The following is a 288,358-nucleotide window of genomic DNA, read 5'->3' on the forward strand; positions in this document are numbered from 1 at the left end:
ATTTCTCTGATGACTAGTGATGATGAGCATTTTTTCATGTGTCGGCTGCAAAAATGTCTTCTTTTGAGACTTCTCTCAAAATAAGACATATCCTTTGCCCACTTTTTGATGTGGTTGTTTGTTTTTTTCTTGTAAATTTGTTTAAGTTCTTTGTAGATTCTGGGTATTAGCCATTTGTCAGATGGGTAGATTGCAAAAATGGTCTCCCATTCTGTAGGTTGCCTGTTCACTCTGATGGAAGTTTCTTCTGCTGTGCAGAAGCTCTTTAGTTTAATTAGATCCCATTTGTCAATTTTGGCTTTTGTTGCCGTTGCTTTTGGTGTTTTAGTCATGAAGTCCTTGTCCATGCCTATGTCCTGAATGGTATTGCCCAGGTTTTCTTCTAGGGCGTTTATGATTTTAGGTCTAACATTTAAGTCTTTAATCCATCTTGAATTAATTTTTGTATAAGATGTAAGGAAGGGATCCAGCTTCAGCTTTGTACACATGGCTAGCCAGTTTTCCCAGCACCATTTATTAATAGGGAATAAATAGGGAATCCTTTCCCCATTTCTTCTTTTTGTCAGGTTTGTCAAAGATCAGATAGTTCTAGATGTGTGGTGTTATTTCTGAGGCCTCTGTTCTGTTCCATTGGTCTGTATCTCTGTTTTGGTACCAGTACCATGCTGTTTTGGTTACTGTAGGCTTGTAGTATAGTTTGAATTCAGGTGGCATGATGCCTCCAGCTTTGTTCTTTTTGCTTAGGATTGCCTTGGCAATGTGGGCTCTTTTTTGGTTCCATGTGTAATTTAAAGTAGTTTTTTCCAATTCTGTGAAGAAAATCATTGGTAGCTTGATGGGGATGGCATGGAATCTATAAATTACCTTGGGCAGTATGGCCATTTTCATGATATTGATTCTTCCTATCCATGAGCATGAAATGTTCTTCCATTTGTTTGTATCCTCTTTTATTTCATTGAGCAGTGGTTTGTAGTTCTCCTTGAAGAGGTCCTTCACATCCCTTGTAAGTTGTATTCCTAGGTATTTTATTATCTTTGTAGCAATTGTGAATGGGAGATCATTCACGATTTAGCTCTCTGTTTGTCCGTTCTTGGTGTATAGGAATGCTTGTGATTTTTGTACATTGATTTTTGTATCCTGAGACTTTGCTGAAGTTGCTTATCAGCTTAAGGAGATTTTGGGCTGAAATGATGGGGTTTTCTAAATATGCAATCATGTTATCTGCAAACAGGGACAATTTGACTTCCTCTTTTCCTGATTGAATACCCTTTATTTCTTTATCTTGCCTGGTAGCTGTGGCCAGAACTTCCAACACTATGTTGAATAGGAGTGGTGAGAGAGGGCATCCCTGCCTTGTGCCAGTTTTCAAAGGGAATGCTTCCAGTTTTTGCCCATTCAGTATGATATTCGCTGTGGGTTTGTCATAAATAGTTCTTACTATTTTTAGGTACGTTCCATCAATACCTAGTTTATTGAGAGTTTTTAGCATGAAGGGCTGTTGAATTTTGTTGAAGGCCTTTTCTGCATCTATTGAGATGATCATGTGGTTTTTGTTGTTGGTTCTCTTTATGTGATCGATTATGTTTATTGATTGCCGTATTTTGAAACAGCCTTGCATCCCAGGGATGAAGTTGGCTTGATCATGGAGGATAAGCTTTTTGATGTGTTGCTGTATTCGGTTTGCCAGCATTTTATTGAGGATTTTCGCATCGATGTTCATCAGGGATATTGGTCTAAAATTCTCTTTTTTTGTTGTGTCTCTGCCAGGCGTTGGTATCAGAATGATGCTGGCCTCATAGAAAGAGTTAGGGAGGATTCCCTCTTTTTCTATTAATTGGCATAGTTTCAGAAGGAATGGTACCAGCTCCTCTTAGTACCTCTGGTGGAATTCGGTTGTGAATCCTTCTGGTCCGTGACTTTTTTTGGTTGGTAGGCTATTAATTGTTGCCTCAATTTCAGAGCCTGTTATTGGTCTATTCAGAGATTCAACTTCTTCCTGTTTAGTCTTGGGAGGGTGTATGTGTCCAGGAATGTATCCATTTCTTCTAGATTTTCTAGTTTATTGGTCTAGGGGTGCTTATAATATTCTCTGATGGTAGTTTGTATTTCTGTGGGATCGGTGGTGATATCTCCTTTATCATTTTTTATTGCGTCTATTTGATTCTTCTCTCTTTTCTTCTTTATTAGTCTTGCTAGGGGTCTATCAATTTTGTTGATCTTTTCAAAAAACCAGCTCCTGGATTCATTGATTTTTTGAAGGGTTTCTTGTGTCTCTATCTCCTTCAGTTCTGCTCTGATCTTATATTTTTTGCCTTCTGCTAGCTTTTGAATGTGTTTGCTCTTACTTCTCTAGTTCTTCTAATTGTGATGTTAGGGTTTCAATTTTAGATATTTCCTGCTTTCTCTTGTGGGCATTTAGTGCTATAAATTTGCCTCTATGCACTGCTTTAAATGTGTCCCAGAGATTCTGGTCCGTTGTGTCTTTGTTCTCATTGGTTTCAAAGAACATCTTTATTTCTGCTTTCATTTTGTTATTTACCCAGTAGTCTTTCAGGAGCAGGTTGTTCAGTTTCCATGTAGTTGTGCGGTTTTGAGTGAGTTTCTTGATCCTGAGTTGTAATTTGATTGCAATGTGGTCTGAGAGACAGTTTGTTGTGATTTCTGTTCTTTTACATTTGCTGAGGAGTGCTTTACTTCCAATTATGTGGTCAATTTTGGAATAAGTGGGATGTGGTGCTGAGAAGAATGTATATTCTGTTGATTTGGGGTAAAGAGTTCTGTAGATGTCTATTAGGTCCGCTTGGTGCAGAGCTGAGTTCAAGTCCTGGATATCCTTGTTAACATTCTGTCTCATTGATCTGTCTAATATTGACAGTGGGACGTTAAAGTCTTCCATTATTATTGTGTGGGAGTCTAAGTCTCTTTGTAGGTCTCTAAGGACTTGCTTTATGAATCTGGGTGCTCCTGTATTGGGTGCATATATGTTTAGGATAGTTAGCTCTTCTTTTTGAATTGATCCCTTTACCATTATGTAATGGCCTTCTTCGTCTCTTTTGATCTTTGTTGGTTTAAAGTCTTTTATCAGAGATGCGGATTGCAACCCCTGCTTTTTTTTTGCTTTCTATCTGCTTGGTAGATCTTCCTCCATCCCTTTATTTTGAGCCTATGTGTGTCTCTGCATGGGAGATGGGTCTCCTGAATACAAGACACTGATGGGTCTTGGCTCTTTATCCAATTTGCCAGTCTGTGTCATCTAATTGGGGCATTTAACCCATTTACATTTAAGGTTAATATTGTTCTGTGTGAATTTGACCCTGTCATTATGATATTAGCTGGTTATTTTGCTAGTTAGTTGACGCAGTTTCTTCCTAGCATTGATGGTCTTTACAATTTGGCATGTTTTTGCAGTGGCTGGTACTAGCTCTTCCTTTCCATGTTTAGTACTTCCTTCAGGAGCTCTTGTAAGGCAGGCCTGGTGGTGACAAAATCTCTCAGCATTTGCTTGTCTGTAAAGAATTTTATTTCTCCTTCACTCATGAAGCTTAGTTTGACTGGATATGAAATTCTGGGTTGAAAATTCTTTTCTTTAAGAATGTTGAATATTGGCCCCCACTCTCTTCTGGCTTGTAGAGTTTCTGCTGAGAGATCTGCTGTTAGTCTGATGGGCTTCCCTTTGTGGGTAGCCTGACCTTTCTCTCTGGCTGTGCTTAACATTTTTCCTTCATTCAACCTTGGTGAATCTGACAATTACATGTCTTGGAGTTGCTCTTCTCAAGGAGTATCTTTGTGGTGGTCTCTGTAGTTCCTGAATTTGAATGTTGGCCTGCCTTGCTAGGTTGGGGAAGTTCTCCTGGATAATATCCAGAAGAGTGTTTTCCAACTTGGTTCCATTCTCCCTGTCACTTTCAGGTACGCCAATCAAACATAGATTTGATCTTTTCACATAGTCCCATATTTCTTGGAGGCATTGTTCATTTCTTTTTACTCTTTTTTCTCTAAACTTCTCTGCCCACTTTATTTCATTAATTTGATCTTCAATCACTGATACCTTTTCTTCCACTTGATCAAATCAGCTGTTGAAGCTTGTGCATGTGTTACATAGTTCTCGTGCCATGATTTTCAGCTCCATCAGGTCATCTAAGGTCTTCTCTACACTGTTTATTCTAGTTAGCCATTCGTCTAATCTTTTTTCAAGGGTTTTAGCTTCCTTGCAATGGGTTCGAACATCCTCCTTTAGCTCAGAGATGTTTGTTATTACCAACCTTCTGAAGCCTACTTCTGTCAGCTTGTCAAAGTAATTCTCCGTCCAGCTTTGTTCTCTTGCTGGCGAGGAGCTGTGATCCTCTGGAAGAGAAGAGGTGCTCTGGTTTTTAGAATTTTCCATTTTTCTGCTCTGGTTTCTCCCCATCTTTGTGGTTTTATCTACCTTTGGTCTTTGATGTTGGTGACCTACAGATGGGGTTTTGGTGTGGATGTCCTTTTTTTTTTTTTTTTTTTTTTTTTTTTTTGGTTGATGTTGACGCTATTCCTTTCTGTTTGATAGTTTTCCTTCTAACAGTCAGGTCCCTCAGCTGCAGGTCTGTTGAAGTTTGCTGGAGGTCCACTCCAGACACTGTTTGCCTGGGTGTCACCAGTGGAGGCTGCAGAACAGCAAATATTGCAGAACACTAAATACTGCTGCCTGATCCTTCCTCTGGAAGCTTCTTCCCAGAGGGGCACCTGGCTGTATGAGGTGTCAGTCAGCCCCTACTGGGAGGTGTCTCCCAGTTAGGGTACACGGGGGTCAGGGACCCACTTGAGGAGGCAGTCTGTCCGTTCTCAGAGTTCAAACACCATGCTGGGAGAACAACTGCTCTCTTCAGAGCTGTCAGACAGGAAAGTTTAAGTCTGCAAAAGTTCCTGCTGACTTTTGTTCAGAGGCAGCAGGCCTTGTTGAGCTGTGGTGGGCTCCACCCAGTTTGAGCTTCCCCAGCAACTTTGTTTACCTACTCAAGCCTCAGCAATGGTGGATGCCCCTCCTCCTGCCAGGCTGCTGCCTTGCAGGTCAATCTCAGACTGCTGCACTAGCAGTGAGCAAGCCTCCATGGGCATAGGACCCACGGAATCAGCTGCGGGATATAATCTCCTGGTGTACCGTTTGCTAAGACCATTGGAAAAGGCAGTATTTGGGTGGGAGTTTCCCATTTTTTCCAGGTACAGCCAGTCACAGCTTTCCTTGGCTAGGAAAGGGAAACCCCCTGGCCCCTTGCGCTTCCCAGGTGAGGCAATACCCAGCCCTGCTTCAGCTCGCCCTCTGTGGGCTGCACCCATTGTCCAACCAGTCCCAGTGAGATGAACCATGTATCTAAGTTGGAAATGCAGAAATCACCCATCTTCTGCACTGATCACGCTGGGAGACGTAGACTGGAGCTGTTCCTATTTGGCCATCTTGGAATGGAACTTCTTCGCGTGCACTTTTTAGAAATCATTTATAAGTAAATAGACTGTGTCGTATGGTACTCATTCCATGTAGCTCTCTCGTTTTTCTTTTTTTAATTTCAGATTATGTCTTGTATTACGGAAATCATTCAATTTTTCACCAGAGAATAAGGTGAGTTTCTTGAAGTTGTTGAATAATTCTGTTTCTTTCAAGTTATGTTTTCTTTTTGTGTTAGTCTTATAGAAGGAGTGCTTTAAGCACACAGCTCAAGTTAAAAAAAAGTCTAAATGGGATAACTGCTTTTGGCAATGACCAGGAGAGGAAAATCTGGAATGGATGGTAGAAGAGAGAGATGATGAATATCAATTATGGCCTTGAGACAAGTTGCAGGAGTGAAGTCTGGGGCGTGTGCTGTTAACTCCTGTGTGTTAGGTCCTGTATAAATTGCAGCTGGTCACTAACATGAAGAATTGACAACGGATTGAGTTTAATGTAGGGCACAGTGATCAGAGTGGTGAAGGGGTGAACTGTATCAGATGCATGTGATGCACTGACTCATTCTGTCAAACTCTCTTCTCATCTCAGTTGTGGCAGTGCTGGGCAGTTCAAAGGAGGCCTGGACTCATCTCAGGCTTATAGCATGTTGTATTAGGTAATAAACCTGTATCTGCATAAGAGATTACAGGGTTTATGGGATTGGTATACCCACTCTGTAACCTGTCCCTCCTGGCCTCTCTCAAACATGCTGAGCATGTTCATATCTTAGGCCTATACACCTGCTGTTCCTTTTGCTACTTATGCTGTTTCTCCAGATATCCAGGCGACTTCCCCCCTTACTACTTTAGGTCTTCCCTGAACTGCCACCTCATTGATGCTATTTCTGTTCCCCTGTGTCAAATTGCTATATTCTAAATTGACAGCTCTTTCGCTCCCTTATCGCTGCTTCACTTTTCTTCATGACAGTTGTGGTTATTTGATATTCTGTATGTTTTACATTTTTGTTTATTACTTGCTAGAATGTTTTGTCCCTTGAAGGCAGATATTTTTTGTCTAACTGCTTAATCCTCTCTAGCACCTCAAATCAGTGCCTGACACATAATGAGCCTTTAATAAGTATTTGTTAATTGAATAAATCAAAACTGTGGAAGTGAACATGTTGGTTCGTTATGCTCATTTTCAAGATTTTTGAGATATGTTATAGAATTTTCCTCTGTAAATATATGCAGTCCCTCCCACTCCTTCAAGTGTTTATCACGTCTTTCACCTCCTCCCCCACCAGGTGGAATCAGTATTTTTAATCTTACCTCCATTAATAGGTATAAAATGACATGTTTTCTAAATAAGCAGTTTTAACATTTCAACTCAAAAAGAATATATATTTAGATAACTATCTTTTTTTTTTAGTAAATAATGATTATTTTATTTTATTAAAAAATTTTTTTTATTATTATACTTTAAGTTTTAGGGTACATGTGCACAATGTGCAGATTAGTTACATATGTATACATGTGCCATGCTGGTGTGCTGCACCCTTTAACTCGTCATTTAGCATTAGGTATATCTCCTAATGCGATCCCTCCCCCTCCCCCAACCCCACAACAGTCCCCAGAGTGTGATGTTCCCCTTCCTGTGTCCATGTGTTCTCATTGTTCAATTCCTATCTATGAGTGAGAACATGCAGTGTTTGGTTTTTTGTCCTTGTGATAGTTTACTGAGAATCATGATTTCCAATTTCATCCACGTCCCTACAAAGGATATGAACTCATCATTTTTTATGGCTGCATAGTATTCCATGGTGTATATGTGCCACATTTTCTTAATCCAGTCTATCATTGTTGGACATTTGGGTTGGTTCCAAGTCTTTGCTATTGTGAATAGTGCCGCCACATTTTTATCTTGTAGTATATAGGCTTCCTTGAGGCGATGAAGCCTGAGTTAGATAGAAGGAAAATGCATTTGGTATCTACTACATGGTAGTCATTGTGCTAAATTCTTTACAGGTGTTATTAGTTAATTCCATTCTTCAGTACAGGCTTATGATGTAGGTAGTATTATTTGCATTTTAAAGACTAGTAAATACAGTTTAAATATGTTTAATGGCTTTTTTTTATTTTTATTTTTTGAGACGGTGTCTAGCTCGGTAGCCCAGGATACAATCTCGACTCACTGCAACATTTGCCTCCTAGGTTCCAGCGATTCTCTTGCCTCAGCCTCCCGAGTAGTTGGGATTACAAGCATGTGCCACCATGCCTGGATAATTTTTGTATTTCTAGTAGAGACGAGGTTTCACCACGTTGGCCAGGCTGGTCTCAAACTCCTGACCTCAGGTGATCCGCCCATCTCAGCCTCCCAAAGTGCTGGGACTACAGGCGTGAACCATTGCGCCCGGCTGTTTAATGGCTTTTTAATACCAGTTTATCAGGCCACAAGGCCCTGACAGTTGATTGATTTGAGGTTTCTTCAAATGATGAATCGGCGTGTTTAAGAGGATCAAATTGGGTTCGTAGGTGGTTCTATATTCTGCCAAGGTGGACTGAAACATTCTGGTGCTATATGTCTCTCTCTTTACTCTTTCTAACTGTGAAGTCTGATTAGTACTTATAAATGAAAAGTCTCAGGCTCTCTTCCACTTTTTGTTGTGAGTGAAGGATTTCTGATATCAATTCAGAACAACTTGAAACTGTTTTTATTTTGAACACATGTCAGATTGAAAGTGGAAGCAGGGACTAGTTCTTCATTTTTGGGAGATAGCCTAGATGTTAAGAAAACTGCTCTTTTCTGTTTATTACGATGAGGTGGGAACAGTTTTTGTGCATTTGGTTTTTACATGAGACTGCTTGAAAAATTTTCTAGGGACTTTTTCTTTTAAATGGTGGGTAGACAGAAGCAACATTTCCACTTTCCAGTTTACTTGGTTTGTAGTCTATGGAATCCTTGTATCCTTCTAATAGATGGTCACAGAACAAATTAATTCATAATTTAGTATTATTATACAATAACTTATGTATGTATGCTTAGTGTTTCAAAGATTGTCCCAAATATGAAGAATCCCATGAACAGATTCTGAATTTCAGGTATGGTATGTTTTTATATAAAGCTGCTTTTTACATAAAGAAGACTCTGAATTTCAGGTATGGTATATTTTTATATTAAGCTGCTTTTTACATAAAGAACTCCAGGCAGTATGCTGTAGGGTACACAGCAGCAGAGATCCATTGATTCAGCTGGGGTTACTTAGTCTCATATAGAACGGAGGCATGACCTGCAAGTTACGAAAATAATGAACCATATTCAAGTGTGTGTAAGGAGAGCAACGCTCTGTGTGCACAGCCCTGGGCTGGATGCTGAGGGTATGAAGACTAATTAGACACAACCACTGCCCTCAGTAGGACTTACTCCAGTGGGTAAGAGTGACTTGCACCCAAATTATAAAATCAAAGGATTAGAGAGAATAGGAAGAGAAAAGCACTGAACACTAAAATATGTAGCCTCAGATCACAAATTGGAACATTTGAAACTTTTGCTCATGAGGAATTTACCCTGATGTCACTTATGTGAAATGGATTAAATTTTAGATTTCTAAAAAGTGACTTGACAATAAGAACAGACACATAGACCAGTAGAACAGAAGAGAGAAATCAGAAATAAATCCACATATTATAGCCAACTTATTTTTGACAAGGAGACCAAAAACATACATTGAAGAAAGGACACCCTCTTCATAAATGGTGCCAGGCAACCATAAAACTATTAATACTAGAGGAAAACATGGGGGAACACTTCAGGACATTGGTTTAGGCAAATATTCTATGGGTAAGACTTCAGCAATGCACCCAACAAAAGCAAAAATAGACAAATGGGACTTTGGTACTTAAGTGATCCTCCTGCCTTGGCCTCCCAAAGTGTTGGGATTACAGATGTTGAGCCACTGTGCTTGGCCCCATAATAGACTTGTTTCTAAGATCCACTCCTTTTCCATTCTAGCAGAACAAGAGCCTAATTTTTTTAATTTTTATTTTTAAGTTCCAGGGTACATGTGCAGGATGTGCAGGTTTGTTACACAGGTAAATCTGTGCCATGGTGGTTTGCTGCACCTATCAACCCATCACCTAGGTATTAATCCCAGCATGCATTAGCTATTTTTCCTAATGAAGAGCCTGATTAAAAATATAAAACCTTGGTACCTAAACCTCAGAGTCCTCCAAATACATAATTTAATTTAAGCTGCATGCCTCTGTTTTTTTTGTGTGTGTATGTGTCATCTATTTTGCTGTAGAGTTTCCAAACCAACTGTGTCTGTGCACTATTTGGAACTCTCACAGGTTTTATACAGTTTCCTTTTTTACTTGTAGCAGAACGGTTATTGGGCTGGCATATTATAAAAATGCCAAAAAAAGTTATATGTATTAGTGTCTTGTCCCAAAATTTCTGATAGAAAGGGAAATATGTGTATTTGTAAGCAGATTTAAAATGACTGTTGAAACAGAGATGGGACTCCAAGAATTTAAGTATCAGCAGAAACCTAAGCAAGAAAAAATGACTGTTAAATTTCTTTGTGAAAGAAATTTTGTTTGTTTTGAAAAACCAGATAGTGAGTAGAGGGAAGAGGATAGAACATGGGAGAGGACTGTTGGGAACTAGCAAGGTAGAAGTGGGCTGGGCTGGGCTATTGTGGAGTGAAGGCTTGTGGTTCTCCTCCAGGTTACGAGATCAAAGAAATCTTTTTTTTTTTGAGACGGAGTTTCGCTCTTGTTGCCCAGGCTGGAGTGCAATGGCGCGATCTCGGCTCACCACAACGTCTGCCTCCTGGGTTCAAGTGATTCTCCTGTCTCAGCCTCCCGGAGATCAAAGAAATCTTGGGGAACAAACTTTCCACGCCCACATCTTTAACAAAATCTCCTACGCTCGAATGTACTGTTTCAATTGTCTTACACTTGGGAGTGAGGGATAGATGAGGCACCATGTCCAGCTCTATCTCAGATTAAACTGCCAGCCCCAAACTGAGAGGTCTTCTTCATCATGATTGGAAAAGGCATATCGGAAGGGATCAGTCGGTGACACAGCATTTTCTCAGCTAGCCCTGGAAAACCACCCAAACGTCATAGAAATATAAGGGAAATGTCTGCTTAACCTACTCTTTCTTTTGGGAGGGCATGCAGTTTAGCTATTTGAGTGAGTATTTTGTTTTTGTTCCAATACTTGATTTTAGCAGAGCAAATGAGTCCATCATGCATTAGCAAATAAAGTCAGCTCTGAAAGTGAATTCTCAGGGAAGGGAATGGAGGCACATGCTAGAATTCTTGTACTGTTCTAAGTTTGTTATTATGTCTCATGTGGAAGTCAGAATGTCCTGGAGACTGACTCCTGGTTTGGCTTTGATATAAGCACTGGAAGATGAACAAGAGATGAGGTGGTGGCAAAAAATAGGGATGATCTTAGACAAACTGAAACACTAAAAACAGCCTAAGTATGTTTCTTTTCTTTTTCTTCCTTCCTTCTCCCCTTCCCCTTTCCCTTCCCCTTCCTTCCTCCCTCCCTCCCTTCCTCTTTCCCTTTCTTTCTTTCTCTCTTTCTCTCTTTCTTTCTCTCTTTCTTTCTTTCTTTCTTTCTTTCTTTCTTTCTTTCTTTCCTTCTTTGTCTTGCTCTGTCACCTAGGCATAGTACAGTGGCATGATCTCAGCTCACTGCAACCTCTGCTTCCTGGGCTCAATCATCCTCCTATCTCAGCCTCCCAGGTAGCTGGTACCACAGGCACATGGCTAATTTTTGTATTTTTTGTAGAGAAGGGTTTTTGGCATGTTGCCCAAGATGTCTTGAACTCCTGGGCTCTAGTAATCCATCTCCCATGGCCTCCCATATTGCTAGGATTGCAGGCTTGAGCCACCATGCCTGGCCTGCCTCCATACGTTTCAATGCAAAAGCACAAATGTTGTATCCATATTAAATAGCTATTCAAGTACACACATACACACACATACAAATGATTATGTGGGAAAGAATATTAAGAGATTGCTGCAGGCCATTATCCTTAGCAAACTAACACAGGAACAGAAAACCAATTACCCCATATTCTCACTTATAAGTGGAGGCTAAATGATGAGAACACAGAGGGGAACACACACACTGGGCCCTATCAGAGAGTGGAGGGTGGGGTGGAGGGAGAGTATCAGGAAAAATAACTAATGGGCACTAGGTTTAATACCTGGGTGAGTAAATAATCTGCACTAAAACCCCCCATGACACAAGTTTACCTATTTAACAAACCTGCACATGTACTCCTGAACTTAAAATTTTTCTTAGAAAGGAAGGAAAAGAGGAAGATGAAAAGGAGGGAGGGAGGAAAGGGAGGAAGGAAAGAGGGAGAGAGAAAGGAAAGAATGGGAAAAATAAAGAGGAAGAGAAAAATGAAGAGATACATCCATACATAGATAACATAATTTTTCTTAACAAAAGTAAAATAAGATTATAAGAATGTGGTCTGTAAATAACACTACTGAGTCAAAAAATTATTAAATATATGAGTCATGAAAAACCACAATGTGTTACCACTACACATCTGCCAAGTGGAAAAAAGGCAAACTATATTGAGGCTTGATGAGCTTGTGGAGCACCTAGAATGTTCATATAGTACTCATGTAAATATAACTTAGTACCGCTATGAAACTGACAGTATCTTCTAAAGCTGAACATATACATTTATAGAAATCCATTTCTAAATACACACACACGAAGAACTGAACATCTGTGAACTAAAAGATATGCACAAGAATGCTCATAACACTACTGTAATAGACATAAAAGTGAAAGTACTCAAATGTTCATCAAGAGTTGAGTGGGGCTGAATGTGGTGGCACATGCCTGTAATTCCAGCACTTCGGGAGGGAGGTCAAGGCAGGTGAATCTCTGGAGGCCAGGAGTTCAAGACCAGCCTGGGCAACATAGTGAAACTCTGTCTCTACTAAAAGTACAAAAATTAGCTGGGTGTGATGGCACACGCCTGTAATCCCAGCTACTTGGGAGACTGAGGCACAAGAATTGCTTGTACTGGGAGGCAGAGATTGCAGTGAGCAGAGATTGTGCCACTTCACTCCAGCCTGGGTGACAGGGTGAGACTCTTCCTCAAAAAAAATAGTTGAATAGATGATTTATGATATAGTCATATAATAAATAAATACTATACAACAATGAGAATAATTGACCTACAGCTAAACACAAAAATATTGACCAATCTTGCATTTACTCAATCTTATATTTACGCAATCTACTATTGAGTAAAGGGCACTGGATACTAAAAAATACATATTTTATGATTTCATTTATATAAAGTACCAAAACAGGATAGTAATCTTCATGAGCTTAGGAGGTGGTGGTAGTCTCTGCTTGGGAGCATGACAAGGGCTTCATGGCAACTGTTATATTCTGAATTTTCTTTCAGTGCTGGCATTCTGGATATGTTTCATTTGTGCAAATACATAGAGCTATATATTTATGATGCCCACTTTTCTACATGTGTATTTATGCTCCAAAGTAGTTTACTTAAGTCATCTAACAATATCTAGAAATAAGTCTAACAAAATATGCAAGGACTATACACCATGAACTATGCAGTATTTCTGAGAGAATTAAAAGGGCTAATAAATGGTAGGACATGTCATGATTAGGGATTGGAAGACTGATTATTTTATGAATCTCATTTCTCCACAAATTTATCTATAGATTGAATGTAATTGCAAGACTCATACATAGAACGAGTTGATTTATAGAAACTATAGTGAAAGGATAATCTTTTCAATAAACGGTGTTAGTATCATGGGATTCTTGGGTTATCACTTCACCAGCTGGAAACCTCTGTGGCCAGTGGATCCTTTGCCTGAGTTTTTCTTGGGCTCACTGGGCTTGTTTCACCCCTTCAGTCTGGCAGGCTGCGCTTGGCTTACGCTACCCTCCTGGATCCCGTGCCTGCCAAGAGTGAGCTGAGTGGGGAGGGGTGTGTGAATGAGTGAGCATGGGGCCCAGCCACTGCTCATAGCCAGGCATGCTGGCTGTGGCAGGGTGGGCAGCTCCAGGCACTGGCATGGGCGCTGGCTCCCTGCGAGGCTGAAACTGGACCAGGCGAACCATAAGCAGCTTCCATGGCTGGCACCAGGGAATGCGGTGGTGCCCAGAAGCTTGGAATCACCAGAAAGTGTGAAGCCCCAAAGAGGTTATCACAGCCCTGGTTTGGGGAACTTCTAGGTCTGGGATCCCCAAAGGGCCACAGCTCTTCTCTCCTTCTCTCTTCTCTCCTTCTCTCTTCTCTCCTTCTCTCTTCTCTCCTTCTCTCTTCTCTCCTTCTCTCCTTCTCTCTTCTCTCCTTCTTGTTGCCCACAACATGGTGAGCAAGGGGGGTGTTTCAGCCTTGTTTGTGTTACAGCTCTTTCAGCTCTGCCATTTGGCAAGTCCCTAGTTTTTGTCCTGTGTCCAGGAAGAATGAGGTACCTAGACAAGTGGAGGGTGAGCAAGATAAAGACGAGCTTTTTTGAGCAGTAGAACAGCTCAGAGGAAACCCACAGTGGGTAGCTTCTCTCCTCAACTGGGATGTCCTGATGAGTGTTCAGCTCTCAGCAGAGAGGAGACCCTGGAGTAGGTAGCTCCTATCTGCAGCTGGTAGTCCCAATGTCTGCTCAGCTCTCAGCAGAGAGGAGAACCCAGAGGGGGTAGCTCCTCTCCACAGGCAGGTCATTCTGTCATCTCCTCAAGTCTGGCTGAGCCCAGGGTTTTTATGGGCTTCAGCGGGGAGGAAGTGTGTGCTGATTGGTCCATGGGTGGCCATGGGTGGGCCTGGAAAAGGCAACATAAGTTCCCACTCTAGTCTGCAGGACTGGCAGCCCAGCTCCCAGGCTTCAGGCCTTCCCTGGCTTGAAGGTGGGGCTTCACCAAGGGCCTACCTGTTTCCACCCTGGAGCCTGTCTGCCTCCTGCTGCTGCTTATGTAACCCAGGCTTTTACTGCTGAGGGGTGCCTATAAGCCAGCATTGAGCTGCCCTCAGCCCGGCCTCAGCCTCCCTCTGGTGCTCGGTGGTGCACAAAGTCTAGACGGGGACAAGGCAGCAGGGGCTAGTGTGTCAGGGCTGCCCTAAGTGTGTGCACACCTGGCCAGGTTGCAATAGTACCTAGTCTTGGCCTCAATTTTGCTCCAGATCAGAGCAGGCACAGGAACAGAGAGAGGCCAGGAAACAGGAGCAGGCATTTCCAAGCCTGCTGGGACAAGAGGGACTTCCTGGGCCCCTGGGAGTGCAGAGATGCCTGGGTGTGCAGCTGCAGCTTGGGTGGCTGCAGCTGCGGCTTGGGTGGCTGCAGCTGCAGCTTGGGTGGCTGCAGCTATGCCTGGAGCTCATGCCTGCTCCCACTCCTCAAGAGCACAGGGATGTCCAGGCTTGGAGCCATGGCTGGGCAGCTGCAGCTGCGCCCAGGGAGCATGAGGCTCCTGCCCTGCCAACTCAGGAGCGGGCTGGCCTTCCACCTGTTTCTGGCTCCCTCCGGCTCCATGGAGCATGCAACCCTGGCCACACCTCCCCAGTGAAGCCAGTGTCATGGCAGCAGCCACTCTAGATGGGCCATGGCTGCCATCATTAGGGCTTTACTATACACATGTTAAAAAGTAATTAAACGTGGTTTCTACCCTCCTGACATTAAAAACTGATCAATTCCAGATGGATTATAGATATAGTTGTGGAAGACAAAACAATCAAACTTTTAGAAAAAAGTCAAAGACATTATTTTCAGGTTTTCCAAGTTGGGAAATGTGATACAAAACTATTCAGTTTAAATAAAAAATCAATACCTTTAACTATTAAAATTGAGGACTGCTATTTATCCAAAGATACAATGAAGAGACTGAAAGGCAAAGATTAAAAAAAGACTAAAGATTTAAAAAATTAAATATGTATACACACATGAATGGAATATGTGAAAAAGTCTCCAAGTAAAGAAAAAAGGACAATTCACTAGAAATAGAAGAAAAGTCTTAAACAGTCTCATCCCAAAGAAGATATCCTAATGAACAGTGGACATGAACAGGGGCTCAACTTCGTTAATTATCTCTCATTCTCAAGGAAAAGCAAATTAGACTGTGAATAAAATCTCCATGTACCCACTAGGATGACTACAATTCAAAAGGCTGACCTATCCAGGTGAAGATGAGAGTGTGCAGCATTGGAAATTCTTACACATTGCTGGTGAGAGTATAAATGATGACAACTGTATTAAAAAACTATTTGATATTATCTACTATAAGGTGAAAAATGCATACTATATGTTTAATAATTCCACTCCTAGTTATCTATAGTGAAATATTATTACAGAACCCAAAAGCTTGCATGAATTTTAACACATAATATTGAGTTAAAGAAGTTAAACAAAAAACAAACCATGGTATATATTTCAGTTTATATAAAGACAAAAAGCAGACAATAACAATCTGTGATGTTCCAAGTCAGGTAACATTTCTGTGTTAGTATCTGCTATTGCATAAGAAATATGCTCCCAAAGTAGTGACTTGAAACAGCACTGATTGTCTCATATTTTCTAAAGTTCACAAGAATCTTTTAGGTAAGGTTTAGCTGTGTCTTCTTGGTGGTTTCTCACAGGCTGCAATCAAAGTGCCTCCTGGGCTTTAGACATCTCAAGGCTTTTCTGGGGAAGAATCCACTCCTCAAACTCAGTCTCATGGTCATTGGCAGGATTCATTTTATCATTAACTTGTTAGACTAAAGTCCTCTGTTCCTTTATGGCTGTCGACTAAAGGTCATCCTCAATTGTTTGCCATGTGAGATTTCTGCCATGATAACTTCCTTCATCAGTATGAGCAAGCCATGAGAGAGAGAGGGAGATAAAAAAGAAAGGGGAGGAGAGAGAGAGAGTGAGAGAGTGTGTGAGCTAATGAGAAAGAGAGAGACACATAGAGAGAGAGTAAGCAAGCGATAGAGCACATGGGCTAGCAAGATGGAAATTTGGATGATGCTATGACTAAGATTCTGAGGGTATTTGCCAAAATTTAGTTCCTTGAATTCGTTCCTTACATGATAGTGTGAGAACAGATGTACTTCTCAAAAATCATCCACTGTAAGATTATAATTTAGCTATTATTCCTTTTTTATGTTGTTTTTCATTTTATTTTTAAAAAAGTAAAAGTCACCAAGACTGGAGTAGATCTAGAAGGGCAAAAGTGAACACAGTAAATTAGGAGTCTAGTGTGGAATTCCAGGTGAATGACAATATGGACTTAGACTAGAAAGGGTGAGGTTCTATTCAACTCTAGATGCATTTCCAATTTAGAGCTAACAGGACTTGCTGTTGAATTGATTTTGAGGACAGAGAGGAAAATAGGGATCAAGGATGGGGTTAAAGGAATTATATTTACCAAGATAGGGGAGACTGTGGGAGGATGAAGTTTAGGATCACAGGAGAAATCAAGAGTTTTGCTTTGGATATGTAAAACTTGAGATTTTTATTGGACATCAGTGTGGGAATGCTAAACAGGCAGTGAAGTTAGAGCCGTAAATTTGGACATGTTGAATAGAGATTTGCTGAAGCCAAGACAGTGGATTAAAGAAAAAAATGGGCTCAAAAACTGAAGAGCTATAATATTTAGAAATTAAGAAGTAGGAAGAATTCAGAAAAGGAAATTGAAAAAGAATGGCCAATGAGATAGAGAAAAACAAAGACTGTGTGCTACATAAGCAGCCCGAAATATGAAATGCCTGAAGAAGGAAGGGATGATTATCTTTGTCATATTGCTGAGACATAACATAAGATGAGAATGGAGAATCGACAATTCGGCATATCAGCATGGAACAGGCAGGTCATGAGAGGGGCTAATTGTGTGGGACACTTGATATTGAGATTATGGAGGGAGGTTTAGTTACTGGTAAAGAAAAGGTTGAAGCTGAGGTGAGATGATAGAAAAGACTTTCTCAGAGGTCAAGTAGCTGAGAGGCTGGGGTATTAGATGCTTGTCTACCACATGCAAAAAGTCCCAAAGGTTAATAACAAGAGTAGTGGTAAAGAGAAGAAGAGTCAGGTGCTAAAATATTCAGTGAATAAAGGGGTTGGGAGATCCAGAATACCTAGAGCAAGGGAGTCGTGAGTAATATAGCCTGATGACATGTGTTTCACTTTATGTGTTTTGTTGTTTTGTGGGTTTCCAGGAGATTTAGAAGCTAAAGAAAGAGGACAAATGATTTGGAAGCAAAGATAAGAAGGAAGAAGGGTATGTTATCTACGTCACTTCGAGCTCTGTCACATGAGGAATAATAGAGGAAAAGCAGGGCATTGCCCCTAGAGGGAGGTGCTAGCATCTCTGCCACTCCTCAGTTTGTGAACTTTCTATGCCTTATTTCATCATCTTCTCAATGAGCACATCAATATCCAATTCATATTGTTTTGTGAGGCTGAATTGAGATAATGTACATAGAAGTCTTATCTTATTTTGAACACTGAAAATTTGGTAAAACTTTCCATTAAGTGTTAAATATCAACACATTTCGTAAACATGATATTTAAATATATGTTCTTTCTAAAAAGGTTTCCAGAGCATAAAATTTGTAATAAGGTGTGAATGTGTGATCTTTTATGTAGCTATCATTAATATTTTTCATAATTTCTGTTTTGATTTTTTTTTATGAGACAGAGTCTGGGTCTGTCACCCAGGCTGGAGTGCAGGGGTGCAATCTCAGCTCCCTGCAACCTCTGCCTCTGCAGCTCAAGTGATCCTCCTGCCTAAGCCTCTTGAGTAGATGGGAACACAGGTGTGCACAACAACCTCTGACTAATTTTTTTTATTTATTTTTATTTTTTTCTGTAGAGATGGGGTCTCGCCATGTTTCCCAGGCTGGTCTCAAACTCCTAGATTCAAGCGATCCACCTGCCTTGGCCTCCCAAAGTGCTGGCATTATAGGCATGAGGCACCATGCCAGGCCTGTTTTGAAATTTCATACATATTTATAAAACATATTTTCAGGATGAGAGAATATACGAAGAAGTTACATAGCATTGTGTATCTGTATAGAATAAAAATGATCTAAATCAATGTCATCAGACCATGGCTTTATAGACACCATCTTCTAGTCAAATCACTCATCTGTTTTTACCCAGTACTCATACTGTGGGAAAAGTGTAGGGGCACAGAACAGTGAACACTTTCGGGAATGTTGGAATCATTCTGTATTAGAATTTTATTCTTATAAAAAATGTTGGTGAATCAGTCTGGATTAGGTCATGGAAACAACACACCATCAATCATCACGGAAAGAAGGTGTTTCATGTGGGAATTTTAAGAATATAGGACAAACAGGATGTGGGAGAGATGGGGTTTCAAGGTCTGATAAGGGAATATTTGGTGGGATAAAGAAATAGTGACGAAGCACTTCAGCCTGAAGAGACTTCTTAGAAACCTATCAGGCCCATATTTCCTTCTCCCAAAAGGCAAAAATAGTACTTAAGTTATCCTCACCAGGAGATTTGGCTACAGAAATGAATAACCCAATTTTTAATCTATTCAGCTAGTCTCACCACTGCTACCCAAAGAGCTACCTGAGAGTCTTGGAGACACAACTGAACACCAATGATAATCTCTTAGATTATAGCTGGGGATATTACCAAAGATGTGATTTACCCAGAAGGATTAACTCTAGTGAAGCAGCTAGATCAGGAAGGTTACTGGGGTCCGAGTTTGGACTATGCCCTGCTTGGAATGAGAATATGGTCAGAAATCTTGTACTGTTAATAGAATGACTGCTCCACTGGCCAAACCATCAGAGCACAGCAGAAGTCCCAAACTCCCTTGCTCATGTGGTCCTAGACAACTACATTGTTTTTGACTGTCTTCTTGCTGTACAGGGTGATGTTTGTGCTGTTGCTAACATTTGCTGCTGCACCTGGGTAAATACATCTAGTTAGATTGAATTGGACACATCTAAGATCCTAAAGTTAGCTAAATCTCTGAATGGGACACCTTCAAAAAGCCTCCTGGCTGGACTTCCTGGCTTGAATTTACAATTTCCAGATATTTTCAGCTGGCTTTTGTCTCTAGTCTAGGATACCTTCTGTGTTCCATCCTACAGATCTTAATGATCCTTCTATTTGGGCTAATCATTTGGGTACTCTTTTGAATTGTTCTAGCCTGTTTTTTTTGTTTGTTTGTTTTGTTTTGTTTGGAGATGGAGTTTCACACTTGTTGCCCAGGCTGGAGTGCAATGGTGGGATCTCGGCTCACTGCAACCTCCACCTCCTTGGTTCAAGCGATTCTCCTGCCTCAGCCTCCCGAGTAGCTGGGATTACAGGCACGCACCACCACACCCGGCTAGTTTTGTATTTTTAGTAGAGATGCATTTTCTTCATGTTGCTCAGGCTGGTCTCAAACTCCTGACCTCAGGTGATCCGCCCACTTCGGCCTCCCAGTGTGCTGAGATTACAGGTGTGAGCCACTGCGCCCAGCTCTTCTAGCCTGTTTTAACAGATATCTGCAAGAGGCTTGGATCATGCTGACCTAACCCAGGAAATTTTAAATTTACTCCAGACAGGAACCAGAATCAACATAACCTACGAGACTTTGATTAGAATCTAACAGGTACCTGAGTGCCTTTTGTAAGTAAATGGCTCTAGTTGCTCAATTGGCCACTGCTCTGCCACCAGGATCCCTAGAAGAGACCAGATAAACCTGAAGCACGTAGCTAATCACTTCCATGCCGTGATGGAATGCAGTGCTGTCTGCCAACAAGTTTGAGCCAGTCTTTCAAGATGCATCCTGAGTGGCTAACTGGGCCTGCATTTCAAGTTGAGCCAAGGGACCATTTGCTAACGAGGGGACACACACATGTTCTGAGTTCACCCAAAACACATACCTTATTATTTTGGGGCTTTTCAGCCCACCTGCCTCTGCTAATCAGGGCTCAGCTGTATTGACCCATTAGAACTCAGCTGGGTTGACCAATCAGAACTAAGTGAGTTTGGAGTTTTAATTCTCAATTGAATGAACAGACCTGATTGGGAACCTGCGTGGGAACTTTGGCTATTAAACCTGAGCATTCTTTCTGTTCTCTGGAAGAAATAATGTTTAAGTTGCTAACACTTTATGCATTTTCCTAAAATTGAATCAAACAACTCCTTTTGAAACATAACCCTGATATCAGGGAAGTCGTACAACACCGTGCTAAATAATTTTATACCTCTAACCAAGGTCTGTGCCCTAATCAGCAGGAAGTGCCAGAGTGTCTGTCACCCATTCTCCCTCAAGATTGAGAAATGAACAATGAAAAAAGGGGGATTTGAAAATGCAGAACCAGCCCAATGTGGTTCAAGTTTGTGTAATAAAATAATGCGTTGTTTTACTGTTGCCACGGTCTCCTGGTTTCAAGTTATGTTACCTGAGCATGCCCAGACACACTCTGCATGCAACCACGGTGGAACCTAAGTACTTGGACCAAGGAGCAGGGCTGATTTAAGAAGGAGACACCTCAGGGCTTAATCTGTGATCTGATCAGATCCAGCCCTGACATCACCTCATGGCACGATGCAGTCAGATCTTACCTCATTACCCTCTGTCTATAAAACCTGCCCCAACCCCCAGATCTGAGAGACAAATTTTTAGATATGCTTTCCCCCATCTCCTTCCTAGTTGAATAAAAATAAACCTTTCCCTCTACAAAACCCTTGTGCTTCCTTGTTTGGCTTTCCATTGCAATCAGGCAAACGGCCTGCATTGCTTTAGGTAACTGACACTCCCAAGACTCAAGGAGCTGCCGCGCAGCACTATTTTGAAAGCCCAGCCCCCATCAGACTGTATCTTGCTCTGGGGCCCAACAGCCCCAGCATCTCCACTTCCCTGGAGCCCTGCGGACATCTCTTCATTTCCACCCAGAGGGCTGCAACTTTGTCCCGTGGGCTGAATCCAGTGGTGCAGTAAGGAACAGGCAGTGCACCACACCAGGGAGACTGCCCCCAGGACAAAGGGAGCCCAAATGCACACTCCTCAGTTTCTGAAAGCCACTTGCCCGGGGCCACTGCCACCGACAGCAACCCTCTCAACTTTCCACCCGAAGCAGGGCCACCAAGCATCTGCATGTGCCTCCCATGGTCCTGGAGCTGGTCTGCCCAGACGCAGTTCTGTGTCCTGAGGACAGGCTCTCACACCACCCGTCACGCAAACATGGTGCCCAGGGCCTGGGGATCATGCTGCCTCAACTGTAGCTGCGGGCGTGTGCCCACAACATCAGGAAGTGTGACAGCAGGCCCAGGTCACCTGCCACTGGCACCCAAGCATGCCATCCAGGAGCTTGGTGATTGTTCGGCCACACTCGCCATAGCCTGCACCCTTGCACGCCATTGGAGGGCCTAAGGACGGGAAAGCAACATGCCTCCCTGGAGAGAGCTTGATTCTGTTCTGGCATATGTTAGAGAAAAGTACTAAACCAAGTCAGATGGTTTGGAATGTGGTCTAATTTTTTATTTTTTTTTAGACGGAGTCTCGCTCTGTCGCCCAGGCTGGAGTACAGTGGCGCGATCTCGGCTCACTGCAAGCTCCGCCTCCTAGGTTCACGCCATTCTCCTGCCTCAGCCTCCAGAGTAGCTGGGACTACAGGCGCCCGCCACAACGCCCGGCTAATTTTTTGTATTTTTAGTAGAGACAGGGTTTCACCGTGTTAACCAGGATGCTCTCCATCTCCTGACCTCATGATCCGTCCTCCTCGGTCTCCCAAAGTGCTGGGATTACAGGCGTGAGCCACAGCGCCTGGCCAGAATATGGTCTAAATATTAATACTACCAAACTGGGGAGGAAGTAACTTAATTTTGCTGATTTTTCATTTTCTTATACTTTATTGGTTTACAAAGAAACCATTATTTGCTTTTAATGGCAGAGTTATTCTTTTCTACTGTGAAGTTACTTCAACTCATAAAAATGTATTTTATTTACACCTTTGTAGCAATGGAGCTTGGAAGAAAATATAAAGCATATCTACATGAACATTTCATCTAGTATTCTGTGTTCTCACCTGGTCTTCTATAAAGTTTCAGTTCAAGTGAAGAAACAGTGCTTGGCAGCACCATGCTCTATTGTGAAAGGAGGCATTTGCCGTGTGATTGGATCACAGGTAGTTCAAGGTAACAAAAGGCCTCAAAGCAATTAGGAAAGACAGGATTATTAATGTGGATTTAATGGCATTAGCTGCTTCCTTGCTTTTTTCTCACTGTGTTATTTTGAATAACCGCATAGTTTTTTCAAGATTGTAATATATATAGTCTAATCCATATGATTTTTATACATGTGAGTAACACAATGCAGGTATATAAAACTCTGACCAATGTTTCTGTAAAACAGAGTTCTGCAAACTATGGCTTATGGGTGCCATCCTGTTATTGAAAGTAAAAATTGATTGGAACATAGCCACACCTATTGGTTTATGTATTTTCTATGGCTGTGTTTGCACTACATGCAGAGCTGAGTAATTCAGACAGAGACTGTATGACCTGCAAAGCCATAAATCGTTACTATCTGGTATTTTACAGAAAAGATTACCAGCCATTGCCATAAAGAGTAAAACCTTATTTTCTGATAAAAATAACTGCAAAAAAGAAAATCAGAAATAAGAAGCCTAGTGAAATACATTGTATTTTCAGTTCAAAAATAATTTTTAATTGCTATAAGAAACATCAACCACTTTCCTAGGACTTTTCACACATAAGACAAAGTCTACATATACTAGGTAAACACAAGAGCATTATTAAATGAGTCAAAAATGTCAAAAAAAATCCCATATTCTCTTCTGGGGAAACTCAGAAAGTTTTCAAGTATGAGTGTTAAGAGTTAGAAAAGACTATCATAAGCTTTAACATTCTAAATAATAAGTAATTGAATTATTTCAGTTTAGTTACACAGCATCTTTTAAAGTCCATCTTTGCAAATTATACGTTGCTATAAATACATTGTGTATTTGGCATTATGTGAATTTGTTTAATCCAGTGTCAATTGTCTAATGGTCTAAAGTGTCCCATTGAAGTTATAATCTGGATGAACTGAACAATAAGAGAAGTTTTCTTCATTAGCCCAATTGTTTATCACTCAATTCCTACTCCTGCCCATGGTTTCTTCCACCTTCCTCTGGAGAACATAAAGAGATTCTAGATCTCTGTATAAGGTGGTTTGCTTTAGCTTGAAATCATCAGTGAGGATTATACATGGGCAATGTCCAGAAATCACATTATTGCTCATAGACCGTGTAGTCTTGATCTAACGGATAACTGTACATTGTCTTCACTAAGAAGCTAGGGTGGTTGTCCTTGATATTGGGACATTGTAGACTTGGCCAGACCAATGCCCAAATATTTCCCAAGACTTTTACCTAAGACTCTGCTCAGTATCCATTTGTCTACTGCTGGTCATCTGGAAGAATAAACTTCTCCTGAGTGGTACCAGCTTATGAGATTTCCTGAGTTGATACAGAGGTAAATGCATCTTTGTTGCACAATTTACAGTCTTTTTTTTTTTTTAAGAAAAAACATGATTTTGATCATTGTACCACATGCCTTTATAAACTTTTGGTGTTATGATGCAAGATCTAATTATTATCAAATGTAGTGACGCTTGTTCCAAATTCTAAAATTGTTTCAATTATGCCTTGGTTAGGGGTGACAGGAAGGCTCTGGTCTTTAGCTTATGGTACATGCCTTTCGTCGTCTCATTTTCGTCTGGAGATCCTGTATCTCATTTTTCATTATTCTGCTTTCTTTTTGAAATCCCTCTTTTAGTAGTTGCTCCTGTTCCTAAAAAGGGACAAACGAAGGCTGAGTAAAGTGTAGCATCAGGCAAATTGAAACATTCTATCTGGTTTCCACATTAAATGATTTGTTATTTAATTTTCTCTGAGTCACGCAAGACGTAAATGTCATACTTTGGCCTATCATTGACCAAAGCACAGCCATGTTCCTTACCCTATTATGTATATGACATAACACCGAAATAAGCAAAGTATCCTCAAAATCTCATAAGGTGTATGAATCATGGATTAGGAAATTTGGTCTAAGCTGCCACACCTTGGTGTCAGGGGTAGCAGAAGACAGGTAAGAAATCTGAGTGCCAGACTGACCATACTGAGTTTCTGCACATAGCTCACAACTCAAAACAAACTGGGAGCAGGACATTAAAAATAATCAGAATTAGCAGAGTATCACACAGGTGTGAGGGTTAGGAGCCTTTCTGCTCATAAAGGTTTCTTAAATCTAATTTCATAGTAGGTGTCACAGAAACAAATAATCATTGTGGATTCCGCTAAGTGATGAAGACAGCTCTGATATATTTACTAGCTGTGTGAACTTAATTATTTATTCTTTTTGGAACCTTTGTTTCTTCTTCTAAGTAATAAGGATATAGTTCTTGCTACATATGTTATTAAGCAAGAGATACAGATTTTTTTTTTTGGAGTCTCGCTCTGTTGCCCAGGCTGGAGTGCAGTGGTGCGATCTCAGCTCACTGCAAGCTCTGCCTCCTGGGTTCACTCCATTCTCCTGCCTCAGCTTCCTGAGTAGCTGGGACTACAGGTGCCCGCCACCACATCTAGCTAAATTTTTTGTATTTTTAGTAGTGACGGGATTTCACCGTGTTAGCCAGGATGGCCTCAATCTCCTGACCTCGTGATCCGCCCGCCTTGGCCTCCCAGAGTGCTGGGATTACAGGCGTGAGCCACAATGCCCCACCGAGATACAGATATTTTAATGATGCCTAGCAGATAATAGCTTCCTTGAAATGAAGGATATATTGATAAAGGACTGAATGTTACACAACTGCAAATAAAAAACTTTCAGTGACCAGACTTGGCAGTAGCCAGTCAGGCTGGACAGACAGGAATTGAAAAGTACAAGTAAGCAAGCAGGGTCCTTACCCTGGGCTTCATGTTCTCTCTGCCACACTAAGTTTGCGATCAGGGAGAATGGAGAGAAAACAGAAAAACAGAAACCTCAAGGTGATGCAATTAGATACCTGAAGTTTAAGAGCGAGGGTCCTCTCTTGCTCTTTCAGCAACTGGACCCTGTCGTTCTCCATCTTCTCAGTCAGTTGTTTCAAGTGTTCCTGATAACTCCTCTCCTTCTGTTCCATCATCTGCTCATTCTTTCTTTGCATTTCCTGCAACATTTTTGCTGAAGCCTGTGCAGACTCAGCTTTCACACGTTCCACTGAGGAGGAAAAGGCAGAAGAAAAATTTGTGTGGGGTTATCTTGTTGCCTCATTCTTCCTTATACACTTACCTGTCGTTGTTGCTGACTGCATATGCCCTACTCAGAGATGACCTCGGCAAGTAAGACACACCTTTGTGGATCTTGCTCTAGTTAAAGGGTCCCATGTTTATCCAGTCAAGTTATTTCAATTTTTGGAGCTTTTGAGGCCATCTAATCTCTTAACTCACTCCTCACCTTCAATCTCCTTTTCTTTTTCTGTGAGAGTCTGGTCTGTCTGGAGAATTGCATCAGTCATAGACTCCTTGGATTTCAAGTATGTCTGCAGAATCTCTTCAGCCTTAGGACCCAGAGAACACAGAGTGAGAAGTAGGAAATGGCTGTAAGCAGGTGTTCCTGTTTGTCTTCCTGCCATCCTTTCTCCTCTGGGAATTCTTTCTCTTGGCCCTATTGTCCTTGGTGGTCAAATTCCCTGTCGGAGCGACAGACACATGCTCCTGGCAAGCCGATCAGAACATCCTACTTAGCAGTCATTTTTAGTAGGCTAATATAGATACTGGGAAAAGGAGAGTCTCTGTCCTGTTTAGATTAAGGGCTCTAAGTTTGGAACTGTTAATGCTGTGGTCCCATATGGGCTGAGCCTGCTGGGGAATGAAGCCATCATTGAGAAAGCAAATATCAGAGTGACTCAGATAGAGGGATGGTGGGAGGGAGAAAACTGTGGGGATGGGGGAACACTGGACAGAGAGCCAGTTCATGATGTTACTTGAAACCTTAGACCCACCTGACCTGTAAAGCCAGTTTGCAGCCTAAATCAATGAATTACATTTTTGTTTAAGCAGCCATCATTGGGTTCCTGTCTCTTGCAACAGGAAAAGCCCAGCTGTAATGATGACAATAATAACTTTGTGCTTCATCTGCTAATTGAATTTATAACTTAATAGTTAATTGACTGCACTCTCTTTGATGAGCACCTAGGACATATCTGGTATAACAGCCTGTTTGCATATGTTATTGAATAAAAGCATGAATGTTATGCAAACAAAAAAGCACATCTGTATGCAGTGAAGCTTGGTCACCTTGGTGTTTGTAGGAGGCAGGTCAGCAGCTTTCCATAATTGACAGATAAATCTTGGTTACCTGTATCCCCTTCCTCGGTTCCTCATAGTACTTTTTCTTCAGGTCTTGTAGCTTCTGAACAAAGAGACGATAGCCCCCTGGTTTCGAATAAATTCCCGCCTTCACTTCTTCTTCTAGAGGACTGAAAATGACCTGAAGTAAAGCTGAGCAACGATCTGATGATGCTTCCTGATTCTGTTTACAAAAGTCATCCCGCTTTTTTTCTAGCTGGGCCTTTAATGTAAAAATAGGAAGTAAAAAGAGTAACAGGGAAAGGATGTTAGCTTGACCTCAGAATTTTGGGAACGATTTCTGAAAATAGAAGTCAATGATGCTGGAGAAACTGACAGCCTCCTCACCAGGACCACACTCTTCCTTCTGACCCCACTTTCTGCTGAAGTCGCTTTCTTTTTGGAGGTGAGGTTCAGGGCTGAGATTGATAGCTTTATGTCAACTGTTAGAGGAAAACTCTGTTTTTGCATATTGGACTAATGATTTCATATGGAATAAATGTGGCTGAACGGAAGCCTGCTCAAGATAAGTAGGATGAAAATTTTCTTTGTGTTTGGCTAGAATATCAAATCAGTCTGAGAAGAGTGGGCAGGTAATTTTATTAGAAGCTCTGGTTGTCAGTTGTATGCATAAGTAAAGGGAAAATTATTCAGGAAAAAATGTTTTAGAACTTTGGGTCTGTAATAATACAGTTGGTCCTTCTGACTGATGTGATCACAAATCTGTTGTTTTCACCATTATGGAAGCTAGGAGGAATTACTTCCGTCAAAATAAATAATAGTTTTCTTTCCTTGTGGTACTTTAGCTTCTATGACCCTAAACCGTATACATTTGAGACAAAAATTACCGCTAACTCCTTTTGAAATAGATGGTCCACATCTTTGAAGGAACTCCTGATGAAGACTTCAATGGCCTCTCTCTCACTGTCCCTGTGCAGGTCCAGCAGCTCCTGGAGGGTTTCTGTGGGCAGCTGCACCTTCTGGCCCATCTGCTGTTCATAGTGGGCAATAGCCTTTTGCACTGCAGCTGAGTTCTCTATCTGGGCCAAGGCCAGGACTGCGTTCTCCATGCACGGCAGATCCCCACTGCTGATGGCATTGACGTAGGTCAGCACCAGGCTCTCTAGACCTGCATATGAAGAACAAATGATAATGTTTCTGGTGGTAAAGAAAGTCTCTATTCCATGTAATTCTGAGCATGTCAAATACCACCTATTTTCCTCACAGCATCAATGTCCTCAGCATCACTTGGAAGCTTGCTGGAAATAGACTCTCAGACCCTGTCCGAGATCTATTGAATTAGACTTTTGTGTTTGGTAAGATCCTCAGAAGATATGTATGCATACCAACATTTGAGAGTTCTTGTACTAGATTACATAGACTTGTGTTAATTGAATGTTTGCATCCATTTTAACCCCAACCAACATTAGGACAGGAACCATATCTATTTCATTTATATCTGTATCTTCAGTCTATTCATAGTAAGCATTTGATCAATATGTATGAAACAAATGACACTATTCCAATAAAAAAGAGTCATCCATTTAGTTTATTTTATTGCAGTATTGTTCAAAAGCGCTTTCTGTAATGCTGGGAATGTTGTATATGTGCTTTTCAGTGTGCTAGTCACTAAGTACGTGTAAATATTAGTCCTTGAAATACAGGCATGTGAATTGACTTTTAAATTTTCCCTATTTAAATTATTTACATTTATGTTTACATAGACACACTTGTCTAGGGGCTACTCTATTGCATAGTGCAGGTCCAGTTCACTAGGGCAATTTCAAGCAATAGAACTTTTTTCCTTTGGCCTTTTCCTAGACTGGAAATGTGACTAACAATATATGTTAGAAACATTGGTGCCATCTAGAATTTAACACAAATATAGCAGTAGATTGGGATTTTTCAATGCTGAAACTAGGTGGAAGTTATTCTATGCTCCTCTAGTCTTAAACAATGAGCAGAAGTACTAGGAAGGGGACTTACGAGGCCCGTTGACCTGGATGCCTCCTGAAAGAGTTTTAGTTTTGGAATTACTAAAGATGTAGGAACAGAAGTCTGCTACTTGTTGCACAAATTCGGGGTCCAGCTCTTCATCTTGTAGTTTCTCGAGCTGGGCAAGCTTCCTGCGGTGAACGGGCCGATCAAAGACAAAGCATTTTTTCTTTGGGAAGAATTTCCGGATACAGAGTCTGGGCAGGTTAAAAGTTTCATCTTTTTGACTGGTACCTAGAAAAACATTTAAAAAATTATAAAATTGCCTAATATAAGTGTTTCTGTAAAGGGCCAAATAGTAAATATTTTAGGCTCTTCAGGCTGGATGGTCTCTTTTCCAAGTATTCAACTCTGTTATTGAAGCATGACAACAGCTTTAGACAATATGTAAATGAATGGGCATAGCATTATTCCAAAAAAACCTTATTTACAAAGACAGCTGGCAGGCAGGATTTGCCATGATTTGTCTTGGGCTGTAGTTTGCCAATGCTTGGACTAGCACACGGTTCATGTTTTAGTCTATGTTCTTTAAATAAATATCCATTGTACTCCATACTCTATGGCTAAGTAGAAGATCACAAACCCTAGGCAGGGAGATAAAATTAACCTAATCACAGCATACACAAAGGTGAAAGAACAAGAAACTTGTTCTAGAACAATGACAAATGTAATTTAAAATAACATCTATTAATTTGGATATTCAGCAAGTATTAATTTCTAGGAATAGCCAGCTGAAGACATAGAAAACTGCAAATGCTGGAAAACTAGCAATAGTAAACTGAAAAATGATAATTTCTTGTGTTTTCTCATCCTCATTTATCAGTTGAAGCTCTCTGTTACCTTTCTTCAGCTTCAGGGAGTATGTCAGGTACTCATCTGGTGTGAGGGGTTGTCCATCTGCTTCCAAGTCCAGGGAGAAATCTCTCAGTGTCCACACAAAGTCTGGGAAGAAGCTCACAAAGTCAGCTGAATCCTCAACCTCATTCTCATTCTCATCAGGTGAGGATTTTGATCGGATTCTATGTGTCAGCTCTGTCACATAGCTGAGTAGCTAACTAAGGAAATGTGACAAAATGAACAGGGACCTCATCCCATGTTAGTTCAACACATACCCAAACCTTCCATTTTCCTTTGCTCCTAACCTAAGTGTCAGTGTCAGTTCTAAAGTGGATACATGGGATCTCTCCTCTGTACTTGCATTATTTTTTGTTTTCTCCTTTTGAGCTTGATTCATCAGGATTCACAGTCAGGCAGCTGGTGTATGAATACAGGTGTCCCCTCTGACCTTGGTGCTGTTCTGGGTCACAAAAGGATACTACAGTTGGTCCATAGCCTGCTGGTTGATGGTTCCTATGCTATTGTACACGAAGGTGCTGCTCAGGAGGACGGCCAGGGCGAAGATCCAGGAGTCATTCTGGTTGTCACCCTGGAAGTCAAGACACACTGGAGTCAGGAGCAAGTTTCATCATCGCAGCACTTTTCAGAGTAACAGTAGTAAAACTATGTTCATATGTTAGAGGGTTTTTTTTTCTTTTCTTTTTTTTTTTTTTTTTTAACACTAATGACCTATTAAAGGAAGACAAATACAAAAATTATTCTCAGTAGGATGTGGCTTTTGGGTAGTTTTTCGACGAGTGTTTTTGGGTTACCATGATTCTTACTAGGTCTTCTAATGATCATCAACAGATAATTGTAAAATTAAAATTCAAGGTTGGTGGGCATTTTAAGGCCTGAGTACAATGTAAATTTAAAATTTTCTCTTCTTTTTTTCAATAACAGAATTCACATATAAGATTGGTACTATTAGTTGCTATTTTATTGAATAATTAATATACACCTGTAATGTATTATCTTATTAAATATTCAAAATAATACTATATGGCCAACATAGGTCTTTTCCATACATTTTAAAGATTAGAATGCTGAGGCGAAAATAAGTCAATTTTCTCAGGCTACTGAATTAGTGACAGAATTTAAATTTAAATACAAAGTCACATGGCTTTAGCACCCAAATTCTTAACTAAAGTTCTGTGCAGGATAAGACTTATGACACTGGGATTATTTGTGCTCCCTTTATGCATCTGTGTTAACCCACACATATTACAGCCTGTAGTTAATAGTTAATAAACAATTAACCGCTGCATAAAATATTCAGAGAGGAGGGGCTTACTCCACAACTGGATCCTTGAGTCTCACCTTCTCTACATCTCCCAGACCCTCGGTGTCCAGCAGAACTAGGATGTGGCCTGGCTTCTTGGGGTGGGGCACACACCACATCCAGATTCCTTTAGTGTGAGACTGCACCGTGGAGCCCAGAGAGAAGCCTGCAAGGGAGAGAGGAGACCAGCGATGGGGATTTAGTAACAGGCAGTTCTGGCAATTGAAGGAAAAAGTAGTATATTTAAGGTTAAGAGAGAGAACTGAAACAACAATCAGTATTCACCTTACGTACTTACAATCAAAGAAATAGGAAATTTGAATATCCAATGCATGGAAACATTCAGGAGGCTTTCATGATAAAAATAATCAACAAAGTAGAAATAGAAAGACAGCACCTCAACATAATAAATGCCATGTATTAAAAACCCACAGCTAACTTCACATTTAATGATGAAACGTCATAGCTTTTCCTATAACATCATGAACAAGAAAAGGATGCCTACTTTTGTCAATTGCATTCCACAGAACACTGCAAGTCCTATCCAGAGTAATTAGACAAGAGAAGCATAAAGGAGGCATCCTAATTGGTAATGAAAAAGTAAAATTATCTCTGTCTGCTGATGATAGTATCTAATTTGTAGAAAACATTAACTATCCCACAAAAAACTATTAGAACTATTAAAACAATTCATCAAAGTTGCAGCATGCAAAGTCAATATGGAGAAATCAGTTGCTAGTGTAAAAAATAGAAAAGGAAATTTTGGAAACAATCCAATTTAACAGCATCAAAAGAATAAACTACTTAGGAATCAGCTTAACCAAGCAGGTGGAAGACTTGTAGAGTGAAAACTTCAAACACCCTTTAAAGAAATTATAGATGACATAAGTTATTAGAAAGACATCCTGTGTTTATGGATTGGAAGACTTAATATTCTTAAGATGTCACTACTACCCAAAGTGATGTACAGGTTTGATATAATCCCTACCAACATTCCAATTACTTTGTATAAATAGAAAAATCCACCATAAATTTCATATGAAATTTCCAGAGATCCCCTAATTATAAAAATAAAAAGGAAGAGCAAAGTTGGAGTCTCACAGTTTCTGAGTTGTGAAACGTATTACAAAACCATGTGTGGTACTGGTATAAAGACTGACATATAAACCAATAGAATAGAAAAGACAGCCCATGAATAAACTCTGATATATATGGTCAAATGATTTCCAGTATGGGTGTCAAGATCATTTAATGAAGAAAGGAGAGTCTCTTTAACAAATGATGTTGAGGAAATGATATATCTCCTTAAAAAGTTGGGCTATTACCTTATAACTTACAAATATGAACTCAAAATGGATCAAAGAACCAAACATTAGAGTTGAAACTATAAAAGTTGTAGAAGAAAATAAAGGGTAAAAGTTTTATAATATTGGATTTGGAAATTATTTTTTGAATAAGAAACCAAAACTATAGACAATAAAAGAAAAAATAGATTAGTGGGACTTCAGCAAAATTTAAAACTTTTGTGTATTAACGGACACTATCAACAGAGTTAAAAAAGGCAACACACGGAATGTAAGAAAATGGTTTCTAAACATGTATATGATAAGGGATTGATATCTAGAAAATATAAAAAAATTTACAAAGCAACAGAAATAAACAACCAGATTAATAAATGAACAATGGACTTGAATAGACATTCTCCCAAAGAAGATATACAAGTGGCCAATAAGCACGTGAAAAGATGCTCAACATCACTAGTCATTACGGAAATCAAAATCAAAACCACAACGAGATACTACTTAACTTCCATTCGTATGGCCACTATAAAAAAAAAAAACCACTGAAAATAAAAAATGTTGGTGAGGATGTAGAGAAATTAGAACCCTTGTGCATTTCTGTTGAGAATGTAAAACGGTACAGTCACTGTGGAAAATGGTATAGTGATTTCTTAAAAAAAGTTAACATGCAATGACTGCATGAGCCAGCAATTCCCCTTCTGGGTATATTCCCAAAAGAAGTGAAAGCAGGGACTTGAACAGATATTCAGACACCCATGTTCCTATTAGCATTATTTATAATAGACAAAAGGTGGAAGAAATCCAAGTGTCCATTGACAGATGAAGAGATAAACAAATTAGTATACACGTACAATTACTAAGCCTTAAAAAGGAAGAGTTTTGACACATGCTAACACACTGATGAACCTTGAAGACATATGAATTGAAATAAGCCAGTCATAAAAGGACAAATATTGAATGATTCCACTTATATAAGGTTTCTGTAGTAGTCAAATTCATAGAGATAGAATGTAGAATGATGGCAGGCAATGGGTTTATGTGGAGCTTTTGTTTAGTTAATACAGTTTCTGTTAGGCAAGATGAAAGATTTCTGGATATGGATGGAGGTGACAGCTGTATAACAATGTGAATTTCATTAATGCTACAGAGCTGTACACTTAAAAATGGTTACGAGGTTAAATTTTATTTTTTTTACAACAACAAAAAATAATATCCACTACAGATTGAAACATTTTTTCAACCTTAAAGATCACTGTGAACTCTGTTATTGCATAAAAATTGTAATAAACATTGTATAGTTTATTATAGTTATTATTATGTACATTAATTATTTTTATTACTGTCTTACTCCTTTTAGGAGAGGCATAATTTGTGCTTTTGAAATGGAAACTAAGGTATCATGGGAATAATTAATGAATTGATTCTTATCCCCTAGAACAGCGTGAAGATAAGGAGCCCGACTGTGAATGGAAAGTTAGCTTTCAGTATTCATCCTCATCTCTTTCTCTCCTCACATCTTCATAATGGAGGCTGACTGTGTAGATGGACAGAAGGGACTTGGCAGAGCTTTGCTCATGCCACTCACCCTTTTTCTTTCCAGCCAGCTTGTTCATCAGGTAGGATTTGCCTGTGCGGTAGAGGCCCACAATTGCCACCACCACCATAGGCTGTGTAATGGCAGAAAGGATCTTCAGAGCTTCTGGATTCGCCATCAGTCGCCCATTAGTGTTCTCAATGAGGCACATTGGGCCTGTCATGTGGATCTCTGATGCCATGTCCAGGCTGTTCCCTTGTCTGCAAGAGAAGAGGTGAAATACATGAGAATTTCTAGTGTTTTGCAATTATAAGGGAGAATCATAAGATTCCCCAGTATGGCCAAAAGTTTTGTGTGTGACAGCAAAAGAGATGAGGCAAAATCTGTATCATTTGAGAAAGTTATGGAAGTATTGTCAAAGTAGCTCATTATGAAAAATGTTAGCATGACAGTGACTTATCAACACTCAACTACTCTCACGACCCAAATATTTCATTTAGTTTATTGTGGAAAACTTTCTTTTTGGATTCTTATTAGATATTTTCACTAGTCAATTAATGGAAGATAGAATAGGATTTAGAGGATTTATTTGCATCCTGGCTGTATGTAAGGAATTCAATATTGATTCACTTATTAATTCTCACAGTGAATAAACATCCAACACAGTGAATCAGTATTCATAGTTTGATGTTTACCCTTAGAAAAATTTCCAAAGATTTTTAAATGTGTTCCTTCCTCCATCTTCAAATGATTATGCTTATTTCACTGCAATGAGGATTGACAAAGCTTCTCACATTGCCATTCTGGAAGTGGTAACAATGTAACATACTTTTGCAAATTTTATAAAACTATACAACCATGTGAAACACATGGCTAGGGAACCTTCCAAGGGCTCCTAAGGGTCATGTCCAAGAGAAGGGCCCTGAAACTTAAGCTTCATTAGAGTCACGATAAGATAGCTTCTAAGTCACTGAGGGTATGAATGCAAAATTGCAAATACTGAATGTTTCCTCCAGATAATAAGGATTAAAAGATCAAGAGGCAGATAAAGAGAGCTACCTAGGAAGTTGTTCAAATAAAATATATTTCCAGCGATACAGCTTTAGGATTTCTGTTTTGTTCTGTTTTCCATTTGGTAGGGTAGGAGAAAGAGAAATAGAAAGAGGAGGAATAGTAGGAGTGGAGAGGAGGATAAGGGGCTGGGAATGTGTGTGTGTGTGTGTGTGTGTGTGTGTGTGTGTGTGTGTGAGAGAGAGAGAGAGAGAGAGAGAGAGAGAGAGAGGAGCTGTCAGACCAGAGGTGATGAATGAGGCTAGTGTCTTGACAAGGCATTCAGGGGAAGACTTTGCAGAAGGCAGGATCAAAGTAGTCTGAGTGCATGGAGAGGTTAAAGTAAGCAAAGATATTTTCTGTAGAGATGCATTACAGGAGAATTAAAGAGGAAACACTTTTGGCCCTGCTCTCTACTAAAAGAAGACAAAATTGGAAGCACTTCAGTGAAGCAGTGGGGTTGAATTTCACTTCTAAGGGACAGGGATCAGTGGGCACTAGGAAATTAGTGAGTCTGGACTATTTCTAAAGAAAGTAATCCATTCTGAAACAAAGTTCACAAGTGTAATAAAAAGTATACTGTTTTCATGAATCTTCATCTTTCAGGCTGAGTTTCAGTTTTTTCTTTGTCTTTAACCGTGTCAGTGGGCTGCTTACTCTGCTTCTCATTTGCTGTTCTTTCCTTCCATGAAAAGAACCCGTTTGTAACTCTTCCATTTCTTAGCTGCATAGAAGCAGGATTCAGTCCATCACTGACGATGGAAATGTAATCATATCCCTAGTCAACATAGATAATGTCAACAAAGAGAAAGACTATCCTAGTACATTTCAAATGCTCAGTTTAGCCCCTGTCTACTGGTGCCTAATTCAACACAAGCACTGTAGTGGCACTTAAGGCCATGCTGTCCCTGATAACACCAGGATTTCATCTGACCTGCGTCCCACTTCAGGCTCATCTGCAGCCTAATTTGGTTCTGATGATGTTTAAGAAAATGAACTGACCTTTATAAATTCCTTCCCATCCCTGCCACAACCTTATAGGTTCCATATCACTGAGCTGAGATCCTTTGGAGCTAGAGAGAAAGCTGCTTGATGAGAAGTAGTAAAAGTTCTTACCTGTTCTTTTTCTCCTTAGTTCACGAGCACTGGCTTCTAGCACTTCTGTGTCTCTCACTGGATCCCTGGACTAATATTTCACTGTTCCGAAGTTGTAGGGCTGGGATTTCCTCATTGATGAAATATTTAGAAGCTAAGCAGATTTGTAATGGATTTAGAGTAATATGAAACTGAAAGTACTTCGTTCAAATCACTGACTCCACTACCATAAATGGAATTAGTGGAGTGTGCCAGTGGGAGGGTTTAAAGATTTCTCAACCAGAAGCTTCAAATTTTTTTTGTTGTTGTTGGAAATCTTAGAGACCATTTGTTGTCTAACAAAATGCCCATTAGGTTTTGAATACAATGATACATGTCTCATGGATTGAGTCAATTTGAGAAACCTAGAATGAGGAGGCATCATGTTAATTTTCAGCTACAATTTCCTAAAATAATAGACACACTCTCAATGGAGCTGCCTATTCTTTGAGAGGTGCAGTACATAAGGAAAGGACATGTTTAACACACTCATGAACACCTAACCCCTGGCACTTAATGCCCAGCACACAGCCAGGAGGGGGCTCCATGTGTTGTACTCATGTTCTAGGCTCAGTACTGATGGCTTTACATGAATCGCACAACTGAAAACTCATAATATTTCCTCATGGTTTTATAGAAACTGAGCACAGAAAGACTTTATTAGTTGTCTAAAATCATAACACTGTAACTAATCTGAACCCAAGCACTCATGATCCCATACCCTCTTCTTGAACCACTTCACTATGCTGCTTATTTACTAAGTGAAAAATTGTAGAAATATTTTATTTATAGGTTTTTTATTTTTAAATTTATTATAGTGTGATTTTATTTTTATAGATTGTTTTCTAAGAGCTGTTTGTGTTTTATGTCTAATTCAGTAATGACTTCTAGCATACAGAATAAGTGGCATTATCTCTATTTTACAGCAAAAGCAAATAAAATAGTAAAAAGCCTGAGTGAACATTTCATTTAAAAATATATTTATAGTGATGTGGTTTCACTTTGTTGCTTAGGTTGGTCTTGAACTCCTTCCTTCAAATGATCCCCCTGCCTCGGCCTCCCAAATTGCTGGGATTATAGGCATGAGCCACCAGACCCAACCTTGTGTGAGCATTTCTTTTTTTTTCTTTTTCTTTTTCTTTTTTTTTTTTTTTTTTTTTGAGATGGAGTTTCACTCTTGTTGCCCAGGCTGGAGTGCAGTGGCACGATCTCGGCTCACTGCAACCTCCGCCTCCTGGGTTCAATCAATTCTCCTGCCTCAGCCTCCCAAGTAGCTGGGACTACAGGCATGTACCACTATCCTGGCTAATTTTGTATTTTTAGTAGAGATGGGGTTTCTCCATGGTGGTCAGGCTGGTCTCGAACTCCCGACCTCAGATGATCCACCCACCTTGGCCTCCCAAAGTGCTGGGATTACAAGTGTGAGCCACCAGGCCTGGCCAAGCATTTCTCACTTACACATTAAAATTATATATTAGATGTATATAAATTGCAGATACAGTGTCTTTTCTCATTCATACTTTGTAAAATAATTTTATCTAAACTCTTTCTATCATCCTTCCTTAACACTGTAGCTCCTTTATTATTAAAACTACTTTAAAGTCTTTTACTTTTTAGAGCATAACATTCTTACATCTGTCAAAATTATTTGAACCATTTAAAATCTCTGCAGATTGTCCTGGAAGTGTAGGGGTGGGTTGCCCCTCCACACCTGTGGGTGTTTCTCGTAAGGTGGAACGAGAGACTTAGGAAAGAAAAAGACACAGAGACAAAGTAGAGAGAAAGAAATAAGGGGAGCCGGGGAACCAGCGTTCAGCATATGGAGGATCCCGCCAGCCTCTGAGTTCCCTTAGTATTTATTGATCATTCGTGGGTGTTTCTCCGAGAGGGGGATGTGTCAGGGTCACAAGACAATTGTGGGGAGAGGGTCAGCAGACAAACACGTGAACAAAGGTCTTTGCATCATAGACAAGGTAAAGGATTAAGTGCTGTGCTTTTAGATACGCATACACATAAACATCTCAATGCTTTACAAAGCAGTATTGCTGCCCGCATGTCCCACCTCCAGCCTTAAGGTGGTTTTTCCCTATCTCAGTAGATGGAACATACAATCGGGTTTTATACCGAGACATTCCATTGCCCAGGGACGGGCAGGAGACAGATGCCTTCCTCTTGTCTCAACTGCAAGAGGCATGCCTTCCTCTTATACTAATCCTCCTCAGCACAGACCCTTTACGGGTGTCGGGCTGGGGGACGGTCAGGTCTTTCCCTTCCCACAAGGCCATATTTCAGACTATCACATGGGGGGAAACCTTGGACAATACCTGGCTTTCCTAGGCAGAGGTCCCTGAGGCCTTCCACAGTTTTTGTGTCCCTGGGTACTTGAGATTAGGGAGTGGTGATGACTCTTAAGGAGCGTGCTGCCTTCAAGCATCTGTTTAACAAAGCACATCTTGCACCGCCCTTAATCCATTTAACCCTGAGTTTGACACAGCACATGTTTCAGAGAGCACGGGGTTGGGGGTAAGGTCACAGAATCTCAAGGCAGAAGAATTTTTCTTAGTACATAACAAAATGGAGTCTCCCATGTCTACTTCTTTCTACACAGACACAGTGACAATCTGATCTCTCTTGCTTTTCCCCACAGGAAGCATACATCACAATGAAACATCTATTCAAGGAGAGCTCCTATAACTCCGGTAAGAATAACAAGAATCTGTGGCACTTGACCCTTGGGCCTCTTCATCCTCATTTTCAGTTCGGGTTGACAAAAGGTCCACTACTGGGGGCTATGGAAAGAAGGTGGGGCTGCCTCTTCTCTCACATTCTGAGCAGGGATGACATATCCTATCAGGAGTGCCAGTCCACCAGAATTTTTCATCCCCTCCAATAGTGAGTTGTAAAGACTAAATTTCTGGTGAGTGTGACCAGAAGTCAAGGGCTCCCAAACTTTCCCAGTCCCACTCATAGAGCAGAGGCTCCATAACTGCCCAACAGGTTCTCCTTGCCTGTTGCCTAGGTAGAGCTGATTTATCAAGACAGGGGAATTGCAGTAGAGAAAGCGTTTAATTCACGCAGAGCTGGCTGTATGGGATTCTCAAGTTTTATTATTACTCAAAAGATTCTCCCTGATAATGTGGGTATGGGGGTTTCTGAGGATAATTTGGTGGGTAGGAGGTTGGGGAGTGGGGAGTGCTGATTGGCTGGGTTAGGGATGAAATCACAGGGCATCAAAGTTGTCCTCTTGCATGAGTTGGTTCCTGGCTGGGGGCCACAAGACCAGATGAGCCAGTTTATTGACCTGGATGGCAATTGGAGAGGTCTGGAATCTTGTGGCCTCTAGCTGCATGACTCTCAGACCACAGTTTCTAATCTCATGGCTGATTTGTTAGTCTTGCAAAGTTAGTCTAGTTCTCAGGGAAGAAGGGGTTTTATTTTGGGAAAAGGCTGACTAAATTCCTTCCAATGTCAGTTTGGCCTATGCTCAGGGATGAACAAGGACAGCTTGGAGGTTAGAAGTAAGATAGAGTCAGGTCAGATCTCTTTCACATAATAATATTCTCAGTTATAATTTTTGCAAGAAGATTTCAGCTTTAGCTCAGGAATGGCAGAATGAGAAACCCTGGCCTGTCACCCTCACTCTGGTTCACTTGTAGGGTGGTTTTTCCGTGTTGGGAGGGGCAACTGGCAAAGAGCAGAAGCTACCACCTCTGCCCATTCGAAGGGGTCATGGCTCAGAGATATTTTCCAGAGAGAGAGAGGCAGTCCATAAAATCAGAGCTCCAAAGCTTTTCCCACAGAAACTGACTTTATTTGAAAAAGAGTGTGGGCCGGGGGGAGATTCAAGCCTGGAAACATAAATAAAATTTACTACTAGATGACTGACTTTACAAGAAATACTATTAATAAAAGAAGGTTTTCAGGCAGAAAGCAGATGACTCCAGATGGCAATACACATCCACATGGACAAACAAAGAGCACCAGTAAGATAATTATATAGTTATAAAAGACTGTATAAATGCATATTTCTTCTTATTTCTCTTTTTAACTAATTTTTAAAAGACAGTTGTATAAAGCAATATGTATATAATTGTGTTTCAGGCTCATAACATATAGAAACGTGATATACTTAAGAACAGGACAAGAGAGGACAGTAGGAGCGAAGCTGCATTGGAATAAAGAAATGACAGCAGATGTTAACTTGAACCCCCAGGAATACATTAAGAGAACCTGAAACTGTAAGTTAACATAACAAGCTCTATACATTTATACCTTCCCCTTCAGCTTCTTTAAAAGACATAAAATTATGTGAATTAATTATAACAATGTATTATATTGTTTGAACATATATTTAACGTATTTAATAGTATCAAAAAAGTGAGAAAACTAGTATTTTTAGATTTATAAGAGTAAAAATTTTCTCATTGGAATTGATTTAGCATAAATGTGATATACATTCTCATAAATTACATATATGATACACTCTAGAGAAATTAGTAAGAAAATATTAGAACTCAAATCAATAACCTAATCTTTTACCTTAAGACGCTGGTGAATGAAGAGCAAACTAAACCCAAAGCTAGCAGAAAGAAGAAAATAATAAAGAATTTTGGAAATAAAGAGTAGAAATTAATGAGATAGAGAATATAAGACAAAAGTAGAGAAAATCAATAAAATCAAAAGCTGTTCTTAGAAGAGATCAACAAAATTGGCAAAAAAAACCTGTTTTGTTAGACTGGCCAAAACAAAACAAAAAACCCAGCAGAAGAACAGGAGACTCAAATTACCAAAATCAAGAATGAAAAAGGGGACATTACTTCTGACCTTACAAAAATAAAAAAGATTTTAAGGTAATGCTATCAACAACTGTATGCCAACAAATTAAATTAGACATAATGGACAAATTCGTAGAAAGACTCAAACTACCAAAACTGCCCCAAATTGAAAGTGAAAGCAGGGACAAGCTCTTCATTTCTGGGAAATAGACTAGATATTAAGAAAACCACTCTTTTCTGTTTAGTGCAATGTGTTGGGGACAGTTTTTGTGCTTTTTGTTTTTATGTCAGACAGCTGGGAAAAAATATTTAGGGAATTTTTCATTTAGATGGTGGGGATGAGGAAGCATCATTTCCTCACTTTCGGTTCATTTGGTTTGCAGGCTATGGAATTCTTCTAGTAGATGGTCACAGATCAAATTAATTCACAGTTTAGTATTATTACATGATGCAATAATTATTGTATATATGCCTAGCAGTCTCAATATCAGCATCCAATGAACAGACTGAATTTCAGGTGTGGAATGTTTTGATAGTAAGCTTATTTTCACACAAAGAGCTCTATGCAGCTGCCCGTAGAGTGCATAGCAAGAGGGATTCAGTGATTCAGCTGGGGTCACTGAGTCTCATATCAAATGGATGCAAGACCTGCAAGCTAGAAAAACAACCATATGCATGTGTGTGTATAGAGAGCAAATACACTGCATGCACAGCACTGTACTAGGTGCTGAGAAGTGTATGAAGATGAATTAGACACAGGCACTGCCCTAAACTGGACTTACTCTAGTGGGTAAGATTGACTTGCACTCAAAGCATAAAAGCAAAGGCCTGGAGAGGAGTGGAAGAATGGAGCACTGAACACTGAAATATGTAGCCCAAGATTGCACATTGGAAGATTTCAAACTTTTATCCATGAAGAATTTCCTTTCATGTCACCCAAGATTGCACATTTTATGTAGCCCAAGATTGCACATTGGAAGATTTCAAACTTTTATCCGTGAAGAATTTCCTTTCATGTCACTTATGTGAAATGAGTTGAGTTTTAATTTTATAAAAAATGACCTGTCAGTAAAAAACAGACACGTAGACCAATGGAACAGAATAGAGAATTCAGAAATAAATTTACATATTTAAAGTCACCTTATTTTTGACACAAAGGCCAGCAATATACATTGGGGAATGTATGTTCATAATTGATGCTGGGAAATGTGGATATTAATGTGCTGTATGAAAAATCAATTCAAAATGGATTAAATATTTAAATGTAAGACCCCCAGCTTTAAAACTATCACAGAAAAACATAGGGAAAACACTTGTGGACATCAGTCCAGGCAACAATTTGATGGGTAAAACTTCAATAGCACACTCAACAAAAGCAAAAATAGACAAATGAGACTGTTAAACTAAAAGGTTTTTGTGCAGCAAAGGAAAAAACCAACAGAATGGAGAGTCATCTTATGTAATGGGATAATGTATTTGCAAGCTATTCAACTGACAAAGGACTAATATTCAGAATATACAAGAGTCTCAACTCAAAAACAAACAAACAATCTTATTTAAAAAATGGGCAAAATATATGAATAGACGTTTCTCAAAAGAAGACATACAAATGGCTAACAAGTATATAAAAAATGCTCAACATGTCTTAGATCTGGCAGAATGACCGAATAGGAACAGCTCTGGTCTGTAGCTCCCAGTGAGACCAACACAGAAGATGATTTCTGCATTTCCAACTGAGGTACCCTGTTCATCTCATTGGGACTGATTAGGCAGTGGGTACAGCCCATGGAGAAGCAGGGTGGGGGCGTTGACTTACCTGGGAAGTGCAAGGAGCCAGGGTCCTCCCTCTCTCAGCCAAGGGGAGCCCTGAAGGACTGTGCTATTCAGCCCAGATACTATGCTTTTCCCACGGTTTTTGCAATCCACAGACCAGGATATTCCCTCCTGTGCCTACACCACCAGGACCCTGGGTTTCAAGCACAAAACTGGGCAGCTGTTTGGGGAGACACCGAGCTAGCTGTAGGATTTTTTTTTTTGTACCCTAGTGGCACCTGGAACCCCAGCGAGACAGAACTGTTCACTCCCCTGGAAAGGAGGCTGAAGCCAGGGAGCCAAGTGGTCTTGCTCAATGGGTCCCACTCCCACACAGCCCAGCAAGCTAAGAACCACTGGCTTGAAATTCTCACTGCCAGCACAGCAGTCTGAAGTTGACCTGGGACAATGGAGTCTAGTTGGGAGACGGGCGTCCACCATTAGTGAGGCTTTGAGTAGGCGATTTTTCTCCTGCTAAGGAGGCTGGGAAGTTTGGACTGGATGGAACTCAACACAGCACTGCAAAGCAGCTATGGCCAGACTGCCTCTCTAGATTCCTCCTCACTGGGCAGAGCATCTCTGAAAGAAAGGCAGTAGCCCCAGTCAGGGGCTTATAGATAAAAAAAACTCCCATCCCACTGGGACAGAGCACCTGGGGCAAGGGGCGGCTTTGGGCACAGCTTCAGCAGATTTAAACTTTCCTGCCCGCTGGCTCTGAAGAGAGCAGTGGATCCTGACAAGGAGGATTCTCCCAGCACAACGCTCGAGCTCTGCTAAGGAACAGACTGCCTTCTCAAGTGGGTCCCTGACTAGGAGAGACCTCCCAACAGCGACACCTCATACCAGAGAGTTCCAGCTGTCATCAGGCCGGTGCCCCCCTGGGACATAACTTTTGGAGGAAGGAGCAGGCAGCAATCCTTGCTGTTGTGCAGCCTCTGCCGGTGATACCAGGCAAACAGGGTCTGGAGTGGACCTCCAGCAAACTGCAACAGACTTGCAAAAGAGAGACCTAACCATGAGAAAAAAACTAACAGAAAGCAATAACATCAACATCAGCAAAACGGACCCCCCCTCCACAAAAACCCAGTCCAAAGGTCATCAGCCTCAAAGATCAAAGGTAGACAAATCCACAAAGATGAGGAAAAACCAGCACAAAAATGCTGAAAATTCCAAAAACCAGAATGCCTCTTCTCTAAATGATCCCAATTCCTCTCCAGCGAGAGCACAAAACTGGACAGAGAATAAGTTTGACAAACTGACAGAAGTAGGCTTCAGAAGGTAGGTAGTAACAAACTCCTCTGAGCTAAAGGAGCATGTTCTAACCCAATGCAAGGAAGCTAAGAACCTTGATAAAAGGTTATGGGAACTGCTAGCTAGAATATTCAGTTTAGAGAAGAATATAAATGACCTGATGGAGCTGAAAAACACAGCACGAGAACTTCCTGAAGCATACAAAAGTATCAATAGCCAAATCAATAGTGGAAGAAAGGATATCAGAGATTTAAGATTAACTTACTAAAATAAGGTGTGAAGTCAAGATTAGAGAAAAAAGAATAAAAAGGAAGGAACAAAGCCTCCAAGAAATATGGAACTGTGAAAAGACCAAATCTACGATTCATTGATCTACCCAAAAGTGATGGGGAGAATGAAACCAAGTTGGAAAACACACTTCAGGATATTATCCAGGAGAACAGCAAGACAGGCCAACATTCAAGTTCAGGAAATATAGAGAACACCACTATGATACTCCTTGAGAAGAATAACTCCAAGACACATAATCTTTAGATTCTCCAAGGTTGAAACGCAGAAACACACGTTAAGGGCAGCTAGAGAGAAAGGTCAGGTTGCCTACAAAGGGAAGCCCATCAGGCTAACAGTGGATCTCTCTACAGAAACCCTACAAGCCAGAAGACAGTGGGTGTCAATATTCAATATTCTTAAAGAAAAGAATCTTCAACCCAGAATTTCATATCCAGCCAAACTAAGCTTCATAAGTGAAGGAGAAATAAAATCCTTTCCAGACATGCAAATGGTGAGGGATTTTGTCAACACCAGGCCTGCCTTACAAGAGCTCCTGAAGGAAGCACTAAATATGGAAAGGAAAAACAGGTACCAGTCACCACAAAAACATACCAAAATATAGGGACCATCAACACTATGAAGAAACTGCATCAACTAAGGTGCAAAATAACCAGGTAGCATCATAATGACAGAATCAAATTCACACAGAACAATATTAGCCTTAAATGTAAATGAGGTAAATGCCCCAATTAAAAGAAACAGACTGGCAAATTGGATAAAGAGTCAAGACCCATTGGTGTGCTGTATTCAGGAGACCCATTGCACATGCAAAGACACATATAGGCTCAAAATAAAGGTATGGAGAAAAATTTACCAAGCAAATGAAAAGAAAAAAAAAGCAGAGATTGCAATCCTAGTCTCTGACCAAACAGACTTAAAACCAACAAAGATCAGAAAAGACAAATAAGGTCATTACATAATGGTAAAGGGATCAATGCAATGAGAAGAGCTAACTATCCAAAATATATATGCACCCAATACAGGAGCACCTGACCTAAAAAGAGACTTAGACTCCCACACAATAATAGTTGGAGACTTTAACAGCCCACTGTCCATATTAGACAGATCAATGAGACAGAAAATTAACAAGAATATTCAGGACTTGAACTCAGCTCTTGACCAAGCAGAGCTAATAGACATCTACAGAACTCTCCACCCCAAATCAACAGAATATGCATTCTTCTCAGCATCACATAGTACTTATTCTGAAATCAACCACATAATTGGAAGTAAAACACTCTTCAGCAAATGCAAAAGATTGGAAATCATAAAAAACAGTCTCTCAGACCACAGTGCAATCAAATTAGAAGTCAGGATTAAGAACCTCACTCAAAACTGCACAACTACAGGGAAATTCAACAACCTGCTCCTGAATGACTACTGGGTAAATAATGAAATTAAGGCCGAAATAAAGAAGTTCTTTGAAACCAATGAGAACAAAGAGGCAACATACCAGAATCTTTTTAGCTGGGACACAGCCAAAGCAGTGTTAAGAAGGAAATTTATAGCACTAAATGGCCAGATCAGAAAGCAAGAGAGATCTAAAATTGACACCTTAACATCACAATTAAAAGAACTGGAGAAGCAAGGGCAAACAAATTCAAAAGCTAGCAGAAGGCAAGAAATAACTAAGATCAGAGCAGAACTGAAGGAGATAGAGACTCAAAAAACCCTTCAAAAAATCAATGAATCCAGGAGTTGTTTTTTTGAAAAAGTTAACAGAATAGATAGAACACTAGTCAGATTAATAAAAAAGAAAAGAGAGAAGAATCAAATAGACACAATAAAAAATGATAAAGGGGATATCACCCTTTATCTGATCCCACAGAAATACAAACTACCATCAGAGAATACTATAAACACCTCTAGACAAATAAACTAGAAAATCTAGAATAAATGGATACATTCCTGGACACATACACCCTCCCAAGACTAAACCAGGAAGAAGTCAAATCCTTGAATAGACCAATAACAACTTTTGAAATTTAGGCAATAGTTAATAGCCTACCAACCAAAAAAAGTCCAGGACCAGACAGATTCACAGCCAAATTCTACCAGAGCTACAAAGAGGAGCTGGTACCATTCCTTCTGAAACTATTCCAAACAATAGAAAAAGAGGGACTCCTCCCTAACTTGTTTTATGAAGCCAGAATCATCCTGATTCCAAAACTTGGCAGAGTCACAACAAAAAAAGAAAATTTCAGGCCAATATCCCTGATGAACATTGATGTGAAAATCCTCAGTAAAATACTGGCAAACCAAAACCAGCAGCACATCAAAAAGCTTATCCACCAAGATTAAGTTGGCTTCATCCCTGGGATGCAAGGCTGGTTCAACATATGCAAATCAATAAACGTAATCCATCATATTAACAGAACCACATAATTATCTCAATAGATGCCAAAAAGGCCTTCAATAAAATTCAACACCCTTCATGCTAAAATTCTCAATAAACTAGATATTAATGGAACATATCACAAAACAATAAGCGCTATTTCTGACAAACCCATAGCCAATATCATACTGAATAGACAAAAGCTAGAAGCATTCCCTTTGCAAACTGGCACAAGACAAGGATGCCCTCTCTCACCACTCCTATTCAACATAATATTAGAAGTTCTGGCCAGGGCAATCAGGCAAGAGAAATAAATAAAGCACATTCAAATAGGAAGAGAGGAAGTCAAATTGTCTCTATTTGCAGATGACATGATTATTTATTTAGAAAACAGCATCATCTTAGCCCAAAAATCTCTTTAAGCTGATAAGCAACTTCAGCAAAGTCTCAGGATACAAAATCATTGTGCAAAAATCACCAGCATTCCTATTCACCAATAATAGACAAGCAGAGTGCCAAATCATGAGTGAACTCCCATTCACAATTACTACAAAGAGAATAAAATACCTAGGAATACAACTTACAAGGGATGTGAAGGACCTCTTCATGGAGAACTGCAAACCACTGCTCAAGGAAATAAAAGAGTACACAAACAAATGGAAAAACATTCCATACATACTTATGGATAGGAAGAATCAATATCGTGAAAATGACCATACTGCCCAAAGTAATTTTCAGATTCAATGCTATTCCCATGAAGCTACCATTGACTTTCTTCACAGAACTAGAAAAAACTACTTTAAATTTCACATGGAACCAAAAAAGAGCCTGTATATCCAAGACAATACCAAGCAAAAAGAACAAAGCTGGAGGCATCGTGCTATCTGACTTCAAAGTATACTACAAGGCTATAGTAACTAAAACAGCATGCTATGGTACCAAAACATGTATATAGACCAATGGAAGAGAACAGAGGCCTCAGAAACAACACCCACAACTACAACCATCTGATCTTCGACAAACCTGACAAAAGCAAGCAATAGGAAAAGGATTCCCTATTTAATAAATGGTGCTGGGAATACTGGCTAGCCATATGAGGAAAACTGAAACTGGACCCCTTCCTTACACCTTACACAAAAATTAATTCAAGATGGATTAATGACTTAAATGTAAAACCCAAAACCATAAAAACCCTAGAAGAAGACCTAGGCAATACCATTCAGGACATAGGCATGGGCAAAGACTTCATGACTAAAACACCAAAAGCAATTGCAACAAAAGCCAAAATTGACAAATGGGATCTAATTAAACTAAAGAGCTTCTGCACAGCAAAACAAACTATCATCAGAGTGAACAGGCAACCTACAGAATGGGAGAAAATTTTTGCAACCTATCCATCTGACAAAGATCTGGTTTCCAGGATCTACAACAAACTTGAACAAATTTACAAGAAAAAAAACAAAAAACCCCATCAAAAAATGGGCAGAGGATATGAACAGACACATCTCAAAAGAAGACATTTATGTGGCTAACAAACATATGAGAAAAGGCTCATCATCACTGGTCATTAGAGAAATGCAAATCAAAATCACAATGAGATACCATCTCATGCCAGTTAGAATGGTGATCATTAAGAATTCAGGAAACAACAGATGCTGGAGAGGATGTGGAGAAATAGGAATGCTTTTACACGCTGGTGGGAGTGTAAATTAGTTCAACTATTGTGGAAGATAGCGTGGCTACTCCTCAAGGATCTAGAACCAGAAATACCATTTGACCCAGCAATCCCATTACTGGGTATATACCAAAAGGATTATAAATTATTCTACTGTAAAGACACATGCACACCTATGTTTATTGCAGCACTATTTACTATAGCAAAGACTTATAACCAATCCAAATGCCCATCAATGATAGACTGGATAAAGAAAATGTGGCATATGTACATCATAGAATACTATGCAGCCATAAAAAAGAATGAGTTCTTGTTCTTTGCAGGGACATGGATGAAGCTGGAAACCATCATCCTCAGCAAACTAACACAGGGACAGAAAACCAAACATAACATGTTGTCATTCATAAGTGAGAGCTGAACAATGAGAACACATGGACACAGGGAGGGTAACATCACACATTGGCCCTTGTTTTGGGGGTAGTGGGCAAGGGAGGGAGAGCATTAGGACAAATACCTAATGCTCGCAGGGCTTAAAACCTAGATAATGGGTTGATAGGTGCAGCAAACCACCATGGCACATGTATACCTATGTAACAAACCTGCACGTTCTGCACATGTATCCCAGAAATTAAACCTCACTAATCATCAGTGAAATGCAAATCAAAACCACAATGATATATCATTTCTCCTCAGTTAGAATGGCTATTGAAAAAATTAATGCAAATACTAATAAAGATGAGGAGAAAAGAGAACTCTTATATGCTATTAGTGGGAAAGTAAATTAGTAAAGCCATATGAAAAACAGTGTGGACCTTTCTCAAAAACACTAAAAAGATGGAACTACCATATGATTCAGTTTTTTCCACTATTAAGTCTTTATCCAAAGGAAAGAAGGAAACAACAGACATTGGGGCCACATTGAGGGTGGAAGTTGAGAGGAGGGAGAGGATTGAAAAACTACCTGTTGCATAGCATGCCTATTACCTGGGTGATGAAATAATTTGTACACCAAAATCCCATGACATGCAATTTAGCTATATAAGAAAACTGCATATAACCTAAAAGAAACCTAAAATAAAAGCTAAAAAGGAAATTAGTATATAGAAGAAATATATGCACTCCATGTTTATTGTAGCACTATTCAAAATAGCTGATACTGCATCAACCTAAATATCCAACTACAGATGAATGCATAAAGACAGTATAGTGTAGCTACACATTGGATTAGTATTCAGTCATAAAAGTGAAATCCTGTCATTCAAGACAACATGGATGGGCCTACATAATTAAAATGAAATAAGCCAGGCACAGAAAGATAAATGTTCACACATATGAAAGCTAAAATAAGTTGAGCTTATGGAAGTAGAGATTAGAACTGTGATTATTAGAGGCTGGGAAAGGCAGAGGGGAGAGGACAGTAGGGAGAGGTTTGTTAACAGCTACAATATTATAGCTAGATGGGGGAATAAGTTTAAGTGTGCTATAGTATTGTAGGGTGAATATAGTTAACAATAATTTATTGTATATTTTCAAAATGCTAGGAGAGAGGATTTTGAATCTATCTAACACAAAGAAATTATAAATGTTTGAGGTGATGCATGTGAGAAACACGCTCACCTGTCCAAACCCGAAGAACTGACTTAGAGGCACGAAGAACAGTGAAAGTGAGACTTAATAATGGTGTTGCAAGATCGGGCACATGGTAGACAGGCACACATGGGGCAGTTACAACAGGTAATTTATCTCCTAGCATGCAAGTCCCTACCCCAGTTCCTTGATGGTTGAGTACTATGGGGTTAAAATCTTCCCAGACATCGCCTAAGTTTCAATATCCCCCTTATAAGGTTATACTCTCTCCCCTTCCCCGCTTAAGTTTTGATTTCCCAATAACGAAACTTTATTCCCTTTTATGTGCTGACCCCTCATCTACATTCTGTTTGCTTATTGTGACCTTCTAGGTGCATAAGCCATGCGGTTTGTTCCATTTGCCTGCCAGTACTTACATTTATTGTGTCTTGAAAGTGGACCATTTAAAATGTTTTCTCACAATGAATATGCTAATTACTCTGATTTGATCATTACACATTATGTATATGTATCAAAATATCACTCTATGTCCCATAGATATGTATAACTATTATGTGTTAACTAAAAAAAAATAGCCTGACGGTTGTTCTTATATACACTTAAATTTGTTTCTCAATCATCTATTCTGTTCTATTTTCTGTTTATTATAGTAAACTCAGTACTACACTAAAATGACTTATTTATGTTGTGTTTTAACAATGGAGCTAATTCTTTTCCAATACATTGTTTTGGCTCCTATTATTAACTGTTGTGGGAAGTCAGGGACCCCAAACAGAGGGACTGGCTGAAGCCATGGCAGAAGAATATAAATTGTGAAGATTTCATGGGCATTTATTAGTTCCCCAAATTAATACTTTTATAATTTCTTACACCTGTCTTTACTGAAACCTCTGAACATAAATTGTGAAGATTTCATGGACACTTATCACTTCCCTAATCAATACTCTTGTGATTTCCTATGCCTATCTTTAATCTCTTAATCCCGTCATCTTCGTAAGCTGAGGATGAATGTCGCCTCAGGACCCTGTGATGATTGCATTAACAGCACAAATTGTTTAAACAATATGAAATCTGGGCACCTTGAAAAAAGAACAGGATAACAGCGATGTTCAGGGAACAAGGGAGATAACCTTAAAGTCTGGCTGCCTGTGGGCTGGGTGGAACAGAGCCATATTTCTCTTCTTTCAAAAGCAAATAGGAGAAATGTCGCTGAATTCTTTTTCTCAGCAAGGAACATCCCTGAGAAAGAGAATGTGTTCCTAAGGGGAGGCCTCTGAAATGGCCGCTTTGGGAACGTCTGTCTTTTACAGTTGTAGATAAGGGATGAAATAAGCCCCGGTCTCCCGTAGCGCTCCCCAGCTTATTAGGACAAGGAAATTCCTGCCTAATAAATTTTGGTCAGACCAGTTGTCTGCTCTCAAAGCCTGTCTCCTGATAAGATGTTATCAATGACAATGTGTGCCCGAAACTTCATTAGCAATTTTAATTTCACCCTGTCCTGTGATCTCACCCTGCCTCCAACTGCCTTGTGATCTTTTGTTGCCCTTGAAGCATGTGATCTCTGTGACCCACAACCTATTCATGCACTCCCTCCCCTTTGAAAATTGCTAATAAAAACTTGCTGGTTTTATGGCTCAGGGGGCATCACAGAACCTGCCAACATGTGATGTCCCCCTGGACACCCAGCTTTAAAATTTCTCTCTTTTGTACCCTTTCCCTTTATTTCTCAGACCAGCTGACACTTAGGGAAAATAGAAAAGAACCTATGTGAAATATCGGGGGTGAATTTTCCCCAATAATTAACCAATTTTTCTGAGTGAAAATCAGGATCACTTTGTGAATTGCACCAGCACTGGATTTGTACTGGATGTGTGCCAAATATACACTGATTTATAGACACTATTTTTAGTTAACTGCCTTTGTTTTCAATCATGGCTTCTTGCTGTATGTATTCAAAGCTCTTTTTTAGTCTCATTATTATTTGGTAGTTTTCTACATTTCAATTCAAATGTAAATTTCATAATCAATTTGTTGATGTATTAACTTTTTTCCTTTTAAATTTTTCTCTAACGAGCTTTACATATTACATACAATTTACCATCATAACAAGTTTTAAGTGTACAGTTCAGTAGTGTTAAGTGTATTCACATTGCTGTACAACAGCCTAGGGCTTTTCCGTCTTGTGGAACTGAAACTGCAGGCCCAAAAAATCCCCAGCTTCCTAAAATGACCAGCCTCTTTGTAAAAAGATTTCAAGAAGTGACTGCCTTAAACACTTGCTGTTGAAAACAACAGCAAAAGGAAGGTGTTTCTCCTCTGTCCCCAGCAAGTTGCACACACTTCCAGTCATTGTGTTTAAAACGGTTTTGTATAAGGTCTTGCATAAAGAAAAGCTCTTTGGTCAATCCAAGGCAGCTGGAGATGTTGTTTCCTGTGATTGTGATTGAGATTAAAACTGAAATCAATGAATAGCTACTTACATAATAGGCTTATTTCTAAGATCCACTCCTTTACTGTTCTTGTAGAACAATAAGTTGATTTTTAAAAATATAAATCTATAGAATTCTTCATGAGAGCCATCTGCTAATGATTAAATAAACCACTGTACCTGAAGTTGCCTTCAGACCCAATATTCTTCCACTGGGGCTGTTTCAACTGCCAGGACATTTCATGGCATGTGCAGCTGATGCTCTGGTAAAAATTCACCTAAACCTCAGGGTCCTCAAAATGCCTAATTTGATTTAAGCTCATGTCTCTGTTGTGACATATTTTGCCACAAAGTTTCCAAAGCAATGGTGTCTGTGCACTATGTGGAACTCCCATAGGTTTTCTGTAGAATTTCCTTTTCACTTGTAGTGGAATGGCTATTTGGATAATGTATTACAAAAATGTAAAAAATAAGGTTCATTGTTTAATATTAATGTCAGACTCCAAAATTCCTGATAGAGAGGGAAATGTATGTTCTTGGAAACAAACTTGAAATGCATATTGGAGAAGAGGCATAGCTCCAACAATTTAAGTATCAGCAGATACCTAAGCAAGAAAAAATGACTATTAAATTGCTTTGTTAAAAAATTTTGTTTGTTTTGAAAAACAAGGTAGTGAGTAGAGGGAAGAGGATAGAATATAGGAGAGGACAGACTGAAACTAGCAAGGTAGAAGTAGGCTGGGCTCTTGTGGAGTGAAGGGCTGTGGTTACCCTCAAAGTTATGATGGTCAGAGAAATCCTAGGAAGAAAACTTCCAACACTTACATCTTTAACTAATTCTACTACACTCAAATGTGCTTTCTCAATTGTCTTACATTTGGGAGTGAGGGTAGATGAGGCACTATGTCCAATTCTATCTCATGTTAAACTGCCAACCCAAAACTGAGAGGTCTTCTTCATTATGGTTGGGAAAGTCCTATTGGAAAGGATCTGTCAGTGACACAGCATCATCTCAGCTGGCTCTGGAAAACCACCAAATGGCATAGGAATATAACGGAAAACTCTGCATAACCACAGACACCAGAGTTAGACATAAAAGTGAAAGCACTCAAATGTTCATCAAGAGTTGAGCGTTAAATAATTCATGATATATTCATATAATAAACACTATAGAGCAATGAGAACAATTGACCTACAGCTAAACCCCAAAATATCTACCAATCTTACATGTTTATTATTGAGTAAAAGACACTGGATACTAAGAAATATGTACTCTAAGATTCCATTTGCCTAAAGTACCAAAGCAGGATAGTAGTCTTGATGGGTGTAGGAGGAGGTGGTAGAGCATGAAGAGGGCTTCATGGAAACTGTTGTATTCTGAATTTTCTTTGGGTGCTGGCATTCTGAATATATTTAGTTTGCTCAAATCCACAGAGCTGTATATTTATGATGTGTCCACTTTTCTATATGTGTATTTATGCTTCAAAGTAATTTACTTATCTAACAAAATATGGAAATAAATATAACAAAATATGCCAAGGACTATACACTGAAAACTATGCAATATGCCAAGGGCTAATAAATGGTGGAACATATCATGGTTATGGACTGGAAGACTGACTATTTTGTGAGTCTAATTTTTCCACAAATATATCTATATATTCAATGTAATTGCCAGACTTATACATATAGTGAGTTGATTTATGGTAACGATAGTGAAAGGATAATCTTCTCAATAAATGGTGTCAGGCCTTCTATACACGTTAGAAAGAAATAAAACCTGGTTCTTACCCTCCTGACATTAAAAATAAGGCAATTCCAAATGGATTATAGATCTAAATGTGGAAGATAAAACAATCAAACTTATAGAAAAAAAAAGTCAATGACATTATTTTCACATTCTCCAGATTGGGAAACTGATACAAAACTATAATATTAAGTGTAAAAAAAAAAAGTCAATACATTTAACTACATTAAAATTGAGAACTGACAAAGATATAATTAAGAGACTGAAAAGGCAAATCAAAGATTAAAAACATATTATATATATAATTAGAATATGTAATGCAGTCTTCAAATCTACAAAAAAATAGAAGTAAAAGTCTTAAATAAGCTCATCCAAAAGAGGATCTCCTAATGAACAGCAAACATGAACACATGTTCAACTTCCGTAATTGTCTTTTATTCTCAAGGAAAACCAAATTAAACTGTGAATGAAATCTACATGTACCCACTAGAATGACTATAATCCAAAAGGCTGACATATCCAAATGATGGCAAGAATGTAGAGCACTGGGGAGCCTTAATATTGCTGATGAGAGTATAAATTGTGACAATCATATTAAAAATCTATTTGATATTATGTACTATGAGGTGAAAAAATGCATACTATATATTGAATACTTCTACTCCTAAGTATCTGTAGTGAAATATTATTACAGAACCCAAAAGCTTTCACATATATTTTAATACATAATATTGAGTTAAGGAAGTCAGTCATACAGCAAAACATTGTGTATGTTTCAGTTTATATAAAGAATAAAAAGGAGACAATAGCTGGATGCGGTGGCTCACGCCTGTAGTTTCAGCACTTTGGGAGGCCGAGGTGGGCAGATCACGAGGTCATGAGTTTGAGACCAGCCTGGCCAACGTGGTGAAACCCCGTCTCTACTAAAGATACAAAAAATTAGCCGGGCGTGGTGGCATGTGACTGTAATTCCAGCTACTCGGGAGGCTGAGGCAGGAGAATCGCTTGAATCTGGGAGGCGAAGGTTGCAGTGAGCTGCGATTGTACCATTGCATTCCAGCCTGGGTGACGGGGAGAGATTCTGTCTGAAAACAACAACAACAACAACAATAACAACAAAACAGACAGTAACAATCTATGCTCTTCCAAGTCAGGTAAAAGTTTCTGTATTAATTATCTGATATTGCATAAGAAATACCCTCTAAATGTAGTGAACTGAAACGTTTATTGTCTCATAGTTTCTAAAGTTCACAAGAATCTAGGAAGAAGGGGGATAATTATCTTTGTCATATTGCTGAGACATAAAATAAAATGAGGATGGAGAATTGACCATTCGACCTATCAGCATGGAGCAGGCAGGTCATGAGAGGGACTGATTGTGTGGGACTCTTGATATTGAGATTATGGAGGAGGTTTAGTTACTGGTAAGGAAAAGTTTCAGGCTGAGGTGAGATGATAGAAAAGACTTTCAGCTATTAGGAGGTCAAGGAACTGAGAGGCTGGGGAGATGCTTGTCTACCATATCTGAAAGGGCCCAAAGATCAACAAGAGTAATGGTAAGGAGAGAAAGGGTCAGTTGTTAAAATATTCAGTGAATAAAGGCATCCTGGGAGATCCAGGATGCCTAGCACAAAGGAGTTTTGAGTAGTACAGCCTGATGACATGTGCTTCACTTTATGTGTTTGTTTTGTTGTTGTTTTGTGGTTTTCTGGTGGGTTGAGGAGCTAAAGAAAGAGGGTAAGTTATCCGGAAGCAACAATGAAGAGGAAGAAGGGCATTTAATCTGTCACTTCAAGCTCTGTCAAATTAGGAATATGGAGGAAAAGCATGGTGTCAACACTTGAGAAAGGTGCTGGCATATTGCATATGGAAAGCAACTCTGCCAGTCATCAGCTTTGTGAGTTCTCTATGCCTCCTTTCATCATCTTCTCAATAAGCACATCAATACCTAATTCATATTATTTTGTGAGGCTGAATTGGGATAATGTACATAAAAGTCTTAACACATTATTAGAGGCTCATTTTGAACTTTGAAAACTTAGTAACACTTTCAATTAAGTATTAAAACACATTTCCCAAACTTAGTATTTGAATGTATGCTCCTTCTAAAAATGTTTTCAGAGCACAAAATATGTAATAATGTTATCTTTTATGTTGGTATCATTAGTACTTTGCCTAATGTCTCTTTTGATATTTCACATATGTCTATAAAATGTCTATTCAGGATGAGAGGACATAAAATAAATTACATAGCATTTTGTATCTGTATAAAATAAATATGGTCTAAATAAGTATTGTCAGAATACTATGCAGCCATAAAAAAGATTGAGATTGTGTCCTTTGCAGCAACATGGATGGAGATGGAGTTCATTATCCTAAGCAAACTAACACAGGAACATAAATCCAAATACCACAAGTTCTCGCTTATAAGTTGGAGCCAAACATTTATTACATAGGGACACAAAGAAAGGAACAGCAGACACCAGGGCCTTCTTGAGGGTTGAGGGATGAGAGTGAGGGTTGAAAACTACCTATCAAGTACTATGCTGATTACCTGGGTGATGAAATCATTTATATACCAAATCCCTGTGACATGCAATCTACCTATATAATGCTTGCACATGTACCCCTGAACTTAAAAGTTGGAAAATAAATAAAAATAAATGTTGTCAGACCATGCTTTATTGACACCATATACTAAGCAAATGACTTAACTGTTTTTGTCTAGTGTTCATACTGTAAGAAAAAGCTAAATAAAGAGGATAAATGATTTGGAAGCAAAAAATAAGAATAAAGGGCATCAAATCTGTGACTCTGAGCTTTGTCACATCAGGAATATGGAGGAAAAGCATGGTGTCACCACTAGAGGGAGGTGCTGTCATATCACATATGGAAAGCAACTTTGCCACTCCTCAGCTTTGTGAGCTCTCCATGCCTTATTCCATTGTCTTCTCATTGAGCACATCAATATCCAGTTTGTATAGTTTAGTGAGGCTGATATAAGATAATGTACATAAAAGTCTTAGCTCATTTTGAACATTGAAAATGTAACACTGTCAATTAATTATTTAATATCAAGATACCTTTCCCAAACATATGTAAATATATGCTCTTTCTAAAAATGTTTTCAGAGCATAAAATTTGTTATAATGTGTAAATGTGTGATCTTTTATTAAGGAATTTTTTTGCCAATCATTTACATATTCCGCAGTTTGAACAGAGGAGTGTAAAGCAATTCCAGCAGCCGCAGCAGTACCTGTGACTGTAATAAGGCCCATAATGACCGTTATAAGGGTAAAAATAAATCTTTTTGTTTTGGTAAACAGTCCCCTTAACATTTCTGTGACAATATGAATGGAAGGAGAGGCTCCCCAAGGTCTATTGAGGGAAACCGGTATCCAAACTCCTTCTCTAGCCCTCACCAGCAACACAGATGTTTTTACACCAAATGTGCAATCAATACAGATGAAAAGGCAACAGTTTTGACAAGTAATGGTTTGAGAATTTGGTCGAATATTAATATTTCTGACAATTAACATTAAAGGAGGCTTGACACAACTCTGAATGGGTATTGTTTGGCTGGAACAAAACTGATACGTAAATTGATGTCTCCCACCTTCTCCATTAATATAATTTTTTTTTCCAAACCCGAATATGAGATTGGGCCATCATTAACTTTCATAATTCAGGATGTTTAGGGTCTATGATTGGATTACTCATTTTTGGATGTGGGTCGGCCATACCAAAATTGGTCCAAATTATGGGAAAATGAGCACGTTTTTCAGTGTAAATGGTGTCATCTCTTTGATAATATAGTTCTTGGTTTAGTCCTATCTTGCATCTATCATTCTGATTGGTACAATTAACTGCAAAGGTCCCCTTAGGGGCCCAATCAATGATGATTCCATAGGGATTATTTTGCAGTACCACAGTGTGATCAGTGATGCAATCCTTCCAAATCAATGTTTCTAAATCCTTTGACCATTATTGAGGTTGTTGACACCTCTCTTTTCTGGGCTTAAACTGTTCCAATTGAACCAAACTTTGTAAAATAAATGACAGGATACTGGTCTTTGATTATGACCTGGAATCTTAACTAGCCAATGTTGTCGGTAGCCTTTTAGGCAACAGATAGCCAGCCCTATGCAAACAGGGGGGAATTGATAACCCACGGACACATTTATTAACATTCCTTCCTCCTCTGGGTGAGAGGGCCCACGAGAATCTGTAGGCTCAGGCATCCAAACACTACTATGAACGTAAACCTCAACCGGGGTTTCCAACCATGTGACAGGCCTAATTAAAGGCAGGAATGGGACATATGCCCAATAGGCATAATTAGCTGCAGTTGCTCCTGCAGGCCTGGGGAGACTTACCACCGTTGACACAATCATCAAGGCTGCAAGCTGCATATTCTCTGGAGTTTGGATTACCCTTGTGTTCTTTAGGCTTTTTTCAGCTAACTGTGTCAGCTTCTTTAATTGTGCCCAAGTCGGCGGCTCCGCTTTCTTGGTGGATGACAACTTTATCTGTAAGTTGTAGGTACCTAAACTGGAAGGTGTTTTTTTCCTGGGGAAATACAAGCAAAACCTCTCCCACATGTCATCACTTTCCGTGTTTCCCATGTTTTATTTTTATTATCTTTCTACCAAATCAGTTTTCCTTCATGTGGGCTGTTCCTTTTACCAGTTAGATGTTCTGCAGGGGTAATGGTCTGATTTCTATAAATGTTCAAAAAATTTAAAGTATAGAGTATTAGATTAAGTTGCATCTGGGGAGTGTTAATACTCCTTACTGTTTCTTCCTTTTTTTTTTTTGTTTAACCAATTGAGCTTTCAGTGTTCTATTAGTTCTTTAAATTATGGCCTGTCTTTGGGAATTATAGGGAATTCCTGTTTTATGTGTAATTTTTCACTGATTTAAGAATTTTTGAAAAGCTTTACTACAGTATCCTGGCCCATTGTCCATTTTAATTTTTTTTTTTAACTCTCATGACAGCAAAACAAGATAATAAATGTCTTTTAACATGGGAAGTACTTTCTCCTCTCTGGCAGGTTGCCCATATGAAATGTGAATAAGTATCAACTGTCACATGGACAAATGACAATTTTCCAAATGAAGGTACATGCGTGACATCCATTTGCCATAACACATTAGGACTTAGACCTCTGGGATTAACTCCTGCCTCCTGAGTGGGCAGGTGTAGAATCTGACACCGGGTGCAATCTTGTACAATATTTTTTGGCTGTTTCCATGTGATATCAAATTTATTTTTAATCCTGCTGCATTTACATGAGTCAAGGCATGAAGTTCTTGTGCTTCCATGAATGCAGATGATACTAGCAAGTCAGCTTGTTCATTTGCTTTAGCCAAAGGCCATGGTAAATTAGGGTGTGCTCGAATATGAGTAATACAAAATGGGAAATTTCTTTTTCTTACAGTTTGTTGTAACAAATTAAACAGCTCGTTTAACTGATAATCCATACTATATTTGAGTAGGGCTGTCACATGGTTGGAACCTCCGGTTGAGGTTTATGTTAATAATAGTGTTTGGATGCCTGAGCCTACAGATACTTGTGGGCCTCTCACCCAGAGGAGGAAGGAATGTTAATAAATGTGTCCATGGGTTATCAGTTCCCTCCTGTTTGCATAGTTCCCTTGGCTGCGGGTGGGAGGTCCCCGGCTTCTTGCACTTCCTGGGTGAAGCAACGCCCCACCCTGCTTCTGTTCGCCCTCAGTTGGTTGAACCCACTGCTTAACCGTCCCAATGAGATGAACTGGGTACCTCAGTTGGAAATGCAGAAATCACTTGCCTTCTGCGTGGGTTTCACGGTGCTGCAGACCGGTGCTGTTCCTATTCGGCCATCTTGGTCCCTCCCCTCAACTGGCACTCTTTAAATAATAAAAATCTTATGAGAATCATCAAACCGTTTGCTGAATTTGATCCATTCTCTCATGAGTACTTGGAAAAATGGCAGTGTGTGAAAATAAATATGACAATTGTATCCAAAATAAATTATGAAGACTTAATTGAAATAGAAATAGGCACATAGAAAGTGAAATGTTAAATAAATAAAGCAGGTTCTAAAAACTACTTCCTTATTAGATTTTATACCAGATTGGATAAATACTGATCCTTGATTCTTACAAGCTAACACTATTACAAAAAATCTTGAAATATTTTTTCTAACTCAAATTATTTATCTGACTATATTCAACAAATGAAACAAATTCTAGTTGATTGTAACATGCCATTGAACAGGATTTGTGGGATTAGTCTGACTCTGTGCTATGATAATATAGCTATTATGAAAAGTAAGGATTAAAGATGTGTGCACTCTTTAAAAACATCACTAAATAAACAGAATGTGCTATATGGATCTTATTCTCTTTTATAAGGGAATAAGCTGACCTCATAGTACTGAAAATGTTAAATACTAAGGTATTTTCAAGTTATATTTTCTTTTTGGATTCATCATGAAGAAGAGTGTATTATGCACACAGATCAATGTGCATTTTCTTAATTTTTATTCTTTATGGATACATAATAGTTGTATGCATTTATGGGTTACATGTGATATTTTGATACAAAAATAAAATATGCAATGATCAAATCAGGATAATTGGGATATCCTTCACCTCAAGCATTTATCATTTCTTTGTGTTCGGAATATTCCAATTCCACTCTTTTAGTTTTTTGAAATATGGGTACAAAAATATAGTTAGAAGAAATAAGATTAATGTTGTTAAAAATAGTTTAAATGAAATGTCTACTTGTGATGACAAAGGGAAGGAAATATAAAATAAGTGGTAGGGGAGGGATAGGATGAACGTCAATTCTGCCTTTGATTGAAGTTGCAGGAGCAAACTGTGGTATGTGCCACCAACTCCTGTGTATTAAGTTTTTTGTAGAACTGTAGCTGGTTATGAACTTGAGGACTTGGTAACAGACTGAATTTAATGTAGGGCAGGCACAGTGATCAGAGTGCTGAAGGGGTGAACTGTGTCAGATGCATCTGATACACTGACTCATCCTCTCAATGTCTCCTCTCATCCCAGCTGTGACTGGAATGGAGAGTTCAAAGGAATTCAAGCTGATAGCATCTTGCTTTAGGACAGATGTTTCTTGTCTTTCTGTTCAATCCTAAGGCCATTTCTATACAACGGACACTTTTTTTTTTCTGTATTAAGAGTCTGTTTATTTCAGTATTAAGGTAAAAGAACCTAGTTATAATAAGTGTTTTTCATATCTTTCTTCATCATTCTCACAACAAATATATGAGAAGAATGACGCTTAAAAGGTATGTAACTTTCTGAGGTGAGGCAACTAGTAGGTTGTAGAATTGGTTTTTGAATGCAGATTTCTCTCCTTCTTTCTCCACTGTTCTTTCTCACCCTTGTTTGCACTAGTGATCCTATCTTCTTTCTACAGCAGCAATATTTATTTTAACAAACCTACATAATTTATAGACCACGCTAATTTTTTTGTCTTTAAAGTAGTAACTTTGTGTGAATATTCCAATAATATTATTTTTTATAAAAGAAATTTAGGGCACCCTTCAGCGTTTACCTTCAAAGGCAGGTTATGAGTCCTGGGAGAAGAGTTTTACTTCATATCTTGTCACATTGTATATGTCTAAAATTGATGGTGAATTGGTTACTGACAATTATCATAAAGTTTGGTAGTGGATAATTTAAAAAGATTCTTAATGGATAAAAGATATGAGACATCTCCGTTGACTTTAGGGAAAAAAAAGTGTGTTAAGGGCTCTTAAGGCTATTTAAGAAAAAAGCTTGAAGTGTGATATCATAGCATTTCAGAACTGAAACAGATCTTTGTCTGTCTTCTTTTTTCAGCCCAAAGATACTTTTAAGTGGTTTAAAGATAACATACAGATTATCACATTAGAAACACAAAGTTATTCAAGAAAATGTTCACCAAAAATATTTTTTTCTGTGTTTACACATTCATAAGACATTTAATTCCAAGAAGGAGATTTAATGTCTACCACTAGAGCTAATGAAACAGTGAAGACAGATTTCTATTTAATCCCCTTGAACTAAAGAAAGCTATTTTTTGGTGTTTTCTTTCTTTTTACTTTAAGTTCTGGAATACATGTGCAGAACCTGCAGGTTTGTTACATAGGTATACATGTGCCATGGCGGTTTGCTGCACCTATCAAGTATTCCATGGTGTATACGTGCCACATTTTCTTTATCCAGTCTATCATTGATGGGCATTTGGGTTGGTTCCAAGTCCTTGCTATTGTAAATAGTGCTGCAATAAACGTATGTGTGCATGTGTCTTTATAGTAGATTGATTTATAATCCTTTGGGTATATACCCAGTAATCACAGAAACTTTTATTCATCAAGGACTTATTTTGAGAAATGAGATCAGCGAGATGATGAAATATATTTCAGGCTTCACTCTCTCCTTCAGAAATTTCAACTAGCGATTAACCATAGACTGGAAGATGTTTGTGAAAGTCCCAGTACAGTACTTGGAAACAAGCCTAAAACACCTGAGGGTCCACAGAACTGAGTAAAACTGAATTAGAAGGGTAAGAAAAATGGTCTCACTTTGACCACGCTGCCCCTCCTATTCCCTCACGTCAGCACAATACCACACAGAGGGGATTCCTTGGGTCCATTTTGTTTTTTGTTTTTTTTTTTTTTTTTTTTTTTTGAGACAGAGTCTCTCTCTGTCGCCGATTCTGGAGTGCAGTGGCGCGATCTCGGCTCACTGCAAGCTCCGCCTCCTGGGTTCACGCCATTCTCCTGCCTCAGCCTCCCGAGTAGCTGGGACTACAGGCGCCCGCCAGCATGCCCGGCTAATTTTTTGTATTTTTAGTAGAGACGGGGTTTCACCGTGTTAGCCAGGATGGTCTCGATCTCCTGACCTCGTGATCCGCCCGCCTCGGCCTCCCAAAGTGCTGGGATTACAGGAGTGAGCCACCGCACCCGGCCTGGGTCCATGGTTTTTACAGAGGAAAAAGAAAATTGGAGGTGGTCTGTCAGCTTCCCTAGCATTCTGAGAGTCTTCCCAAGTTCACTCTGGTCTAACCACATGGAAAACACTGAGAGTAGCAGTCTTTGGTGGTACCTCTGTGTTCCTGCCAGCTGTGTTACCCAATTGGAGATATCAGCCACCAGCATAGCCCATGCATAAAGCTGAGCTGGTTGCTTTTAGAAGCACGGTGTGTAGTTCACAGTGACCAGCTTGCAGTCTTTGGTGGTACTTCTGTTTCTGCTAGCTGTGATGCCCAGTTGGAGATATCAGGAACCAGTGTAGCCCATGTAGAAAGCTGATCTGGTTGCTTTCAGAAGCCTGGTGGGACGTTCAAACTGGCTTGAGTCCCTAGATGGCTTGTCTTCAAGCCCATTATCAGAGCCGATCCCAAAGACCTGCCTAGGCAGGGAGACACCATCTTCTGTGCATTTTGGTGAAGAATAACAGCTAGTTTTGCTTAACTCAGGAGGACAAACAGTGGTTCCACTCAGCCAGAACGCCTTCCCCATGGTCTCACCCAAGGGAAAAGATGCCCACCTTGCCTATTTAGGGGAAGCATGTGAGCTATTTTTAAATAAAACTATTAATAACAACTACAGCTAAAATACATTATCAAGGGATACGTATTACAAAATGATGAAAATTCTGACATCCAAAACAAAATGTGTGTATGGTGGGGTGAGTAAAGTTAGAGTTGTCGCATGAAATCAAAGTTGTTATCAGCTTGAAATAGACTGTTATAAGTTAAATGTTTTATATTCATAGTAATCACAAAGCAAAAGTCTGTAATAGATGCACAAAACAAAAACAAATGATTCAATACATACTACTACATAAATTCATGAAAACTCAAAGAAAGACAGCAATAGAGGAAGAAAGAAACAAAAAGTATTTCCAATAATGATGGAGATGTTTATGATTATCCACTTCTACTTAATGAACAGTAAATAAATTTTTCTTCTTTATTATTTTCTTAAAAAAATTTAAGAGACAGGGTCTTACCATTCCCACGGCTGGAGTACAGTGACATAATCAGCTCACTGCAGCCTTGAACTCCTGGGCTCAAGTAATCCTCCTACCTCAGCCTCCCAAGTAGCTAGGACTACAGGCACACACCTTTGTACCCAGCTAATTTTTTTTTTCTTTGTAGAGAAGGGGTCTTGCTTTGTTGGCCAGGCTAGCGTTGAACTTCTGGTTTCAAGAGATCCTCCCATCCTGGCTTCTCAAAGTGTTAGAATAATAGGCATAAGCCACCATGTCCCCCCTTCTTATGATTTTCTTAATAACATTTTGTTTTCTCTAGCTTACTTCATTATAAGAATACAGAATATAATACGTATATAAAAATGGGTTAATCAATTCTTTATATTATTGGTAAGGCTTCTGGTCAATAGTAGGATATTAGTAGTTAAGTTTTGGGGAAGTCAAATATTATACATAGATTTTTGTTTGTGTGGTGAGACGGTGTCCATAGCCCTTGTACTGTTGAAGGGTCAACTATATATTCACTCAACATCAAAGCATCTAAATGTATAAAGCAAATATTAAATGATCTGAAGGTAGAGAAAGATTGCAATACAATAACAGTAGAGGACTTTAGTGCTCCGGTTTCAACAATGGACAAATCATCCAATCAGAAAATTAAGACTGAAACATTGGACTTGAATAATACTTCGGACCAAGTTAACTTAATAAACATATACAGAATATTCCACCTAACAGCAACATAACACATATTCTTCGCAATGACACATGGATCATCACTAAAATAGATCACACATTAGGCTACAAAACAAGTCCTAACAAATTTAAGAAATTTTAATCATACCAAGTATCTTTTCTGACAATAATGGTATAAAACTAGAAGTCAATAACAGGAATAATTTCAGAAAATTCCCAAATACATAGAAATCAAACAACATGCTCCTGAACAACCAATGGGTCAATGATCAAATTAAAAGAGAAATTTAAAAATATCTTGAGACAAATAAAAATGGAAACACAACATATTAAAACTTATGGAATCCAGCAAAAATAGTTCTAACAGAAAAGTTTATAGAAACAGAAACCATATCAAAAAAAGATCTATAATAAACAACTCAATGTTACTCCACCAGAAAGTAGAAAAAGCAGAATAAACTAAGCCCAATGTAAGCTGAAGGAATTAATAAAGACCAGGCAGAAATAAATAAAATAGAAACTAGAAAAGCAATATAAAAGATCAATAAAACTAAGAATTGGCTTTTTAAAAAGATAAAGAAAATCAACAAATATTTATCTATACTAAAAAGAAGAATCAAAATCACAACGAAAGAAGAGACATTACAACCTATAGTACAGAAATACAAGGGATCAGAAAAGACTACCATGAACAACTACATGCCAAAAAAGTGGATAACCTAGGAGAAATGGATACATTCCTAGACACATGCAACCTACAAATATTGAATTATGAAGAAACGGAAAACCTTAATAGACCAATAACATGTAAGGATATTGAATCAGTAATAATAAGTCTCCCATCAAAGAAAAGCCCAGGATGTGCTGTCTTTAATGTTGCATTCTACCAAACGTTTAAAGAAGAAATAATACTACTTCTTCTCAAACTCTTCCAAAATATTGAAGGGAAGGGAATACTTTAAAACTCTTTTTACAAGTCCGGCATTACCCTGATACCAAAGTTGAACAAGGACATTACAAGAGAAGAAAATTATAGGCCAATATCCTTGATGAATACACATGCAAAAGTCCTCAACAAAATATAAACAAACCAAATTCAACAACACATTAAAAGTATCACTCAACATGACCAAGTGGGATTTATCCCTGAGAAGTAAGATGGTTCCATATATGCAAAACAATAAATGTGATACATCTCATCAACACAATGAAAGACAAAAGCCATATGATCATTTTATTAAATGCAGAAAAAGTATTTGATAAAATTCAGCATGCTTTCATAATGAAATTCTCAACAAAGTAGGTATAGAAATAATGTAACTCAATACCATAAAGAACATATTAATATACCATAATCCTGTAGCTTACTTTATACTCAAGCATGAAAAATTGAAAGCCTTTTATCTAAAATCTTGCACAAAACAAGGATGCTTATTCTCACCATTTGTATTCAACACAGTATTGGATGACCTTGCTAGAGCAATTAGGAAAGAGAAAGAAATAAAAAGCATCCAAATAGGAAAGAATAAAGTGAGATTTTTTCTGTTTGCTAATTATTCTATGTATGTATACCTAAAACTTCAGCAAGACACTATCAGAAGTAATAAATAAATACATTAAAGTTTCAGAATACAAAATCAACATCCGAGAATTAGGTAGAATTTCTATATATTATCATCAAACTATCTAAAAAAGAAACCAAGAAAATAATCTCACTTATGATAGCTACAAAAATAAAATAAAATAAAATAAAATAAAATAAAACAAAATACTTAGAAATAAATTTAACAAAGGAGGTAAAAGACTTGTACACTAAAACCTTAAAAAATGTTGATAAAAGAAATTGAAGAAGACATAAATAAATGGAAAAATATTCCATATTCATGGATTGGAAGAATATGGTTAAAATGTTCAGATTGCTACCCAAAGTGATCTACAGGTTCATTGCAATTCTTATCAAAATTCCAATGTCTATTTCACAAAAATAGAAAAAAATCCTAAAATTTACGTTGAGTTACAGAAAACTCCCAAATAGCCAAGGAAATCATGATCATAAGAAACAAATCTGGAGGTATCACACTACCTGACTGCAAACTATACTACAAAGCTATTGTTATTAAAACAGTATGGTACTGGCCTAAAAATAGACACTTTGCTCAATGGAACAGAATAGAGGATCCAGAAGTGAACCCACCCATGTACAGTCAATTCATTTTCAACAAAGGTGCTAAGAATACACAGTTGAAAAAGAATAGTCTCTTCAATGAAGAGTGTTGGGAAAGCTGAATATCCACACGCAGAGGAACAAAATTGGACCCTTATCTCACACCATATAACAATGAACTTAAAAAGGAGTAAAGACTTAAATATAAAACTTGAAATTGAAAAGTGACTAGAAGAAAACGTGGGACAAATGATATGACATTGATTAGAACAATGATTTTTTTAATTTTACTCACAAAATTCAGGCAACAAAAACAAAAATAGACAAATAAGACTACATCAAACTAAAAGCTTCTATACATAAAGTGAAACAACGAACAGGGTGAACAAACAACCTATGGATTGGGAGAAAATATTTGGAAAGCATGTATCTGGTAACATCTTAGTACCCAAAACATATAAGACAATCAAACAGCTCACTAGCAAGAAAACAAATAATCCAATTTTAAAAATGGGCAAGGAACCTAAATAGACATTTCTCAAATGAAGACATACATATGGCCAATAGATACATGAAATAATGCTCACCATCACTAATCATCAGAAAAATGCAAATCAAAACCACAATAAGATATCACCTCACACCTGTCAGAATGGTTATTATCAAAAAGATGAAAGATAACAATTGTTGGTGATGATATGGAGTAAAGGGAACCCTGATACACTATTGATGGGAATGTAAATTAGTACAGTCATTAAGAAAAACGATATGGATGTTTCTAAAAAAATCAAAAAATAGAATTACCATATGGTGCAGCAATCCCACTTTTGAGTCTGTATCTAAAGAAATTGAAATCAGTACATTGAAGAGATGTCTGCACTTCCATGTTCATTGCAGCATTTATTCACAATAGCCAAGTTGTGGAATCTACCTAAGTGCCTCTCAACAGATGGATGGATAAAGAAAATGTGGTATATATACACAATGGAATATTATCCAGCCTTAAAAACAAGTCATTTCTGCCATTTGAGACAACATGGATGGAACTGGCAAAATGAGCCAAGCGAAGACTGACAAATACCACACATTCCCACCTGTATGTGGACTCTAAAACAACTGAATTAATAGAAGCAGAGAGTAGAATGGTAGTTACCAGAATGTGAGCGTGGGAGAAATGGAGAGATGATGGTTAAAGGATAAAGAATTTAATTTAGACAGGAGTAATTAGGTTTTGTGTGGTTTTTTTTTTGACATTTATTGCACTGCATGGTGAATATGGTCAATAATGGTATATTGCATATTTCAAACTTGCTAGGTGAGTAAATTTCAAATGTTCTTATCACAAAAATGACAAATATTTGAGGCGATGAGTATGTTTATTAATTTAATTATTCCACATCGTATTCATGAACATAACATTACTTAGCACTTTATAAATATATACAATCATACATTGTCAATTTACAATAAGTTTTCTTATTAAAAAAATTTAAAGTACTTATTTTAATGTCAGTTATGTACAATAGATTTTTTTTTAATAATGGCTAGAGAGTTGTTCTTATTTGTATTGAAATGTTTTCTGGATCATCCATTTAGTCCCATTGTCTGCTGATTTTTATTATACTCAGTGCCATACTTTAAAATGATTATAATTTACATTTTGTTGTGTTATCTGGTACTATAATTTTTTCCAATACATTGTGATATGGTTTGGCTCTGTGTCCCTGCCCAAATCTCATCTTGTAGCTCCCATAATTCCCATGTATTGTAGGAGGGACCTGGTGGGAGATGATTGAATAATGGGGGCAGGTCTTTCCCATGCTGTTCTTGTGACAGTAAATGGGTCTCATGAAATCTGATGGTTTTAAAAATGGGAGTTGCCCTGCACAAGTTCTCTCTTTGCCTGATGCCATCCATGTAAGATGTGATTTGCTCCTCCTTGCCTTCCGCCATGACTTCCCCAGCCACGTGGAATTGTAAGTCCAATTAAACCTCTTTCTTTTGTAAATTGCCCAGTCTTGGGTATGTCTTTATCAGCAGCATGGAAACAGACTAATACACATTGTTTTGGCTCATCCTTCCATTTTTGAACAGAAACTAGGATCATATTATGAAGTTCCTACAAAATTTTCATTGGCATTGTATTGGATACAGTAGGCCAATATAAATTGATCAATAGATATTTAATATTTTTACTTCTTTGCTTTCACTTTAGATCATGGTCTGTTGCTCCATTTATTCTAAACCCTTTTTTTAGTATTGGCAGTTCTTCTATGTTTGTATTCAAATTCACATTTTATGATCAATTTATAGATGTATTTAAACATTTTAAATTTATATTTGATTGAAACTTTCCAGTGAATTTTTTAAACTAGATATTGTTGTTCTATAATGGAATGACTTCAACCGGGAGCCTAAGGCAGATTCTGTCATGTAGAGTTCCATGAGCATATGTAGTATTTTTAAATGAATTAAATTTGCATAATTTTTGACATGGCATTACCGTTCAGTTCAATTCTCTGTTATCTTACAGATAGTCCACGCTTTTGGACTTACAGATAGTGTATTGGACTTTTCTGGCCTCACAGAGTGGTGAGTTTTCAGTCCTCATGGAACTGGCATCCATTAGGACAAATTTTGCTATGGGTCAGTCACCAATAAAACCAGATGAGCGTCTTCTTCCATTTAAATTTTTGTCCTCAGAGCCCAGGCTTCATCCATAGAACATTTTTTTTTTCTAATGTTCTTCCTGCTGGATAGTGAAGATTACTGGGTCTACATTTGGAGAGGGTCAGCTTTCAGGTTGGAGGCACCAGACATGAGGTGCACAGGCATTACCTTCTTACAGACTGTCACCAGTCTCATGAAGTCATCTTGTTACTGCAGCTTGGACCCTGATTTCTTGGCTCGTGTGTAAATAGAAATTAACACTGGACCAAACAGAAATTTTTATCAGGCAACATTTAATAGGCTTGCAGCCTGAGCAAGTCAAGGGAGCAACATACAGGAAAGGGATCCCCGCTGCTAGCTCTCCAAAGGGCTTAGCTCTTGTCATTTAAGGAAGTTGAGGAGAAAAATAACTGATATGTAGGCATGTAGAGGTGGGGAGTTTTTAGCACCAAAGATGACTCGGTCCTTCAGAAGTCACTCTGAGGAACATTTGTCTTGAATAAAACTTCATTTTAGAGGCACCTTCAAAAAGAAAGAGTATAAAATTTCTCTGGCCCAGTGGGTAGCACTTTTGGTTGATATGCAGAAGTCTCCAAATGCAATTCTGAATAAAAAACTGCTTCACTAACAAATTCATTGGTCAAAGCCAATGAGCAATTTGAAAAAATTAAGTAGTAACAAATGACTAATTTTATTAGTAAATCCTGCTCTTCTTTGCCTACATCTACCTCCCCATATTCAGCTTTCTCTATTCCCCCTTATATTTCTGATTTCCCTGCTTCAACACCTCATACTCCTTCCTCCTCTTACTCAGACCTCTAGCTTTTCCCAACTCTCCTGAAACCCCCAAATGCCAAGGACCTCTGATACAGGTCACATTTGACAGTTTACTTTAAAAGTAAACGGGCTTCCAAAGGTACCCATGTTGGGGAGGTCTTGTAATTCATGGCAACATCCTGTCCCTGAGTAAAAAATACTAACATGAAGAGTCCTCTTCCCTTCTTCTAAACTTTCCTATATGTTCCTATAAAAGCCTTCCAACTTGTAGCAGATTCTGGAAAACTCCCAACTGTGTTGGTATGTCTTCCAGGATTTATCCTCATATTTGTCTTCCAATATACTTTTATCAAATTTTTTGTCTCAGCCTTATTTTGGTGGATACTTCTAAAAATTCTTTCTCATGATCCAGGTACGAAGGGAACTATAAAGTTTAAACTTTGTACTGAATTAAGCTGAATTAAGAACTCTAATAAAAGATTTCCCTAAACTCAAATAAGGTTGGCAAATATTCATAGAATTTAGAATTCTTTTGGATGAACATGACCCAGGGTTACCTGATTGTTATAGATGGAATGTTTTTGCTTTGTTCCCCCAAACTCAACTGTTGAAGCCCTAACTTCCAGTGTGACAGTATTTGGAGATGGGCTCTTTGGGATGTAATTAGGGTTAAATTAGCTCATGAGGGTGAGGACATCCAGATGGAATTAATGACCTTATTAGAAGAAGAAGAGATCTTTCTCTTCTTGTCTGTGAAAAAGCAGAGAGGAAAGGCCAGATGAGGACACAGTAAGTAGGCAGCCATCTGCAGCCCAAGGAGAGAACACTTCCCACCCTCTAGAACTGTGAGAAAATAAATTTCTGTTGTTTAAGCCACCCAGTATATGGGTTTTTTTTTTCGGACAGCCCTAGTGTTGCAGGACTTTTCCTTAGTTCAGCTAAAGACGGGGTTCTTGTCCACCCCACGGACATGAAAATTTAGGCTTCCAGGAGGTTTAAAGGGTGAGTGAAGCAGGGTTTTATTGGGTGAAAAGGGAAAAAAGAGGGGAAATAGGGACTCTCGCAAAGCCAGAGTCCCTCTGCTAGAGGGCTTTCCGCCAGGCACTTGAATCTGAGGTTCCACCCAGGAAGAGGAGGGGCCAGGCTCGGGCTCCTCCCTGCTGCAAAAGTCCTGAATTTCCCCAGGCTCCACCTCAGCTTGTTGGAGCCTGGCTTGTTGGAGTTTCTCCAGGACCCCCTCCCACCTGGCTGTCTCACTAGCAGTCTAACACACTGACCTATGTGTGACCTATATCAACTTGTAGTCATGTTGGTTAAAATCTGAAATGCTAAATCCTGGATGACAAAAGCTGGTTATGCTTTCCTGGAAAGGGAGCTACAGAATCCTTCTTTCCACAGTAAATCTGAGGGTCAAAAAAAAATTTTTTTTTAAAGGCTGTAAGAGTAGGTTGAAGTCTCCTAAAAGCCAGACCTGAAACATTTCCAACAAAAATTAATTGGGCCGTAATTCAGTCATTCAAACTGATGAAACTATAGGAGATTTTCAGAATAGACTAGAAAATACCTTCCAACATTTGTAAGCTAAGGAAGATGTCCATGTAATAGCTACTCTTTCATCTCATTTCGCCAATGGAGTTAAGCCTGAAATTGGAGACCACATTTGAAAACCAATTAGAATGGAAATAGCCCCTTTATCTGCAGTACAATACCTGGCACAGCATTTTGAAAGGGCTTTAGAACAAAAATGAAGCAGGTTCCAAAATAAACTTGTAGCACTACTAATCCAACAGCTAGGTTACCCATTTTATAACAAGTGACTTGTTGACAAGGACATGTTTGGATATTGTTAATAGGACATAGGAAAGAAGATTGTCCCATCTTACAAGAGAAAAACAAAGATGGAAAAATTCCTAATTCAGATCAATCGATGTTCTCACAAAAACCAGAAAAGGAAAAACCATCCAATATTCTGCCTTATGCTAAACATTCACAGTAAATACAATACTAATATAGATGGTCAACTTCATCAATTCCTGGTAAATAAGGTTGCTACTCTTTCTACATTAAACCCTGCCATCTTTGCTCAACCTTTTCTTTGGAGTAAGCGTATTACACAGGTGGTATTTCCAATACTCCACAGATTTTCCCTGTATCTCAGCCCTTAACTGTAACTATTGGGGTTTGACTGCATAAACATTCCTTCCTACCTTGTGATACCACCCCTGCATGTTTAATAGGAAGAAATTTACTTTGCAAATGGAACTACAATATTAAATGCACTTCAAAGGGACTATTTTTTAAGGTTGCAGAGAACACTTCTATTCATAATCAAGTTGTGTCTGCTCAAGATGCAATTTTGCCTTCTCCATTATATTTGATACATATTCCAGATAAGGATCTTGACCTTATATCTGGCTGGATCTTTGTGTTTTTATTTCACCCCTATAATGTCCTGGAGCTTTCCAAGTTACCTTCTGAGAACAGACAATTAGAAGGAAAGATAACAAGAAACTTCTGCAATAGACTAGACAAACTAAATCTGAAAGTCCTGAGTGCAAAGCAGTGGATTAAAACTATAAAGAATTTTCTGGGAGCTGTGCTAGTAGTTGCATTAACATCTTCAAATTTTATTTTTGGAAGAAATCTTAGATACCATTTGTTGTTGTTTTTAAAAGTCCATCATATCATGTGAAATATAATCTCACTTACTTCAGGTTTGGGTGACATTTTGAAAAGCCAAGAATGAGGAGGAATCATATTGTTTTTAAGTCTAACTTCCTCAAATATTTGACATACTCATATTGGAACAGGTTAGTCACTTAGAGATGCAGCAAGTGAAGGAAAGGACATGTCTTATATACTGATGAGTACCTAGCACCAAATTAAGGATGTAGCCTTCCATATGTATTTTGATTAAAAGAATGAAACTGGGAGTGGAGCATGAAGGTCAGAGATGATGTTCTTATTAAAGGCTTTTGAGATGTATTAATAAATTTGCCTCCATCCCTTCACCACCCCCCGAAACAGGTGGAATAAGGCTTTTTAATATTAACTAAATTGAGAGGTGGAAAATGGCATGCTATTTTCATAAGTTTTTAAATATTACTGAGATGAATTATATTTTCATGTAGTAATTTTTAAATCATACTTTCACCTTATAATACATAAGTTTCATTGCAGCATTGAACCCTGGGTTAGTGTTATAATAAAAAGTATATTGCATTCAGGCTGGGTGCAGTGGCTCACGCCTATAATCCCAGTGCTTTGGGAGGCTGAGGCAGGCAGATCACTTGAGGTCAGGAGTTCCAGACCAGGCTGGCCAACATGGCGAAACCCGTCTGTACTAAAAATACAAAAATTATCTGGGCATGGTGATGTGTGCCTATCATCCCAGCCACTTGGGAGGTGGAGGCAGGAGAATTGCTTCAACCCGGGAGGCAGAAATTGCAGTGAGCTGAGATTGCGTCACTACACTCCAGCCTGGGTGACAGAGTGAGACTCTGCCTAAAAAAAAAAAAATATATATATATATATTATATATATATATATTACATTTAGTGCCTATTATACAGTAGATATTGTGTTAAATTCTTTATAGGTATTATTTATGAAATTTAATTTATTCCTCAGTACAAGCTTGTTGATGTAAGTTATCATCCTCATTTTACAGCAAATATACTACTAAGACTTTTTTTTTAAAGTCTTCCAACAGTTTATTAGAAAGAATGTAGGCATTTAAAAAAATCCCCACTGTCATGAACATAAATTGAGGTTTTCAGCCCTGGTATAAGCTGAATCAAAAAAAGAAAAAATCCGGCCGGGCGCGGTGGCTCATGCCTGTAATCCCAGCACTTTGGGAGGCTGAGGGGGGCAGATCACGAGGTCAGGAGATCGAGACCATCCTGGCTAACACGGTGAAACCCCATCTCTACTAAAAAATACAAAAAATTAGCCGGGCATGGTGGCAGGCGCCTGTAGTCCCAGCTACTCGGGAGGCTGAGGCAGGAGAATGGTGTGAACCCGGGATGTGGAGCTTGCAGTGAGCAGAGATCGGGCCACTGCACTCCAGCCTGGGTGACAGAGAGAGACTCTCAAAAAAAAAAAATACAATAGTGTATTAAACATTTTTCACTCATTTGCCATACTGACAATGCAAATACAAATCTGGACTAAATGTACAGACTCTCAAGCAACAATGTACAGCTTTCTTCGTCTTCCATGCTAAGAGATGTAAAAGCTTAAGGGTCAAACAATACCAAATGTACAGGCTTCAAAAACCATCTAAGTTAGGGCATTCTCTAATTTTAGCTAATATACACCTGGAACACTGACAAGTGATCACTTACATAGAATAATGTGAAGTAAATTTTTTGAAAAATAAATTTTAGTGGAACAATCCTGAAGGATAACACCAGAGGAATAGCAGGTTACCAGTAAGGTGTCAGCCAATTTGTTCAGCCACTTTTGAATCCATGTTCTATAATCTAAAATTTAGCTCTCTTTCCCTAAGCTGAGAGCTTCCTATCATCATGTCAGTATCTATATTATGAAGAAAAGGAGACTTAGGTGAGATGTTTTTATTTATCACAACTGCCGCATTAATTGCCTAGGACCTCAACAGCTTCATGAAAGTCTGGGAAATGTTCATGCATAAGGTTATTGCCTTAGCTGACTTAAAATTGCCCCCTACAATGGTACATATCAACCCTTAGTGAAGCCCTTTAAAAAACAAACAGGTTGAAAAATGGGTTAAAGTAGGCAGCTACAGCATCTGCTTTTAGATCAACTCAGGAATTCTCTCAATCATGAAATCTTGCAGAGAAGTTATTTTTCTTTCTCAAAACCCAGGTGATGACAATATTCCTTACTGCAGATCTGGCATTTTTTCATCATCACTGTCTTGTGAATCATCATCTGCTCCATCTACTTCTGGTAAATCTACATCCTCATCACCACCCATGTTATTCATCATCTCAGAGAAACGATCAAAATTAGACATGTCTTCATCTGAATCATCTTCCCAGTCTTTCCAATTATTGAAGTCAACACTAAGCCAATTAAGCTTTGCCCTTTCTTTTGTTAACCTTGGCCATGACTGTCCAGATTCTCCTTTTCGTAAACAACATAAAATTGATCTGTCCGTTCTTTTATGCTTGGAATCGTTTGTATCAATACAGTGAAAAAGATCAATTTCATTTAAATGCTTAAAATTATCACTTCCTCCGAGACAACTGAATGTAAGTTTGGATTTTTCAAAATTTACATTAACATCCTTACTGTCTTCAACACAAAATTCAATGAAGACATAGTGCCTTTGATCGTACCACTTTGCAGAAGCAGGCTGCATTGTGAACGGGGCAGGGGGAGGGGCGAACGGGTGGGCGGGCCTCTCTGGCGGGGTCTGCTGCTATGGAGTCCACTTCTCTCCAGTGGCGACTCAGCGTTTTCTTCCCGGTCGCGGCCTCTTCTCGCTTCCCTCAGGCGACGGCAGCAGTGGCTGGCTCGACCTCGGTCCCCAGAATGCACTGCGCAGACTACTAAGACTTTTAACCACATTTTATGACAGTTCATAATGCCACAAGGTTCTGGCACTTGGTTCAAATGATAACTCACTTTGTTGAAAAAAAGAAGGTTAAATTATGTTTAATAACTGCTCCTTGTTCTTCAAAGTAGGCTAGGAAAGAAAGTGGACTAGAACAATCTGGAACTAAGTATGTGTATCTCTACCTTTCCCCTCCAATTATGAATGTTTGATTATTCATTTTCTAAAATAATAGTACTGAGAGATTGTGTAAGTCTTACACCAAGTTGCATCTGGGGCATATAAGATGAGTTAAAGAGACTGATCAGAATAGATTAGCAATGGAGAACTCTTTTGAGAGACTTATTGGTGTGCATTGATATCCACCCTCTCTTTATCTCTGCTCATTTTCCCCATAGGGCAATGAGAGGTGCTTCTTTCTTACTATCTTTACAAACTAAGTAGCATTGGGCACTTAAAAGATCCTCTTGAAAAGCTGATATGTGCTCTTTGGGGTTTGGGGACACTAGTACTGGTGCCCAACTTATGCCTAAAAACATCTAAAAGTGATAGTCTGGGATGGAATGGTTTGTGGCAAAATAGGAAAGAAAAGAGAGTTGGGGGAATCCTGTTCCTACGGTGTATGGCTAAACTGGTGCGCATGAGTTTTTCTCATGGGTATAATCACTGGGGTGTTCTGGACTTGGGTCATATTGAAGGAAATCCTGCACAAGATGTCAACATGTCAAGAGGCATTGATCTCAACACCAAGAATATATTGAATGAGTGGATCTCTAGAAGAGAGAATTTGAGGAAAGGAATCAGAAGTGGACTACAATAGGGACGTGCTATTGGGAGGTCCTGGCAAGGGGGATCAGCAAAGAACCCAAATCATCCTTAAGGACTTAAGCCACCACCAGAAGGTGCCAACACCAGATCAGTTATGTATCATGTAAGGTTTCTTTTCCTTAATTCCCTGCACTCTAGTGTTAACAACTTGAAGGTATCATCAACATGAGCTAGTGTACCCAGTGGGAGGGAGAGCTGGAAATGAAAATAAAAAGTCGTACACCTTTCTCACTGTGTGCCTGTAAGGCTGAATCAGGCCTGGGCTGTGTGACTGAGTGGAATCTGAGGGGGAGCAAGATACAAGGGGAGGAACTTTAAATCAAAACTCAGACATTTAAAAATTTAGGTCAAATGTTATTTTTTTTTTTAGAAAAAGAGACTATTCATTTATCTGAGAGTGACTAATGAACAAACAGGAAAGAAATGTTCCGATTAAGTAAAAGGGGAATTGTAAGAAAGAATAAAGTTGCTTTTTGCTTTCACAGAACTAGATACAAAATACTAACTGTTTGAAAGGTAAGAGCAATAACTAAACTGAGGCATAAACAAGATAGATCTTAAATACAAATGAACTAATATGTTAAATTGTGTTCCCAGGGTTGGGGAATAGGGAGTACCTATTCTATAGTCCTATTAAGTCTTTCTTAAGTATCATTGTTAAAAACTAAGAATAACTTAAAGAATATTAACAAAGTGCATGACATGAAACAACAGTGGAAAGATTAAAACAACATTGAAAAATAATGACAAAAAAGATGAGAAGAGTGTTGTATCTGATGTACACAAAAATACTAACTCAAGTCTTAGGTTATTCCTACTATAAGATTTATCTCCATACATCTGCATGGAAAAACTGGTTGACTAAACATACAGGAAAATTTCCCACGTTATTAGTTTCTTCCTCCAAAAGTAGAAGACAAAAATACTCTAATTCTCAGACTTTCCCATGGGTAGGCATATGATTTAGATTCTTCCCTGCAGATTGACTTTTGTGAGGCTTAGCTGGAGATGTGAGCAGCTCAAAGATGCAACTTTTCATGGGGTAGGGGAGTATTTGTTTACTGAAAATGTGAAGGTGGTGGCATCCATTTACTCATAGCTGACACTGCAGAAGCTTCCAGCATTTCATCCAGAGATCATGGTGCTGGTTCATGGTAGCTGTGTTGTTTTCCCGTGAGATGCCTTTACAATGGTAGTATTATCCTCGGTGGAATAGCTGTAGAGTATGGCTCCCTCACAATTCTGGAGCATCGGTGTGCAACCTAATGGTATTAAAAAGTAAATTACTTTTTACTTAAATTGCTGAGCAGATTGTTATTTGCCATGAAGAACTCTGAATAATACACATCCTGAAACAATTGTAGTAGGATAATGTTTTGTATTAATGAATTATTCTTGATTTTTCAATCTGTCATTTTTTTTTTTTTAGTAAGTCATTTACCCTGAGTAGCTTTGAGGATATAATGTCATAGCAGAGGAGCAGAGAGAAAAATGCAGTCAAGTTTTAGGCTTTATAGGATTATAGTCCTGGTCCTCAGAAGAATGGAAAGTAATTTGAGTTTGAGTTAAAGCTTTCCTTTCTGTGATTGTAGAAGTTATTTTCTAAACTTCAGGAAAGAGAAAAGACTAAGGGAGACTAGAGAAGAGAGATCTAGGTGGCCTGGGAATGGGGCAGTAATTACCTAGAGGGTTTACATGGACAGAGAAGGTGGAGCCTCTACTCATAAATGCATTCTGCACAGAGGCAACCACTTTCTCTGCTAGTGCCCACAGATCATGCAGCCTCCACCCAAATGAGAACTGTGCACTGTCTGTACTTTAAAAGCCTAGTTAAGTGTCCCAGATCTCCTTTATTTGCAGCCAGCATGCCATACAAAGACCACTTGGCAGGAGTGATGCTCTACTGTGCCCCATGGTTTGTTTGGTCTCATCACATTTTCATCATATTCACAACACTTCAGCCCTATGCTACGACCATAGTTAAATCCCTGAATAAGAGTATAGGACTGAATATACAGTAAGGGTGGTGCATATGAGAGAAAAAAATCTACCCAGAACAGAAACTGCAAGATATCTCATTGGAAAATGCATCCTAGTTACACAATATCTCTCTTGAGTCCTTGTGTATGATTTCAAATATAGGATTTAGTTAAAGATCATATTAAAAGTTAGTACTATAAATAAGCATGAGTTGAATTGCTCTGTAGGTAAAACATTGACCTCATACTTAACCTTTACTTTGCAAACTTTATGGTTCAACAAAAATGCATGCATCATGATTTTGAGTTAAGTTTAATGGCAGTTGTTTGACACTCTGAAGTTGCTCATTCATGTTGTTTCTTGGGGAGAGGGAGCTGGACAGGCAAATTTTGCTCCTTGGACTTTTAGAGTATGTTACATATTGGCTCCAATGATTTGCTTCTCATCTGGATATCCCATATGTCTTTTTGAAGTCTCTTGCTCTCATTCTCGAATCCCTCCTTGAGAAGGCGTTCCTGTTCCTAAAAGGGAAAGTGGAGACTAAGCCTATCCAGCTTAACACATTTCCACCAGATTAGTTCCCCTTTTGGTACTTATATTGATCCTTCAAGAATTTTTGACTATCACTCTCTTCTGAGTCTCCTATACCTGCCAATAATTTTTCTATGATTTTTTTAGCTTCAAAAATGTTGTTGTTCTACAGTTTCTAAAATATTAGTGACCCAGCGTTTTATTCCTTGGTCCCTTCACCATTTGCACTCATGCAACACAGTCTTTCTGGAAAAACCATAACTTTCTCTTGTTCTTTTTGTTGTTGTTGTTCATTTCTGATCTATATAGAATGGACTCTTAAATATATATCTAGGAAGGTATGAAAGATAGATGATTTCCAATTGGTAGGTTACTATATAACTCAAGACTAGGGCAAGTGTTTGATCAGGGAATTTAGTACAGGTCTCCAAAATTCGGAGGTAACAGAAATAAATTGAGGAGATCAGGGCTTACAGTGGCCCATAGGCTATTTCTGGGCAAACGTAAATGTGGAAAAGAGCCCAGAGAACAAGAAAGTATTGGCACCATGGGCACTTAACCAGTGTGCTTAAGTGGGTAGATGGTTAGGGAATCTTTCTTTTTTTTTTTTTGAGATGGAATTTGACTCTTGTTGCCCAGGCTGGAGTGCAATGGCGCCATCTTGGCTCACTGCAACCCCCGCCTCCCAGGTTCAAGCGATTCTCCTGCCTCAGCCTCCTGCATAGCTGGGATTACAGGCATGCGTCACTATGCCCAGCTAATTTTGTATTTTTGATAGAGACGGGGTTTCTCCATGTTGGTCAGGCTGGTCTTGAACTCCCGACCTGAGGTGATCCGCCCCCGTCGGCCTCCCAAAGTGCTAGGATTACAGGTGTGAGCCACTGCACCTGGCCTGGTTAGGGAATCTTTCTACTCATAACAGTGCTTCCAGACATAAAGTCTTAGCAGGCATAACAGAAACAAAATCCCCATGGATCCCTCTCAGTAGGAAAGACTGGCTAGATATTTCTCTAGGTAGTCTGATGCAGAAAAGTTACTTACTGCTCATGAGATTATAATTACTTCATTTAGCAAATGAGAAACTAATAGTTCCTCTACCATTAAAGGAAAATTTGATCACATAATGTAAAATACTTGTGCAGTGCCTAGCAATGTTTATTAGTGATAGCATAATAAAGAATTCCATGTGATTGTATCCTGCAAGTAAACAGTCTTTACTAACCAGAGATGACTGGCATAAAAATAGTTAGGGAAGGAAAAATGTAGTAGTGTCTGGGCTAGAAAGTTTTTTTGGGAGGCATTAGGTTCTCAACCTTATACTTCATTTTCGATATGGGGCACTGGAAGAGAAAATTGAGATGATGCAATTGAATACCTGAAGTTTAAGAGCGAGGGTCTTCTCTTGCTCTGCCATTAACTGGGCCCTGTCCCTCTCCATCTTCTCAGTCAATTGTTTCACATGTTCCTGATAACTCTTCTCTTTCTGTTCCATCATCTCCTCATTCTTCTTTTGTATTTCCTCCAACATTTTCTTTGCAGCTTCTGCAGATTCAGCCTTTATACGTTCCACTGTGGAAGAAAAATAAGCAGAAAAAGATATGAATATTCAATTGTAGGTGTTCCCTTTTCCTTTCCCTCGTTTTTGTTTGTCTTATCCTTACATCATTGAGAAAACTTCTTGTAATTTTGCCTTGGGTAACCAGAAAACCAATGATCATACAGATTAGTTAAGAAAACTCTCATAGAACTATGAATGATACTTGCCATTCTTTCTCTACAATAATAATTCCAGGTGGACCAATATTGCTAACTAACATTTTGAGAGCTTTCCGACCATGTAGAGTGTTTTCAGCTGTTCTCACCTTCAATCGCTTTTTCCTTTTCTGAGAGTGACTGATCAGTCTGTAGAAGTGCATCAGCCACATCCTCCTTGGACTCCAAATATTTTTTCAGCACCTCTTTGGCCTGGTTATACAGAGAAAGGTAGAATGAAGAAAGAGTGATTGTGGGTTAGATCCAGCAATCCCACCACTGGGTATCTACCCAGAGGAAAATAAGTCATTACACAAAAAAGATACTTGCATACGCATGTTTATAGCAGCACAATTCGCAATTGTAAAAATATGGAATGAGCCCAAATGCCCATCAATTAATGAGTGGATAAAAAATTGTTTCATATATATGTAAAACATATAATACCCCCCCACACACACCATGGAATACTACTCAGCCATAAAAAGGAAAAAGACAATGGCATCCATAGCAACCTGGATGGAACTGCAGACTATTATTCTAAGTGAAGTAACTCAGGAATGGAAAACCAAACATCCTATGTTCTCACACATAAATTGGAGATAAGCTATTATATGAGGCCACAAAGGCATAAGAATGATACAGTGGACTTTGAGGACTTGTGGGAAAGGAGAGGGGGCAAGGGATAAAAGACTACACACTGGGTACAGTGTACACCAAAATCTCAGAAATCACCACTAAAGAACTTATTCATGTAACCAAACACCACCTGCTCCCCCCAAAACCTATATGAAATGAAATAATTTTAAAAACTCTACAATATCTCTAATGAAAATTGATGCAAAAGTCCTCAATAAAGTACTAGCAAACCAAATTCAACAATACATTAAAAGGATCACTCATCATGACCAAGTGGGATTCATCCCTGGGATGCAAGGACGGCTCAACATATGCAAATCAATCAATGTGATAAATTCTATCAACAGAATGGACAAAAACCATATGATCATTTCAATTCAAGCTGAAAAAACATTTGATAAAATTCAATATCCCTTCATTAATAAAACATTAAAAAAACTGGGTATAGGTGGAACATACCCCAACATAATAAAATCCATGTATGACAGACTCACAGCTATTATCATACTGAATGGGAAGAACAACAAAAATACTTTCCTCTGACATCTGGAATACAACAAATATGCCTACATTTACCACTGTTATTTGCCATACTATTGGAAATACTAGCGAGAGCAATCAGTAAAGAGAAAGAAATAAAGGGCATCCAAGTTGGAAATGAAGAAGACAAACTCTCCTTTATTGCAGATGGTATGATCTTATATTTGGAAAAATCTAAAGATTCCACACCAAAAAAACTATTAGAACTGATAAACAAAAATAAGATCTGTTATTTGCAAGAACGTGGAACTTGAGGTCATCATGCTAAATGAAATAAGCCAGGCACAGAAAGAAAACCATTGCATGTTCTCACTTATTTGTGGGATTTGAAAATCAAAACAATTGAATTCATGAAGATAGAGAGTAGAAGGATGGTTGTCAGAGGCTGAGGGGGTAATGGGGTGGTGGGGGGAGGGAGGTGGGGATGGTTAATGGGTAAAAACAACTAGAAAGAATGAATAAAATCAAGTATAGCACAACATACTTGAGAGCATAAAACTTGATGGCACAAAAGGGTGACTATAGTCAATAATAATTTAATTGTACACTTTAAGATAACTAAAAAAGTGTAATTGGATTGTTTGTAACACAAAGGATAAATACCTGAGTCGACAAATACCCCATTTTCAATGATGTGATTATTGTGCATTTCATACTTATATCAAAACATCTCATGTACCCCATAAGTATATACACCTACTATGTACCATATGTACCCACAAAAGTAAAAAAATAAAAAAATTACAAATTTCGGATATTAGTAATACATATTTTATAGAATTGCTCTGAGTATTAAATGAATAACGCTCTCAGCCCAGTTCCTGGAACACAGTAAGTGCAACATAAATGTTAACTGTTATTATTATTTGTTCATAAGCTATCATTTGCTAATTGCCTGTGTGTACTTTGACAGAGCTTGAACTTTTTTTTTTAACTGCCGTATCCCCAGCAACTTGACAAGTTCCTGGTATACAGTTAGGTCAAAATAAATAATTGTTGAATGACTAGATGAATAAATAAATGAGTCAATTCGATAAACCTCTTTTTGAGGGCTACATCTGTGCTTCTGAGGAGGAATTCCTGTTATGGTGGGCTCTCTTATTGAATGAATCAGTAAATGGAAAAATGAAAGGCAGAGGCCCTAGGCACCAGTTGCAGTGCCATTTACCTTCTTCCCAGTGGGCTTTAAAAGCATCCCCTCAGCGAGTCCCAAGAAATGGTACCCACCGTGTAGTTTACCTGTATCCCCTTCCTTGGCACCTGGTAGTACTTATTCTTCAGCTCCTGCAGCTTCTGAGTAAAGAGACGGTAACCTCCTGGTTTAGAAAATGTTCCCTGCTTGACATCTTCTTCTAAAGGGCCAAATATATCCTGAAGTAAAGCCATGCAACAATCTGATGATGCTTTGGAATTCTGCTTACAAAAGTCATCTCGCCTTGCTTCCAACTGGGCCTGTGAAGTGACAAAACAGCACAGATGTTTCAGTAAAGCCATGAGGAGGATGTTAACTATGTGGAGACTGGAAAATGCTTCTCCTTCAGAAATTGTGGCCCTCTAAATAGGGCCATGCTCCTCACATTGCTGTTAGATCCTAGAATATCCCTAAGTTGTGCTTATTGCAGAAATTTATCTACTTCTCTGTTTGTGATTTCCTAAAGCTCCTTTCTCCCAGTTTTCCTGTTTCAGAGAATGATTCTCAAAGCACATACACTATTTCATACGAAACTTTTATCTTTCCAAGTCTCTCATTTCAGGAATAGTTCTGAGCACAAACACTGGAGTCAGGCAGCCTGCCTGGAGTTCCCGGATACACTACACTGTGGCTTGTGACACTCAGTCTTTGTGAACTGAGGATTCCTTGTCTGTGCAGCAGAGGAACAATACCTATCTCACAGATTTCTCTGCAGGGTTATATGAGGTGATGTAAAGTATTAAGCCCGGGGACTTTTTAGAAGTGCTCAGTAAGGAGTACATGATTATTTAGTACATTCTTTAACATAAGAATATTTTTGTGTATTTTCTCAGCATAGGGCTAATGAAAGTAATGAAGATTGTGCCATAGGTATTTTCAGTATTTGGAAAGTCTCATAGAACAGCACATTTATCTACATTAAATCACTCAAGATAACTTAACTATGAAGCTTTCTCTTTCCTCCTTAGGTTGGAAGGGTGACAATTGCTGACATCGGCTATCTAGCTTCACCAGAACCTCTGACTGTAGCAACGTATCATTTATAAGATCCTGCCTTCCTAGCTAGGGAAAGGACTTTCATTTGTCAAGTGGTCATTCTGCATGCAAAAATACTTTGTTCACTTGGAATGAGGCAGACATTAAAAACATTCTCTAATAAAATTTATATAATTAATTTCTCTTTCTTGGCCTTCTGAATATTTTACCATTGGCTCACATTTAAAAAAATTATTAGGGTTATTTAAAAATAATTTAGTCCCCACTGATAATTACCAGGGAACATAAAAACAATGTATTTTTTAATTTAAAAGGACAAAATAAGTTAAAATAGTCTTTAACAATGCAGTTGTACCATCTACTTACTTTCTTAAAATATGGGACCCAGAGAGGAAAAACTAACAAAAGCAAATTTTAGTAAAAAATTAGGTGTCTTTTTTTAAAGGTCTAAGGCTATGCACATTCTAGTCTTTTAATGATTATTTCAAATATGTACACATAACTGAGTGTAACTATTTTGGGGTCTAGAAAGAATTATTTTCCCATGAAGGGCCCATATTTTTCTGCCTCTCATGACGTAGAACACCAAATATACCCCTAATTTCCTCTGGAACATTTGGTCCACATCCTTGAAAGAGTTCTTCATGAAGACTTCAATGGCCTCTCTCTCACTGTCCCTGTGCAGGTCCAGCAGCTCCTGGAGGGTTTCCGTGGGCAGCTGCACCTTCTGGCCCATCTGCTGTTCATAGTGGGCAATAGCCTTTTCCACTGCGGCTGAGTTCTCTATCTGGGCCAAGGCCAGGACTGCGTTCTCCATGCAGGGTAGATCCCCACTGCTGATGGCATTGACGTAGGTCAGCACCAGGCTCTCTAGACCTGCAAAAGGGAATTTTTAAAAAAATGTGACTATCAGTTGGTGGGACAGAATATTTTGTGTGCTTTTCAAGTGAGTGTCACAAATAATACTTTTAAATAAGTTTTGGATAAAGAATAGTAATGGAATAATTTGTTAACCTCTAATCACAGAGGAAATTGAAGTGGCTCTTTCCTATTTCCTTCACCCAAAAGGAAGATATTGAAATGAATAGGTTAGGATATTTTGGGGCTGAGATACTAGGTCAATGTGTTTTCTTACCTTTCTTTTCTCTCACCTCTCCCTCTATTCCCTTTCTCTCTTCACTACTAATTTATGAAAAAAGTCAATGAGAAAACTTAGCCTTTTTATTTTTATTAATTTTAGTGGTGCAGACCACTAGTCACTAGTCTGGTGTCTGGCTTAGGTAAATATGTCTTCTTAGATATTCTCTCATCAGAACTACAGATAGGATAATCAACTCATCGAGTTTGCCAGGGCTTTGCTGGGTGTAGCACTGAAAGTCTCACATGCCAGGAAAACCTCATCTTAGGCAAACTGGAGTGGTTGATCACACAACAAAAGATGATTCTTTTTGACTCAATCCTGGACCTTCTCATCTCTCTGCGGTTTTAAGTACCATCTGTATGGATGGCTGGTGTATTTTGTTTCCTGCTTTGACATTTCTTTTAAGCTTTGGATTAAAAATAAGTTTTGCACCTTATTTTTAATGCCTATCTTATATTCCTTACTGCATAAATCAGAAGAATCTCAATATTAAATAATCTAAATATCAAAACTTCATCCACTCTGAAAAACTATTTCTCCTCTTGATGCTACTATCTCATTAAATAACACAGCCATTCAAGCAATTGCTAAACTCGAAACGCTGGAGACAGGCTTGGCATTTCCTTCTTATTCCCTTCATAAATCCATATTCCCTCTATCAACAGGCCTTTTAGATTTAATATCCAAAGTATGTTCGGATCTTGTCCATTTTCACCATTTTCACTGTCATAATCTGAGACTAACCCAATGCCCATTTATGGCTCAACCACTGCAAATAGCATCCATCCTCTCATTCCCTCCCTTTCACTACTCCAACAAATTATCTACAAAATATTCAGAAAGATATGTATAAACATAAATTAGATAACCTTACCTCACTGCCAAAAATTCTTCAAGATCTTCTCTAGAGCTTAGACAAACTCTAATCTCCTCAAAGTCCTCTGCCAGTCCTTTCAAGACCTGACCCCTTTATACCCCTCCAATTATGACACCACTCTTATTCAGTCTTCTCTTGTTCCAATCGCCTGTCTTTCTTCTATTTTCGTTTAAAAAATTGAGATGGAATTCTGGTCTGTCACCCAAGCTGAAGTGCAGGGCATGATCATAGCTCACCATAGCCTTGAACTCCTGTGCTCATGCTGGGTCCTCCTGCCTCAGCCTCCTGAGTAGCTAGGACTCTGGGCAAGCACCACTGCACTTGGCTGATTTTTAATTTTTTCATAATGATGAGGTCTTGCTACTTTTCCCAGGCTGGTCTTAAACTTAAACTCCTGGGCTCAAGGAATTCTCCCACCTTGGCCTCCCAAAATGCTGGGATTACAGGCATTAGCCTCCTGTGTTCTATTTTCTTGAAGTTGCAAAGTTCTATCCTGCCCTATGCATTTCCACATTACATTATTTGCTATAAAGCTATTCCTCTATATGCTTTGGTTAGCTCTTAACCATTTATTTAATATATATATATATTGGAGACAGGGTCTCACTCTGTCTCCCAGGCTGGAGTGCGGTGGTGCAGTCTCCGCTCACTGCAACCTCTGCCTCCCAGGCTCAAGTGATCCTTCAGACTCAGCCAGCTGAGTAGCTGGGATTACAGGTGTTAGCCACCATGCCTGATTAATTTTTGTGTTTTTAGTAGAGGAAGGGTTTCCCCATGTTGCCCAGGCTGGTCTCAAACTCCTGAGCTCAAAGTGATTCACCCACCTCAGCCCCCCAAAGTTCTGGGATTATAGGCATTAGCCACCGTGCCCAGCCAACTCAATCATTTTTAAGTTCTCATCTTACAGGTGACTTTCACAGACAAGCATTCTCTCACACTCTAAATTATATCTCCCTGCCTCTCCCTTTACTCTTTCATAGCAGCCTATTATTTTTATGCATTGTGTTAACCACTATTTATCATTATACTTTTTTTTTTTTTTACTTTTTACAGAAGTATCTTTTGCTCCTATTATGCTGGAATGAGGATAAAAGTCACATTTCTTTTATCCATCATTATACTCAGTGGTTGGTACATTACATTATAGGCATTCCCTAAATATTTTAGAATTGCTGAACAAGAGAATTGTACTGCAGTTAGTTAGTGGCAAAGTCTCACTTACATATAGTATTTGCTTTTTTCTTTGTTGCTCAGTATATATATCCTGGATGTTTATTTGATAAAGAGGGAGCTGAGAAGTTGGTGGAGAAGTTTACCATAATAGAATTCAATTCTAGTTCTTTTCTTTTTTTATTCTCCTTGCAAGGAATATGAGATGATACTATAGCTTTAGTTTTCATGTAAAATTTATAATATGATTTTCATGTTGTATTTTCCTTGCCATCAATAGACTATGCATTTGTCAGAAGTGACCCTTATGCTTTCCATTTTATCCTCTACAATGGGCAGAAGGAGAAAGTCCAGGTAGGAAGTGGGTAGAGAGAGTGACTCACGAGGCCCATTGACTGGAATGCCACCTGAAAGAGTCTTGACATTGGAATGGCTGAGGATGTAGGAACAAAATTCTGCAACTTGTTCTATGAAATCAGGGTTCAGCTCTTCCTCCTTTAGCTGCTCTAGGTGAGCAAGGTACTTCTTAGGAGCGGGCCAATCGAAGACGAAGCACTTCCTCTTGGGGAAGAACTTTCGGATGCACAACCGAGGATCATTAAAGCTTTTACTTTTCTTATCAGTACCTACAGGAATGAAAATTAGAAGTAGTAAAACTTCAAATTAATTACTTCAAATATGATCTTTCAATTTTATAATTTTCACAAAGCCCATGTAAGGAGGAAATTTATTAGGAAGAAGAAATAAAAAATTAAAGGGGTAGAGAAAGGAAAGTCTCCAAGAAGAGGTAGGTAATGCAATTTAAAATTGGTTCCAACTGATATAGTCAAGCAATGTTTCCATTTCCTCTAGCAGAACAGTCAGAAAAATACAGTTAAAAATTATAATTTTTAGCACTGCACAGAAATGGTTATTTTGATATTATTTGCTCTCTATTTATTACCCAACCAAGCATCAGACCCAGTAACCTTTTCTTAGCTTTAGCGAAAGCTCCAAGTAGTCATCAGCAGTGATGGGTTCTCCATCTACTTCCAGTTCCAGGGTGAAATCTCTGAGAGTCCACACAAATGCTGGAAAAAAGCTCACAAAGTCAGCTGAGTCGTCTACAGAATTGTTACCAGGTGAGGAGTTTGCCTTGATTCGATCTGTCAGCTCTGTCACATAGCTGAGATGCTAAATTAAGAAAACTACAGAAAATGCCACTCTTTATACTACATTTTATCCTAATGCTTACCTAAAATAATTTGGTTTCTTTTTATTAGCTCATTCATTCATTCACAAACATTTATTTACAGAATTCATTCACTCACAAACATTTATTGAGCACCTACTATGAACCAAGCACTGCCCTAGGGACTAAGAACGCTGTAATGAATGAGACAATGCTACCACTATAGAGCTTACATTCTAATGATGGAGACAAACAATGAACAGGTAAACAAAAATAAATTATCAGGTATTGATAACAATTGTCTTGAAGGAAAACGAACTGGGCAACTAGCTCCTAATGTATTTTTAGAAACTAGCAACCAATAGACATTCATCTAATACTCTGGTGTCTCCCAAATCTACCAATAAGGAAAGCAGAGAATAATTGTGTGTATCTGCATGTGGTGCTGGTTCATGTAGTTTTCCAGGTAAATTATCTCTGACATTGTAGTTGAGCAGTGATCTGAATGAATTGAAGAAACCAGTCATGTACAAATCCAATGGAGGAACATTGCAGACAGAGATCACAGACCCTTCAAGGCCCTTAGATAGGAAATTACTGAGTGTGTACAACATATATCAAGAAATCCAGTGTGGTAGGGCAGAAGCCTTAAAATAAATAGAGGTTGGGATATGCAAGCTCTGTAAACCAAAGTAAGAAGTTTGAAATTTAATAGAAAGTTAATGGGAAGTCATTGGTGGGTATTAAGTGAAGAGAGGATATAGTATCGTTTTTTGTTTTTTAAATCATACTGGCTGGCATTGCATCTGTGAGTCAAGTGTGTATGCCAAAACAAACAAACAAACAAAACTAATACAAAAAGCAATTAGGTAGTTGAAAAGATAACCAAGATGAGAGGCAATGGAGCAAGTAGTGAGAATTGGCTAGTCTAGAGAAATAACTTTGATAGTGGAGCTGAAGGAGTTTGATGATTAATAATTTCCAAAACATAAGGAATGGAATCATCCAAGATGATTCCTAAGTTTTTGATCTGAGCACTTCTATGAATGATGTGGGAATTTATTGTGATTAGAAAGACTGGGAAGGAGTTGTTTTGGACAGGAAAATTAAGTTTTGTTCTGTACACTTTAGGCTCAAGATGTCTCTTACACATCTGAATGGAGATGTTGCACCAGAAGCTGGATACAAAAGTTTGAATTTGCTCATGCTTGGGAATACAGATTTGATGGTGATAAACATATTGGTGCTACTGAAAGCCTTGAAGCTGGATGTGATCATCTGGGGACTGAAAGCAGAAAAAGAAAAGAGGCACAAGAACTTAAGTGTTATAATATTTAGAGGCTAAAAGGAGAAAGAGGATAGAGTAATCTGAAAAAGTCTACCAATAAGGAAGGTGGAAAATTAGGAAATGTGGTATTCTAATAGGAACCAATTCCAAGTGAAACAGGCATTTCAGAAAGGTGGAAGGGATCAAATTTATGTAATGCTCCTAGAGAAATAAAAGGCTTATGGAAGATTGGAAGATCAAATGAGGTGAGAACTGTGCATTACATATAGGAATATGGGGGTGATCTTGATGAAATCTAATTCAGTATAATGCTTGAAACTAAGCTAATGGAAATGGTGAGGTCATTGATAATGAACTAGGTTAAGTAATGTGTGAGAGTGGAGAATGACAATAAGGGTGGAGAGTTCCAATAAGGTGATGGAACTGAGACACCAGGGTGTTAAATAATTGTCTATTGGTTGCTAGTCTCTAAAAAGACACTAGGAACTAAAATCTTTAATGAATGAAGGATGTATTTATTGGAACGTTGCTAGATAATTGCAACAAAAATAGTGGTGTAGTCTGAGGGCATATATATTAAAGAAGATTCTCTTTTTAATGGTAAAGGAATGAGAAAGTGTCCAGAACTCTAATATGGAGCAAGGAGGATACCTAACTCATCTCTTACACTTATGATATGCAAGGTATGGGATTAAAAATAGTCATCACATAAGACCACTGGAGAGGTCTGTAGGAGAAATAGTATCTATAGTGTATAGCTAGGTATCATTTAGAAGGCAACACTTAGAGCAGATGATAAGAATATAGAGAGTTGCAGAAGTGAGAACATGAGTTCTAGAGGACATTGAAGGTTTGGACAGGCATAGGAGATTAAGTCAGATAGAGGATATACAGAGTCTTGGGTGGCTGAGTATCTAACGAGACATGTAACTGGGAAGACTTGAAGTTCAGATGGAGATTGAGATAGAATGAGATGTTCAGCATAATGAGATTTATTAAAGAGAGGACTTATGAATTCTTCAGTACCTGTCTGTCTGCCTCTGTACTTGGTGAAAAAATGAAGCTGTTATTTTCTAGGTTTACTGCTGTTCTGGACCACAAAAAAGGATACTGAAGTTGGTCCATGGCCTGCTGGTTGATGGTTCCCATGCTATTGTACACGAAGGTGCTGCTCAGGAGGATGGCCAAGGCAAAGATCCAGGAGTCATTCTCATTGTCACCCTGTAAGTCATTGTAGAAGCCACAAAGAAGAATGACTAGCAGAATGTACAATCAATTCAGATAGCTGAAGACTGACTGAACTCCAACTCTGTCTCTCATTAGTTCTGAAAACTTAGGTAACTCACTTCCTTATGCAGTATTTTTTTCTACCTGTAGAACAAATTTATAATATTTATGATGTATAATTTAAGGTGTTATATATAAATATATGTCAGCAGGAAACACATGAGCACTTGGTAGGAGAAGCTATTTTGATCAGCTACTAAAATTCAAACTGGTACCCTAAACTTAGTTTATGACCCTATTCCATTTCCATGGCACATCATAGTAAGATATTTTTTACACAGTAGTTAAAATAAGCTCCTTTAATAAAAGCTTTCTATGTCTAAGATTTATAACAGTAGTAATATATTATCCTTAATGAGCAAAGATGTTATCATTAGATTTTACACTTTGCTTCTCTTTCTACTGGTGCTGGTGTGGATGTGAACATTTTTACTACCTTTGTGGGATCCCACTGTAAAAAGTCAGACATGTTTGTAAAACGTCTACTGAAGTTTATAAGCACCTTCAGCAGCCTCACCAAAACATTTTACTATAATATGAAAGAGAAATAACTGAAAACATCATTAGCCATTATTTCATAGGTTTACCCATAATTAATCAATTGAACTTATTGTGTACTCTGAATGCTTATACCACACAAATTTTAAGAAATAATATATTAATATAATTAACTAGAGCCCTAAATCAAGGAGTAGGAGTGATTGTGCAAAGATGGTTATCGATCTGACCTGGTTTATGTAGATTTTAATCTACCTAAGTGAAATTTTTAAAATACTTATTTTTTTTACCTTCTCTATATCTCCCAGGCCCTCAGTGTCGAGCAGAACTAGGGTGTGTTCTGGCTTCTTGGGATGAGGCACACACCACATCCAGATTCCCTTGGTGTGAGACTTCACTGTGGAGCCTAGAGAGAAGCCTGTAGAAGGAGAGGATAAAAGGGAAAAGAAATTACTTAGTAGGTGTTTCTGGAAATTGAGATAAAAGTTAACATAATTGAAGTTAAAAGAGATAAAAGAAAATACAACTGGCATAAATCTTAATTACAATCCTGGAAACAGGAAAATTAGATATTTAATACACACTGAAACATTCATATTTTTCTTAAAGTTCATTGAAAGCTTGCTGTCACTACATGAACATTTTAATAAATGTTTTATAAGTCATTATTATAGAAGTTAATTTTCTTTATTAACATTGTGTTCCTTCCAGAAAGGCACATTTATACCCTTAGTATAAAATAAAAGTAAAGTGGGAAGAGTCAGTTGACTGTAATCCTCCAAAGTCAATGTAAAGAGCCCATTAATGGACTGAAAGTTAGCTTTCAACATTCATTCTCATCTCTTTCTATGCTCACATCCCTAAGCTGGATGTTCGCCGTGTGTACGGACAGAAGGGGCTTAGAGCTTTGCTGGTGTCACTCACCGTTTTTCTTCCCAGCCAGCTTGTTCATCAGGTAGGATTTGCCTGTGCGATAGAGGCCCACAATCGCCACCACCACCACAGGCTGCGTAATTGCAGATAGGATCTTCAGAGCTTCTGGATTCACCACCAGCTGCCCTTTAGTGTTATCAATGAGGCTCATTGGGCCCGGCAAGTTGATCTCTGGAGCCATGTCCAGGGTGTTGTTCCCTTGTGTGCAAGGAAAAAGATGAAATGGAAAGCAGTTTTTAGGTAGTTAGCTATGCTGAACTTTACAATATGGGTTAAATTTTTGTTTTCTATGCTTGAACATTTTTTCATATACGTTTTTTAAAGCCTGGTTTCTCTTTAAGGCTGTCTTACAAATTGGGTCACTGGCTTTCTTTAAAAATAACTTTATTTTGAAATACACTTACAGAAAAGATGTACAATGGGTATGGAAAGTTCCCATATATCATTTCCCCTAAAGTTAAAATTTTCCATAACCATAGAACAAGGATTTTAACATTGGTAGAGTGATAACTAATTTACACTCCTTATTCACATTTCACCAGTTTCCCACTAATGTCCTTCTGCTCCATGACCCAATCCAGGATTCCTCATTGCATTTAGTCATTATGTTTCTGTATTTTCCTTGCATCTTTGATAGTTCCTTATTCTTTCCTTGTCTTTCATGTCTTTGACATTTTAGAAGTTGACTGGCTATGATTTTGTAGAATATCCCTCAATTTGGGTTTTTTGATGTTTCCTTATTATTAGATTGAAGTTATACATTTTTTTTTGCAAATGTCACCAAAGTGATGTTCTGCCATTTTCAGTGTCTTGTATTAAGGGATTCATGATGTTGACATGACTTTTTCTGGTGCTGTGACCTTAACTTTGATCACTTGGTTAAGGTGTTCTCTGCCAGGTTTCTCTACCACAAAGTGTTATGTACCATTTTGTCACTAAAAAGTACCATTTGAAGAGACAGTTTGAAGACTATGCAAATAAAGATTCATCATACTTCCATAATTTTTTCAGTCACTATTTTTAGCATCTGTTGATAATTCTTGCTTATAACTTACTGTGATGTTTGACTAAAAGTAATTTTCTATTTTCATTCCTTCTACATTTATTAGAGTTCTAATGTGAGCAAGAACTGCCCTTTCTCCTCTATTTATTTTATTTACTTATTTAATCATTTAGTTGTATCAGTGTAGATCTATAGTAGATCAGTGTAGATTTATCATATGGGTAACACTTTACTATCACTATTTATCTCATTGCTCAACTCGTCCCAGATTAGTTCACTGAGAGCTCCTTCAAGCTGTAGCCCAGGTACTATGGACGTGCTTCCATCATATTTTCAGTGCGTCTTTCCTTCTGACATTACAATATATGCCAGGCTTATCTAATATTTTTTCTGCTTCAGCCTTAGAATCGACCATTTCTCCCAAGGGCTCTGGTTGCTTTCATTGGATAATGGTAGATAGACAACAAGATTATCACACTAGGTGTAGTCATTACTTCTAGGCCCTCTCAGGTGGAAAGTTAAGAAATCTATGTTTATATACCAGCACATGAATACACACATCTACATTTATTTCTCGTCTATCTGTTTCTATATATAAGCTTAAGTTTCTTCTGATATTTCTAATTCCAATTCAACAAAACAAAACTTATTCATGTTTTCCCCTTGTTTTTAAAATCTTTTCTCTGAGTGTGTCATTATACATAATAAATTTAGTTATTTGCTCAATTCTAGTACATATAATTTGTTTTAAAGTTACTAACTCATAAGTGTTTGAAAGATAAATTTGCTAACTAGAGTGCACTATTAGTTAAAAGTTCTTGTCTTTGGTCTTACACATACAGTCAAAACACTGTATTCCAAAGTTGCTTAGACTACTATTTCCTTCTCCATTCTCTTTGGTGTAGTTAAATTATTTATTTGTAATATAGTTAGGTTCATTTGTTGGTTGATTTTAAGTATGCATTTATTTTTGAGTATGCGAAATATCAGAGTTCTGAAAGTCAGAGCTTTACAACAAGCTGTAGTCAGAGAAGTGTCACTTTCCCTTCATCTTGGCACTGCATTCCCATTCCATCTGTCTTTCTATTCTTTCCACTTCATGCCCACTTATCCTCCATAGATATCCAATCTTGTTAGTTTCTAGTTTACCTTTCTTGGACTTTTTTTCATTAATGAGCATATACATGTATATTTTCTTATTCACATTTTCCAACAAAAAGATCACATCACTTAGAAATATGGGAGTCTTTCCCTATCAGTTCGTAGGAAGATTTCTCAATTCTTTTGACAGGCATCTACTCCATTTATGTGGACATAGCACAGTTTATTCAACCGTTCTTTTATGTATAGACTTTTAGATTGTTTCTAATATTTAGCAATTACAAACAATGCTGCAATGAAAACCTCTGCTAACCTTGTGAGTGTTTATTTTTATATTGCTATAGGAGTAACTTTAGGATAGCATCCTATAAGTGAGATTGCCAGGTCAAAAGGTAAGAGCATTTTATTTTGTTGGATATTGCCAAGTTCCTCTCCAGAAGGATGTATCAGGTTGAATTCCCACCAGATCATCTTGTATCTCACTGTTCAGAAAATGGATTTTTTTTCTAGATATGTCACATTTTCTGACTTAATTACAAAATTTTCTTTGGAAACTTTTCACATTCACGTTTAGATATTTGGACTGAGCAAAGCTGAGCTCACTAAGCTCATGTACACAGTAATAGGAACTTTTACCTGGGGAATCTTGTGTCATACATATCTCCATACTTTGAAACATAGATACCATTCTAACCCAGCCTTGGTCCTGATTTCTTCCAAGCCCCTCTACGGACAGGGTCTGGTCAGACTGTGGGACTCAGGTTACCCAGTGGCTTCTTCCTATCACTATGCAGGAAGCCCTTTGAGCTACCACAGGACATCACTTGTTCTTAATATTTGCTGTGAATCAGCATTCACCTGTTATTCACTCAAGCTTGGTATCTCAAATCTGACATGTAGAAAATCTGCTGATTTTTTACTCAATTATGTTACCAGATTTTAACCTCTCTGTGTTTTAAGACTGATTCTTTATCACCTGCATGTATATCAGTTTGCATATTGCTTTCAGTTATTTCAGGTAATGAAGCCAGCATCAGGAAACATTCTCTGATGAACCAGGGCTTGTTTTTTTCTGACTTCTGCTTCATGGAGAGCAGTATATACACAATTGTAGGCATATCCTGTTTAACCAGGCCTTGATAATTTGATAATTTTGTAAATTTAAAATGAGCAAGAAGCCTTCCTGTAGTAACATCTTAATTTGTGTTTTTGCCTTGAATGTCTCAATCCCTGTAACTTAAAATGATCATGATATAACATTTATAACTTCTTTAACAAACAATCATAGACTGTAAGCATTACAGCTTTCCTTCTTCTATAATAAAGAGTGCTTTGTTTATAATATGGAGTCGATTACTTCTGACTTGCTCTGATGAAGGCTTATATCTAATTATCTGTTTCCCATCCCTTCAGGGGACAATGGCAAAAAAACTATTTTTCTGTGGTCAGGACCCATTTTCTCTTACAACAATGGCTCACAGACACTTCTGGCAAGACTTCTGTTTCATTTTATAGCATGATGTAAACCACCTTAAAATGGGAATCAATCAATGACTGACTCAGAAAAGTAGCTGCACAAAGACTGTATAAGCTCCCTAATTATAATAACGTGTTCCCTCTCTTTGCAGATCCCAAGTTGCCTACCTTCATTTACCTAGAGCTCTACAAGTGGCAATAATGAATGTGATGGAGCCCTAACTTTATTAAGCAGATACTAATAATGATAAAGTTAATTTAAGATAGTGTCAAGAAAGAAATAACAATTTAGAAACATTCCCATCTCTCTATGCTGGAGACTAGTTCACAGCAGGAGCAGAGAGCACTAAGGAACCTGCAGCCACTTGATAGGGCCAGGATAGTATGTGGACTTGTGTCCCACAGCAGGCTCAGCTGCGGCCTGTTGTGGGAATGGTCAATTTAGATAAAACTGATGAACCCTGGTAAATATTTTCCCACCCCTGCCCCAGTCTTACCCAGATCAGAGATCCTTTAGCACTGGAAAGAAGGTTGTTCCAATGTGAAAGTCGAGTCCTTTTCCTCCTCTCTTTTCTTCCGAGTTTGGCTGCACTGCTTTCTCCCTCTTTTTTCTCTCACGGTAACTGTGGACTTTTACTTTACCCCTCCAACGTCCTGGGGCTTCCTCCAACGTCCAGGCTCTGTCAATGTCAGAGACCTGACGAGAGACAAGAAAAAGAGGTAACCTCTGCAAAGAAATGCACTAATATGAAACAAAGTATCAACTAAAGCAGTGACTCATTCACCATAAAAGGAATTGTTGACAGCTGTGCTGGTAAGAGGGTTTGTCATGATTTCTCAACCAGGAACTTTCCACTTTATCATTGGAAAAGATCTTAGAGACTGCTTGCTATATTAAGTTTTAAAAACCCCTTCATTGGGTCATTTAAAATAGTGCTATTTATCTCATGTTTGTGGGCCAGTTTGAGAAGCATGTGGATGAGAAAGCCTCATATAATATTTTCTTAGGTCCAATTACCTTGAATATTAGCTTGAGCACTGTTAAGTGCCCTGAGGGAATATCTATGTCTTATATACTTTTGAATTATCAGCACCTAACCCAGGTCCTGACACTTAACATTTAATAAATAATAAATAATGATGAAGGTAACTCTCATTTATGGCACACTTGATACAGACACAGTGATAACTTCTTTATATAAATCATACCATTGTATTCTTATTTTGTATTTGTTTATTTTTTAGAGACAAGTTCTTGCTCTGTTGTCCAAGCTGGAGTGCAATGACAATCATAGTTCACTCTAACCTCAAACTTCTGGGCTTAAGTTATCCTTTTGCCTCAGCCTTCTGAATAGGTGGGACTACAAATGAGGCATCATACCAGCGTGTGTGTGTGTGTGTGTGTGCGCGCGTATGTGTGAGATATGAAGTCTTACTATGTTGTGAGGCTGGTCTCCAACTCCTGGTCTCAGGCGATTGTTCTGCCTTGTCCTCCCAAAGTGCTGGGATTACAGGTTTGAATCACTGCACCCTTCCCCCTTGCATTCTACAGTAATTTCACCACAATGTTACCAAGAAATTTAACAACTTGTTAATATTACAAAGCTACCAAGTAAGGTTTGAACCCAAGTCTTCCTCTAAAACCCATATTATTGTGTCCGGAATTGGTGGGTTCTCGGTCTCACTGACTTCAAGAATGAAGCCGCGGACCCTAGCGGTGAGTGTTACAGCTCTTAAGGTGGCGCGTCTGGATTCTGTCCCTTCTGATGTTTGGATGTGTTTGGAGTTTCTTCCTTTTGGTGGGTTGGTAGTATTGCTGGCTCAGGAGTGAAGCTGCAGACCTTCGCGGTGAGTGTTACAGCTCTTAAGGCCGCGCATCTGGAGTTGTTTGTTCCTCCCAGTGGGCTCGTGGTCTGGCTGGGCTCAGGAGTGAAACTGCAGATCTTCGTGGTGAGTGTTACAGCTCATAAAAGCAGCGTGGACCCAGAGTGAGCAGTAGCAAGATTTATTGCAAAGAGCAAAAGAACAAAGCACCCACACTGCGGAAAGGGACCCGAGCGGGTTGCCAATGCTGGCTCCAGCAGCCTGCTTTTATTCTCTTATCTAGCCCCACCCACATCCTGCTGATTGGTAGAGCCCAGTGGCCTGTTTTGTCAGGGCACTGATTGGTGCGTTTACAATCCCTGAGCTTGATACAAAGGTTCTCCACCTCCCCATCACATTAGTTAGATACAGAGTTTGGACACACAGGTTCTCCAAGGCCCCACCAGAGCAGCTAGATACACAGTGTCGATTGGTGCATTCACAAACCTTGAGCTAAACACAGGGTGCTGATTGGTGTGTTTACAAACCTTGAGCTACATACAGAGTGCCGATTGGTGTATTTACAATCCCTGAGCTAGATACAGAGTGCCGATTGGTGTGTTTACAATCCCTGAGCTAGACATAAAGGTTCTCCAAGGCCCCACCAGAGCAGCTAGATACACAGTGTCCATTGGTGCACTCACAAACCTTGAGCTAAACACAGGGTGCTGATTGGTGTATTTACAATCCCTGAGCTAGACATAAAGACTCTCCAGGTCCCCACTAGACTCAGAAGCCCAACTGGCTTCACCTAGTGGATCCCGCACAGGGGCTGCAGGTGGAGCTACCTGCCAGTCCCCTGCCGTGCGCTCGCATTCCTCAGCCCTTGGGTGGTCCATGGGACTGGGCGCCATGGAGCAGGGGGTGGTGCTTGTCGGGGAGGCTGGGGCCGCACAGGAGCCCATGGAGTGGGTGGGAGGCTCAGGCATGGCGGGCTGCAGGTCCGGAGCCCTGCCCTGCGGGAACGCAGCTAAGGCTCGGTGAGAAATAGAGCGCAGCGCCGGTGGGCTGGCACTGCTGGGGGACCCAGTACACTCTCCGCAGCCACTGGCCCGGGTGCTAAGTCCCTCATTGCCCAGGGCCAACAGGGCTGGCCGGCTGCTCCGAGTGCTGGGCCGCCAAGCCCACGCCCGCCCACCCGGAACTCCAGCTGGCCCGCAAGCGCCGCACGCAGCCGCGGTTCCCGCTGGCGCCTCTCCCTCCACACCTCCCTGCAAGCTGAGGGAGCCGGCTCTGGCCTTGGCCAGCCTAGAAAGGGGCTCCCACAGTGCAGTGGTGGGCTGAAGGGCTCCTCAAATGCCGCCAAAGTGGGAGCCCAGGCAGAGGAGGTGCCAAGAGCAAGCGAGGGCTCTGAGGACTGCCAGCACGCTGTCACCTGTCATTATCAACAACTTGACTAAAATACCTCTGTGTTTGGTGAGTGAACAACAATAACGTTTCTTATTTATCAGTTACTTTCTAGGCCAGATTATTTACATATATTATTTAAACAACACAATACTGCTTCAAAATATGGGGTGTTTGTTATTCCCTTTGTCCAAGGAGGAAAAAGAGAAAGAGATTAAGTAATGTTTAACTAAAACCATTGAGCAACTTCAAACTAGCAAGTCATTATGTGAGATTCTAACTTGAAAAATCAATTTAATTAATATCACGTTATATCTGTGTTCCACGCTGTCTCTAAAAGAAAGAGAAAAAAATAAACAGTGAGAGAAGAGAGTAAGATCGTGTGTGTGTGTGTGTGTGTGTGAATACTGGTGACAATGAAAGTGAAAGTAGAGCAGGGTTATTTCAAAATAGAAGCAATTCTAGGAAATCAGCTGCTTTTTTTCTTCTCAACAATAAAATCTATCGTTTATATCGGGGAACCATAAAATAGCTCCAGGGACAACTGAATCTTTGTGAATTATGTATAGTTTAAGGGTAAAGATGAATACTTGTTTATTAGCTAAAAGAGCCCTTTTTTCTAAGTTTCTGGCCCTTCCTTCACTATGCTAAACATTGTAATTGCCCTGTGAGCCAAAGGCAGTAACTTCATTCCAGGGTGATTATCATAGGTGAGAAACTTGATGAACACAGGGGCCATGTGGTGTCCAGTCCCTCAGAGAGAACAGGGTAAATTCAGACAAGTGTGCATGTTCTTTCTAATTCAGTGACTCCCTTCTGCACTAGTTTCTAAACTTGTGTCCTTTATTTTGAGAGCTCTAGAAATTGGGAATACAGTGAGGTTATGGTAAATTGGGGCCATACTGGAGGGTAGCTTATGTACTTAGCTCACACCTGAGCTTATGTGGTGGGTTTTGTGCTTGGAACTAAACCTAAGTTGATGAAGAAGACCTAGCTCCTGAGATCAAAGGTGGTAGACGGGTGTAAATAGGCATTTTCAATGTTACAATTATATAACATCTTCAATGGTAGGAGTGACAAGATGGTGCCATGGCAAAACTGGGAAGGGCATCTCATCCAGCCTTGGAAATTTAGGAAGTAGGACACTTTAAGGATGAGCGGGGGCTGAGAAATAACAGATATAGTGTGAGGAAGCAGGGTTTTAAGAAATCTTTGCCCCTTTTGCAAAGGCCCTCAGTCAAGAGAATATGCCCAGCTTATGGACTTATAAGGAGTTCATTCGAGTTCATTCAAGTACTGAGAACTAGAAAGCCAAAACAAATTCCTAAAATGTTGAGTTGAAAAAAAAAATTTCCTTCTACTTCATCGTCTTATAAATATGGGACAGCATTTAGAGACCATTCCAAGCAACATCCCAGGGGACTTTGTATCTGAAAGTATACTTTGGAATAAACTTTGAAATCTTTATTGAAAGGTCACAATAAAAACGAAATTAGGATGCATGTCTTGTGCCCTTTTTAGTTCCTTGTTCTGATGAGCAAGCTTTTCCTGTTGAGCTGACTTATGCTATTTCTAGTGGTATTAATCACTTTCTTCCTATCATGGGAACTCTCCCATCCATTCATTATTATTTCCTTTTTAATTTTAGTAATAATTTTTGTCCATGTTTAAATACATATCAATAATAAGTTCGTATAAAATATTAAAGACACAGAAGATCACGAAGTATGATTTTTTTTTTGGTGGATTAGTATATAGAAACTGCTTTCGGCTCCCTGAGAGGCTGGATGGAGGTGGAGGCTATGTGCTTGCGGTGCTGGTAGAGGTGCTACAATAGAATGTAATTTACTATGGTGCTGAGGTCACCCTGGTTAATGCTGCCTGCGCGAAGAGGACAAATGCATAGAAAGACTCAAGAGAGTGTGACAAAACCATATTGACAAAAGAGTGAAAGACTTCTGGAGTGCACACATCAGAGGAGCTTCCTTCTGGCTTCATAATGCCTTGGAAGAGGAAAGAACAAGAGATTTTCATAAGAATTTGCAATCACTGCTTGGCCTCCCAAAATCTTGAACAAATCAGATCAAAGATCAAATCCATGCTGTGGCAGCAATTCTTTATAACTAAATGGAGCTCCCTATATGGAATACAAGAAAGTAAGACTTTCTAAGTAGTTTAAAATCCTTTAATGTATCCTTTTTTTCAACTAAGTATATTATATTTGTGTTCATCTTGACAATCTTATCTTTGTTTTGCTTTTGATATGTCTGACAACCCACTTTAAGACTGATTATTCCAGTCCTTGATAATAGAGTCTATGTAGTGGATTTGGAGTTATGAAACACAAGTTGAGGTCATAACTTGGCAACCTAACGGATGATCTTGGGCAAATAGATTAATCTCACTATCTTCCTTTTATTATCCATAGATAATAACATTTGCCTTTCAAGGTTATAGTAAGAACTAAAGGAAATCTGTATTTGTTAACCTAAAGCACTCAACAAAGATAATAAATATAACATTAATGTAATCAATTTTTATTAAAAAAAGGCACAGAAGAATATATGATGTGAAATGAGTTATTTTCTAATTTCTCACCTCAACTATTCAGGTTCATTCCTGCTGTGACCATGTATACTAGATAATTTTCTATTTTTCCAGAAGGAGATAATAATATATGCATACATTTATTATTTTCTAAATTCAGTGGTAGTAATTATACATGCTTCGTGCATCATTTTTTTTTTTTACTTATGATACATCTTGGAGACTTGTCATTGTTAGTTCAAATAGAGCTTCTCCCTTCATTTTAGTGGCTGTAGAGTATTCCTTTATGAGTGTTTCCCAAGATTTCCCTTATCAGTACCTGAAAGAGGGGCTTTAATGTTTTTTTCAGTCTTTTGGCATTACAACAATGCTGCAACATAAGTACTATTTTATATATACCATTTTCAATTTGAGTAAATCAATCTATATGATAGATTTCTAAATGTGGAAATGCTAGATCAAAGGTATGTGCACTTAAATATTTCATATATGATTCCAACAGTTCACACTCTCACTAGCAAATATGAGACACTGACAATATCCTCAAACCCTTGCCAGCTCAGTGCCCTGTCAAACTGTTCTTTCAAGCCCATGATAAATTGAAGCAAGAACCTCATAGTTTTTCTTTGCACAACTTTTATTGTCAGTAAAATTAAACATTTTTATTATCATATTTTTGCCTGTTTAAAATATGTGGCGTTACTCTCTTCTCACTGATTTGCAAGAGCTAATTATAACTTAAATTATCTCTGTGACTATAACATTAATTGAAAATAATTTCTTTATATTACCATTTGTCCTTTTGCTTTACTTAAATCTTTTCTAGGAATAATTTTATCTTCTAACTTGTTCCCCATTTCTATTAATTATTACTTTAGTCAAAATTAAGTTTGTTTTTATGAACTTCAGGCCATAATATTCTTTGAAATTTGCTTTTTAATTTTAAACTTTTCTTAAATGAAACTGCAATAACACATATACTTTTAAAATGAGCAACAGCGTTATACCATTTTAACAAAAGAAACCTCAGCTTATAATTTTCTTACCAGGATTTCTCAGCCTATTACATAATGAGCTAAGAATTTTCATTCCTAAATCAACTAGCTTAGCAGCCCCAGGTAGTGCTGCAATAAATATACTGCCAGCCACATCAAGAATCTGTGAAAACACTGAGGGCTCTTCATTTTCAGCTGCTTCAATTTGTTCTTTCAGTCGATTAATCTCTTCATTTAACGACTCAAATATCTCTTTAAATCCTTCAGTAAGCAGTTCTTCTAGGACCTATAAAAGTAAAAGAGCCTACTTTTGAAAATCCCCAATTTTTAAGAGACCGAGGTTTGTATTTAACAATTTCATTAGTTAAACATGTGTCCATTTCTCTAACATCTTAGAAAATCTTTGATGAGTTGGTCTGACATTTCCAGATGACTGGACCTAAATAAGGGGAGTATCCATGATATACACCTTTGTGACATTTCCTCAGCACCATCTCACTGGAGGTGGGGAGGAATTTTGTTCCAGCACAATGAATGCCCTTTGAGAGGGAATGCAGATTTAATTCTAATTGATTCCCCTTTCCACCGATATAGCAAGGCCATGCTCATCTAGCAAATAATGGGGACTGCTGACCCTGTATAAAACACTGGTTGTCAAGCTCCAGTTTGGGACAAGGAATATGTTTTACTCTAGTTGTATAGGATGAGTCAGGCAGATACAGAAACAAATGGAGCAATTTGAGATCATTCAGTATCATTTCATATCAAGCCAAATCTGATACTTTCATCCAGATGGATGTATTTTGGGTCCTTTTGATGGTTGTGCCAAGAATCCTAAGGGCTGGTGGACTAAGGTCCTAATTAATTGGGGCACAGTGAGACCATCCTATAATCACCACAAACAGCAGCCCAGCACCCTGGGGGATGTCATGTGTACTCTCCAAAGTCTAACATGACAGAAAGTGCTGAAGTCTTGTAAACTTACAGGCTTCAGTAGAATTCATATGTATTTGAAATTTAAGTGAAATATATCTTTTGTGTTTCCTTCTGAAATCTTGACTGAGCTTAAAATTTTGGCTCTTCCCTAAATGAGGAACTGGCATTGTGCCTCAAGCACTGCCAAGCTTCATCCAGACTCACCTTCATCTTGTGACTCAACATCTTTCTCAGTTCTCTCATATAGTTTTCCCTTTCCCTCTCCATCTTCTTCTTGAGTTGAGCTATGTTTTCCTGGAAACTTCTCTCTTGAGCCTCCATCATTTGCTGCTGTTCCTTCTGTTTTTGTCTTAGCAGCTCCTGTTCCTTTTCAGCTGCCTCCTTCTTAGCCTGCTTAGCTGTTCCACCGAGGTTTTACAGAGGGAAGAAAATAACAGTCAGGTGGGAGAAGAACCATCATGGCTAAGTAGATGGAGTCAGGAAGAGCTTCTCCCACTGAGAGACCAGACCGTAAAGAAGACTGATAAACTCCAAGCAGGACTTCAGAAGGAAGGCATTGAGAGTTGATGAAGGAAGGATGCAGACCCAAGGCTGAAGGGAGAGGAAGCTGGGAACCTTGCACAGGTTGCCAAGCACCAAGACTCATTCCTAATCCTGAGCAGCTCCTGGGGAAGGGGTGAGGTAAATTGGTGCGAAGTGGCCCACTCTTGCCATGGACCTCTGAAATCCTAGCTTTAGGAGACCCCACAACTCCCATAGATGTTTGAGCTGGCAAAGAGAGCTGCTTGGAGACTTGGTAGGGACAGGACTCTGGCCAGTGTGGAGCCTAGATATTTGGCACAGGAATGGCTGCAGTGGAGCACAACCAGGAACTCCCATCCCCCAAGGCTTGCCATGCCCAGATACATGGCCTTGGCTTTTGTCGACTATTGGTCCTGGATAGAACTGGGCTATCTTGCCTGTGGGACAGATCCAGTATGGTCTGAGCACCTCCCAGTCTGCTAGCCTCTCTCATGGTCCCTGCCTGGCTGCATCCACTTAAAGTGCAATGTCAGATGCCTAACTGAAGCACTTCCCAGCAGCCATCACCATATCTTCTTTGCTGACATACCCTACCTAACCATCATAGAGCTTCAGCAGATGGGCTCACACCAGTGTGCACTCAATGCACCCTCTCCCCACTGTTTTGCTGGCACACACTCGCTTGCAGCCTCTCACCACCGCTTTGCTGGTACACATACCTGTGCAGACCCTGTCAACCTGCCACCACCAATGCACATGCACAGAACCTGCAGCACTACTGCCCTGCTGCTGCTGCTCACCAATGACCTTGGACCCCACTGCCACTGCTCTGAGAAAGTACTTTTGCCAGCACTCCTCATCGGTGTGTTGTTGCCAGTTAACCAGTAGCAAGTTGGCCCCTGCAGCACAGCAGGTGCTTAACCTAGAGGGGCCAGAGAACAAAGCCATGGGCCTGGTCCCAGCCTACTAAGGTTCAAGCCCCCAGCTCAGGAGTGCTGATCTGAGCCTTGGCCCCTTGAAATCATCCAGAAAAAAAAAAAAAAAACCCAGTCAGATGAACCCAACTTATACCAGTTGAATCTTCAAGAGAATAAAACAAAATAAAAGCCAAAAACCCCATGAAAGAAACAGACACTTCAAAGACTAAAGGAATATCAGCCCACACAGATGAGAAAGAAACAGGGACAGAACTCTGGCAACTCAAAAAACCAGAGTGTCTCTTACCTCCAAATGAGTCCACTAGCTCCTCAGCAATAGTTCCTAATCAAACTGAAATGGCTGAAATAGTAGATATGGAATTCAGAATCTGGATGGCAATGAAGATTATCGATATTTAGGAGACAGTTGAGATACAGTCCAAGGAACTGAAGGAATTCAGTAAAATGACTCAAGAACTAAAAGATGAAATAGCCATTTTAAAAAAGAGCCAAACTGATTTGATAGAGCTGAAAAACATGCTACAAGAATTTCATAATACAATCAGAGTATTAAATGTAGAATAGACCAAGATGAGGAAATAATCTCAGAGCTCAAAAACCCATTTTTCAAATCAACTTAGTCAAACAAAAATAAAGAAAAAAGAATAAAAAAGAATGAACAAAATCTCAGAGAAATATGAGATTACATAAAGAGACCAAACCTATGACTCATTGGCACCCGTGAAAGGGAGAGATAGCAAGCAATTTGGAAAACATATTTGAGGATAATGCCCATGAAAATTTCCCCAACCTCACTAGAGAGGTTGACATTCAAATTCGGGAAATCAGAGAAGCCCTGTGAGATCCTATACAAGATGACCATCCCCAACACATGAAATGGTCATCAGATTTTCCAAGGTCAGTGCAAAAGAAAAAATATTAAAGGCAGCTTGAGAAAAGGGGCAGGTCTTCTACAAAGGGAATCCCATCAAGCTAACAGTGGAACTTTCAGAAGAAACCCTACAAGCCAGAAGAGACTGGGGACCTATATTCAGCATTTGTAAAGAAAAGAAATTCCAAGGAAGAATTTCATATCCAGCCAAACTAAGGTTCATAAGAAAAAAAAAATCCTTTTTAGACAAGCAAATGCTAAGGGAATTTGTTACCACCAGACCTGCCTTACTCAAGCTGCTGAAAAGAGCATTAAACATGAAAATGAAAGACCATTATCAGCCACTACAAAAGCACACTTCAGTACATGGATCATTGACACTACAGAGCAATAACACAATCAAGTGTGGATCAAATCCACACATATCAATATTAACTTTGACTGTAAAAGGGCTAACAACCCCAATTAAAAGGCACAGAGTGGCAAGTTGCATAAAGAAATAAGACCCAACTGTCTTCGATGTTCAAGAGACCAATCTCATATGCAATTACACCAATAGGCTCAAAGTAAAGGGATGAAGAAAAATCTATCAAGCAAATGGAAAACAAAAAGAGCAGGGGTTGCTATTCTTATTTCAGACAAAACAGACTCCAAACCAATAATGATCAAAAAGGATAAAGATGGGCATTACATAATGATAAAAGTTTCAATTCAACGAGAAGACTTAATTATACTAAATATGTATGCACCCAATACTAGAGGACCCTAGATTCATAAAACAAGTTCAAAGAGACCTATGAAGAGACTTAGATAACCACACAATAATAGTTGGAGTCTTCAACACTCCACTGACAATATTAGACAGATCATTGAGGCAAAAAACTAACGAAGATATTCAGGACCTAACTTGACATTTGACCAGATGGACCTAACAGACATCTACAGAACACTCCACCCAACAATAACAGAATATACATTCATCTCATCTGCACATGGCACATACTCTAAAATTGACTCCTTGCTCTGCCATAAAGCAATTCTCAACAAATAAAAAAAAAACCCAAATCATACCAATGCTGTCAGACCACAATGCTGTAAAAATAGAAATCAATACAAAGAATATCTCTCAAAGCTATACAATTACATGAAAATTAATTAATCTGCTTCTGAATGATTTTGGGGTAAACAGTGAATTTAAGGCAGAAATAAATTATTTGAAATTAATGAAAACAAAGATACAACCTACCAGAATCTTTGAGACACAACTAGAGCAGTGTTAAGAGGAATGTTAATAGCACTAAACGACTACAGTAGAAAGTTAGAAATATCTCAAATTAACAATCTAACATTACACCTTGAGGAACTAGAAAAACAAAAGTGAACCAAGCACAAAGCTAGCTGAGACAAGAAATAACCAAAATCAGACTTGAAGTGAATAAAGTGGAGACAAGAAAAACCATACAAAAGATCAATGAAACCAATGGTTCTCTGGAAAAATACATAAGATGGATATACTTCTAGTTAGACTAAAAAAGAACAAAAAAAGAGAAGATCCAAATAAACACAATAAAAAAATGGCAAAAGGGACATTGCTATCAACTCCACAGAAATACAAAAAATCCTGAGAGACTATTATGAACACCACTATGCACACTAACTAAGAAACCTAGAAGAAATGGATAAATTCCTGGAAACATACAACCTACCAAAAGTGAACCAGGAAGAAATTGAAACCTGGAACAGACTAATAACAAGTTCCAAAATTGGGTCAGCATTAAAAAGCCTACCAAGCAGAAAAAGCCCTAGACCAGACAGAGTCATAGTCAGTTCTGCCATACATAGAAAGAAGAGCTGGTACCAATTCTACTAAACTATTCCAAAAAAAATGGGGAGCAGGGAATCTTTCCTAATACATTCTATGAGGCCAGCATCATTCTGATTTTAAAAACCTGGCAGAGACACAACAAAAAAAGAAAAATGCAGGACAATATTCCTGATGAACATGGATGAAAAAATCTTCAACAAAATACTAGCAAACCAAATCCAGCAGCACATTAAAAAGCGAACCCACCACTGTCAATTAGGCTTTATTCCTGGAATGCAAGGTTGATTCAGCATATGCTAATAATAAATTGATTCCTCACACAAACGGGACTCAGAACAAAAACCAGATGATCTTCTCAATGGGCACAGAAAAGGCTTTTGATAAAATTCAATATTTCATGTTAAAATATCTCAACAAACTGGGCCTCAAAGGAACATACCTCAAAATAATAAAAGCCATCTATGAAAAACCCACAGCCAACATCATACTGAATGTGAAAAAGCTGGAAACATTTCACTTGAGAACCAAAAACAGACAAGGATGCCCACTCTCAACAACTCTTATTCAACATAGTACTGGAAGTCCTAGCCAGAGAAATCAGGCAAAGGGGAAAAAAAAAGTTATCCAATAGGAAGAGAGGAAGTCAAACTCTCTCTCTTCATAGACAATAGAATTCTGTAGTTAGAAAACTCCATAATTTCTGCCCAAAGTCTCATCCATCTGATAAACATCAGCAAAGTTTCAGGATAAAAAAGTAAATGTACAAAAATAAGTAGCATTTCTACACACCAATAATGTCCAAGCTGAAAGTCAAACCGAGAACACAATCCTATTCACAATAGCTATTGTGAATAACCAAGAATAAAATACCTAGGTTTACAGCCAATCAGGGAGGTGAAGCATCTCTACAATGAGAATTATAAAACACTGCTGAAAGAAATCTGAGACTGCACAAACAAATGGAAAATTATTTCATGCATATGGATAGGAAGAATCAATGTTGTTAAAATAGCCATACTGCCCAAATTGATTTACATATTCAATGCTATTCCTATCAAATTATCGATGACTTTTTAAAAATAGAATTAGTAAAAACTATTCTAACATCCACATGGAACAACAACAACAAAAAAACCCCGAGTAGCCAAGGCACTCCTAAGCAAAAAGAACAAAGCCAGAGACATCACATGACTTGAGTTTAAACTATATTACAAGACTACAATAACCAAAATAGCATGGTGCTGGTCAAAAAACAAAACAAAACAAAACAGACACATGAACAAATGGAAAAGTTTAAAGAAAGCAGAAATAATACCACACACCTACAACTATCTGATCTTTGGTAAAGCTAACAAAAAAAGCAATGGAGAAAGAATGCATTATTCAATAAATGGTGCTGGGTTAACTGGCTAGCTATATGCAGAAGATTGAAACTGGACCCCTTCTTCTCACTATATACAAAAATCAACTCAAGATGAGTTAAAGATGTAAATGTAAAATTTAAAACTATAAAACCACCAAAAGAAAACCTAGGAAATACCATTCTGGACATAGGCACTGGCAAAGATTTCCTGATGAAAACTTCAAAAGCCACTGCAACCGAACAAAAAGTTAACAAGAGGGACCTAATTCAACTAAAGAGTTCATGCACAACAAAGGAAACTATAAACAGAGTAAACAGACAACCTACAGAATGGGAGAAAATATCTGCAAACTATGCATCTGAAAAAAGTCTAATATCCAGAATCTATAAGGAAGTTAAAGAAATTAAGAACAAAGCAAACAACCCCATTAAAAAATGGGCAATGGACATTAACAGACATTTATCCAAGAAGACATACACATGGCCAGCAAGCATATGAAAAAATGCTCAACACCAAAACAGAGATATAGATCAATGGAACAGAACAGAGCCCTCAGAAATAATGCCACATATCTACAACCATCTGATCTTTGACAAACCTGACAAAAACAAGCAATGGGGAAAGGATTCCCTATTTCATAAATGGTGCTGGGAAAACTGGCTGGCCATATGTAGAAAGCTGAAACTGGATCCCTTCCTTACACCTTATACAAAAATGAATTCAAGATGGATTAAAGACTTAGATGTTAGACCTAAAACCATAAAAACCCTAGAAGAAAACCTAGGCAATATCATTCAGGACATAGGCATGGGCAAGGACTTCATGTCTAAAACACCAAAAGCAATGGCAACAAAAGCCAAAATTGACAAATGGGATTTAATTAAACTAAAGAGCTTCTGCACAGCAAAAGAAACTACCATCAGAGTGAACAGGCAACCTACAAAATGGGAGAAAATTTTTGCAACCTACTCATCTGACAAAGGGCTAATATCCAGAATCTACAATGAACTCAAACAAATTCACAAGAAAAAAACAACCCCATCAAAAAGTGGGTGAAGGATATGAACAGACACTTCTCAAAAGAAGACATTTATGCAGCCAAACAACACGTGAAAAAATGCTCATCATCACTGGCCATCAGAGAAATGCAAATCAAAACCACAATGAGATACCATCTCACACCAGTTAGAATGGCGATCATTAAAAAGTCAGGAAACAACAGATGCTGGAGAGGATGTGGAGAAATAGGAACACTTTTACCCTGTTGGTGGGACTGTAAACTAGTTCAACCATTGTGGAAGTCAGTGTGGCGATTCCTCAGAGATCTAGAACTAGAAATACCATTTGACCCAGCCATCCCATTACTGGGTATATACCCAAAGGATTATAAATCATGCTGCTATAAAGACACATGGACACATATGTTTATTGCGGCACTATTCACAATAGCAAAGACTTGGAACCAACCCAAATGTCCAACAACGATAGACTGGATTGAGAAGATGTGGCACATATACACCATGGAATACTATGCAGCCATAAAAAATGAAGAGTCATGTCCTTTATAGGGACATGGATGAAACTGGAAACCATCATTCTCAGCAAACTATCGCAAGGACAAAAACCAAACACCACATGTTCTCACTCATAGGTGGGAATTGAACAATAAGAACACATGGACACAGGAACAGGAACATCACACTCCGGGGACTGTTGTGGGGTGGGGGGAGGGGGGAGGGATAGCATTAGGAGATATACCTAATGCTAAATGATGAGTTAATGGGTGCAGAACACCAACATGGCACATGTATACATATGTAACAAACCTGCACATTGTGCACATGCACCCTAAAACTTAAAGTATAATAATAATAATAAAAAAAACTGAAAAAAAAAAGAAAAATGCAGGTAGAAAGCACATGAGATATCATCTCATACCAGTCAGAATGGCTGTTACTAAAAAGTAAAAAAATAACAGATGCTGGCAAGGTTGCCAAGAAAAGGGAATTCTTAAACACTGCTGGTGGGCTTGTAAATTAGTTCAGCCACTGTGGAAAGCAGTTTGGAGAGTTCTCAAAGAACTTAAAACAGAACTATCATTTGACCCACCAATCCCATTACTGCTTATATACCCAAAGGAAAATAAATCATTCTACCATAAAGACACATGAATGTGCATGTTCATCGGTGCACTATTTCCAATACCAAAGACATGGAATCAACCTAAATGTTCATCAGTGGTGGACTGGATAATGAAAATGTTGTACATATATGCCTTAGAATACTACACAGCCATAAAATGAATGAAATAATGTTCTTTGCAGCACTGTGGATGCAGCTGGAGGTCAATATTCTAAGGGAATTAATGCAGGACTAGAAAACCAAATATCACATGTTCTTACTTATGAGTGGGAACTAAATATTGAGTACACATGGACACAAAGGGACCAATAGACACCAGGACCTACTTGAGGGTGGAGGATGGGAAGAGGGTAAAGATTGAAAAACTACCTATTGGGTACTATGCTCATTATCTGGGTGATGAAATAATCTGTACAACAAATTCCCATGACACAATTTACCCATGTAACAAACCTATTTGTGTACCCTCTGGACCTAAAATAAAAGTTGGAAAGAAAAAAAAAAAAAGAAAGTAACAGTCTTGTCTGAGTTCTACTCTCCTGAGTTCAGAGGCCAAAATGACTTTGAAAAAAGCACCAAGGTGGGGAATTGAGAATCTCTGAATTCTGTCACTAGCCATGTCAGCAAGAGCATGTTTAAGAATGTTGTGGGAAGAAACTAAGTGGCTGGATGTTCAATCCCAACTCCCCTTGTTATTTTCAGTTTTAGCAGAGCATGTGTTCCCTATGAGAAGAAAGCTCCTGGTATAAGGAAAATCCTTTTTTCTGAACATCAAGAGAGTGTTGCAAGAACCTACCCATTTGCCTGAGAGCTGAGCCCTGCCCCTGTACCTGCTATGGCCTTCTCTCCAGCAGTGAGGGCTTTGTCTGACTGCAGGATGGATTCCTCTATAACCACCTGTGACTGCAGGAAGCTCTGGAGGACCTCGTCTGCCTGAAGAACCAAGAAGGAGCAAAGACCTGTCAGGCAGCAGAAATCTTGTCTTGTGATGAGGAAATTATTGTTCAACAAAGCCACAAATCTAACCTTGTAAACTTCACATTATTCTTAAGATTCCACAGTGGTTTCTTTCCTTCCACAGCCACAATAAAAAGTCCAAGCTCTTTGTTGAGACATGAAAACCCTGTGTAGCAGCCTCCCTCCTGCCTGTCCAGCCTCTTCTCCCAGGGATGCTGCTCACCACCCACCCCCGGTGCAGACAACCAGATTTCTATGCAGTTCTACAAACACACATCCTCCATAGTTTGCATTATTTGCTTTCTTTTTTCTTTTGCCTGAAGGCCTGCCTACCCTTTTCAAATTAGGATAACATCTATTGATACTTTACCTAATAGCTCTTACCTCACTGGAAGCTTTTCTAGGCTAATTATTTATTTATTTATTTACTTTTGATCACTGTTAAGAATGTTGATAATAGTTCATTAAAAGTAAACAATGTATTCAAATTTAATTTAAAAAGTTAAAACCTTAAAAAGACCGAACAGGTAACTGTTTAGTCTATTTAGGAGTAGTGGTGAATATAATGGAAAATTGAACAGTTGAGAAACTTTTTTTTCTCTTTTGAGACAGTCTCACTCTGTCACCCAAGCACAAGTTCAATGGTATTATCACTTCAACCTTGAACTCCCGGGCTGAATGCTGCTGCCTCAGCCTCCTGCATAGCCAGGACTACAGATGTGTGCCACCGCAGCTGGCTAATTTTATTTTTTACTTTTGTAGAGATGGAAGTCCTGTCATGTTGCTCAGGATGGTTTCAATCTCCTGGTCTTAAGCAATCCTCCTACCTTGGCCTTCCAAAGCGTTGGGATTATAGGTGTGAGCCACTGTACCTGGCCTGAGAAACTTTAAGAATTTGAAACTTTAAGGGAGTAACATGGCTGTCCAAAATGGGAAATTACCAATCAAGGAAAATACAACACTGCATAGACTTAACAGTCACACATGGGAAGGAAAAAGAGGCATAAATACCTCAGCCAATAAGTGATTAGTGACTGAAATTTGGGTGTGTGGGGCACATCACAGAAGGAAGGACCTAGGCATTTTTTGACGGTTATTTTCCTTGTTCCCTTCTTTCAAAAAAAATTTAGATTCATGGGTGTATTAGGACATTCTTGCATTGCTACAAATACCTGAGACTGGGTAATTTTTTTTCTTATTGTGTGATTGTAGCTTATTCACTTTCATTGTGATATAGTACGCCATTATGTGAATACACTAGTTTACTTGTTCTATTGTTGATGGACATTAGGGTAAAATTTCAGTTTGGTGCTATTGTGAATGATACTGTTGTGACCATTTCTGTCCCAGTCTTTTAAGTGAATGTATATATCTAGGAATGGATTTGCTGGGTCATTTGGTATTTGTTTTTCAATTTTAGCAATTAAAACCAAACAGTTTTCCAAATTGATGTTCTGATTTATACCTCATTAGCAATGTGTGAGAATTCCAGTTGCTTCATATTCTTGTCAACACTTGGAATTTTGATTTCTTAAACAGTCACCTTCTTTTCATTTTGTGAGGAAATTGAAACTCAGATAAGTGAAATTACCTGACCTGTACTAGGCTTTGTTCTGAGAATGCAAAGGACCTTGCAGTTCAGAATTAAGCACTTTTTTCTGTTTAACTGGTAGTGACTTATGAAGTAAAAAATCATACTCAGATTTGATATATGTATCTTTCCAAGGAGGATTACAAGTAGCTATTTATTTTTATCTGATCTGAATTTAAAATAGTTTTTTGGACACTACTGTTTTAGGGTGAGTGAGCAATAATGATTTAGGTATAGAGTTAGGATCTACATTTAATTTTTTTTATTTAACTTTTATTTTAAGTTCGGGGTAATTTATAAAGCAAAGAGGTTTAATGGGCTCATAGTTCTGCAGGCTTTACAGGAAACATGCCTTCTGGTAAGGCTTCAGGAAGCTTTTACTCCTGGTGGAATGTGAAGCAGGAGCTTGCATGTCACATGACAAAAGCAGGAGCAAGAGAGAGTGAGAGAGAGTGGAGGTGCCACATACTTTTAAATGACCAGACCTCCAGAGAACTCACTATCACACAGACAGCAGCAAGCCATAAAGGATCTTCCCCCATGATCCAAACACCTCCCACGAGGCCCCACCTCCAGCACTGGGGATTACAATTCAATATGAGGTTTGAGTGGAGACAAATAGCCCAACTTGATCAATGGGGTTCGCATGCAGGTTTGTTACATGACTATATTGCGTGATACTGAGGTTTGGGCTTCAGTCAAAACAGTCACCCAGATAGTGAATGTAGAACCCCAAAGGTCGTTTTTCAACCCTACTTCCCTCCCTGCCTCCTCCCTCTTGTATTCCCCAGTGTATATTGTTCCCGTCTTTATGTACATGTGTATTCATTGTTTAGCTCCCACTTACAAGTGAGAACATGGAGTATTTGGTTTTCCGTTTCTGCATTAATTCACTTAGGATAATGGCCTCCAGATGCATCCATTTTTCTGCAAACGACATGATTTCATTCTTTTTATGGCTGCATAGTGTCTCAAGGTGTATATGCACCACATTGTAAAAATCCAGTCTACTATTGATGGGCGCATAGGTTGATTCTGTGTCTTTGCTATTGTGAATAGTGCTGTGATAAACATATGAGTGTGGGTGTCTTTTTGGTAGAATGTTTTATTTTCCTTTGGGTGTATACCTAGTAATGGGATTGCTGGGTTGAATAATAATAATAATTCTATTTTTAGTTCTTTAAGAAATCTCCAAACTGCTTCCCACAGAGGAATTTACAATTTGCAATCCCACTAGCAGTGTATAAGCGTTCCCTTTTCTCTACAACCTCACCAGTATGTGCTATTTTTCCCTTTTTAATAATATAGGCTAATTTCTAATTTTGTTTTACAAGTTTTTTGAAGTTGATTGATAAGTAAAAATTATGTTTAAGAGGAACAGCATGATATTTTGATACATGTATACATTGTGAAATGATTATTATAATCAAGCTAATATATCTGCACCTCATGCAGTTATCTTTTTTTTGTGTGTGTGTGGTGGGAACACAAGGGACCTACTCTCTTAGCAAATTTCTAGTATAAAGTACATTGTTTTAACTATAGTCACCATGCTATACACTAGGCATCCAGAACTTACTCATCTTATAACTGAATGTTTGTACCTACTGATCACTATTTCCCCTTTCCTCCTACCCCTCTCTGTCTGGTAACCACCCATTCTACTCTCTGTTAATGTGACTTTCACTCTTTTTTTTTTTTTTTTTTTGAGACGGAGTCTCGCTCTGTCACCAAGGTGGAGTGCAGTGGTGCGATCTCGGTTCACTGCAACCTCTGCCTCCCAGGTTCAAGTAATTCTCCTGCCTCAGCCTCCAGAGTAGCTGGGACTACAGGCATGCACCACCATGCCAGGCTAATTTTTGTATTTTTAGTAGAGACAGGGTTTCACCATGTTGGCCAGGATGGACTTGATCTCCTGACCTTGTGATCCACCTGCCTCAGCCTCCCAAAGTGCTGGGATTAGAGGTGTGAGCCACTGTGCCTAGCTGACTTTCGCTCTTTTTAAATAATTTCACATAAAGGTGCGTCATGCAGTATTTGTCTTTCTAAGAATGGCTGATTTCACTAAGCATAATGTCCTCCAGGTTCATTCATGTTGTCGCCAGTGGTAGGATTTCTTTCTTTTTAGGATTCAATAATACTTTATTTTATATATCTATATTTACATATAGATATGCATATATATCACATTTTCTTCACTTGCTCATTTGTGGATGGACACAGGTTGTTTTCATGTCTTGGCTATTGCAAATTATGCTGCAATGAACATGGGAGTGAAAATATCTCTTTGAGATAGTGACTTTAGTTCCTTTGGAAATACAACCAGAAGTCCACCAATAGCTGTTAAACTAATAAATTCAGCAAAGTTGGAGGATACAAAATTAGCATACAAATTCAGCTACATTTCTATGCACTAAGAACAAACTATATGAAAAAATAAGAAAATCACATTTATAATAGCATCAAAATTATAAAATGCTTAGAAATAAATGTAACCAAAGAGGTAAAAGATTTGTACTCTGTCAATCATAAAATGCTGATGAAATTAACTGAAGAAGACATAAAATAAATGGAGAGATATTCCATGTACATTGACTGGAAAAATTAATATTGTTAAAATGTTCATACTATCTAAAAAAAATCTACAGGTTTACACAATTTCTATCAAAATTCCAATGGTGTTTTTTCACAGCAGTAAGAAAACCAATTATAAAATTCATATGGAACCATAAAAGACCCCAAATAGCCAAAACAAGAAAAACAGAGCCAAAGGCATCATACTATCTGACTTCAAAATCTACTACAAAGGTATCAAGTAGTGTAATGCTGGCATAAAGAGACATCTAACTGCATGGAACAGAATAGAGAGCCAGGAAACAAACCCACACATTTACAGTCAAAGACTTTTCAAAAAAATGTGTCAAGAGTACACCATGAGAAAAAGATAGTATCTTTAATAAATGGTGGAATGGTGGTGGGAAAACTGGACCCTTGTACTACACACAAATGTCAACTAAAAATTGGTTAAAGATTTGAACATAAGACCAGAGACTGTAAAACTCCTAAGAGAAAACCCAGGAAATACTCCTTGACACTGGTCTTGGCAATGATATTTTTGAATTTCACACCAAGAGCACAGGAAACAAGTGCTAAAAGAAACTAGTGGGACTACATCAAACTAAGTTACCACTCAATGAAAAAACAAAGAAAGGAAAAAAGAAAAGGCAACATACAGAATAGAACATATTTGCAAACCATATATCTGATAAGTGCTTAATATCCAAAATATATAATGAGCTCATATAACTCAATAGCAACACAACAAAACAAAATACAACAAAACTGATTTTTAAAAAAATGAGCAAAAGACCTGAACAGACATCCCTCAAAAGAAGACATTTAAATGGCCATCAAGTATGTGAAAGCATGTTCCGCATCACTAATCTTCAGAGAAATGCAAATGAAAAACCATAATGAGATATCACCTCACACAGAATGATGATTATCAAAAAGTCAAAAGATAACAAGCGTTGGCAAGGATGTGGAGAAAAGGGAACCCTTAGACACCGTTGGGAGGAAATTAGTATAGGAAAGTAAATTAGTATAGTCATCATAGAACACAGGACAGTTTCTTCAAAAAGGAAAATCCTGAGTTTCCAGTGGCGTTCAAGTACATAGATCAGCCCATCAGCTCCACCACTTGGTGATTGTGTCATAGGAAATTTATTAGCCTCTCCATGCATTCACATTTCTCAATTGCCTATGTGGAAGATAGTAGTAACTAATTTACATTATTAGAATGAAATTGATAATCCAACAAAATCACCTAAAATAATATCTGATACACAAAATGAATGCTCAATGTCTATGAACCATTCATTTCATCATCACCATCATTATCACCCCTATCAATGTATACCAATATGATAACCACAATCACACCATATCCAATGAGTATTAATTTGTCCATCTTGTGTAAAATCGTAAGATTCTGAAAACAAAGTTTTTCCTTTCATAGTGTATTTCTGTACTTAGCACAAAAACTATCACATTATTTGATAAATAAAAGAAATGGTTTGTTTCATCCGGACTTCTGATTCTAAATCCTCTTTGGGAAAAAAAATAGTTCTGTTTTAGTAAGAGTAGCTAAATAATTGTGGATTTTAAGATTTAAAATATCAAGGTATTGCCATGCTTCAATTTTTGTCGATAAATGGTGCTGTGTTCTTAGATTTTCAGAAGAGGCAACGAAGACCCTCTGACTATCCTCTGTCATCCATCCCCTTCTCCCCTTATTCCTCACCTTAACTCCTTTTCTGGGCACTAGTGTATAGTCCTGTTCAATCTTCTTTTTTGCTTCTAAGTAGATATTGTGCCCCCCCGGAACAAAGAAAGTTCCTCTTGAAATACTTTCTGTCAAGAGCTCTGAAAGCCGCTTAAGCTCAGCCTGACAATATTTGGCAGATGCCTCTTCATTCTGCAGCACAAAGTCTTCCTTCTTTTTCTCCATGGTGTCCTGCCAGAAAAGTGTAGGGAAAAACAGTAGAAAGAAGCTGTTAGAAGGGAAGGTCCAACTGTGATCCTCTTGGAAGAAGTAGTCTCATGGCCTCAGAGCAGGCTGAGTTACGGTGTAGACTAAGAGTCAGAAGACTTGTTTTAGTTCCAGTTCTGGTCAATTCTCTGCATGACCTGTAGAAAGTTCATGAACTCTATCTTTCCTTCAGCAAAAGTATGATTAACAGTGATCTAACTATAAACAACAAGCAAGGGACAATTCAGTTGTGGCAGTAGTAGTGTCCTTAGAGAACACAGATTGCTATGGATAAAATGTGCACACAGAAAATCAACCCTTCTGGATAATCACATCCCAGTAATGACTTGATTGTACCCTGAACAGAGCTTGGAACTCTTTTGAAATTCTTCCAAAAAGGATCTTAAAATGTGAAGATATGGGAACATTATTATCTTTTGCTTACACTTCTAAGCTATGATTGCATCTGGGTTTTCTCAATATGTACTAAGGGATTTCTGTCACTTGTGGACTGGTAATAGACAGACTGAAAGAAGGCTATTCAATAACAGTGCCAATGGCAGATTTAAGATATCCCCCAGGATTTCCCCTCCGAGGTTTCCACACTATCCATAGTCCCTGGGCTTATTAATATGATGGAGTGTACTCCAGTGTTTAGGTAACATTATATGATATCTGTTGACTTTAGAAATGGAGAGTATTCAAGTAGTACTGAGTACACTCAAGAAAGTATTTAAGAATTACCAAATTACATGAGCTCTTTGAAAGCAGAGCTTTTTTGTTTACCTTGAGGCAGAAGAGGAAGCCAGAGAAATTAGAAACAAGAGAAACATTTGATGCATTATTGCTGACTTGAAGATGGAGAGAGGTTCCCCTGAGCATACAGGTAAGAAGTAAGCTCAATCAACACCTTGTTTTCAGCTTGTGATACACTGAGTGGAGCACACAGATGCCCTAAAAAGAACTTCTGACTTACGGAGCTGTGAGCTTAGGCATTTTTTCCACACTCAGTCAGGCAAGTGCTTCTTTATTTTACCTTTTTAAAATAAAAAAAAATTCTATATGTATAATGCTTACATCAGGTTATTTTGAAATGTAACATAATCTGTACAAGAATTCTGTTTAACTTGTATGGATTATGAAATTACTAAATCAAGCTAATTAACATATATATTAACTCAAATATTTGTCATTCTAAATACTATTCTCTAAGTAATTTTCAAGAATGCAATACATTGTTATTAAATGTAGTTAGTATGTTGTATAAATGTGTTGTTAAATGTGCTACAATCATAATTTCTTATGCATGATAGAAAATTAATAAATTTCCCATATTTTAGAAAAATAAAAAACTGTAGCCCATTAAATTCAGTCACATAAAATAATCCAATCTCCCTTTACTACAAGAAGGAGATGAACCATGGCATTAAAAAGGTGGACTATAAGTATCATTCCAGAAAGGCAGGAATCAAGAAAAAAAAAAATAACAAAGATTACCACAAGCTTCTTCTGAAATTCCTGGCTTTTATCTTTGAAGGAGTACTCCATGAAGACTGCAATGGCTTCCCTCTCACAAACTGCATGCACGTCCAGCAGCTCCTGGAGTGTGTCTGTGGGGAATCTCACTTGCTGGGCCATCTGCTGGCTGTAGTGGTTGGCTGCCCTCTGCACGGCTGCTGAGTTCTCACACTGGGCCAGAACTGCCATTGCATTCTCCAGACAAGGAGTCGCTCCACTGTTGATGGCATCCAGGTAGGTCTCCACCAGCATCCCCAGCCCTGAATGATTTAGGAAATTTAGGGAATAGATAGAAAGTTTTCACTCATTGTTTTACGAGTGGTATGTATCAGCATTCTAAAAATCAGAAAAAATTCCATTTAACATGAATTTTCCCTCCTTCTCCTTCTTTCAATTCTACTATTACTACTACTACTTTTTATGGAGTCACTTTCCTACGATAACATGACTGTTGTTCCTATTTATTCTTTCTATTTTGTTCTCCAGCTCATCACATTACAAAGTTAATTACTAATCACAAACAATATGTAGCAAGGGTTTCTTGAAAAAAAAAAACTTTTCTGCTTAAGTAAAAATTTAAAAGCGTTTATTCAGCAAAGTAAATTATATCATTTGTGGATCATAATTCTGAATGTAAATGCAGGTGCTTTTATAAAAACACTTAAGACAGTGCCAGAACATCAAACCCTGTGAGAAGCTCTTTTCTATACAGAGCACTAAAAGACTGCACAGGTAACATGTTCATGAAGCCAGCTTTGTTTATAAGATTACGCTGAATTTTGTATCTCAAAATCTCAATAGGCTTGCAGAAACTCATGACATGCTACTTACTTTCTGTTTTGTGTAAATTCACAATACAGCTTTTATACCCTCACTGAGAAAAAATCCTTCACTTATCCCACACCTCATAACACAGATGTTATCTCCTTACCAGTTGTTCGTGCTCATAAGCTTAGTTTACTAGTTTTTGAGATACAGTAGGCCTCAGTAAACACCCATATAGGGAAATAGACTCACGGTTTCCAGTGACAAGGATTCCCTCTCTCAGGGTCTTGGTCTTTGCATGGGTGAAGATATAAGAACAGAAATTTTCTGATTGCATCTGGAAATTACTATCCAGTTGGTCTTCTCGTACTTCTTCAACATGGAGTAAGAGTTTTTTGTCATTTATTGGCCGGTCAAAGACAAAGCACTTCTGTTTTGGAAAGAAATGCCTGATCCACTCCCTGGGCTTGTTAGAATTTTGGATTTGGGGATTCTTGCCTGCAGAATTAGTGAAAAAGTGACTACTGAAGAACAGGTTTTAAGTGAGCCTGAAGATTTTCATTTCCAAAGTTCCTTCCATCAATCACTACAGTCTCTTGTGTCTGTGAATCTACTCTATGTAATCAAACCTCTCATGCAACCAAACTTATGCTAATCTACTTAAGGTATGAAAAGTCAATTTCTGCACAAAGCAGAGTCAAAAAGGTACTTCTGGAAATGAAGGGAATGCATCCACCTCAAGTGAAGGAATTTGTGGTTGGTTTCCTCAGCCACTGTATGATGTCCCGTAGACTGACGATTTTTAAAATGTTTGTTGAATTATGATTAACTAAAATATGATAAGAAGTACTTTCTTTAAAAATTGTATATATTTAAGGCGTTATAACATGATGTTTCGATATACATGTACATAGTGAAATTACTACTAAGTAAGCAAATTATATATCCAATACTTTCTATACTTTTCTTCCCTTTTTTTGTGGTAAGAGTACCTAAAATCTAATCTCTGTAAATTTTAAATGTAAAATACAATATTGTTAAGGATAGTTCTCCTGCAGTATATTAGAGCCCTAGACTTTCCCACCCTATATAACTTCAAGTTTGTACCCTTCACCCACATGTCCTCATTTCCTCCCTCACCATGCCCTGGTAACCACTGTTCTACTCTCTGTTTCTATGTATTTGACGTTTTGAAATAGAATCCATATAGAAATGAGGTCCTGTCATATTTTTCTTCCTGTTTCTGGCTAATATTACATAGCATCATGGACTTTCTCAATCTTACTGTCCCCATGTCAGAAATGAAATGTTGGGCTTAAAATTTAAATGCTAGAAACAAGGACAAGATGTGGCTGGGAAAAATGTTTGAAAGAGACGGAAAATACTCAGGTCAGATTATATTAGGTCTAACATTGTCTTGCAGAGGGATTCTGTGACATATATCAGTTATTCAAAACAAATATTTGTTGAAAGGATGAACAAATGAACAAAGATGGATATTGATTGTAGGTGCCAACAGGTATCCACTCCACTAAATATAATCTGTTTAACAAATGTATAATAGATTGACAACATATTATATGAGACTGTAGAATGAAGTAGGTGATGTTATGAAAATGGTAAAATAAAGGATTTGACAGTCCTACTGGAAGCATATGTCTGTGTATTTTTTTTTTAATTTCCTGAATCATTAACTGTATGAATCTCCTTTTTCTCTAAAGGTTATAAGTATCCAGGCTAATAAAATAGACTGAGTGAAATATATTTCCAAAATTGGATCATTTGACTTCTTGCGATTCTGTGTTTACCAGCTTCCAAGCTTATTAGTTAATTTTCTCCAAATAGAATAGGAGGAGCACTTGAAGTTAATAAGTAACACAAATATATGAGTCTTAGGATGTGATAATACTAATTGTAATCCTCAATATATTTTTCATGGTACTTATTGGTCTAAAATCATTTGATAGAACTTTGAGATTTAAATTTCCTCAATGAATTTGAACCTCAGCCTCTGGGAAATTTCAAGCAAAAATAACCACAAAAATCATAATCACTTATCAATCACCAACCACCATGAGCAAGGGCCTCAATCCAGTCCAATATAAAAATTTGTGTCAGGTGTTGAACGGTAGGTCCTAGTTGATCCCACCCGCTACTGAACCTTCTCCCATCTAGGCCATGCTCTGATACCTGAAATCAGCTTCAAGGCATTCTCCAGGTACTCATCTTCTGTGATGGGGTGTCCATCTAACTTCAGCTCCAGGGTAAAATCTCGAACAGTCCAAATAAAGTCTGGAAAGAAACTCACAAACTCGCTGGAGTCCTCAACTTCATCAGGTCTGGGGCACGATTTTGCCCTGATTAGCTCTGTTAGCTCAGTCACGTAGCTGGGATCTCAGCTAAGGAAGGATAGCACCCTACACCATCATTTCCACATCTCACTTAGAAACAAGTTTTATACACATTCCCTTTTGCACTGTTTCTCTTCTTACTCAACCAGGACAACTGAGTCACAACAAAGAAGACACAGTATCAGTTTCCATTCCCCTAAACTCCATAAAACCTGGCTCTTCACTTCCTGGAAGGATACTGCAGCTGCTCCAGGGCCTGGTGGTTGATGGTGCCCATGCTGTTGTAGACAAAGCTGCTGCTTAGAAGCACAGCCAGGGCAAAGATCCACGAGTCACTCTTAGGGTCACTCTAGTGTTAAAGAAAAAAAAAAAAAAAATGGAAGCCACAGTTTAGATACATCTCAAGGTCAACTACTTGTATCCATGTAACCAAAACTGAAGTCATTCCAGTTTTCCCAAAATGCTGTGTCTAAAGGAAACACAAATGTAAGCTTTATATGCTTGCCAGCATGATTCAGTGAAATTAAATAAATCAGCTATAGAAAAAGCACCTAAACATCTCTATTTGCCCTAAAAATATTGTTAATGTATAAAGCCAATCACACGATAAGTAAATATATTTCTTCCTTTATGCTTTATCAGTGGTGCTGTAACCATTATGAGGAGAGCATCTTGGTATGAAGTCTCCTGAATGATGCTCTCTACTTTTTGTATGCAATAAACTTAAATTTTTCCAAACTTAATCTGATATTGTTTGTGACACTAGAAAGCACATTACAGATAGGACTTAAGAGTCTCCTTTTGATTCATTCACTTATTAATTCATTCATTTGGTTGTTCATTCACTATTTCAGCTGTAGTATATATAGCTGAATAGTAGGGCATGTAATATGAATTTTGAAGATCATGTTAAAGTCAAGCTGTATTTTTGCCATTTATATTGATTTTCTCAGGGCTTCTCTTTCTTTAGATATTAAAAGTAGCAATTGACACTGTCAATGTGTAAAATATTTAATGCAGTGCCTACAGCATAGTAAGTATGTAGTAATTAGTGAACAATAATCCTTTTGCAAATTTTCTCAATCATGCCTATATTAGGAATGCCAATGTTAATCAATTGAATTCACCAAAAATTGTTCAGCTATGTACAAAATGCAGATGCTGCCTTTGATTTTGTGGATGCAAAGTTCCATAATCACAAGAAGATGACTTTCAGGAGTGGCAGATAGCATTGTCAACATAAAAATGCAACCAAGATGATAACTTCTGCCAGGAGTGGAACAAAAGTCGTAATGTAAAAAACAAAACAGACAACAATCCAAAAAATGGGAAGTGAGAAGGAAGGAAAATAAAGAGAAACAAATGCTCTATGAGTTCAAGCAAGAAGTTACTATGTCTAACTCAAATAAGATGGCAGTAGGTTGAAACGAGCTGGACGTTAAGGAGTACATAAAATCAGGACTTGTGGAAATGAAAGAATTAAAAAGGTGAGAGACCCAACAGAACCCAAGTCAAAATTGTTAGGGTATGATCATATAATGACATTACAGAGTTATTTAATTCAACTGAATGAGTGAATAGGTATGTGGAGAAGACAAGGCTGGAAATAATATTCAGGGCAAGACATGAAGGTCCCTTAAATAGAATTAAATGCTGACCAAATCCACAAATTCCAAGGCCAACAAGTAATTTTGCTTCCATCAAGCATGTATATATTTGTATATTTTGGTCCCTTGAACAGTCATACTTTTGCAAATAAAAAAGTTTATGCCCATTACAATCTATTTCAAATCAATATTTTATCTTTGTTGTACACTGAAATGATGATTGATAACTTTAGTACTGTATGTTTAAATTCACTGTTTCTAAATGAGACCCCACACACATTTATAATTTTTGCAGTATGAAAGCCAAAAATTCTATTTTCTTTTTTTCTTTTTTTTGAGATGGAGACTTGCTCTGTTGCCCAGGCTGCAGTGCAATGGTGCAAACACTACAACCTCCACCTTCTGGGTTCAAGCAATTCTTCCACCTCAGCTTCTGAAATAGCTGGGATCACAGGCACCTGCCATCATGCCCAGCTAATTTTTGTATTTTTAATAGAGATGGGATTTCACCATGTTAGCCAGGCTGGTCTTGAACTCCTGACCTCAGGTGATCCACCCACCTTGGCCTCCCAGAGTGCTGGAATTACAGGTGTGAGCGACCACACCTGGCCTCTATTTTCCTTTTTTTTTTTTTAACTTTAAATTTAAGTTCAGGCTTACCCCCAAACTAAATAAAATAAAATAAAATAAAATAAAGAAGTTAAAAAATATTTTAAGTCCAGTGGTGCCCCTGAACTTAATGAAATACCATGAAAGTTAATAAAATTTAAAAAAAATAAAGAAAACATTCCTGTCTGACAGCTTTGAGGAGAGTAGTGGTTCTCCCAGCACAGAGTTTGAGATCTGAGAATGGACAGACTGCCTCCTCAAGTGGGTCCCCGACCCCCGAGTAGCCTAACTGGGAGGCACCTCCCAGTAGGGGCCGACTGACACCTCAAACAGCCGGGTGCCCCTCTGGGACAAAGCTTCCGGAGGAAGGATCAGGCAGCAACATTTGCCATTCTGCAATACTTGCTGTTCTGCAGCCTCCACTGGTGATACCCAGGCAAACAGGGTCTGGAGTGGACCTCCAGCAAACTCCAACAGACCTGCAGCTGAAGGCCCTGACTGTTAGAAGGAAAACTAACAAACAGAAAGGACATCCACACCAAAACCCCATCTGTGCATCACCATTGCAAAGACCAAAGGTAGATAAAACCACAAAGATGGGGAGAAACCAGAGCAGAAAAGCTGAAAATTCTAAAAATCAGAGCACCCCTTCTCCTCCAAAGGAATGCAGCTCCTCGCCAGCAATGGAACAAAGCTGGATAGAGAATGACTTTGACAAGTTGAGAGAAGAAGGCTTCAGACAATCAGTAGTAACAAACTTCTCCAAGCTAAAGGAGGATGTTCGAACCCATCACAAAGAAGCTAAAAACCTTGAAAAAAGATTAGACGAATGGCTAACTAGAATAAACAGCATAGAGAAGACCTTAAATAACCTGATGGAGCTGGAAAGCATGGCACGAGAACTACGTGATGCATGCACAAGCTTCAGTAGCCAATTTGATCAAGTGGAAGAAAGGGTAACAGTGATTGAAGATCAAATGAATGAAATGAAGTGAGAAGAGAAGTTTAGAGAAAAAAGAGTAAAAAGAAATGAACAAAGCCTCCAAGAAATATGGGACCATGTGAAAAGACCAAATCTCTGTCTGACTGGTGTACCTGAAAGTGATGGGGAGAATGGAACCAAGTTGGAAAACACTCTTCAGGATATTATCCAGGAGAACTTCCCCAACCTAGCAAGGCAGGCCAACATTCAAATTCAGGAAATACACAGAATGCCACAAAGATACTCCTCGAGAAAAGCAACTCCAAGACACATAATTGTCAGATTCACCAAAGTTGAAATGAAGGAAAAAATGTTAAGGGCAGCCAGAGAGAAAGGTCAGGTTACCCACAAAGGGAAGCCCATCAGACTAATAGCAGATCTCTTGGCAGAAACTCTACAAGCCAGAAGAGAGTGGGGGCCAATATTCAACATTCTTAAAAGAATTTTCAACCCAGAATTTCATATCCAGCCAAACTAAGCTTCATAAGTGAAGGATAAATAAAATACTTTACAGACAAGCGAATGCTGAGAGATTTTGTCACCACCAGGCCTGCCTTACAAGAACTCCTGAAGGAAGCACTAAACATAGAAAGGATCAGCCAGTATCAGCCACTGCAAAAGCATGCCAAATTGTAAAGACCATCTATGCTAGGAAGAAACTGCATCAACTAACTAGCAAAATAACCAGCTAACATCATAATGACAGGATCAAATTCACACATAACAATATTAACCTTAAATGTAAATGGGCTAAATGCTCCAATTAAAAGACACAGACTGGCAAATTGGATAAAGAGACAAGACCCATCAGTGTGCTGTATTCAAGAGACCCATCTCATGAGCAGAGACACACATAGTCTCAAGATAAAGGGATGGAGGAAGATCTACCAAGCAAATGGAAAACAAACAAAAAAAGCGGGGGTTGCAATCCTCATCTCTGATAAAACAGACTTTAAACAAACAAAGACTGAAAGAGACAAAGAAGGCCATTACATAATGATAAAGGGATCAATTCAACAACAAGAGCTAACTATCCTAAATATATATGCACCCAATACAGGAGCACCCAGATTCATAAAGCAAGTCCTTAGAGACCTACAAAGAGACTTAGACTCCCACACAATACTAATGGGAGACTTTAACACCCCACTGTCAACGTTAGACAGATCAATGAGACAGAAAGTTAACAAAGATATCCAGTAATTGAACTCAGCTCTGCATGAAGAGGACCTAATAGACATCAGAGCTCTCCACCCCAAATCAACAGAATATACATTCTTCTCAGCACCACATCGCACTTATTCCAAAATGGACCACATAGTTGGAAGTAAAGCACTCCTCAGCAAATGTAAAAGAACAGAAATTATGACAAACTGTCTCTCAGACCACAGTGCAATCAAACTAGAACTCAGGATTAAGAAACTCACTCAAAACCACTCAACTACATGGAAACTGAATAACTGTCTCCTGAATGACTACTGGGTACATAACATAATGAAGGCAGAAATAAAGATGTTCTTTGAAACCAATGAGAAGAAAGACACAACATACCAGAATCTCTGGGACACATTTAAAGAAGTGTGTAGAGGGAAATTTATACCACTAAATGCCCATAAGAAAAAGCAGGAAAGATCTAAAATTGACATCCTAACATCACAATTAAAAGAACTAGAGAAGCAAGAGCAAACACATTCAAAAGCTAGCAGAAGGCAAGAAATAACTAAGATCAGAGCAGAGCTGAAGGAGATAGAGACACAAAAAAACCCTTCAAAAAATCAATGAATCAAGGAGCTGGTTTTTGGAAAAGATCAACAAAATTGATAGACCACTACCAAGACGAATAAAGAAGAAAAGAGAGAAGAATCAAATAGATGCAATAAAAAACGATATAGGGCATATCACCGCCGATCCCACAGAAATACAAACTACCATCAGAGAATAGTATAAACACCTCTACCAAATAAACTAGAAAATCTAGAAGAAATGGATAAATTCCTGGACATACACACCCTCCAAGACTAAACCAGGAAGAAGTTGAATCTCTTGATAGACCAATAGCAGGCTCTGAAATTGAGGCAATAATTAATAGCCTCCCAACCAAAAAAAAAAAGTCCAGGACCAGACAGATTCACAGCTGAATTCTACCAGAGGTAAAAGCAGGAGCTGGTACCATTCTTTCTGAAACTATTCCAATCAGTAGAAAAACAGTGAATCCTCCCTAACTCATTTCATGAGGCCAGCATCATCCTGATACCAAAGCCGGGCAGAGACACAACAGCAAAAAAAGAGAATTTTAGACAAATATCCCTGATGAACATCAGTGCAAAAATCCTCAATAAGATACTGGCAAACCAAATCCAGCTGCCCATCAAAAAGTGTATCCACCACGATCAAGTTGGCTTCATCCCTGGGATGCAAGGCTGGTTCAACACATGCAAATCAATAAACGTAATCCATCATGTAAACAGAACCAAAGACAAAAACCACATGATTTTCTCAATAGATTCAGAAAAGGCCTTGGACAAATTCAACAGCCCTTCATGCTTAAAACTCTAAATAAACTAGGTGTTGATGGGATGTATTTCAAAATAATAAGAGCTATTTATGACAAACCCACAGCCAACATCATACTGAATGGGCAAAAACTGGAAGCATTCCCTTTGAAAAGTGGCACAAGACGGGATGCCCTCTCTCACCACTCCTATTCAACATAGTGTTGGAAGTTCTGGCCAGGGCAATTAGGCAAGAGAAGGAAATAAAGGGTATTCAGTTAGGAAAAGAGGAAATCAAATTGTCCCTGTTTGCAGATGACATGATTGTATATCTAGAAAACCCCATTGTCTCAGCCCAAAATCTCCTTAAGCTGATAAGCAACTTCAGCAAAGTCTCAGGATACAAAATCAATGTACAAAAATCACAAGCATTCTTATACACCAATAACAGACAAACAGAAAGCCAAATCATGAGTGAACTCCCATTCACAATTGCTTCAAAGAGAATAAAATACCTAGGAATCCAACTTACAAGGGATGTGAAGGACCTCTTCAAGGAGAACTACAAACCTCTGCTCAATGAAGTAAAAGAGGACACAAACAAATGGAAGAGCATTCCATGTTCATGGATAGGAAGAATCAATATCGTGAAAATGGCCCTACTGCCCAAGGTAATTTATAGATTCAATGCCATCCCCATCAAGCTACCAATGACTTTCTTCACAGAATTGGAAAAAAAACTACTTTAAAGTTCATATGGAACCAAAAAGAGCCCGCATTGCCAAGAGAATCCTAAGCCAAAAGAACAAAGCTGGAGGCATCACACTACCCGATTTCAAACTATACTACAAGGCTACAGTAAGCAAAACAGCATGGTACTGGTACCAAAACAGAGATATAGACCAATGGAACAAAACAGAGCCCTCGGAAATAATACCACACATCTACAACCATCTGATCTTTGACAAACCTGACAAAAACAAGAAATGGGGAAAGGATTCCCTATTTGATAAATGGTGCTGGGAAAACTGGCTAGCCCTATGTAGAAAGCTGAAACTGGATCCCTTCCTTACACCTTATAAAAAAATTAATTGAAATGGATTAAAGTCTTAAATGTTAGACCTAAAACCATAAAAACCCTAGAAGAAAACCTAGGCAATACCATTCAGGACATAGGCATGGGCAAAGACTTCATGACTAAAACACCAAAAGCAATGGCAACAAAAGCCAAAATAGACAAATGGGATTTAATTAAACTAAAGAGCTTCTGCACAGCAAAAGAAAGTACCATCAGAGTGAACAGGCAACCTACAGAAGGGGAGAAAATGTTTACAATTTACCCATCTGACAAAGGGCTAATGTCCAGTATATACAAAGAACTTAAACAAAGTTACAAGAAAAAAATCAAACAACCCCATCAAAAAGTGGGCGAAGGATATGAACAGACACTTCTCAAAGAAGACATCTATGCAGCCAACAGACACATGAAAAAATGATCATCATCACTGGCCATCAGAGAAATGCAAATCAAAACTACAGTGAGATACCATGTCACACCAGTTAGAATGGCAATCATTAAAAAGTCAGGAAACAACAGGTGCTGGAGAGGATGTGGAGAAATAGGAACACTTTTACACTGTTGGTGGGACCGTAATCTAGTTCAACCATGTGGAAGACGGCGTGGTGATTCCACAAGGATCTACAACTAGAAATACCATTTAACCCAGCCATCCTATTACTGGGTATACACCCAAAGGATTATAAATCACGCTACTATAAAGACACATGCACACGTATGTTTATTTTGGCACTATTCACAACAGCAAAGATTTGGAACCAACCCAAATGTCCATCAACGATAGACTGGAGTAAAAAAACATGGCACATATATACCATGGAATACCATGCAGCCATAGAAAAGGATGAGTTCATGTCCTTTGCAGGGACATGGATGAAGCTGAAAACCATCATTTTGAGCAAACTATCACAAGGTCAGAAAAGCAAACACCGCATGTTCTCACTCATAGGTGGGAATTGAACAATGAGATCACTTGGACACAGGGTGAGGAACATCACACACTGGGGCCTGCTGTGGGGTGGAGGGAGTGTGGAGGGATAGCATTAGGGGATATACCTAATGTAAATGACAAGTTAATGGGTGCAGCACACCAACATGGCACGTGTGTACATATGTAACAAAGCTGCACATTGTGCACATGTACCCTAGAACTTAAAGTATAATAAAAAAAATGTACCTTAACTTCCTCATATGTGAAGATTTTAAAATTTCACTTAGGGAGGAAGCAAAGTGAAGAACACAGATTTCACAGATGGGATGCCTGGCTTAGATTCCAGCTTGACTGCTGGTAGCTGTGTGACCGTGGGCAAGTTTCTTGACCTCTCTCTACTCAGTGTCCTTATCTGTCGAGTAGGGATAATAATAGTACATATTTCATAGGGTCGTTGTATGATTAAACAAGTTATTATTTACTGAGTGCTTAGAATAGTTCCTGGCACATAGTTAGTGCTATATGTGTTTAGTAAATAACTAAAATTAGAAATAGAGGTGACAAAAAAGAAATAATTTCGTCACAATAAAGGCTTATTTCTTTCCTTTCCAAATGCTTAAAAACAACACTTAAAAAAATTTCTTTTGAAAAAAATAGAATTAGTATGTTTTGGCTTTCATACTGCACAACAGGGATTTGTTACATAGGTAGACTTGTGTCATGGGGGTTCGTTGCATATATTATTTCATCTCCCAGGTATTTAGCCAAGTACGCATTAGTTTTTTTTCTTGATCTTTTCCCTCCTCCCATTATCCACCCTCAGATAGGCTCCAATGTGTGTTGTTTCCCTCTATGTGTCCATGTGTTCTCATCATTTAGCTCCCACTTATAAGTGAGAACATGTGGTATTTGGTTTCCTGTTCCTGCATCCATTTGCTAAGGATAATGACCTCCAGCTCCATCCATACCCTGCAAATGATCTTGTTCTTCTTTTATGGCTGCATAGTATTCCATAGTGTATATGTACCACATTTTCTTTATCTAGTCTATCATTTATGGGCCTTTAAATTGATGCCATGTCTTTGCTATTGTGCCATAATGAATATTCACGTACACGTATCTTTATAATAGAACAATTTATAGTCCTTTGGGTACATACCCAGTAATGGCATTGCTGGGTCAAATGGTAGTTCTGTCTTTAGGTCTTTGAGTAGTTGCCACACTGTCTCCCACAATGGTTTAACTAATTTACACTCCCACCAACAATGGATAAGTGTTCCTATTTCTCTACAACCTAACCAGCATCTGTTATTTTTTGACTTTTTAATAATAGCCATTCTGACTGGTGTGATCATGATAGTATTGTGGTTTTGATTTGCATTTCTCTAATGGTCAGTGATGTTAAGCTTTTTTTTTTCCATATGATTGTTGGCTGCATGTATGTCTTCTTTTGAAAAGTGTCTGTTCATGTCTTTTGCCCACTTTTTAATGTATTTTTTTGTGTGTGTGAATTTGTTTACGTTCCTTATAGATGCTGGATATTAGTCCTTTGTCAGCTGCAGAGTTTGCAAATATTTTCTCCCATTCTTTAGGTTGTTTGTTTACTCTGTTGATGGTTTCTTTTGCTGTGCAGAAGCTCTTTAGTTAGTTCCCATTTGTCAATTTTTGCTTTTGTTACTATAGCTTTTTTGGTGTCTTCATCGTGACATCTTTGCCCATGCCTATGTCCTGAATGATATGGCCAGGGTGGTTTTCCAGGGTTTTTATAGTTTTGGGTTGTATATTTAAGTCTTTAATCCATCTTGAGTTAACTTTTGTATATGGTCTAAGTAAAGGGTCCAATTTCAATCTTCTGCATATGGCTAGCCTGTTATCCCAGCACCATTTATTGAATAGGGAATCTTTTCCCCATTGCTTTTTTTTTTTTTCAGGTTTGTCAAAGATCAGATAGTTGTAGTTGTGCAGTCTTAAATTCTGGGTTATCTGTTCTGTTCCATTGGTCTATGTGTCTGTTTTTGTACCAGTTCCATGTATTTTGGTTACTGTAGCCCTGTAGTATAGTTTGATGTCGAGTAGCATCCAGCTTTGTTCTTTTTGCTTAGAATTGCGTTGGCTATTTTTTGCCTGAGCTCTTTTTCTGTCCCATATGAATTTTTTAAAAACAGTTTTTTTCTAATTCTGTGAAGAATCTCAATGGTAGTTTAATAGGAATAGCATTGAATCTATAAATTGCTTTGGGCAGTAAGGTAATTTTAACAATATTGATTCTGTCTCTCCATGAGGAAGGAATGTTTTTCCATTTATTTGTGTCATCTCTGATTTCTTGGAGCAGTGGTTTGTAGTTCTCCTTGGAGAGGTCTTTTACCTCCCTAGTTAGCTGTATTCCTAAGCAGCAATTATGAATGGGAGTTTGTTCCTGATTTGGCTTTCAGCTTGACTGTGGTTGGTGTATAGGAATGTTAGTGATTTTTGCATATCGATTTTGTATCCTGAGACTTTGCTGAAGTTGTTTATCAGCTTAAGAAGCTTTTGGGCTGAGACTGGGGGGTTTTCTAGACATATAATCATGTCATTGACAAACAGCAAGAGTTTGACTTCCTCTTTTCCTGTTTGGATGCCCTTTATTGCTTTCTCTTGCCTGATTGTCCTGGCCAAGGCTTCCAATACTATGTTGAACAGGAGTGGTGAGAGAGGGCATCCTTGTCTTGTGCCGGTTTTCAAGAGGAATGCTTCCAGCTTTTGCCCATTTAGTATGATGTTGACAGTGGGTTTGTCATATATGGCTCTTATCATTTTGAGCTATGTTCCTTCAATACCTAGTTTATTGAGAGTTTTTACCATGAATGGACTTTGAATTTTATTGAAAACATTTTCTGCATCTATTGAGATAATTGTGTGGTTTTTGTCTTTATTTCTGTTTATGGGATGAATCACATTTATTGATTTGCATATCTTGATCCATTCTTGCATTCCAGGGATAAAGCCTACTTGATCATGGTGGATAAGCTTTTTGATGTGTTGCTGGATTTAGTTTGCCTGTATTTTGTTGAGGATTTTTGCATTGATGTTATCAAGGATATTGGCCTGAAATTTTCTCTTTTGTTGTTGTATCTCTTCCAGGTTTTGGTATCAGGATGATGCTGGCCCCATAGAATGAGTTAGGGAGGAGTGCCTCCTCCTCAATTTTTTGGAATATTTTCAGTAGGAATGCTACCAGCTTTTCTTTGTACATCTGGTAAATTCAGCTATGAATCCATCTGTTTCTGGGCTTTTTTTTTTTTTGGTAGGTGGGCTATTTATTACTGCCTCAATTTCAGAGCTCATCATTTGTCTGTTCAGGGATTCAATTTCTTCCCAGTTAAGTCTTGAGAGGGTATATGTGTCAACAAATTTGTCCATTTTGTGTAGATTGTCTAGTTTATGTCCATGGAGGTTTTCTTAATATTGTATTTATGTGGGGTCAGTGGTAACCATCCCCCTGTCGTTTCTGACTAATCCTATTTTCAATTTATACTCAGACTAATATAAATAAAGGAAAAGACTGCACTTAATACTATAAAGCAAAATTATCTAGAATTAGCCAATTTGCAAATTTTTGTGTGGGGCTAGCTCACACTATTCTAGAAGTCAGTGATGACTACATTGCCTAGCCCAGTAAATTGGGTAAAAATTTTATAAATGTTCCCGGTATAGCTGGTGGTTTTCTTTTCTTTTTCTTTCTTTTTTTTTTGTTTTTTGTTTGTTTGTTTGTTTTGTTTTTGAGATGGAGTCTCACTCTGTCACTCAGGCTGGAGTGCAGTGGCATGATCTCGGTTCAGTGCAACCTCCACTTCCCGGGTCCAAGCGATACTCCTGCCTCAGCCTCCTGAATAGCTGGGATTACAGGTGCCCGCCTCTGCGCTGGGCTAATTTTTGCATTTTCAGTAGAGATGGGGTTTCACCATGTTGGCTAGGCTGGTCTCGGACTTCTGACCTCAGATGGTCCACCCGCCTCGGCCTTGCAAAGTGTTGGGATTACAGGTGTGAGCCACCGTGCCCGGCTAGCTAGTGCTTTTCTAGACATTTAAAAACAGGTTATTTCAGTGAAACTCTATTTTCCTGATTCTACCTTCAAGCCTACAAACCCCACACACCTTAACTAGTAGCACCCATTAATCCCACAGGTTACAGCTTCTTCCAGGAAGCTTTCTCCTAAATTGTATCATTAGGTTAGGCCCTCACTTTCAGCATCTGAGCACTCTAAATGGTCACAATGTTGTCTTCGCCACTAGGCTCTGAGCATTTACCTGGTTCATTGATTAGCGTAGAGCTTTGAAATTCAGGATTCTTTATTAATATAGCACACAGCCCTAGACTTCTGCCATGCAGTATTTATTAAATTTTATAATTCATCCAACTGTTAAAAATAAGAAGATGTATCACCAATAGTCCAAAATATTTGTGCTTACCAAGAAAGTAAGTTCCAGAAAATGAAATTTAGCTTTGTTTCCCATAATCAGATTTGTGATTCAGGAATAGGCCAGAGAAGTTGGATTGATACTATGCATAAAAACATAAATAGAGAATCAAAGGTAAAGAAGATTTCTCTATGTCTCTTTCTTACCTTTTCCATATCACCCAGGCCCTCCGTGTCCAGAAGGATCAGGGTGTGGTTTGGCTTGGAGGGGTGGGGCACACACCACATCCAGATGCCTTTGGTTTCAGACTTCACTGTGCAGCCCAGAGGGAAGCCTTCAAGGGAAGAGGAGAAACAACATATAGTGACAGCAGAATCCAGGCAGACAAGGCCTATACCAGTTAAATGTATAGGAACGTTAAGTTCCTGGCAGGGGAAACGGGTTGCTTCCATTTCAGCAAAGACAATCAATCAAATCTTTATTTGTATAAATGACTTTCTCAGGAGGTACTTGGGTCCCTTATTCACTTCATATCTATATGGGCTCAAATAAGTTATATTACAGAATTAATGTAAACTCTATTAACCTGTTGCTATGGTCTGAAGTTAGTCCCTCCAATCCTCCTTTCATACGTTGGAACTTCAGTGAAGTCTGAAACCAAACCCCAAGGTGATGATATTAAGAAGTCAGAAGTGGGCTGGGTGTGGTGGCTCACACCTGTAATCCCAACACTTTGGGAGGCCGAGGCAGGTGAATCACAAAGTCAGAAGATAGAGACCATCCTGGCCAACATGGTGAAATCCTGTCTCTACTAAAATACAAAAAATTAGCCAGGCATGGTCGTGCACGCCTGTAGTCCCAGCTACTTGGGAGGCTGAGGTAGGGGAGTCGCTTGAAACCAGGAGGCAGAGAGATTGCAGTGAGCTGAGATTGTGCCACTGCACTCCAGCCTGGTGACAGAGTGAGACTCCGTCTCAAAAAAAAAGAAAAAAAAAAAAAGCCAGAAGTGATTAAGTCATGAAGGGTCATGTCCTCAGTAATAAAGTTAATGCCCTTATAAAAGGCCTTGAGGGATGAGTTCATGTCCTTTGCAGGGACATGGATGAAGCTGGAAACCATCATTCTCAGCAAGCTAACGCAGGAACAGAAAACCAAACATCACATGTTCTCACTCCTAAGTGGGGGTCCAACAATGGGGACACATGGACACAGGGAGGGGAACATCACACAACAGGGCCTGTTGGGGGGTGGGGGCTAGGGGAGGGATAGTATTAGGAGAAATGCCTAATGCAGATGATGGGTTGATGGGTGCAGCAAACCACCGTGACACGTGTATACCTACGTAAGAAACTTGCATGTTCTGCACATATATCCCTGAACTTAAAGTACATATATAAAAAGACCAATTTCATTGTTCCTTCTGCCCGTTCTGCCATATGGGGACAGTGGGAAACCCCCTCTATGAGTAACAAGCCCTCACTAGACACTGAATCTCCTTGTGCCTTAATCTTGGACTTCCCAACCTCCAGATCTACGAGAAATAAGTTTTTATTATTTCTAAATTACCCTGTCTAATGTATTTTGTCATAGTGGCAGACACAAACTAAGATACCTGTGTATTTTTATGCAACACTCAAGAGGAAGAAAAAAGCATGCATTCATAAGTAAAATTAGAGAGAGGGCTGATACAAGAGGTCCGGGTACTGGGTTCATCTTCATGTAGTGATTCTTTTTCCTTATGCAGGTCCCACGTTAACAGAAGGTTATCCAAATAGAGGAGATTCTGACATGGGAAGGACAGTATAAAGCATCCACTCTAGTACAGTCTGTTGAAATGGCTTCCAGGAGTGGAGTAGTGAGAATAAAATCTTGAAATGTAGTTGAGGAGTCTGTGATTTGAACCCCTGAATATGTAGCCCAGTAAGACCAGATTTGTTAGTAACAGAACCCACTGAAGTGTTTCAGATGGATGATGACAAAAATCAGGAAAATATTTAAGAAAATCCATGAGGTATTAGAATACCGCAGGAATTAAAAAGTTATACCTTGGACTAGTAAAAGAGTTCTAGAATTTTAAAGGCGGAAAGTGTGAAAGTTGTCAGCATCAAAATGCCAAACTTGAATGAAATGAAGTCAGCAGACCATGAAGGAAAAGCTCTCGCACACACTTTCCTGTGATGGGAACTTCCATTGAAGATGTTGCCAATCCACAACCTTGCAACAAAGGCTAATGTTCTGAGGACATCTTTCCAGTAATAGCCAGTCCTAACTGTAAACTTGCAAGTGGTCTAACTTGCAATCAGAGTCCCTGCAATCAGGGTGCCTTCTGTGAAGACTCTCTCTTGGCAAGAGCCAGCACACATATTAAGTCCTGTGAGTAAGCTCCTGTAAACAAATAAACTTTTGTTTCAGAACACCCTGCATGTACTTCTCCTTTCTGTCTTTAAACTTTCCCACGTCTCAACCACCCTGGATGCACCTATGATTTATTATAATGTGCATACCTGAATTTGGTATGCATATGGTCCCCTGCTCATTCTTAAATAAACTCATTTCTTTGGAGAACTACTTTCTCTCTTGTTATTTTAGCTTGACATAATCTGGCATCAGAAGTAGGACCCAAAGTGAGCTCATCTTGGAATGATCATCAGCCCCTGAAACCATGCATGGTATTCACTTGTTGAGCCCTTTGATTTCTTCATTTCCACAGCTGACCTTTTCTACTGTGTTGAGTCTCCCCTTGGGTTAAAATCCCTTCTTTTTGTCTAGTTCAGGATCTTATTTGGATAAGGTCACCTCAATAAAAGGCCTTGAATCCCTTCTTAGCCTAAAAACAACTTTGTCTTTTCTGGGAAGCCCTTCACAAGATAAGAACATTGTCCTTCTGGTGAGTACTCTGTGTTTTTTTGTTTGTTTGTTTGTTTTAACTTCTGCATGCCTGGTTTAATATTTTGTTTGGTCTGCCTGCTTGATTTAAAAATTTGGTGAATTGAGTGTTTTCTTACTTCTGAACATCTGCCAAGAGCAAAAATAAACGTACCAAACATAGGCATGGGTTGACCAATTTAAAGCAATTAAAGCAGTGCCATCATTAATGAGGGACTCCAGTCTCTGAAGATAAAGTATTTTGTGTGAAGGTAAACTGGCCATGGATGGGCAAGGTTACCATTAGAGCATCTGCCACACTTAAGAAAATGTCCATGCAGCAGGGAAAATGTGGTCATGGGTTGGACAACTAAGGCAATGACTGTCCACCAACTAAAATAAATACCCTGGACCAGGTACATTGTGAAACAAAACACGAGTCCAAACTCCTGACATTCCCAACCAGATTCATAGGATTTTATTTTTTTCTCTTCAGAGATTAATGAGAAACAAAATGAGATACTCAAATTTAAAGGCATGTCAGAATAATCTTTCTCCTGGGACTCTAGCCAGCTATATTTATGGTCCATCTCATGCACACTTCTCAATTGATGGGGAAATTACACCAACAGTAGTTTAGAATTACAATGGCCATTATGTGGAACATTCCAGATGAACTTTCAAGAACTGCACTTTAAGAAGAGCATTTAAAATTGGAAGGGATCCCAAACATCTCAGAAACAATGAGATGTATTTCTGATTGGCATATAGAGGCTTCTAACTTCTCTATTTTTGCTCTATTTTTCCTCTTACTTTTTCGCTTGGTTACCTACCCATTCCTAAGGAGAAAAAAAAGGAAAAGAACTAGATAAGTATTTATAAAAGTTAGGCTCTCCAGTCAACTAGGTCTGCTTTTTAACCCCTTTGTGCTTTGGCCAAAATCTAGAGCTCAGAGTAATAATAGGTCTCTCTGTGAGTAGAAAATGTCTTCACTTCCATATGGACCAGAGAAAACAGAAAAACTGAAAATAACCTTTTAAAAAATATTCCTAAAATATTTTCCACCCATGCTGACTAGTTGAGCAAAGCAAAACGCAAACAAAAGAAAGGTAAATTTGTTACTAAATTCAAGACTGCTTGGAGCATGTATTTTTCCACCAGCTCTAGCTAAAATATAAACACCTGATGAATTAACCACTATACTCATTTGAGACTGATTTTTTTTAAAAGGAAGACAAATATTTTTATACTTAAAACCAAACTGGCCAGGTGTGGTGGCTCACACCTGTAATCCCAGCATTTTGGGAGGCCAAGGCGGGTGGATCACCTGAGGTCAGGAGTTCAAGACCAGCCTGACCAACATGGAGAAACCCTGTCTCTACTAAAAATACAAACAACAACAACAACAACAACAACAACAACAAAAAACGGTAGCCAGGCATGGTGGCGGGCTCCTGTAATCCCAGCTACTCAGAAGGCTGAGGCAGGAGAATCGCTTGAACCCGGGAGGCGGAGGTTGCGGTGAGCTGAGATCTCGCCATTGCACTCCAGCCTGGGCAACAAGAGCGAAACTCCGCCTCAAGTTAAAAAAAAAACAAAAAACAAAAAAACTCCTGTGGAAGCTGCAGTTTACCCCAAATTTAGTCCACAGCCTCCATAGAATTAACAGTTAAAGGCAAATGGAAAATCTCAAAAGGTTAGCCATTTGAGCAAGTAACCTTAACTTATTCTGTTTTTTCAGAAAAATAAGTTTGGATTTAGCTGTCCTTTTTACAAACAAGTGAGTTTGTATCTCTGTTTTACCATGTTATGACTAAAATTTTTAAAGTGAAAAACCCTGTGACCTTTGCTTGTGTATGTATTTATGTTTGCATGTTTTGTGTATGTAATAATTTTCCCAAGATATGTGAAAGAGCTCTATTTAATTGGCTTAAAGTGTCAACGAAGCAAACTTAAAAGAGCCTCATGACTGTTCTTGCTGTACTTGTATAAATAATCAGGCTTTGTTTGATGAGGTTAAATTTATTCTGCAAACAAAGAAACCTTATCTTGGTAATAACTGGAACGACTAGAGGAGAAAATTTATGATTAAGAAAGGAAAACTATAGTTCATCTGTCATTAGATTGCAGCCCTATGCATTACTTTTGAGTTTATTATTATTTATCTACAACCTGGACTAAATTTTGAATTCTTCTAGGTTTGTCCAACCCAATTTTCTGGCCTGGAATTGCTAAAATAAAAAACTGCTCTGTTCCTGAAGCTCTATACACTAAAGCTACACAACTCAATGTAAATTTCAAGAGATGAGTCTCATGTCTCATGTTTGGGCCACACAAAAAGTTCACCAAACCACTCAATGCCATACCCAAAGACATTTAGTGTGTAAACCAGTATGAGAAGTTGATGGCTTCATGCTATGGACAGCTTTTTCTAAGAATGATAGAACAATACTTATAAAAATGAGACTCTTATCCTTCTTAAATTTTCTTTGCTTGTGCCTTCTTTTTCACTTGACAGGATAATGCTATAGTTATAATTTCATAATCAGCAGCTTCTGTGCGTACTTGATGGAATGTTGGATCTGTCATGCCAATCCCAAATCTTTACCTGACCTAACAGATGCTTTCTTCCATGTAGTGAATCACTTTGGCAATATTCCTAACACAACTTTTTGTTCAAATTGTACCAGTGATCCCTTTTTACAGAGTTAGCACTCTCGGCTTTAATTTAACCAAGTTATGAGATGCTAAATAATAGAATCACTAATCAAACTACATAAAAGACTCAATGCCTATAAAAAATCTTACCCAGTTCCACATGGTCTTTTAATTTGTTTAATTGGCCTCTTGGTTCAGAACCATCATCCAAAATGAATTTGTTATGCTCCTGTTGGTTTTGCTTTGCATTATTTTCTTTAAGCTTTGTACCTGTTACCTGTCTGACTTCTGCAGAAACGACACTCCTAACAGAATAATGCTGGCTCAGCACTTAAAGAATATGCTGAAAATGTGGAATTGAAAAAATTGACTTAATAATGAATTCCAGGTAGAATTAGCCTGAAACCCACTCCTTCCCAACCTCCTTGTTGCTCAAATGTGGCTAAAATGGTTTTGAAAATGACTCCCAGTCACCAATCACTTTCCCCTGACTTGGGACCAAACCAACCAAATCAAGTGCATCCAAGCACTAGGGAACACAAAGTATAAAACTACAGGATGATCGATCAGAGATGCTTTCAGAGAAAGATCTTGATCAAAGGGGGAACTGCAAAAGTTGTCAGAAGCAAAATGGAGTCACTTATGCCAAACCCTAACAAAATGGAGTCAGGAGTTCATGAAGGAAGGGCTTTCATGTATACTTTCTTGTAGTGGAAACTGCCATTAAGACATTGCCAAACTACAACCTTGCGACAAAGGCTACTTCTGTACTTCCAGTAATAGCCAGTCCTAACCACAATCTTGCAAGTGGCCTTACTTGCTGCCATCAGGGTCCCTGCAGTCAGGGTTCTATGCATAAAACTCTCTCAAGCAACAGCTAATGCACATGTCCCCACCTGCAATATGATCCTGTAAACCAATGAACTTTCATTTTACATCAACTGGCGTATATGTCTCCTTTTTGCCTTTAAAAGTTTCTCACTGCCTTAACATTTCCAGATGAGTTTATTATTTGTTATAGCATGCATTTCCAGAATTTATAAATCCCCTGCTTATTCCTGAATATATTCATTTCTTTGGAGAGTGACTATCTGTTGTTATTGTGAGTTAACAGAGGAACTCAAGATATGGTAGTCAAATCACTCATTTCCTGAATGATGAAACTGAAGAGTAGAAATAGTAACTGATTGGCTTAGTTAGAAAGACATACAAACTACACTTTAACATCAGCCTTCTGACTGGTAGCTTGGTGCTTTGTAAGCCACACTGAGCCCCTGACACTGGACAACAGTCTCATGTAAAAGAGATAAGAGAAATTATAACCAATAGTGACCTTAATTACAAAAAATAGAGAAATTAGAATATCCAATATGGATTGAAACATTCATTTTATCTTAAAGTTCTGTGGAAACTTGCTATCACTACATAAATATTTTAGTAAATATTTAATAATGCATTATTATTTAATTTTTTTATTAATACCTTATTTATATATGAAATGTGAAAATAAAGGCAAAGTGAGAAGAGTCAGTTGACTCCAATCCTCCAGAGTGAATTTGAAGGGTTCACTGATGAATTCAAAGTTAGCTATCAATACTTATCCCCAACACTAACTTTCTCTCATCCCATCTTCATACTAGATACTGACTGTGTAACTGGACAGATGGGGCTCATCCATGCTTTGCTGGTGCCACTCACCTTTGTTCTTCCCAGCCAGCTTGTTCATTAGGTAGGATTTGCCTGTGCGGTAGAGGCCCACAATTGCCACCACTACTACAGGCTGTGTAATGGCAGACAGGATTTCCAGAGCTTCTGAATTCACCACCAGATGCCCTTTAGTGTTCTCAGTGAGGCACACTGGGCCTGGCATGTGGATCTCTGATGCCATGTTCAGGGCGTTCCTCTGTCTGCAAGGAAAAAATGAAATGGAAAGTAATGTCTGGTAAGTCAGTTGAGCTGAAATCTATAATAGGGCATAAATCTTTGTTTTCTATTCTTGAACATTGTTTCTTGTGCATTTCTAAGGAGACCTGTGGCCCTTTAAGGCTGTCCTATAGACTGGGCCACTGTCTGCCCTTTAAAATAATTTCATTTTGAAATAGACTTACAGAAGCATGATAGGTATGAAGAGTGCCCATACACCACTTCCCTGGCTTCCCCTAATGTCGATATTTTACTTAACCATAGAACAATTACTGAAACCAGGGTTTTAGCATCAATACAATGATAACTAATCTACACTCCTTATTCACATTTCACCATTTTCCCACTAATGTCCTTCTGCTTCATGATCCAATCCAGGATCCCTCATTGCATTTAGTCATTATGTTTCTGTAGTTTTCTTGCATCTTTGATAGTTCGTTATTCGTTCTTTGTCTTTCATGTCTTTGACATTTTAGAATAGCACTGGCCTGTGATTTTGAGGAATATCCTTCAATTTGGAGTTTTCTGATGTTTCCTCATTGATTGAAGTTATGCATTTTTTTTTGCAAATGTCACAGAAGTGATGTTCTGCCATTTTCAGTGTCTTGTATTAAGGGATTCATGATGTTGACATTACTTTTTCTGGTGCTATGGCCTTAACTTTGATCACTTGGTTAAAGTGCTTGCTGCCAGATTTCGCCACCTTAAAGAGTTATGTGCCACTTTGTCACTAAAAAGTTTCCATTTTGAGAAACAGTTTGGAGACTATGCAAATACAATCTCATCATACTTTTTTTTTTTTCAGCCACTACTTTTAGTTTTTATTGATGATTCTTTTTGTGGTGTTTGACTAAATAGGATTTTCTATTATAGTCATTCTTTCTATATTAACTGGAGTTCTACCGTGAGCAAGGGCTGTTCCTTCTTTATTTATTTTGTTTGCTCATTTAATCATTTACTTGTATCAATGCAGACTCAGAGATATTAGTTTTATTCTGAGGGTTTCAATACTTTACTGTCAATATTTGTTCTGTTACTCAACTTGTCCTAGATTTTGTCATTGAGAGCTTCTTCAAGCTGGATCCATTTTTTTTTTACATGCTTCCATCATATTTTCAGCGCTTCTTTCCTTTTTGGCTCCACAACGTATTCTAGAAAAAATATCTGTATTTTTCCTGCTTTATCCCTAGAATCTAACATTTCTCCCAGTATCTTTGGTTTCTTTCAATGGATAATGGTACTTTGACACCAATATATCACTCTAGGTGTGTTCATTATTTCTAGACCCACTCAGGGGCAAAGTTAAGAAATATATGTATGTATACTAGGACACATCTATATTTATTTTTATCTGTACATTTCTATAATAAAGCTTGAGATTCTGTTGATATTTCCAGTTCCAATCCAACACATCTGAGCTTATTCAAGCTTTTGACTTTCCTTTTTAAACTATTTTCTCCAAGTAAGCTAGACTTTGGTCTTCTAACACATAATACATTTGTTTCCTTGCTCAGTCCTAGTATATTCATATAGTAGTTTCAAAATTGATAATAAGTCTGTGGAAAAATAAATTTACTTCCTATAGAAAATTATTAGTGTACAGTTCTTTTGGTCTTTAGCCTTATATACACACTCAAAACATTGCATTCCAAAGTTGCTTAGGTTAGCTTTTTCCTTCTCCACCTTCTTCAGTATGGTTAAATTATTCATTTGTAAAACAGTTAGTTACATTTGTTACTGTTTGTGTTTCAGTTTGGCCTCCTTCACATCTTGGTATCTTGGTTGATTTTAAGTATGATTTATTTTTTGAGTTTGTGAAACATCATGGTTCTGAAATGCAGAGCTTTTCAAAAAGTTACAGTCAGAGAAGTGTCACTTTTCCTTCATCTTACCACTCCACTCACATTGCAGTGGTCTTCTATTCTTTCTACCACATTCCCACCCATCCTCCATAGATACCCAATCTTGTTAGTTTCTGGTTTACGCTTCTTGGATTTTCTTTTCTCAAATGAGAATGTACATATTTTCTTTTTCACATTTTCTAACACGAAGATCACATCATATAGAAATTTGGAAATCCCTCCACATCTGTTCATAGAAAGCTTTTAAAATCCTTTTAACATGTATCTACTCCTTTATGTGGATTATACCCCAGTTTATTCAATCACTCTTCAATGTATGGGCATTTAGATTGTTTCAAATATTTTGCAATTACAAACAATGCTGCAATGAATAACTCTGCTAACGTTATGCATGTGTATTTTTATATTGTTACAGGAGTAATTTCAGGATAGAGTCCTACCAACGGGATTGCTTGGTCAAAAGATGAGAGTATATAATTTTGTAGATATTGCCAAGTTCCTCTCCAGAAAGTTGTACAAGGTTGCATTCCCACCAGCTCATCTTGTATGTCATTTTCTAGAAAATGGAATTTTTCCTAGGTGCCCCGCTTGCTCTTCTGAATTAATTACAAAATTTCCTTTGGAAGCTTTTCACGTTCACATTTAGATCTTTGGACTGAGCAAAGCTGAGCTCGCTGAGCTCATGTATATAGTAGTAGTAATCTTCACCTGGGAAACATTGTGTTATACATATCTCTATACTTTGAAACATAGATACCATTCTAACCCATTCTTGGTCCTGATTTCTTGCAAGCCCCTCTGTGGGCAGGGTCTGGTCAGACTGTGGGACTCAGGTTACCCAATGGCTTCCTCCTCTCACTGTGCATCAGCATTCACACGTTATTCATGCAAGCCTGATAGCTCGCACCTGACACTTACTCTGTTGATTTTTGACTTGATTATGTTAACAGATTTTGAATTCTCTGCATTTGAAGATTGATTCTTTATTACCTCCATGTATATCAGTCTGCATATTGTTTTTAATTATTTCATGTAATGAAGTCACAGCATGAAACATTCTTTGAAAAACCATGGCTTGTTTTTTGTCTGATCTCTGCTGTATAGAGAGTAGCATATGCACAATTGTAATCATGCTATCTTTATCCAGGGCTTGATAAATTAAATATTTTGATAATTTTGTAAAGTTAAAAGGAGTGAAAAGCCTTCTTGTAGTGATGCTTTAATTTTGTGTTTTTAAGTTGAATGTCTCAATCCTTGTAACTTATGTGATCATGATACAAAATATATAATCTCTTTAAGATACAAGCAAATATAGATGATAGATACTGCAGTTTTCTTTTTTATCCTATAATAAAGAGTGGTTTGTTTCCACTATAGAGTTGGTTACTTCTGACTTGTTCCTCTGGAGGTTTATATTAAATTATCTGGCTTCCCATCACTTCAGCAGAAGATGGAAAAAAAGCCGTTTATTTTTCTGTGATCATGACCCATTTCCTCTTATAGCAATGGCCTACAGGATCTGCTGGCAAGCAAGAAGGGCAAACCAGAAACTAAAAAGATTGGGTATCTATGGAAGATGAGTGAAAACAGAGTATGCGTCTGTCCAATTCTGTAGCATATACTATGCTACCATAACATAGGAATCAATCAGTCACCGGCTCAGAAAGGTGGTGGCACAAAGATGTTATAAGGTCCTGGATTATAATAATGTGTTGCCTCTTTTTGCAGATCCCAAGTTGCCTACCTTCATTTACCTAGAGCTATAAATGTTGGGCCCAATAAAGAAAGTGACAGAGCCTATTAGGCAGATATTTAAAGATAACAGTAATTTAAGATGGTGTCAGAAAAGAAATAACAATCTTAGAACACTGGCTTCTCTGAATATCTGTTCCACCTCTGCTGAAGCCTAATCTGACACAGCAGGAATTAGAGCACACTAAGGTACACACAGCCACCTAAGAGGCCAGGATTTCATCTGGACTTGTATCCTGTAGCTGGCTCAGCTGCAGCCTATCTTGGGGATGGTCAACTTAGAGAAAACTAATGGATCCTTATAAATCATGAAATCCTTATAAGTCATAGTCTTACCCAGAGTAGAGATCCTCTGGACTTGGTAAGAAGGCAGCTTCAATGAGAAAGTTATGAGTCTTTATTCTCTTCTCTTTAGTTCTGAATTTGGCTGCACTGATTTCTCCCACTTTTTTTCTTGCTGGAACTTTGGACTTTTACCTTACCTCTCCAATGTCATGGGGCTTTCCAGACTTTCTAGAGACCTGTATTTATACATGTAAAAAACAATGCAACCTCTGCAAATAAATAGAGTAATATGACAGTCCATGATTTAGCAACAATAAAAGAAATTGCTGACAGCTGTGCTAGTGAGAGGATTTGACATAATTTCTCAAACAGAATCTTCCAATTTTATTATTGGAAGAGATCTTAGAGACAGCTTGCGATTATTAAAAAAACTTCAATGAATCGTTTAAAATAATGACATTCATCTCATGTTTGTGGGCCACATTGAGAAGTACAGGAATAAGAAAGCTTAATATAATATTATTTAGGTTCAATTGGCTTGAATATTAGACTCTTAAAATGGAACTCATTATTTGTGTTTAATAATGAGGACTCTAAATGCCCTGAAGGAATGTCCACGTCTTATACATGTTTGAATTATTAGCACCTAACTCAGGTCTTGGCACTTAACATTTAATAAATAATAATGAAGATAGTACCCGTTTTGTTTACATAGATTATCCCATTGTATTCTTATCACAAATACTTTTACCACAATGTTAAAAGAGGGATTTAATAATTTATTACAATTACAGAGCTACTAAATAAGATTTGGGCCCAAGAAGTCTTGCTGTCAGTCACTTCATTAAAATACCTCTGTGTTTGCTGAGTGTACAATAACAATGTTTTCTCCTTATCAGTTCCATTCTAGGCCATATTCTTTACACATACCATTTTAAATATCAAAATACCTCAAGATAAAGGTTGTTTATTATCCCCATTGTCCAAGGGGGAAAAATAATCAGAAAACGGGTAATTAATATGTCTAACTAAAGCCATTGAGCTACACACCAAGGTAGCAAGTAATTGAGCGAGATTCAAACTTGAAAATCCATTTGGTTAAAACCACATTGATTCTCTACTGCACATTGTCTCTAAAAGAGAGGAAGGTGGGAAGCGGGGAAGAGAGAGAGAGAAATGGAGAGCAGAGAGTAAGACTTCTCTGTGTGTGTGTGAATATTGATGAGATTTAAAGTGAAAGTAAGGCAGGGTTATTTCAAAACAGAACTATTGCTAGGAAATCACCTGCTTCTAAGTAATAAAATCTATTGTTTATATCATGCAAACAAAAAATAGCCCCAGGCAAAATTGAATCTTTGTGAATCATGTATAATTTAAGGGTACATAAATTTATAAGAAAAAAAGATCCCACTTTCCCAACTTGTGTTTTTTTTTTTTGAGACAGAGTTTCTCTCTTGTTGCCCAGGCTGGAGTGCAATGGTACAATCTTCGCTCACTGCAACCTCCACCTCCTGGGTTCAAGCGATTCTCCTGTCTCAGCCTCCTGAGTAGCTAGGATTACAGGCATGAGCCACCAAGCCCGGCTAATTTTGTATTTTTAGTAGAGATGGAGTTTCTCTATGTTGGTCAGGCTGATGTCGAACTCCCAATCTCAGGTGATCCACCCGCCTCAGCCTCCCAAGGTGTTGGAATTACAGGTGTGAGCCACCATGCCAGACCCCAGCTTGTTTTTAGAGTGTTTCTTTAGAGACAAGTGGGCCAGAGTCCTTTCTTTAACCTTTTGAATACAAATAGAGCTTTCTAGGGGCTAAATATCAGTGCCAGCTTTACAACCCAGAGATGTCTTCAAGAGTCTGGGCTCCATGCCTTTTGAAATGGAAATATCCAGAAAGACAGAGACCCAGGCTTCCTGACACTTTGGGAGCTTAAGCCCGGTGCCTATCCTGTCTATAGCCATTTCTTCCAAGGGAGATAAATTTTAATATTCTTTTAGATAAGCAAATGGCTACCACATTTCCAAGGTGAGCATAGGATGAAGAATACAAGGAAGGTATAGCAAATTTGAGGATGTACCAGCAAATTGTGTTGTCAATTCTCTAATGGGAAAACAGGATGGCATTGATCCTAGGGAAACATGTTATATATAAACCAGCTAAAAATAGTGCAGTGTAAATGCTGGGCGAGGTGGCTCACACCTGTAATCCCAGCACTTTGGGAGACTGAGGTGGGTGGATCACTTGAGGTCAGGAGCTTGAGACCAGCCTGGTCAACACAGTGAAACCCCGACTCTGCAAAAATACAAAAAAATTAGCCAGGTGTGGTGGTACATGCCTGTACTCCCAGCTACTAGGGAAGCTGAAGCAGGAGAATCGCTTGAACCTGGGAGGCAGAGGTTGCAGTGAGCCGAGATAGCACCACTGCACTTCAGCCTGGGTGACAGACTGACAGTCTCTCTCAAAAAATTATTTTATAAAACATGAATAAGAAAAGACATTAAAATTAAAATTAAAATGACTAACAGTCACCATTATTACATGTAATTGAGACTACTAAAATAGTTTTACATGCAAATTGTATAAGAAGAATAGAATGTGTTTTTTTTTTTTTTGTAAAACGTTATAAGAAGGTATGGAAAAGTAAATTATTGCCTAGGGTTAAACAATTGTTTTAAATTAAGATAAAGCTAAAAGTTCAAATAAGTGGTGGAAGGTTTCTAAAAATCTTGCAAAAGAAATTCTCTGTGTGAACATATTGACTAAATTCAGAAAGGTATTATATTGTTTTTCTGTAAACTGAGCATTAAAAGTACAATAAGGTTTTCTTAAGGCACTAATTTGCTCTTCGGCAAAATTTGTAAAGGGTTATAAAAGGCTTTTGCTTCTTTAATATTTCTGAGTCAACCTTTTGGCAAAATACATCATTCATGGTAATCTGGAATTCTATTTCATAGTATCAAGTGTTTTAAACTCCGAACATATTTAACAGCCTTCCCAAAATCAAACTTCAGTTTCAAAATTGTCTTTCCCGATGCCTGGCTTTTTGGAAGGATCAGGGGGCCCCTGAATCACCCAGAGAAGAGGTAAACAGGATTATTTAACATGTTTAGGTACATAGTATTGCCAAAATGTTGTTCAATCTTTAGGTTATATTTTTGTGAATAATGCTAATATATGTCCCAAAATTGTATGAGATTTCTAAAATTTTTAATGTCTAAGTACATGCTGTCAATTATAATTATAGTTATTATATTAAGTTATAGTAGACCACATAAATAACCAAATTTCCTTGTATAAAGCTACTAATCTAAGTAGAACAAAAAAATTAATTGAATAACCAGGTTTTGTTTTTCCTCTTGCAAATGTCTGTAACGAGCATTCTTAACAGCATAGGTATCCACCTCCTGAAGTTCCAGTTAAATCTTTTAACCAAATTCACTTTCTCTCACCTAGAGACCATCAAGCTTCAGAAGATCATGTGACAAATGTTCCAGCCAGTTCCAGTTGAAGACACCACCCCTGGCCATCAAGAAGCTACTCTGCCTCCACTAGACAGAGCAGGGTGACAGTTCCGTGATCCCCAATAGGTAGGGACTTTGCTTCAAGCCAGCATGAGGCAGTTACAGAAGAAAGACCATTAGTCACTCCACCTCCCATAAAGATTTATGGGGATGACATCTCTCAGGGAGGAAATGAGGCAGGAAAATAGGATCTGGAGGCATAGAACATAAGGCCTATTCACACTTCAGCTATGCCGGGAAATATTATCTCCATTTACATAGGGCATACACAAAGTAACCAATGGAAACCTCTAGAGGGTATTTAAATCCCCCAAAATTCTGTAACAGGACCCTTGAGCCCCTATGCTTGGGCCCACTCCCACACTGTGGAGTGTACTTCCATTTTCAATAAATATCTGCTTTTGTTGCTTCATTCTTTCCTTTCTTTGTGTGTTTTGTCCAATCCTTTGTTCAAGATACCAAGAACCTGGACACCCTCCACTGGTAACAATAAGCTTGAGGAACATAAAGTCAATGGAGTGTCCAGTCCCTCAGAGAGAACAGGGTGGCAGATTAAGACAACTGGGCATATTCTTTCTGACTCAGTGAGTCTTTTCTGCATGACTTCCTAAGATTGTATATTTTATGTTGAGAGCTCTAGAGATTGGGAATACAGTAAAGATATGGTAAATTGGGGACCTACTGGAGGGTAGAATATGTATTTAATCAACCCAAACTTGAGCCTCTGTGCTGGCTTTTGTAGTTGGAACTAAAGATAAGTTGATGAGGAAAATGAAGCGCCTGAGATCAAGAGGTGGTAGAGAGAAGTAAATAAGCATTTTTAATTTCACAGTTATATAAAAAGTTCAATGGTAGGAGTAACAAGTTGGTGCCATGGCAACCCAAAAGGGGCATCTCACCAAGCCTCAGAAAGTCAGGAACCAGGACATCTTAAGGATGAGCAGGATTTGGTAGACAAAGGATAGAAGGTGAGGAAGCAGGGTTGTTTTAAGAAGTCTTTGTCCCCTGCAAAAGGGCCCTCAGTCAAGAGAATACTAGTTGACAACCCAGGGAACGTTGTATTTGACCATATATTTGGGGATAAACTTTGAAATCTTGTTGAAAGGCCATAATAAAAACAAAATTAGGATGCATGTTTTGTGCCCTTTCTAGTTCTCTGTTCCAAAGAGAAGATGTTTCCTGTTGAGCAGACTTATGCTATTTCTAGTAATATTAATTACTTTCATCCTGTTGTGGGACCTCTGCCATCCATGTATTATGATTTCAATTTTTAATTTGAATAATTGTATTTATCCATTTTTGAATACATGATGAATTTACATAAAATGTTGAAGACATATATGATGTAGAGTTACCCTCTCATTTCTCACCTTAACTATTCAGTTCCATTCCTGGTATGACCAGGATACTAGTATATTTTTTATTTTTCCAGAGGGAGCTAATAATGTACACACATATTCATTAGTTCCTAAATTAAGTGGTAGCAGCATACTTTCTGCATCTTTTTTTTTTCTAATGCTATATCTTGGATACTTTCTCATAGTAGTACAAATAAAGCTTCCTTTTTCATTTTAGTGACTGTAGAATATTCCTTTGAAAGTATGTCCCAAAATTTACCTCATCGGTAAGTGACAGATATATATATATTTATATACCAAATATATACCAGATATATTTATATTTATATACCAAATATAAAAATAAAATATATATATTTAGTTTCACTCGTGTCTGTGTGAAGAGACCACCAAACAGGCTTTGTGTGAGCAATAAAGCTTTTTAATCACCTGGGTGCAGGCTGGCTGAGTCCGAAAAGACAGTCAGTGAAGGGAGATAGGGTTGGGACCATTTTACAGGATTTGGGTTGGTAAAGGAAAATTACAGTCAAAGGGGGTTGTTCTCTGGCGGGCAGAGGTGGGTGTCACAAGTTGCTTAGTGGGGGAGCTTTTGAGCCAGGATGAGCCAGGAGAAGGAATTTCACAAGGTAATGTCATCAGTTAAGGCAGGAACAGGCCATTTTCACTTCTTTTGTGATTCTTCACTTGCTTCAGGCCATCTGGACGTATGTACATGCAGGTCACAGGGGATATGATGGCTTAGCTTGGGCTCAGAGGCCTGACATTTAGTATATTTACTAAATAGATATAAAATATATTTACTAACTATAAGTATATATTTACTAAACATATACATTTATATTTATATGTACTATATAAATACCCAATAGTAGAATTGCTAGACAAAATGTATGTACATTAAAATTTTGATATACAATTCCAACAGATCACTCTCACTAGCCAATATGAGACACAGTCAGTTTCCCTAACTCTGTGCCAGCTCACTGTCCTGTTCTTCCTATGACAGAGTTGAAACAAGAACCTTATAGTTTTCCTTTGAACAACTTTTATTGTTAGTAAAATTCAACATTTTTAATCTCATATTTTTGTCTATTTAAAAAATGTGGCGTTAATAACATTAAGCCAAGAGCCAAATCAGGAATGCAATCCCATTCACAATTGCCACAAGAAGACTAAAATACCTAAAAATACAGCTAACCAAGGAAGCAAAAGATATATATAATGAGAATTACAAGATACCCCTGAAAGAAATAAGAGATGTCACAAACAAATGGAAAAACATTCCATGCTCATGAATAGGAGCACAGCTTTGTAAATAAAGGACATAGGGTGAGGAAGCCGGGTTGTTTTAAGAAGCCTGTGTCCCCTGTGAAAAGGCCCATGGCATATCTTGTAGAATTACAAGGAGTTCATTCTGTAGCAGGATGAGCTGCAGACAAAACTTCTCAGACACCGAGTTGGAGAAGGAAGGGCTTTTTTCAGCTGGTGGCATCAGCAAGCTGCTGCCTTAAAATCCAAGCTCCTTGAATGCACAATTTCTGTCCCTTTTAAGGGCTCACAACACTAAAGATTTCACATGAAAGGGTCATGATTGATTTGAGCAAACAGGCGGTACATGACAGGGGCTGCATGCACTGGTGGTCAGAGAGAAACAGAACAAGGCAGTGAGTTTCCAAATGTTCTTCTATACAATGTCTGGAATCTATGAATAACATCGGTTTCTAAGTTATGAGTTGATTTTTTTTTTTTTTTTTTGAGACGGAGTTTCGCTCTGTCGCCCAGGCTGGAGTGCAGTGGCGCGATCTCGACTCACTGCAAGCTCCGCCTCCTGGGTTCACGCCATTCTCCTGCCTCAGCCTCCCGTGTAGCTGGGACTACAGGCGCGTGCCACCATGCCCGGCTAATTTTTGTATTTTTAGTAGAGACGGGGTTTCACCGTGTTAGCCAGGATGGTCTCGATCTCCTGACCTCGTGATCCACCCGTCTCGGCCTCCCAAAGTGCTGGGATTACAGGCAATGAGTTGATTTTTAACTACTGGGTTTAGGCCAGGCAGGCCCAGGCCTGGTTTTGGGCCTGGCGCTGGGCTGCCTGTCTTTGGTTTTACTTCCTTGTTGTTTTTTCTTAAAACAGGTACTGAGTATCAAACAATATAAAACAATATAAGAAGGTCTCTCTCTTCCCTCAATTCTAGCTGCAAGTTTTGAGCACTAGACAGCAGAAATAAATTCCTAAAATGTTGAGTTGAGCAAATAGTTCAATGCTATCCCTATCAAACTACCAATGACATTCTTCACAGAATTAGAAACTACTTTAAAATTCATATGGAACCAAAAAAGAGCCTAGCCAAGGCAATCCTAAACATAAAGAACAAAAGGGGAGGCATCAAGTTACCAAACCTCAAACCATACTACAGAGCTACAGTAACCAAAACAGCATGGTATTAGTAGAAAAACAGACACACAGATAAATGGAACATAACAGAGAGTCCAGAAATAATGCTGTACACCTACAATCATCTGATCTTGGACAAAGCTGACAAAAACAAGCAATGGGGAAAGAAGTCCCCATTTAATAAATGGTGCTGGGATTACTGGCTAGCCATATGCAGAAGATTGAAACTGGGCCCCCAGCTTACTCTGCATACAAAAATCAACTTAAGAAGGATTAAAGACTTAAATATAAAACATTAAACTATAAAAACTCTGAAAAATAACCTAAGAAATACCATTCTGGACATAAGACTTGGCTAAAATTTCATGATGAAGATAACATAAGCAATTGCAGCAAAAACAAAAACTGACAAAGGAGATCTAATTAAATTAAAGAGCTTCTGCACATCAAAAGAAACTATTGGCCAGATGTGGTGGCTCATGCCTAAATCCCAGTACTTTGGGAGGCTGAAGCAGGCAGATTGCTTGAGCTCAGTAGTTCAAGACCAGCTTGGGCAACATGGAAAAACACATCTCTACAAACAAATACAAAAAATTAACTGGTCTTGGGTGTAAGCACCTGTAGTCCCAGCTATGTGGGGGGTTGAGGTGAAAGGACTGCTTGAGCCTGGGAGGTTGAGGCTACAATGACCCATGTTTGTGCTACTGCACTCCAGCCTGGGTGTCAAAGTGAGACCCTGTTTCAAAAAACAAAAACAAAACAAAATGAAACAATTAACAAAGTAACAGACAACCTACAGAATGGTAGAAAATATTTGCCAACTATGCATCCAACAAAGATCTAATATCCAGAATCTATAAGAAGCTTCAAAAAATTTACAAGCGAAAAACAAGCAACCCCATTAAAAAGAAAGTGGGCAAAGAACATGAACACATTTCAAAAGAAGACATATATGCATTTAAAAAGCATATAAAAATCACTCATCATCACTAATCACTACAGAAATGCATACCATCTCACACCAGTCAGAATGGCTGTTACTAGAAAGTCAATAAATAACAGATGCTGGCAAGGTTGTGGAGAAAATGGAACACATACACTGTTGGTGGGAGTGTAAATTAGTTTAGCCACTGTGGAAAGCAGGTTGGTGATTCCTCAAAGAACTCAGAATTACCATTCAACTCAGCAATCCCATTATTCCCAAAGGAATGCATATCCCAAGGAAATATAAATCATTGTACCATAAAGGCACATGCACGTGTATGTCCATTGCAGCACTGTTCACAATAGCAAAGATAAGGAATCAACCTAAATGTGCATTAATAATAGGCTGGATAATGAAAATGTGGTATATACAAACACCATGGAATACTATGCAGCCATAAAAAACAACAAGATCATGTCCTCTGTAGCAATATGGATGGAGCTGGAAGCCATTATCATAAGCAAACTAACACAGGAACAGAAACCCAAATACCACATGTTCTCACTTATAAATGGGGGCCAAACAAAGAGAACACATGGATACTCAGAGGAGAACAAGAGACACTGGGGTCTACTTGAGGGTGTAGGTTGGGAGGAGGGAGAAGATCAGAAAAAAACCTATTGGGTATTATGATTAATAATTGTGTGATAAAATTATCTGCACACCAAACCCCCATGACATGCAGTTTACCTATGTAACAAACCTGCACATATACCCCTGAATCTAAAATAAAAGTTAAAAAAATTAAAAATTGTGGAGCTGCTCTCTTCTCATTAATCGGCAAGAGCTAGTCATAACTGAAATTATTTCTGTGACTATAATATAAATTGCAAATGGTTAATGGCTTCTTAATCTTACCAGTTGTCTTTTTGCTTTCCTTAAATCTTTTCTAGGAATAATGTCACTACTTCTGACTTGTTTCCCATGTTTATAAATTATTAGTTCAATCAAAATTAAGTTTGTTTTTTGTGGATGTCAGGCCCTGATATTCTTTGATAATCACTTTTTAATTTTAAACTTTTCTTGAATGAAACTGCTATAACACATATACTTACAAAATGAGCAACAGTGTTATGTTATTAAAATAAAATAAACCTCATTTTATATTTTCTTACCTGGAATATTCAGGCTCTTAAATACGTGAGCCAAGATATTTTGTCCCTACTCCAAGTAGCTTGGAAGCCCCAGGTAGAGTGACAATCATTATGTTGCTAGCCATGTCAAGGATCTTTAAGAGCCTTAACTGTTCATTTTTAGTGCTTTCAATTTTTTCTTTCAGTTGATTAATCTCTTTATTTAACTGCTCAGATTTCTTTTGAAATTCTTCCTTAAGCATTTCTTCTTGTACCTATAAAAGGGAAATAGTCCACTTTTGAAAATCTCCAATTTTCTTCAGGAGTCAGAGTTTTGTATTTAACTAATTCAACGTTTAAGCATATGTGTCTATTTCTCTATTATCTTAGAAAACGCTTTGATGAATTTGTGTAACATTTCCAGATGATTGGACCTGAATCATGGGAGTATACATGGTTTACCTTTTGTGACATTCCCTAAGCAACATCTCACTGGAGGTAGAAAGAAATTTTGTTCCAGCACAAAGAATGCCCTTCGAGAGGGAATGCAGGTTTAATTCTAATTAATTCTAATTTCCACTGGTGTAGCAAGGCCATGCTCATCTAGCAAATAACGGGGGACTGCTGACCCTGTATAAAACATTGGTTGTCAAGCTTCAGGTTGGGACAAGGAATATGTTTTACTCTAGTTGTATAGGATGAATCAGGCAGATACAGAAACAAATGGAGCAATTTGTGATCTTTCAGTATCATTTCATATCAAGCCAAATCTGATACTTTCATCCAGATGGATCTATTTCAGGTACTTTAGATGGTTGTGCCAAAAATCGCAAGGATTGGTGGACTAAGGTCCTATTTCATTGGGGCACAGTGAGACCATCCTGTAGTCACCACAAACAGCAGCCTGGGACCCTGGGAGATGTCATGTGTACTCTCCAAAGTCTAACAAGAAGAAGATGGTGGATTCTTGTAGACTTTCGGGCTTCAGTAGAATTTAGATGTATTTGAGATTTTAGTGAAACATACAACTTTTGTGTTTCCTTCTGGAATCATGACTGTGCCTAAAATTTTGGTCCTTCCTTTCCTAAAGAAGCAGGGCATTGTCCCTCAGGCACTGCCATTCTTCACGGAGACTCACCTTCAGCTTGTGTTTTAGCAGCCTTTCATGCTCTCTGAGAAGGTTTTCCCTTTCCTCCTCCAACTTCTTCTCCATTTGGGCCATGTATTCCTGGAAGCTTCTCTCTTGAGCCTCCATCATTTGCTGCTGCTCCTTCTGTTTTTCTCTTAGCAGCTCCTGTTCCTTCTCAGCTGCTTCCTTCATGGCCCGCTCCGCTATTCCACAAAGGTTTTAGAGAGGGAAGAAAATGACAGTTATTCCTGAGTTCTACCCTCCTGAGCTCAGATCAAACTGACTCGGAGAAAAGCACAAAGGTGAGGGATTGGGAATCTCTGAATTATCTCACTAGCCATGTCTGGAAGAGAATGTTGAATAATGTGATGCGAAGGCACTGGCTGGAGGTTCAACCCCAATCTCCTTGCGATTTTGAGATTTAGCAGAGTATATGTTCTATAGTGGGAGGAAGCTCCCTCCTCTATAGTAAGAGAAAGCAAATTCCAAGTATACAATATATTTTTTAACTATAGTCGCTGTGCTGTACATTTGGTATCCAGAACTTATTAATATTTTAACTCAATGTTTGTGACTTTTGAAGCTCCTTTTAACTGGAATATCTTTCAGTGTGATCAGCAAGAAGGCATTGCAGGAAACTCCCAATCCCTCTGATAGCTGAGCCCTGCCCCTGTACCTGCTATGGCCTTCTCTCCAGCAGTGAGGGCTTTGTCTGACTGCAGGATGGATTCCTCTACAACCACCTGTGACTGCAGGAAGTTCTGGAGGACCTCGTTTGCCTGAGGAACCAAGAAAGAGCAAAGACCTGTCAGGCAGCAAAGGTCTCATCTTATGATGGCGAAATTATTGTTCAATAAAGTCACAAATCTAACCCTGTAAACTTTGCATAATTCTTAAGATCCAGTGGTTTCTTTTCTTCCACAGCCACAAGAAGTCCAAGCTCTTTGTTAAGTCATAAAAACCCTGTGCAGCAGCCTCCCTCCTGCCTGTCCAGCCTCCCTCCTGCCTGTCCAGCCTCCTCTCCCAGGGATGCTGCTCACCACCCACCCCCGGTGCAGACAACCCGACAACATAAATGGGCAGTTCTACAAATACACATTCTCAGTTTTTGATTTGACATCAAAAGCACAGGCAACAAGTGCAAAAATAAGTGGGACTACATCAAACTAAAAATTTCTGCAAAGAAAATAATCAGTAAAATGAAAAAGAATTTTCTTCCATACAGAATGGAAGAAAACACTTGCACACCATAAATCTGATACTGGGTTAATATCTAAAATACAAAAGGAAATCATATAACTAAATAGCAAAAATAAACACTCAAAAAACCAATAAATATATTAAAAAATGAGCAAAGAAACTAAATAGACTTTCGTCAAAAGAAGACCTGGCCAACAGGTATGTGAAAGCATGGTCAACATCACTAATCATCAGGGAAATGCAAATCAAAACCACAGTGACATTTTATCTCACACATTTTAGAATGATAATTATCCAATAGTCAAAAGATAGCAAGTGTTGGCAAAGATATGGAGAAAAGGGAATTCTTGGAAACTGTTTGTAGGAACAGAAATTGGTACAGTCCTCATGGAACACAGGACAAAAGTTTCCTCAAAAGGAAAAATTCTGAGTTTCCAATGGCTGTCAAGTACATAGGTCAGCCCTATCAGCTCCACCACTTGCTGGCTGTGTTGTCTTAGGCACTTTATTAACCTCTCCATGCATTACATTTCTCAACTGCCTATGTGGACGATAGTGGTACCTAATTTACATTATTCCGAGAATCAAACTGATAATCCAACAAAATCACTTCCTCTGATATAGGAAGTGAATCATCAAGATCATCATCATCATCATCATCATATTAGTACATACCAGTACGATAACCGTAATTGTACCCTATCCAGTCAAATATTAATTTGTCCATCTCAGGTAAAATAATACACTTCTGAAAACATAGTTGTTTGCTTCATAAGGTATCCTCTGCACTTAGCACAAAAACTATCCCATTAATTAATAAATATAATAAATGGGTTGTTTCATCTGGATTCATGATGTTAAATCCTCTTGGAGAAGAAATATTTCTGATTTCTTAAGAGTGTCTAACTAACTGTGGATTTAAATACTAAAAAACTCAAAATAGCATCATGTTCTGCTTCCTCTCCACAAATGGTGCTATATTCTTAGATTTTCAGAAGGGGCAACAAAAACCCTCTGACTATCCTCTGTTATCCATCCCCCATTCCCCTTTTCCTCACCTTAACTCCTTTTCTGGGCACTAGCTTATAGTCCCACTCAACCTGTTTCTTTTCTTCTAAGTAGAGATTGTGTCCTCCAGGAACAGAGAAAATTCCTCTCAAAATGCTTTCTGTCAGGTGCTCTGAAAGCCGCTTAAGCTCAGCCTGGCAATATTTGGCAGATGCCTCTTCATTCTGCAGCACAAAGTCTCCCTTCTTTTTCTCTATGGTGTCCTGCCAGAAAAATGTAGAGAAAACAGTAGAAAGAAGCTGTTAGAAGGGAAGGTCCAACTGTGATCCTCTTGGAAGAAGTAGTCTGAAGGCCTCAGAGTGGACTGGGATATGGTGTAGACCAAGAGTCACAAGAATGATTTTGTTCCCAACTATGTGATCTGTGTGACCTGTGGAAAGCCCTTTAACCCCCCAGGGGTCAGGCTCAATATCTGTAAATTTATGTGGTTAGAAGACATAAACTCTATGGTTCTTTTAGGTATAGTATGATTAATAGGGATCCAACCTCCAGTAATGAGCAGTAAAAAGTTGAATTCTGGCTGGAAGCAAAATTTCCCCAGAAAACATAGGTTGCTATGTATAAAAAATATACATATGGCAAATCAACTTCACAGTAATGAATTAAGCATATTCTGATGAGAAAAATGAACCATCTGTGTATTTCTTCAATGAGAGTTTGGATATGTGAGGATACAGGAACAGAATTTTCTTTTGTTTGTATTTGTAAGTTACAATCCAGTTGCATTTTATCACTATGAATTAAGAGATTATTGTCACTTTTAGGTCAGTCTGAGACAGACTGAAAGACAAACTTTCAGTAAACATGCCTATGGTAAGTAGATTTAAGATGTCCCATAAGGTTTCTCACTCCTTGGTATCCACACCTGCATAGTTCCTGGGCCTATGAATATGATAGATACTAATCCTGTGATTAGATTATGTTGTGTAGCACAAGTTGACTTTGAGAAATGGAGTGTGCCCTGTTGGGCATGACCTAATCACATGAGCCCCTTAAAAGTGGTTTTCTCTAGCTGGTGTGAGAAGAGGAATTCAGTGAAATTAGAAACATAAGGATTTCATGCATCATTGCTGACTTGAAGATGGATGGGTTTACCCAGAGCCTCTATATGAAATCTAAGCCTCTTTGACACCTTGTTTTCAGCCTGTGGCACACTGAGCAGAGTACCCAGACACCCTGATAAGGACTTCTGACCTACATAACTATGAGCTAATAACGTGTGTTGTTTTAAGCTGCTAAACTCATGATAATTTCTTTTGCAGCAATAGAAAAAAAAAGTGACAATCCTCTAGAAGAAGGGTGACCTATAGCCCATAGAGCCCTGTTATTCACAAGAAACCATGGTCTTTCCACAGTGGTAAGGAGATGAACCATGGGGTCAAAAAGCTACACTTTATGCATCATTTCGGAAGGGCAGAAATCAGGAAGGATAAATGCTAAAAGTACCACAAGCTTCTTCTGGAATTCATGGTTTTCATCCTTGAAGGAGTGCTCCATGAAGACTGCAATGGCTTCCCTCTCACAGGCTGCATGCACGTCCAGCAGCTCCTGGAGCGTGTCTGTGGGGAGCCTCAGTTGCTGGGCCATCTGCTGGCTATAGTGGTCGGCTGCCCTCTGCACAGCCGCTGGGTTCTCAAGCTGGGCCAGTGCTGTCACTGCATTCTCCAGACAAGGTACTGCTCCACTGTTGATGGCATCTACATAAGTCACCACCAGAGTCCCCAGCCCTGAATCACATATATTTAGGGAAAATTTACAGTTCTTACTCATTATTTATACAAGTTTTAAGAGTCAGCATTCTAAAAATTACAAAAATTCTAATTATCTTGAAGTTTCTTATCACTCCTTTATTCTCTTCCTCCTCCTTTTTCATCTTCCTCTATGAATTCAACTCTTTATAATAACATCCCTATTTTTCCTATTCACTCTTTTTTATGGCTCTTGGATTCACATTACAAAATTAAATTACCCATTGCAACCAATATGTTTTTGTGTTTTATGGAAAAATACATTTCCATTTAAATACCATATAAATGAGTTTGTTAGCAGGGAAAGTAAGTTATATAATTTGTGAGTCCTACTTCCAAATAAAAATGCAAGTCCCCTCATTTCTTATTCTTTACAAGGGAACTTGCATTTTTATTTGGAGACAAGAAATTTTTATTTGAAGACAGTAACATAAACCATTGAACCAAGCACAGGCCCATCTCACCATAGGGAGTGGACGACTACACAGGTTGCATGCCATGAAGCTAGCCCCGTACTTAATATGACATTTAAATTTGTTTCTCAAACTCTCAATGAGCTTGCATGGAACTCATGGCCTGATGTTGATTTCCTGACTAATGTAAATTTATAAAATATATTATATATCTTCACTGAGAAACACTAATCCTATAGGACTTTTCCTCATCATGCAGATTTCTCTCCTTAGGAGTTTGTGTTTATGCCATTAGTGTATTAATTTTGTGAGACATATTAGGCCTCAAGAAAGTTTCACATGAGTAAACTTTAATTAAGAAACATTCATTTCTATGTGTGCAATGAACATCTCCTTCTCTGCATTCCTATACAGAAGCAAACAATATTATTGAAAAACTTGCAGTCATTACAGCTTCAACACATCCTGGACCACAGACAGACATGCTTTGGGACAAAAAAAGACTCACGCTTTCCAGTGACAATGATTCCCTCTCTCAGGGTCTTGGTCTTTGCATGGGTGAAGATATAAGAACAGAAGTTGTCTGATTGCATAAGGAAATGCCTTTCCAGATTTTCTTCTGGCACTTCGTCCATATGATTTAAATATTGCTTGTCATTTGTAGGCCGGTCAAAGACAAAGCACTTCCGTTTTCGGAAGAAATGCCTGATACACTCTCTAGGCATGTTTGAATTTTGAATTTTGGGATTCTTGCCTGTGGAATTGTAAAAAAGAGGGCTCATTGAAGAGACAGCCTGCAGGCAAGGGGGCTGAGGACTTTTCCAGGGATCTTTGCATCCCTGCAGCTCCCCTGCCTTGTAAATCTTGTTTTATGCAATCATACAAAACAGCCTTGTGCTAATCCAATGAAGGCATGGAAAATCCATTTTTGTACAGGAGCGAGAGTCAGGAAAGAACTCTTGGAGAGGAAGGGAAGACATCTACCACAAAATGAAGAAACTTATGACTGGTTTCCTTGGCTTTTGTATGCTAGCCAGTAGACTATGTATTAAATGTTTTTGAATGATTAATTAAATGAAGCAGTTGTCAGAAATACTTTCTGATATTACAGTCCTATGTCAGAAGTGAAACATGGGCCCTAAATTAAAGCAACGCTAGAAATAAGAAAAATATGTTTCTTAGAAAAATATCATGAAGGTGAATGATACCCAAGTCAGTAATAAAAATAAAAAGTATTTCAAAACCAGAACCCCAAATTATAAACACCATAAATATGTTTAGAGATTCCTTTATCTGAAAAATCCAGAGTAAAGTTAATACAGATATAACTTGGAGACCTCACCACCTTTCAATGTCAGATTACATTAGGTCTCACATTGTCTTGCAGAGGGATTCTGTGGCATATATCAGTTATTCAAAACAAATGTTTGTTGAAAGGATGAATAAATGAACAAAGATGGATATTGATTGTAGGTGCCAACAGGTATCCACTCTGCTAAATATAGTCTGTTTAACAAACGTATAATAGATTGACAACATATTTTATGAAGCTGTAGAATGAAGTAGGTGATGTTATGAAAATAGTAAAATGAAGGATTTGACAGTCTTACTGGAAGCATATGTGTTTTTTTTTAACTTCCTGGATCGTTTGCTGTATAAATCTCCTTTTTCTCTAAAGGATGTAACTATCCAGGCTAATGAAATAGATAGGGTGAAATATACTTCCAAAGTTAGATCATTTGACTTCTTGTGATTCTGTGTTTACCAGCTTCCAAGCTTATTAGTTAATTTCTCCAAATAGAATAGGAGGAGCATTTGAAGCTAATAAGTAACACAAATATATGAGTCTTAGGATGTGATAATATTAATTGTAATCCTCAATATATTTTTCATGATACTTATTGGTCTAAAATGATTTGATAGAACTTCGAGTTTTAAATTTCCTCAATGAATTTGAACCTCAGCCTCTGGGAAATTTCAAGTAAAAATAACCACAAAAATCATAATCACTTGTCAATCACCAACCACCATGAGCATGGGCCTCAAATCAATCCAGTCTAATGTAAACATTTGTGTCAGGTGCTGAATAGCAGGTCTTAGTTGATCCTACCCCCCACTGAACCTTCCCACATCCAGGCCATGCTCTGATACCTGGAATCAGCTTCAAGGCATTCTCCAGGTACTCATCTTCTGTGATGGGGTTTCCATCTAACTTTAGCTCCAGGGTAAAATCCCGAACAGTCCAAATAAAGTCTGGAAAGAAACTCGCAAACTCGCTGGAGTCCTCAGCTTCATCAGGTCTGGGGCAGGATTTTGCCCTGATTAGCTCTGCTAGCTCAGTCACATAGCTGGGATCTCAGCTAAGGAAGGATAGCACCCTACACCATCATTTCCATATCTCACTTAGAAACAAGTTTTATACACGTTCCCTTTTGCACTCTGTCTTTTCTTACTCAACCAGGACAACTGAGTCACAGCAAAGAAGACACAGTATCAATTCCCATTCCCCTAAACCCCATAAAACCTGCTCTTCACTTCCCAGAAGGATACTGCAGCTGCTCCAGGGCCTGGTGGTTGATGGTGCTCACGCTGTTATAGACAAAGCTGCTGCTTAGAAGCACAGCCAGGGCAAAGATCCACGAGTCATTCTTAGGGTTACTCTAGAAAGCATATAAAGCAAAAGACTTAGGAGTATTCTCTTCATTCATTCATTCATTCATTTGGTTGTTCATTAGCTATTTCAGCTGTATGATAGTTGAATAATAGGGTAAATAACAAATTTTGAAGCCAATGCTGAATTCAAACTTCATATTTAGATTTTTACATTAATCCTTTTCAGGCTATCGGTTCATTTAGCAGAAATGAATGACATTGTCAATGTGAGTAACATTCAATAAAGTGCCTAGAACATAATAGGTGCCAAGTAATCAGCGTGCAATTATTCCATTGCAATTTTGTTCTCACTCATGGCATATTAAGGCCACAAATGCTATTCAGTTAAGTTCAAAAACTTTACATTGTGTATCTGACAAAATGCAGACCCTGCATTTGGTTTTGTGGATATAAAGTTCCTCACGACAGTCCCTGCCTTCAAGAAGATGGCTTTCTGGTGCAGCAGATAAACATGTCAATATACAAATTCAATCAGAATAATAATCACTGCTGGGGGAGGAAAACCCAAAGTTATAAAGTATAAAACAAATAAAAAGAAGGGAGGGGGAGGCACATAAATGTGAATAGTTACTCTGTGAATTCAGGAGCAAGAAGTGATTATGTTTGACAGGCATATGAAGGCAGCAGTTTGAAAATAGTTGCACTTCAAAAAGTTGATAGAGTGTGGACTTGTGAAGAAGGACGGATAAAGCAGGTGGAAAGATCAATAGAAGCCAAGTCAGAATTGTCACAGCATGGTCATAAAAGGGCATTACACAGTTATTTCATTTGCCTGAAGCAGTGAGTATGCATGTTGGTGAAGTGGAAGAGGAGGCTGGAAACAAGATTCATGGCAAGACATGAAAGGGTTTTTAAAAAAATTTAGATGGTCCCCAAATCACATTACAAGTTCTAAGGTCAGCTAGTAGTTCTGCTGCTGCCATCAGTTTATGTTTTGATATGTTTTGATCGCTTGACAAACGTAATTAGACACAAAGAAGTTTATGAAAACTACAACATATTAAGAATAAATGTTTCACTTTGATATTACACTAAGAGAATAATTCAGACCTTTAATACTGAAATTTAAAGTTCAGAATTGCTAAGTTGGTGCTTCCTTCCCTCAACTCCCTTTTTTCAATAATGGAAGCCAAGGATCTACTGCTGCTACTTTCAATTCAGACATAAGACTAATGCAAATAAGAAGAATGGACTGATCGCACCTAACACTTTAAGACAAAATACCTAAAGTTATCTCACTTACAATATTCTTTGTGGGTCTAATTCATGCTATTAAAGAAGTCAGTGGAGAATTAATCTCCAAAGCTCAGAGAGTTGAACCAAAATGTTAGTGATAAAATTAATGCTTTTCTGAAAACTACTGAAATAGATTCCTTCACTAAAACCCTATTTTTTCATGGTCCCCTCCTCCAACCCCACACGCCTTAAATAGTAGATCCCATTGTTCCCATGGGTTACAACTTTCTCCAACAAGCCTTCTCTAAGTCGAATGACTGAACTAGCTTCTCACTTTTTGCATCTGTGAAACCCTGTACTTATCATACCCCATATTTCTTGTCTTCACAACTAGGCTCTTGGCCTTTACCTTGTTTACTGTTTTATCTGTAGTACTCAGTACAGAGCCCTGGAATTCATCTCTTCAATACATATTTATTAAATTATATCATTCACTCCAGTGTTAAAAATAAGAAGATCTACTCTTAAATATGCCTCAATACTTGAAATTAATAAGGAAGTCTGAGGAAACAGAATTTAGCCTCATTATTCATAATTAGATTTGAGTTTACAGAGATATGTACAGAAGTTGAAGGGAGCTGAAAAAATTAAAAGATGAGAGGTCAACCATGAGCGGTGAAGTTTCTCTGCCTTACCTTTTCTACATCGCCCAGGCCCTCGGTGTCCAGAAGGACCAGGGTGTGGTTTGGCTTAGAGAGGTGGGGCACACACCACATCCAGATGCCCTTAGTTTCAGACTGCACCGTGGAGCCCAGAGGGAAGCCTGCAGGGAAGAGGAAAAATAACAAACAGTAACAGTGGATAGACCAGGATGTCCCAGGATTACACCGGTTAAACTTGTAGGAATGTTTAAGTGGCTGACAGGGGAAAAGGGTTGTTTCCATCTCAGGCAGGACAACTAATCTGACCTTTATATGTATTAAGAATTTTCTCAAACTTGTTTTCTTTCTTAAACTTGTTTAGTAGACAGCGGTTCAGTCCCTAATGGTGCCGAGCTGCTGAGCCAGAGAGGAAGTAGGACATTAGGGGGAAGAAATGGCTGCATGGTCTTTCTTTAAAAACAGAAGCACCTAACAGAGCCATAGGTAGATTGTCTTAAAAGTCAGTAAGAACCAAAAGAGAAACCTGGTAGGAAAAAATAATTTAAAAAAAAAGCTTTCACAAAATAAGAAATGAAAATGGCAATTGATATGTGAAAAGGTACTTAAACTTACTCATAGTGAAATAAATGGCATGCAACAATACATTCTACAGGGCAGCACAAGTTAAAAGGCTTTATGTTACTGAATTTTTCGCAGGATGTAAAATTCTCAGTCACTGCTAATAAGCATGTAAATTGCATTTGAATTTTGAAAAGCTATTGGACTTTATCTAGAAATTTTATGTACTCTCTGATTCAGAAATCCCACTTCTGAGAATATTACACAAAGGAAGATTTTGTACATGTGCACCAGGATATAAATAATAAGAGTATTAATGACAGCCTTATTCATTAAAGATAAAAACTGGAAAAATACCAATTTTCAACAATAAATAAATGTACTGTCCTTAGGTAGTGGCATACTGTCTGAGGGTATAAATAATGGGTACACATAGTAACTAGAGAAAACTTATAAACTTCTTATTGAGCAAAAGAAGCAAGACATCCAAAAATACACACAATATAATTTCCTTTATGTAAAGTTTAAAAGCAGACCAACCTAAACTATGTTTTAGAATGCATATATATTATGTAGAACCATTTTTAAAAACCAAGAGTCAAAGAAGTGTGCCCTGAAAACAAAAACACTGGTGAGTTCTAGTGAAGGTATGACAGGGTATGATTTTTGGATGTTTAGGTTTGGTAATGTTTTATTTCTTGATCTGGATAGTGATTTCTCATGTATTCACTTTATTAACTTCACTGTAAAGGTATGTTGTACATACTCTTCTTTATGTGTCATAGTTCACATATTAGAAAGACTAACTAGAAGGGAATATAATTTATCAGAGTTTTGCCATGAAATGAAGCAAAAAATTAGAAATGGTAGCCCAATTTAAATAGAGGATACACAAGAATTATAATGCCTGTCCTTCTTCATATTTATTTTTTAAAACAGGATCTATTAAACTATATTTGTGTGCTATTTGAAGTGACCAGGTATCCTACACAAAAGTGATGAATGAGAAAGAAAGGGAATAATTGCTGGGGCTGAGCCCCTGAAGAGGTGAGCATAGATGGGATGAAGAAGACCCATGGAACGGATCTTTCGATAGGGTTGAGATGATTCTTTACTATTGGACTAAAGAGTGATATATATTTGAGATTGTAAATTTAGTGGTGAGAATTAGAAGTTTTCTTCATTGGGAGAAGTCATGCCCTTCTTTAGGATGACCCTAGAGGGGGTGTGATCAGCTGTGTTATCACTGGTTCCAAGTAAATGGCTCCTGTCCTAGGACCACACTCACCATTGCGCTTTCCTGCAAGACGATTCATGAGATAGGATTTTCCTGTGCGGTATAGCCCTACAATGGCCACCACCACCACGGGCTGAGAAATCTTGTCAAGAATCTCTAATGCCTTTGAATTCACTGTCAGCTGCTCTTCCTGGTTTTCCACTAGACAAATGGGGGCCATCATGATGGATTCAGATTCTGGATAACCTGTAACCCAGAAAAAAATACTCAGTAGAATACAAGATCTTGAAGTCATCCCTAAGGGCTACCTAAGGCACATACATATTAGCTTTTTGCTTGTGGAATGGTATATAAAATTTCTACATTTTAATGGTATATAAATATATTTCTACGTTTAATGGTATATAAAATTTCTATGTATATAAAATTTGTACATTTCAAATGGAAAAATATTTAGTTTAGCATGTCAAAGACTAGTACAGATCTGTTATGTACATTATTTATGATTCTTACAAGAACGCTAAAAATGCCTTGTCAAGGTGATGCATAAAATAAACAGAATTAGAAAATCAAGGCACTGATGGCAGAATAATTCCACTCCTGGAATAAATAGGGGCAGGATGTTACAAAAAGGAGATGAGGAGTGGTTAGAAAAGGCTCCAGGCATTCCAGAAGAATTTGCTCTCTCATTAATTTAATAAAGAGTATTGCGTACCTACCATGTGCTAATTAACACCGTTCTAGATTCTCAGCAACAAGCAAGGAACATAATTGATACAAACTTCTGCCTCTTGGAGCTCTATTTGTTGTAACCCAGCGAGTTACAGAGAAACGCCACACTCTGAGACGAATTCAGGAGTCCTTTATTAGCCGGCGACCGAGAGACGGCTAGTGCTCAAAATTCTCTCGGCCCGAAGAAGGGGCTAGATTTTCTTCTATACTTTGGTTTAGAAAGGAGAGGTTGGGGGGAGGGGTCTAGTTAAAACAATCCTACAGAAGTAAAGTAGGCAAAAAGTTAAAAGGATAAATGGTTACAGGAAAGTAAACAGTACTAGGTGCAGGGGCTTTAATTCTATCACAAGGTGATAGAAGCGGGGCTTTGGGCTTTATCAACCAGACACAAACGCGGGGGGCTCTGGGTGCTGTTAACCGGGCGAATTCCTGGGAACTGCGGGTATGGCTTGCCACAGTACCTTATCAGTTAATTGCATTCTTGGATGTGCTGGGAGTCAGCTTGCACAAGTTAAGTCCCTGAGGAAGCGGGTGGGTAAGGGGCTGCAAGTGAAGGAGCCGAGATGCAGACTGTCTGGCTCTTTCAGCTAAGGGAGAGTCAACTCAGGTTAAAACAAGGTAGGGTATCACATATTCTAGTGGGGGACAGAAAATTAATAAAACAAACAAGCAAAAAATGTGTATATGTATACTAGATGATGGTATTTCGCAGGAGAAAATGCCACAGCTCTGGGAGGAAGCCCGAGGAGGAGCAGCGCATCCTGGAGACACCGGTGCGCCTCTGGTCGCCGCCTGTGGACCGTCTAGAGACGCTGGGCCACACGGAGCAAAGCACTCAGGGGTTCAAGCAGCATCAGACTTCCCCGCGAGGTTCCTCCACTGCCTTTGTCACCCGCCAGTGTGAAGTCTCCAACCCTCCCCGTGTGCAGTCTGCGCTTGGGAATTTGTTGTTGTTTGTTATAACCCAAATATACTTGAAAGGTAAAGCTTAAGAGCAAACTTACCTGGTGTGGGCACTGCAGCGTGAAGAGTTCTCTCACCCATTGCTCTGTCCTCCTGCGCCTGGATCCTCGAGAAACGGACTGTTCTTAGAAGCTGAAAGTCCAGCCGGATTTACAGACATCCAAGTAAGAGTCTGTGAGAACCGAAATTGAAAGGACATGCACTTTGTGGGGAGTTGACTGTTGGGGATTTTCCTGTTTATCAAGACAGGAAACTAAAGGAGCTTGAAAGTGCTGGTTCCTCCACACCAGACTCCTGAAACTCAGGTTTGTTTGTCCCTCTTCCACCCTTAGCTTAGGTATCTTTCGCCTCCAAAATGAATATAGAGCAGCAGACATGAATGTTGTTTCATCTACCTGTCTCTCAGGGGTAATTTTGTCAGGGAAGAAATTTGAGTTTTTGTTTGCTTTTATTTTTTTTTACATGCTTATATGTTTCTGTTTCTCATCTCTTTTCTTTATTTTTTCATTAACCATAAAATATGTGTGTGTTTGTGTGTGTGTCTATGGATATCTATGTATCCTCTAACGTTGTTGCCCAGAGGTGCGGTGGTGGCAAGTAAATACTTCTCTTTCAAAACACAAACATCTCATTGAAACTGGATCTTTTGGAGGACAGGAGGATGATTGGACCATAAAAAGCATAATTTATAATTAGGAGTCTTACCCAGGCTACCAGAAAAATGGACTCAGTTCCTAAAATGACTAGCCAGTTTGTTAACAGAGTTTGGGAAATCTATCTGAAATAAATGGGTAATGATTCCCCATTTGTGCCTATCCCTTAGATCTTCCTATTTGTTTAGTAATGTCTGATTAAACATTTGCAAATTAATAAGTACAAAATTTTAGGCACTTAATCAGGTAAAATTACTGGTGCCGATTTTGATTCAAAACTTAACATTTATTTCCTATAAGCAATATTGAAAGTGAAAATAAAGCTAAGTCAAGTTTTAAATAGGACCAGTAATAAGAAATCAGGTGCTTTTTTCTCTTACCATTTTTTAATGTCAGGAAGTCCCTCTCTCTTAAAAAAAAAAAAAAAGAAGAAGAAGAAAAAGTACAGGGATGACTGAATCCAGGTAAATGTGTTTGAAACACCTGAATTTCACCAGTGGCACCCCTTTCCAGATAATCCAATGTTACTGACTTCAGATAATCATGGAAATGTTAATCAAGAAGAAATTTAGGCTGGGTGTGGTGGCTCACTCCTGCAATCCAACCATTTTGGGAGGCCAAGGTGGGCAGATCACTTGAGTCCAGGAATTGGAAACCAGCCTGGGCAATATGGGGAAACCCCATCTCTACAAATAATAATAATAATAAATTAGCTGGGCATAATGGCATGTGCCTGTTATAATAGTCCTAGTTACCTGGGAGTCTGAGGTGGGAGGATGACCTGAGCCCAGGAGGTCAAGGCTGCAATGAGCCATGGTGGTCCCACTGCACTCCAACCTGGGCAACAGAGTGAGATACTGTCTCAAAAAAAATTGTTAATTCACAGTTGTATGTATAATGATTGCACATAGCAATATGTCTATGCACATAGAAAATATACATAGCAATATGTCTGTGTTACACAGATAAAAGTCTATAAGTGTTCCCCCAACCACTACCTCCTTAAAATTAGTACTTCTAGCTCAGGTGATTTTTTTAAAATGTCTTTCTGAATTATATGAATTTTTAAAGACTTTTTTTATAATCACAGATATGCACACACATACTCATAAAAAGGAAATAACTTTTATTTTGATAAAAAGACTCTGAACATTTTTTGAATATTTTTCCATATCAGATTTTGAGCTTCTTATTTATACATTTTTTGAATATTTAAAGTGCAATGTCTATATGTTTTTGTATTTTGTGGTTAACTTGTAATTCATTTACAAGATGTATCAAATAAAACAGTTTTTTGAAATGAGGGTGTTTTACTGGCTCACTGATTTTGGAAGGAAACTGGAGGAAATGAGTTGCAGATGTTTTTAATCTCACTGAGCAAGGCAAGGAGACAGAAAGTTATGACGTTAGTAGATCATACAGGGCAAGTGATAATGTTATCTGTGTGTACTTACTTTAATATAGTTCAGAATAGTCACTGTCGTGTGTGTGTCTGTGTTTTTACAAATTGACATTCTGGAGGTAGTGATAAGCATATGAATGGCCCAATCTGGAATGATCTCCTGAAGAAGAGGTACCCTGTTCTGTGTCAACACCAAATTCTTATCAACTGGCATAAAGGATGTAGAAGTAATAATAACACCATTGTTGTTTAACAGAGGTGATTGGCTCAAAAAATAAGCATGAAGAAGTGTCTTTGTCTGTTTGGGCGTCTATAAAAAATAAGTAAATTGGGTAAGTTATACACAACAGAAATTTACTTCTCACATTCTTGAAGGCTGAGAAACACACGATCGAGGCATGGGTAGATTGGGGGTCTGATAAGGGTATGCTTCCTGGTTCATGGTTGGTGGCCCCTTGATGTGTACTCACATGGTGAAGGGCAAGGCAGGTCTCTGGAGTCTCATTTATAAGGGCACTAGTCTCACCAGTTTCATTCTCATGACCTAAGTTCATTCTCACTTCCTAAATGACCCACTGTCTAATACTATCACACTGGTGATTAGGTGTCAACATTGGTGATTAGGTGTCAATATACTTTGGGGTGATGGGGAGGTGCAAACATTCAGACCACAGTAAGAATGAATAAAATCAGACAAGCCTCCAGGCCTATGCCATCTGTGCAGTGTTCCAGTTGAAGAGCCCTGCTTTTCACACTCCATAGAGGATTTTGCCACTTGGTCTAACTTCAAGGCCAGTCACAGAGCCTCACCATATTCAACTTGGAATGAACTCTGGCTTCAAAGGAGCAGCGTCCATAGGCTAAGAACACATTACATGACTATTTGCAGCTACTTGCTATTGAATTTTTGACACAATTTAATCCAGGATTTTTTTAGTGTCATGTAACTGAAACAAAAATGGTATCAAGTATTGGGGGATGGGGATTTATGACTTCTCTGAGTTCTAACCACAAGGGGCATTTCACACTTTTAAAAATGATTCTATAACGCTTCACATTACTATTTAATTACTGATCAAAGCCAATCTACTCAGTAGTACCCAGGAACAACACATTTTCTTTGAAATTAAACAAAAGAGAGTATATTAGAAAGATGAACTAAAGCATTCAAATGAAAATGTGGGGCTCGTCGTTAAAAAAATCATCAAGAAATTCAATATAATAATTTCAAATCAAGCATTGACTTTTCTGAGGCTATGGTACTACATGACTGCATAATTTGCTTATCCATGAAGACAGAGCTATACATAAGATTTTTTTTTCTGAAAAACACTCTTTTCTCTCTTTTCCCTCTTTCCTTTTCTCTTTTCCTCTTTTTCCTTCTTTCATTTGCAATAATGCCAAAGATCTGTTGTTAGTTTTGATTTAGACTCAGAGTAATGTAAAATTAGGAGAAATCACACATTGCCCTTAATACTGTGAAGATCGAATACCTAAAATTATCTTATTTACACTATTTTACATAGGTTAAGTTCATGCTTTCAGAGAAGTCAGTGAAGAGTTAATCTCCAAAGCCCTTGGAGTTGGAACAAAACCTTTATGATGATCCTGATGTAGCTGAAGCTTTTATGGAGATTATTTAAATACATAACTTCACTGAAACCCTGTTTTCCGAGGCTTATGTTTCCAAATCGATCACTCTCGTGTGCTTTAACTGATAGCTCCCGGTGATTCCACTAGTTACGGTCCAGATGTTATTTCCTCCAAGAGACTTTATTTGGTTTATACAACTGAACTAGATCCCTACTTCTCTGCATCTATGGCACCCTGTTCTGATCACACTGTATGTGTGGTCTCCCTAATGAGGCTTTAGGCTTTTATCTTGTTTACTGCCCTTTTATAGTATTTAGCACAGAGCCCTGGAATTCAGCTGCTCAATAAATATTTATTAATTCTATTGTTCACCCCAGTGTTAAAATAAGATCTTATCTTAATATTCCAAAGTATTTGAGCTTACCAAGGAGAAAAGTTCAGGGAAACAGAACTTAATCTCATTCTTCATGATTCATATTCACATTTTGCAGAAATATTACAGATAAGCTGAATCAAGGTAGCCAATTAAATGTTGAGAATCAAGAGTAAAGAAGATTTCTTCATGACTCTGCCTTAACCTTCCTGCATAACCCAGACCCTCAGTGTGGTTCTGCTTGGAGAGAGTCCTACATCCAGAACCCTGGGTTCCAGACCTCATAGCAGAACCCACACAGAAGCCTGCTAAGGAAGAAGACAAAGCAACAGTACAGTGACAGCAGATAGGACAGGCAGTCCCAGGTATAAATTTGGTTGTAGGAATTGGAAATTATTTTATAGAGAAGAGTTGGTCTCTTTCTTATAATAACCTTAGAGTTGGTGTGATCAGGTGCATTATTATGATTCCGAACTAATGGTCTCTGTCTCAAGACCAGACTCACTATGGTTCTATGCTGCAAGATGATTCATCAGGTAGGATTTCCCTACACACTGTAGCCTTACAATAGTCACCATCACCACAGGCTGAAATATCTTGTAAATAATCTTTACTGTGTCAGATTAACCATCAGCTGCTCTCTCTGGTTTTCCACTAGACAAACAGGGGCCATGGTAAGCTGCAATCAGAAGAGTCTCTCAGTGGATAAGATTCCAAAGTCATTTCTAATGGTTGTCAAGGCATGAGCATATCAGCTTCCTGCTTGTGGAGCCTTTGTATCAACTTCCAAGGGAAAAGTATGTAGAATTGCACTGACAGATCATAGAGCTCTTTCTCCAGTATGCCCATTACTGTTGGTAAAATTGATGATAATAGGATATAATTGGTGTCTAAAGTCTCATTCTTCTAAAAATAATATTCTAGCTAGTGAATTCCTCTCTATATTAATGCCTGGTGCAGATGCTTTATGTACATTATGCATTGATCCTTAAAAGAACCATAAATTAAAGTATTTGATCTCTTCTACTAGATGAAATAAAGGCAGTAAAGATATAGGCAAAATGATTGGTTACATATTTCATAGTCAGTGGTTGAAGCAAGAATTGAACGGTGATCTATTTTTCTCACTGTATTACTTGCAAAAAACTAACCCGTCAGAATCAACTTCCTAAAATAAACTCTTTTACATATATAATAAGTGATATGGTTTGGATTTGTGTCCCTGTCCAAATCTAATGTCGAATTGGAGGAGGGGCCTGGTGGGAGGTGATTGGATCATGGGGGCAGATATCCTCCTTGCTATTCTCATGATAGTGATTGAGTTATCATGAGATCTGATGGCTTAAAAGTGTGTGGCAATTCCCCCTTTCCTCTCTCTCTCTCTCCTGCCACCGTGTGAAGAAGGTGCTTGCTTCCTCTTTGCCTTCTGCCATGATTTTAAGTTTCCTGAGACCTCCCATTCATGCTTCCTGTTAAGCCTGTGGAACTATGAGTCAATTAAATCTCTTTTCTTCATAAATTACCTAGTCTCAAGTAATTCTTTATAGCAGTGTGAGAATGGAAATACAGAAAATTGGTACCAAGAGTGGGGTACTGCTATACCTGAAAATGCAGAAGTGACTTTGGAACAGGGTAACACAGAGGTTGGAACAGTTTGGAGGGCTCAGAAGAAGACAGGAAGATGTGGGAAAGTTTGGATATTCCTAGAGACTTGTTGAATGGTTTTGACCAAAATGCTGATAGTGATATAAACAATGAAGTCCAGGCTGTGTGGTCTCAGATGGAGAGGAGGAACTTATTGGGAACTAGAGTAAATGTCACTCTTGCTATGGTTTAGCAAAGGGACTGGTGCCATTTTGCCCTTGCCCTAGAACTTTGAATTTGAGAGAGATGATTTAGGGTATCTGGCAGGAGAAATTTCTAAGCAGCAAGACATTCAAGATGTAACCTGGCTGTTTCTAAAAGTGTACTTTCATATGCATGAAGAAAGATAATCTGAAACTGGAACTTATATTTAAAAGGGAAACAGAGCATAAAAGTTTGGAGAATTGCAGCCCAGCCATGTGGTAGAAAATAAAATCCCATTTTCTGAGGAGAAATTTAAGCCTGCTTCAGAAATTTGCATCAGTAAAGAGAAGCTGAATGTTAATAGCTAAGACAATGGGGAAAATGTCTCCAGGGCATTTCAGGGAATTTTATGGCAGCCCCTTTCATCCCAGGCCCAGAAACCTAGGAGGGAAGAATGGTTTTGTGGGCCAGGTCCAGGGTCCAGCTGCTCTGTACAGTCTTGGGACATGGTGCCCTGTGTCTCAGCTGCTTTAGCTCCGGTCATGGTTAAGAGGGGCCAAGGTACAGCTCAGGCCACTGCTTCAGAGGGTGCAAGCCACACGCCTTGGCAGCTTCCATGTGGTGTTGGGCCTACGCATGCCCAGAAGGCAAGAGTTGAGGTTTGGGAACCTCTGCCCAGATTTCAGAAGATTAATGGAAATGCCTAGATGTCCAGGCAGAAGTCAGCTGAAGGGGCAGAGCCCTCATGGAGAACTTCTAATAGGGCAATGCAGAGGGAAAAAGTGGGGTTGGAGCTCCCATACAGAGTCTCCACTGGGGCACTGCCTAGTGGAGCTGGGAGAAAAGGGCCACTGTTCTCCAGCCCCCAGAATGGTAGATTCACCAACAGCTTTCACTGTGCAACTTGAAAAGATGCAGGCACTCAACATCAGACTGTGAAAGCAGCCATAGAGGCTTTACCCTGCAGAGTGATGAGGGCAGAGCTGCCCAAGGCCTTGGTAGCCCACCTCATGCATCAGCACATCCTGGATGTGAGACATGGAGTCAAAGGAGATTATTTTGGGCTTTAGGATTTAATGACTTCATGCTGTATTTCAGATTTGCATGGGGCATGTAGCCCCTTTGTTTTGGTCAATTTCTCCCATTTGGAATGGGAGCATTTACCCACTGCCTGTACCTCATTTTATCTTGGAAATAACTAACTTGTTTTTGATTTTACAGGTTTGTTGGTGGAAGGGACTTACCATGTCTCAGACGAAACTTTGGACTGTGAACTTTTGAGTTAATACTGCAATGAGTTAAGACTGGTGAGTGTTCAATAGCAAAGACTTGGAACCAACCCAAATGTCCAACAACGATAGACTGGATTAAGAAAATGTGGCACATATACACCATGGAATATTATGCAGCCATAAAAAATGATGAGTTCATGTCCTTTGTAGGGACATGGATGAAACTGGAAACCATCATTCTCAGCAAACTATCGCAAGGACAAAAAACCAAACACCACATGTTCTCACTCATAGGTGGGAATTGAACAATGAGAACACATGGACACAGGAAGGGGAACATCACTCTCCGGGGACTGTTGTGGGGTCGGGGGAGAGGGGAGGGATAGCATTAGGAGATATACCTAATGCTAAATGACGAGTTAATGGGTGTAGCACACCAACATGGCACGTGTATATGTAACAAACCTGCACATTGTGCACATGTACCCTAAAACTTAAAGAATAATAATAATAATAATAATAATAATAATAATAAAAAGACTGGTGAGTGTTAAGAAGGCATAATTGTATTTTTCAATGTGAAAAGGACATGAAATTTGGGAGGGACCAGGGGCAGAATGGTATGGTTTGAATTTGTGTCCCCACCCATCTCATGTCAAATTGGAGGAGATGCCTGGTGGGAGGTGATTGGTTCATGGGGGACAATTTCCTCCTTGCTATTCTCATGACATTGAATGAGCACTTATGAGATCTGATGGCTTAAAAGGGTGTGGCACTTCCCCTTTCTCTTTCTCTCTCTCCGCTGTCACCATGTGAAGAAGGTGCTTGCTTCCCCTTCGCCTTCTGCCATGATTGTAAGTTTCTTGAGGCCTCCTAGTCATGCTTCCTGTTAAGCCCGTAGAACTGTGAATCAATTAAACCTCTTTTCTTCATAAATTACCCAGGCTCAGGTAGCTCTTTATAGCAGTGTGGAATGGACTAATACAACAAGGTTCTTGATAGACAACCTACAAATGTTCTCTATTGACTAATCACATGTAAACTTATTATAATTCATAGTATTATTTGAATGGATCTGTTATTCCTGCAGGATCGTCAAACCACTGATCTGTTTTCAGACCAACCCATCTATTTACAGATATGAGTCTAATTGGAAACTTCAGTACATCTTATATATTATGACATGCATAATCTTGACATTCAGTTGTTATCCTTATTTTTTATTCATTATATATTTTATGAGCCCAATGCTATGCCCACTGTTGGCAATGTGAATTAATAAGACAGAATGACAACCTTCAAAATGCCATAGAATCTGCATCAGCTGGATTTAGTTAATCTATGAGTAATAGAAAAACCTAAGTAAATGGTGGCTTAAAAAGCTGAAAGTTTATTGTCCTTTCTTATATAAGTACTGAGATAAAGAGTCCTTTGTTCCATTTCACAAAGTTATTAGAATAATGGTTCTCTCTATTTCCTGCTTCAGCCATCCTTTAACGTGCCACCTCACTGTCCCAGATGGCTTCCCATCACATGGACTTTCCGTCCAGCAGAAGAATGGAGGGAAGAGGCTAGGTCCTTAAAAGGGCATCTCCTGGATACTGATCATGCACACATCACTTCAGCTCACATTCAGGTTTCTAGAATTACATCTGATGGCTGCCCTAATGCAAAGAAGTCTGAAGCATTTTCTGTCTCTAATGGGTTGCCATATATCCCTGTAAAAATCAGGTTTTCTATCACAATAGAAGAAAAAGATGGATACTGGAAGGTCAATGCCAGCTTTTGCCATGGTAGCAAATAATATCTCAAGAACTTATGGTATATTGGACAAAAAAGACAATAAATCACTGGTTGCCTTATAAGCAGGAAAAGTGCCATGATAGATATATGCATAATATGGTGTCAAAGTAAAAAGAATGGTGAACTAATATAGATTGAAGGAAGAATGAGTCAACAGAAGTTTCTAAAGTGGCACAGAAGCAGAAGATAGAGATAAGAATAAGCAGAAGCAGGCTAAGTAAAAATGTTTCAAGGAGAGTGTTAAAAGTGAGAAAAACATAATATACAATTATTATTATTAAAGTGAAAAAGAAATATCAAGAAAGACTTCCAGTATTTCATCTTGCGTAGCTGAGTAGATGTCAAAAAATAAAAAATACAGGCGCAAAAGTATCTCAATGTTAAGCATGTAATGAAAAAATTAGTTCCTTAAAAGAAAAAAAGATGGACCATATTGTTTATTCTAACAAAATGTGGAGAGAAAATATAATGCCGAAAAATTATGCAGGGAGCCATTCTTTATCCAAAAGTTATGCTTGGTTACTGTTAAATATTTCATTCAGTGTTTCAAATGAGGTAAGAGGGTTGGTATGCATACTACCATTCACTTGCTCCAGGTGATACAGAGCTCTACTTAGATATTACACAGACTCACAACAATGACACCTCCCTCTATAGTGAAAACACCTCCCTCTGGTGAAGTAGAAGAAGCTCAGATGTTCCTAGAGACCTCGGCTTTGACTTGTAGGAAGACTCTGCTCAGATCCCTTCCCATTAAGCACCAGGATGGCCTGAATGACTGTACAAAGCAACCCCACCTTAGGCAGAAGGCTGGAAGCAGTTTGAGGACACATGAAAGATGCTTAGCATATTTTAGAGAAAATGAACAGACAAAGTGTTTTGAAGGTTATCCATCTCTTGGTATCAAGAAACACTCTACCCATTGAGATGAAAACAATAAGCCTATATGTGTCTTGGTGTCAAGAAACAGCCTACCCACTGAGATGAAAACAATCAAAGTAGAGCTTTTCCCAAATGTAGGGCTCTATGCCATTTAGACAGACCATCATACTCCCTCACTACCAGCTTTCTTCTTTGCCAGCCTAAAAACAGTATACTTTTCTTCCAGTTAGATACATTAATTCCTGAACAAAAATCTCTGTCTAGGCACTGTAAAGACAGGTTCAGCTCTGTATTGAGAGAGAGCTACGTTTTTTATCTCTCTTGCTTCTCTCACTGTCACTCCTGCACTGGTTCCTGCTCCCAACAATACATGAAATCTATTCTCATCAAGGTCACTGATCCCTCCATTGCATCTCTCAAAGACACCTTCCCTGACCATCCTATATATAAATGCAACCCCCAACACTCTATATCCCCATCTCCCACTTATTTTTCCCCACAACTCTTACCAACATCTAACACATATACTTTTACATACTAAGTGATATATGAGTATTTGATTTTTTAAAAATCAGCTGTCTAAGAAGACAGGGAGGATGGAATTCCAAATGAAGATTAAAGACTGACTTCGGACAGAAACAGTGACACTGTTCTCATGGATGCAAGCAAGTGCAGAGCATATCCCATAAAGAGGACAAATAGGCAAGAGCTGACCCAATGGGAAGAGGTGATAGGGAGGGAACACATGGATGATGTCAGGCAAGAGGAGCCCAGAGCTGTCCTGGGATTGTTACAGAAACACCAGGGGTTTGGTCTCAGTCTTGCTGATTGCTGCACAGAAAGGCAATCATCAGATGATTATTGCCAAGGAAGACTGTTCCTTGTTGTGTCAGTGATTGGCTTTCTGTGTGATGAGCAGCAGAACCTAGACTGAACCCATGGTGTTTCCATAACAGAATTTGGTTCCCTGACTGGGAACACCTTGCTTGTGGCTCCGCTGCTGAAGGCTATGAGTCTCAGAAGCCCTGCTAAGCAGCTGCCTGCCCATTTCTGGCTGGAAGTGAGTTTTGGTTTCTCTCTGGTCCTGCCACAGCCAGACCCAACCAAGTTCCTGATTGTCTAGGAAGAATTGCCTCTGAAATTTGACATCTGCATCCAGATAGGTGAGTGTCCTTTGAGGGCCCACACAGCAGGATCTCCTCCTCTCACCTAGGGAAAATTTTAAAGGGTATTTCCATTTGCAGGTTGAGCAAATCCAACTGCCTGGGAGAGGGAAACACTCTGACTCTTTCATTATGGACACTCTTGTGGCTTGTTTGTTGCTGCAGCAGTTGGATTGTATTTTGGTGATAGTGTGGGTTTGACATAGTCATGGGAAATTAGAAATTGATAAACTGCTATTCTTTTCTAATACTGTTTAGCCCCAGTGTTCTTTGGAATCTGAAGTTTGATGTTAAATGGGAAAGCAAGATGGCGTTCCATGTATTCAGGCTTTTATATTGCTGTTTGAAGCAGGGTTGGGCTGATTAGTAGGTTCCAGGTGCTGTTCGTCTGTGGTGTTGTTTGTCTGTGGGGCTGTTTGGCCTCAGTGCTCTTTGGAGTCTAGGGAGGTTTGGCCTTTAAAAGTCAAACTGCCATAGAAACTGCTTACCCAAAATTTTGGTTCATAGCTTTCATTGGATTACCTCTCAGGTCAGGGCTAACAAAGTTCAGCCATGTGAACATGTTTGTAGACTGGTGAGTTTCTTTGTTATCTCATGGCTAGAGTACCAAGGTAAGAGGTATTGGATCTTTGTGTGCATGTATACATGTCTAGATGCGTTTATGTGTATGTACATTTATTATGTAGTATATGGTGTCTACCAAATTAACTTATAAATAATAGAGTACTCATAAATTAAGTAAATAAGTCCAAGCAATTGTCAAGTTCATGTGACTTAAGTGAATCTTTACTGAACAAGTTGGCTTTAAAATTGTAGGTAAAATAAAAATAGAAATGTCTTAAAATGTCCATGCAGTTAACTTTAAGGTTCTTCTTTAAGTGAACACCTGATATTCACAGGTTATAAAATGGTAAACAAGGAAATAAGTGATGCATAAATAATCTAGATATGCTAAAAATAAGTAAAGTAAAATAATAAAGTAAAATATAAAGAATAAGTACCTTGGGTGAACTTCTTGTGCAATGTAAAATCTTAAAATTATTTTTGATGCTCATTAGATGCCTGAGTAATTTCCAGTTAAGAAAGGGTTATGATATGGGAAATATGTTTCCCAAGATTGTGGAATTGTTTTCATCTATAAATTGCTAATATCTGATAGTTCAGGATTTCTTGTTTCCTAGGGTTTCACTAAAATTTAAGGTTACTAAGGATAAGAATTATGGTTAATATATAATTCTGTATATAAAATATGCCAAAGAAGCTGAGCTCTTATTGAGAAAAAATTATTTTGTCAAATTCAGAAGTTATCTAAAGGCTAATTTATAGACTTAAAACAGTTATTTATGAAACAAGGTAGAAAGGAACTAGTAAGTAGCAGAGAGAGATGTGAAGAAAGCTATGGATGTGAGGATATATTTTTGATAATGAAGGTTATAAAGAAAAGATAATAATTTTATATGAAAATGGATCTTATATGGTGTATTTTTGTCCTAAAATGAAATGACTGGTTATTTAAAAAGAAAGGAAAATTTAGGACAGAACAGAAAGTCTAAGCATGCCATAGATGATCTAGGTAAGTCACATGTCATTTCTTCCCTGTTTCTCTGTGTGTCTACCTTCATGCTTATACAGGGAAAACAGAAAGTTGAAAAAATTTAGATAGTAAAATATTCTTTAAAACCTGATAGAAACTTGAAGAAATTTGGCTAATTAACATTGCTCATGGTCAAAGTTCTTAAACTTGGTGAAGATAACTTAAGAAATATTGTAATGAAATATATTAGTAGTTTGGTAATTCTTTTTAGTATAGTTAAGCATGAGCCCAGATTTAACATAGAGCCAAATTTTATGTAAATGCTTGCATTGCTTTGTTTTATACTGTGTTTGCTCTTCTGCATAGAATATACTAGCACTAAAATACTTACTGGTCATGGTGCCTAAAGTGAACCAGTTTTTTTTTTTTTTGAGATGGAGTCTCGCTCTGTCACCCAGGCTGGAGTGCAGTGGTGCGATCTTGGCTCACTGCAAGCTCTGCCTCTTGGGTTCAGGCCATTCTCCTGCCTCAGCCTCCTGAGTAGCTGGGACTACAGGCACCCGCCACCACACCTAGCTAATTTTTTGTATTTTTAGTAGAGACAGAGTTTCACCATGTTAGCCAGAGTGGTCTCAATCTCCTGACCTTGTGATCCTCCCACCTCGGCCTCCCAAAGTGCTGGGATTACAGGCATGACTCACCATGCCCAGCCACCTAAAGTGAACTTCTTAATTGCACACAATGTATAGTGGTATTGGTGGACTTAAAGATATTAATTTGTGTACCAGGAACAAAATACCTATTATGTGTTCATTTTTGGCTCTGAGTAACACTTTAGCCTTCAAGGTTAACTGAGTAGGAGAGAACTTTGGGGTTAGTTTCCAGTTTATTTGCTTTTGCTTTTAATTTTCACTTATTTTTGTTTGTTCTCTTTTGGGTTGTACTTATATACACACACATATAAAACCATTGATGCTTTTTGGTTTCTAATGGAAGGCTTTTATTTGGCTCTATGACCATGCATTTTGTTTCCTATACATTTCTAACAAATCATCATTTGTTCTATTTATCTATTTATCTAGAATTCCTAAGCTGCCTTTGTCAAGCAAATATTGATAAAGCACACCAGCCATTTAAAATTTGGTAGATTTGCTTACCTCTAATGATCTAGAGAGCTACAGGAGCTTTAAGGTTCCTGGAAAAAAATTACTTAATTTTATAAGTTCTGAGCACTAAGTGTACTTTATTAATTTTGTTATTTGAAAAAGTAGGTGAGAATAAAAATGTTTAAATGGTGTTTATTTTCAAGGTAATTCAATTCAACCAATAAATTGAGTTGGTTTCAGATCTTTTCCTTTAGTTAATGAAGAAAAACTGTGATATGGGTACAAAGTTTTAGGAAAGATTGGCTTTGTCCTTAAGGAAATTATATTGATTGGAATTTCTCTCTTAGTTGTGTTTACCATTATTAAAATTAAGTGACAGTCACTTGGATGAAGTAGTAAAACAATGTGAGACTTTCTAATGATCTTTGATCTCAAGCCATTTATCATGGGCCTTGATGTGTGTACTTGAAAACAAAATATGTGCTAGTGTTCCACTGATTTGAAGATTTTATTGGTCAAAGTCACCTAATCATTTGTCAGTACTGTATCTAGAAAGCAATCATGGAAATATGTGATGATGCCCTTTTAAAAGAGCTGAAGGAGACATTACTGTGTGCTTACCCTTACTTTGTTTATATTTTGTTGTATAATATTTAAATGCAAACAGTTTGTTTATTCATCCTCATATTGAATTTCCCAAACTGATTTTTTTCCCTTACCATTCTTTTAAATGATGGAGAGGAAAGTTACTTGTCTTACTTTGATAAGTTTGGCATAGAGCTTATCATATTTCTGATGCCTTTGGTCACAGTTATGTTACTAGAGTGCTAGCAATTAGACATATGCAGTGAGTAACCTAACTACTCTAATACAGTGGTTTGAAGTGCTACAGGCAGTAGCTGTTAGATACCAAATCACAGTGTTTTAATTTGTAATATGTTAGAGAGAATGATAGAACTTTCCATAGTATAAATATTCTATTAACTAATCCTTGTGCTGTTATCTTATAGGCCTTTGACCCCTGGGTCTGAAAAAGGCACTGACTTCTGCCGAATCTTAAGCTTTGACATCACTCAAAGCCTCATTTTCAGACCTGGGAGAAGGTGACAATCAAAATGAACTGCCTTCATGAGACACAGGACCAGAAATTAAAACTGTGGTATCCCCCTAGGCCCAGGGACTATTGCAGAAGAGGTTGGCAAGTGAGATTGTAAGGGCTGATTTTGAGGGGTAAGATTAGTTCAGAGGTTTTCTGTAAGTTAAACATTAATATCAAAAGCACGTTAATGCAAGCATCTGGGCCTTGCATCAGACTAACAGAGGTTTTCTTGGAGCATTGATCTGCTCTTTAATAGAAAATTGTAATAGGCTATAAAATACTTATGGAAATACCCTATGGTCAAAAAAATTAAAATTAGATAGATTTGTTGATAAGGTTTTATTAAAGTTAGCTTTAACATTAAAAATACACCATACAAAGGTAAAATATGGCTTTCTCTTTTGAACAAAATTTTCATGTAAAAGATAAGAGAGTTTTGTTTGCCTTTTGAGTAAAACTACAGAAGAAAAAAATGGTGGGAGAAACACAGATTTAGTTGGCCTCATGCTGTCTTTCTTGGGTCTTATTGTTTAGGAAACTGAGTCTCCTATCAAAGAGAAAACATTTTTGTATCATAATTTTGGCAAAATGAATGACTGTTTTATGGTATCTTGTGATCCTATTTTGTGATATCAAGTGTTTTAAACCTTTGATATTTGACAGACTTTCCAACAGCAAAATTTCAAGTTCAAATTAAGTCTTTTTGACCTTAAACTAACTTTTTTTGGATATTAGGTTTCCTGAAGTCCAAGAAAGACATATTAGGTTTATTTATGTTAGAATTATACAGGAAGCATTGTCAAATTTGAAGTGGTGTTTAACTTTGGGTTTTATTTATATAGAAATATTGTTAATATGTGTTCCAAGATTGTATGACATTCCTGAAATTCTTATATATATTAATATATGTTGTCAGTAATAATTATGATTATTATGTTAGATTATTGTACACCACAGAAATAACCAAAGTTCCATGTCAACTGTGTGTCTCACTATGGTTGTCCTAAGGCTTTTGTCATCCACAATTGTTTTACTTTGATTCTTCTCAAAAAGTGACTTATAATTAGCTGCAGTCTGGGCCTTGCTTCTTTGGGGGAGTTCATGAAAATGACTCTTGAATGCAGGTTTCTGATAGCTTTGGAGATGGTGCCACTGGATTAGAGAGAAAACTTGCTGGACTCTAATTAAAAGGCTAATATGTTCAAAAAGTTTGCTAACATAATATGAAGCAGAGCAAGAGTTGATTGCACGGACGGAATAAAGGGAAGACTGAAATAATTTTATGGATTTTTTTGTTTGAAATATTACCAATTCTTTTTCTTTTGTTTTTCAGTCTGGAGAATTTTTTCTTTTGCACTATTTATGGCCTTCAAACATACTTTTATGTATATTGAATAGAGTATACTTTTGTAAACCAAATTTGAGACATATTTCTCTCTCTGCCCAATTTCTCAAGAATTTGCAAACTGTAAATTTTCTTAATTTATGGCAATGTGTTAGTTTGGATATGTTTAGTAAGAACCTGTTTTATAATGGGACACAGTTGGAGGAACTGGTTATTTTCCCAGAGCTTTGACTGAAATGGCCTTGTGAGAGGTTTCAGCAAAGCTAATTTAGGAGAGCCTATGTGGTCAATGATTCTTGCTGTACTTTGTGTGGGTAATCAGACCCAGTATATGAGCCTGAAGTTTATTTTGCAGGTAGGTTGGTCCTGCCGTGATTTGTCTTTAGTGAAAATAGGGGACTGGAGAGAGAAAAAAATGTGTTTTAGAAGAAAATTATAGTATTGAGTTAATCTTTGATTCTTGGGTGGCCACGTAGTCACCCTGAATAGGGAGCTGTCTATGATGCCCCTCCTCAGCAGGAAGCAGCCAGAAAGATCAATGACCAGATTCCCCATGATTGAGGAACTGATAAATAGAAAGGGGGGACTGAAACTGGCCTAATAGTCCCATAGACAGGTTTTTATGATAAACATAGAAATTGATCCTTCTGGTCTTAAAGCTTGAAACTTACATGTTTTATCTGAGTTTGTTCCTCTGGAAAGGATCCCAAGACCTCTCAAAAAGTATCAAAGAACTGAAACTCAGCAAATCATGGCATCGAGACAATGAGACACCAGGCCCCTCATTTATCCTGATTGCCTCCTTACTCCTTTCGAGTTCTTGTTTTCTCACACATAGTTACATCCTTCCCTGCTATATAAACCCCTAATTTTAGTTAGTCAGGGAGATGGATTTGGGACTGATTTCCCCTCTCCTTGGCTTCAGCACCCCGGTAAAGCTTTTTTCCTTGGCAATAATCATTGTCTCAATGATTGGCTTTCTGTGTGGTGAGCAGCAGGACCTACGTTTCTGTAATAGGATGTTACAGCACAGATTCTGGAGACTGCCAGAATTCAACCCCTTGGGTTCAAATCACCTATTTCCTATAAGACCATGGAGGTGAGCTTACCTCTCTAAGCCTCAATTTTCTAATCAATGTTATTGGTAAGCAGTAATGATTGCCTGATTTATTACTATACAGGTTAATAAGAAGTGGGCTCTCAATAAGTTTTCCTTACTTTGCCAGTATTAATATACTGTTTCTAGAATGGCCAAGTTGGGTAATGAGTTAATACATTCTGTAAGGGGTACATTACCAAGAAAAATTTTTTTAGGGGAAAAAACTCTCAATTGGGCTTTTAACAGACTCTCTTTTTTTCTTTATTTCTTCTAAAAAAAAAAAAACAACTAGATACACGTGCAGAAAGTGCAGGTTTGCTACATAGGAATACATGTGCCATGGTGGTTGGCTGCGCCTATTGACCCATCCTCTAAGTTTCTTCCCCTCACCCCCCACTCCCCCAACAGACCCTGGGGTTTGTTGTTCTCCTCTCTGTGTCCATGTGTTCTCAATGTTCAAGTCCCATTTACGAATGAGAATATGCTGTGTTTGGTTTTCTGTTCCTGTGTTAGGTTGCTGAGGATGATGGCTTCCAGCTTCATCCATATCCCTGCAAAGGACATGATCTCATTTTATGGCTGCATAATATTCCATGGTGTATATGTATCACATTTTCTTTATCCAGTCTATTGATGATGGGCATTTGGTTGGTTCCATGTCTTTACTTCTTTTCTTTACTATTGTAAATACTACTGCAATAAATGTACATGTGCATGTATCTTTATAATAGAATGATTTATATTCCTTTGGGTATATACCCAGTAATGGGATTGCTGGGTCAAATGGTATTTCTGGTTTTAGATCATTGAGGAATTGCCATACTGTCTTCCTCAATGGTTGAACTAATTTACATTCCCGCCAACAGTGTAAAAGCGTTCCTATTTCTCCACAGCCTCACCAGCATCTATTATTTCCTGACTTTTTAATCATCACCATTCTGACTGGTGTGAAATGTCTCATTGTGGCTTTGATTTGCATTTCTCTGATGATCAATGATGTTGAGATTTTTTTCATGTTTGTTAGCTGCGTAAATGTCTTCTTTTGAGAAGTATTTGTTCATATCCTTTGCCCACTTTTTGATGGGATTGTTTTAACAGACTCCTTCTTCCAATTTCTTTTCTTTTATTGCTGTGGACAGGAGAAATTGTAGAGGTTTTTTAAACATATCTAAAAAAGCTTTAAGAGGGAGTAGACGTGCTTACAAAGTTTTTTTTTTCTTTTTTCTTTTCTGCAAAGCAGGATGAAGGTATCCAAGGTAAGAAGCTTTTAACTCTAAAGGAAACAAGTAAAATTAGATAGCTCTGTTAGCTGAGGGTAGACCATCAGTGGCTTCCAAAACTTACTGTCCATGAGAATTATCTGCAGTGATGGTTACAAATGCTCCAAACCTGTAGTTTCAAAAAGTGCCACAAGTTATTCTGATGCACTTTAGTCATGGACCACACATTTATGAACAGTGCTCCATAAACAAATATGCTTATACCTTATTGTTATTTTTAACAATTTGTAAGTGTGACATTGAATTATTCCATATAATACAGCTTTGTAGTATCTACAGAATATTATTCATTGTGGATAATTAAAAAATAATTGAGCCTCTGTTTTAGTATTTAAATTTTCTTAAGGTAAGGACCATTTTGTTGTTGTTGTTGTTTCTCCAATGCGATGGCAAAAGACAGTCAGGCAATGTCTAAGGAAGAGAGATGAAGCAGGCTGGGGGTAGGGTGGAGAAAGCTATTCCACCCAGACCCTCTGTGAGGGGGCTGGATTTGGTCTCTTTGTTTGAGAAGTGACTACAGCTCTTGTTGCACAGAGAAGGGTAGGATGCATTCTTCCATGTCCTAGGTAGGGTTCTTTGCTACAGCCCTGAGTGGATACCCAAGGAGGAGGAGGAGCAGTGCATCCTGGGGATGTTGGGAGTGCACTGTCACCTCAAAGCCAACTCTGGACTAAATGGACATACTGGTTCTCTAGAAGCAAAGCACTCCACAAGCCATACAGCACAGGGCCACCTGCATGGTCCTCCAGCTAACTTAGCCCACCCTCTAGTGCAGTCTGTGTTTGGGAATTCATTGTTGTTTGTTAACCCAAATGTACATGAAAGGTAAAGCTTAGGAGTGAATTTACCTGGTGTGGGCCCTGCAGCCAGGGGACAAGTTCCTAGCCGCCCTTGCTGAGCCCTTCAGCTCTCCTGTGTCTGGCTCCCTGCAAATGAAATGTTCTTTTTAGTAGCTGAAAATCAAACCAGATATTGTTACCAAAACACCAGGGGTTTGTTCTAAGCCCTGATGCTCACTGCACATAAAACCAATCACCAAGATGATGAGGATTGCCAGGGAAGAAGGCTTTAATTGGGTGCTCCAGCTGAGGAAATGAGAGCTCAGTCTCAGATCCATCTCACTGACCAACTAAAATTAAGGGTTTACATGGCAGGGAAGAAATGTAACTATGTGTGGAGAAACAGGAACTAGGGAAGAGTAAAGAAACAATCGTAATTAATGAGGGTCATGGCATCCTATTGACTGGATATGATGATCTGGTGAGTTTCAGTTCTTTGATACTCTTTGAGAGGACTGGGGGTCCTTTCTTGAGGAAGGAACTCAGATAAAACAAATGTAAGTTTCAAGCCCTAAGACCACAAGTGCCAACCTCTATGTTTGTAAGAAAAAACTGTCTATGAGATTATTGGGTTGGTTTCAGTATAAGCCATCCAATTAAGAATCCAATGAGGAAAACTGAAATTGAAAAGACATACATTTCTTGTGGATTTTTCTGTTCACATTTTCACTGTTTTTGCTGAGGCAGGAGGTTGTGTGGCATGAGACAGTGTGTCCAGAATTGGTTCCTTCCAGTGGGTTCTTGGTCTCGCTGACTTGAAGAATGAAGCCACGGACTGTTGCAGTGAGTGTTACAGTTCCTTAAAGACGGTGTGTTCCTTCAGATGTTCAGATGTGTCCAGAGTTTATTCCTTCTGGTGGGTTCACGGTCTCGCTGACTTCAGGAGTGAAGCCACAGATATTCGTGGTGTTACAGCTCATAAAGGTAGTGTGGACCCAAAGGGTGAGCAGCAGCAAGATTTTTTGAGAAGAGTGAAAGAACAAAACATCCACAGTGTGGAAGGGGACCCGAGCAGTTTGCCATTGCTGGCTTGGATGTGGCCAGCTTTTATTCCCTTATTTGGCCCCGCCCATGTCCTGCTGATTAGTACATTTTATAGAGCACTGATTGGTCCATTTTACAGAGTGCTGATTGGTCCATTTTTACAGAGTGCTGATGGTGCATTTATAAACCTTTAGGTAGACACAGAGCACTGATTGGTCCATTTTTACAGAGTGCTGATGGTGCATTTATAAACCTTTAGGTAGACACAGAGTGCTGATTGGTGCATTTTTACAGAATGCTGATTGGTGCATTTGCAAACCTTTAGCTAGACACAGGGCGCTGATTGGTGTGTTTACAATCCTTTAGCTAGACAGAAAAGTTCTCCAAGTCCCCACCTGAACCAGAAGCCCAGCTGGCTTCACCTCTCAACAGGAAGAAAGTCAGCTTCTTCCACACTGGGCTTTAGAAACCAAGATTTGCCCCTCCTTTAGCATTGGTAAAGGTTTCCTTGATGATCCCAAGAAATACAGTGCATTCCCCTTACAGTGGGAATGTAAACAAAGCAATGGTATGCTGAAAACATAAAACATCCTGGCTCAGGAGTAATTCTGTGAGGGAAGAAGCTTGTTTTTTAAATTAACATTTTTTTTAATTCCTCATTTTTTCTTTTTATCTTCTTTTTTTGAATATATATATTTAACACAATGTTATTTTCACTAGCAATCAAAATACTCATATGTGTGTTTGCATGTACACATTCATGTATATTTTTCTATGTGCATACTTAACTTCATGGCCATATATTGCAGCGGGATAATTTAGGAATCAGAGAGACTGAGGAGTTGAAGAGGATACTTATTATTTATTATTTAGGTGCACCGGCCCAGTCAGATTAACATCCAAAAAAACTGAGCTCCAAACAAAGAGTCTGGTTATCTTTTAAGCATTTTGTGGGGTGGGGGAGATCTGTGCAGGGGGAAGCATATTACAGAAGCAAGAAACAAAGACAGTTATTTAATTGAGACATGCATTACATCATTTCTTACTTTTCAAGGAAAAACATGTTTTACAACTTGAGTTTATCTGCCTAGTGGCCTTGCAGCTGCACAGCTAGAAAAACAGGGTCTTCACAATGCCTGGGAAAGGGAGAGATAAGGCTCACTAGCCACAGGAAAACAGGCAGTTAAGTTTTAAAGGACTTCATCTCTTTCTCTTCCTCAGGGGGAATTGGGTTTTCTTACATACAACTGAGTTTTTGCTTACACATTCTTTAATTTCTTTTAATTCCTGTTTCAATATAACAACAAAAGCAGCTAGATAAATATAAACCTTAGCTAAATTGCCAGTGGTTTATCTAGTAAAATTTAATCATACAATATTTAGACCTGAAAGATACATTATAACTCTAAAAGTACGTGCAATAATATTAGAATTTTTTTGAAATCTTGTAATTAAACTTGGCAGACTCAAGACACAAACCTAATCTGAGATAATTATAGTGGTCCCATACTTTCTGAGTCATGAAGATTGATTTAGAGGAAGAATGAGCATATGACCTAAGACCAAATAAAAGCAGTCCTTCTTCAGTTACCTAGATCCAAAAAGTTTCTCCCTCTCTCCCTCTCACTCTTTCTCTTATTCTAGATAACTTCCTTTTTCTCTCATCTCTCTCATTTTTTAAAATGAGTGTATAAAGATGTGAGTCTAGAGACCCAGAATGTAAAGCCAGTTAGTTTTTTGCTCCAAAACATGATTTATGTTATTTTCAATGGAGGAAAAATAAATAAATTTGGAGTCCTACTTCCAGCTTCCATGACTTGTAAATGCCACAAGGAAAAAAATATTTTAAAATCATATTCCATAAGTCTAATCCAAAAAATATGAACAGGTAAAAGAATAACTATTAAAATGGTTTCTTACAATAAAGGAGTTTAATGAGCCTTGATTTAATGAAAATGACTTTTTAAGTATTCTACTAATTTAACTCCAGAACCAGTGATTTGGAACAACTTGTTCATTACAAATTCTTCAGTCAGGAAAAATGTAGAGACAAAGAAACAATGGTCTTTTAAAGATAAGATTCATAGCCTTGGGGAATTCTAGAATAGGAAAGTATAGTCACTGTGAAAACCAGTAAAAATAAGGCAAACTAAAACCACCTAGGATATTATTGGGCATAGAAATAGACAGGATAAAGACAAGGCTTTTAGAACTACCCAAAAAGTCAGGCAATGGAACTCACTTGTTGAGTTGGCTGTGATGTCACTTTTTCAAGAAATTGGAGATGCATCACTTGAGAAAAGTATACCCTCAATTCAGTCTTATTGTACCTGGAACATGGAGCTTAAAGGGAAAACTGAATTTAACAGATCTTTTAATTTGCAGAATAGATCAATGGGAAGAAATTGTCTCAAGTTAGGCTATTATATTGCAATCCTAGTATAGCATATTTATGAGTTTATAAAAGTCTACAGTGTCTCAGGCTGCTTTTGGAGAGACAAAGGCTAGTCTTCTGTGCCTCATGTCCAAGTTGGTTCAGGCTATGCTGCCTCACTTCATACTTCCACCCTTCCAGGAAGTAAGTGTTAGCTTTGTGACACAGCACAGATAGAGACTACAGACACCACTCAAGTTATAGCTTTAGACGTTTGTTTATTTATCTCATTGCCTTTATCTCATTACATATTCATTGCTCTGGCTCCCTTAGAGAACAGGTCCAGTGACTTGCAAAGGAGACTCTTGGGAAAAAGCATGTCATTCTTCTTCTGGAGATCCAATTGGGAAATACCTTAACCAGAGGGAAACACCTTAACAAGAGTTAGCTGGTTTGGTCCCTTCTGACTCTCAACACCTCCAGTTTAGTATAGGGAAGACATATGTATGTACATTGTTTTTAGGCCATAAGTCAAAAACTACCCCCTTTAACACACAACACTTGTCAGAGATTATCTATTTTAGATTTGTTACTTGGGAGTCAGGTCTCACTTCCCACCAACAGTGCTCAAACTAAACCCTCACTTTGCACTAACAGTGCTCAGACTAAACCTCCTCAGATTCTATTTATAAAAGCAAAAAGTTATTCCTTGCTTAACATTTCCTTTTACCATTTGCAGGAGTTGGGGGCTTATCAAAGAGTTTACATATTCAAAGTTTATAGACATTAATATTGTATCTTGTGTGTGGGAGTCTTTGTGTCCATTAAAACTACACTGGACAACCATCCTCAAGACAGAGAGTCATCAGATTGCCCAAGGTTAATGTAAAATAAAAAATCTTAAAGGCAGCTAGAGATAAGGGGCAGGTCACTTACAAAGGAAACTCTATGGAGCTAACAGTGGACCTTTCAGCAGAAACCTTACAAGCCAGATGAGATTGGGGGTGCATTATCAACATCCTTAAAGAAATAAAATTCTAAACAAGAATGTAATATTCCATCAAAGTAAGTTTTAAAAGCAAAGGAGAAATGAAATCCTTTTCAAACAAGCAAATATTAAGGGAATTTTTTACAACTAGACCTGCCTTACAAGAAGCCCTACAGGGAGTGCTAACCATGGAAGTGAAAGAACAATACCTGGCACCTAAAAAAACACGCTTAAGTACATAGGCCATTGACACTATAAAGCAAAAATACAATCAAGTTTACATAGCAACCAGCTAACAGCATGATGACAGGATCAAATCCTTATATACAATAATGATTTTGACTGTAAATGGGCTAACCGCCTAACATAAAAGGCACAGAGTGGTAAGTTGGATAAAGAAGCAAGACCCAATTCTATGCTGTATTTGAGAGATCCATCTCACAAGTAATGACACACACTGGCTAGAAGTAAGGGGATGAATAAAAATCTATTAGGCAAATGGAAAACAAAAAAGAAGATCTAATATATTCTTATATCAGACAAATCAGACTATAAACCAAAAACAAACAAAAAGGACAAAGAAGGACATTAAATAATTATAAAGACTTCAATCTAACAAGATGTACATGTCTTAAATATAAATACACCCACCACTGGAGCACCCAGATTTGTAAAACAAGTTCTTAAAGATCTATGAAGAGATGTAGACAAGCACACAATAATAGTGGGAAGCATCAACACTCCACTGATGGTGTTAGATAAGATCATTAAGGCAGAAAACTAACAAAGATATCCTGTACTTAAATTCGACCCTTGACCAATTGGACCTAACAGACGTCTACAGAACACTCTACTCAACAACAACAGAATATATATTTTTCTTCTCTGCACGTGGCACATGCTCTAAAAATGACCACATACTTGATCCTAAGGCATATTTAAACAAATTCAAGAAAATCAAAATCATACTAACTATATTATTGGACCACAGTGCAATAAAATTAGAAATAAATACAAAGAAGATCTACCAAAACAATACAAGTACATGGAAGTTAAGCAACCTGCTTCTGAATGACTTTTGGATAAAGAATGAAATTAAGGTAGAATTCAAAAAATGATTTGAAACTAATGAAAACAGAGACCCAATATGCCAGATTCTTTGCAACACAGTTAAAGCAGTGTTAAGAGGAAAGTTTATACCACTAGATACCTACATCAAGCAGTGAAAATGATATCAAATTAACGACCTAATGTCGCACCTAGAGAAATGAAAAAAACAAAAGTAAATCAATCCCAAATCTAGCAGATAAGAAATAACCAAAATCAGACCTGAACTGAATGAAATTAAGATGAAAAATTCATACAAAGGATCAATAAAACCAAAAGTTGGTTCTTTGAAAGACTAAACAAGATTGATAGAGCAATAGGTAGATTAGTAAAGAGAGAAGATCCAAATGCAATCAGAAACAACAAAGCTAAAATTACATCCAACCCCACAAAAATACAAAAAATTATCAGAGACTATTACAAACACCTTTCTGCACACAAATGAGAAAACCTAGAAGAAATAGGTAAATTCCTGAAAACACACAGCCTCTCAAGATTGAACCAGAAAGAAATTAAATTATTAGGCTGAATAAGGAGTTTTGAAATTGAATAAGCAATAAAGACTACTGATCAAAAAAGCCCTCAACCAGGCAGAGTCACAGCCAAATTCTGCCAGACATACAAAGAAGGACTAGTACCAATCCTCCTGAAATTATTCCAAAAGATCAAGGAGGATAGATTCTTCCCTAACTTATTCTGTGAAGCCAGCATCATTCTTTTAAAAAACATTTAATTTTATTTTAAGTTCTGGGGATACGTGTGCAAGATGTGCAGATTTCTTACATGGGTAAATGCTTGCCATGGTGGTTTGCTGCTCCTATCAACCCATCACCTGGATATTAAGCTCCACATGCATTAGCTATTTATCCTGATGCTCTCCCTCCCACCATGACACTGACAGGCCCCGGTGTGTGTTGTTCCCCTCTGTATGTCTATGTTTTCTCATTGTTCAGCTCCCACTTATGAGAGAGAACATGCAGTGTTTGGTTTTCTGTTCCTGTGTTAATTTGCTGAGGATAATGGCTTCCAGATCCATCAATATCCCTGTGAAGGACATGATCTCATTCCTTTTTATGACTGCATAGTATTCCATTTCTTCATCCAGTATATCATTGATGAGTATTTGGGTTGATTCCATGTCTTTGCTGTTGTGAATAGCGCTGCAATAAATATATACATGCGTGTATCTTTATAATAGAATGAATTATATTCCTTTGGTTATATACCCAGTAATGGTATTGCTGGGTCAAATGGTGTTTCTGGCTGTAGATCCTTGAGGAATTGCCACAGTCTTCCACAATGGTTGAACTAATTTACATTACCACCAACAGTATAAAAGCATTTCTTTTATTTTTTTTATTATGCTTTAAGTTCTAGAGTACATGTGCACAACATGCAAGTTTGTTACACAGGCATACATGTGCCATGTTGGTTTGCTGCACCCATCAACTCGTCATTTACATTAGGTATTTCTCCTAATGCTATCCCTCCTCCAGCCCCCCAACCCATGACACACCCCAGTGTGTGATGTTCCCTGCCCTGTGTCCAACTGTTCTCGTTGTTCAATTCCCATCTATGAGTGAGAACAGGCGGTGTCTGTTTTTCTGTCCTTGTGATAGTTTGCTAAGAATGATGGTTTCCAGCTTCATTCATGTCCCTGCAAAGGACATGAACTCATCCTTTTTTATGGCTGCATAATATTCCATAGTATATGTGCCACATTGTCTTAGTCCAATCTATCATTGATGGACATTTGAGTTGGTTCCCAGCCTTTGCTCTTGTGAATAGTGCTGCAATAAACATATGTGTGCATGTGTCTTTATAGCAGCATGATTTATAATTCTTTGTGTATATACCCAGTAATGTGATCTCTGGGTCAAATGGTATTTCTAGTTTTAGATCCTTGAGGAATCACCACACTATCTTGCACAATGGTTGAACTAATTTACACTCCCACCAACAGGGTAAAAGCGCTCCTGTTTCTCCACATCCTCTCCAGCATCTGTTGTTTCCTGACTTTTTAATGATCACCATTATAACTGGTGTGAGATGGTATCTCATTGTGGTTTTCTTTTGCATTTCTCTGAGGGCCAGTGATGATGAATATTTTTTCACGTTTTTGCCCATTCAGTATGATATTGGCTGTGGGTTTGTCATAAATAGCTCTTAAGCTCTTAGTATTTTGAGATACGTTCCATCAATACCTAGTTTACTGAGACTTTTTAGCATGAAGGGCTGTTGAATTTTGTCAAAGGCCTTTTCTGAATCTATTGAGATAATCATGAGGTTTTTGTCATTGGTTCTGTTTATGTGATGGATTACGTTTATTGATTTGTGTATGTTGAACCAGTCTTGCATCCCAGGGATGAAGCCAACTTGATCGTGCTGTATAAGCTTTTTGATATGTTGCTGGATTCGGTTTGCCAGTAACTTATTGAGAATTTTCGCATCGATGTTCATAAGGGATATTTGTCTAAAATTCTTTTTGGTTGTTGTTATGTCCCTGCCAGGCTTTGGTATTAGACTGATGTTGGCCTCATAAAATGAGTTAGGGAGGATTCCCTCTTTTTCATGTGTCTGTTGGCTGCATAGATGTCTTCTTTTGAGAAGTGTCTGTTCGTATCCTTTGGTAACTTTTTGATGGGGTTGTTTGCTTTTTTCTTGTAAATTTGTTTAAGTTCTTTGTAGACTCTGGACATTAGCCCTTTTTCAGATGGATAGATTTCAAAAATTTTCTCCCATTCTGTAGGTTGCCTGTTCACTCTGATGGTAGTTTCTTTTGCTGTGCAGAAGCTCTTTAGTTTAATTAGATCCCATTTGTCTATTTTGGCTTTTGTTGCCTTTGCTTTTGGTGTTTTAGTCATGAAATCCTTGCCCATGCCTATGTCCTGAATGGTAGTGCCTAGGTTTTCTTCTAGGGTGTTTATGGTTTTAGGTCTAACATTTAAGTCTTTAATCCATCCTGAATTAATTTTAGTATAAGTTGTAAGGAAGGGATCCAGTTTCAGCTTTCTACATATGGCCAGCCAGTTTTCCCAGCACAATTTATTAAATAGGGAATCCTTTCCCCATTTCTTGTTTTTGTCAGGTTTGTCAAAGATCAGATGGTTATAGATGTGTGGGGTTATTTCTGAGGCCTCTGTTTTGTCCCATTTGTCTATATATCTGTTTTGGTACCAGTACCATACTGTTTTGGTTACTTTAGCCTTGTAGTATAGTTTGAAGTCAGGTAGCGTGATGCCTCCACCTTTGTTCTTTTTGCTTAGGATTGTCTTGGCAATGCGGGCTATTTTTTGGTTCCATATCAACTTTAAAGTAGTTTTTTCCAATTCTGTGAAGAAAGTCATTGGTAACTTGATGGGGATGGCATTGAATCTATATTACCTTGGGCAGTAAGGCCATTTTCATGGTATTGATTCTTCCTATCCATGAGCATGGAATGTTCTTCCATTTGTTTGTGTCCTCTTTTATTTCATTGAGCAGTGGTTTGTAGATGTCCTTCACATCCCTTGTAAGTTGGATTCCTAGATATTTTATTCTGGATATTTTATTCTCTTTCTAGCTATTGTGAATGGGAGTTCACTCATGATTTGGCTCTCTGTTTGCCTGTTATTGGTGTACAGGAATGCTTGTGATTATTGCACATTGACTTTGTATCCTGAGACTTTGTAATTGGTTTTGTTTATGTGGTGGATTATGTTTATTGATTTGTGTATGTTGAACCGGGCTTGCATCCCAGGGATGAAGCCGACTTGATCGTGGTGTATAAGCTTTTTGATGTGCTGCTGGATTTGGTTTGCCAGTAACTTATTGAGGATTTTCACATCAATGTTCATCAGGGATATTGGCCTAAAATTCTTTTTTGTTGTTGTTGTGTCCCTGCCAGGCTTTGGTATCAGAATGATGTTGGCCTCATAAAATGAGTTAGGGAGGACTCCCTGTTTTTCTATTGATTGGAATAATTTCAGAAGGAATGGTGCCAGCTTCTCTTTGTACCTCTGGTAGAATTCGGCTGTGAATCCTTCTGGTCCTGGACTTTATTTGGTTGGTATTTGACCTTATTTGGTATTCAGAGATTCAATTTCTTCCTGGTTTAGTCTTGGCAGGCTGTATATGTCCAGGAATTTATCCATTTCTTCTAGATTTTCTAGCTTATTTGTGTAGTGGGGTTTATAGTATTCTCTGATGGTAGTTTGTATTTCTGTGGGATCAGTGGTGATATCCCCTTTATCATTTTTTATTGCATCTATTTGATTCTTCTCTCTTTTCTTCTTCATTAGTCTTACTAGTGGTTTATTAATTTTGTTGATCTTTTCAAAAAGCCAGTTCCTGGATTCATTGACTTTTTGAAGGTTTTTTTTGTGTCTCTATCTCTTTCAGTTCTGCTCTGATCTTAGTTCTTTCTTGCATTCTGCAGCTTTTGAATTTGTTTGCTCTTGCTTCTCTAGTTCTTTTAATTGTGATGTTGGGTGTCAACTTCAGATCTTTCCTGCTTTCCCTTGTGGGCATTTAGTGCTATAAATTTGTCTCTACACACTGCTTTAAATATGTCCCAGAGATTCTGGTCTGCTGTGTCTTTGTTCTCATTGGTTTCAAAGAACATCTTTATTTCTGTCTTCATTTTATTATGTACCCAGTAGTCATTCAGGAGCAGGTTGTTCAGTTTCCAGGTAGCTGTGTGGTTTTGAGTGAGTTTCTTAATCCTGAGTTCTAATTTGATAGCACTGTGGTCTGAGAGAGTTTCTTGTGATTTCTGTTCTTTTATATTTGCTGAGAAGTGCTTTACTTCCAATTATGTGGTCAAGTTTAGAATAAGTGCAATATGGTGCTGAGAAGAATGTATATTCTGTTGATTTGGGGTGGAGAGTTCTGTAGATGTCTATTAGGTCCACTTGGTGCAGGGAAGAATTCATGTCCTGGATATATTTGTTAACCTTCTGTCTCATTGATCTGTCTAATATTGACAGTGGGATGTTAAAGTCTCCCATTATTACTGTGTGGGAGTCTAAATCTCTTTGTAGGTCTCTAAGGACATGCTTTATGAATCTGGGTGCTCCTGTATTGAGTGCATATATATTTAGGATAGTTAGCTCTTCTTGTCGAATTGATCTGTTTACCATTATGTAATGGCCTTCTTTGTGTCTTTTGATCTTTTTTGGTTTAAAGTCTGTTTTATCAGAGACTAAGATTGCAACCCCTGCCTTTTGTTTTGTTTTGTTTTTCATTTGCTTGGTAGATCTTCCTCCATCCCTTTATTTTGAGCCTATGTGTGTCTCTGTACATGAGATGGGTCTCCTGAATACAGCACACTGATGGGTCTTGACTCTTTATCCACTTTGCCAGTCTGTGTCTTTTAATTGGGGCCTTTAGCCCATTTGCATTTAAGGTTAATATTGTTATGTGTGAATTTGATCCTGTTATTATGATGTTAGCTAGTTATTTTTCTTGTTAGTTGATGCAGTTTCTTCCTAGCATCAATGGTTTTTACGATTTGGCAAGTTTTTGCAGTGGATGGTACCGGTTGTTCCTTTCCATGTTTAGTGCTTCCTTCAGGAGCTCTTGCAAGGCAGGCAAAATCTTTCAGCGTTCACTTGTCTGTAAAGGATTTTGTCTCTCTTCACTTATGAAGCTTAGTTTGGCTGGATATGAAATTCTGGGTTGAAAATTCTTTTCTTTAAGAATGTTGAATATTGGCCCCAACTCTCTTCTGGCTTGTAGTTTCTGCTGAGAGATCCACTGTTAGTCTGATGGGCTTCCCTTTGTGGGTAACCCGACCTTTCTCTCTGGCTGCCCTTAACATTTTTTTCTTCATTTCAACCTTGGTGAATCTGACAATTATGTGTCTTGGGGTTGCTGTTCTCCAGGAGTATCTTTGTGGTGTTCTCTGTAGTTTCTGAATTTGAATGTTGGCCTGCCTTGCTAGGTTGGGGAAGTTCTTCTGGATAATATCCTGCAGAGTGTTTTCCAACTTCGTTCCATTCTGCCCGTCACTTTCAGGTACACCAATCAAACGTAGGTTTAGTCTTTTCACATAGTCCCATATTTCTTGGAGGCTTTGTTCATTTCATTTTACTCTTTTTTCTCTAAACCTCTCTTCTCACTTTATTTCATTAATTTGAACTTCAATCACTGATACCCATTCTTCAACTTGATTGAATTGGCTACTGAAGCTTGTGCATGCATCATGAAGTTCTCATGCCATGGTTTTCAGCTCCATCAGGTCATTTAAGGTCTTCTCTACACTGTTTATTCTAGTTAGACATTCGTCTAATCTTTTTTCAAAGTTTTTAGCTTCCTTGCGATGTGTTCGAACATGCTCCTTTAGCTTGGAGAAGTTTGTTACTATCGACCTTCTGAAACCTTCTTCTGTGAACTCATCAGATTCATTCTCCATCCAGCTGTGTTCCATTGCTGTTGAGGAGCTGAGATTCTTTGGCAGAGAAGAGGTGCTATGGTTTTTAGAATTTTCAGCTTTTCTGCTCTGGTTTCTCCCCATTTCTGTGGGTTTATCTACCTTTAGTGTGATGTTGGTGACCTACAGATGGGGTTTCCGTGTGGATGTCTTTTTTCTTGATGCTGATGCTATTCCTTTCTTTTTGTTAGTTTTCCTTCTAACAGTCAGGTCCCTCAGCTGCAGATCTGTTGGAGTTTGCTGGAGGTCCACTCCAGACCATGTTTGCCGGGGTATCACCTTGGAAGGCTGCACAACAGCAAATATTGCAGAACAGCAAATATTGCTGCCTGATCCTTCTCTCTTGAAGCTTCATCCCAGAGGGGCAACTGCCTGTATGAGGTGTTAGTCAGCCCCTACTGGGAGGTGTCTCCCAGTTAGGCTACACAGGGGTCAGGGACCCACTTGAGGAGGCACTCCGTTCTCAGAGCTCAAATGCTGTGCTTGGAGAACCACTGCTCTCTTCAGAGCTGTCAGACAGGGATGTTTAATTCTGCAGAAGTTTCTGTTGCCTTTTGTTCAGCTATGCCCTTCCCCTGGAGGTGGGTTCCATATGGGCATCAGCTCTTGCTGAGCTGTGGTGGGCTCTGCCTAGTTCAAACTTCCTGGCCGCTTTGTTTACCTACTCAAGCCTCGGCAATGGCTCATGCCCCTCCCCCTGCCAGGCTGCTGCCTCGCAGGTCAATCTCAGACTGCTGTGCTGGTGGTAAGCAACACTCCATGGGCATGGGACCTGCTGATCCAGGCGTGGGATAGAATCTCCTGGTCTGTCGTTTGCTAAGACCATTGGAAAAGTGCAGTATTTGGGCAGGAGTGTCCCATTTTTCCAGGTACAGTCTGTCATGGCTTCCCTTGGCTAGGAAAGGGAAATCCCCTAACCCCTTGTCCTTTCTGGGCAAGGCAATGCCCTGCCCTGCTTCAGCTTACCCTCTGTGGGCTGCACCCACTGTCCAACCAGTCCCATTGAGATGAACCTGGTACGTCAGTTGGAAATGCAGAAATCACCTGTCTTCTGTGATGATCTTGCTGGAGCTGCATATCAGAGCTGTTCCTATTCGGCCATCTTGGAACGGACCCTCCAAAAGCATTTCTATTTCTCCACAGCTTGGCCAGCATCTGTTGTTTGTTGTCTTTTTGATAATTGCCATTCTGACTGGCCTGAGATGATACCTCATTGTAGTTTTTATTTGCATTTCTCTAATTATCAGTGATATTGAGCTTTATTTCATACATTTGTTGGCCACATAAAAGTCTTCTTTTGAGAAGTCTCTGTTCATGTCCTTTGACCACTTTTTGATGAGGTTGTTTTTTTCTTGTGAATTTGTTTAAATTCCTTGTAGATTCTGGATATTAAACCTTTGTAAGATGGGTAGATTGCAAAGATTTTCTCCCATTCTGTAGGTTGTCTGTTCACTCTGATGATAGTTTATTTTGCTGTGCAGAAGCTCTTTAGTTTAATAGATACAATCTGTCAATTTTGGCTTTTGTTGCAATTGCTTTTGGCAATTTAATCATAAAATATTTGCCCATGCCTATGTCCTGAATGGTATTGCCTAGATTTTCTTTTAGGGTTTTTATGGTTTTGGGTTTTACATTTAAGTCTTTAATCCATCTTAAGTTAAGTTTTGTATAAAGTGTAAGGAAAGGGTCCAATTTCAGTTTTGTACATATGGTCAGTGAGTTTTCCCAGCACCATTTATTAAATAGAGAATCCTTTCCCCATGGCTTGTTTTTGTCAGGTTTGTTGAAAATCAGATGGTTGTAGATGTGTGGTCTGATTTCTTATATATCTAGCCTGTTTCATTGGTCTATGTGTCTGTTTTGGTACCAGTACCATGATGTTTTGGTTACTGTAGCCTTGTAGTATAGTTTGAAGTTGGGTAGTGTGATGTCTCCAGCTTTGTTCTTTTTGCTTAGGATTATCTTGGCTATACAGGCACTTTTTTGGTTCTAGATGAATTTTATAGTAGTTTTTTCTATTTCTGTGAAGAATGTTAATGGTAGTTTAATGGGAACAGCATTGAATCTATAAATTACTTTGGGCTGTATGGCCATTTTCATGATATTTCTTCTTCCTATCTGTGAGCACAGAATGTTTTCCCATTTGGTTGTGTCCTCTCTTATTTCCTTGAGCAGTGGTTTGTAATTCTCCTTGAAGATATCCTTCACATCCCTTGTTGGCTGCATTCCTAGGTATTTTATTCTCTTTGTAGCAATTATGAACAATTGTGAATGGGAGTTCCTTTAAGATTTGGCTCTCTGTCTATTGTTGGTATATAAGAATGCTTGTGATTTTTGCACATTGATTTTGTATACTGAGACTTTGCTGAAGTTGTTTATCAGCTTAAGGACCTTTTGGGCTGAGATGATGGGGTTTTCTAGATATAGGATCATGTCGTCTGCAAACTGAGATAATTTGACTTTCTTTCTTCCCATTCAAATACTCTTTATTTCTTTCTCTTGCCTGGTTGCCCTGGCAAGAAATTCCGATACTATGTTGAATAGGAGTGGTGAGAGACAGCATCTTTGTCTTGTGCTGGTTTTCAAATGGAATGCCTCCAGCTTTTGTCCATTTAGTGAATTTGTCATAAATGGTTCTTATTGTTTTATGTTCAATCAGCACCTAGTTTATTTTAACATAAAGTCATGTTGAATTTTATCAAAGGCCTTTTCTGTGTCTATTGAGATAATCAGTGATTTTTTCATTAGTTTTTTTGTGTGATGAGTTACGTTTATTGGTTTGCATATGTTCAACCAGCTTTGCATCCCAGGGATAAAGCCAATTTTATCATGGTGGATAAGCTTTTTGATGTGCTGCTGGATTTGGTTTGTCTGTGTTTTATTGAGAAATTTTGCATCAGTGTTCATCAGGGATATTGGTCTGAAGTTTTCTTTTTTCGTTGTGTCTCTGCCAGGTTTTGATGATGATGCTGGCCTTATCAAATGAGTTAGGGAGAAGTCCCACCTTTTCAATTGTTTGGAATAGTTACAGAATGAATGGTGCTAGCTTCTCTTTGTGCCTCTGGTAGAATTTGACTGTAAATCCATCTGGTCCTGGACTTTTCTGGTTGGTAGGCTGTTAATTACTGTCTCAGTTTCAGAACATGTTATTGGTCTAGTAAGGAATTTGATCTTCCTGGTTTAGTCTTGGGAGGTTGTATGCATCCAGGAATTTATCCATTTCTTCTATATTTTCTAGTTTTTTTTTTGTGTAGAGATGTTTATAGTATTCTTGGATGGTTGTTTGCATTTCATTTTTTATTCTGTCTATTTGATTCTTATCACTTTTCTTCATTATTAGTCTAGCTAGTGTTTTATCTATTTTATTAATTTTTTCAGAAAACCAGCTCTGGGATTCATTGATTTTTTAAGGGTTTTTTTCTGTCTCTATCTCTTTCAGTTCCACTCTGATCTTCGTTATTTCTTGTCTTCTGCTAGCTTTTGGATTTGTTTGCTCTTGCTTCTCTAGTTCTTTTAGTTATGATGTGAGGGTTTTGATTTGAGATCTTTCTAGCTTTCTGATGTGGACATTTAGTGCTATAAATTTCCCTCTTAACACTGTTTTAGCTGTGTCCAGAGATTCTGATACATTGTCTCTTTGTTCTCATTGGTTTCAAAGAACTTTATTTCTGCCTTAATTTCATTATTTACCCAGGAGTCATTCAGGAGCAGATTGTTCAATTTCCATGTAGTTATGTGGTTTTGAGTGAGTTTCTTAATTTTGAGTCTTAATTTGATTGCACTGTGGTCTGAGGGACTGTTTGTTATTATTTCAGTTCTTTTGCATTTTCTGAGGAGTGTTTTACTTCCAATTACGTGATCAATTTTTTAGTAAGTGCCATGTGGAACTGAGAAGAAAGTATATTCTGTTGTTTTAGGGAGGAGAGTTCTGTAGATATCTGTTGGGTCCACTTGATCCAGATCTGAGTTCAAGTCCTGAATATCTTTGTTAATTTTCTCTCTTGATGGTCTGTATGGTATTGAAGATGGGGTGTTAAAGTCTCCCACTATTATTGTGTGGGAGTTTAAGTCTCTTTGTAGGTCTCTAAGAACTCGTTTTATGACTCTGAGTGCTCCTGTATTGGGTGCGTATATATTTAGGATAGTTGGCTCTTCTTGTTGAATTCATTCCTTTACCATTATGTGATGCCCTTCTTTGTCTTTTTTGACCTTTGTTGGTTTAAAGTCTGTGTTGTCAAAACTAGATTGCAACCCCTGCTTTTTTCTGCTTTCCATTTGCTTGGTAGATTTTCCTCCATCTCTTTATTTTGAATCTATGTGTGTCTTTGCACATGAGATGAGTCTCTTGAATAAAGCACACCCATGGATATTGACTCTTTATCCAATTTGCCAGTCTGTGTCTTTTGACTGGGGCATTTGGCCCATTTACATTTAAGGTTAATATTGTTATGTGTGAATTTAATCCTGTCATCATGATGCTAGCTGGTTATTTGCATACTAGCTGATGCAGTTTCTTCATAGTGTCATTCGTCTTTGTACATCAGTGTATTTTTGCAGTGGCTGGTACTGGTGTTTCCTTCCCATATTTAATGCTGCTTTCAGGAGCTTTTGCAAGGCAGGCCTGGTGGTGATGAATTCCCTCAGCATTTACTTGTCTGGAAAAGGATTTTATTTCTCCTTTGCTTATGAAGCTTAGTTTGGCTGGATATGAAAATCTGGGTTGGAAATTCTTTCCTTTATGAATGTTCAATATTTCCCCCCACTTTCTTCTGCCTTGTAAGGTTTCTGCTGAGAGGTCCATTATTAGCCAGATAGACTTCCCTTGGTAGGTGACCTGGCCTTTCTCTCTGCCCTTAACATATTTTCCTTCATTTCGACCTTTGAGAATCTGACGATTATGTGTCTTGGGGTTGAACTTCTTGTGGAATATCTTACTGGGGTTCTCTGTATTTCCTGAATTTGAATGTTGGCCTGTCTTGCTAGGTTAGGGAAGTTCTTCTGGATGATATCCTGAAGTGTGTTTTCCAACTTGGTTCCATTCTCCTCGTCTCTTTCAGGTATTCCAATCAATCATGGGTTTGGTCTTTTTACATAGTCCCATAGGTCTTGGAGGTTTTGTTCATTCCTTTTTATTCTTTTTTCTCTAATCATGTTTACCTGCCTTATTTCAGCAAGACAGTCTTCAAACTCTTATATTCTGTCTTCCTCTTGATCAGCTTTGCTATTGATACTTGTGTTTGCATCATGAAGTTCTTGTGCTGTGTTTTTCAGCTCCATCAGGTTATTTATGTTTCTCTTTAAGCTGGTTATTCTAGTTAGCAGCTCATGTAATCTTTTATCATCGTTCTTAGCTTCTTTGTATCGGGTTAGAACATGCTCGTCTAGCTCAGCAAAATTTGTTATTACCTGCTTTCTGAAGCCTACTCTTGTCAGTTTATACATCTCAGCCTCTGGCCAGTTTTGTGCCCTTGCTGGGAGAGTCTTGTGATCATCTGGAGAAGAGGCACTCTGGCCTTTTGAGTTTCCAGTGTTTTTTCATTGATTCTTTGTCATCTTCATGAGTTTGTTTAGTTTCAGTCTTTGAGGCTGCTGACCTTTGGATGGTGTTTTAGTTGGGAATTTTTGGTTGACGCTGTTGTTGTGGCTTTCCGTTTGTTTGTTTGTTTGTTTGTTTGTTTGTTTTGTTCAACAGTCTGGACCCTCTTCTGCAGGGCTGATGCAATTTGCTGGGGGTCACTTCAGGACCTATTCATCTGGGCTCCTTTGCACCTGGAGATGTTACCCAAGGAGGCTGGAGAACAGCAAAAATGGATACTTGCTCCTTCCTTTGGTATCTCTGTCCTCGAGGGTCACTGTCTTGATGCCAGTAGGAACGTTCTTGTATAAGGTGTCTGGCGACCTCTATTGGGAGGTGTCACCCAGTTTGGGGGTATGGGATCTGGGATCCACTTACCAAAGCACATTGGCTGTTTCTTGGTGAAAGGGGTGTGCTGTACTGCAGGGAGACCCATTTGTCTGGGCTGCCCACATTCCTTAGTGGCAGCAGGAGGAAAGACTATGTCTGTTGGAAACCATGGTCACTCTTCCCTCTAGGGGCTCAGGCTCAGGGCAATCAGAGTTCTGTCCCTAAGCCCTTGGCTGAAGTTGCTGGAGTTCCTGCGTGGAGGCCCTGCCCAGTGAGGAGAAAAGGGCCATGGGCTGACCTAAAGAGGTAGTCTGGCCACAATCTGCCACAGCTGGTGTGCTGCTTTATGTGGAATACCTCTTGGGACCAAGCTGGCCAGTCTCCCCAGCACCAGCAGGGTAAAAAAGGTGGCCTGGAGCTGTAGTGATGGCTGCCACCCTAGCCCCATGCCAGGAGTTCAGCATCTAAGGCAGCTAGCGGCCACAGTGATGGCTGCCGTCCCTCGCCTGGGGAGGTCAGTTTTCTTAGGTTACAGGTAGCTGCAGTGATGATGGCCACTCCTCCCTTGGGGAACTCAGTTGTCTTAGGCAGCAGACAGCTGCAGTGATGATGGCCGCCCATCCCCCTGGGAACTTGGTAGTCTTATGCAGACTCCAAATGAGTGGCTGTTGAGAATCTGTGCGGCTCTGTGATTGGGACCCAAGGCCCTGGTGGCATGGGCTCACTAGTGGGATCTCCTGATACGTGGGTTACAAAGATTCATAGAAAAAGCATGGTTTTCCAGGCTGGGTAGCATGCTCACTCAACGCCTCCTTTGGCTGGGGGCGGGAGCTCCCCTTGCCCCATGTGGCTCTCAGGTGGGCCGATGCACCACCCTGCTTTTTCTTGTTCTCTGTGGGTCATGCCAACTGCCTAGTCAGTCCTGATGATAGAAGCTGGATACCTTGGTTGCTGGTGCAGGATTCGTGGGGTGTTTTGGTTCTTCTTGGTGGGAGCCTTCAACCATAGCTGCTTCTAGTTGCTCATCTTGGCCCTACCTTGGCAGCATCATTCTAATACCAAAACCTGGCAGAGACCATGAAAAAAAGGACTTCAGGTCAATATCCCTGATGAGCACAAATTCAAAATTCCAGCACAAGTACCATCAACCATCAGGCCCTGGAGCAGGTGTATAGTATGTTTCCGAGAACCAAACCACCACATCTCATTGAATTTACAGAAATTTCAACCAAGAGTGTTTCTTCTTTCCTTCTACCCAATTGTCGTAGTTGAAAAGAAGAAGATAGATGGCAAAAGTTGATGTTTAAAACCATGTTTCTGGATGAGCATGGTGGCTCATGCCTGTAATCCCAGCACTTTGGGAGGCTGAGGTGGGCAGATCATGAGGTCAGGAGGTCGAGACTATACTGGTTTAACAGGGTGAAACCCCATCTCTACTAAAAATACAAAAAAAATTAGCCAGGCGTGGTGGCATGCACCTGTAGTCCCAGCTACTGGGGAGTTGAGGCAGGAGAATCACTTGAACCTGGGAGGTGGAGGTTGCAGTGAGCCAAGATCGCGCCACTGCACTCCAGCCTGGGTGACAGAGTGAAACTCTGTCTCAAATAAATAAATAAATAAATAAATAAATACAAATAAAAAGGTTTTTCTAAGTGAGTCTTGGAAATTGTGGTGAAGGGCATTTCTCATTCTTTGGGTAAGATCCTAGCTATGTTACTCAAGTAAAAGCTCTAATCCGGGCAAAATTCTCTTTGACCCCTGATTAAGTAGATCACTTCACAGGGTTTGTGGTCTTTCCAGACTTTGCTTGGGCTGTATGAGATGTCATGCTGGAGCTGAAGTTAGGTTGACACTCCACAACAGAAGATGAGTATCTGGAGAATGTCTTGAAGCTGATTCCAGATATTAGCATGGACTGGGTGGTGAAAAGTTTAGCAGGAGTGTGGAATAAACAAAGGCCTGCAATTCGGCACCTGACATATATGTTTGTATGAGCCTGGATCGAGGCTTATAGTAGTGGTGGTTTGTAATTGACAGATGGCCATGATTTTAGTGGTCGTTAATACCTGAAAATCTCCAGTGACTGGGGTTTAAATTCACTGAGGAAGTTTAAGACTCAATGTTCTATTCAACAATCTTAGACCAATTTGTACCATGAAAAATATATCCAGATTATAATATATGCTATAATTTCCTAAGGCCCAGATACTGTTTTGCTTATTAAGTGCTTCTCCTGTTCTTTGTTGAGAAAAATATCTTAGCAAATTTGAAGTGTATAAACATAGAATCATATGAAATAAAATGACCTAATTTTTAAAACACATTTTACACAATATATTTTAGTAGTACCTGGTTAGTTATATCCTTGAAACAAAGGATATTTATACAATAAATAATCAAGAAAAAATAATGACATATCTTTTCAGTTAGATTGTCAAATCATTCATTTTACCTTTCTCATAATATCTCCCTTTTTATTCTACAGCCTTACGTACTAGGTAATCATTTCACTATTTTACATTTCTTATATATACTGTTATTTAGCAACATGGATAACTGATAGGATCTAAAGAAAATATCAATTTTTTCTTTATCCATTCATTTATTCAATCATTCAACAAATATTTACTGAATACTTTTGTTTGCCCCTGGATCACTCTATAAGTTTCTGTCAAATCTAAAAAGCTCTGATATTGGAAAGCAAAGAGGTCTTCAAATTACATCTGACTCTTCAGAATTTTAATAATTAACATTACTCTATAATTCTATTAGTTATAGAATTTTAGAAGTTAACATTACTCTTTAGGATTTTCAGGTAAAGGAATATTTATGGTGTGTGCCTGTTGGGGCTGATATTTATAAAAGTTTTTCTTAATGAAGTTGGGTATCATCTGTCCTTTTATTGTAATTTTTTCCAACAGTATCCTATCCTTTTTTGGTATCTCTTTTTAAAGTCCTACCTCTTATTTCTTACAAAGATACAATAAAACCAGAAAAGTGCTTCTAACCCTTTTTCTTCATTAGTGAATCATTCAATAAATGTTTGTCAAATACTTAATCCGTGAAGTCTATACAACTACTGAGGAAACCAAACGTAAGTTGATTCCCCACACCACATTGGATAGGTACCCCTTTTGTTTTCCAAAATTACCTTCTTGTCTGTTGTCTCTGAACAGAAATGGATTTTGCTTGCCTTAGACGAATGGCACGACATTGATTTGCAATGAGGTATGACATTATTGGATTAAAGGAGATTTACAGGAAAAGGAGGTACAAAGATGCAAAAATCTGCAAATGAAAATCCTCAGCCCCTTGACTGGCTGATCTGCTGTTTTTGACTTTTTAATAAAAACTATTCTAACTAGTTCGATATGGTATCACACTTTGACTTTGTTGAAGAGCAGGTGGTTGTAGGTATGCAATGTTGTTTCTCGGTTCTCTATCTTGTTCCATTGGTCTACGTGTCTGTTTTTGTATCTTTACCATGTTGTTTTGGTTACTGAGCCTTGTAGTATAGTTCGATTTTGGGTGGTGTGATACCTCTGCTTTGTTCTTTTTGTTTAGGATTGCTTTGGTGATTTGGGCTCTTTTCTGGTTCCATAGAAATTTTAGAATAGATTTTTCTGCTTCTGTGAAAAATTACATTAGTAGTTTGATGGAAATAGCATTGGATGTGTAAATTGCTTTGGGCAGTGTGGCTATTTAACAATATTGAGTCTTCCTACCCATAGGCATGAAATGTTTTTTCATGTGTTGGTGTAGTCTCAGATTTCTTTCATCAGTGTTTTGTAATTCTCATTGTAGAGATCTTTCACCTCCCTGGTTAGCTGTATTCATAGTTAATTTATTCTTTTTGTGGCTATTGTGAATGAGACTGCATTCCTGATTTGGCTATCAGCTTAGATGTTATAGGTATATAGAAATTATACTGATTTTTGCATGTCAATTATGTGTCCTAAAGCTTTATCAAAGTTGTTTATCAGTTCTAGGAATATTTGGGCCACAGACTATGAGGTTTTCTAGGTATAAAATCAAATCATTTGCAAAGAGACATAGTTTGACTTCCTCTCTTCCTGTTTGGATGTGTGTCCCCCCACCCCCACCCCCAACCTTGCCTGATTACTCTGGCTAGTACTTCCAGTACTATGTTGAATAGAAGCGGTGAGAGTAGGCATCTTTGTCTTGTTCTGTTTCTCAAGGAAAATACTTCTAGCTTTTGCCCATTCAGTATGATCTTGGGAACGGATTTGTCATAGATAGCTCTAGTTATTTTTAGGTATGTACTTTTGATCCTTAGTTTGTTGAAGATTTTTAACATGAAGGCATGTTGAAAGACTTTTCTATGTCTATTGAGATGATCATGTGGTTTTTAGATCTTTTTATGTGATAAAACACTTTTACTGATTTGTGTATGTTAAACCAACCTTATATTCAAGGAATAAAGACTACGTAATCATTGTGGATTAGCATTATTATGTGCTGCTGGATTTGGTTTGAGGAATTTTGTATCTGTGTGTATTAGGGATATTGACCTGAAGTTTTATTTTTTCATTTGCCTCTGCTAGGTTTTGGTATCAGAATAATGCTGACCTCATAGAATGAGTTAGGGAGGAGTCCCGTCTCCTCAACTTTTTGGAAGAGTGTCAGTAGGATTAGTATCAGCTCTTTTTTATACAGCTGGTAGAATTCAGGTATGAATCCTTTTAGTCCAGGGCTTTTTCTGTTTGGTAGGTTTTTTACTACTAATTCAATTTTGGAACTCATTATTGGTCTGTTCAGGGTTTCAGTTTTTTCCCTGTTCACTCTTGGGTGGTTGTATATTTCCAGGAATTTATCTATTTCTTCTAGGTTTTCTAGTTTGTGTGCATAAAAGTGTTCGTAGCAGTCTCTAGGTTATTTTTTTCTTTTACATATATGTTGGTTCTATGGTAATGTCATCTTTGTCATTTCTGATTGTGTGTATTTGGATCTTCTCTCATTTTTTCTTTATTAGCCTAGTTATCACTCAATTTATCTTATTTATTCTTTAAAGAACTAACTTTTGGTTTCATTGATCTTTTGTATGGCTTTTCTCATCTCCATTTTGTTCAGTCAGGTCAGATTTTGGTTTTTTTCTTCCATCAGCTCTGTGATTGGTTTGCCTTTGTTTTTCTAGTTCTTCTAGATGTGTCTCTTAAAGACATCCTACACTTGGATGTTGCCTCTTCATTCGACTTGCCACTCTATGCCTTTAAATGGGGTGTTTATCCCATTTACTTTCAAGATTAACATTGTTATGTGTGGATTTTGTCCTGTCATTATGTTTTTAATTTGTAGGTTGTTAATTTGAGAGCTTTCTAACTTTTTGATGTAGGCCTTCAGTGCTATGAACTTTCCTCTTAACATTGCTTTAGCTGGTTTGCAAAGATTCTGGTATGTTGTATCTTTGTTTTTTTTGGTTTCAAATAATATTTCGATTTCTTCTTTAGTTTCATTGTTTACCCAAAAACCCTTCAGGAGAAGATTGTTAAATTTCTATCTACTTGTATAGTTTTGGTAGATCTTCTTTGTATTGGTTTTTATTTTTATTGCACTGTGGTTCAATAGTGTGGTAGGTATGATATTGTTTTTCTTTTCTTTGTTGAGAATTGCTTTATGGTTGAGTGTGTGGTCCACTTTAAATGTGTGCCTTGTGCGAATGAGAAGAATGTATGTTCTCTTATTGTTGGTTGGAGTGTTCTGTAGAGATCTGTTAGCCCTTATTGGTCAAGTGTCGAGTTTGTCTCAAATATCGTCATTAGTTTTCTACCTCAATGATGTAATACTGTTCATTGGATGTTGAAGTCTCTCACTATAATTGTGTGGTTATCTCAATCTCTTTGTAGATCTCTTAGAACTTATTTTATGACTCTGAGTGCCCTAGTGTTGGGTGAATATGTATTTAGGATAGTTAAGTTTTCTTGTTGAATAGGACACTTTATCATTATGTAATGCCTTTCTTGTCCTTTTTGATCATTGTTGGTTTAAAATTTGTTTTGTCAGAAATAAGAGTAGCAAACCCTACTGATATGGTTTGGAAATGTGTCATCACCCAAATCTCATGTCAAATTGTCATCCCGACTGTTGAAGGTGGGGTCTGGTGGAAGGTGACTGGATCCTGGGGGTGGAGTTCTCAAGCATGGTTTAGCACTATACTCCCTTGGTACTGTATAGTGAATGAGTTCTCATGAGATATGTTTCTTTAAAAGTGTGTGGCACCTCCTCCTTCTCTCTCTCTTCCTCCTGCTCTGGCCTTGTAAGATGTGCCAGCTTCCTCTTCACTTTCTGCCATAATTGTATGTTTCCTGAGGTCTCCCCTGAAGTGAAGCAGATGCTGCCAGAATTATACTTCCCATACAGACTGCAGAACTGTGAGCCAATTACACGTCTTTTCTTTGTAAATTACCCAGTCTCAGGTATTTCTTCATAGCAATGTGAGAGCAGACTAATACACCTGCTATTTTTTTTGTTTTCGATTTGCTTCATACATTTTTCTCCATTCCTTTACTTTGAGCCTATGGGTGTCATTGCATGTGAGATGGTTCTCTTGAAGACAATACACAGTTGGATATTGCCTCTTTTTTTTTTTTTTTTTTTTTGAGATAGAGTCTCGCTCTGTTGCCCAGGCTGAAGTGCAGTGGCATGATCTCGGCTCACTGCAAGATCTGCCTCCCAGATTCACGCCATTCTCCTGCCTCAGCCTCCCGAGTAGCTAGGACTACGGGCACCTGCCACCATGCCCAGCTAATTTTCTGTATTTTTAGTAGAGATGGGGTTTCACCATGTTAGCCAGGATGGTCTCAATCCCCTGACCTCGAGATCTGCCCGACTTGGCCTCCCAAAGTACTGGGATTACAGGTGTGAGCCACCGCGCCCAGCCTGGATCTTGCCTCTTTATCCAACTTGCCACTGTGTCTTTAAGTGAGATGTTTAGCCCATTTACTTTCAAGATTAATACTGATATCTGTGGATTTTATCCTATCATCATGTTGTTAGTTTGCTGTTATGTAGAATTTATTGTGTAATTGTTTTATAGTGTCAATGGTCTATTTACTTAAGAGTGTTTTTGCGGTTGCTGGTACTGGTTTTTCATTTCCATGCTTGGCAGTTCCTTAAAGAGCTCCTGTAAGGCAGGTCTGGTGGTAAAAAATCCCTTAACATTTGCTTATCTGAAAAGGATGTTATTTCTCCTTTGCTTATGAAGCTTACTTTGACAGAATATTAAATTATTGGATGGAATTTCTTTCCTTTAAGGATGCTGGATATAGGTCTCCAATCTCTTCTAGCTTGTAGGATTTCTGCTGAAAGGTCCACTGTTGGCCTTATCCGTTTTTTGTTTTGTTTTTTACCTGCCTCTTCTCTTTAGCTGCCTTTGATTTTTTTTCTTTCACATTGACCTATGAGACTCTTATGACTATGTGTCTTGGGGATGTTAATCATGTATAGTATTTCACAGGGGTTCCCTGAATTTCCTGAATTTGAATGTTGACCTCTGAATGGTGAGGTTGGGAAAATATTAATAAACAATATCCTCATATATGTTTTCCAAGTTGCTTGCTTTCTCACCCTCTATTTTGGGGATGCCAATGAGTCATAGGTTTAGTCTCCTTACATAATCACATATTTCTCAGAGGCTCTGTTCACTTTTCAAATTATTTTTTCTTTATTTTAGTCTGACCGAGTTGATGCGAAGAACTGGTTTTTGAGCTCTAAGATTCTTTCATCAGCTGGGTGTATTCTGCTGTTAATGCTTCCAATTATATTATGAATATTTTTATATACTTTAAGTTCTAGGGTACATGTGCTTAACATGGATGTTTGATACATAGGTATACATGTGCCATGTTGCTTTGCTGCACCCATCAACTCGTCATTTACATTAGGTATTTCTCCTAATGCTATCCCTCCCCCAGCCCCCTACCCTCCAACAAGCCCTGGTGTGTGATGTTCCCCACCCTATGTCCAAATGTTCTCATTGTTCGATTCCCATCTATGAGTGAGAACATGCGGTGTTTGGTGTTCTGTCCTTGTGATAGTTTTCTGAGAACGATGATTTCCAGCTTCATCCACGTCCCTGCAAAGGACATGAACTCATCCTTTTATATGGCTGCATAGTATTCCATGGTGTATATGTGACACATTTTCTTAATCCAGTCTATCATTGATGGACATTTGGGTTGGTTCCAAGACTTTGCTATTGTGAATAGTGCCTCAATAAACATATGTGTGCATATGTCTTTATAGTAGCATAATTTATAATCCTTTGGGTATGTACCCAGTAATGACATTGCTGGGTCAAATGGTATTTCTAGTTCTAGATCTTTGAGGAATCGTCACACTGTCTTCCACAATGGTTGAACTAATTTACACTGCCACCAAGAGTGTAAAAGCACTCCTATTTCTCCACATCCTCTCCAGCATCTGCTGTTTCCTGACTTTTTAATGATCGCTATTCTAAGTGGTGTGAGATGGTATCTCATGGTGGTTTTGATTTGCATTTCTCTAATGACCAGATGAGCTTTTTCTCATGTGTCCACAGGCTGCATAAATGTCTTCTTTTGAGAAGTGTCTCTTCGCATCCTTTGCCCACTTTTTGATGGGGTTTGTTTGTTTTTTTCTTGTAAATTTGTTCGAGTTCTTTGTAGATTCAGGATACCAGCCCTTTGCCAGATGGGTAGATTGCAAAAATTTTCTCCCATTCTGCAGGTTGCCTGTTCACTATGACGGTAGTTTCTTTTGCCATGCAGAAGCGCTTTAGTTTAATTAGATCCCATTTGTCTATTTTGGCTTTTATTGCCATTGCTTTTGGTGTTTTAGTCATGAAGTCCTTGCCCATGCCTATGTTCTGAATGGTATTGCCTAGGTTTTCCTCTAGGGTTTTTATGGTTTTAGGTGTAAGATTTAAGATGAGAGTGGGGGCTGGGCATGGTGGCTCACGCCTATAATCCCAGCACTTTGGGAGGCTGGGGTGGGTAGATCACAAGGTCAGGAGATTGATACCATCCTGGCTAACATGGTGAAACCCTGTTTCTACTAAAATATAAAAAATTAGCTGGGCATGGTGGCAGGCACCTGTAGTCCCAGCTACTCAGGAGGCTGAGGCAGGAGAATGGCATGAACCTGGGAGGCAGAACTTGCAGTGAGCCGAGATCATGCCACTTCACTCCAGCCTGGGCGACAGTGTGAGACTCTGTCTCAAAAAAAAAAAAAAAAAAAAAAGAGAGAGAGTGGGTGCCAATATTCAACATTCTCAAAGAAAAGAATTTTCAACCCAGAATTTCATATCCAGCCAATCTAAGCCTCATAAGTGAAGGAGAAATAAAATCCTTTACAGACAAGCAAATGCTGACAGATTTTCTTACCACCAGGCCTGCCTTACAGGAGCTCCTGAAGGAAGCACTAAACATGGAAAGGAACAACTGGTACCAGCCACTGCAAAAACATGCCAAATGGTAAAGACCATAGATGCTATGCAGAAACTGCATCAATTAATGGGCAAAGTAACCAGCTAACATCATAATGACAGGATCAAATTCACACATAACAATATTAACCTTAAATGTAAATTGGTTAAATGCCCCAATTAAAACACACAGACTGGCAAATTGGATAAAGAGTGAAGACCCATCAGTGTGCTGTAATCAGGACATCCATCTCACGTGCAGAGACACACATAGGCTCAAAATAAAGGGATGGAGGAAGATCTACCAAGCAAATGGAAAGGAAAAAAAAGCAGGGGTTGCAATTCTAGTCTCTGATAAAACAGACTTTAAACCGACAAAGATCAAAAGAGACAAAGAAGGCCATTACATAATGGTAAAGGGATCAATTCAACAAGAAAAGTTAACTATCCTAAATATACATGCACCCAATACAGGAGCACCCAGATTCATAAAGCAAGTCCTTAGAGATCTACAAAGAGACTTAGACTCCCACACAATAATAATGGAAGACTTTAACACCCCACTGTGAATATTAAACAGATCAATGAGACAGAAGGTTAACAAGGATATCCAGGACTTGAACTCAGCTCTGCACCAAGTGGAGCTAATAGACATGTACGGAACTCTCCACCCCAAATCAACAGAATATACATTCTTCTCAGCACCACATCACACTTGTTCTAGAATTGACGACATAATTGGAAGTAAAGCACTCCTCAGCAAATATAAAAGAACAGAAATCACAACAAACTATCTCTCAGACCACAGTGCAATCAAATTAGAACTCAGGATTAAGAAACTCACTCAAAACTGCACAACTACATGGAAACTGAACAATCTGCTCCTGAATGACTACAGGGTAAATAACAAAATGAAGGCAGAAATAAAGATGCTCTTTGAAACCAAGGAGAACAAAGACACAACAGACCAGAATCTCTGGGACACATTCAAAGCAGTGTGTAGAGGGAAATTTTAGCACTAAATGCCCACAAGAGAAAGCAAGAAAGATCTAAAATCGACACCCTAACAACACAATTAAAAGAACTAGAGAAGCAAGAGCAAACAAATTCAAAAGCTAGTAGAAGGCAAGAAATAACTAAGATCAGAGCAGAAATAACTAAGATCAGAGCAGAAATGAAGGAAATAGAGACACAAAAAACCCTTCAAAAAATCAATGAATCCAGGAGCTGGTTTTTTGAAAAGATCAACAAAATTGATAGACCCCTAGCAAGACTAATAAAGAAGAAAAGAGAGAAGAATCAAATAGATGCAATAAAAAATAATAAAGGGGATATCACCACAGATCCCACAGAAATACAAACTACCATCAGAGAATACTATAAACACCTCTACACAAATAAACTAGAAAATCTAGAAGAAATGAATAAATTCCTTGACACATACACCCTCCCAAGACTAAACCAGGAAGAAGTTGAATCTCTGAATAGACCAATAACAGGCTCTGAAATTGAGGCAATAATTAACAGCCTACCAACCAAAAAGTCCAGGACCAGACAGATGCACAGCCAAATTCTACCAGAGGTACAAAGAGGAGCTGGCACCATTCCTTCTGAAACTATTCCAATCAATAGAAAAAGAGGGAATCCTCCCTAACTCATTTTATGAAGCCAGCATCATCCTGATACCAAAGCCTGACAGAGACACAACAAAAAAAGAAAGTTTTAGACCAGTATCCCTGATGAACATCGATGCAAAAATCCTCAATAAAATACTGGCAAACTGAATCCAGCAGTACATCCAAAAGCTTATCCACCACAATCGAGTCGGCTTCATCCCTGGGATGCAAGGCTGGTTCAACATACACAAATCAATAAACACAATCCATCACATAAACAAAACCAACGACAAAAACCACATGATTATCTCAATAGATGCCGAAAAGGCTTTTGACAAAATTCAACAGCACTTCATGCTAAAAACCTCAGTAAACTAGGTACTGATGGAACGTATCTCAAAAAAATAAGAGCTATTTATGACAGTCCCACAGCCAATATCATACTGAATGGGCAAAAACTGGAAGCATTCCCTTTGAAAACCAGCACAATACAAGGATGCCCACGCTCATCACTCTTATTCAACATAGTGTTGGAAGTTCTGGCAGGGGCAATCAGGGAAGAGAAAGAAATAAAGGGTATTCAATTAGGAAAAGAGGAAGTAAAATTGTCCCTATTTGCAGATGACATGATTGTATATTTAGAAAACCCCATCGTCTCAGCCCAAAATCTCCTTAAGCTGATAAGCAACTTCAGCCAAATCTCAGGATACAAAATCAATTGCAAAAATCACAAGCATTCCTATACACCAAGAACAGACAAGCAGAAAGCCAAATCATGAGTGAACTCCCATTCACAACTGCTACAAAGAATAAAATACCTAGGAATCCAACTTACAAAGGATGTGAAGGACATCTTCAAGGAAAACTACAAACCACTGCTCAATGAAATAAAAGAGGACACAAACAAATGGAAGAACATTCCATGCTCATGGATAGGAAGAATCAATATCATGAAAATGGCCATATTGCCCAAGGTAATTTATAGATTCAATGCCATCCCCATCAAGCTACCAATGACTTTCTTCACAGAATTGGAAAAAAACTACTTTAAAGTTCATGTGGAACCAAAAGGAGACCGCATTGCCAAGACAATCCTAAACAAAAAGAACAAAGCTGAAGGCATCATGCTACCTGACTTCAAACTTTACTACAAGGCTACAGTAACCAAAACAGCATGGTACTGGTATCAAAACAGAGATATAGACCAATGGAACATAACAGAGCCCTCAGAAATAACACCACACATCTACAACCATCTGATCTTTGACAAACCTGACAAAAACAAGAAATGGGGAAAGGATTCCCTATTTAATAAATGGTGCTGGGGAAACTGGCTAGCCATATGTAGAAAGCTGAAACTGGATCCCTTCCTTACACCTTATAGAAAAGTTAATTCAAGGTGTATTATGAAATTTTTGTAGTGAGTTTTCAGTTCTCTGAGATCAATTTTGTTCTCTTTGAAAACGGCTATTTTATCTTTCAACTCTTGAATAGTTTACTGAATCCTGCCAGGACTTCCCTGCATTTTAGTGCTGAACTGGACCCAGAGCCAGTAGACTTGTGGGGCATGTGACCTACTGAGATACCAGCTAAGGTGGCTAAAGGAGTTCTGGCATCACCCCTTCCCTAACCCTAGTCTGCACACAGCTCATGGCAACAAAAGGGACCCCTTCCTTCCAGTTAAAAAGAGGAGAGGAAAAAATAGGGAGGACTTTGTCTTGCATCCCAGATACCAACTCAGCCATAGCAGAATAGGACATTGAGTAGAGTTGTGAGGACCCTTTTCCAGGCCCTAACTCCCAGATAGCATTTCTAGACACACCATGGGCCAGAAGGAAAACCACTTCTGTGAAGGGAAGTCCTTGCAGGATTCATCACCTGCTAATTTAAGAGCCTTTGGACCCTGAATAACTAGTAGCTATGCCCAGGTACTACGTCAAGGGCCTCAGAAGACTGAGACTTGCTGGCTTCATGTGAGACTCAGCACATTCACAGCTTTAGTGGCTAAGAGACAAGACTTCTTCTGCTTGAGAAAGACTGAGAGAAGAGTACCAGAGACTTCGTCTTGAACTTTAGGTACCAGGTCAGCAACAGGAGGGAAGAGCACCAGGAAGGTTCTTGGGGTCCCCGATTCAAGGACATGGTTCTTGGATGGCATTTTTGGATCTGCCCTGGGCCAAAGGGGCACCTTTTGCCTTGAATGGTGAGTCCCAGGGCAGGCAGCATTCACCATAAGCTGATGAAAGAGCCCTTGGGCCTTAAGGGAATATTAGCAGTAGTCTAGCAGTCCTCCCTGTAGGCCTGTGGTGGTGGCAGCCATGTGGTGAGGCTCATCTGCCTTTGGATATATGAAGCAAGAGTAGGAATGACTGTGTCCTGTGGGTTGAGTGCTAGCTCAGCTGCAGTATGATAGAACACCAATTAGACTCCTAAGATTCTTGATTCTAGTCCCTGGCTCCTGGACTGTACCTTCAAACCTGCCTGGAAGCCTGGGGGAACTCACTTCCTAGAAGGAAAAAACACAGGCCTAGTTGACTTTGCCACCTGTTGACTGTAGAACACCAGGGTCCTGAGCAAACATAGACAGTAGCCCAAGAGTAGCAGGCCCATGCTGTGCTGGCTTCAGACCTGACCAGTGCAGTAATAGTGGTAGTGGGCGCAGTGGTGCTGTGTCATTCCACCTTGAGCTTCAGTTGGCTCATAACAGACAGAGAGACTCTATTTGTTTGGGAAAAAGTGGGGGAAAAGAACAAGAGTCTCTGCCTGGTCATTCAGAGAATTCTAGATCTTGTCCAAGATCATCAAGGCACTACCTCTACAAGTCTGGAAGAACCACAGAATTATTGGGTTCTTCCACATTTTTTTCTACAGCACCCATATTTTTTCTGAAATATCTGGAAAGCCTTCCATAGAAGGATGAGTACAAACAAGTCCAGATGGTGAAGACTGCTATAAATACCTAAATCTTCAATTTCCCAGAAACAAACATCTGCAAGTATCCAGACAATCCAGGAAAACATAGTCTTACCAAACGAACAAAATAAGGTACCAAGGACCAGTCCTGGAGAAATAGAGATGTGCGATCTTTCAGACAGAGAATTCAAAATGCCTACGTTGAAGAAACTCAAAGAAATTCAAGATAACACAGAGAAAGAATTAAGAATTCTATCCGATAAATTTCACAGAGTTTAAAATAATTAAAAAGGATCAAGCAGAAATTCTGGAGCTGAAAAAAATGCAATTGGCATGCTGAAGAATGCATGAAAGTCTTTCCCTAGCAGAACTGCACAAGCAGAATAAAGAATTAATGAGCTTGAAGACAGGCTAATGAAAATACACAGTCAGAGAACACAGAAGAAAAAAGAATAAAAAACAATGAACCATTCCTACAGGATCTAGAAAATTACCTTAAAAGGGCAAATTTAAGATTCATTTACTTCAAAGAGGAGGTAGAGAAAGAGACAGAGGTAGAAAGCTTATTTAAAGGGATAATAACAGGGAATTTCCCAAACCTAGAGAAAGATATCAATATTCAAGTACAAGAAGATCATAGAACACCAAGCCAATTTAACCTGAAGAAGACTACCTCAAAGCTTTTAATTATCAAAGTCCCAAAAATCAAGGATAAAGAAAGGATCCTTAAAGCAGCAAGAGAACCTAAACAAATAACATACAATGGAGCTCCAGATACATTTGGCAGCAGACCTTTCAGTGGAAATCTTAGAGGCCATGAGAGAGTGGCATAATGTATTCAAAGTGCTAAGGAAAAAAGATACTTTTACCCTAGAATAGTATATCTGGTGAAAATATCTTTCAAACATCAAGAAGAAATAAAGACTTTCCCAGACAAACAAAAGTTGAGGGAGTTCATGAACATCAGACCTGTATAAAAAGAAATGCTAAAGGGATTACTTCAATCAGAAAGAAAAGGACATTAACAAGTAGTAAGTAATCATCTGAAGGTACAAAACTCACTGATAATAGTCAGTATACAGAAATACAGAAAAACACAGAATATGATTACACTGTAACTGTGGTGTATAAACTACTCTTATCCCAAGTAGAAAGACTAACTGATAAACTAATCCAAAATAATTAACTACAACAACTTTTCAGGACATAGTCAGTATGATAAGATATAAATAGAAACAATAAAAAGTTAAAAAGTGGGGGGACAAAGTTAAAGCATAGAGTTTTTATTAGTTTTCTTTTTGCTTGTTTGTAGTTTGTTTATGCAAAAGTTTTGTTATGAGCTTAAAATAGGAGATTATAAGACAATATTTGCAAGACTTATGGTAACCTCAAACCAAAAAACATACAACAGATAACACAAAAAAGAAACAGCAAAAAACTAAATCATATAACCAAAGAAAATCACTGTCACTATAGAAAGACAGGAAGGAAGGAAAGAAGTAAGAGAAGACCACAAAACAACCAGAAAACAATGAAATGGCAGGAGTACTACTTATCAATAATAACATTGAATGAAAATGGACTAAACCTGCCAATCAAAAGATGTGGCTAAATGCACAAGACCCATTGATGTGCTGCTATAAGAAACACACTTCACCTATAAAGACACTCATAATCTGAAAACAAAGAGATGGACAAAGGTATTCCATGCCAATGGAAACAACAAAACAAGCAGGAGTAGCTATACTCATATCAGGCCAAAATAGATTTCAAGACAAAAACTATAAGGAAAAACAAAGCCAGTGAGTATATCATGATAAAGGGGTCAATTTAACAAGAGAATATAACAATTTTAAGTATATATGCACCAAACGCTGGAGCATCCAGATATATAAAGCAAATATTATTAGAGCTAGAGAGAGAGACTGCAATACAATAATGGCTGGAGACTTCAATACCCCACTTTCAGCATTGAACAGATCTTCCAGACAGAAAAGCAACAAAGAATCATTGGGCTTAATCTGCACTATAGACCAAATGGATCGAATAGATATTTACAAAATATTGCATCCAATGGCTGCAGAATACATATCCTTTTCCTCAGCTCATGGATTATTCTCAAGAATAGACCATATGTTAGGTAACAAAACAAGTCTTAACACATCTAAAAAATTAAAATAATATCAAGCATCTTCCCTAACCACAATGGAATAAAACTAGAAATTAACAAGACAGTTTTTGGAAACTATAAGAATACATGAAAATTAAACAATGTGGTCCTGAATGACTAATGTGTCAATGAAAAAATTACGAAGGAAATTGAAAAACTTTTTGAGACAAATGATAATGAAAATACAACATAGCAAAACCTATGAGATACAGCAAAAGCAGTACTAGCAGGGAAATTTATGGCTATAAGTGCCTACATTAAAAAAAAGAAAAACTTCAAAGAAACAACCTAATGACTAATCTTAAAGAAGTAGAAAAGAGCAAACCAAACCTAAAATTAGAAGAAAATAAATAATAAAGAGCAGAGTAGAAATAAATGAAATTGAAATGAAAGTAACAATACAAAAGATCAATGAAACAAAAGTTGTTTTTTAAAAAATTAAACAAAATTAACAAACCTTCAGTCAGACTAAGAAAAAAGAAAGTATTCAAATAAACAAAATCAGAGATGAAAAAGGAGACATAATGGGTACTGCAGAAATTCAAAGGATCATTAGTGGCTACTATGAAAAACTATATGCCAATACATTGAAAAATCTGGAAGAAATGGAAAAATTCCTAGACACATACAACCTACCAAGATTGGACAACGAAGAAATCCAAAACCTGAACAGACCAATAACAAGTAATGATAGTGAAGCCATAAGAAAAAGTCTCCCAGTAAAGAAAAGCCTGGGACGCAACGACTTCACTGTTTAATTTAAAGAAGAGGTTATACCAATTATATTCAAACTATCCTTAAAAATAGAGTAGGGAGGAATACTTTCAACCTCAGTTAATGAGGCCTGTATTACCTTGATCAAAATCAGACAATGACACATAAAAAAGAAGAAAGCTACAGGCTCATACCTCTGATGAGTATTGATGTAAAAACTCTCAAGAAAATACTAGCAAACCAAATTCAACGGTACATTAAAAAGACCATTCACCATGACCAAGTGGGATTTATCTCTGGGATTCAAGTATGGTTCAACCTACGAAAATTAGTCAATGTGATACTTCATATCAACAGAATGGAGGACAAAAGCCATATGGTCATTTCAGCTAATGCTGTAAAAGCATTTGATAAAATTCAACATCCCTCCATGATAAAAACCCTAAAAAAACTGGGTAAGGAAGAAACATATCTCAAGATAATAAAAGCCATATACAACAAACCCACAGTTTTTATGACACTGAATTGGAAAAAAACCTGAAAGCCTTTAAGAACTGGAACATGACAAGGATGACCACTTTCACCACTGTAACTCAACATAGTATTGGATGCCCTAACTAGAGCAATCAGACAAGAGAAAGATATAAAGGGCATCCAAATTGGAAAGCAAGAAGTCAATTTATCATTATTTGCAGATTATATGATCTTATATTTCAAAAAACCTAAAGACACCACCAAAAAAACAATGAAAACTGATAAGCCAACTTAGTAAAGTTGTAGGATATAAAATCAACATACAAACATCAGTAACATTTCTGTATGCCTACAGTGAACAATGTGAAAAATAAAAGTAATCCCATTTCCAACAGCCACAAATAAAATTAAATACTCAAGAATTAACTAAAAAAGTGAAAGATCTCTATAATGAAAATTATAAGACACTGATGAAGGAAATTGAAGAGGACAGAAAAATATGGAAAGATATTCCATCTTCATGGATTGGAAGAATCAATATTGTTAAAATGTTCATACTGCCCAGAGCAATCTACAGATTCAATGCAATCTCCATCAAAATACTAATGACATTCTTCACAGAAATAGAAAAAAATAAAGCTATCCCAAAATTTATTTGAAACCACGAAAGACCCAGAATAGCCACAGCTATCCTGAGCAAAAAGAACAAAACTGGAGGAATCACATTACCTAACTTCAAATTACAGATCAATAGCAACCAAAACAGCATGGTAGTGGCATAAAAACAGACACATAGGCCGGGCGCGGTGGCCGACGCCTGTAATCCCAGCACTTTGGGAGGCCAAGGCGGGCGGATCATGAGGTCAGGAGATAGAGACCATCCTGGCTAACACGGTGAAAAACCGTCTCTACTAAAAAAATAAAAAATAAAAATTAGCCTGGCATGTTGGCGGGCGCCTGTAGTCCCAGCTACTGGGGAGGCTGAGGCAGAAGAATGGCGTGAACCCGGGAGGCGGAGCTTGCAGTGAGCTGAGTTCGCGCCACTGCACTCCAGCCTGGGCGACAGAGAGAGACTCGTCTGAAAAACAAAACAAAACAAAACAAAAACAAAAATAGACACATAGACCAGTGGAACAGAATAGAGAACCCAGAAAGAAATCCACACACCTTTAGTAAACTCATATTCAACAAAGATGTCAAGGACATACACCAAAGAAAAGACAATCTCTTCAATAATTTATGCTGGGAAAACTGGATATCCATATGCAAAAGAATGAAACTAGGCCCCTATCTCTTGACATATACAAAAATCAAATCGAAGTGGATTAAATACTTACATCTAAGACTTCAAACTATAAAACTACTACAAGAAACATTGGGGAAACTCTCCAGGACATTGGTCTGGGCAAAAATTGTTTGGGTAATACCCCTCAAGCACAGGGAACAAAAGCAAAAATGGGTAAATGGGATCATGTCAAGTTAAAAAGGTTCTGCACAGCAAAGGAATCCATAAACGAAGTGAAGACACAACATAGAGAATGCAAGAAGATACTTGCAAACTACCCATCTGACAAAGGATTAATAACTAGAAAATATAAGAAGCTTAAACAACTCTATAGGAAAAAATCTAATTATCCAATCAAAAAATGGGCAAAAGATTTGAATAGACATTTCTCAAAAAAGACATATGAATGGAAAACAGTCATATGAAAAGGTGCTCAACATCATGGATCATCAGAGAAATGCAAATCAAAACTACAATGACATCATCTCACTCCAGTTAAAATGGCTTATGTCCAAAAAACAGTCAGTAACAAATGCTGGCAAGGATGTGCAGGAAAGGAAGTCCTTGTACATTGTTGGTGGGATTGTAAATTCGTACAACCACTAAGGAGAACACTTTGGGGTTCTCAGAAAACTTAAAAATTAAGCTACTATATGATCCAGCAATCCCACTGCTGGGTATATACCCAAAAGAAAGAAATCAATATACCGAAGAGATATTCCCACTCCCATGTTTGTTGCATTGCTTTTCACAATAGCCAAGATTTGGAAGCAAGCCAAGTATCCATCGACACATGAATGCATAAAGAAAATGTGGTACTTTTACACAATGGAGTTCTATTCAGCCATAAAAATAATGAGATCCTGTCATCCGCAACAACTTGGATGGAACTGGAGATCATTATGTTAAGTGAAATAAGCCAAGCATATTAAAACAAACATTGCATGTTCTCACTTATTTGCAGGATCTAAAAATCAAACCAATTGAATTCATAACTGTAGAGAGTAGAGGATCTCTACCAGAGTCTGGGAAGTGTAGTGGGGCAGGGTGATAGGGGTGAGGTGAGGATGTTTAACGAGTACAAAAAATATAGTTAGAAAGAATGAATGAGACCTAATATTTAATAGCACAAAGGGAAGATTATAGTCAATAATAATTTAATTGTACTTCTTAAAATTACTGAAAGTGTATAATTGGATTGTTTGTAATACAAAGAGTAAATGCTTGAGTAGATAGATACCCCTTCTCCATCTGATCATTATGCACTGCATGTCTGTATCAAGGCATCTCATGTACCCCGTAAACATATACTCCTACTATGTACCCACAAAAATTAAAAATAATAAAAATTTAATAAATAAGAAAAGCTGGATATCCATTCTCTAAGACTTCAGTGTTACAGAGGGAATTTTATATATACATGCACAAGTGTATATGTTCGAGAATGTTCCGATCGGGCGCGGTGGCTCATACCTGTAATCCCAGCACTTTGGGGAGCCGAGGTGGGTGGATCACCTGAGGCCAGGAGTTCAAGACCTGCCTGTACAACATGGTGAGACGCTATCTCTACTAAAAATGCAAAAATTAGCCAGGCATAGTGGTGTGTGCCTGTAGTCCCAGCTAGTTGGGAGGCTGAGGCATGAGAATTGCTTGAACCTGGGAGGCAGAAGTTGCCTTGAGCCGAGATCATGCCACTTCACTCCAGCCTGGGTGATAGAGTGAGACTCTGTCTCATAAAAAAAAAAAAACAGAAAAAAAAAAGAATGTCCTTAATAACATTTCATAAGGTAAACCTGAAAATCCAGATATGTATTAATAGTAGAATGAATTGTTATCTTTAAACAGTAGAATATATATAGCTTACAACTACACACAATGAACTAGATGAATCTTATAAAGATTTTATTAACAAATGAAGCAAGGCATAAAAGAATACAAACAATGTAATTCCATTTAAATAAAGTTTGAAAACAGGCCAAACAAAATTACATTACTTAGGAGCTCACATGTTTATAATAAAATCCTAGAAAATAGTTGTGAAAGTTGTGATATTAGTTGGCTCTAGCAGGGTTGTCAGAAGTTGTCATATACACCTATAGAATTTTAGTAATGCTGAATGTATGTACCTGGGTTGTTACTTGTGCGTTCATCTTGTAATTTATTTATATTGAATATTGTACATTTTATGTTTTTTGTACTCTTCAGTATGTGTCACATTTAATAATTTTGAAAAACAGAGAATGGGATGTAACTAACTAAAATATTGCTTTGAAAGGGAACAAAGATTGTGTTGAAACTGACTGAGACATGGGGTCAAGAGAGATTTCAAGAGTTTTGAGTCACATTTAGAAAGGCCCTCTCCTCTACAGGTTTATGAAGAACATAACCTTGATTTCTTCAAATGCATTTTCATAGTTTTACATTTTATATTTTATCAATTTGGGTGTGGTTCCTTTTTCTTATTTTAGTGTATTGTGTGTGAGGTCTGGTTACAACTTGATCTTTTCCTATATGGCCATCCAGTAGTCCCAACCTACTAAGAAGTCTATCTTTACCCTGTATTATTCCTATAAAGTCTATTTTTTGGACTTTCTATTCTGTTGGTGATCGTTATACACTAGAGTCATTACCACATTTTCTCTACTTCATTTTAGAAATTTCTTTACCTGCTTATTTTGTGCTGAATTCTTATACATTGTTTTGAATCTATGCTTTTGATTTCAATTATTTTAGTAATTCCTTCTAAATTTTAACACATTATTCAGTATTTCTATGTTTTCCTAAGTATATTAGTCCATTTTCATACTGCTATGAAGAAATACTCAAGACTGGGTAATTTATAAAGGAAAAGAGATGTAATGGACTTGTAGTTTCACATGGGTGGGGAGGCCTCACAACCACAGCAGAAGATGAAAGAGGAACAAAGGCACATCTTACATGGTGTCAGGCAAGAGAGCATGTGCAGGGGAATTGCCCTTTATGAAGCCATCAGATCTCAGGCGACTTATTCACTATCATGAAAAAAGCACATGAAAACCCACCCCCATGATTTGATTACCTCCCACCTGGTCCCTCCCACAACACGTGGGCATTATGGGAGCCATAATTCAAGATGAGATTTGAGTGGACACAGCCAAACCGTATCACTAAGCAAGATAAGAAAGTACCACAAGATGGTTATTAATGTGGGTTCTAAATTCAAAAGGCCTTCTGTGGTACTGACCTTAATTTATTTAATTTCAATGCTTTAACAATAATAACTTTAATAATGATAACACTAACATACATTGATAATATTGTTTAAAATAACAATTGCCATAAAACAATACTAAATGTTTATAAGGTTTTTATGAGCAACAGGTGAATTACTACAGTGACCATAATAAAGTGATCCATAATAAATTCCAAATATCTCTTAGCTGGTATGAATAACTATTCATAGTATTAACTAATAAAGATTTTGTACTTGTTTCCTATTGCTGCTATAACAAATTATTACTAATTTTGTGGCTTAAAACAACAGAAGCTTATTATCTTACAGTTTTGGAAATCAGAAGTCTGTGAAGCTTAAATCAAGATGTTAACAAGGCTGCATTCCATCTGCAGGCTCTAGGGGAGAATCTATTGCTTTGCTTTTCATTACATTTAAAACTAGATCAGTTGATTTCACAACAGTAAGACAAAGAAAGTCAGAAAATATAAGCTACTTACTGGTAGTTTCAAGAAATCATCAATGTTTACCTTACAGTGCCTTTTCTTGTTCTTTTGCACCCAGTGACAGATCTCTAACCTGTGAGATCAGAGTATTTGGGGATGAGTGGGATCCAGGGAAGCTGGTGGGGAAGAATATCTGTGGATCACTAATGAAAGCAGCATGCCTCTCTGGTTTTTGGTGGGGGAGATATAATAGCAAAAGTTAAATTAGACTAGAAATCAACTACTTTGTAACATGGTCTAGGTTAACAGTAACAAGGTGTGAAACCTTAAATGACTTAATTTTCTGAGTCTCAGGATTTTAAAAAATTTCTTTAAGATGGGTAATAAAGATATCAATATTTAATTTGGAGATAGAGCTATTCTTTTTACTGATAACATTTCCTTGGATGATAAAATGTATTTTTTTCTTTATAAATTGCACAGCTTGAAAAGGTAATTGTAGGGTATTGCTAGACAAATGCTCAGTTGAATATGCTGGTACCTTCTGAACTTCAGTTCAAATCTAGAAATACTGCTGAGTAGCACCACATCCTATCTGATATGAAAAATTCCTCATATTAAAGCTCTTCAAAGAACAGTAAAAAGAGCAGACACTAAAATTTTTCGGCTTTTTTCTGTATATAAGTAAATCATATTTTGGGTGACTAAAAAAATTCAAGCTCCTATCATATTACCTAAGTGGAAAATTCCTTATATGAGTAAGTACTTATAAGGGAGAAAAACAGAGCTTTGTGTAATGTTTCTATAATTTAAACAAAAAAAATTTTACTGGAGATATACAAAACAAAGTAACAAAAAGTACATAAAAAGATGTAATAAAGTGTGTTTTAATTCTAGTCTTAAAGCAATTCTTAATCTCCTTAGGGAAATTCAGTCTTTCTCTATAGACTTTTAACTTTGAGAAAAATACAAACAAAGGAACTGATTTATGGTTTTCCAAAAATGTTTTTATGGTTAAAATCTGTACAAACAGATATATTTATATAAGTTACATATTTTAAGAAAAATCAGTCATTTTTCATATATAATTGCAAAGAATTAAGATCATTTAACTTTAGCACTATAAGCAAGCATTAAATTAAATGCACTCAGATTTTTGGCACATTATATGGCATTCCTTATACCACATATTTATAAGATCTAAAGGATTATAAACATATTACACATAATAATTAAGTCCAATATAAATTGTGTTCAGGTTATAAAATGCCCTATTTAAGTTGTGCTCTTGGTGAGGGTGAACAGAAAAGAAAAGGCTTCTTCTTTAGCCCTTAAGCCTATGACACAATTTCCATGCTGGTAATTCCTTTCATCTTCTGAAGAATCTCTATTTTATTATAACATTATTGGCTTTCAGCTTGGAATTTCTCTACGCAGATTGTCTATTGACAGTGCCAAGGAAACATCTCACTGTCCACAGAATAGCAGCCTCCACCCAGTTGAAAGCTGCACATTGTTTCCACTTTACCATTGGTACTTCCCTCTGATGGCATCCAGCACACGACCATTAGCCTGAGTGATGCCCAACTGAGCCCAGACTTTGGTCAAGTTCCTTCCGACTGAGCCCAGTTAGGGACACCCTGCCCCCAGAGGAATATAACAAGCCCCCTCCCCTAGCTGCCCTGCAGCTTATTTTTCGTCCAAAAGGTCGCCCCCACCGCAAGTTCCCAGAACTTAGGTGCCACTATAACCACCCCTAAGCTAAACCACATCCTGGTACCCTGAGCCAGGCGGGGGCAAAAACTGACAAACTGCAGGATGTGGCCATACTGGGAGGAAAAGTCTCCACAAATGGCCTTGCCCCCCCGACACCCCCGCACACACACACAAAACCCCTGCAGACCTACTTATACCCCTTAGCCTGTAAGCCCGGTGTCTGCCTCCTCAGATTTCTGTAGAGCAGCCCAGCAGGTTAATAAATTTGCTTGCCGACTTTGGGTCTTCTTGTCCTTTCTCTTGGCTAACCTTATAAGCCCATGTGCATAACTCCCTCTAGGTCAGCGGTCCCCCAACCTATTTGGCATCAGGGACCAGTTTCGTGGAAGGTAATTTTTCCACAGAGGGTTGGCGGGGGTTGGAGGTGGGGTGGCGTTATTGGTTTCTGGTTTATATTGTTCCACAAGGATCACACAACCTAGATCTTTTGCATGCACAGTTCACAATAGGGTTCCCACTCCTGTGAGAATCTAATGTCACTGCTGATCTGACAGGAGGTGGAGCTCAGGCTGTAATGCTCACTTACCTGCTGCTCACCTCCTGCTGTGTGGCCGGGTTCCTAAGAGGCCACAGATCAGAGCTAGTCTATGGCCTGAGGGTTGGGAAGCCCTGCTCTAGGTAACATAATCCCCTTATGAGAAATTAGACAGATGACATTGAGATGCAAGGAAAGCATCTCCTGATGAAACCATCCCAATATCACGCATAAATGAAGGCAGTGATACAATGTCCCTTATACAATTTATAATCTCTTAAAGGAAGCAATAAACATTTAAACTATTGGACTACTGGGATGTACATTTTACCAGATACCAGCATCATAATCTTATAACTCTATATGAAAGTTTGAAAAAATAATTATAAAGTTTATTTAAATGTTGATTGTCCCAAGGTCTACAGTTTCTTTTCTGTTGTGTCATCAGTGACAAAGAGTAAAAAAAGGAAACTCCCATATTTAGCACTTTAGAGTAAAACACATGGATCATCGTTATTAACAGTCCTCTGGGCGTGCTGGAGCTCACTGAGAAGGCTTCTATTTTGAGCTTGGAATGTTGTGCTGAGCTGTGCAGCCTGTTCCTAAAGAGTGATAAATAGAAAGTAAGATCAAGCTTCTTACTGATTGCCTAAATCACTCACTTGTCCTTACTTCTTTTCATCTACAGTAGCAGTAAACAGTTCCTGAATATCTCTCTTCCATTCACGTGCATCTAACCTATTTCTGTAATTATTCACCCTCCTTGTCTTTCTCTAGCTCCAGAAATGGTCATTTCTCATCCCTGGAATATTGGTGTCCCTAGGATTCCAAACCAAAGCTCCCTTCCCCCTTAAACCACACGATCTCCTTGGGCAATCTTAGTCACATCTTGACTTCAATTCTCATACACACACAGGAGACTCTCAGATATATTTCTAAGAGAAGAGGCTGATACAAAAACAGTGTATCTAAGTGACATCGGAATCAGGTGGGCTGTCCAATCTTTACATACATAAGAGAATTTGTTCCAGGTCACCACAGAAGTAGGAGAAAAGAGTGAATACATAAATAACCACATGCTGCTCATACTGCTCTTTAGGAAGGAGCTGCAATCAGAAATATTTTAGAGTAACTTCTGAAAAACTAGTACCTACAAACTGGCAAGCCAAGGGGAAGAATTAGGATGTCATTTGTCTCATTAGGGTGCTGACATAGGAATTTTACACCAGGTCTGAAGAAGCAAAAACACTGCAGATTCCACTCATTTGGAAGGCAGTTTTGTTAATGTGCTAGGCTTGTGTGATATTTGCATTGATTATCTCTTTGAAACCCCACTTATCTCATCTGAAAAATGAGGACACAGTAGTTCTGCTTTACAGTGAATGGATTAGATGAGATAATGCATGTAAAGTGCTATGACAGTGACTGATAAATAATAACTACTGGAGAGTGCTTGGTAACTACTGACAGTGATTGGTAAATAAAAGTAAAGGACCGGATGAAACAAACTGGCAAATTAAAGGCCTTCAGAACAGAGATGATCAAGGCAAGAACAGGGGCATAGACACAGTAACATGAAATCAGATTAACAAAGTATCTATGACCAAAGCAAAAGATCATCCAGGACAATTAACAAGTCAACAGGAAAGACCAGTTACTGCAGCCCAGAAATGCCTTGGTTTTTATTTAACAACATATAGTGCTTACTCTGTATCGGGCACCATTTAAACACAAATATTAACTCATTTAATTATCAAAATAACCCTATAACATAGATATCATCACTGTGTCCATTTTACACAAGAGGAAAATTAGGCACAGAGGTGATAGATAACTTGCCTAAACCATATACTTACTAAGAGGTGGAGCTTGGATTCATACCCAGACTTTCTGGCTCCAGACTCCCTGCTGAGAGCCACAAGATCTTGCTGCCTCTCCCTCTTTGCCACTGCTACATACTCTCATCGTTACAGGCAGGGGAGAGATGAAACAATTGATGAATACCTGCATCTGTTGTTCCTGCATTTTCTGTTGCTCTGCCAGCCAATTTTGTTTGGCTATCTCCATTTGTCTCACTTGTTCCTGATGGAGTCTCTCCCTCTCCTGCATCATTTGCTCGTTCTGCCTTTGAATCGCCGCCAACCTTTGCGCTTCAGCCTTTTCAGCTTCTGCTTTCACTTGTGCCTCTGAGGAGAAAAAGATAATCTTCTCTAGGATTAATGTGCCTCTTCCTTCTGCCTCCCACTTTTGTTTGTGATTGTTCCAACTTCCTGGATAAAATTCCCAGGGGTTGTTTTTCCCTTCCAGGTAACCACAATGCAGGATCATGCCAGTCAGATATGCTTGAGGAGCTAAGAAGCATCTTTGCCATTCTTGCTCTAGTTTAACATCCCATGAGGGCCAGGCCAAATTTATTTAAAATTTATAGATTTCTTTCTATCTTGCATAATTTCCACTTTCTTCTCACCTTTCTTCTTTTTTTCCGTCTCTGTGAGAGCCTGGTCAGTCTGTAATATTGCATGACTCACAGACTCCTTGGACTTTAAATATTTCTGCAGAACTTCTTCAGCCTAGCAACCCGGAAAACATGCAGTTAGATGCAGGAAATGGTGATTAGGAATGTTGTAAACATCTTTGTCTTGTTCCTTCCAGCAGCATCTATTCCTCATAGGAGAGGCTTGCCATAGGAGAGGCTCCATAGGAGAGGTGGAGCCTATACAGGCTTCCACCCTGCACTTGGTGGAACTGCCAATTGAGACTGGAGAGGCTTGTGGAACACCTGCTCCTGTCACAAGTTTGGCCATGACTCCATGGTCAGTCAGAGCATGCAAGTCCACTAGATGCAAAGGACTTGTTCACAGGGAGAAAAATACTGCAAAGAGTATGAAAATTGATGATGCTTTTGTGTTTGAATGACAGATATATGCTGGAGAAAAGATGCTCTCTTTCCCCTGAGACTGAGGGCAGTAAGGACTAGTTAAGCTTGGACCTGTTGGTGTCACCTTTATTGTCATGTGGGGTGAGCCTGCCTGGAAATGAAGCCAATAGTCAGGAAAATGAAACAGAAAAATGACAGAAAGAAGGAGGAAAAGGGATAATATTGTTTAAAATTCTGAATGCATCTATACTTGAAACTAAATTAAAATCTTTTGCTTTTAGTTTGTGTAAGCCAATGAATTACTGGTGTTTCTTAGGTTAGTTTCAAGTATTGGCATTCTGTCCAATGTAACCAAAAAGGCCTCTTTGTTGCAATGAATGTTGATGGTCACAAAGCAAGTCTGGTGATTATGGTGATGGTTCAGTTTAACCCCACTGCTACCATTAGATATAAATTCTGTGCGAGGAACACCAACACCAGGCACATTGTTTTTCCATAAATGCTTATTCAAGAAAAGGATTACTACTAGACAGAGACATAAACCTCATCTGTGTGCCTGTATACATGGCAATTTTCCTGTTCTCACTGGTTTTACAAAGAGGTCCCTCAGCAATTCTCCACAATAGGTAGAACTAGGGATACCTGTATTCCTTTCCGAGGCTCCCGATAGTACTTTGCCTTCAGTTCTTCTGTTTTCTGAATGAAGAGATTATGGCCTCCTGGCTTAGAATAAATTCCCTGCTTCACTGCTTCTTCTAGAGGACCAAAAATATCCTTAAGTAAAGCCGAGCAATAATCCGAGGATGCTTCCAGGTTCCGTTTACAAATGTCATTCTGTTTTGCATCTAGTAGAGTCTTCAAAGAGACAAAAACCCATGGAAAAGATGTTAGCAATACTTCAGTATTTCTGGAAATAATTCTGAAAAAGAATCTATATTTTTTTCTACAAACTTAGAGCAAGACACATATAAGCAAGACTATATCCTTCCCACCAAACCTGGAAAAATTCCAAGGATGATACTCTATAGAAAAATGACATTTACTTTTGGGTTTGAATCTCTTGTTATTTCTGCTATAGGTGTAATCTTCATGCCACAGACCTCTAGCTTCATGCTTTAATTTTAAATGCAGCCTACTAGTTTACAACATTCCTTCCAGTATTTCAGTGTTTTACTCGGGATTTCCAATGATAAAGTTCGAAGCAGAATAGTTGGCTGGAATGATACCAACTTATTCTATTAATCCTGGATACATCATATTTTAGTGGATTAAACTGGTAATTCTATATGCTTAATAAAAAAGAAAATTTAATACTTTGTAAATGCAACTGGCCAAAGACAGAAAATTAATTAAAATTCAGTTCATGGGTATAACATGGTAAATGTATGCATATGGGAAAACTTCAGAATCTACAAGGTCCAGAGTAATTACATGTTTGCTCATTTGTTTTCAGAATAAAAGTGGTGTCATGGCTATATATTATTATTTTCCAATCTAGTATTTTTTTTCTTAGCTAAGTCCTATTTTATCATTCAAAGCAATACTTTGCCTTCTTGACCTTAATCCCCATGAACTAGAAACAAAAATATCACCTCCAATTCTTTCTGGAAACTTTGGTCTACATCCTTGAAAGAGTTTTTCATGAAGACTTCAATGGCCTCCCTCTCACTGGTCCTGTGCAGGTCCAGCAGCTCCTGGAGGGTTTCCATGGGCAGCTGCACTTTCTGGCCCATTTGCTGGTCATAGTGGGCAATGGCCTTTTGCACTGCAGCTGAGTTCTCTCTCTGAGCCAAGGCCAGGACTGCATTCTCTATGCAAGGCAGATCCCCACTGCTGATGGCATTGACATAGGTCAGCACCAGGTTCTTTAGACCTTCATGGAAGAAAGAAACATTTATATTATTTGCAAAGGAAGAAGACATGATTGATACAGTAATTTCTGAGAACGTACATTTAATAGTTGCATTGCCTGAAATTGTTTAGCATTATGGACAGTAGTCAAGTGGCCCAAATAAGTTTATTTGGGAAACTGTGCTATCAGGAAGCCAAGTGTTTCATTCTTTGGGAAAGGAAACTGTGTTCAAATAAGAAAATAGAGGAAATTTCAAGGTGTTTGTGATAGTCTACAGTTCATCCTTCTCTGATGGAGAAATGAGAAGATGATCATATAAAAGTCAAACATATTCATTTGACTACAATGCTATAGGCTTCTGTCTCTTCAATCTTCCCTTTTTCTCTCAGCTTTCTGTTCTCTTCAGAATTCCTTTTTCTTTTTATTTATATATATATTTATTATACTTTAAGTTCTAGGATACAGAATTCCTTTTTCTATTTCACTTTAGTATAGTTAAGCTAGTATGAGCGCTACCCTCCTCTAAAAAAGTGCAAAGTTTGGGAGGCTGAGGCGGGCGGATCACGAGGTGAGGAGATCGAGACCATCTTGGCTAACACGGTGAAACCCCACCTCTACTAAAAATACAAAAAATTAGCCAGGTGTGGTGGCGGGTGCCTGTAGTCCCAGCTACTCAGGAGGCTGAGGCAGGAAAATGGTGAGAACCCAGGAGGCGGAGCTTGCAGTGAGCCAAGATCGTGCCACTGCACTCCAGCCTGGGCAACAGAGGGAGACTCCACCTCAAAAAAAAAAAAAAAAAAAAAAAAGTGCAAAGTAAGCAATTTAAACCAGGTTTCTCTTAATGTTTGTTTGAACTTTCCTGTTTTACGTCCTTGTCATTTGCACACTTTTGTTTCCAGTCAACTTCCTTCTATAATGTAGCAATTATTTACACAGAGTTCTTAAGAAAAACTAGGCCCAAAAGTCTGCTTAGATTTCATTTAGGGTTTTAGACAATTTGGGCCTTTGTTTAAAGTTTGTTATCAACCACGTTTCACTTATACAGGGAACATATATGTCTTGTTCATCTTGTGCCTATCAAATACTGTGACACATAATAAAAATCCAATGTATTTGTTGAACAAATGCTGCCAGCCCATGTGGATTAATCCAGTTCAACAGATCTTTAATTTTATCTTATCTTCAGGTTTTGTTCCTGTTTTATGTAACTTTAAAGGTATTACTACACACACTTAGTAATATGTGATACCCACTGAAACTTAATAAATATGATACATATGATTTTCACAGTAGCAATTGCCTATGCATTTGTCAACATTGACAATGCAAGGATAATCTTATAAAAAGTGTCCCTTATAGTTTACATTAAATTGAAGGAAAATCCTAAAAATAATACTCACGAGATCCATTGACCATGATGCCACCTGGAAGAGTCTTGGTCATAGAATGGCTAAAGATGTAGGAACAGAATTCTGTCACTTGTTGCACAAATTCAGGCTCTAGCTCATCATCAGGCAGTGTTTCAAGTTGGGCAAGCTTTTTTTGGTGAGCAGGTAAGTCAAAGATAAAGCATTTCTTTTTTGGAAAGAACTTCTGTATACACAGACGGGGCAAATTGAAATTTTGAACTCTTTGATCACTACCTGGAGAATAAAAAATAGGATTTATTTAGCATAGACTTTGCACTCATTTTCATTTATTTACCTTGAATAAATGTCCTTCCACCTGATGTCACTTAGATTAATATATCTTCATAAACCCTAAGTAAAAAGCAAAATGGTAACTAATCAGGGAAAGTAAAAAAGAAAATTTGTTCTAAGAATGAGGAAAATGCAATTTAATATTGAATCTACTTGTTCATTATAAACAAAAATATTTATTATTTATTTTTTAGGAGAGCTGGGTGAATATATATATATATAGAAAACCATAAATTTAACCACCTAAACAAAAGAGATAATTTCTTAGATTACTTTTTTAAAAATCTTTCTAAAACTGAAGTCCCTGTTACCTTGCTTTGGCCTTAGGGAATTCTCCAGGTATTCATCTGGTGTGACAAGTTGCCCATCTATTTCCAGGCCTAAGCAGAAATCTCTCAGAGTCCACACTAAGTCTGGGAAGAAGCTCGCAGAGTCAGCAGGATCTTCAACCCTGTCAAGGTCGGGTGAGTTTCTTGCCTTGAGCAGATCTGTCAGTTCTGTCACATTGCTGAGATGCAATTAAAGAAAACTGGCAGAAATAGGACCACATCTAAACCCATACTTAATTCCATTTTCCCCCAAACCTTTATTTTCCCCTACGAGTCTTAACCAAATCATCATTTTATCAGTAAATATAAGGGCTCCTTTCTTTGTACTTTCAATGTTTATCACGTTTCCATTTTTGTGATTCACAAGGTCTCACAGACATGCAGCTGGTAAATAGAGGAGTTCTGTCGGACTTTGGTGCCATCCCATACCACAAAAGGATACTGCAGTAGGTCGATAGCACCCTGATCAATTTTGTTCACAGTATTGTACACAAAGGTGCTGCTCAGTAAGAGTGCCAGTGCAAAGATCTGGATATCATTCTTGTTGTCAGCCTAGAAGTCAGACCAAATTTAAGTCATGTCTCATGGGATTCCCAGATGAGCGATATTTAAAAATAGGCTCTTGTCATAAATGTTTAACAAGACAAAAGAAAAAGATTGTTAGAAATATTAACTTTGAATAGTTCTCTTGTTAACATTGATAATTTTATACTCATCCATATCTTATTAACTCACCAGTCCCTCTACATATTTGCAAAACGGATAGTTAAAATTAGTGGGGTGATCAGAGTACTTAAAACCAACATTTTCCAGCACATAAAACAAAATTGGCCTATATACCCAGTACATATACCTATTTTATTGAATAACCAGTATCAATAATGCAGTTCACATTAATGATCTTATCGAATTCTAAAAAATAGTGCTGTGAGATGGGTTTATAGTTACTATCTCCATTTTGTAGGTAAGGAAACTGAGGCTCAAATTGTGGCTTGTCATCTTTAAGTCCTGGCAAATCAAAAACAAAGACAAAAAACACACACACAGAAAAAAAACAATGGAAGTTCAAGAGAAAGATCCAGTTGTGTGCTGGAGCCAACTCATACCAACTCATGACAGCAAATTGTGTGCATGTCTTCCCAAGTCTGAGTTTAGTGAATTAACTTTGGTAGCTTGAAATCAATTATGATGGGAGTATTCAGAAAATAGTCAAGTGCTACAAATCATGGTTGTTTTTGTTTTTGTTATTTTGTCCTTGAGCTGGTTGTTAAGTACTTACCAGCATATAACTAGGAAAGGCCCATGTATCTACTGTTTTTAAGTAGTGAGTTGAATAAGAAAGACCAAAGAAAAAATAAAACATTTGGAGAGACTTACTTCTCTTATCAAAGTCAGAAAGCTACAAGTGCTAGAGCTCTGATTGGAACACAAGTTCATTTAAGAACAGAACCCACTATTAACTAGTATAATCTACAGGATCAGGCTTGTAACAGTGATTTTATATGCATCATGTTTATGCATTTGCGTTAATTGCCTAGCTCAACATCAACACTGCTCTTCTAATACTGATTCTGGCTTATAAATGTATTTTCTCATGTCAGGCTTCCAAACTCTGAATATTAAAAATACAAAGGAAAACAATGGGGGTATACATTGGTCAAGTGGAACTACAAATTTAGAAAAATAAACCTAAAATCTCCCTGTGAAAAGACAGTTCAGAGATTAGGAGGTTAAAAAAAGGAATCCTTCCTTACCTTCTCTACATCTCCCAGGCCCTCGGTGTCAAGCAGAACTAATGTGTGATTTGGCCAGTTGGGATGAGGCACACACCATATCCAAATTCCCTTGGTGTGAGACTGCACCGTAGATGCAACAGAGAAGCCTGTCAGGGGGAGTGAGAGGTTGTAATAGAAGAGAAACTCTGGAAATTGGGGATTTGCTTGATCATTCAGCTAGAGTTTAAGGAAAGCAAGATGAGGAGATAGCAGAATGTACAACCAGTATTGATTTGAATGATGATGCAGAAATGGAAAAACAATATCAAATACCATAGGTTGGAACTTTGATATTAAAAAAATATTATGCTACTAAAATGTTGCTAGTTTATAATTATGTATACGGGAATTACTTCATTGATGTCTTACTCCTTACAAGGAGAATATATTATACATTTTACAAGAAGAAATCAAGGCAAAGAAAAAAAAAAGAGGTGATATGTCAGGAACAGAGAACTGGTCTTCATCTTCCAAAAGATAAAAAGACCAGCTGTAGCCTAAACATTGGCTTTTAATATTCATCCTCATGTCTTACTCTCTCCTTGCTTCCTCGTACTGGATGGTGACTGTGTGAATGGACAGAAGGGTTTGGCAGAGCTTTGCTGGTACCACTCACCCTTGTTCTTCCCAGCCAGCTTGTTCATCAGGTAGGATTTGCCAGTGCGATAGAGGCCCACAATCGCTACCACAACTACAGGTTGCGTAATGGCAGACAGGATCTCCAAAGCTTCCTGATTAACCTTCAGCTGCTCATTAAAGTTCTCGATGAGGCACATGGGGTCTGACATGTGGATCTCTAAAGCCATGTCTAGGATGTTACTTTGCCTGCAAGGGAACAGATGGGATAGGCTGGAATTTCTGGTGTTTGTTTAATAAGCAAAGGAAGTCATTTTGCTTACTGAACCTGGGGACATACTACTCCCCAGCACTGCCTAAGTTTCTGGAAAAAAAAAGTTTTAAAATAAAAAGAGTCCTGTAAAATAGAGAGACTTTATTTTAAAACAAAAGTAAGTCCTAGGCCCTTTATATGTCTACTATAGGCCATTCTACTGGTTCTTAAATATTTGATAGGCATACGAAAATCCATTTCCTGCGTCTAACCTACTAGTTTGAATCTAACTCTTATTCCATTGGTTTTTGGCTTAGTTATGTTTTTTAGTTTTTACCTCCCTGGGTTCCTATATTAATTCTTTATGATGTTCTTTATTAATATATTACACTGTTCCTTTTACTTTGTGTCAACTTCATTTTTTTCAGTTAGATCTATGTCCAGTCAAACTGCATTACATTAAATACTACCAAGTCATTATGCAGCATTATCTAACAAATCATAGCTGTTTGCTTCTTAGTGATATACTTGAAATTTTTTACATAGTTACTAATGTGCTTTATTAAACCAAAACTTCAAAGCATGATTATTTTATGATTGACTGAATGAGTAAAACAACTTCCTTTAATAATACTTAACCTATTTTTTTCTAACTTCTGAGCATCAATCCCTATAACCTAAAGAGTCTCTGGTTAAAAAAAATGTTTGAGCTATATGAGAAAAAGCAAATGCCATAAAAATATGCTTTTCTACTTTGCCTTATCATAAAGGATAGTTTTCTTCCATTTTAAAGGTGGTTATTTACTAAGGATGCTAAAACTTCACTATCCGCTTGACGAGTTCTTTCACTAAAATCTTACAATGAAAAGGTTTGGATTCTCCATCTCTTTACTAGCAAATTTCAAAAACTGTCATTTTACAATTATGAAGACCCATTCTCCCTGCTTCCTCATAGCTAATGCCCTGGAAATCATTATGTTGACATAAATTAAAACAGAAACTGCTTGGCAGCAGAAAATAGGATATCCATTTGCAAATGGTGTAGCACTAGGACATGGGAGTCAGGAAATGCCTAGTGCAAGCCTGACCCAGAAAGAGGCAATTTTGCAACAAATTTAGAGACTCAAATGGCAGGTCTCTTCTCATTCTAATCTATTTTCAATGTAGTATTAGTACCTTATATATGTAGAATTCTGGTTGCCTGATTTGTATGCAGCGGAGGCCAGAATAATTTTTCCACTAGAAAGATATGGGCACCTTGAAGTGATGATCTACAACAATTAGCTAGAAAAACAAAAGATACATAAGCCAAATCTATAAGCAGATATTGAGAGCTTACAAGATCTTATGATTTGGGATGATGTCACTAAGGAAGAGGGAATGAATGTGTCTGAGTGTTCAGACTCTCTTATGAATGACAATAGCATTGTATATCTACATTAATAATAGTATTTGACATGTTGTCCCCAATGTCATCTGGATAGCATCTTTAATGCTTTTAGTAAAGCCAAATTTCTAAAACATTATTGCAGATTTAATGTGTTCAAGCCACAAACATAACTGTTGCTCTGTTATTCATAACTTAGTGTTCTGGGATGCATTCTCCCTAACTGCTTGAGCCCTATAACCTTTGCAAATAAAAACAATGCAAGAATGGTTCAAAATACACACACAAAATGCACATTTTGCCCTTGCCTTAAATTAGACTTGATTTCCAACCCCAGCCCTACAACTGGCTATCTGTATCTCTCTGGCATTTCACTCAATTCTTTCAGCTTGTTTTCTAAAAAAGCAAAAGTAAATAAACAACTATTTATTAACATCAGTATAACTGCTGGCTTATGAAAGAGAGTGAGCGAGCTGCAGGAGATTTTAAAAAGTGCAAAGAAGGAAAATGCCCAAAAAAAAATACTAAGAGAAAATGCTCAGAAGTGGTAGTGGAAGGATTTCTGAAAGAAAACATCTGTTTTCAGCCATATGATTCTAGTTTGGGTTTTGCGCCTGCATTTGTATATGTAGTTGTTATTGCTTGCTTTTGCTTATTTTGCATAGTTTCTGGTTTGAATTTCAAGGAAAAGGAAAAGGCTCTTATTAAGGATATAAATGGAAATCAAACTAGTACAAAATGCTTGAAGTATGTGTCATGGTAAGAAATTCAAAGGAGAGAATTTCAACGAGTGAACAGTTGCCAGACAGTATTGAGGGATCCAGTTGGGCAACTGTTAAATTAGGTGATTCATAATAGTAAAGGCAATAGAGTAGTAGAAGCAGAACCCAACACAAAAGGGGTTAGTTAAGTGAGTAGATGCCAAGAAACCAACATGAATTAAGTCAGGGCTATTGCTAAAGGAAGAAATCTACTTTCAAACAAAGTACAAGACTATGACTAAAAATACATCACTGTTTTCATGAAACTTCTCTCTGGGCAACATTTTTTTCTTGTCCTTAATGTTTGCAAGCTACTTACATTGCATCATATTCATTGTTCTTTCTCATGAAAATAATAGCTATCATAGTTTTTGAAACTTTCATGCTGAAGTTCGAGTCAGTTTAATCAGATTTTATGAAGGACGAAGGTAACTTAAGTGGAAATTATGATCCTGAATAAGTCATAAAATTGCAAAGGAAGAAAAATAATTTGAAGGCATTTCAAACTCTTAGTTTAGTCACCACACACATTGATGTCTAATTCAGCAAGAGGCAGACACAGCTGGTACTTGATGAATTCTGCTGCCTGTCTGATAAGAATACAATTTATTCTTTACTGAGGTCTGATATACCACATCAGGATAAGCTGCATCCTATCCTTTGTAGAATGTTTCTAAAACCAAATGAATCTTGCAAATCTCTTCCACCTCTTGCCCCAGTCTTACCGTGTCCGGAATTGGTGGGTTCTTGGTCTCACTGACTTCAAGAATGAAGCCGCGGACCCTAGCGTTGAGTGTCACGGTTCTTAAAGGTGGCGTGTCAGGAGTTTGCTCCTTCTGATGTTCGGATGTGTTTGGAGTTTCTTCCTTCTGGTGGGTTCGTGGTCTGGCTGGCTCAGGAGTGAAGCTGCAGACCTTCGCGGTGAGTGTTACAGCTCTTAAGGCTGCGCGTCTGGAGTTGTTTGTTCCTCCTGGTGGGTTCGTGGTCTCGCTGGCTTCAGGAGTGAAGCTGCAGACATTCCCAGTGAGTGTTACAGCTCATAAAGGCAGTGTGGACCCAAAGAGTGAGCAGCAGCAAGATTTATTGCAAAGAGTGAAAGAACAAAGGTTCCACAGCCTGGAGGGTGACCTCAGTGGGTTGCCACTGCTGGCTACTTCTCTTATCTGGCCCCACCCACATCCTGCTGATGGGTCCATTTTACAGAGAGCCGATTGGTCCATTTTACAGAGAGCTGATTGGTCTGTTTTGACAGGGTGCTGATTGGTGTGTTTACAATCCCTGAGCTGGACACAAAAGTTCTTCATGTCCCCACTAGATTAGCTAGATACAGAGTGTGGATTGGCCTATTTACAAACCTTGAGCTAGATACAGAGTGCTGATTGGTGCATTTACAAACCTTGAGGTAGATACAGAGTGCTGATTGGTGCATTTACAATCCCTTAGCTAGACATAAAGATTCTCCAAGTCCCCACCAGATTAAATAGATACAGAGTGCTGATTGGTGTATTTACAATCCCTTAGCTAGACATAAAGATTCTCCAAGTTCCCACTAGACTCAAGAGCCCAGCTGGCTTCACCCAGTGGATCTTGCACCGGGCGGCAGGTGGAGCTGCCTGCCAGTCCTGCTCCATGCACTGGCACTCCTCGGTCCTTGGGCCATGGATGGGACAGGGTGCTGTGGAGCAGGGGTCAGCACAGGTTGGGGAGGCTCAGGCAGCACAGGAACCCATGGCGGGGTGAGGTGGGGAGCGGGAGAGGGGAGGAGGCTCAGGCATGGCAGGCTGCAGGTCCCCAGCCCTGCCCCACCGGGAGGCAGCTAAGGCCCTGCAAGAAGTGGAGCACAGCAGCTGCTGGCCCAGGTGCTAAGCCCCTCACTGCCTGGGGCCGCTCCGAGTGCAGGTCCCTCAGAGCCCAAGCCCACCCAGAACTCGCGCTGGCCCTCAAGCACCGGGCGCAGCCCCAGTTCCCACCCCTGCCTCTCCCTCCACACCTCCCAGCAAGCTGAGGGAGCCAGCTCCGGCCTCGGCCAGCCCAGGAAGGGGCTCCCACAGTGCAGCGGAGGGCTGAAGGGCTCCTCAAGTGCCGCCAGAGTGGGTGCCCAGGCAGAGGAGGCACCGAGAGCGAGGGAGGGCTGCAAGGGCTGCCAGCACGCCGTCACCTCTCATTACCTTGATTATAAAATCGGGAGAAGAGGTATTTTAGAGCTAGTAAGAAAACTGCTTCCATGAGGGACTGGGCACGGTGGCTCACGCCTGTAATCCCAGCATGTTGGGTGGCCGAGGCGGGTGGATGACGAGGTCAGGAGATCTAGACCATCCTGGCTAACACGATGAAACCCCGTCTCTACTAAAAATATACAAAAAATTACCTGGGCATGGTGGCGGGCGCCTGTGGTCCCAGCTACTCGGGAGGCTGAGGCAGGAGAATGGCTTGAACCTGGGAGGCGGAGCTTGCAGTGAGCCGAGACTGCACCACTGCACTTCAGCCTGGGTGACAGAGCGAGACTCTGTCTCAAAAAAAAAAAAAAAAAGAAAAGAAAAGAAAAAAGAAAGCTGCTTCGATGAGAACTTGCTGAGTTCGAACTCTCGTCTTTTACTTTCACTGTGGTGATTTCTCATTTATTTTCTTCACTCAGTCCTGGGGTTTTTGTTCTTCCCACCCCATTTTCCCTGCTCGAAAAAGGAGACAATTTGAATACAAAATATGGAATAACAGAAAGGGGGATTTTTGAAAGTTCTCTGTAGGAAATAGAAACCAAAAAGGAAATTCAGTGACTAAGCCAGATGACAAAGGGAATTGCCCAACTGTTACCTAGTGTAGATAGGCTGGATGTATTTGACCTGACTTCTTTGAAACTGCATGTTTCCTAGAAACTGCAGAGAATCCTTTCAGTGCCAGCCATACTCCTCCCTGCTTCCATTGTTGTTGTTACTAGAAGAGAAATTTGAGATCTTTCACAGTTGTTCAAAGTATGTGGTATTTCAAACCTAGCTTGAAATACGTTGACATTCATCTCCAGTTTGGGAGTAGGCCAGGGGAAGAGCTCATATGATTTTTGAGGTCTATTGTTGTGAAATGTTAGAGCTGCTCACACAGGACTAAGTTTATTACTTTCGCAGTAGGTTCAGTAGCTGAGAACTTTAACTCACAGGCAAGGACAAAGTTTTTGGCACTTAGTACATGATGAATGATAACAAGGATATTATTTATTAGACATTTGTAATGCCCTGGACAGGTTTCACTACTTTGTGTGGATTATTCTATTTTAATTCTCCCAACAAATGCTTTCTCCCAATTTTACAAAAGCTAAGACACAGGGAGATTTAGTAACTTGCCCAAAATCACAGAGCTACTAATAAATGGATCTTAAGACTGAAACCCAAGCACTTTATTGTAGTCCTTTTGTGTTTGTTGAGTGAATCATCATAATAATCATCATTATTATTGTCCCTTTTTAATAAATGGATTCTAAGATCTGGACACTAAATATCTCATATTATCCTGGTTTCAATCCTACAAGACAATTTTTTTTCTATCTTTATTTTACAATGAACAGAGTGGCTGTTAGGCAGTATTTTTGGAGCTTTAGTTCCTAGACAAGGATTTGTGAGCAAGGGATATTTATTTTGAAGGTGCTCATAAGAAACGGGGTAGGACAGTGGGAAAGTGAAAACTGGAACGGAATGAAGCCAGTGACTGGGAACATATCTAGCAGGTTTTGTTGTGGGAACCAGGAGTTAGATCTCCTCAGGTAACTCTAGGAAACAATGTAAAATCTGCCTCCAATTTCCCTCTTGGGTGGGTTAGAAACCTGGGGTACTTTTCTTCCAACTTCCTTTCATTTCTGGATAAAGACTGGTCCTGAAAGCATAACCCCCTTGCACTCCTGACCTGGCCCACGTGTGGGCTGAGAAAAAATGCTTAGATGAAGGATCTCTGATGTTTGCAGTGAGATGCCATTGGAATGTGCAAGGTTGAGTGATAAAGGGAGATGGCCTTCACAGATGTTGTGGGTATCCCATCCATATTGCCCCTATCTTATGCAAAGATCAACCTTTCCTTAATGGCTTCTTCAATTTTGTGGCTGGTCGTTAGTTTAAATATATATATATACACACACACACACACACACACAATAGGAAAGTCTAAGCTATAGTCCTCTTTGCTGCAACTGATTTTGTGATCCTAACTGATATTCAAGATCTTCTCCTCTATTACCCATTCTAGGTTTTGCTCATACTTGATCAGGAGTTCTCCTTGTCTAGGTTGCCTTCTCAGTGGAGAGAAACATTTCTTCATTTCTGAGAAACCAGAAGACCTATTTCTGTGCTTTAATAAGGCTGTAGTTACTTCCAGTGCATCTTAACAGGCCATGCAAGCACCAAGAGTATCCCAGGGAATCCTTTGAGTGCCAGCCATACTCCTCCCTGCTTCCATTATGTACTATTTCCTCACAGAAACCATAATCATTTAAGCTTGCCAGTAGATCAATCCTTTTAATTGCCTGCTGGCTTGTCTACAAACATGAAATTCATAAAATGACCAGGTGGCAGCTATAGTTTCAGATTTAGTAGAACTTTACTATGACCCCTGGTAGAAAAACTGCTTAACTTCACCCTGAGAACTGGCCCTCTAGTCCAGCAGACTAGACAATGGATCACAAATTCACAAATAATTCAACGGAGAATACTCCTACTTTAACGCTTTGGTTCCCAGGCTCATATATTCCAGCTAGCATATAATATCCTTTAGTTATCCAATTATATACTGCATATTGAATGACAGTCCCCAACCCCACAATGGTCTCTACTGGCCATTCCAGTTTTGTTAGGCTGGCAGCTTTTAGATGATGTATAAGGACTAGTGGATTCCATGGTTACATTCGCATTGTTGTGCCTCTTTACTGTAAAGTAAAACTTTCAAAACTTTCTCTAAGCTGATGTTTAGTAGGATTTTAGGACATTTAAACAGACACTGCAAGTCCTCGAATAGGTGCTGGCTGAACCACTCTCAACAGGGGAATATCCATACCCAGAATTTATGTCAATTTCAGTAAAAAAAAAAAAAAATCACAGACTCCTCCAAGGTGCAAAAGGACTGATTTGATCACCTTGACATCTAGTGGTCTGGTTGGTCTTCTTGAAGGGTGGTATTATACTGAAGGCTCAGTGTCAATTTTTGTTGTCTTTGGGCCAATATTTAACGTGTAGTGAGATTGGCCTTGGTGAGAGGAAGCCCAGGTTGATGGGTCCATGCAAAGATTTCATCCCTGCTACCGTATCTGTTCTGTGCAAACACTAGGTAGCTGAGGATAAAGCCTGGCTCAAATCTACTGGATAAGTCATTTTAGCCACCTGGTTTGTTCAGTGTCTCTCTAAAACCTATATACTCTGGTTGACATTGACTTAAGACATAAAGATCCACACACTTTATGCACTTATTCCTATAGATTTACCTACAGACCTGTTTATTTCTGATCCTACAATTGTGCCAAGGCCAACTACATAAACCATTCTCCACTGCTCAAGATTCTGTATATAGCCTTACTTCAGGCCACTTCTTCCTTTACACAAAATTGCTTACCTGTTAACTGTTTAAAATCTGTCCACAGAGAACATTTCACAACAATATTTTTGGGGGCCATCCCTAGCTGCAGCAGCAATGTATTTCAATTTGGTTTCTATAAATAATAGACATTGGAGACTACAGAAGATGGGTAGGTAGAAGTGGGGAGAGGGTTGAAAAGTTACCTATTAGGTACGATGTTCACTATATGGGTGATGGATACAGTAAAAGCCAAGATTCCACTGCTATACAATACAGGCATGTAAGAAATCTGCCTTTGTACTCCCCAAATCTATACTAATAAAATTTTTATGAATAAAAATAAACAAAAACTAATCCAACTAAAATTCTAACTATTGTAAAAATTAATTAGTATTAAAACTAAAAGTAAAGATATTTTCAGACAAAAAAGTAGGAAAACCCAAACACTGGAATTAGAACAGATAATTTTATGCCTGGAGTTATGCTCTCAGGTATGTTGAAAACTTCTTGTATACACTTTCAAAATTCCACTGGCCTCATATCTTACTACATCCTCTGCTGACATCACCATTTCAGCAGCTTTGCACAGGCATCACTGGGTTGGTGCTTCATATTTTCGATGCTTCTGCAGCTAGTATTCCAGCAAGAACTTGCTCAACACCTTTTCATGTACAACACAGAACTGTGAGAAAGTTATCATGCATGATAGAAGCCAATGAGGAAATGGCTTTCTTTCTTGTTTTCTGTGTGTTCCATTCTGACGTGCCTCTCATAACATGTTTTAGAGAACAGTGGTGAAATGGAATAGCGGTGACCCACAGTGGTGACCAAATCAATAACATTATTTCATTGGCCTATCCTCCTTTCCTGTTTTACTTCCCTGATCCTCTCTCCTGTTTCTTTATATTTTCTTTTAGGGTCATTTTTCTAAAGAAAACTCTTTTTAGCCAGGCCTTTCTCCCAGGCTCTGAATTTGGGAGAACATAGAATAAGACAGATGGTAATGGAGATCCTGGCACGCAACTCCACAGGGTTGGAATTTTAGAGTGAATCACTAATTGGCCAAAGATCCATAAAGTCTATACAGGCAGTAATAAGTGGAAAGATGGTAACTTCTTACATGTAGGTGAACTGGAATGAGACGCAAGTGGAAAATGAAGTGTTGGGTTAGGCTGTGGGCCTTTAAACGGTATATGGGTCTTTGGTAATTATAAGGATGTTAGAGTCAGCTGACATTTGTTAATTGCCTGAAAAAGCCATGGAAAAAGAAAATAATAAGCTATGAATGTTCCTTGGGGTCCCTAATCTGCCATGTAAGAAGTCCACCTACCCTAAGACTGTCATGCTGAAGAGACAAGACCAAATGTAAGCACTATAGTTGATATTCACAAATGGGCTCAAGCCTCTAACCATTGTCAACAAGGCCACAGTTATGTGAGTGAGGCCATCCCGGCCCACAAAATCAGTGCATCTGTTAACGAAATACCCAGGATCTGCAGCTGGAACCATTTGGAGTTAAAGCGTCACCCAGTCAAGCCTAACCTGAGTTTCTGACTGGCATAGTAATGAAATCATTGTATGTGTTATACAATATTGTAGTTAACTGCAATAAAATATTTTTTATTTAAAGCCACTAAATTTTGATGTATTTATAAGTAGCAATATGTAACCAGAGCATGGGTAAGTATAATTTACCTTGACCACAATAAGGAACTAGAGTTGTTTTTAATTTTTTGGAACACAGGGCATCGCTTGTTTTTTTCAAGCGATGAAACCACGGTAGCAGCAACCATAGGGCATCGCTTGGTTTTTCAAACGATGAAACCACAGTAGCAGCAACCACCACAGTTAAAAAAAAAATGAAGGTAACTTAAGGGTTTAAACTTCTTAGGGTGAGGTTTGGCTCAGTTTACAAACAAATTGCAACATCCAAAGTGCTGCCTGAGGATTAAAGAAATCTCAAATAAGTGGTGCTATGGTTTGAATGTATGTGTCCCTTCAAAATTTATACACTGTAACTTAATACTGAAAGTGATAGTATTAAGAGGTAGGCCTTTTAAGAAGTGATTACATCATGAGCACACCACCCTCACGAATAGGATTAGTGTTCTTATAAAAGAGGTTGAAAGGGGTGCCCTAATCCCTTTTGCCTTTTTCCTCATGTCAGGACACATACATTGCACCATCTTGGAAGCAGAGAGTGAGCCTTCACCAGACATCAGATCTGCTGGTGCCTTGATCTTGGACTCCCCAGCCTCTAAAACTGTGAAAAATAAATTTCTCTGATGTATAAATGACTTAGTCTGTGATATTTTGTTACAGCAGCATGGAAGGACTAAGATAAGTGGTATAAGAGGCAGATGAAAAAGGGATAAAAGACTACAAATTGGGTACAGTGTATACTGCTGTGGTGATGGGTGCCCCAAAATCTCACAAATCACCACTAAACAACTTACTCATGTAACCAAATACCACCTATTCCCCAAGAACTTATGTAAATAATTTTTCAATGACACATGCCATAAAAAACATTCAAACCCCTATAATTAAAGAGTTCAGATGTCTTCATAAAAACAATCAATCAAAGTCTCAAAATCTGCTCTTGTAAGCAGGAGATAGTTTTTCCTACTAACCTTTTGTTAAATCTCAACAATTCCCAGCTGATAAGACCTTGAAAGAGATTCTATGATGGGCTGTCCCACTGGAGAGGGCAAGTGGATTGAATGATATTATGAGTTGGACTGTACTAGCACTCCTTGTATACCACTTCAAATGTATCATGGATCTACTTCACACTCCAGGTTCTGTTATTGGAACCAGTCCTACATGGGCTGGGATAAGCTTCATGCTGATGAGCACTTTGCTTCAGTCCAGTGCCCTGTGGCATTTATTTCTTGCCATGAGGCTTTTCAGATCCTGCAGCACAGATCTCACACTAAAACACACTTAGCACTCATTCTCTCAAAAATTGAAACATAAGCCAAACTTTATCAATAAAAGATGAGAGCTGATGGATAAATTCTTTCCTTTCTCAACTTGTTGGGGGAATGGTTCTGAAATACATTCTGTAACATTTCTCAAGACTCCATTTGAATTGACATCTCTATCACAGCAGTGCTGAATTGATAACCCATTCTTTGATTGACTTTCCTTCCTTCCCTGTTTCATTCTATTTCTCATTTCTGCTCCGTAGAATCATATTCCCACTTAAGCCATCTACAAGCAAGCCTTTATTTTGGGCATTTCAGGCTATGCTTTGAGGGAAATTAAAGCTAGACAACCAGGAATTTATTATTTTATATATCAGAATACCAATATTAATCAAGTTTATTAAAGTGAACTTAGGGTATTCTTTTATTCCTACTCTACTTTCTGTTTGCAATTTATTTCACTTCTAGTAACAATTTGGATTCCATACTGGACATCTATGTACTTAGTTATCTAATTATATATATATTATATATATATAATTTTAATATATAATATATATAATTATAATATATTATTTATAATATAATTATATATATGTAATATATATAAAGTGACACCTCTACTTTTAAAATAGACCCAGACTCTGACCACTTTTTGGCCCCTTTCCTGCCACCTTTCCAGTATGTCACCATTATCTCTCATTGAGATGATTACAGGAAACGCCAATATGACTCTCTGCTTCTATTCTTTCTCTATTTCAGCATTTTGTGTGGTTCTTTTTACATCATAAGTTAGATAACGTAATTGCAATGCCCCAAATTTCCCAATGACTTGTAAATCTTTAAAAGATCCTTAAAAACGAAAGTCTTAATATTGGCTTAATAAATCTTTCTCCTAACCTCTTCTGCACCTCACTTCCTACTGCATGCTGCTGCCTTCTTGCTGTTCCTTGACAGGATTTGTCCTGTCCAAGATGTTGCACATGCTATTCATAGTACTTACAAAACTCTTCCTTCAGATATATACTGCTACTCACTCTCTTCTTTCAAACGTTTTCCCATCAATGGTGTATGGTATCTTGTATGAACACTCAAATTCATAAACTTCTCTCTTCCTCTGACTCAAATTTTTATTTCTCCCCTCTTTTTTTCCATAGGACTTATCATCATCTGATGTATTTTGCTGATTTATTTATTTATTTATATCCTCTATAGCTCCTTTAGAAAGTTTCATGTGATGGGTCTTTGTACCTGTTTTGTTCATTGCTATTATCTCTAGCACTTCAAATACTACATAGTATAAAACAGATACTTAACAAATACTGTTTAAATGAATTAACAAATAGGTGAGTAAACAAATGACCTGTGGTATATTCAATATTTGTAAAATATGACACAAATTCAAGGTAGAGACTTAACTCAGTTACAGTCTCTAACAGATCATCTCCCCGCTGACCACAGTTCACTAGTACAATGGTGTGCACCCAAACCAAGCTAATATAGTGGTGCTTCCTCAACTTAGGACAAGTGATTTGGACTCTTAATGATATGAGAAGACTGGTCAAGCAAACATACAAATATATACTTAGACACATGTAGTAAATCAGTAGTTCAGAAGATCCTGACTAAGCTAAGCAATCAGGATAAATTTGCCAAATTGAAGAAGAGATCATATTGGGAGCAGGACAGCTATTTAAGGAGTTTTAAGTCATATCCTATATGAGAATAGATGTACCTTTGCTCTGATTAAAAGAGAAGTCTCTCCTGATAAAAGGAACATCTTGTGAACACTAACATGGTGAATTAGTTTGTTTTCACACTGCTGACAAAGACATACCTGAGTCTGTGCAATTTACAAAAGAAAGAGGTTTATTGGACTTGCAGTTCCATGTGGCTAGGGAAGCCTCACAATCGTGGCAGAAGGTGAAAGTCACATCTTACATGACGGCAGACGAAAGAAGAGCCTGTGCAGGGAAACTGCCCCTTATATTACCATCAGATCTCATGAAACTTATTCACATATCATGAGAACAGCATAGGAAAGACCTACCCCAATGATTCAGTTACCTCTCACCAGGTTCCTCCCACAACATGTGGTAATTCAAGATGAGATTTGGATGGAGACACAGCCAAACCATATCATCTGGTCTCAAAAATGAAAAGATGCAATTATTTGGATATAAAATCAAAACAGGTACTGAATGAGAAGAATGAATGCTGCTCAAAACTGATTAATGTTAAGAAAATTAGATCAAGAAATTCTCCTCAAAAGCATAGTAAATGAATATAGACCCACCATGAAAGAAAACACACAGAGAATAAATCCAGGAGGTGCATTATCTGCATTATAGGAGTTCCAGATGGAGGAATAGAAGCAAAAGGATTCCCAAAAATAATTAAAGAATACCATAAGAACATTATCTTAAAAGACATATTTATATCTATCCTGGTGCAGTTTCCAAAGTCCAAAGATAATTAAAAGTTTTCCAATGGACTATTATTTACCTATAATGTAAGGAGTATCAAGCTTCTCATCCCTAATGCTATAGAAAACATGATCTGGTGATGTAGAATTTTATTATTATTATTATTATCATCATTATTTTGAGATGGAGTCTTGCTCTGTCACCCAGGCTGGAGTGCAGTGGTGCTATCTTGGCTCACTGTAACCTCTGCCTCCAGTGTTCAAGTGATTCTCCTGCCTCAGCCTCCCTACTAGCTAGGATTACAGGTGCACACCACCTTGCCTGGCTAATTTTTGTATTTTTAGTAGAGTTGGGGTTTTGCCATGTTCACCAGGCTAGTCTCAAACTCCTGACCTCAGGTGATCCGTCCACCTCGGCCTCCCAAAGTGCTGGGATTACAGGTGTGAGCCACCACACCTGGTCGAATTTTATGTAAAGAAAAAATGCCATTTATAGATACATGCAAAATAAATACTTTTCCTAATAATGAAGAACTTGTAAAGTTTATGATACATGACATTCTTGACAGAGAAATACAAAAACATATGATCATTACTGATGGCAGTAAAAGTATGGTAAAACCTAAGTAACACCTGGTAATGTATTTGGAAATACATTACAAATGCTAAAAATATTTTTTTCTTAGAAAATGTCTATTTAGTGTTTAAGTTTCCTTGTCTGCAGAAGGGGATATTGAATAGGTGATCTCACTGCAAAGCCCTGCTCTGCTGTGTTCCCTTCTTCAACCTGAACTTTCTCTAGCTGGGTCAGTTGGCCCCAGTCTCTTTCTCAGGCCACTATTTGTTCTCAAAGTACACTGGGACTTGTAGACAACACTTCAGCCTCTGAAGACCAACACACTGTAGTTCTGCAAGATCAACAAATTGACTCCTACCTAATTCCTGAGCTCCTATAACCCACTGAGTAGTCATGTCTTATGAATGGGCTTCTGTGTCCCCCATTTCTGAGTCCATATACTGTTAATGGCATCTCAGCATCTTACCACCTCTTTGTACTTGGCCCTGGCTTGTTTCATGGTAGCTCACCTCTGAGGCACTGGAGCCCTGGCCATAAATTCTTCTCTGAACACAATGCCCTAATTGCTGTACCAAGTTTGGAACTTCCTAGAGACTTGTTGAATGGCTTTGCTCAAAATGCTGATAGCAATATAGACAATGAAATCCAGGCTGAGGTGGTCTCAGATGGAGATAAGGAACTTATTGGGAACTGGAGCAAAGGTGACTCTTGTTATGTTTTAGCAAAGAGATGGGTGGCATTTTGCTCGTGCCCTAGAGATTTTGGAACTTTGAACTTGAGAGAGATGATTTAGGTATCTGGCAGAATAAAATTTTTAAACAGCGAAGCATTCCAGAGGTGACTTGGGTGCTGTTAAAAACATTGAGTTTTATAAGGGATGCAGAGCATAAAAGTTCAGCAAATTTGCAGCCTGACAATGTGATAGAAAAGGAAATCCCGTATTCTGAGAAGAAATTCAAGCCAGCTGCAGAGATTTGCATAAGTAATGTGTAGCTGAATATTAATCCCCAAGACAGTGGGGAAAATGTCTCCAGGGCATGTCAGAGGTCTTCTCAGCAGCCCCTCCCATCACAGACTCTGAGGCCTAGGAGGAAAAAGTGGTTTCCTGGGCCAGGCCCAGGGTCCCCATGCTGTGTGCAGCCTAGGGACTTGATGCCCTGCCTCCAAGCTGCTCCAGCCATAGCTAAAATGCGCCAATGTAGAGCTCAGGCTGTGGCTTTAGAGGGTGCAAGCCTCAAACCTTGGCCACTTCCACGTGGTGTTGAGCCTGCCAGTGCACAGAGGTCAAGAATTGGGGTTTGGGAACCTCTGCCTAGATTTCAGAGGATGTATGGAAATGCCTGGACGTCTGGGCAGAAGTTTGCTGCAAGGGTGGGGCTCTCATGGAGAACATCTGCTAGGGCAGTGTGGAAGGGAAATGTGGGGTCAGAGCCTCCACACAGAGTCCCTACTGGAGCACTGCCTAGTGGAGCTGTGAGAAGAGGGCTACCATCCTCCAGACCCCAGAATGGTAGATACACTGATAGCTTGGACCATGCGCCTGGAAAAGCTTCACTCAATCCCAGCACATGAAGGCAGCTCAGAGGGAGGCTGTACCCTGCCAAACCACAGGTACAGAGCTGCCCAAGACCATGGGAGCTCACCTCTTGCATCAGCGTGACCTGGATGTGAGATATGGAGTCAAAGGTTATCATTTTGGAACTTTAAGATTTGACTGCCCTGCTGGATTTTGGACTTGCATGGGGCCTGTAGCGCCTTTGTTTAGGCCAATTTCTCCCATTTGGAATGGCTGTATTTACCCGATGCCTGTACCTCCATTGTATCTCAGAAGTAACTAACTTGCTTTTGATTTTACAGGCTCATAGGTGGAAGGGACTTGTTTTGTCTTAGATGAGACTTTGGACTATGGACTTTTGAGTTAATGCTGAAATGAGTTTAGACTTTGGGCTATTGTTGGGAAGGCATAATTGGTGTTGAATGTGAGGACTGGATTTGGGAGGGGCTGCAGTGAAATGATATGGTTTGGCTGTGTCCCCCACCCAAATCTCATTTTTAATTCCCACGTGTTGTGGGAGGGACCCAGTGAGAGATAATTGAATCATAAGGGCAGGCCTTTCCTTTGCTGTTCTCATGATAGTTGAATGGGTCTTATGAGATCTGAGGGGTTTTAAAAAGGGAGTTTCTCTGCACAAGCTCTCTCTTTGCCTGCCGCTATCCACGTAACATGTGACTTGCTCCTCCTTGCCTTCTGCCATGATTGTGAGGTTTCCACAGCCTTAGTGACTAAGACATAGTCACTGTCTTAGACTGTTTGTGTTGCTACAGCAGAATCCCTGTTTTATTAAAAAACAATTGAGAGACGTTTACTTGGATAATGATTCTGATGTCTAGAAAGGCCAAGGTTGGGCAGATGTATCTGATGAGAGCTTTGTGTTATGCCCATTCATGGAAGAAAGAAGAAGCAGGGGTGAGTGTGTGCAAAGAGATCACGTGGGGAGGGAGAAAGCAAGGAAGAAATACTGAGGAAGGTAAACTCTTTTTAACAACCTGCGTCCTTGGGAACTAATCTACTCCTGCAAGAGTGAGAATTTACTGGCCCCAGTGGAAGGTCACTAATCTATTCATGAGGGATCTGCCCCCATGACCTAAACATCTCCCACTAGCCTCAATTCCCAACACTACCACATGCGGTATCAAATTTTAACATGAGCTTTGACAGACAGAAACCACATCCAAACCATAGCAGTCACCTACTGAAACAAAACATATTTTCTACCTCAAGCATACCATCTCAAACTGCATGCCCTCCCAAAGGAAAAGAAAGCAAATTGAGGACTGATTCTTATTATTTTCCTGTAATATTTGGGTGGTTTCAAGGGCATGCTGAGACCACGCTGGGCCACTGCCGATTCTTGCTGTACGACTATTGTAGTAATGATGAAGGTGACCTCATTTTCTGATGGTTGGGGTAATTATTTAATCTGAGAAAGCAGGATATAGCACCTTCTGTAGCCTTCACTCTCAAATGGAAGACAATCAAAAAAGCACATATGGGTGTAATAAATTTTACTGAAGATATGCATATGGGCAGCCGTGTTTTTCCTATGTTTCCTTTGCCCATCACAAATTGAGGGGACCCTCAAGCTCTCACTATACTGAAGAATATCCCCTTTCCGCATTTCTACCTTCACTCTGTCCTCTTCCTCATTCTATCTTCTTTTCTCCTACCCACTACTTTGCTTTTAGGAGCAAATAAAAATTCTCCCACAGAGCAATTTGGCATAATTTGTTATTAGGTTTCCTCTAGTACTTCAATCCTTATATTTTCTCTGTCCGCTCCAATAGACACATCATGAGGTTTTACAAATATGAGCATTTCCCTGTCTGAGCGTGTTGGGGTCAAATGTTCAAATAATAAAACTCAGCTTTACCTTTTATAATATGTTATTTCAGTAGCTATTTTGCTGCAGGAGAGGAGGAGACTGCCAAAACAATGACAGTTGCAAATAGTGCAGACACTGGACTTTGGAAACTCTGTGGAAAAATGTACCACAGGAAGACAGAAGCATAGGGTTTAAATTGAATAGACATTTTGAGAAGTCTAGGAAAGTTCCTATCTAAGCAGTAGCTGCACATGCCATAAAATTTGTCTGGACCTTGAAGCACAGGTGGCCCCAATGGAAGAATGTGATATCTGAAGAGTGTCTGCAGAAGCACCCAACAGAATAGTGGTTTAGTTATCCTTGCATAATTTTTTTACGTGGTGTGCTGCAAGTTTAGATTTTTTTTAAAAAATCATGTTTTTGTTTTTCTAGAACAGAAAAGCAACTGATTTCCTAGAATCGAGCCTAGTATGTAGGTAGCTCTTTGTTGCTTTCAGTTTCAATATGAATTATATTTCAGGAAATGTTTTAAGTAGACTTGAATTGGCCCAAGAGGCTGCTTTTCTGGCTGCAAAACTGTTACACTAGGTCATTTTAAAGCATAATGTCTGAAAGCATATACAATTTGGAGGGAATAAGGGAGAAACATCATTATTTTAGACTTCCAGCACCTCCTTGTTTGTTGTTGTTTTTCAAGTGCCATGCACTCAGCCCTTAAAAATGTTTGTACAAACAAGTTTATCATTATAAGAAGCTGAAGACAGGCCTCTTCCCAGGGCTGACTTAATAACTTGGTCATCATTTTCAGTGGTCTTCAATTCATTCTCCATGTGCTAGACTCAGTGATTTAAAACACACACACATAAATTGAATTATGTCACTTTTTTGCACAAAAGTCTAAAAATATTCCTATTGCACTTAGGCAAAAATCCTGTCTCCACACTATGGCCTGCAAGATTCTACACGATCTGGTTCCTGCCTGTCCCTCTCTAAACCCAGTCTATTTCAGCTTCACTACATGAACTTTCAGTCTGGATCAAACATGCCAAGATATTCCCTAATCAGGAACTTTGCACAAAATCCCTCTGCCTGGCACTCATTTTCCTTTCCTGACTAAACCGTACTCACTAAAACCTCAACTCTGCTTTCCTCAGGGAAATATTTCTGACCTGCTAATCTAAATTAGGTCACTTTTCTACATTTACTTGTGACATTCTGTGCTATTCCTTTACAATGCTTATCAGAAATTAAAACATATTTGTTGATATGACAAATTGTTAATGTCTGTTTTCTGGACTAAAAACATCTAAGAACCATAGCAGTTTTGCTGATGTCATCACCTTTCCCTAGTGTCCAGCACGTGGTCAGCGGTCAATGTTCATTTATTGAATGATTGAACGCAATCCATGTTTAAAAGTGCTTACTTTGTTGTCATTCAGCACATATGAGTTTGGTTCTTTGCATCGCGGCCTTTTGATCTCATAGAACAACTATGGAAATCCCAACTCAAAATGCTCAAACATGATTTAGTGAATATGAGCCCATGTTACTCTTGTATTTGTTACTGTTGTTGTCATCATCATTGTCATTCTATCATGTTAGGTTTCATTTTGATGGTTCTGTGACTTGAAAGAAATCCTTGTTTCTATAAGATAAATGTGTTGTATAAAGAGGCAGTAAGCTTAGGGGTTTCACTTGGGCTTGTTTCATAATTTTAGCAATGGTACTGGATTTCATTCTAATATCAATTATTTACTTGTTATTATTCTGAATAGAAAATACAAATAATTACAAGAGACTTCTGATTCTGGCAGCATTTTGAACTAGATTAGTTAAAACTTTATTATAAAACAATGAAAAATTAATAAAACAGGGCAAACATCTTTTCTCATTGTTTTCCAGGGCTGACACAAGTAAATACCACATTCCTTCCTCAGTCCCCACAAAGGTCATGTCCTTCTCACATAAGAAATACATTCATCCCAACCCAACATCCTCAAAAGTATTAACCCATTCTAGCATCAACTCGAAATCCAAATCTCATCTAAATCAAGAATGGGTAAGATTACAGGTATGAATCATGCTGGGGAGAAGTTCATCTCCAGCTGTGAACCTGGAAAAACAGACAAGTTATCTGCTTCCAAAATACAATGGTGACAGGTAAAGGATAGACATTCTCATTTCAGATGAAAGAAATTAGAAGGAAGGGGATCTTGTATCCCAAGCAAGTCAGAAACATAGCATGACAAATTCCATTAGATTTTGACGCTTGAGAATCATCCTCTTTGCCACCTTGCTCTGTTCTCTGGGCCCACACTGGGGTGGTGGACTGATCCTACAGGCCCACCCAGGCAACAACCCCACCTTCTCAGGCCTGGGTGGTAGCTCCACTTTCCGGAGCCAAGGAGAAGATAGCTCCATCTCCTGGGCCTGTGTCCTCTGGGCCCATGTTGGCAGCCCAGCTGGACTCTACATTCGTGGTTCTGCAAAGTTATTCTTCCTTCATTTCATCCTGTCTCTGTCTCTTTTCCTCGAGACTAGCAATGTTTCTGCTTGGGTAAAATTCTCAAAAATCTTGTGCAATTTACAAGGGTTTGCACCATCAGAAAAAGTCTTCTACAGATCATTTCTGACTAACTACATCTCTATTACTGACTTCTACTGAGATCGATTGATTGGATTCATGAGTCACATGCCTAATATCTTTAGCAAATGATTGTCCAGCCACCCCCTTGTCACTGTGTCCAGAGCATGCTATCTGGATAGGCTGAGAATCTTCCAAATCATTAAGTGTTACTTTTTTTTAGTTGCTTAGTTGTTTCTTCTTCCATTTATCTGTCTCCTTTCATTTTATCACAGTAGCAAGAAGAAAACTGGCTGTACCTTTAATTCTTTGTTTAGAAATCCCCTCAGCTAAATATCATCAAAAGGTCTAATTTCCACAAAACACTGGAACACAATTTGGCCAAGTTCTCTGCCACTTTTATTTATTTATTTTATTTTTTTATAGTTGGATTATTTTTTATTCTAATGTTACTTGAATAAGAACAAAATTAAAATAAACACACAAAAAAATGCCTCTGTGAATCAGTCACAGGGTTCCTGTAAGTCTGGGCTGGTGTCCTTTCTCTTCTGCTTGCCTAGCTCTTTGATGGTCTCTGTCTCTGCAGGACTAAACTTGGAGGTTAGCGTCACATTGTCATAATCAAATTCCTCATCAAGTGAGAAGGGTTGAGCTTCATCTCCACATATCTCTTCCATCTGTTTGTCCATTCTTTTTACAGTAGGCTTTGGCTTCACTTCACAGGTGGGAGGCTGGGCCACAGAAGGATACAGGAAGGAATGCTGGTGCTTACATCCTACTCCACTTCTCCTGGGAGCAGCAGCAAATCCTCACTTTTTTGGGGTTTATTCTCTTCATCCATGTCCAAATCTTCCAAATCTAGGAAATTGTCTACCTGTTCTTCCAAACATTGTGATGAAGTACGAAGAAAAATGGTTTTATTTCTAAGATGGTAGTCATTAGCTTCATTTTTATGAGTAACTTTTGCTTAGGTAAAAATGTTTTCCGAAGAATCAGTTCCAAACACTCCCCTTTTGGACACAAGATCCTCTTGTGAAAGATGAGTAAAAGTGTTCAGAAATTCTTCATCATATGTTTGCTCATGACAATTAAGGAATTTATCCAGGACTTCTTTGATTAATTGATCTTCATGCATTATTTTCAATCCTGATGTATGAGCCCACATTCCTATTCACGAGGCCACAGTATCTATGAGTGAAAACATGTAGTGTTTGTCTTTCTGTCCATGCAATAGTTTGCTCAGAGTTATGGTTTCCAGCTTCATCCATGTCCCTACAAAGGACATATTTATTTATTTTTTAAAGTTTTGTTTTTATTTGAAATGGTGGACTATATTGCCCAGGGTGGTTTCAAACTCCTGTATCAAGCTATCCTCCCACCTCAGCCTCCCAAAGTGTTGGGATTACAGGCATAAACTACCATGACTGGCCTCTACCACTTTATAATGAGAATTGCCTTTCCTCAAGTTTCCAGATTACAGATTACTAATTCCTGGAGATATTTCAGCTGTGTCTTTTATTTTCATCAGCATAGAGAATACTCAAAATCCTTGCCTCTCCCATGACACAGGTGCCTAATTTCTGTGATAATTATGGTATATTAATCAGTGTTCTCCCGAGGAAGTGTGTGTGTGAAGGTGTGTATGTGTGAGGAGGGACAGACAGACAGAAAAAAAAGAGAAAGAGACAGAGACAGAGAAAGATTTGTTTTAAGGAATTGGATCAGCTGTGGGGCTGGCAAGTCTGACATCCAGAGGGCAGGTCTGCAGGCTGGACATTCAGGTAAGAGTTGATGTTGCAGTCTTCAGTTCAAAATTCGCAAAGCAGCGGGTTAGAAACCCAGGGTAGATTTTTACATTTCAGTCTTGAAAAGAACACCTTTTTCTTTAGAGAACGTTTGTCTTTTTAAAGATCTTCAACTGATGAGTTGAGTCGCATTCACATTATAGAGGGTAATTTGCATTACTCAATGTCTGCTTTGAGTTTAAATATTAATTACATCTAAAAGCTACCTATATAGTGCCATCTAGATGGTGTTTTACCAAAGAACTGGGCACATTAGGCTAGCCAAGTTGATACATAAAATTAATGTCAAGAAAATGACACCTGTTACCACCTCCAGGGGAGGAGTCCCACTAAGTGGAAGATAGAAAAGTGTATAAGAGTGCCCACCATCAGGAGCAGCAGTCCCCAGATGTCTTCCCACTGCCTGGTTTGCAAGGTATTGTAATTGCCAAGAGACACATGACTCACATAGGTATTAGATGGAGCAACTCTTCACTCACATAGAAATAGTGCAAGATCAGCTTTAATAGTGCCTATGGCCGGTGGGTTTGTTCCACAGCCAATACAAGGAGATGGGGTCTGTACACAGTCGTCTTGTGCTACAGGTAAAGCACCCCATTCTGTCCCTATTGGGAATAGATATAACAGTGAGGGTGGCCAGGTGTTATATGACATACACACTTTAAGTAGAACAAAAAGCATCTATCAAGACCAGAATAGAGAGACACACTCCCGAACACAGTGATATGCCCATCAAAAGGCTATGAGGGCTCCTTATCACCCTGTAAGGAAGTGTCCCAGGCCCAAAGCCACTCTTATGTGGTCATGAAGGGGTTGAAAGACTGTGCACATGAGACCACCTTTCCCAATAGTCCACCCCTCCCCTGACCCCTTCTGGGACACTGTAATGACAGATAAAACCTATTAAATCTGACAAGACCACTACCTGCCTCAAATTGAAAGATGGAGCTGGGTTTGAGTCTGCTGTGCCTCTGAACAACCTGTATGCATGCAGTTTGCTTTCAGAGCCTCCTTGTCATTTTGAGACAGCACTTCATCAGGTTCACTGGAAGAACCAGACCCAGGAGGATGATCAGGCCTTCCTGGAAAATGGTCCTCAACCAACAACATGAGTGCTTGGATTAAGCCAACTAAAGAGGTAAAAAAAAATGAGTGTAGAGAGAATGCAGGTGTACAGCTAATAACCATCCAGTTGAGCACCCCACCTTCTCCAATTCAGTTTCTACATTCCCTAAATTATTAAGGTATAAACAGCAACAAGTGTTGGCAATACCTACCTGTTTGGCCAGCACATAATTGAAGGCTATTCAGTTATCTATCACTATGGTGGTGAGTGAGTTCAGTGAGACTTACTGGTCTTGAAGCATGAAGAACATCCAAGTTGTCGTGTACAAGTAATTCTCTTACAACAAGATTGTAGGACAAGACAGTCTTCACTCTGGGATGACAAATCCAGCATTGTTTGAGTTTATCTCCTCTCTCCATAGCTGTGCTGATTCTCTTCAGGGTGTTGTTATGCCAGGCAGGGCAGAGGCTTCTGCAGCAATGAGATGAGGAAAGATTAGTGCTTCCTCACTCTACTGTTGATCCACAAACCTTCAAAGGCTGCAGACGCTCTTATCCAATTATCTGGGTGAGGATTGCCTGGGATAGCCACTCAAGCTGTCTATTTGAGTCCTAAGGTTACAACTTCTGCAGGGACATGCTGCCCTTATTGCTTGACCCAAATCCTTTGGCCTTGGTTGTCCAATTCAGGAAGAGGATCACATGTTGAACACATTTGTTATATTCTATAATATCACCCAGCTGTATTGAGGGGCCTGGAATCCCAGGTGTGATCAGAGGAATGCTGGTTCCTCAACATTCTGTTGCTCCTTTCTCCATCCACATTGAGAGGCACCAGAAGGTAGCATTGCCTCCAGGTTTGAATTGGGAGGCCCTATTATGGTGCCATTGTAGCCCAGATCACAACCACCTTTGGGGAGTACTTTCCTGTAGGAAAATAGATAAAGAATGATTGGATATACTGAGATTGGGATTTTGAAGGTGCAGCCCAATCAAGAAACTCCCTGGTCCCCCACCTCCTCCCAGCTCAGTATTTCCCAGCATGAATTGCAGTGCCACGTTTAATGTCAAAATGGATTTTCTTAGTGTATTAGTCTGTTCTCATGCTGTTAATAAAGACATACCAGAGAGTGGGTAATTTATAAAGGAAAGAGGTTTAATGGACTCACAGTTCCACATGGCTGGGGAGGTCTCAAAATCATGGCAGAAGGCAAAGGAGAAGCACAGGCACATCTTACATGGCGGCAAGCAAGAGAGCATGTGCAGGGGAACTCCCCTTTATAAAACCATCAGGTCTCATGAGATGTATTTGCTATCACAAGATCAGCATGGGAAAAACCTGACCCCATAATTAAATTACCTCCCACCAGGTTCCTCCCACAACACGTGGGGATTATTACCATCCAAGGTGAGATTTGGGTGGGGACACAGAGCCAAACCATATCAGTTAGACAGGAGTGTCATCCTGTAGTCCTTCCTGATGATCTTTGTCTAGTTACTGCTTGAGCCACACATTTTATCATTTTATTACCCCATTTCTCTGGGTGAAATAGGGAAAATGCAAGATCCATCTTATGCCATGGGAACATGTCCACTGCTCTGTAGCTTGAGCAGTGAACACAGTGCTTTCATCAGATTGAAATTTTGCTGAACATATGCAAAGGTGCTTTTATAAAGCTACAGCAGTAGTTCTCTTGTCTACATGCTACACTGAAATGGTAGTCCCATATTCAGAACATGCATCAACAGTGGTGAAACACCACCAGAATCAGTGACTGGAAACTAGTGGTTTGATGTGGTCATTTTGCCATATTCATGTGGGTCCTAAACCCTGGTTAATTCAGGCTAGTTTATCACATTGCACAGCCTGGGTTACTGACAGAAATCACACTGCTGTGTTCTATCTTTGGCTTTTATTTTTCCTAGGGCAGGTCCTTATGATCTGGCCCATTCTTGCATCTGAGGTGGGCTCTGGGTCACATTCTATGGAGAACCCAATGAGCAACTGTGACAATTTTCTGAGCTCATGCTGGGTCAGCTCATGAGTGCCATCCACATTCCCTTTTGAATGGTCCTCTGCCATAGGTGTCAACACAAGTGATGAATAGGTGTCTTTTCCAGTCCATAAGCTGCTTCTACATTCCTGGTTTCTGCAGAGAAGCTCTTAATGGTCCAATCATTAATCTGCCAGTCACTGGACCATACGTAAATAAGTAGGAGGGAGTTGCTGTTGGAATACCTACACAAGTATTATTACCATGTAGAGCTTGGCCCATCAGGCCATGCATCCTTTTCTGGTCTGTCAAAACATGGCCATCCTTGGGGCATATGGCCACAGTGGCCCAGTGGACTCCAGCAGCTTTGAGTTTCATGGAACCATCCATTAATTAAGCCATATCATCAGCTGAAACATCTTCAAACTGAGGACCACATTTAGCTAAGGGAAAGGAGGGAGCATCCCATACAGGCCATTCAGCCCCCTCTCTAGCAAAGCAGCTACTTATTTACTCTCATTTGTAAAATTATTCTTCTATAACTTTCAGAAGGGTATCCTATAAGCTTATTTTAATGTTTTTCAGATTAATGCAAATTTGTTTTTTTCTTCTCCTCTGTATTCTAAACAACTGTTTACATTTCACTTTAAATTAATGAATCCAGCCAACATTTATTCTATCTTTTGTTTGCCAGGTATTGATATCCCATATTAGATGCTTTTTCTATTTTCATATTAAAATTTTGGTGAAGGACAGAAAAATGCATACAGACATAAAAATAAGTCAGAACAAAAAAGCTGTATCAAAAATGTTTTAAATTGCTTTAAATTATTATTCAAAGGAAATAAATTCAAATAGTAACAACATACATTTTATAATATCAACAGAGGGTAAAATTAAGACATTGCAAGCCATTGTGGTTGTTTTTCACAAATTTTTTCCTTTGACTTTGAAGTACAATTGTTTTAAGTGTTTTGCACATCGTCACTCGCTTTTCTTAGTTATTCAACTTGGTTATAAAAATACAGCAATAGGAAAGTAAATGGTAAACTTCTTAACATCTTCATTTTTTCAAAAATATGACTTTATATTAACAGCTTGTAACACTGTCTATATTTTTCTTTTAAAAGTGTTTTCATCATGAGAGGATGTTTGCAGCAGGAATATATCCTGGTTTGACTGGGAAAGTGAGAGGAAGCTATCAACACTTCCAGATAAGAAAAAAGAGAATTCTCTCTATGCTGTGTGCTTGTTCAGGCAGGCTATCTTCACCTGGAGACAACTGCCACTAGATTAGCTGTCAGTTCCCTGCATTTCTGAGTGTGCATATCTGCTAATTTTAGGTCAGTGTGGGCCTATCTTAGGATCTTTGTGTGGTAGGAGGGTTTCCGGTTTTAGGAAACACACTACCACAAAAAGATAACCTTGGCAAAGATAACCAATTGCTGCTTATATTAGATAACCCTAGTTAGAATATCCACCTGGTAAACCTGGGAACCCCATTTAATATTGGCTCCATGAGATCATCTGGAGTAATTCAAAACAGCACAAACCCTGGGAAAGTTATTTATATTTTATAAATAACTTTATAAAATAACAGTATTTTATAAATAACTTTATAAAATAACAGTATTTTATAAATAACTTTATAAAATAACAGTATTTTATAAATAACTTTATAAAATAACAGTATTTTATAAATGCTTGAGTTACCAGAATCTTAACAGAACTCTCCAAAGACACACTGTGAACAGAACTTAGAGGCCATGAATAAACCATTAAAAAAAAAACAGTTATTTAGGTTTGAATATAATACATGACAACGATGTCCTCTCTATGCCTTTGCTTTAATTTTCACCCATCCTATCCTGAAGTACCATGGCATTGCCCAGAAAGCACTGCCTAGATCCAGGCCAGACTCATCTCAAGCTTCAGAGTCTTCTGATCCTGCTCTCTCAGTAGGTTTTCCTTTTCTTTCACTCCTTTCTCAGTTGGGCTTTGATTTCCACAAAGCTCCTCTCTTGAGCCTCCAAGTTTTGCTGCTGTTCTTTACACCTTTGCTTGAGAAGCATTTTTTTCCTTTTCAGGTGATTTTTTTTTTTTTTTTTTGGCTCGCTTTGCTGATCCGTGAAGGTTTTTGAGAGGGAAGAAAAAGAACAGTCAGACGTGAGTGCCATACATCCCTTCTCAGATATCAAACTGCTGTTGAAAAGGCAGATGGGAAATATTTGAATTCATCCAGTGGCCATACAATAAGAGCAAACTTCAGAATGTGATGGGCAAGACACAGCTGTCTGGCTGACGCTCTACCACAACTCTGTTGTTATTTTCACATTTAGGAAGCTCCTTGTTTCAGAAAATCCTCCCATCAGATCTCTCAAACAGCCCTGCAGGAAACTACCCACCCTGATGGAAGCTGAGACCTGCCCCTGTACCTTGCAAGGCCTTGGATTTCCACAGGTTGGATTCTATCCACATCTGCTACAACCACAGCAAGCGCTGGAGAGCTCAATTATTTTGAGGAACCAAGAAAAGGCCAAGACACATCACGCAGGTCAAACTTAAACTTCCAATGAAATACTCTGAGGAGAAATTCTGTTCCAATTAATGTTTCCTTATTCTTTGCCTGCCCACACAAGTTTTCAAGATCTTGCTTGTATTGCTCCCCCTCCAACCTCCCCTGCCAATGTTGCTTCTCCCCATCAATGCTAGGTTCCACCACTTAGAAAAATGCGTACCTTTATAAATGCATAACTTCTGGTGCTTTCATATTTTCACATGTTTTTTTCTGCCTATGGGTCTTCTCTTTAGAAGTTAAAGAGGCAGAAAAACATCTGCAGCTAGATTAGCTGTCAGTTCCCTGCATTTCTGAGTGTGCATATCTGCTAAATCTAGGTCAGGATCTCCGTATGGTGGTAGGGTTCCCGTTTTTAGGAAACATACTACCACACAAAGATAACCTTAAAATAACCAATTGCTGCTTATATTTAACCCTAGTTACAATATCTACATGGTAAACCTGGGAATCCCATTTAATATGGCTCCATGAGATAATCTGGAATAATTCAAAGTAGCAGCACAAACCCTGGGAAAGAAAAAGCATCTAAACTTGGAGAGCATGAACACATTCTTCAAAATTTACATCACACTCCTCTTTCAGGAAGTTTTCCTAGCCTGCCTTCCCTTCAAGAATTGAATGTGCACTTTAAATAGGTAAAATATATAGTGTGTAAATTAGATTTCAACCAAGTCATTAAAATAAAGCAAAATCTAACAAAAATAAATTCGAATCACTCCCAACTTGGAAAAGTGCTCTCTATAAGACTATTGATATGTTTCTTACTTCCTTGGGCCTCCCTGTGTAATGTTGATTTTACAGCACATAATCTCTATGGTATCTTGCTGCTGGAACATCCTGGGAATCCACCTACAGGATAAATAACAGTGGTGTTATGGTCCGAAGGTTAGTGTCCCCTAAAATTTATATGTTAGGACCAAATATTCAATGTGATAGTATTAAGAGGCAGGGCTTTTAGAAAGTGATTTGAATGGGATTAATGCACTTATAAAAGAGGTTGAAAGGAGTGACCCTTCTCCTTCCATCATGTGCAGATACAGCAACAAGGCACCATCTTTGAAGCCAAGAGCAGCTCTCACCAGCCACCAAATCTGCCAGCACTCTGTCTTGGATGGCCCAGCCTCTAGAACTGTAAGAAACAAATTTCTGTTTACAATTTACCTGGTCTAAGGTATTTTGTTATAGCAGCCAGAATGGACTAAGACAAGTGATATAACTAAAAGCAAAATAAATATAAAGAAAGACTAGGCCAGGTGCAGTGGCTCACACCTGTAATCCCAGCACTTTGGGAGACTCAGGTGGGTGGATCATTTGAGGTCAGGAGTTCGAGTCCAGCCTGGTCAACATGGTGAAACCCCACCTCTACTGAAAATACAAAAATTAGCTGGGCGTGGTTGTGGGCACCTGTAGTCTCAGCTACTTGGTAGGCTGAGGCAGGAGAATTGCTTGAACCCGGGGGGTGGAGGTTGCAGTGAGCTGAGATCACACCACTGCACTCCAGCCTGGGTGACAGAGTGAGACTCTGTCTCAAAAAAAAAAAAAAATGACTTGGTAAGAAAATCTTCCCAGAGAAACTTGGGTTGCTATGAATGGAAAAGAGTCCACAGAAAACATGACAAATTCAAAATAACTAAAATTACAAGCACATAAGGTGACTTTTCAAGTATTCACTAAAGGAGGATATAAGAAGGTCAGTCCTGAATTTGCTTCAGAAGTCAGACAGATTTCCAGATAAAAATTATCTGGAATTTATAGAGAACTGTGTTACTCTATTTTATCTCCAAGTTTGGAGGAGAAAGAGATAAAATAGAGTAATACAGTTCTCTATAAATTCCTTACTCAGAAGAATCTCCTATGAATGATAGGTAATCTTATTGCCTATAAAGTGGCCACTAGCTATTATTCTAAAATTAAGGTAACAGAGCCAACTACTAAGACAAAGTATCATGAAATGCTTGTCATACTAGAAGGATGCTATATGAAAGCTTTGAAATGAGCCAGGTAAGGCATCTGCAGGACTTGTCTGTGAGAACATCACTCTGTAGGGCCAGTGTGTTCTCACTCTGAGTCAGAGGTGTTTCTGCATTTTCCAAATAATGAAACCATTCCACTGTTGATGATATTCACATAAGTCACTACCAGAATCCCCAGCCCTGAAAGAGGCAGGAAATTTGGGACATCAATGGGATTCAAATATTGGGACTACAGTTCTAAAATCACAAGCAAACTCTACACAGTGTGAATACCGTCATAAGTCCTATCTTTTCTTACTAAATTCACCTTTATCTTCCTATTCACTCTTGTGTGTTTCTCAGGTCACTGTATTTAAACAATTAATTATTTTTTTCTTTAGTTAATATGCTTGAGATATCCTGGAAAAACAATTTCCTGGTGAAGCATATTACAAACAAACTAGACTAGAGAGGTGAATACGTAGGCAGGGTAAATTAGATTATTTGTCCTGTTAAAATTCCACTTATGAATTATTCGAAATTTAGTTTGAATTAAGATATATCCATATCCATATTTCACATTCTTAGTGAAGAGGGCACTTATCATATCCAACATCTCTTCTTGGAAATTATGGTAGCCTTCATGTTATGTTTACATAATCTTGCTATAAAAATAGAGATATAGAGAACCATTTAAATATATTGAGAGTCAAGTATTTGCTTGTAGACCCATGGAATAATTGTACTGTTAACACTCAACTGTATGAAATGAAACTTTTATTTTGAATGTAAATGGAGAGCTCCATATGTATAGAACACATATGACCGGGCACAGTGGCTCACACCTGTAATCCCAGCACTTTAGGAGGCCGAGGCGAGTGGATTGCCTGAGCCCAGGAGTTCGAGACCAGCGTGGGCAACATGGCAAAACAAAGTCTCTACTAAAAATATAAAAATTAGCCAGGCTTGGTGGCGCATGCCTGTAATCCCAGCTACTCAGTAGGCTGAGGCAGGAGAATCACTTGAATCCGGGAGACAGAGGCTGCAGTGAGCTGACAATAGAGTGGAAAAAAAAAAAAGAAAGGAAGAAAACCACATATATGGCAGAATATCACCACGGGTGAATTTTAATTTATTAATTTATTTTATTTCACTTTTAGTTGTATGACTTGTCTTAGTCTATTCTGACTGCTCCAACAAAATACCTTAGAGTGGATAAATTATAAACAATGAGTGTACTTGCTCCACAGCACTGCAGGTGACTGTGCTCAGTACTAACTAGTTCTCCGTAGCTGCCAACTCACCCTTGCTCTGTTTCCTCCCTCTAAGGTTTTGCTTCTAATTTATAAACACTGAAAACAAACTAAGAATGTTAATCATTCCCAGAAAGGAAATGGAGTGAAAACTGAAGCTGAAAGTAAAATTAGCTCGTGGGGTTTTTAAATATTTAGAAAAGGCATGCTGAGTTAATATCTAGAACATGACAAAGTATAGATGCAATGAAGGTTACAAAATTCCAGTAACTATTTACATTAGCAAAGACTTGGAACCAACCTAAATGCCCATCAATGATAGACTGGATAAAGAAAATGTGGCATATATACACCATGGAATACTATGCAGCCATAGAAAGAATGAGATCATGTCCTTTGCAGGGATGTGGATGAAGCTGGAGACCATCATTCTCAGCAAACTAAAACAGGAACAGAAAACCAAACATCACATGTTCTCACTCATAAGTGGGAGTTGAACAGTGAGAATACACGGACACAGGGAGGGGAAAAACACACACTGGCACCTGGCACCTATCAGGGGGTGGGGGACAAGAGGAGGGAGAGCATTAGGACAAATACCTAATGCATGCAGGGCTTAAAACCTACATGACAGGTTGATAGGTGCAGCAAACCACCATGGCACATGTATACCTATGTAACAAACTTGCATATTCTGCACATGTATCCTGGAACTTAAAGTAAAAATATATACATACAAGTATATAGAAAATTCCAGTAACTGCAGTTACAACTTAGTACATGTTGCCTGACTAGCTTTCTTGTTATTACCCCATCTTGCCATTAGCAGATGAGTACGGTGTATTTTAGTGGGAATTTTGCTGTGTTTATATTTTTAGACTTCATATAGATTCCTGAAGGTGTAGATTAATGTTTTTAATCAAATTCTGGGAGTTATGGTCATTTAATTATTTTTATGTGTTATTGAACTTCTCAATGCCAGAGTTTCTGTTTTTTATAACTTCTATCTCCTTATTGAAATTATTATATCATGAGTCAATGTCATCATATTTTGCTTTGATTCTTTGAACAATGTATTAACGTTAATTACTTGGTATCTTTGTTCTTTAGTTTCTTTGATGTCTTGCCTAGACTAAGTCTCTACAGTCTGAGGTCCTCCTATGTGCAGCAGCTGGTGGCTCTGTTCAGTTATACTTTTTTTGAGATTTTTAAGATTTTATTTATAGTAGACACACAATAATTGCAGATGTTTTGAAGATACAGTGTGATGTTTCAATGCATGTATGCATTATATAATGATAAAATCAGGGTAGTTATGTCAATCACCTCAAACCTTTATCATTTCTTTGTGATGATAACTTTCAAAGATCCTTTATTCTAGCTATCTTGAAATATACAACACATTGTTATTAGCTACAGTCACCCTACTGTGTAATCGAACATGTAAGTTATTCTTCCTAACTGTAACTTTATACCCATTGACCAACTTCTTGCCATCCTCCGCACCTCTCCCCACTTTCCCATGCTCTGGTAACCACTACTCTCTACTTTTATGAGATCAACTCTCTTAGATTCCACATATGAGTGAAATCATGCAGTATTTGCCTCTCTGGGCCTGGCTTATTTCACTCAACACAACATCCGCCAGTTTGATCCATGTTGCCACAAATAAAGGATTTCATTCTTTTTTTAAGGCTGACTAGTGTTCCATTGTGTATATGTACCACATTTTCTTTATCCATTTATCCATCCATAGACACTTAGGTTAATTCTGTATCTTCGTTATTGTGAATAGTGCTGCATTAAACATTAAAGAGCAGATATCTCTACAATATGCTGATTTTAATTCTTTTGGATATATATACACAATAGTGGAATTTTGGACTCTATGACACTCTATTTTTAATTTTCTGTAGAACTTCCATACTGTTTTCTATCATGTCTATGCTAAATTTCCTTCCCACTAACTGTGTGAATAGTGTGTAAGAGTTCTCCATTCTCTGCATCCTTGCCAGTATTTTTTTGTTGTTGTCATTTCGATAATAGCCATTCTAACTGGGGTGAGGTAGAGTGTGTGGAATTGGTGGGTTCTTGGTCTTGCCGACTTCAAGAACAAAGCTGCGGACGCTCGCGGTGAGTGTTACCGTTCTTAAAGACGGTGTGTCCAGAGTTTGTTCCTTCAGATGTTCACATGTGTCTGGAGTTTCTTCCTTCTGGTAGGTTCGTGGTCTTACTGGCTCAGGAGTGAAACTGCAGACCTTCGTGGTGAGTGTTACAGCTCATAAAGGTGGTGCAGACCCAAAGAGTAAGCAGCAGCAAGATTTATTAGGAAGAGCGGAAGAACAAAGCTTCCACCACGTGGAAGGGGACTCCAGCAGGTTGCCAGTGCTGGTTCGGGCTGCCTGCTTTTATTCCCTTATCTGAACCCACCCACATCTTGCTGATTGGTCCATTTTGCAGAGAGCAGATTGGCCCATTTTACAGAGAGCCAATGGGCCCATTTTACAGAGAGCTGATTGGTCCGTTTTGATAGGGTGCTGATTGGTGCATTTACAAACCTTGAGCTAGACACAGGGTGCTGATTGGTGCATTTACAATCCTTTAGCTAGACATAAAAGTTCTCCAAGTCTCCTCTAGATTAGGTAGACACAGAGCACTGATTGGTGTGTTTACAAACTTTGAGCTAGATACAGGGCACTGATTGGTGCATTTACAAACCTTGAGCTAGACACAGAGTGCTGATTGGTGCATTTACAATCATCTAGCTAGACATAAAAGTTCTCCAAGTCCTCACCAGATTAGCTAGATACAGAGTGCTGATTGGTGCATCCACAAACCCGGAGCTAGACACAGAGTGCTGATTGGTGCATATACAATCTTCCAGCTAGACATAAAAGTTCTCCAAGTCCCCACTAGACTCAGGAGTCCAGCTGGCTTTGCCTAGTGGACCCTGCGCCAGGGCTGCAGGCTGAGCTGCCCACCAGTCCCACGCCCAGTGCCTGCACTCCTCAGCCCTTGGGTGGTCGATGGGACCTGGTGCTATGGAGCAGGGGGTGGTGCCCCTAGGGGAGGCTTGGGCCTCCTGGTAGCCCACCAGGGAGGGGGGGCTTGGGCATGGCAGGCTGCAGGTCTCGAGCCCTGCCCCGCAGAGAGGTGGCAGAGGCCCAGCGAGAATTTGAGCGTGGCACGGGCAGGCCGGCAGTGCTGGGGGACCCAGCACACCCTCCACAGCTGCTGGCCCGGGTGCTAAGCCACTCACTGCAGAGGCTGGCGGCACCAGCTGGCGGCTCCGAGTGCAGGGCCAGCTGAGCCTGTCCCCACCCAGAACTCACGCTGGTCCCCGAGCACCGGGCGCACAGCCCTGGTTCCCACCCGTGCCTCTCCCCCCACACCTCCCCGCAAGCAGAGGGAGCCGGCTCAAGCCTCTGCCAACCCAGAGAGGGGCTCCCACTGTGCAGCAGTGGGCTGAAGTGGACGCCGAGGCCGAGGAGGCACCGAGAGCTAGCGAGGGCTGCTAGCTTGTGTCTAAATGTAGTTTTTATTTGCATTTCCCTTATGATTAGCCAAGTTGAATATTTTGTTCTATACCTGCTGGCCATTTGTGTGTTTTCTTTTGAGAAGTGTCTAATTGGATATTTTTCCTTTTTTAAATCAGATATTTTTGTTTTATTGAGTTGTTTGAGTTTTGTATATAACTGGGTGAACTCCAACTGCTTGCTGCAGAGGCTGAAAACATGAGAAAGAAGGCATGGTGAAAGGAAAGCGACTTTATTGATCCAGTGCTAGCAGGTGGGAGATGGTCAGGCTTCAGCCTCAAAGAAGTCGTCTCTGCCTTTTGGGCTGAGTGAAGGAGTTTAAGAAGGAAAAGTTGTGGGAAATAGATGGCAATGGTGCAGGAAGATGCAGATCTGCACGTCTTGTTCCAATGGATATCTTGAGTGATTGTTTGTCTCGATGTCTGGTTTGCATTATCCTGACTTCTGCCCAGTAGGCGTGGGCTAACTGTTCCTAACTCCCCCTTAGTGGGAGGATTCCAGCATTGGGTCTCTCTACCTGGTTGATTTCAAAATTGGCTCCTGGAATATCTAAGCAAGCATATAATTAGATAAATGAGCACTGTTCATGGAAGTGGCTGGTGAGAAAGGGAGAGACAGAGTTTCAAAGTATGTTTCAAGGCTGGAAGCAAGCAAGAAAGAATAATTTAAATGCATTTGAGGCTGGGAATACCTGCTTATGCTTGTATATTTTGGATAGTAACATTTTGTTGAGTGCATAGTTTGCTAATGTTTTTTCCCATTCTGTAGGTTGCCTCTTTGCCCTGTTAACTGTTGCCTTTGCTGCGCAGAAGTTTTTTCATTTGATGTAATCCCATTTGTTTATTTTTGCTTTTGTTGCACATGCTTTTGAGGTCCTATCCAAAAATTCCTTGCCCAGACCGTGTCATGAAGTATTTCCCCTATGTCTTCTCCTAGTAGTTTTATAGTTTTGAGTCTTATATTTAAGTCTTTAATATATTTTGAGTTGATTTTTGTATATGGTGAAATACAGGGGTCTAGTTCCATTGTGCATATGGACATTCAGTTCCCCAGAACCATTTATTGAAGAAACTGTCTTTTTCCCCAATATGTTTTATTGGAATTGCTGTCAAAAATAAGTTAACTGTAAATGTGTGAATTTATTATTGGATTTTCAATTGTGTAGTCTGTGTTTCTGTTTTATACTAGTACCAAGGTGCTTTGGCTACTAGGGCTTTGAATAAATAGTATATACTGAACTCTGGTAGTGTGATGCCTCCAGCTTTGTTCTTGCTCAAGATTACTTTGACTATTCATGTTATTTTGTGGTTCCATATACATTTTTGAATTTTGTTTTCTATTTCTGTGAAGAATATCATTGGTATTTTGATAAGAATTGCATTGAATCTGTAGAGCCCTTAGGGTAGTGTGATATTATCTCACACACACACACACGAATATGTATATATTTGTTTTCGTCTATGGTTCCTAGGTCATAACTCCAATACCCCTTGTTCTTTCTCCACAAAGCAGGTCATAGTCATAGAAATGAAAAATATATGTGCCCCCATCTTTCTGTCTTGGCTGTGACCATATGGAAATTCTGTGATCTACCTTATCTGATTGTAGGTCATAAGACTTCTATTTCAGAAAGGATTCTGCCCCATACCCTGGAGGGAACAATGCCACACAGAGAGGCCAAGAAGAATGTGGGATAGGTTTTGAAGTTGCTGCATCTGAACTACATTCAATTGAGTCATACAGGCCTTTGCAGATGAGAAAACTTTGGAGATGGTCTTTTTGGTCTTATTTAGCATTTCCTAACACTGGCAGCACTTTAGAGTCACCAGGAAAGAGGAGAGCTTTCTTACAAAATAAAGATGTGTGGGCCACCCTTCAACCCAATTAAATCTGATAGCGAAGAAAGAGGGAATCATCAATACTTCTTAAAATCTTGGGAGGTGACTTTAATATGCAGCCAGATTGAGACCCAGTAATAGGTCTCTCCTAATGCATGTTACAGTGAGACAAGTTGAGGTCATGGATAAAAATGCCCCCCTCTCCCTTAAAAATCAAACCAAAACAAAACAAAAAACGGAGAAGAAATGAATCTCTTCATGCAGGGTTCTTTCCTTTCCACTTGCTGCTGTCCCAAGTGAGGTGATGGGGTAGGAGGCTGTCACCTTGCAGCTCCCTCTGGTCTACATGGAGAAGTTGAGCTTCTCCAGAACTAACTGACCCCTGCAGGCCAGGTCATCAAGCAATCCTCCCTCTTATATCCCCAATTCTTGACTGCTGTTTTAAATCAGAAACTGAGAAGTCTAGTTCAAGACAAAGTTGCACGTAGAAGAAAGTTGCTGAGTGAGCAGTTTTGCTCCATGGATTCGCAGGTCAGTGACTTCAAGCTCTCAATTGCCTCTCTCCTGCCTCCTTTCCTCCTACATCTCTGTCTCTGCTTTATGGAAGCTGGAAAACACTGGGGATAATTATCATTACCACAAAGAAAATGGGACAGAAAAATAAAACCCTAAAGTAAAAGCAATTAATGGTATATATTTTTTTAATTTAGGAAAAGCATGTCTGAACCAGGTGGCCAGATGGGATCAGGGGTTTGCAGTGCAGGAATGAGGGAAGGTTAAGAGAATTCACAGATTCAACACTTACCTACCAGCTTTCCTCTACACCACCCACCACGCACACCCCTCCCCAGGAACTGCTTTTTAACTAGCAACTATTTCTCTGCTGCAGAAGGCATAGTCTTACTCCAAAACCCAGGAGACTATGCCAATATTCTTGTTAAGGTTTGGTAGACTCTTCTAGATGCATCAGATATTTTGGGTCATATGGCATAGGCAGAAAGGCAGCTGTCACTGCAGCTAGATCTGCTTAGAGTGCCCACTCACTCTGGGTCCCACTCAAATAGGAAGCTTTCCAAGGCAACAAATAAAGGGGTTGTAGCAACATTTCCCAAATATATTATCAGCAGATTCCAGCATAAAAGGCTCAGTATGCACTGGTAGAATGGATTCTGTGCAACAATTTGTGCATTATTTTGGAGGATATGTCCTGACATGCCCTAGAGTATTGGCCTCTGAATCGGAAGTTCTATAGAACATTCAGATGATCAAAGTTCCTGTGTTCTTCACTGTGTCAGTGTAAGATACAATAAAATTCTTCTTCAAAGGTTTAGACTGTTCCCAATCAGCACTGTGATTGTGACTTGTGAGAGCCCACAAAGCAGAGGACCCAGCTAAAACCACACCCAGATTCCTGGCCTACAGAAACTATGAATTAATAAATGTTGTTTCAAGCCGCAAAATTTTAGGGAAATTTGATAAGCAGTAATAGATAACTACTACAGAAACTTTTATCTGACTTTTAACACCATAGATTACTACTGTGTGTTTTGTGCCTTAGTATAAATCAAATTATACAGGATGTTTCGTGTTGGCTTCTTTTATTCAACATTATGATTGCAATTCATTTAAGTTGCTGGTCTCAGTGATACTTTATTTGTGCTTACTGCTGTGTAACACTTCATTTTATGAATATACTATAAATGTGTTATTCATTCTACTATTGAGAAGAATTTGTGATGTTTTTGGCACTCAGCACATAGGTATGCATATTAGCCGGGCATAAAGGTAGAAGTGAAATTAGTTAACTCCACTGTATACATTTATTCATTTAATAGTAGATACTATGCAACAGTTTTCAAATATAAATGTCTCAATTTATATTCTCAGCACAAATGCATAAACATTTTAAATGTTTCATATTCTTACCATGCAAAAATCCCAGACTGTATATTTGTAATCATTCTGATGAGTATGTATTTTTAATTTCACATGTAATTTGATTTTCTTTGAAAATAGTAATAAACAGGGAAATTGGGCATCTTTTCATATCTTTTGCTTATTTGAATATTCTTTTTCACTTGCCTATTCAAGATTCTTGAATATTTTCCTAATGGCTTGTCTGTCTCTTTTTTTCATGACTTGATGACTGCCAAATATATTCTGAGGTTGAGTTTGTGTGTAGTTCTATGCATGTCTATGTATATACTGGTAACTTTAGTTTGCCTTTTCATTATTTCATGGTGTGTTTGGAGGAACAAGAATTCTTCATTTTAAGTAGTGAAATTTTTCCATGTGTTGTTTACACTTAGTGCTTTTGTGTCCTGTTTCCAAACTTGAAAAAGATGAAAATCATCTCTGACATTTTAAAAAATGTTTATTGTTTTGTCTTTTACATTTGAATCTACAATCCATGTGGAATTGACTTTTGTGGATGACAGGATGCAAGAAACAAGTTTTTGTTTTTTCTTATGCCTATAACATTGGCCTAGTGCCATTTATTGAAAAGACTATTGTTTCCCTATAGTTACCATGAATCAACTCCCCATACATATGTCAGTCTCTTTCTGAGCCCTCTAGTTTATTGCATCTATATATTACTTCATGCATGCACCAATACCATGCTATCTCAATTACACTAGCTTTATAATAAGTTTTGACATCTGTTTTTTCATTTGGTTTTCTTCTTCAGAATTGCCTTGGTTGTTCTCAGTTTTTTGCTTTTCCGTATAAATTTTAGAATAAGTTAGCCATTTCCTAAAATTATTAATATACCCAACTTGGCTTTTGCTTGGAATTACCTCAAATCTATAGATAAACGGTGATGTAATTTGGTTATATGTCCTGTTCAAATCTCATGTTGAAATCTGATCTCTAATGTTGGAGGTGAAGCCTAATGCGATGTGTTTGGGTCATGAGATCGAATCCTTCATGAATAGTTTCATGTGTCCTCATTGTAATGAGTGAGTTCTCACTCTATTAGTTCCCATGATAACTGACTGAAAAACAGCCTAGCACCTTCTCCTCTCTTTCTTCCTTCCTCACTCACCATGTACTCTGCACACACTGGCTCCCTTTACCTTCCACCACTAGTGGAAGCACCCTGATGCTCTTGCCACAAGCAGATACTGGCACCATGCTTCCTGTACAGCCCTCAAAACAGTGACCTGAATAAGCCTCTTTTTTTTTATAAATTACTCAGCATCAGGTATACTTTTATAGCAAAAAAAGAGGGGCTAAGATAAATGGCATTTTAAAAATAAAAAAAGTTCCTTCATTTATTAGATTTTTAAAAATCTCTCAGCAATACTCTAGTTTTCAAGGTATAGTCCTTATGTGTGTTTATTTATTCCTAGATATATTTTAAGTAAACTCCCTTGAGCACAAATATGCATACAGAAAAGTACACACCTCACAAATTTATAGCTCAATAATTTTTCACAAACTGAACACATCCACATTGCCAGCATTCAAATTTAAAAAAAAATCATGGGACTCCAAAAGTATTCCTCATATTCCAATTCAGGCATTACCAATTCCTTTCTCTCCCAATCAAGGACAACAACTATTCTGCTTTAGTACTTCGTTTAAATAAAACAATAAACAATGCAATTTTTAGCTTTCAGTAAATTGTTTTCAATATTATGCTTGTTAGATTGGTCTATATTTTTGTGTGTAGCTATAAATCATTAGTTTTCATTTATATTAAATTGTATAAAATATTCCATTCCGTAAATGAAAATGTGTGCAACCAAAAGATATGTGCAAGAATTTTCATAACAGTTTTTCTCATAATAGCCAAAGACTAGACATTACCCAATTGGAATTACCATAAATGGAATATTTTCTCTATAATTTATTTATCCAGGCAAGTGTTGGTGGACATTTGGGTAATGTCTAGTTTTTGGCTATTATGAGAAAAACTGTTAGGAAAATTCTTGCACATACCTTTTGGTTGCACACATTTTCATGTATAAATGAATACAAAAGTATTGCTGGAAAGGCATATGTTCAGGGTTAGAATATATTTAAAATGGTTTCATAGTTGAACTAATTTACATTCACACTAGCAGTGTATGAGCATTCCAGGTGCTCCACAAGCTCATCAAACTTTGATATTATTTGCCTCATTTTCATTTGGCAGATGTGTAGAGGTAACATACTATGATTTTAACGTCATAGAATTGAGCAGATTTTCATATGTTTATTAGCCATTTGGACATCCTCTTTTGTTATTTTGTCATTCAAGTATGTAACTGTTTTTAACAATCTTTTGTCACAGTGATTTTTTAAAGATCTCTGTGTGTGTGTTTGCATTTTCTTGAATAGCTTCTTATATGATTATGGATATAATATTTGCATTTGTCCATTGAAAGACATTTAGGTTGTTTTCAATTTTTCAATATCTCTATGAACATTCCTATCTTTCGACAGCACATAATCTGTAGCTCATCCTTCAATACTTATCTCAGAGCCAAACTCATACACAAACCCAGTCTCCAGGACACTCTGTCTTAGCCCACGAGACATGTTAAAGACCTTAGAACAGTTTATGAACAGAGCATGTAGCATCGGCCTCCATTTTCTTCCCTAGGAATTCACTTTCAGAGTCTCTTTCATAGGCTAGTTCATGATGGACTTCTTTACTATGCTAGATCATTTATCAGAATAAAAATTTGTTTATCTCATTCAAACATATCATCTCACACTACATGGCCTCACAAAGAAAACAGCAGATCAAGGAATGATTCCTATTATTTTTCTGTAATATTTGGGTGGTTTTCAAAGGGTGGCTAAGACTATGCTGAGTCATTGTCTGATCCTTTTGCAGTCATGATGATGATGGAAGTGATCTCTCACCTGTTGTATGGTAATACAAACTGAGATAGAGATTGTCATAGCAGCTTCTATAATCTCCACTTTCAAATGCAAGTTATCCAAAAAAAAAAAAAACCATGTGTCAGTGTAGTTGATTTTACAGAGGACGAGAGGGTATCTTTTTTCCTAAGTTTTATTTGCCCATCACAGCTTTGAAGGGAACCAAGAGCTCTTTACTCCACTGAAGCTCACCCCCTTTCTATCTTCCTGGCACTACTCTCTCCTCTGCCTATTCTATTTTCTTTTCTCTACTCACTATCTTTGCTTCCAGAATGAATCAAAATTTCTCTATCAAAACAATTTAGCATCTTTTTTTAATTACTTAGATTTCTGTTGACATGTACATCCTTGTATTCTCCCTTTCTGTTCCAGCAGACATATCAGTGAACTTAGAAATGTGCACCCTTTCCTCCCTATCAAGAATTGGGGATACTATGTTAAAAAAAACCTTTGTTTTATCTTTTTATAATATCTTGTCCATATATTTATTATGCTATAAGATAGAAGGGGCCATGTTTGGAAAATGAATTCAAATAGAGCTCAGACACCTTCGCTTTGGAAACTCTATGGCAAAATATAACATTATTTTGCTAGAACAGAAGCTGACTTCTTAGAAATGAGCCAATTATAAAAGTAGCTCTTCATTGCTTTCAGTTTCAATCTGAAGTATGTTTACAGGAAATGCCATTTCAAGTAGCCTTGAATGACCTAAGGGATTGTTTTTCTGGCTGGAAAACTTTTATACAAAGTGATTTTCAAACATAATGAGTGGAAATGTGTGCAATTTGGAGGGAATAAAGGGAGAAACATTATAGTTAAGAGCCTCAGCACCTCTCATTGCTGCTTTTCCAGAATAAATACATAGCTTTTAGCATTTTAAATCTTTCTACAAACAGCTGGCCATTTAAAAAAGCTGCAGCAGGGTCTATTTTGGGGGCTGATGGCATGGCCAGGAATCATTGTTTTTGGCCATCTTCAATTGATTTTCAGTGTAGTAATCATGGTGTGTGCTTTTTTAAAAACACAAACTAAGCCATTCACCTTTTCTGCACAAAGGTCATAGAAGTTTCCTACTGCAGGTAGGGTAAAATCCTTTCCTCTCTGATTGCCTGCAAGATCTTACACAATCTGGCTTTTGCTCACCCCTCTCCTCATCCCACATAATCTCAGCTTCACCACATGAACCTTCATTCAGGACCAAACACATCAAGCTCTTTCTCAATAATTTTCCTTCATTTATTTCCTAATTGTGCTTTTAGTAAAATTCATCTTAATTCTCATTTCCTGAGAGAAGGATCATTGGCCAGCTAATCTCAATTGGGCCAACACTTTTTCTCCTTTCTACACTTACTCATGGCACCCTGTATTAGTCCTTTACAATGCAGATAAGAAATTCAAATATTTCATTTGTTGGTGTTTAATTTGTTTAATATTTTATTTCTAATCTGAAAACCACATTATACTCAATGCCTTCCCATGCCTTTCACAGTGACCAGCAACCCATGGTCAATGGTCATACCTATGTATTTATTGAATGACTCAATGCAATTAGTTTAAAAGTGCTCTCTTTGAGTTTGCCTTTATTGTTCTGTGCCTCAAAAGAAATCTCTATTTCTAAGAGATAAACGTGTAAGGGATAATTGGAAGGATAGCTGAAAAAGGAATGAGGCCAGTAGACCTAAGTTCAGGCAAGCTGATTTATTGTCAGCCCTGCTGGGCTACTTCCTGACAAAAGCAGAGGAGGCAGCCCCACTTACAGACTACAGCAGGGCTTTATAGGGCAAGGAACTGGGTCAGGGTAGGGGAGTTGAGTTGGGTGTACAGAAGGGCTGAGTCGGGGTCGGGGAGCCGAGTTGGGTGTGGAGGTGTCTTGACTGCATCCTGGGAATGCTTTTGCCAGCTTTGTTATGCAAGGTGAACAGACACATTAACCACATCCTGTAACTGCCTGGACAAACAGTTACTGGCGGGGTCAGTGAAGGGTTTTTCTTTAGCCCTGGGGGAGCTGTGCAGAGGTCACAAAGGACTGCATCATAAGACCCACTGGAAGGGAGGGGAACAGTCTGGTTGGGGTGACCCTAACAAAATGTATTATATAAAACCAAGTAATTTTAGAAACTTTTCTTAGATTTGTTTTGTTACATACTAGAGTTTTGAATTTTATTCTGAATAAATTGAATAAATAATTTATTGAATTATTAACATTATCCTGAATAAAAATAAAAGGAGAATTATAATACACTTCTGAATCTGGAAGCACTTTGAATTAGATGACATGAAAATGTTCTAACCAGAAAATATTGAAAAAGATTAATAAAAATAGATACACTTACCTACCCATTGATAAAGCAACATCAAACAAGAGACTGGGAAATTACCGTATGAGACAATGGATTAGATCACGTTAACTTTATCTTCTCCACAGAGAGTTAAGCAATTTAAACATTTTTTACGATAAAGAAGACATGGTCCTTAGACATTTTTAAGTGGCTCTCCCCTCAACCCTTTTTCCTAGCCTTTATGGCTGCCTAGACTCCAGAATACCTATTTTGAGACTAGCCATGTGATTGAATAGAGATGGTTCTAATTATGCCATCTCAGTGGTTTCCAATAGTAAAAGGGGGATGATTTTGCCCCCAAGTGACATTTGTCAATATCTCAAGACATATTCTGTTGTCACAACTGGGTTGGTTAACACCACAAGTGTTGCAAAACTTTCTCATTAGTTCAGCTAAAACTAGTCTCTTGACACACAGCCAGGAAAGACTAGGCTCACAGACACATAAAAGGGTGAGGAAAACAGAATTTATTGGACAAAAAGGAAAAAGGAAAAATAACTCTCAGCAAAGAGAGAAGAGTCCTTCTAGTAGGTTTCTCACCTCTCAGATTGAATCCCAGTTCACTACATGGGAACAGGAGGGGCCAGGCTCCTCCCCACTGCAAATGGCATGAACTTCCCAAGGCTCTACCCCATCCTCCCAGTTCACAGGTGGACATCATTTAGAAATAATTAATTGGGAAAGGACGGGCTTCATCTGGGACCAGCAGTCTGGTTTTTCAGCCTTCAGGCTGTTTTAGACTTGAAGGCAGGGTTTCACTGTGAACCCTTGGCTGTCTCATTCCCCCGTCTAAAGAAGTACATCTAATTGCCTTTAGTATAAGGATAAGAACAAAGACCAATCTTAACTGCTTCCTGATGACAAGGGATGCTGTTTTGGGAAAATGGCAGTCAGATCTCCCCAAGAGACATATCTGAGGGTTCACAGCAAAAGGGGCCATTATCCGGGGCTCCAGTTGCAGGATCATTTGGTATTTGATGGCCTAAAGGTGAGAAGAGACAAACTGGATTATTAGAAAACATGTATCAAAATGAAATAAGGGGGGTGAGGACAGCTAAAAAATCCTGAGGCCTTTTACCAGCTTATACAGGGAGACGGGGTCCAAAAGCCCAATTGTTAAAAAAAAAAAAACTTTTACCATTTTGCTGGCATGTTGAGTTGCTGGGTTCCCATGCCCTGAGCCCAATCCTAAGCCAACCAACTTAAGGTTTGGGAAATTAACTTTTCCCAGTTTGTAGGATGTGTTGAGGGGAGTGTCCCATAGTACAGAGACCCAATTATCAGTGAAGAGAGAACAGAAGGAGAAAAAGGAAAAAAAGGAGTCTTTTTTTCAAAGGATTCCCAGGGGTTCAGGATGCATTCAAAAGGGGTACAGGCTGAAGATGAATGGCTTCTCATCTAGAATGAGGTGAGTGAGGCATCCCTGGTTCCCTTCCCTTCCTAGCAAATACCTGGTGTACCTAAGGTAGGGAAAGTAAAGTGTTCCTCTTTCTTTCCTCCATCATTGTATCCTCGAGCTCCATTGACCATGACAGTGTGCCACCCATGGTTGTCAAAGTGGCTATCACCCATGTGAACAGGTGGCCTAGGGGGTGTGGGGTATCCACTTTTACCCATGTATGCCCTATCTCCCCTACTGTCAGTAGCCTTTGAATTTTCTAGACCTCATGTATGCCATGAATACTAACTTGACCTATATCCGTGAAATGGGAGGCTTGGCTTAATCGATAGGAATCAGTCATACTCACCTGTGCTGCACCTTTTAACTTCCATCATTGTCTACCTCTGGATTCCTCAGATCCAATTTTCTTTCCTAGGGATTTGACCTGAATCTTGGAATTGAGTTTGGGACAAAAATGTGTCTCAGGGGGGTTGCATGGGCTCCTTATCATAAGCCAAATATTAAGGTGAAGCTGTGGACTTGAGTCCTCTTCCAACAAGGGAGAGAAAAGAATGTCTTGTGAAATGCCCAAATAACTGTTGGCTATAGTTGTGTTTGCTAAGATGAGGCTTGGCTTTGGTTAGCTCCCTTTGGTTTAGTATTATTGGTCTTTCCCAAAAAGGAAACCTCCATATGATGGGCAGTCTATTTATTCCCATCACCTGGCAGGGTTTGCGAGATAATTGCTCAGAACTAGAATACTGATCCAGATTATTACATTATTCATCCCTCTTGTTCCTTCTGAGCTGCAGTTGGAGATGACTTTAGCCTTATACTTGGCCTGTTTATTTGCATAAAGTGCAGCAAGAATAATTGTTTCTAAATAGGCCTATTTAGACTGGCTTTGCTAGAACTCTGTTCCACAAGGAGTCTCAGATAAAACCTTTTAAAGCCAAGCCTAGACATGAGTTTTTATCCTCAAATACCTGTGAGTTGAGTGATCCTCTCCTCTTAAGGTCCCAAGATAAACTTGGAGCCCCTGGGTCTGTTAGAAATTGACATTATTTACTGAACATAGGTCAGGAACCCTGTACAGGGACTGCATAGACATGAGTATGAGGCCAGTTTCCTCAAGGGGCTTTTATTTGTTCTGCAAGTTGAGCTTGACTCTTTAAAGGGAAGCATATCCTTCCAGCCAAAGCCTTGGTAAAACAACCAGGTTTTCCAATTGTGTCCTGTTGCAAAAGAAAATGGATTCTTATTGCACTGATTCAAACAACGATACTGCCATAAATTAAGAGTACTCACAACTTGTTTCCAAATTCTGGAGAAGCCAGGTGGAGAAAGAGAGAGAAATACGCTCCAAATTTTGTTCACAAGAGTATACCTTACTCAGTTATTAAGGGTTGTAAATAGTTCAGAATAAGTTTCCTTGACTCTGAAAAACAAAACAAGGATCAGCAATATTCCAAGCAAAAGTCAAAAAGTTGCTTCAGTTTTCTATGAGTTCAGTCCATTTATTTAACTATCATTTTGCTTGATATTCACTAACATTTCAGCTCTTCATGAGTTCTGTAAGTTTCTCCTTTATTCCAATGTCACAATCTCCAAACTTATCAAAATGCTGTATGTGAGAGCATCTGTCAAGAGTTTTCTATAGCTGATTATAAACCATCATTTGAAAAAATTGGAAAGATGCTGGGGGAAGAACAATTGCTGGTGAATAACAAAATGTTCAGGGTAGTTACAGTCAGAAACACATCTGACAAAGAAGTGCGGTTATCTCTGTGGTTTACAATAACTTAACATAATAACCTTAATTATGACTGATAGCATATATTTTAGACATTAGAATTTTAGAAATCCCATAAAATTTTGGAACATATTTTAGCATTATTCACCAAAATATAACCTAAAGAAGATTGAACACCATTTTGGCAATCCCAAGTAACTAAACATGTTAAATAATCCTGTTTACCTCTCTTTTGGATACTTCAGGGGCCTTCTGCAGCATCCAAAAGCCAGGTGTCAGGAAAGACAATTTTGAAAATGAAGTTTGAGTTTGGGAAGCCAATTAAATATGTTAGAAGTTTAAAACCCTTGATGTTATGAAATAGAATTGAGTTGTCAGGTGTGGTGGTTCACACCTGTAATCCCAGCTCTTTGGGAGGCTGAGGCAGCAGGCGGGTCACCTGAGGTCAGGAGTTTGAGACCAGCCTGGCCAACATAGTGAAACCCCGTCTATAATAAAAATACAAAAATTAGCCAGGCGTGGTGGTGGGCACCTGTAATCCCAGCTACTCGGGAGGCTAAGGCAAGAGAATTACTTGAACCCAGGTGGCAGAGGTTGCAGTGAGCTGAGATCATGCCACTGCACTCCAGCCTGGGTGACAGAGGGAGACTCTGTCTCAAAAAAAAAAAAATGAGGTTGCCATAAGTTATTTTTTTGCCAAGATTATGACTTAGAAATTTACAACACCAAAAACTTTTGATAACCTTTTATAATTTTGTTAAAGGGCAGATAGTCCTTAAGAGTAACTTGTGGGGATCTGGAAAGATGGCCAAATAGGAACAGCTCTGCACTGCAGCTCCCATCGAGACCAACACAGCAGGTGGGTGATTTCTGTATTTCCAACTGAGGTACCCTGTTCATCTCATTGGGACTGGTTAGGCAGTGGGTGCAGTGCAGAGGGTGAGCAGAAGCAAGGTGGGATATTGCCTTACCCAGGAAGTGTAAGGAGTGGGGGGCCTCTGTTTTCCAAGCAAGGAAGCCATGAGGGACTATGCTAACCAGCCCAGATACTACACTTTTCCCATAGTTTTGGAAATCTGCAGACCAGGAGATTCCCTCATGTGCCAACACCACCAGGGCCCTGAGTTTCAAGCAAAAAACTGTGCAGCTATTTGGGCAGACACTGAGCTAGATGCAGGAGGGTTTTTTTTTTTTTTCATATCCCAGTGGCACCTAGAACCCCAGAGAGACAGAACTGTTCACTCCCCTAGAATGGAGGCTGAAACCAGGGGGCCAAGTGGTCTCATTCAGTGGGTCCCACTCCCACAGAGCCCAGGAAGCTAAGAAATACTGGCTTGAAATTCTTGCTGCCAGTGCAGCAGCCTAAAGTCAACCTGGGATGATCAAGCTTGGTGCAGGGAGGGGCATCCGCCATTACTGAGGCTTTGATAGGTAGTTTTCTCCTGACAGTACTAAGGAGGCCTGGAAGTTCAGACTGGGTGGAACTCAACACAATGCGGCAAAGTGGCTGTGGCCAGACTGCCTCTCTAGATTCCTTTTTACTGGGCAGGGCATCTCTGAAAGTAAGGCAGCAGTCCCAGTCGGGGGCTTATAGATAAAACTCCATCTCCCTGGGACAGAGCACCTGGTGGAAGGGGCAGCTTTGGGCACAGCTTCAGCAGATTTAAATGTTCCTGCCTGCCAGCTCTGCAGAGAGCAGCAGATCCTGACAAGGAGGATTCTCCCAGCACAGTGCTCAAGCTCTGCTAAGGGACAGACTGCCTCCTTACTGGGATAGACCTCCCAACAGGGGTTCACAGACACGTCATACAGGAGGGATCTGGCGAGGATCAGGCCGGTAACCCTCTGGGATGAAGCTTCCAGAGGAAGGAGCAAGCAGCAATCTCTGCTGTTCTTCAGCCCCAATGGGTGATACCCAGGCAAATAGGGTCTGGAGTGGAGCTCCAGCAAACTGCAACAGACCTGCAGAAGAGAGGCCTGACCATTAGAAGAAAAAGTAACAAAGAGAAAGCAATAACATCAACATCAACAAAAAGACCCGCACACAGAAACCCCATCAAAAGGCCATC

The 288,358-nt window shown here is 38.7% G+C and overlaps 5 protein-coding genes, 4 long non-coding RNA genes and 3 pseudogenes across 15 annotated transcripts, besides 10 other annotated features; 5 read left to right on the plus strand and 7 right to left on the minus strand.

Annotated features, from left to right (window-relative positions):
• Positions 1,086-1,587: an enhancer, noted in NCBI's record as "NANOG hESC enhancer chr1:89496021-89496522 (GRCh37/hg19 assembly coordinates)". NCBI's record gives its function as "activates a minimal SCP1, AML or CMV promoter by ChIP-STARR-seq in primed H9 embryonic stem cells {active_cell/tissue: H9 hESC(primed)}" and the evidence as "EXISTENCE:reporter gene assay evidence [ECO:0000049][PMID:30033119]".
• Positions 12,491-70,233, plus strand: LOC105378841 (uncharacterized). 3 transcript variants are annotated; one of them, XR_947575.3, is made up of 5 exons: positions 12,491-15,635; positions 17,607-17,668; positions 38,573-38,624; positions 40,027-40,163; positions 69,255-70,233. It is a non-coding gene; the product is annotated as an uncharacterized LOC105378841 (long non-coding RNA). The 3 variants fall into 3 exon arrangements; XR_947578.3 differs by lacking the exons at positions 38,573-38,624; positions 40,027-40,163; positions 69,255-70,233 and adding an exon at positions 19,976-21,105; XR_947577.3 differs by lacking the exons at positions 38,573-38,624; positions 40,027-40,163; positions 69,255-70,233 and adding an exon at positions 18,263-18,487.
• Positions 17,499-17,548: an enhancer, noted in NCBI's record as "active region_1294". NCBI's record gives its function as "activates an Ori minimal core promoter by ATAC-STARR-seq in GM12878 lymphoblastoid cells {active_cell/tissue: GM12878}" and the evidence as "EXISTENCE:reporter gene assay evidence [ECO:0000049][PMID:35858748]".
• Positions 21,438-22,022: an enhancer, noted in NCBI's record as "H3K27ac-H3K4me1 hESC enhancer chr1:89516373-89516957 (GRCh37/hg19 assembly coordinates)". NCBI's record gives its function as "activates a minimal SCP1, AML or CMV promoter by ChIP-STARR-seq in primed H9 embryonic stem cells {active_cell/tissue: H9 hESC(primed)}" and the evidence as "EXISTENCE:reporter gene assay evidence [ECO:0000049][PMID:30033119]".
• Positions 23,067-35,956, minus strand: GBP1 (guanylate binding protein 1). Its single transcript, NM_002053.3, has 11 exons — positions 35,908-35,956; positions 33,793-34,001; positions 30,945-31,072; positions 30,065-30,174; positions 29,589-29,791; positions 28,740-28,982; positions 27,602-27,882; positions 26,764-26,976; positions 25,861-25,963; positions 25,430-25,623; positions 23,067-24,216 (listed from the first exon to the last, which is right to left on the minus strand). The coding sequence occupies exons 2-11, from the start codon at positions 33,980-33,982 to the stop codon at positions 24,103-24,105; spliced, it is 1,779 nt and encodes a 592-aa protein (NP_002044.2). The 5' UTR covers positions 33,983-34,001; positions 35,908-35,956; the 3' UTR covers positions 23,067-24,102.
• Positions 26,891-28,090: an enhancer, noted in NCBI's record as "BRD4-independent group 4 enhancer chr1:89521826-89523025 (GRCh37/hg19 assembly coordinates)". NCBI's record gives its function as "activates an origin of replication core promoter dependent on BRD2, P300/CBP, MED14 and CDK7 cofactors, and independent of BRD4, by STARR-seq in HCT116 cells {active_cell/tissue: HCT116}" and the evidence as "EXISTENCE:reporter gene assay evidence [ECO:0000049][PMID:35650434]".
• Positions 36,153-36,252: an enhancer, noted in NCBI's record as "active region_1295". NCBI's record gives its function as "activates an Ori minimal core promoter by ATAC-STARR-seq in GM12878 lymphoblastoid cells {active_cell/tissue: GM12878}" and the evidence as "EXISTENCE:reporter gene assay evidence [ECO:0000049][PMID:35858748]".
• PTGES3P1 (prostaglandin E synthase 3 pseudogene 1) lies at positions 73,867-75,702 on the minus strand (annotated as a pseudogene).
• Positions 75,474-75,768: an enhancer, noted in NCBI's record as "tiled region #5145; HepG2 Activating non-DNase unmatched - State 9:DNaseU, and K562 Activating DNase matched - State 8:EnhW". NCBI's record gives its function as "activates a minimal TATA promoter and a strong SV40 promoter by Sharpr-MPRA in HepG2 and K562 cells {active_cell/tissue: HepG2 | K562}" and the evidence as "EXISTENCE:reporter gene assay evidence [ECO:0000049][PMID:27701403]".
• Positions 76,880-96,862, minus strand: GBP2 (guanylate binding protein 2). Its single transcript, NM_004120.5, has 11 exons — positions 96,611-96,862; positions 92,525-92,731; positions 91,891-92,018; positions 90,927-91,036; positions 88,325-88,521; positions 87,740-87,982; positions 84,764-85,044; positions 83,220-83,432; positions 80,912-81,014; positions 80,425-80,618; positions 76,880-79,039 (listed from the first exon to the last, which is right to left on the minus strand). Exons 2-11 carry the CDS (start codon positions 92,712-92,714, stop codon positions 78,923-78,925), a joined length of 1,776 nt encoding a protein of 591 aa, NP_004111.2. The 5' UTR covers positions 92,715-92,731; positions 96,611-96,862; the 3' UTR covers positions 76,880-78,922.
• LOC112268267 (uncharacterized) lies at positions 88,526-95,979 on the plus strand. The gene is made up of 2 exons (XR_007066213.1): positions 88,526-88,790; positions 89,659-95,979. It is a non-coding gene; the product is annotated as an uncharacterized LOC112268267 (long non-coding RNA).
• Positions 92,414-92,708: a silencer, noted in NCBI's record as "tiled region #4932; K562 Repressive DNase matched - State 8:EnhW". NCBI's record gives its function as "represses a minimal TATA promoter and a strong SV40 promoter by Sharpr-MPRA in K562 cells {active_cell/tissue: K562}" and the evidence as "EXISTENCE:reporter gene assay evidence [ECO:0000049][PMID:27701403]".
• Positions 99,162-150,546, plus strand: LOC105378842 (uncharacterized). 2 transcript variants are annotated; one of them, XR_947579.3, is made up of 4 exons: positions 99,162-99,392; positions 119,339-119,428; positions 120,080-120,294; positions 150,067-150,546. It is a non-coding gene; the product is annotated as an uncharacterized LOC105378842 (long non-coding RNA). The 2 variants fall into 2 exon arrangements; XR_001737682.2 differs by having other exon boundaries at positions 99,285-99,392; positions 119,335-119,428.
• Positions 102,490-146,751, minus strand: GBP7 (guanylate binding protein 7). The gene is made up of 11 exons (NM_207398.3): positions 146,669-146,751; positions 142,494-142,702; positions 135,479-135,606; positions 123,416-123,525; positions 123,016-123,212; positions 121,078-121,323; positions 120,040-120,320; positions 118,315-118,527; positions 112,294-112,396; positions 104,006-104,199; positions 102,490-103,151 (listed from the first exon to the last, which is right to left on the minus strand). The coding sequence occupies exons 2-11, from the start codon at positions 142,681-142,683 to the stop codon at positions 102,897-102,899; spliced, it is 1,917 nt and encodes a 638-aa protein (NP_997281.2). The 5' UTR covers positions 142,684-142,702; positions 146,669-146,751; the 3' UTR covers positions 102,490-102,896.
• Positions 119,479-120,678: an enhancer, noted in NCBI's record as "CDK7 strongly-dependent group 2 enhancer chr1:89614414-89615613 (GRCh37/hg19 assembly coordinates)". NCBI's record gives its function as "activates an origin of replication core promoter dependent on BRD2, BRD4, P300/CBP, MED14 and CDK7 cofactors, with strong dependence on CDK7, by STARR-seq in HCT116 cells {active_cell/tissue: HCT116}" and the evidence as "EXISTENCE:reporter gene assay evidence [ECO:0000049][PMID:35650434]".
• Positions 150,547-151,891: 1,345 nt separating the features above from the next.
• GBP4 (guanylate binding protein 4) lies at positions 151,892-169,690 on the minus strand. The gene is made up of 11 exons (NM_052941.5): positions 169,543-169,690; positions 167,858-168,052; positions 166,045-166,172; positions 164,051-164,160; positions 163,652-163,848; positions 162,009-162,254; positions 160,786-161,066; positions 159,330-159,542; positions 157,748-157,850; positions 157,081-157,274; positions 151,892-156,217 (listed from the first exon to the last, which is right to left on the minus strand). The coding sequence occupies exons 1-11, from the start codon at positions 169,580-169,582 to the stop codon at positions 156,002-156,004; spliced, it is 1,923 nt and encodes a 640-aa protein (NP_443173.2). The 5' UTR covers positions 169,583-169,690; the 3' UTR covers positions 151,892-156,001.
• On the plus strand, positions 169,095-177,103 carry LOC107985076 (uncharacterized). Its single transcript, XR_002958332.2, has 3 exons — positions 169,095-169,156; positions 169,251-169,806; positions 176,532-177,103. It is a non-coding gene; the product is annotated as an uncharacterized LOC107985076 (long non-coding RNA).
• Positions 169,494-169,788: a silencer, noted in NCBI's record as "tiled region #13956; HepG2 Repressive non-DNase unmatched - State 21:Repr". NCBI's record gives its function as "represses a minimal TATA promoter and a strong SV40 promoter by Sharpr-MPRA in HepG2 cells {active_cell/tissue: HepG2}" and the evidence as "EXISTENCE:reporter gene assay evidence [ECO:0000049][PMID:27701403]".
• LOC100421401 (guanylate binding protein family member 6 pseudogene) lies at positions 208,172-273,706 on the plus strand (annotated as a pseudogene).
• GBP5 (guanylate binding protein 5) lies at positions 226,937-243,608 on the minus strand. 3 transcript variants are annotated; one of them, NM_052942.5, is made up of 12 exons: positions 243,200-243,608; positions 241,503-241,610; positions 240,114-240,322; positions 239,477-239,604; positions 238,165-238,274; positions 237,705-237,901; positions 237,094-237,336; positions 235,434-235,714; positions 234,484-234,696; positions 233,431-233,533; positions 232,968-233,149; positions 226,937-231,565 (listed from the first exon to the last, which is right to left on the minus strand). In NM_052942.5, exons 3-12 carry the CDS (start codon positions 240,301-240,303, stop codon positions 231,452-231,454), a joined length of 1,761 nt encoding a protein of 586 aa, NP_443174.1. In that variant the 5' UTR covers positions 240,304-240,322; positions 241,503-241,610; positions 243,200-243,608; the 3' UTR covers positions 226,937-231,451. The 3 variants fall into 3 exon arrangements, with proteins under 3 accessions (NP_443174.1, NP_001127958.1, NP_001378849.1); NM_001134486.4 differs by lacking the exon at positions 241,503-241,610; NM_001391920.1 differs by lacking the exons at positions 232,968-233,149; positions 233,431-233,533.
• Positions 230,789-231,290: an enhancer, noted in NCBI's record as "NANOG hESC enhancer chr1:89725724-89726225 (GRCh37/hg19 assembly coordinates)". NCBI's record gives its function as "activates a minimal SCP1, AML or CMV promoter by ChIP-STARR-seq in naive H9 embryonic stem cells {active_cell/tissue: H9 hESC(naive)}" and the evidence as "EXISTENCE:reporter gene assay evidence [ECO:0000049][PMID:30033119]".
• LOC729930 (intraflagellar transport associated protein pseudogene) lies at positions 260,006-261,110 on the minus strand (annotated as a pseudogene). The gene has a single exon (NR_077244.1). The product of NR_077244.1 is annotated as an intraflagellar transport associated protein pseudogene (transcript).

This window comes from Homo sapiens, chromosome 1 (assembly GCF_000001405.40).
Source record: "Homo sapiens chromosome 1, GRCh38.p14 Primary Assembly".
Lineage (NCBI taxonomy): Eukaryota > Metazoa > Chordata > Mammalia > Primates > Hominidae > Homo > Homo sapiens.

Excerpts from the sequence above, each read along its gene's own strand:
- GBP1 (NM_002053.3), bottom strand. The coding sequence starts at position 33,982 with ATGGCATCAGAGATCCACATGACAGGCCCAATGTGCCTCATTGAGAAC. Across the intron at positions 29,792-30,064 it reads CAGGCTATGGACCAACTGTA|CTATGTGACAGAGCTGACAC; the intron begins GTATCCTTTTGT and ends TTAGCTACTCAG. Across the intron at positions 26,977-27,601 it reads TATTTCAAAAGGAGTTAGCG|GCCCAGCTAGAAAAAAAGCG; the intron begins GTAATTTTTGTC and ends TTTACATTAAAG.
- GBP2 (NM_004120.5), bottom strand. The coding sequence starts at position 92,714 with ATGGCTCCAGAGATCAACTTGCCGGGCCCAATGAGCCTCATTGATAAC. Across the intron at positions 92,019-92,524 it reads GCTGGCTGGGAAGAAAAACG|GCTTCTCTCTAGGCTCCACA; the intron begins GTGAGTGACACC and ends CTCCTTCTACAG. Across the intron at positions 87,983-88,324 it reads TTCGCTAAAGCTAAGAAAAG|GTACTGATAAGAAAAGTAAA; the intron begins GTTACTGGGTCT and ends TCATTCCTGTAG.
- GBP7 (NM_207398.3), bottom strand. The coding sequence starts at position 142,683 with ATGGCATCAGAGATCCACATGCCAGGCCCAGTGTGCCTCACTGAGAAC. Across the intron at positions 118,528-120,039 it reads AATTTCAGAAGAAGCTTGTG|GACACCATGGAGAAAAAGAA; the intron begins GTAATCTTTGTT and ends CTTTTCTGGCAG. Across the intron at positions 112,397-118,314 it reads TGCCCAGAAAAGGAGTTAAG|GCAGACGAGGTCCTCCAGAG; the intron begins GTGAGGAATAAG and ends TTGGTTCTTCAG.
- GBP4 (NM_052941.5), bottom strand. The coding sequence starts at position 169,582 with ATGGGTGAGAGAACTCTTCACGCTGCAGTGCCCACACCAG. Across the intron at positions 157,851-159,329 it reads TGCCCAGAAAAGGAGTTAAG|GCAAACGAGGTCCTCCAGAA; the intron begins GTGAGGAAAAGG and ends TTGGTTCCTCAG. Across the intron at positions 156,218-157,080 it reads TGCTAAAACACAAGCTGAAG|GTACAAGAAGAAATGCTTAA; the intron begins GTGAGTCTCCGT and ends TCCCTTTTATAG.
- GBP5 (NM_001134486.4), bottom strand. The coding sequence starts at position 240,303 with ATGGCTTTAGAGATCCACATGTCAGACCCCATGTGCCTCATCGAGAAC. Across the intron at positions 238,275-239,476 it reads GCCTGGGAGATGTAGAGAAG|GCTGACAACAAGAATGATAT; the intron begins GTAAGGAAGGAT and ends TCTGACTTCTAG. Across the intron at positions 231,566-232,967 it reads TGCAGGAACAACAGATGCAG|GAACAGGCTGCACAGCTCAG; the intron begins GTATTCATCAAT and ends ATCACTCTTTAG.